This window comes from Vicugna pacos, chromosome 2, assembly GCF_048564905.1.
Source record: "Vicugna pacos chromosome 2, VicPac4, whole genome shotgun sequence".
Lineage (NCBI taxonomy): Eukaryota > Metazoa > Chordata > Mammalia > Artiodactyla > Camelidae > Vicugna > Vicugna pacos.
This window is the reverse complement of record NC_132988.1, coordinates 95638137-95926494: the sequence shown is the minus strand read 5'-3', so window position 1 is coordinate 95926494 and position 288358 is coordinate 95638137. Positions and strand designations below refer to the sequence as shown.

Sequence of the window (288358 nt, the reverse complement as noted above, 5' to 3'; positions counted from 1 at the left end):
CCCCACTTCCAGTGTTCACCCTGGGCCAGCCCATTCATGCTCCAATTTCAGTTTTTGAGAAGAATTCCCAAGGTCGGTGCATTTTTTTCAGTCAGGAACTTAAAGTCCAGAAAGATTGAATGACATGACCAAGATCTCCCAAGTCTCAGGTTTCACATTTGAACTCACGTCTGTCTAGCTCCCAAGAACAAGTGCCTGACATTTTCTTTGGCGTGGAAGGAATGCCGACAGCTTGGGGTTAAATATAAAGAAATCTTGTAGATGCTGGAATCTCATCATCACTGGAGTAGAGAGCCAAGACGCCCCCGACTGTCAAAGTGAGAAGAACAAAGTTACATTAGAAACAAAGAAGTCTACAGAACTGGTAAGCACCAGAAAAGCTCCCACGAAAACTAACAGGTCTTGTGAAGCCCAAGGGCCTGGGTGCAGGGAATTCGGTCAAGCTTGGTCGTCACTTCCCAGGTCCTACCTCCCTTCTCAAGGCTTTTGTGAACCTCCATGCCTTTTGTTTTGCCTCCGGTGCTCTCGCTGGTCTCCTACATAAGGTGCAGGTAGATGGGGTCCAAATACAGTTTGCAGGAGGGCTTGAAGGAACAGCGGGAGGCCACTTACTAAGAGCAGAGACTTTGCAGACATGCCAGGTCTGGAGCTCTGTTCTGCCACAGAATATCCTCAGGAGGTAACTCGGCTTGCTCACTTCTAAGAAAGATGCTATCATACTTGCCTTACCGAACCCTGGGAAAATCAGGGGCGGTAGCATGTGTGAGATGGCCAGGCAAAAGGCTCATGTAGAACAGATGCTCCGTACATGTTAGCTCAGGGTATCTCAGGTTGTTCGCTATCAGGTCACCGGAATGGAATGAAATAGATCAGAGTACATGTACTTAATAAGGACAAATTTTGTTCATGAAACTGCTTTCGGATATACATACATATATATAGGCATGTGTGTTCTTGGATCACAGTATAAAATGCCTTTGTTACCATGAGTCACACTTTAAACTTTCGAGAGCCCCTGCGTTAGCTGCCTTCTTAATGCATTTCTAGCTAATAGAACCCATGGTAGGAGATTGAATCTGAGCTTAGTCATTCTATTTGAGAATTTTACAGGATGGTTCTTATTGTTTTCCACTCTTGTTTCATATGTTACTTTTGTTTCTCCCAAAATACTTTGCAATTGCCTTTATTATATAGCATTTATCTCCCATAATTATCATTATTTGTTTACATACCTATTGTCCCTCTAATTTTTTAAAGGCAAGGACAGCATCTTATGGTTTCTTTCACCTCTTTCAAGGTTAACAAAGGGACCAATGAATCTTTGTGTGTTACAAAGAAAAACATGAGTTGAAGGTCCATAGTGATGTTATACTGTTTAGATGATGTTAGTAGAGCTTTCAAATGTTCCTCCATATTTAAAAATTACAAAAAATTGGGAGGGAAAATTGAGCCTGAACTTAAGAAATACGGATTCCTGACATGACTTTGCCATTCTAAGAAGATAACCTTGTGAAACTCATTTAACCTTTCTTGGCCTAAGTTGCCACCTCTTTAATGAGGCAGGTAGACTGCATGATTTTTTAAGTCTCTCTCAGATTTAATGTTTTTTTATTTTGTTGATGATCGCATATAGCAGAAGATAAGATTAAATATAAGTGACAGTAAGAAAGAGATTTAGGATTGAGACCCCCTGATTATATAGTCAATGCTTTAACTCCCCCAAGATATATTATGGTATAATGTTGATTATAAATTTTGGGAAAGAACTAAAAGCATTTCCAACAGCTCTGCTTTGGTAAATCAGGGAGCAATTCCAAATGCCAGTTTTAATAAACTAGAAAACCAGGGAGAAGAAATGAAAACTGAATCTTGCTTACTTTCTAGCTTTTGGTTGCATTCAATGGCTGTGGTGAATCCTCTGTGCAATTATAAGTGGTTTCAATTTATAGAGTAATGCACCAGAATCACTGTTTTAACAGTTTTTTTTTCCAAGTTGGTAGGCTGCACATAAAGAAATCATTTTTCAGAAAAATAAAGTAATATATTTTTATTTTCAGAATGTCCAGAAGATGGTAGGTGCTTAGTATGTGTTTGGTGAATCTAACTATCAGCTTATAGCCATTGGGCATTTTTTGTATGTTTTTCTGTTTTATCCTCAAACAACTCCATAGGCTATGAGGCACTGTGATTCCTACTGTAAAGATGAGGAATTGAGGTTCATAGACAAATAACTGGAGACTACTTCTACAGAATTGAAAATGTTATGACCTATATATGGGACAAATGAAAACATTCTGACGATGAATAAATGTCAGACAAATTGAGTATGAGCTCCAAAGTCAGAAATGAATTAGGTTTTAAGACAAATCCTAAGATTACAAACGTCTGTTGAAATTTTACAAATAGCTCAGTTCAGTGTTTTGTTTTTCTTGTTTTGTTTCAGATTCATTTGTTTACATAGGTACAGGGTCTCTAATAATAATGAGGAAAGTGTTATCTATCTTTTAAACATAGAAGATCCTTCTTAAGTGGTTAGCTTATAAATGAGATATAAAATAGCCATCAGGGATTAGGGAAAACCCCGGGTTTCATGTATCTGCTGTCTAAGAGTGTGAATAGCAACATTCACTTTTTTAGAACATTCGTTAAAATTCTTATCCTTTCCAGTTTTCCTAAATAAAAGCTGCTTCAGAAAGAAAAATAATACCAGCTACTATCGGTCTCATGAGTGATCCCACAGACCAAGCGTGCACCTGGCCTGTGTGTCTAGGGCCGAGGTACTTATGGGTTTGCTGCCAAGAGAAAGTAACTCTAAAGCCTGGCCGCAGGTGGTACTGTCATTTGGAAGACAACGCATCTCATTTCATTCCAAAGTATTTCTGACACTGCCTTGGCCATTTGAAATGACATAATTGAAAAACATACTATTGACCACGATATCGAGGTTTTTTATTTTTTTAAGAGTGGATTGTCTTCATATTGCTGTGACCACCTCAATAAATAAAGAGTGACTTCAGCCCATCAATTGATGACTGCCACCATCAATGGATTTTACATTTCATCTTCCAGTTTAGCACCTCCACAAACCATTACATTGCAGAACATCAATAGTATATTGATTTCAAATTGAGATGTCGTATGAAATACTGGCCCTCACAACCTGATGAGGGTTGCAATTATTTCTATGCTATTTCACACCAAATGAGCAATTGACAGCAAGAATCCATGAAGAACTAATAGTCTACAAAATGTCTTGCTCTAAATCACAAGGTTAAAAGAAAAATCTATTTCAGACTTGAAATACTTTAATATAAAGTAAGTCTATTTGCTATGATCAATGTGGTCATGGAATTATTCATGTCAAAAGGAATATTTAGTCTTGATTTATAAATGTTTAGGGAAATGGGGATTATATCATAAATTGGGAATCATTTCCCATGCTTTAAAAAAAATTACCCAGACTTTTGAATATTTAGATGCTGGGTCTGGCAATAATATAGGCTTTTCCTTTACCAAAATGAAAGGCATCTGGAAGGGAGGCAAAGGATTAATAGATCAGGGACCAGGCAGGATGGTCTTAGAAATAGAGGGGAAAATAGAGGAAATAGAAAGATATATTTCAATAGTATGAACTAGTTCAGTTCAATTTCACAGGCATACTGTGTATCAGCAACTGTGCTAGATACTGGAGATTCATAACCACAATAAAAGAGGCAAAACAGAAAAACTAGGACAGCAAAGGTGAAAAGCACAATCAGTGATGTGTGGTGTCACTGCATCTTGGAGACAAGACACAGCAGAGTTGGCCAAGTTTGTATTTTCTAAAATATAATTGTTGGGGTTGAATTGTGTTCCCCACAAAATTCACATGTTCAAGTCCTGTACCCCGTTATCTCAGAATGAGACCTTATTTGGAGATAGGGTCATTGCACAGATGTCATTAGTTCAATTAGGATGAGGTCCTACTGGAGCAGGGTGGGCCACTAATCTTAGATGACTGGAGAACTTACAAGAAGGGCAAATTTGGACATAAACAGATGTACAGGGAGAAAGCCGTGTGAGGATGAAGACAGAGATCAGGGGATTCAGCAGAAGCCAAGGGAAGCCCAGGAGCATCAGCAAACAGCCGTGTGCCAGACAAGAGGAATGTGGCAGACTCCCCTCCACAGCCCTTGGGAGGAACCAACTCTGTGGACACCTTGATCTTGAACTTCTAGCCTCCAGAACTGCAAGAAAAGTAAATTTCTGGTTTTGGAATCATGCCACTTGTGGCATTTTGTTATAGCCACCCTAAGAAAATCATGCAGTCGTCAAAATATGTACTAAATTATTTTAAGTATTAGACGTATTTTCCATGAATCTTTATGTCAGGCTGCTTTTGCTAATTTCAGAGAATTCAAGTAGGAGGAAAGTGGGGGAGCTGTGGTAAGGACAGACGGCAATACTAAGAAATGGAAACACAGAGCAAAGTCCTATGTCAGTGATTCTGGTTCAAAGTCACTCAGGCTCATTTTTTAATCATTCACGCTGTTTCCACTTTCTCTTTTCGTGTGTCCTCCCTGCCCTTCCCAGCTGGGTCACACTTCTTACCTCAGTAGCACTTGAGTTTTCTGACATAGGATCAACCTACAGAAGATAAAGCAAGTCTACACTATGTATACTTTTTTCCGATTAAACAGTCCAAGATGAAAACTATGGCTTCATAAGAAACAGAAATGAGAATTTGATGCAACATTTTGAAATGTGCCCAAGTTTTGTTAGTATCACGTCTGAACTGGTGGGCTTACCTCCCCCAAATTGCAAGAAGGTGCTCAGAGCCGATATAAATATCACTTAATATTCTCAGGCAGTGAACCTTTTAAAACAGATTAGCCTTGCAGAATAGAATAGACAGAAAGAAGAAAATTGCTTCAGAATTGTAGGATTAAATGGAAAATGTCTTTTAGGAGCAATTTGCTCTATTTTCAGTTTGTAAGTTGCTAGATTTGCATTTTCTTCCTACAGTGCATGTGTATGGCAGAATTTCTAACAAATAACGGAATTCAAGAAATCGGGTGACCACCATGATGATTGTTCAATAGGAAAATCATTCCTCCACTGTTACTCCGCTCTGATCAGCTTCAACAAGGGACTAAGAAGCAGCACACATGCAATTGCTTTTCCAGAGCATTTCCCTGAATCATATTACAGCAGAGCTTGTGTTCCTGGTCCCACTTCTTTATGCTGCAGATGAGGAAATTCAAGGACAGATTTTTGGTGTTTTTAAATGCCTTCATCAAGGCCACCCAGATTGTTGCAACAAAGTAAGAGCATCAATTCCATATTTCAAGTCCTGTTCCCGATGATCAGAGCAGCGTATGCTGTCAGTAACAGGTAAACCATCATCCTACCCTGTTCCCTCTAAAGTCATTGACATAAGATGTTGAAGCCATTAAAAGCAAGGATGAGTGCAGTAAGGCTTTTTCACATTGCATATTAAAAGGATACACTTTGCTTCCCAAGATCCGACATTATATAGAAGATCGTATTTTCCGTGCAGAACGGCTACAGATCCACTCTTACCCAAGTTACCTGAACCCACCTGTGCCCTAAAATCTATCCTGCAATACCCAGTTCAAAAATATATAATCCAGCTGTCATAAATATTGCCAACTTTCCTTAGAGACAGATTTCAAGTTATCACCATCTTCCATTTCCTGTAAAGTCTCTTACATTTTTAATTACTCTGTGTCTTATTCTAAAGGCTCTTTGATAGTGTGAGATTGAGGAAGAAAAATATTAATATTAACAGTAAAATGTGATGCATCAATCTCAATAAGGCTTGACAGTCTTGTGGTATTGAAATCTAGTGTCATTAACTGTTTCGGTCTTGTATATGTTTAACAATTCTTATTTCTGTCCAGTTTATTTTAAACCACTAATAGTTTTATTTAAACTTGAACCATAGAGATGACTTGTTTTCATTTCACCCATATTTTGTCACAACTCAAAAAAAATGAGGATATTGTCGAAAGAGTTCTGTTTATCCTGTTGTGCATATGGTAAGCATTAGAGAATCCATCTCGTTCCAGATGCATGTTTAATTCTAGTGTATTCTCTATCTAGACATGTTTCCAAAAAAAAAACATAAAGGATTGCCACACTGCAGAACTATTTACCGCAAACTACAGATCATGAGCACTATATTTTCTGGTACTGTGGTTTCAATTAACGTCTCATTAAGAAATTAGTGAAGGCCGTTTCCATGCATGGCAGAAAGAAAAATAGTCTATGATGTGCTCAGTAGGAATTAATGACAGTGCTGAAATCTAGCAAAGGAGGCAGGAAGGCATGAAGGAGTTAAGCTAAGAAAAGTTAGGAAAACAATTTTCAGGTCATCTAGAACTTGTGGAGAAATAGAGAATGTGCTATGGATTGACTTGCCATATTTTTTTTTTCCTTTTCAGTATGGATCATATTTATTTAGAAACCAAAAGGCTATATAAAACTTGCTATCATACTCTACATACATAATAAACCCAGTCTTTGAGAAAGAAAAGTCAAAAACAAGAGGAAATTTGAGTTAGATTGAATCAGCGTTTGAATTGAAACAGAGCTAAAGCTAGAGGTGGCATTAGAGACAGTCAGCATCGAGCTAATTAGAGTCCCAGGTCAGCTCCGTCCTGCTTCAGTTCTCTTGCAGATGCCGGAGACTGGGAAAAACCACAAGGCAGAAGCACCCAGTCTCAAGACAGTGTAGGTCAAATCAAAACTGTCTCTACCTCTCTCTTTTCAGGGTACTGCTGTTCACCATTCAGATTTTAAACAGCAGTCTGTTGATTTCTGACACCCATGTCTGCTGCTGACTGCTTGTCACTGTAGGAAAGGTGTGTCTCCTGATGACCCAGGCCTGGACACTGTGTGGACTTCCCTCCTGGTCTCTCTCTCTGTCTCTCTGAGCACGCTAGTCAGCTGTCTCAGTGTTAAGGCTTTTTGCATCATTTGATCAATGTTTTATCACTGCTGGGAAAAAGGTACACAACTGGGTGAGAGGTGCTTTCAATATTCTCTGCTGGAAAAGGGATTCACCAATCAGATGCTGAAATATCCTTTCCATTGAGAATACCTCCTACGAGGCACCATTAACAATCCGGTTCCAGCTGCCTCCCCTTCTTGTGTTTACCTTTTTAAATTCCTTTGGGTTCGGGGGAGAAATTTATGTACCACAATAGAAAACAATAAAAATAAAACCAAGTGTTAGATTGTGTTCCCAGCAGATCCAATATCCAGAGAAGGACTTAACACTTTTGTTGCTTCTCAGTCAGGAATGCATAACCTGAATCTAATCATGAGGAAACATCAGACAAACCCAAACTGAGAATCATTCTATAAAATAACTGGCCTAGATTCCTCAAAAATGTCAGTGTCCTCTAAGGTACTGAAAAACTAAGGGACTTTTCCAGACTGAAGGAGAAAAAGGAGCCTCGGCAAGTAAATGCTTTATGTGATCCCACACCGCACCCTTTATGGGGAAAAAAAAATGCCATGAAGGACATTATTGGGACAAAAATCAGGGTATGATTCATAGAATAAAGTATCCATGTTAAATTATTTACATTTGATAACTTTATAGGTCACATAATTTCTTATGTGAATATTCTTATTCCTAGGAAATACACATTAAAATGTTAAGAGACAAAAAGATCATTGTACATGCAAACTATTTTCAAATGTGCCTCTTTTTTGTCACACATCTGAAATACATTGTTTTATTTTTAACTTTTTATTTTAAAGAATTTCAAATTCCCCAAAAAGTTACAAGAATAATACAGAGGACTTCTGTACCTCCTTTGCACGGATACATTCACTGTGAACATTTTGCCACATCTTTTGCCATCCTGCCTCTCAGTGATACCTAATATAATATATATGTTTATGTGTATGCATTTGTGGGCATATATATTATGCATATACAGATGTACATATATATACATACCTGGGAGAACATCTTGAAAGACAATGCTTAACTCCCTTCTTTTGAGCTTGTGGAAAATATTTAACAAAAACATAAAATAAATTGCATATGGTTATTCACCCACTGAGAAAATGAAAGACATATGAGCCCAGTAAATATCTATCTGTTTGCAATATAATCTGCCTCCACATAAAATTAGAAGACAAAATTGAGTGTATTGGTAACTGCATTTGCATGGTCAATTATACTTGCTTTACTAAAGTGAATATTGCTGAACTTGTTAAGAGAAAAAAAAAAAACAACCTAAGCTATAATGATAAAGCTGTTCATAACTCCTTCCAGCTGGGTAAAATATTCACTGTTAGACAGGGTCCTCAGGTGCCCTTTCTTTGGGAAATAAAGAACAAAACTGATAAAAAGATTGTCCATCCTCAGCAGTGCCCAAATGTTGATGATCATGTTGTTTCTAACTAAATTTTTTTTTCCTGTTTTTCATATCCTGCTTTGAATCATTCCATTGGAATCCAGCTGAGCTCAGTCAGGCTTGCAAGGTTGAATGTGTCTGCCAGGCAGGCTTAACTATTTCTTAGATGCTTAGAGGATACTGGAAAGGTTACTGTATTAAAGTTGTTGATGTATATGAATTAAGACTGTCCTTTCTCAGGTGTAAGCCAGCATGTGGTGTTTCTGAAGATGAGACGATCTGGCAGTAATTACAAATGCTGAAGCTGTCATTCTTCTAAGCTAGCTGTCAAGCACACTGCCAGAATGAGTCACCTAGTGAATTTTACTGAGTACCTTAAATAGTGATGTATTTTCAAGTTAAGGAAAACATACAAGACAAAAACAGACCCATGTTTTAACTGCTAAAATCTAAGATTTTTTTTACTAACAATTAAATCACTGAAATAGGAGTTAAATCAAATCTACTATCTTTGACTACCTGCTAAAATCTAATTCTGCCTCTTACCAAAGAGGCCATGACTGTGTTTATCAAATGGTGGTATCCTTACTCCTAAGAGTAAAAATGCTGGGCCATGGGGCAGTCAAACATTTAGAGGAATGTGTCATTTTTCTCAATTTGCAATGTAAAGAAATCCAAAACAATATTTAAAAGATAAAATCAATAAATTACAGTGAAATGCAAAATGTGTATACATTTTTATACTTTTTTTTTTATACATGATAACTCTCCTACTGTAGAGTTTGTTGATCCCAAACAACAAAATCCAATTGCAGATAATTTCAGGAGAAAAAAAAAGAAACTTACAGAATAAGACAAGTAACTCACAGAACTGAGGGAGGAGAGGAAATAAGGGGGAAAGGGGACCTAAGAAGACAACTGGGAACCAGAACTCGAAATAGTAGAAACTAATGGTCTCTCTAGTATCCTTTTATCTGAATGACAAAGCTGAGTTTATTTAGTGTAGAAAAGAAGAGATAACATGGACAGGTTGGCTGTCTTCAATAAAGACATTAGGTCAGTGAGCAATAAGACTCTTTCTAGATTCAAAAGGAAGAACAGAACTTAGAGTGGAATTTTTATCTAATGAAATGACCAAAAGACAGATTTCAGCTAAGTAACAATTAGAACCACTCTGAAGAGAGGTCAAGACACCGTTCATAGAGGTGACTCCAAAGAGCAACTGGTTGACCACCATGTGGCCAGGATTTGACAAAGGCAATTTCCAACTTGTTTGAATGTTTATCAGGTGATTTCCAAGATCCTTCCCAGTTTAAGATTATACGATTTCCTCTTGATGCTGATATAATCTTCTGTATCAAAAATATTTTGCCCAGGAAATTATGTCCAAAGCCCAGTGTAGCCTCTTCAGAAACAGTTGTAGAGAGTGTCTCTTATTTCAAAAGATACTATGCTAGCATTCAAAAAATTACTAGTAACTTTCAAAATGCCCAAGTTAATCTATAATTTGTCCATTTAAAACCAGAAGTAGGGTATATTTTATTAGCTTGTCTTTTTCATCTAACTCTTTTGCTTGTTAATATTAATCTCCAACTTGCAGAAGATCTGGGTACAGAGGCTTGAAACTATGGACTCAGATTGTTACAACTATATATTGACTATACATCGTCACAATAAATCTCTGATAATGTGAATATTTCCTAATCAAATGATTTTTGCCTATAACCTGATGGATTCTCAGAAGTAGTTTTAATATAGGTCCACCCGCTTTCTGAAAAAGCATTTATAATTTCACCTTTTTGCAGGTGGTATGCAAAATACACTTCCAGTGAGAAAATACAAAATCATCAAAAAGCTCCTGAACTTATCTCTGGCAAAATAAATATCAGCATTTCTTGTTTGTAGCTCAGTGGTTTACATTATTTACAAACAAAATCTCAACGGTTTGTGCCTTACACACACACACACACATACACACCACACCACAATCTAATATACTGAGTGATTAAATTTGAGTTTTTACTGAAGATCAAATAGAAATCAAGATTTAAATCATAGCATAAAATTAATGAGATCCTGAAGTTTCCAGTTTCTTGGTAGAAAGAAAACAAACAATTAAAAAGTAAAGGCAATGTTGACCTTAATGTTTTTTATTTTAAAAGAAAAATGTAGCCAGGTTGGTAGAAATAATAAAGGGGGGAAAGGGTGTAAAATCCGTTAGACATTTTCTCACAAGAGGTGGCAAGATTTCTTTGAAAAAATTAAACTCCAGCAGAGTATAGGATATTTTCTTTATTTTTAGTTCAAAATCTGTTACGAAGAAAAAGTTCCAGGGAAGAGAAGTATAAATGGCAGCACCAGGCCTCCAAAACTCCCCAGACGCCTCACACCTCCCGGGGATGCAGTTGTCTCTCCCGCCCACAGAGCTCAATCACTCCTGCAGCCCCCGTTTTCAGCCATCTGAGGACAACTCATCAATATCACTGATAGCAAACCCAATCTGTGTTCTGGTGGGAAAGTTAACAGCGAACGTATCCAAAATACCATCTATCCCAGAAGACACACTGATGTTCCAGAACTAAGAAATATGGTTTCTTCTCATATTACAACCATTGTGAATAATTGTTGACTCCTCTGCAATTTGAATGATGAATTAACAGAAACTATGAGAAGGCATCTAGAGGTTGTGCAAGAGCATGAAGCACCATAACGTGTTCCTCAAATCAACCCCACGTGTTATTAAGCAAATCTTTTTATCTCTGTATGCTCTCTCTCTATAGATAATAATAGTATATAATATTCATTATGTAATAGCATATAATATATAACACAATATATAATAGTAATATAAGGTATATTAATCAAATTGAATATTAGGATTATATTGATCCCTTAATCTGATATTGTTATTATCTCAGAGCTTTGAGAAAATGAAATTAAAAGAGTACAGAAAAGTATTTTGGAAGAGAAGCAAAACAATCTTGTGTCATTTTATCTTAAATCACTGTTTCACTATGAAAAATAGTGATGAATTGGAACATAAAATACTATGTTCATTTTGTGCTATTACTCATATAGATATTAATAAAGTAATGCAGTGAGTCCAGCACGGTGAACGACATAGAGAAGAGGTTAAGAACATGGAGCCAGGTTAACTAGATTTTAAATCCTGGATTTAATAAGCATTGAGTTGTTTATTTCTAAGTAAGCTTTGGCAAATTACTTACTTCCAGTGTCCAATTTGTGAAAATGGAATGATAATAGTAGTGATATTGCTAGGGTTATTATAAAATTGCAATAAGTAAATATCATGCACAACAAGTATGTTATAATGGAGAAAAAAAAGTTTGCTTTTAATTTGTATGTCCGCACATATCCTCAGACACAAACATGCTCTTTCCCAAACATATATGCACACATATCAAATAAAAGTGCTCTGGGGGTTATTTGGAAACGAAGAGTTATCGTGAAGAGCATTGCTTCTGGAAGCAGAGGCTTGGGGTTCATTTACCAGAACCAGCAGCAACCACTGTAGTGCAGTTTGTGGCTTTTCGACACGCTCCTTTCCCAATATTTTTGCAGCCAGTTTCTCTATGTTCCAGAACTAAAGCATTGACAAGCTTCGAAGATTACAAATAAATCTCTTCAATTTACTCTGGATCCTGTATTGTACTCTTAATCAGAGCCCCCCTTTTTAATGTGTCTGTGTCTATCTTAAATACTAGAGACGTAAAGTAATGCTTTAGGAATTTATTTAACACAGTTGTAGAAGTTTCATTTTAAAAATCCATATAGGAAATAATGAGGGGAGACCACTGAAATTAAGCCATTTTAATCTGTAGATCACATTAAATTGGGTTTGAATTCCCAGAATGTATCAGGGCTGCAGTCGTTAGAAGTCTCTGTGCTGAAATACAAAAATAGAACATGTGGAGGTTTTTTCCCCCCTCCCACTTTTTAAGTCTAGATTAAAGTTGTTAATGTAAGGGAAAAAAACACCAGTGATTACTGTTAAATGTCAATATTTCCCAGTATTCTTCCCATTTTCATTCTTCTTCTATTACGTGCTTTTTCAAGTGTGTGTTCACACACGAGCACACAAAGCTATTGGTGTCAGGGCACATATTATATTGAGAAAATACCAGATCTGTTGAATTTAAAGATATAGCCCAGGGGAAATTTAGATTTTTCTTCAGGAAGACACTTCTCTTTCTGGCTTTCATTTTCTCAAAGATATTTAATATATTGAAGAGATATTTAAACATTTAATATATTGAGACCATAATGAAGAGTGTTTCCCATGAGAAAAGGGAGAAGAAAGTCAAGAAAAAAGAATGGCTAGAAAAGCAATGTGGCTGAGATGCAAAGAGATGAGGAAGAGATGGAAGTTGGTGTGTTTTATGATCAACGATGGTCTGTGCCCTATGCCCTGTATCCTGCCTCCAACAAGTCATAGGAGGGACAGCAATGTATCTGAAAGAAATGGCTGGATCGAGGGTACGCAGACTACCAGCCTTCCCAAGACTTCTGTGCCCCAAGGTGAACAGAAGCAGCAGAATGGCATCCTTCCAATGCTCCCTGCAGGACAGGAGAGTGGGCTCCTCACAGGGAGCCCTGTAGGCGTAAGCCATGCATGAGAGATCTTCTCCATGCTTTGGCTCTCAGTCATGGGATGATTTTATCTCACACTAAGGGACAGAAGCCATAATAAAGATTTCCTTCCTGTGTCTCTCAAAGGGTCTAAAAGCAAACACACCCCAGTAGCCGTGAGCACACCTGGTGCCCAGACCTTGATTTTAATAGCATCCTCCAATAAAAGGAATCAGGGCTCCTTGGAGAAATGGCTGATTCCAGCACTGGGGTAGAAAATGTAGAAGATGAAACTGGAGAATCTGTAGTGCCAGAAAGAAAGCCGTCAGAAATAAATAAACAAAAACCACAATGCTGGGGGGGTTTCAAAAGGACGCAGGAGATAATGGAAGGAGTTCCGAACAGCCAGAGCTGGAATAACACCAACGACAAAATAAATAAGGTCGAACTGGATTATAACCCAAAGGATAAAGCAAATATCCCACTTGTCACAGTTATTAGAATAAATACTTGTATAAATATATAGGAGTGAAATCGACAAATATTACATACAGAAAAATTCCAAATAATTTGTGTAGATACTTCTCCCTCCAGGAGACAGAGCACACTTCAGCTTCTTTCCTGCAAGTTGTGTACAGTGACTTCCTTCCAAAGAGTAAAGTACGAAAAGGGACAACAAGAAAGGGCAAATTTACAGTGGAGAAAGCGGACGCTACTTCAAGCCAGGTGATCAAGGTTAACATCAGCAGTGATAAATTATATTGGTAGCATGTGCTTCTGATACCAAGCGATAAGAAAGCCAGTTTGGTATTCCCCCCCAAAACACAGCGCCCCAGTCTACTCATGAAAAACATGACACCAATTCCAGCTGAGGGGCATTCTACAAAATGCCTCACCAGTACTACTCAAAACCGTCAAAGTCATCAAAAACAAGGCAAGTCTGAGAACCTGTCACAGTAAGGGGGAGCTTAAGGGGCCCTGAGGAACAAGTGTAATGTATCCTGAATGGGTTCCTGGAACAGAAAGGTAGAAACCAAGGAAATCTGAATAGAGTATGGACTTGAGTTCATAATGATGTATTAGATTGGTTCATTGTAACAAATATTCCATGGTGATACAAGATGCTAATAATATTAAATGTGGGTGTGAAGTCCTCACTCTACTCTCTTCACGATAGTTCTACAAATGTAAAAATGTTCTGAAAATAAAGTTAATTTAAAATTTGTATATAGACATATAAGCACAATGTGTACATATATGTATGTATATGAAGTATGTATATGTATGTGTGTATGTATATGAAGACCCCATGTATCTTTCCAGGCTCATATCTTGCCAATTTCTCTCTGCACACAACAACTTTCAAAAACACCAAACAAACTTCTAACAGTTCCTCCAACACCAAGCACTTCCTTTTTCTTCTGTGCTGACTCTGTGATACCTTTCCTCTACATTCTTCCCTTATGACTAGTTCACGCTTATCCTTGGAAATATTACACATTTCCAAGAAGTCTGCTCTAAATCTAAACCAAATTAGAAGCCCCTCCTAAATATTCTGGCACCCTACACTTCTGTCAAACAATTAATCTCTTTAACTTTTATGTCCCCAGTAGAGTAAGAGTTCTACATAAGGGGGTGGGACCCCAGCTTTTTGCTAGAAACACACCACATCCATCTCGCCAACCATGTCTCTTGCCACATCCCATGTCATCATTTAACCTTTTAGTTAGTAATTAGGAAGAACTAAAAGATGGGCACACATACACGGGCCTTTCCACCTTAACTTATTTATTCTTCAATTCTCAGGCTAGGGATCCATATACTCCAAGATTTCCTTGAATTTATGGGAATTTTAAGCGATTCCTCAGCAATTCTCTTGAACAAGAAATAATATTTTTGTTTCTCTCTCCCACCAGTCTGGAAGTGCCATTCATTTTTGTACCCTTCTAATTAAAAATAAGTTCTGATAGATAATAGACTGTCAAGAGATGACAAACTGGCCTGAATGGAACTGACCAGCAGTTTTGTTTCTGGCAGAAGCACACTTAGATTAGAGGATCTTTTTTTCCCAAAGGGAAGGAATCCATTTGGAGACAGGGAGTCAAATTAATTCAAAGAAGTGGCAGCAAATGCCCCTGACAATCTGACTTTATTATTAAAAGGGCTTACCATCTATAACTAAGTGCTCTTACTCTTGGTTTTTAAAAGTCAAGTATTAATATTCTAAAACTAAAATGAGAAAGAGAGTTTCAATAAAGAATCATTTCAAGGTAACTCACAGAAACAATTCTTCTATTCTCCTCTCTCTTTCAAAATCTTAACATTTCTAAAGCATAAATTATAATTATGTATGAAAATAATATAAATGCCAATTCCTAACATAGTCTATTTTGACTTAGAAATGTATGTATATTATACTTTTAAAAATTACTATTTTACCTTTGACTCCAAATATTGTAGAATGTCCTGATCTATTTGTCCTTAGCATATTTCTTTCCCATACTTCTTATTTGTTCCCAGAGAAGATATAAAAAAAAAAGGTGCCCTGTTTCAACATGCTAAATAAAACTTTAAGACCCTACAAACTTCAGGCTTATGTAATGTTAATGCACTTCTATTTTATTTTCCAATATACTTTGGATTAAATATTAATTTTGAGGAAAAGTTACCAATGTAACATAAAATATAGCTTTTTAAAAATAAAAGCATCAACAATGACTAAAGAAAGCTGGAGATTGTGCCAAAAAGAGATTTTAATAACAGTGTCATGGTCACAGAAGCCTACTGTTTAAAAATTAATTTTTAGTTTGAAAGCATTACTGGCAGCACCAAGAGTGCACAAAACATATTCTCTCATTACCAGATCTGCTCCTTGGAGCAGAAATGCCAAACGCTCCAAGGTAAGGACAAAGAATACTTTGAACCCTACAAGAAATGTGACAATAACAAAGTGTACACAATTGTTTCCAAATCCTATTTTCTTAAGCAAAAATGTTTATGAAAATTTTAAAAAATGAACTGAACACTTGCTCATCCTATAAATAAGCAAAAGATGTCTTGAGGTCCATTTTTTGGTAACTTCATTTGAATAATTATATTTTTCTAGGGAGGGAGAAAGAAACAACCTTCAGAAAATTGTCTCTCAAACCATTCGTGCCTTCATTCAACATTAACTAAGAACACGATGTGAACCAGGGATCAGGTGAGGTGGTGCGTCCAGCGCAGTCATTAGCCTCTAAAAACCTCAGTGTAATGGGGGACCAGTCAAGAAGACAACCAGAACTCAGCTATACATTAACTTCCTCCCCTTATCCACGGTTTTGTCTTCCAAGCTTTCAGTTACCCAAGGTCAACTGTGGTCCAAAAATATTAGATGGAAAATTCCAGAAATAAGCAATTTACAAGTTTTAAACTTAAGGCTATTCTGAGTAGCATAATGAAATCTCACACCCTCTTAATCCTTCCTGCCTGGGACACGAGTCATTCTTTTGTCCAGCATATTTCACCCTTAGTCATTTAGTAGCCACCTCGTTATCAGTTCAGCTGTCACCCTCAACAGTGCTTGTATTCAAATCACCCTTCTTCTACTTAGTAAAGGCCCCAGAGAGCAGTGATACTTGCAATTCGGATATGCCAAAGACAAGCCAGAAAGTGCTTCCTTTAAGCAAAAAGGTAAAAGTTTTCAACCTAATAAGGAAAGAAAAAAAATTGTGTACTGGGGTTGCTAAGATCTACAGTAAGAACAAATCTTTCATCCATGAAATTGTGATGAAGGAAAAAGAAATCTGTGTTAGTCTTGCTGTTGCGCCTTAAACAGCAAAAGTTACAGCCACAATGCATGATAAGTGCTTGGTCAAGATGGAAAAGGCATTAAATTTATACAATAAGACATGTTGGGAGAGAGAGAGAGAGACCACATTCATATAACTTTTGTTATAGGATATTGTTATAATTGTTATATATAATATATAAATGTATAAATTTATATATATATATGTATATGTGTGTGTGTGTGTGTGTGTATATATATATATAGGATTTGATACTATCTGTGATTTCAGGCATCCACTGCGGGTCTTGCAAGTATCCTGTGCAAATAAGGAGGAACTACTGTCCAGACAAGGCAAGCTGCAAAGCCAGTTCAGATGGTCCTCTACAGAGGTAGTGGTTTACCCCAGAGCTGTGACGAATAGTATCTATGTAGGAATACAAAGCATTTAGCATTTCCATTAAATGTGTATAGTTGTTCTTAAAAAGTATCTGAGATATACTTTCCTAAAAATTGCGAAAAGCTTTGAAATGTAGTGGTTGTCCTAAACAGCTTATTCATCCAGGTTATCATCTCCATTTGTCTCTGACTAGGCTCTTTTACTACTCTGCACAGATAGAAGTTAACTTATTGTGAACTGATCCTGATGCCAATAATTCTTATCCAGATAAAGGCAAATTATTTCTACTGAAATGCAATTGATTATGGGCATATAGATTGTCAAGAGTTTTGCCAGCTCTGCAATACCCTTAAGGAAGATGTATCAGTTGTACTATCTTCCTAACTCCAAGGAAGGAATGAGTGGCATTAAGAATACCACCTAGATGCTTAATATGCATGCCTATTGGTAAACATAATTTATTTGTAAATGTATTTTCAGCATCCCTTATCTGACTATAAATGTGGGGCTCTTTGAGTTACCTTTTGAACCACTGGTTTCCCCACTAAATAATAAGTCAAATAAATTCTTTGACATGTGTTCACTTTATATCTGTAGGAGAGTCATGATTTTATCCCTTAAAAAATTATCCTTTGATAAGTGAATAAAAGAATCTTAAATCAGTTAGAGTCTTTCTGTCTACTGGTGTTATTTATACTTTTAAGAGTGATTTAGAATCTGCACAAGTTTCATAGGCTGTTATCAATGGTACTTCTCAGCATTTTCTCCTTCAGAAACCAAGAATGATGAGCTGAAGCCATGGATTCCAGGAGAAGTATGCCCCAACAAGACGAGAAATGTGAAAAACATCACATGGTAAATATTTAAGGAGACAGTCCATGATTACTGGCAGCATTTATCCTGACCAATGTGATCAAGAAATGTGTACACTCTGAAGGATGTGAAGCATCCTTTTGTAACCACTCTGCAGTGCTGTGTCACGTGGCCATAAGTCATGGTGCCAAGTAAAGTATCTCCGTTTGTTTTCAGAGCAATGATACTTCTTCAAATAAATTAAAAGTCCAGCAGATTAAACTAAATCATTCTGTATCTTAAAAATCAAAGCAGTCCTAAAATGGAAAGAAATATAGGCTTTACATGTTTCTTGAGTTAAATGAAATGTACTAATTTGCCAGCTTGTTCTGCAATATGGTTCAAAATAGATATAGATATGTGCCGATATAGAGATATATGCAACAGTAACTTAAAAATGGAAATTTCAGAAAACACATTAGCAAGTTATTCCCAAAGTCGTCTAGAGGTACCAAAGTATATGGACAGGAACGGTAGAGGACTTTTAAACCCCGTGCCACATCAAGAGTACAATAATTAGTCAGGAGATCAGACAGCAAAAGAAAGCAATGCTGGGGAAGCTTCTTTGGAGAGAGACATGCTGGGAGATGCATATCCCCAAGAAGGACGCAACAGCTGTACTCTCTTCCTAACTCCAAGGAAGGAATGAGTGTTAAGGATACCACCTAGAATGCTTACTATGCATGCCTATCGGTAAACCTAATGCACTTTTGTCTGCCACCTACCTGGGAAAGTAGGCAAGACATGGGATTACTGGCTACTTTGATGGCAAAGCAAAAGACAAATTTCTCAATTTGTGACCATTCACACTCTCAAAATTTCTCCCAAAGTTTTGTGAAGAAAAGAATGCCATCACTCTTCCTGTAGATAAGATGTGGAAGATAAGAGAATCCACATGAACTCATCTTGGGTCCTGTCCAAAAGGGTTACCAGGAAGGTGGAACAGGTCTCGTAAGAATGAAACTAGAATACAGGTATTTTCAAATAAGGATACATGTGATCCTGATAAACCTGCAAAAATAACCTGAGTTTATGGAATAACATTAGGGACAGACCAGTCAAAACCTATGCAACTTATTAATCTTACTTTTAAAAATTCATACACACACACACACACACAGCTCCAAGAGCTGGGTAATTCTAACATGTCAAAAGACATATTAGATCGTGGACAAATAAATACTATAGTAAGTGACGGATTTTATCTTAAAAATAAAGGTATCTCAATGGAAGGGCACATAGGGAAGTTTTGTTCCTGTTAAGTTATGGAGAAAAGGGTAAAGTAAACACAGAACAGAGAGAATAATGCAATAAGCACTTTGTAGGCAGAACATATGGTCAACCTCGGCCAAGAGGGAAAAAGCAAGGTGACTGGGCACCAGGTCCAGGAGTGCACAGTTCCGTAGCTTGCTGTGATTGAGTTTATTAGTATTCTTTGCATTCAACTGCAGGTACTGGTGGTCCAAAATATTAACATGCTACTAAACAAAACTGCATGTGACCCCCCTGAGACTTCCGTGTTATATTGATATCGTTCTGCTGTTTACCAGTCATGTATAACCTAATACATGTTACAGAATCGTTCTTGTTAGCAGAACAGACCACATCCACAGAGAACTGTGGGAGGCATGAGCAGCCAGCAGGAACAGAAAGTATTGGCCATTATCCCTGCAACTACAGAGGAGAGATGTTCGGCCACAGTGGTGGGGAGGGGGTTGGTGTTGAGAGGGGGTAGTTCAAAGAGCTCACAACAGCTCTCAAGAGAGAGTGTTGAACCTCCCAGGTCTAGAGAGCTCAGTATCAGCTCAAAAAAGGAGCAGTAATGTCCTCTGGCTCTCCCCATCTCATAAATTAAAGGAAGTCAAGGCTAAAAGGGGCCTCCGAGGGGAACTAGCCCCAGACCTTTATTTTATAGAAGAGGAAAGTCTAACCCAGAGATACGCCAGGACTCGCCATGTCAACAGGAACAGAGTGGCAGAGCAAGGATTAGGGCTCACTCTCCCTACTCTGAAACAGGTAACCCAGTCATCAACACTTCTGCTGATCCATTATCTCAATACACGTTGAGTGTCTAATGTTTAGAAGAAACTGTGCTAATACATTGTGGAATATATGAGGACAAATCATGTCTAGTAGAGAAATTGATACAACTTCACTGAATCTAATACCAGGTAAAAAATGCTAAGGATCTTAAGAGGAGTGACTATAGGGGTCTTAAGAAGAGGGAAAAATAGAGAATGATAAAGGCACAGAGGAAGAAACCCGTTGGAAAACTGAAAAACTATACAAACTGAAAATATAGTAGGCTCCATAAAGCATACATCTAAATGAAAAAGAATAGACTAGATTCCTCCAGACATGCAGCATACTCTCTGTCCCTTAAAGTGCATGTATACTATGTATAGTAAACGTATATTATCCTTTTTTTGGCCAAACCTCAACTAGAGATCTGAGTCAATCTCCCAACCAGGGTTTCTAGGACACCAACCACACTTGACTCTGTGGTAGGAGGTAACGTCCCTCTTTTGCAGTTAAAGTCTAACCTTTAAGCCTCTCTACTTCATCTCCATAGAAATTAAACCAATTAGGCTGAAACACCACAAGGATGAATCTGGACCCCCTACAAACCACAAAATGTGACACATCAGTGTCTATATTGTGAAACTTGGAAGTATGAATTTGGTGACAAGATTATCTATCAGAACTACAAAAAGCAATATAGAAAGATAAATAGAAACACTCTTCCAGAATATATATGCAGCTGGAAATTAACCTTGAGTTGGCAAAAACTCAATTTCTCTACTAGACATGATTTATCTTCATATATTCATATATTCCACAAAAAACTACATACTTTTGCTTCTTCATGCTAAAGAATTCTTTGTAAAATGCTACTTCATAAAAACATATTTCATGGTTTTATTAACATAAGAATGGGTATTGAAAGGAGAAGCAGTGAAGAAATCTTTTAATAATCCTCATATACTTAGGGTAAGTTCAAATAGTCCAGATTTAGACCAAGACTCTATGTTCCTGAAATTCTGTGATGGTTTTCTGAAATTCTATGATGAGTTCTCTTAAATACTTTAATTCTGAAGTAGACTTATTTTAAGTCTAGAAATAAATTCATAACCTCTTTGTCTAATTAAAATTATTTATAGCATTTAAATAGCTACTATTTCCAAGTAATAATTTTTTATTTGATAGTGCACTCACTCAAATTTAAAGTATTTGTTTCTAGGAATAGATATTCACTGTTGTAAAAGTTCTCCCACACTCCTCCTCCTCCCTTCAGCCTACATTTTTCACACTTATTTGGCTTATGTTCACATTTGACTCTCTGGCATTTACAAAAACATCTCTCCCACTGGCTCTGAAAATGTAATATTTTAAATGTGCGATGTTTGTCCACAGTTGGCTAGTTTATCATTTCGTGCTTATATGATTTTCTTTTAGCTAATGATGCCCTGTCTTTCTACTTCCTTTGGCAAAATAAAAGAAAAACCAATTCAGGCACATCACTCAATAAAACTCAGTGTGTACAGCAGCCTTTTTTGCAATTTGAATCAGTGATGATTAATAGCTGTCTAATTCTTTCCTTGGTTTTATGATTAATTGTTGAATCTTAACCATTTAAATTTTTTAAAAAAGAAGCTATGTTCTTTGGGGCTATTACAAAACCATAGCGAAAAGGAGAGAAAGGAGAGGAGTAAAAAGAGGAGAGAAAGAAGAAAATGAGGGAAGAATGAGAAGCAGGAGAAAAAAAGCAGAGGAAGAGTGAGAAAAAAGAGAAGAAAACTAGTGATCACAGATTATAGGGACTCGATTCTAATAGTTCATGTCCATTGTGCTTTTTAGGGAAGCTGCAGCTTCAAAAGCTAGTTCTCCCCAGTCCAGGTTTCCCAGCTATTAGGCAGCACTCCTGCATGCAAGTTGCTTTTATAATATATGTTACAATCACACATACTGAAAAATAAATACACATATTTGCATCACTTAAACAAAAGAGTATAATCAAGTCTCTCAAGTATTGTCTTCAGCAAGTATTCTGATAGGAAACCAATTATGCTTGGTCATAATTAAGCCAAGACTTTCTAAATTGAAACACTGATTGGGTTATTGGGTTGCAATCTTAACACTGATGATGAATGGCCATGATTTTGAGCCTGTTCCTTGATCTCTTTGTGCCTCAGTATACTCATCTGTAAAATGGCAATTATTTAGTAGTATATGTATGATAGGATTGTAAGACATAAAAGATTTAGATGTTACACATAGGAAATGCTCATTAATAAGTGCTACTATTATCTATTGCATACAGCCTTTTGTATGGTTCATTTTAGAACTTTGAGAAACATATCTTAGTTCAAATTCCCCGAGAAGCAAACTCTGAAACTAGGATATAGAACAAGGAGTTTCTTTGGCAGGTAATTCTGAGAAGCACAGATAGAATGTGGAGAATTGAGTCAGGGAGTAAATGGAAGCCAGACTGAATCTGTTAATGAGAGCAATATGGGCATCTGGGATGCAGTTCAACTGGGGACCTCTCAGTAACACTAGAGTTCCTCAGTCATCCGACCCACGGCATGAGACGGTGGGGTATTCTTCCAACATATCCCATCTGTCATTGCTTTGAAGACCTTAACTCTCTAGTATTCTCAACCTGCCTTGCACAGGGCCAGGCCCATGGCAGGAGAAAGCCCCAAGGCGGAGAGGTACGGGAACTTGTAACAGGAAGACAAAGGTGTGCACAAGATGGATGAGATCCAAGGGGACACGGGCAGATCCCTGAACATGTCAATTACACATATGCAATTTGTTTAGAATTCTTCTTCAGAAAGTATTCTTTCCAAAAATATTTAATAAGCATTTACTCTTCTCAAATCATTAAACTAAGAGGAATTAAAAGATAAATCAGGCAAGGCTCTTTCATTCAATGAGCTAACAGCCCAGTTAAAGAGGTGATGGGTAGACAGCACTGCCGTTAAGTCTCAGACTTCTTTCTTTTCTTCTTCCTCTCCATAGGAGACCCCATTCTCCAAACATCAGAAATAATAAAATTTTTTTTAAATTGGCCTCACTTATAAAGAGTAGAATGAGGTCTTAGTCTTACTTTCCAAAGAGGCTGGAAATTTTCTAGTATTCCTTTGAGGGTAACCATGTAGCCTCAGTCACTTCACTTCTACAAGCCTCAATTTTCTTTATCTGTAAAATGGGGATAAGAACACCTAAGTTACAGGGTGTTTATGAGCATTAATTGTGCCTCTAATGTGCTTGGCATTCTGCCTAGCATATAAAAAGGGCTCAACAAATGGCCATTTCTTAGCAAGCTGAGTTTTCCAACACTCATCCCACATTGCCAGGCAGCATTAAGAGTTAGAAGAGGAAGACAAGAGTTTGTGGAGCCAGACACCTGATTTTATTAGAGTAGAGGAGAGATCATTTATTGAAGAGACAAACTCAGTGTTTGCCTCTTATCTTCTCCACTCTTAGAGTTGTACCCCTTATTTGAAGTGCTTCAACTTCTCTGATACCCACTCATCTCATTTGTAAAAACAGGTTGACAATACCTGCTTAACTAACCACAGGAGGATGGTGTGAGATTAGCTTAAGACAGAAATTGATGAGAACCATTTGAAAGGATATAATCTATACAAATGGGAAGGAAAAAATGTTATTCTTAAATGATTTACAGGAAAAAAAAGTCTTCTTACATTAACTGCCACATTTCAGTGGAGACAAACCTAGACAAAGGCAACCTCATTTTACCAATGTCATGTGATTTATCATCAGACCAAAGACACACGCTGAGCTAGATAAGCCACTAAATGTATCAAAGAGTTTACAACAGCATAAAAAATATAATTTCAGTGTTGAATCTTCCTTCAGTTTCTCCAAAGTTCTCTTACCTTAGAAGTGACCTTCGATTCTGAACTGAATCCTCAAATAATTTGATAGGATGTAAGAAAGTTTTCAGGGCTGAAACCAGTGGATCTATTCCCTGGGGGCCATCACCTAACACTCGCAATAATTATGGTCCTTGTGTTTGATCCTTAATGACAGTAAACACCCGAGCGTGGAATTCCCAGCGGCCATTACTTGCAATTTCATTCTTAATATTTCATCAAGACCACAACAGTTGCTCCAACAGGAGGGTTAGTCAAGGGGTCATATTTGGTGGGCAGTTATGGAGTATAGGAAGTCTTTTTCTGCAGAGAAACTCAAGCTCCCCACTTGTTTCTTCTTAGATCTCTCCTCAACTCAACATATACTACCAAAATAAACTACTGATAGTCACTCGGTTGCATCAGTCTGGAGGCTAAGCACGTGGTTGACTGTGTACATACAAGTGATGTTACTCACCTATAGCCCCTGCAAGGCAGTGTAATGTAAAGTAGACCTTGTACTAGGAGTCAGGAGTGTTGGGCTCTCAACTTTCTCACCTGCTATTAATTTGTTAGTGGTTTTTTAACCTGTTAAATAGCAATAAAAATTCCTACTTGGACCACCCTATTGCAAAGACAGCAGAACCAAAGAAAACCTCTGTACCCCAAGGAAACACCTTCTCTTCTCCTTTCTTCACTGTTTCTGTTACAGCTAACATTTGGTTTGATGTAGAGTCGGCACTTCATAAGTGTATGTTGACAACGCTTTTAACACTGCACAACAATATACAAAGATGAGATGTAACTAAATCACCTTATGCCTGATCCTTTAATTGCCCTTGCATCTTCTCTTTCTTTACATTTCTCTATTCTCAATTATCCTCTAAACTCACCTCAATTGCTGTTTCATGAAAAGAACAGATTGACTGCTTCAAAATTACCTGGGAACTTTCAAAGCATATAGGTTACAATAAAAGATTCACCTACAGGGGAATGAATAAACAAATTTTCACATCTCCATTCACTGGACAGTGGAGATTTGTGTGTGTGTGTGTGTGCAAGTGTGTGTGTGTTACAACAGCTTAGCCAATACTTTAAACAACACAAACACAAAAACCATATTTTCATATATGTATGTGTGTGTATATATATATATATTTTTTTCTCTCAGTGTCCCTTCTTTCACCCCTTTAATAACAGCAGCCCTAGAGATGGCACATTTCCCAGCCGCCTGTGCCATGGATGTTGTCACATGACTAAGCTGGGGCTAAAAGGATGCAAAGAGAAGTGATACATAAAACTTCCAGTTCATCTCCTTAAAAAGGAAGCAATCTGCCCTGGAATCTCCTTTTCTCTTTCTCTTTAGCTGAGAAGTCACAATGATGTGCACACCCACCTTATACCCAGATGGAGAGGCAATGCAATGAGAACTGCAGAACCACCCAGGCAGAGAGCATCTCTGGATGTCGCCCCCTGTACTGAGCCATCTGCTTTCCTGGAAATAAGCATAGATACTGCTTAAGCCACTAAATTTTTATGTTTCTAAAGAAAATTTTAGCCTATTCCCTAACAACATGGTATCTATAATTTTTTATAAAATAAAAGGGAAAATCATTAAATTAGTAACAACAAGATATGCCACACTTTCAATAATACAAACAGTAAGCAATATTTAATGCACCTACCCTATGTCTGGCCCCCAGGAAGATAGTGGAGCTGCTGTAGTGATGAAAAGATGAGCATGATTCTTGCTCTCCTGAAGATTTAACTCTGCACTAAAACTGACATTTTTTTGTTTAAATTCAAAAGAATTAAATAACTCTAAGTTCCATTGCTAGAAACAGGACAGCACAAATTATCATGGGAGTGAACAATTAGGGAATACATTTTAATCCTCTTTCACTTTCTTTAAGTTTCTGCCAAATTGTCACTTTATCACAGGTTTGTAAGTATCAGCTCCCAGTGCCATTCCTTCATTGGGCTTCACTATACTATAAGTCAACAGTTTTATAAAATATCCTTATTTTCTTCCAGTAAAGCTATCTCTTTTACATAAACTAATTAGAGTGAGTTTGTTTTGGGTACCAAATGCTCCCTGAGTAAATGAGGAAGATAAACTTTGCAAATGCATATAAACATTGCATTTGATTCAAATAATAACCTTCATTTTTATATAGCATGTATTTCTTTATTCAACATATGAATTTATTTTTATTTTAAAATGAGATTCTGGAGTGCCATTTCAGGCTTGAGCAACTCCAACAAAAAGAATCCAAAATGGCATTCCAGCACATTTCCTTACAAAAATACAGTTGTTTAGCACATTGTGATTTCTGAAGCTCTTTCGCATACTCTAAAACAAAACGGAAAATGATACACTGTAGAAAATAGAACTTCCCTAAGTATTTGTACTCAAGAGCATAAACACAGTCACAACTCATACTTTTTCCAATTAATTGCTCAGGTGCTCACTTGGTGAATCACAGAAGTCCAAAACTTTCCAGCTGTATTACAAAAGCCTAAAATTTCATGCAAAATGAGAATGATAGTAATAGTTCCTACCTCCAGTGGTTGTTACTGGGGTTAAATGAGTTAATATTTAAGAATAAAGAACAGTGCCAGGCATACTAAAATTTAGAAAAATTAGTAAATACTATTAATGAGGATAAAACTAAAGTCAGAACATCAGTAGTTTGTTTTTCTTTCTAACCCAGTTTTCTTTCCATTAGTGTGTGCCTGCCGGAACAGCTTGATTTGCAGTTAGAAATGGGAAAGTTTTAGACCACAGAGGATTTAACTCTTTTGATGGATTTAACTCTTCCAACTAATTATATTTTAATTAAAACCTGATTAGGTTGCTCTGACTGTTTCCTTCTATTTCCCCATCACCTCTTTGACTTTCTGGTGATGTATCTCTTATCTATCATCTTGTGCCCCCTCCTCACTTGTTCTCTATCACTTAATTTATCTGACCTTCATCAGATTACTTCATGTCTCTGAAACTCAGTTCCCATCTATAAAATGGGGATTAAGAAATCTTCTTCTCGGATTTTCTGTGACATTCAGTGATGCAACACAGGAAAGTAGATATTAATTAGAGAGTTAGCTTCAATAAACATTTATGGGAGGGGTGAAATTTCAGATATTACAGTAGACTAAAAAAGAAGTATAGGAAAAAAATGTGAAAGGCTGAAATTTTTCCAGCTTAAAGAATTGTATTTCTTGTTTATTAAGTATACCTTTAAAACATTTATTGTAGACATTTATATTTTTAATATCTGAAAATGTTAACAAAACAATTAAATACATGGTGATTTTGACAATGTATTCTAAATTAGCCAGTTAGCTATTAACACTTCCCTATACTATAAGTTAGATATTTTATGTATTTCAGTGGAAACTATGAGCAGTTCAGAAGAGATTACCATTAGTAACCAGAGTACAAACTTGTTTCACTATTCCAAATAATTTTCCTTAACTTTTTTTCTATAAATATAATCATATAAATTTAAACACTATTTCTTATCAAATATGAATTATTTCCTGAATGGAAATAAGTATATAATGTCAAGTTTTCAACTGGTCAACATCAATTTATGTAGAAATTCTACAGTGGAAAAGTGTAATAATTAAAATAAAAAATTTACTAGAGGGACTAAACAGTATAGTTGAGCTGTCAGAAGAAAGAATCAGCAGCATTAAAAATAGGATCAGCAAACTTGAAGCTCGAGATGATGCAATTTGAAGAACAGTGAGTAAACACAACAATGAAAAATGAACAGTGCCTCAAAGAAATGTAGCACACGATAAAGCGCACCATCATAAATATAATGGAATTATCAGAAGGAGAGGAGAGAAAGGAGAAGAAAAAATTTGTAAAGAAATAATGACTGAATACTTTCCCCAGCTGAATACACTAATATCCAAGAAGCCCAATGAACTATAAGTAGGATAAACTCTAACAGACCAACATCCAGACATTTCATAGCCAAAATGTTGAAAGCCAAAGAGAAGGTCTTAGAAGCAGTTAAAAAAAAAAAAAGTTGTTTCATCAATTATAAGAGACTCCCCCCTTAATAAGATAGACAGCTGATTTTTCTTTAGAACCAATGGAGTATAGAAGCCAATGAGAGGACATATTCTAAGTGCTGAAAGTAAAATCTTGTTAACTAAGAAATATACATATAGCCAAACTATCTTGTAAAAATGAAAGTGAAATAAAATAATTCCTAGGCAAGCCAAAGCTGAAAGAATATGTTGCTAGCAGACCTGCCTTCCAAGAAATACTAAAGGGAATTCTCCCAACTGAAAGCAAATAGCACCAGGCAGAAATTAAAATCCACATTTTAAAAAGTGTGCCTATAAACGTAATTATGCAGGTAATTATAAAAGATACTAAAATTACCTGTTTTCCTATCCTTCTCTTAATTGTTTTTAAAACTAATTGCGTAAAACTATATAAATGTAATTGTGTAGACTTAAAATACAAAAATGAAATGTATTTGACTAAATGCAGAGAGAGGTGGGCAGAAACAAGCCTGTAAAGAGTAAGAAAATGAAATGAGACGGTAATAATAATCCACAGGAGGGAATGAAGATAATAACCAGAAATGGTAAATAAAAATGTCAATTTAATAAATTCTGTAAGTACATGCTTGTTCTCCTTTCTTCTCTTAGTTTCTTTATAAGACACAGGAATATATTAAGCAATAATAACAATTTTTTGTTGGGCTTTAAAGGTTACACACTCTGCATAACAACAATGGCACCAAAAAAGAGGGAAAGGAAATAGAGGTAGATGAGAGAGAGTTTCTGTCAATAAAATAATTTTAAATCTGAAATAGATTTCGATAAATTGATATGTATATTTTAAGCCCTAGAACAGCCACAAAAATGGTTCAAAAATATAATAAAATTTATTAGAAAAATTAAAATACTATTTTAGAAAACATCCACCAAAGAATAAAGAACACAGCTACAGGAGTGCCAAAACAAAAATGATAGGAGATACACAGAATATAAAAAAATGGCAAATGTAAATCCAACCATATCAATAATAACATTAAAAATGAATGAGTTAAACAATCCAATCAAAAGCCATAGATGATCAGGTCTGATAAATAAACAATCTCCACCCATATGCTGTTAACAGGAGACTCACTTTAGAGTCAAAGAAATAAAAAGTCTGAAAGTAGAAGGATAGGAGAACATACAACAGGCAAATAGCAACCATGCCAGAATGGATGGCTATACAGAAAACTAGGCTTTAAGACAAAAATGCTGTGAAGAGAAAAAGAGTGGCATTCCATAATGAACAGAGGGTCCATTCGTCAGGAATATACAATAATCATAAACATGTATGCACTTAAATGGGCACCAGAGCACCGAAATACATGAAGCAAAAACTGACAGAATTGAAGGAAGAATAATTCAAAATAGTTAAAGATTTCAACACTCCACTTGCAATAGATAAAGAAGTTATGCAGAAGATTAACAAGAAAATAGAAGACCTGTATAATATTGCAAACTACCTATACATAGCCAATATCTATACAATACTTCACCCAAAAACAGCAAAATGAAGTTTCTTTTCCACTGTCCATGGAACAGTCTCAGGATAGACAATACTTTAGGACATAAAATAAGCCTCAATAATGAAGCTTATTGTATTGAAATCATGCAATGTATGTTCTCCAACCACAACTGCATTAAATTATAAATCAATACCAAAAGGAAGTTTTGAAATGCACAAATATTTGGAAATTAAGCAACACACTACCCCTAAATAATAGATCAAAGAAGAAATCACAAGTGAAATTAGGAAATATCTTGAGATGAATGAAAATGAAAACACAACATATAAAGTTTTATGGACTGCAACTACACAGGGAGATATTTGTAGCTGCAAATGCCTACATTAAAAAAGAAGAATGAACTCAATTCACTAACCTGACTTTCTACCTTAAGAAACTAGGAAAAGAAGAGTAAGTTAAATCCAAAGAAAGTAGAAGAAAGGAAATAAAGATTAGAGGGGAAATACATAAAATAAAGGAGTGAAAATAAATAGAAAAAAGTCAAAGACAAAGTTTGTTCTTCGAAAAATCAACAGAATGACAAACATTTAACTGCACTGGCCGTAAAAAAAGAGAGAGATGACTCAAATTATTAAAATCAAGAATAATATAGGTAACATAACTACTGAACTTAAAGGAATAAAAAGGGAATACTATAAAAAAAAGTATGCCAATAAATTAGATAACCTAGATAAAATGAAAAAACTCTTGTAAATACTCAAACTACCAAAACTGAGTGAAGAAGAAACAGAAAAAGAATAGACTATAACAAGGAAAGATTGATTAGTAATTAAAAACTTGCCACACATTGTTAAGATGACAATACTCTACAAATTAATTTACAGACTCAACACAATCCCTATCAAATTAGCAATTACCTTTTTCCCAGAAACTGACAAGGTGATACTAAAATTCATATAGAGATGTAGAAAACCTATAATAGCAAAAAAACAAAGAAAACCTTGAAAAAGAAAAATCAAGTTGAAGAACTAACACTTCATAATTTAAAAACTGGCCTCACAACTACAGTGATTAATACAGCACGGTACTTATATAAGAATTAAAACATAGATCAATAGAATAGAGCTGAGAGTCTAGAAATAAACCCATACATTAATGGCGCCAAGACAATTCAATGGGAAAAGATGTGTTTTCAACAAATGTTGCCGAGAGAAGTGTATATCCACATGAAATAAAGTTGACTTCTATCTGACACAATAAAAAACACTAAACTATTAACTCCAAATGAATCATAAAACTAATGGTAAGAGCTAAAACTAGTGAACTCTTAGATAAAAACACACTAATGATTTTTCATGATGCTGGATTAGGCCATGGTGTCTTATATATGACATCAAATCACAAGAAATAAAAAATAAGTAAATCTGACTGCATCAAAACTAAAAAATATTGTGCTGCAAATGATACCATCAGTAAAGTGAAAAGACAACCTACAGAACGAGAGAAAACATTTATAAATCATGTATGTATTAAAGGACTTGTATGCAAACTGTACAAAGAACTATAATGAATTAAAAATAAAAAGACAACCCAAATAGAAAATGAGCAAAATGTCTGAATAAAGATTTCTCCAAAGAAGATATGCAAGTGACCAATAAACAAATTAAGGAAATGCAGATCAAAACTGCAGTGACAGCTGGCAGCTGGCAGTACACAGTGCAGCCTCAGAGACCACGTGGTCCACTTCCCTTGATTGTCAATGAGGAAACAGACTAACTTGGCCAGAGTGACTGGGTGTGCTTCAGATGCTCATATTTTCTGCCGCAGCCTCCCTCCTATGCAATCCCAACTGGAAGTTTAGGAATGAGGAGATTCAGATAAACATAAAAAAAAAAAAAACCACAATGAGATACCATTTCACACCCACTAGAGTGGCCATAAGCAAAAAGACACACAATAACAAGTGTTGGTGAGTATGTGAATAACTGGAACCTTTATACATTTCTTATGGGAATGCAAAATTGTGCAGACACTTTGGAAAACAGTTTGGCAGTTCCTATAAAGCCCAAACATAGAGTTATTATATGATCCAACAATTCTAATTTTAGGTACATACACAAGAGAAATAAAAACACTTTCATGCAAAAACCTGTACACAAATGTTCAGAACAGCATTATTTTCAACACCAAAAAGTCAAATGTCCATGAACTGATGAATGGGTAAAAAAATATCACCTGCAATAAAAGGAATGATGTATTTATATATGCTACAATGTTGATGAAACTTGGAAACACTCTGCTAAATGAAGCAAGCCAGTCACATACTGTATGTTTGCAATTATATTAAACGTCCATAACAGGAATATCTGTAGGGACAGGTGGTGGATTAGTGCTTGCTTATGACCGGGGAGGAAGGGAGAGAAGGAGAGTCACAATAGAGAGTGATAGCTGACGAGTATGAGATCTCTTCTTCGAGTGATGAAAATGTTTTAAACTTAGATTGTGTTGATGATCGCACAATTCTGAATATACTAAAATCCAGTAAATTGTACACTTTGGTGATTTTTATAGCATGTACATTTTATCTCAATAAAGATGTTCTAAACGTGTAATAAAATGTAATATGAGGAGAAATAAAGCCTTAGGGTAAACAAGCCTTTTTATTTTCATAAGTGAACTCTTCTTACACAAATGATAAAAAAATCAGAAACAAAAACATACGCATTTTTGGCAAAGACAATAATTTATAGGTCTGACTCCCTGAAAGGAATGTTGGTGTGCTAGCCAAAGTGAAGTCCATTTTTGTAAAAATCTCTATAGATTCTTTCAGGCTAACAGCAACTTTGAGAGGTCAATCTCATGAAAGGGGAAATATTCTGAAGAGATTGGATTTTAGAGCATAAAACTGAATCCAGAGAGTCCTAAACCTTTTTGAAGCATTTGAATCTGTGGAGACTTACCCCAAAGCATGGCAGCCTTCTCATTACATTATGTGCAGGTATTAGAAACGGTATATTTTTATAACCAAAAAAAAAAAAGCCTTGCAAAATTCAAGGTGATTTTTTTTCTTTCACCATGTGATGAAACACTTTAGCTGCAGGTTATAATTATTTCTATGATGTTTCAATGCCTAATTATCTGTATAGTATACTATTAGTACACATAGTTAGAAATAGCCTTGTTAAAGCAGTATTTTTTAGGGAGCTTTCAAATCTGTATATCTATCTACATACATGCATTACTTTGAGGAGAGACCATAGTTCAGCAGAAGAGGACACTCCAACAGTTAAGAACTGCTGCTTTATAATATCAGTGTAATCCTACATTTTTCCTGCAATTTTCAACTTGAACCCATCACAAGTCACTTGAAAATTCTGACTCCTATTTTCCTCAGTCAAAACAAAACAAAATACCCAGAGATTTGAATTATATAAAATTAAGAACGAACCTCCAACAGTTTGTGTTCTTAATTTTTCTCTTATCTAGACAGCAAACCACTCCTTTTCACTGAAGGGAAGGAGAAGGAAGGTATAAAGGTGGCTGTGCGTTAAGCAATGAAGGGCAAAGAGGACAGCAGCCGAGGGACTGGGAACTAAGAGTGAGGAGAATGATGGAATCCATACGAGGAATTTGGAGTTGAGATAAAAGTAAAGCATTCCCTATATACTAGAGTGTCCTAGGAAGTATTTGCCCTATTCTGCATGAATATATAATGAATTGCTCCAGACGGCTGGATAACTTGGAAACATTTTGGCAGATTTCACATCAGCTATTAACATCACTATGTCTATGAAGTGGGAATTAGGTGGAACAGGGTGAGAATGGGGTAATATTTTTCCAAATGTGTATATTTTTGTTTGTTTTAATTTTTTACAACAAGCTTTATTGACTTTTAATTCATCTCCTCTCTCAAGTGTTCCCAGATTCTTCTACCACAGGCAGAATCACCCACTTTCTTCTCTGTGATTTTCTCAATGGCAGGGACCATGACCAGGAAGCACTGAACACATGTCAGTCTTAATACACGTTTGTTGAATGGCCATTTAGATTGAATACCATTATTTCACAGATGGAATAGATGAAGAACAAGAAATTAAATGGTTGATACCAGATGAGTTGCTCAAACTGTGGTCCCTGGACCAGCATCATCAGCATATCCTGAGAACTTATTTGATAGGCAATTCTTGAGCCTTATCCCCAGTCCTAGAGATTCAGAAACTCTGGAGGTGGGCCCCAGAGATCCATGTAGTAACAAGCCCTTCTGGTGATTCTGATGCACACTCAATGTGAGAGCCACTGCTCAAAGGTAACATGGCTAGTATGAAACAGGAAAAATAGAGCCTTAAATGATCTAAATAAGCTTATATTGAATTATCATATATATAAAAAATACATTCAGTGCTAGATTGAATCTTTCTAACTTATTTTTCACTGCGGAACAAAAGATATCCTCTTTCATATTTGTCTTGTTTAATGTTACCTCTCTAGATACATAAACTCTTTCTTTGTTATAATGCTAAAATATAAAATGAAATGGCCAACTTGGAAATCCTGAGTTTGCTTGTTGACAAATAAGACATCTCATTTCCATAAGCAAATCGCTTTAAACTATACATTTATAATCTGACTGAATCCAATTACATTTAATTATATTCATTCCATGGAAACTATTATTTTATTTTCTGTGCTTTAAGTATTGGGGGCTACAACTGAAACTTCTGAATAATGGGGAGAGAGACCTTTTCTATAATGATGATGCCAACTGTAGAGAGACTGTTGAGTCATAGTTTTTGTGGAGTCCTATCAAACACAGTTGCGTCAATATTTGCACCATGAAATGCTCACTTATATGGTTTTAAAAGTTTTCCTCAAGGGAGAAGTCACTCTATTAAGGAAAACAATGTAAAGAAGTATGAGTAGGAAAGAAGTCATGGGTGACAGTGAGATATGGGGAAAGTATATGAGAAATCATATCACCGTGGTTGCTCTGACCATAATCAGTTTTAAGAGAAGCATCTGAGTCCCCATCAGCTATCTCCCTGAAACAAAGGAAACTTCATGCTCAGACATTCAGCTTTAGAATATAATAGTATATGACTGGGTCTCAGCCATGTTACCCCACTTTTTATTCCTTGACTCACATTGTTTAAGGATTTACTAACTTCTTGTATTATTTAATATAACAGACTTGTGGTTACCAGGGGGGTAGAGGGTGGGAAGGGATAGACTGGGATTTCAAAATTGTAGAATAGATAAACAAGATTACACTGTACAGCACAGGGAAATATACACAAAATGTTATGGTAAATCACAGGGAAAAAAATGTGACAATGAGTGTGTATATGTCCATGAATGACTGAAAAATTGTGCTGAACACTGGAATTTGACACAACATTGTAAAATGATTATAAATCAATAAAAAATGTTAAAAAAAAGAATTGGATTCAACATAAGCACATAAGAAACACCAGCAGAAAGGAAAGGAGCTTGGCATTAAAATATTCCCAGTTCTAAGGTTTTCCACATCTAAAACAAAATGAGATTTGACTAAACATTCACTTGCAGTGGACACTGCACAGTTTCCAACGTGTGAACTCTTGACGTTCACTAAGGGAGGCTGCAGGCTTTAAGGGTAGTGCATCCCTTTGCTTCTCTGTACTTGTCATTCTACCTGAATCATACTTCCATCTTTATTAAAGTAAATTTCATGTTCCTTCAAACTTTCCCTTTAGCAAGACTAAATGATTACTGAAAAATGGATAATTCTTTACCTCACAAATGAAGAAAATAAGCTACATAAATATAATCATGCAATTAGCATCGAAACATTGATTTCAGATCCAAAAATAAAAATTAGTTTTTCTCTTTTTTGTTGTTGGTTAGATTTTTGTTGTTGTTTTGTTTTTACTTTTCTCCTCATTCTAACTCTATTTCCAGTGAATAAGTTTGCTTCTTGCCTCCTGATTGAAAACTAAAATTTCCTATTTGGCTAAACTATAATAATATTTAACTTAATATTGTCCTTTTACCTTGATTTTTAACTTTAGGAAGTATGTGCCTGAGTATACATTTTAGTTTATACCAATGATTTTAAATTTTCCAGAACATTATTGTCACATTCATTGTCATAAGAGTATACAGAAAACATGTTTGATGTCTATTGTGCCTTAATTTTAAGAAGTAATGAGTGATCTTGTGGAAAGAGACTGACTCTGAAATCAGAAGACCTGCATTTGATTTTTGTGGACTGAGATTTCATTTCTTCATTTGTGAAACGGAAATGATATTAACTACTGGGCAGAACTGAAATGTATGGACTTACTTCAGCCAATAGCTACCATGTAGGAGAAACTCAAGAAAGAAAAGCAGAACCTGAAACATACAGAACATACTGAATGGACTCAAAGTTTCAATCAGGAGACAGTAAACTGTGATTCTATTCCACTACCACTTAAAGTAGTCAAACAATGTTTATGCCAGCAATATGCAAAGACTTGAATATAGTTCCATACTGAGTCATACTGAGAGATTTCAATAATTTCATCCATAGACTAAACTTATTAAAAAGAGATGCAGTGAGGTTCTAACTGCAAACCTTATACTGTTAAGACAGCTATCTCTTTGATAATTTGGAGATTATATTTATTCATTAAACAGATATTTTGTGAGCACAAACAATATACTGAGCCATGGGTGATGTAGACAAGGGCCCTGCTATTAGAAGACCTGTGTTACAACAGCAGGAGACGAGCACAAACGAGTATGGATGCATCAGGTAGTTCACACGTGCATTTCGAAAAACACCAGCTAAGGAAGGAATTGCTGGAGAGGTAACACTTTACAGCCAGGTAAAGAATCTCAAGGCAGATATTCCAACAGGGCGAACAGCTAGTGCAAAGCAAAAGACAGGAATTCAGCACACCAGAGGAATGGAAGGAGGCCCAGTGTGACCCCAAGAGGACGAAGTAGGGGTCAGGGAGAGGCTTCACAATGACGACCCAGTGGAAGGCCAATGGAAGGACGTGGCAGGGTAGAAAACCTTGTAAGGAACTCGGGCTCTATCCAAGGTACAGTAGGGTACCACTTCAGGCTACTCATCAAAAATGAGGTGACCTAACTGCAATCAATTGTATCGATTTTGACAGTAAAAGGTGCTTGAATCATGCATTTTCTCCTTTCTTCCCTCTTGAAATACCACTATTGGATCAGCTATTACAAGTATCCAAAGGTCTTCCAAATTATCTCCAAGAGTTTTATTTCAGGACACCGAAGGACTAAGTTAAATAGCTCTTATGAGGACTGAGAAATATCCTAGGCATCTGAAACGGGGGCTTGCTTTCTCATGCTCGTTCATTCCAGAATACTTAATTCTAGGCAACTCAAATGTTTTTCTTGGAATGAGCTTTCACACTAAGCTGATTTTTATTGCAACTGTTGTGCTTGGCAAAACATTAGTGAAATCCCCATATAGTATTAGAATTATACAGAATTACAGTTTTGTGATTTTGTGTTATATATGCTGAATATAATGTTATTGAGGAAAAAGAAATTTAAGATACTTGTTGGCAGATGAGCATGTACTTAAAAGGTTGTAAGCAGGTAAAATAAAAAAACACATATTTTGTTTTGTTTTGCTCACCGATATATATTTTAATCAGAAAAAAATAGAGCAAGGTAAATAACTTCAGTAAACTGAATTTTATTGTTGTTATAGAAGATTTAATAACCAATTTTAAAAGGTGAAAACCTTCCAGAAGAATCTTATTGGACAGGCAAGATCAGACAATATTTGTTTTAGACTCATGGCTAAGCTAGTAAATAAATAAAGTGAAGGTATGGAAATCTCTTTACATTGCTGTAGTGCACAACCACCTGGCTTCTGAGAGAGAGAGAGAAAGCAGTACCATACATCTCACATAATATTCCCTCCCGGGTAAGATTAGTTGATAACACAAGAGAATTTTCCTTGGCTTTCCCTGACAGAAATTTGATTCATCTTCCAGCAAGAACAATTTTTTCTACCATATTCAGCAATAGTCGCTTCTGAAGGGCTTTCTTATCTCATTTCTTATTCATCAATCTCCAAAAGACATGTTAGAAACGGCGAAATGTAAATCTCTTTATAACTAAGTTAATCCAATTTTTTTCATTTATCTTTCGTGAGACACAGCCTCATTGTCAGCTGAGCATATGTAACAAATGCTTGTCACTTCTGAGCGCTCAAAGAGCAAGATCTGAAAGAGATCATTTCTTTTGACAAATGTACGTTAACACAAGAAACCTCCTTTTTCTCCAATGATTTACTTGTCATGTATTTTTTAATTGATATCTACGCATAATTTATGGAGGAAGACTATCATAGCTACTTTATATAATTATAGTTCCGATAAGACATATCTTCTTCAGTTTTTTAATTTAGCATTTTGTCAAAATGGATAAGAAGAAAAGATAACTCTTTCCTCACTGGTTTCTTCATAAAATATTCTTATTAACATGCAGAGTTTAACTTATCTTCTGTATTAACCTAAATCCTGCACCACAAAATCTAATTGAATAGATATGCCTTATAAAAGAAAAGTAATTTCTGTAACAGATTGTTTTATCCTATATATTTTTACCACTTGGCATGTAGAGATTTTTTTCCTAAGTCAATATCTGTAGAAAAATTTGCAAATGTCCAGCAACATTTTATAAGTTCTGAAGATATAAAGTTTTATGGAAAAAACCCAAATGTCACCAATATATAGATTTTATTCTTTCATTTTGTTTCAAAACAGTTTTAAGATGTTTTGTATGGATAATTTTTAACATCTAATGAATATTAAACCTAACATTTGATAAACAAAATGGTTGGCATCTTTCACTGTTTCTATAATAGAACCTATAAATTAGAGTTGCATCTTTCTCTAGAATATCTTAAACTTTCTCAGCTTGTCATTTAAGTAGTTCTGTTTTAATTATGTTTTCATGATTTGCATACCATGGTTTGAAGGATCTATAAAAATATAAAGAGGATTTATAATTTCCCCTATAAATGATACAGTTTGTCACTCCTCTGAGAGGGAAATCAGGTTAATACTTCCTACATGGCTACTGGTTTCTTACAAAATAATTTTGAAACCACCCTAACAGAAAACTGGACTATTTAGAAGGAAGTTTGCAATCTCTTGACTTTAAAAACTAGTGTCTTTAATAATTATAATACTAATATATTAAATGTAATCATTTTCATTATAATGAGTGTTTAGTGAGTGCTAATTGAGTGTTACTGCTGTCTTAAACACTTAAAGGACACTGACTCATGGGTTGATGGAATTATTATGCAATTTTACAGGTAAGAAATAAAGTTAAGAAATTAGCCTAAGGTCATGTGGTTAACATAGACACACTATCTATCTGCATAGCTGTTTCAATATGTTGATAAAAGGACAATTTCAATGGGCAGTTGAATCTCAATGAAATTAAGTGTCATCAATCATAAATATATTATGTTTTCTAAATGAGCAAAATAGCAGTACTGGAATATTAAAAATAATAATTTATGTGTTCACATAAACACAGACTGATAGAAAATATTCATCACTTGATTTAATAGAAACTTTAACATTGAAAGTAATAAATAAAGATACCATAGACTCCAATTGTAAGTTCACTTACAAGGAATCAAAACCTTGAAAAAGAATGTCTTAAATTTTGGGGTGGGGGAGTAAGAGGTACAAACTATTGGTGGAAGGCTGCAGGGATGTATTGCACAACATGGGGAACAATATTTTGTAATAACTGTAAATGGAGAGTAACATTTCAAAATTGTGTAAAAGTTGTATTAAAGAGTTTTTTAAAAGGATATCTAAAAATTGGTAGATTCTTATCTGTCTGAGAACTCCAAATGCTATTCTGATGGATGCAAGGGAATAAATAAAGGAAATCCTTGGGGGCGATTCTGTACAGGAAATTTCCTCACCCTTGTTGAAATAGAATAAGGAACTCCGTTTGTTTTGCTTTTTTTTTTTTTGGACCATGGATGGACAGTTTCTAAATAGCACAGACTCTCTCACGATACTTGTCTATCTTCCCTTTGAAATTTTTTTTCTTCTGTTAATTTTGCTGCCACCATCATCACACTGATCCTCAAGAGTGTACTGTCTTCAAGATTTCTCTTGTCACCCTTTGGTTCAATATATATATATATATATATATATATATATATATATATATATATATATAAAACATGTTAAATATTATCTATTATATATTATGTTAAATATCGGTATATATTGTATATTGTATATTATATATAACACCTGAAATAGGTGAGCACTTTCAGAAAAATTATACTTAATATATAATATACACATATATTACATACATGTGTAATCATAAAAAGGAAATAAAGAAAAGGGTAGACACAGAAGAAACAGCCTGCTCATTCTGGACAGTGTCCTTATCCTACCATTAGTTAGCATGCTCTCCTGAGTGACCTTGACCAATTCCACATGATAATTGAGTCATCAATTGATTGGTTATACAGCATTTCTGGATTTGTTCAAGTGCTTTATTGCCCTGTCCCAGTCTTACCTCCATATGTGAAATGACACTGTGATTCATACTCAAACACCAGTCTCTAAGGCAGGGTATCAAAGACAAGAGTTTTGAGCCTGAATGCCATTCTAATGGTCCCTCATCATATTCATGTGAGACCTAAGGCTTCATTTAAAGTGAATGACATAATACATGTTCTTAACTATCAAACAAACTCAACCTTTTGTATAGACCAGTGGCCTTGCCCCTCAGTCTCTGAGCATAATTTAATTCTGTTCCCCAAATATTTCCCACATAGCATTTCCTGGACCTCTTGTGTTTGGGTGGAGACATTTGACAAGCTCTACTCAGTACACTGTGAGTAGAAGTGTCTTGATCAGAACTGTCCAAGGGAGAGTGGCCCCAAGTGGAGAATGCTCAGAACAGAGCCTTTAGCCAATCTATGACAGACACATGCTGTGAATGAGAAATAAACCTTTGCTCTTTAATGCCCCTGAGATTTTGAGTTTAGTTCCTGCCTTGGTGGATGCCTTGTTCATCCACCTTACAGACTCAGTTTCCATCAAAGGTCCTTCAAGTCTAATAGAGAAATGTCTGTACCATCTGTTCATTAAGAATTACACAAAAGTTTGGTAAAATACCTAGATCAGTAATTTGTAAAATATGTCCCAATGTAAGTTTGCAAAAATAAAATTATATGTAGATTCACGTGCTCCTTAAGACATTAGGGCTCTGTGAATTCTCAAACTCTGCCATGAAATCTGGCCTATGCATTGAGTTCCCAATACTGTTTAACCATGGAACCACATTAGTGGAATTAGGGAAATCTCAAACACAAGGAAGAAATTTTTGAGAGCTACATTTTACTCTTCACAGAAATAAAAGCCATGATGGCAGGTTTATGTATTTCCTAAATTAACTAATAGGAATGAAAGTAATTTTTAAAATTATAAGTGATAGTAATAAATTATTATCTCACCACTTAAAGAAAAAATGTGTTAAATGTGTCAATAATTGCAAAATATCTAAAGTATGATGGAATGATAACAAAGTAGCCTCTGAATAGAATTTTCAAGTTATTTATCATTATTAAATTAATAACAAAGGAATTTTTATAATGTGTGAATTGAAATTTCTATGTTTCTTCAGAAAATGTCAATTATGACATGTAGCCTCTTTAGAAAAGGCTGTGGTTTTGACTTGAAAGCTATTTTTGTAGATGTAAAATTTTGCAGAGGCAAAATGTGTTAGTCTCTTGATCTCAGAACATTTCACTTCTGTCAGGTACAACTTAGGCCTCAGGCCCCTAAAATACATTTACTTTAATAGAAAACATGCCATTTCTTCATTGCTAAACATATTATCTTAAATATTCCATCCAACCAGTTTTCTTCATTGATATCTTCATACTAATGATTTTTTCATCTTTATTTGGTGTTGAGTGTGCCCTTATTTCATCAATATCCATATAAATGGGTCTGTTTTATTAATATGTTATGACATATTTTCTGATTTGTCCTGCATATTGTCATTCTAGCCTGTACAATTTTATAAAATCGATTTATAAAGCACATTGAATCTGCATTATTTGAGATATACAATATAAGTCTCATCCATTCATATGTTTCAACATGCACAGATCTTAAGGGATCAGAAGAATCAACTCAAAGGGTTGTGTAGTCCTTAACTGGATACACTTTCTTTGAAAGATTTTCCTATTGAAATTAGGAAGGCCATGGTACATAAGGAAAAATGTTCTATCCCATGCCACCCCGACTTCTTGCCTTCCAATGCATGCAGATGTGCTATGTGAAACTCTTACATTAAACATTCAACCACGAGGGGAAAGTTAAGAGAATCACAGAGATGCTAAACATGACATTGACTTACAAAATGTGTCAGCAATGGCCTGGATCCAGATTTCTTGTTATGTAAGAAAAATTATTCCCTCTGTGTAAGCCACAATTAGGTGGATCCTCTATTGATCACATTCTATTGATTGATATCTGAAATCATTCTTCTGATTTGAAGGAGATTAAATGATGCTTGATAAATGAGAAATACCATATTAATAGAAAGATCCCAATTGGGTTAGCAAAATTAAATTCTGGTAACATCAAGGATATTGAGTAATCTGTTGCTGTATAACAAACCATCTCCAAACTCTGTGGCTTAAAACAACAACCATTAGTTGTTTTACCCATAATACTGGATGAGCAGTTTGGGCTAGGCTCAGCTGGGCAGTTCTTCTTTTAGTCTTCCTTGGGACCACTCATGCAGTTACAGTCTTCTGATGGTTTCAAGGGGCTGGATGATCCAAGGTGGCCTCACTCAGATGTCTGGCTGTTGGCTGTGGTATCTCTTTTCTTCTTCACATGCTGTGTCTTTCTCTAGTAACACAGACTAGCTTTCATCACATAATATTATATATGCTCCAAATAGGGGAAGGCACAATCTGCAAGATCTCTTGAGATTTAAGCTTTGGAGCTCACATAATGTAATTTCCACCATATTGTGCTGGTCAAATCCTATCACAGGGCAAGCCCAAATTTAGTGGGTGGGAAATAGACTCTACTTCTTGAAGGGAGTAGCTACAAATTGCTGTGGTCATGTTTTCAATCTCTATCCAAATCATGGCAAGAATATGTGTAAATATGTAGAGAGTGCTACTGGTGGTGTAGAAAGTTTGACAGACTTCAAGAAAAGTTTGTCAGTATCAATCAGAATCAAATACACATGTATCTTCCCAACTAGCCATTTCACCCATAGATCTAGTCTAAAGAAAACGTTGCATATGTGTACAGGAAAGCAAGTATAAGGATGTAGATGACAGAATTGTCTATAAATGGAAAAATCAGAAACCAATTTAATGTCCATCAACTGAATACATAAATTAGAATACACTTACATATGGGGAACTGTAGTCAGTTAAAATGAATGAACTAGAGCTATATGCATTAATACATATTAATTTTGAAGTTATAATGTCAAATGAAAAATCAAGTTACAAAATGATACATAGTGTATTTTAGGACTTAGTAAATTTAAGAAGTAATATGATACTATATACTATTATGAATGGATATGTAAGTAAGAATATGGGAACTATTGTTAGGAAAGATGTGGATCAACCTCAGGATAGTGTTATCTCTGGAACTGCAAAGGGTAAGAATGGTTTTAATTGAATCTGTAATATCTTGGGGTTTTTTACATATACCAAACAATTTGGACAAATATGAATATTCATAAAATCTGTTTCGTGTGTACATTGGTGTCTGTTCTATTATCTTTTACAATTCTTGCCTATTTGATGTCTTTCATAGTTAAGAAAATTTTAAATAAAATATAATCCATATTGTGTCCACACAGATCTCTAGAAATTGATAAAATTAATTAGCGCCAGTGGGTGTCTTTGAGGAAGGGAATCAGAGAGCTAAGGGGTACGTAGGGTAAAGAAGACCTGGCGTTTATTTCTCTGATACTCTTTGAATTTTTTATAACATGATCATGAGTCACCTTTAAAAATATATTATTTCTCCATAATGATCATGTCATCCTTGAAAATGTAAAATAAATCACACAAAATCTTGGCCAGTCTTCAGTTTGAATGATTTGGATGATCCTCATTACATATTCTTCTAGAGACCTCTGTCTATCACCCTCATTCAATGAAAAACTTTCAGTTGGTTCCCCATTATATTTATTGAACACTTTTTTTGACCTGTTCTGAGGCTGCTGGAAATTTTCTATTCTCATAAGTGTCTGACAAGGTCACATGCATTCTGCCCTTTCACTCTCATTGTCATTTAAAGGTCAGCTTGTGTCAAACCCATGCCCATTTGTTCTACCATATGTTATTTGAATCCACAAGCCTGAAAAGCCTGAAGCCCAAGACATAAAGTGACAGTTAAAAACTTAAAGAAGAAAAAAAAATTATAAATTTTTATGAAACTAACTTTTGAATATATATTCAATTCAGTGTCAAAAGAAAAATGAAAAATTGATATGCTTCTTTTCAAATCATTAATTTTGGTGCATTTTAAATAAGGTAGGCTCATTCATTCATGCATTTAGCAAATACTGTAGAGTCTCCTATATGCTAAGTATTGTTGTAGGTGCTGGCATACAGCAGTAAACAAAATTAAGTCTTTTCCCTCATGCATCTTACACTACTGGGGATAGACAGACAACAGCCACACCATTATATGTCAGACTGTGACAGCAATATGGAGTAAAACAAACCAGGATAAGGAAGATAAAAGGAGTGAGAAGATGGGAGGTGCTGCTACTTAATAGAAAGTTGATGTCATGAAATATCTAATTTATATGCTAATATTAAACAGAGACTTAAGAAACTGATAACAGCTTTCTGTGAACTGTTCTGTTCCAGGTAGAGGGAACTGCACGTGCAAAAGTCTTGGGCAGAAATATGCTTGATGTTCCCAAGAAATCACTGCATGCTATGTAGACAGTAAAGGAAAAATGTAGAGAAAAGATCAAAGAGTAAAGAGTTCACACTGGGACCTTGTAAGACATTTTTAAAAGGCCACTGTAAGTACTTTAGCTATTGTTGAAGAAGGATTTCTGAGCAGAAGAATAGAACGTAGAGAAGAAAGGGTGGAAGCAGGAAGACCAGTGAGGAGGCAACTGATGACTGATCGATGATGTGAAGGAAAGAGAGAATTTAGATGTTTAAGAAACTTGCTGGATATTAGTGCCGCTCAATTACTAGGAAAACAAGGAATAGTTTGGGAGCAAAGATGATGTGTTCCCTTGGCCATGTTGACTTAGAGGTGCCTGTGAAACATGCTGTGGGGCTATCCAGAAAGGAGTTCAATGTTTATGAGTTTATGATCGCACAAAAGTTTTTTCTCACTTTTTTCAGCATCATTCAGCATCCAGATGCACATGAGGAGCAGGCCATCGGACAAACTTAACCATGTTTTGTGTTTTCCAGTCAAGTGAAAGAGAAGTTTAATAGGGCAAGAATGTTGAGGGCATTGAAAGACAAAGAGTACAAACTTTTAAAACAACATAGACTATATGCTATATAGAAAAGGAAACCAAGACTGGTGATTGCAAGTAGACAGAGGAAAACAAGAGACCCAAGTGTAAACATATCAGTGAGGCTGAGGAGTTGATGTTGGAAATAGTTGAGAGGGGCAGGAGGAAGGGGACTAAAGTATTACCTAAAACTAGGCTTATAATTCTAGCTAAATGCACACTTAAGGATTATAGACATGCATGTTTAAGGATTATACTCATACATGTAGGTGGCTATTGTAAAGTGGAAGATCTGATCATTTGACATTAGAAGATAAAAGAACAAGAGACTAGGATGTTGGATAAATCTTATCAAGGATGATGGTAGAACTTGGCAGGAAACGGAAGACTGTTGGCCTATGCTAATTACCACGGCTATGCAACTAAATGATTCAGCTGAAACCTGAAAGGGTTTCACCTGAAAAGGAAGACTGACAGCTATCCCATGCTTTCAGTGAGTGGGGAGTTAGCAACAAAACAAGGATGGCAGCTGGGACAGAGGTTAAGGCTGATGCAAAAAAAAAAAAAAAAAAGCAAAAGCAAATGTGTTTACTTGAAAGCGAGGAAGTAATGGTTTAGATTAACAGTGGAGAGTTACAAGGACATAAACTACATCTCAAGACAGTTTTCAGAAAAATAATCTTTTCTCAAGAAAGTTGCAGGAAGCATTAACTTCTGAGGACAGTCAAGTTCCAGAGGGCACAATGGAAAGGTGGTTCTAAAAAGGAACAATGAAAGTTTAAGAAAAAACATTATTTTCAGATAAAAGGGGGCAGGGGAGAAAGCATAGACAACTTAAGATAGTCTATTTTGATTGTTGAGCAAGGATAACAGAGATTTGGCATGTTGTGTTAAGCTTACTTCAAGGTTGTAAGAGAAAAACTCAGAACTTGGGAGCTTCTGGTAGGAATGGTGTCTTTAGGCAAAAATCAGAAAACACTTTTAGGAGAAAAACCAAGAAACTCTACAGAATTCCCTGAGGCAAGCTCCCCTCTAGATTTGTGTTTATCCTAGAGTCCAATGCAGGCTGCCACTGCTCTCTTTCCCTCTCCAGTCCCTCCAGGACACAGCTGCCAGGGAATCCTCCACTATTGTTTATATCTTGTTCTTAACTAGCTCAAGAAACAGTCACCATGAGCCCACAGACCAGAATAGTGAAACTTTAAATGTCCTGCTTAGGCTGTTCATGATTACGCCAAAGAGTTTTCCAGCTGTCACGAATGCGGGAAAACCAGGGGCAGGGAAAAGTAAAATGTCACTCGGGGATCCTCCTAGAGTGACGGAATGAGTGAGCTGAATCTTTTAGTTGTATAGCAGTGGTAATTACAGACACTTGTAACAGTGTATGGCAATGCGGTTTTCCATCATGTCATATCAAGTTAGGTCTTGAAAAGAGAGCAAATTATTGCATGATCACTGGCATCTTGTTGATAAGCAGCAGGGGGTTAATGCTCAGCCTCCATCTCATGTGTTGAGAGCATCTGTAGAAAAGGCAGCTGGCAGTACAGCAGACCATGGAGGAGAGCAATAAAGTTTTAGTTTCAACCCAAGTGAAATTAGACATGTCAACCAAATGTTTGCTATTAATCTATATTGCCTGATTTGCATCTTACTATACCACATGTCAGGGTTTCTCCCAATTGGCATTGCCTGATCGTGATAATTTGATATTTGCAGAGCATCAGCAGTGAAGTCAGCAACAGGCAGAACGTAGTGATGGAGAAATTTCATGGGCAGAGACTACAGAGAGTGCTGAAAAGTAAACAGTAAAGGGGTGACAAATGTTGATTCATAACATTTTGTTGGAAAGGATTCGTTGAATTATCCTGCAATGAATTTGAAGAACAATATTAAAACAAGGAGGAAAGTGATTTAAAGAAGAATTAAAGAATGAGGTTCTCATTCTGTCAAGAGAGAAGACATGTTGTCCCAGAGTAGCCACAAAGGACCACCGTGTTGGACATGACTGTGATTCTGTTCATTAAGCACCTGCAAATTAAAACATAGATACATGTAAAGAATTGATTTGAATACCTTTATGAGAATGCTTCCCCTTCATGCAAGTTAGAAGTTTCAGAAGGATGAAGAATAAATATTATACCGAAATTTCCATTCAAATCAATCTCATTACTTCTAATAACCATGGGGTGAAATGGCATAAAAATCAAATTTCATGTTACAAAAAGTACCCAAGTCTCCGAGATTGGTAAATAAATGATATATTTGTTTTGAGTGACATTGGATCTTATATAATTCATTCTTCATTGATATTATGTCATAAGACCATGAGGTGAACCCCCAAATTGATTTTCACAGATTACTGAAATGCACTACATAAATTTAGAAATAAGTATAAGAAAAGTATTTATGAAGTGGGTAATACATTTGAGAAACTGTGCTGTGTACTTTGTAGAGGTCACTACAATCTAACAGTTTGGATTTCATGATTCTTCTATCACGGAAGAAAAAATAGAGACAAAGATGACTTAAGGTACATTAGGTTAGTAAAAGGGCGAGAAAACACTTGAATCCAGTTCTGTTGGCACTAAAACACATACACTTTCTACTATACCACCAGTCTCAACCAAAAGATATTAAAAATAGAGAGCAAAATGTTTTTTGAAATATTTGGTCTAAGTAGCACAGCTTTGTCAATACAGGAGTTAAGAGCATTCTCATATGAGTGTCATTCACTGTAGATTTGCATGGCATGCACAGTGTGTATGTAGACTGGTTTATTACTACATAGCATATTATATTTTAAAAAATGTATCTCTAAGTAAAGTAGAAATATAAAACCATGGCAAATTGGGGTTTCCTCTAATGCTGGCAATATTAAATTTCTGCTAATCATTAAATGGAATCTGTGTACACAGGCACTCTTCCTGTCATCTGTGAGGCACTCACACTTTCATCAGTGTCGTGTTTAAAGCAAATAGAGTCAGGGGATTTCCTAACCTTTTCAATAATAAGGACTGCTATAAGATTTACTTATCAATTACATATTCCATCCATGAGGTGTGGGATATTGGAGATAATTTCATAGTCAAAAATAATTTTTAAATGGCAAGCAGCTTTTTTTTTTTTGCTATTCCATTCTGGGTGTATTGGGGATTTTACATTTATGTGAGGTACACTTTTAAAAATAAGTAACATGGGAATATTTTAAACATATTAGTGATAAAGAAGGAAAACAGCTATTGACAAGTGCGGCTAAGCACCCACCATATGGATTCTAACATTTTAATTATTTTGTTCTTTTTCTTTTTAAAGCAACTCTTAGTGGTAATAATTTTTCAACTAATTAAAGACCAGATGCTACTTAACAAGCTAGACACCCAATTAGGAGTCTGAAACCTGCTAAACAACCTTTATTGCCAGCCAGCTAGCTGAATCACCTCCTGTCACTGGCATGAAATTGATTATTTTTTGTTTTGTTAAATGCATGTTGTTGTCCCACAAACTGGATCTCCAGAATGTTTTTCTTTCAGAAGAGATGAATAATCTGACACTCTGTTCAATCTCATTTTTTTCTGGACAAGGTTGAGGCCTGTAACAAGTTTCTATCTTTGTAAATATAATTATGGAATAGTTGTGGGGAATTATCTTTTGCAGAAAAAAACTTGAAATGCCAAATGTAACCGCATACAACAGCTCAGTATTACTCAGTGATTGACAATGAGATAATGATATTATGTAAAATGGTTTTTATATACTCAGGAAAAATATTACCCCCAAAAAAGATAATTTATCTCTACATGTAACAAAGAAGCTTGGTTTTAAATGTTAATGACTTTTTAAAATTTCTTTCAAACTATCTTAAGAATATCTTAAATAATGAAATGGGTGGTGCCAGGATACATTATAAAAAAATAAATCTTCAAAATGCAATTTTATTGTATTCACCATGTTTTTCGCTCTTTGAGAGTTCAAAGAGTTTCAGAGAGTTTATCTTACAAAACAAAACCTCCCAAGCTGCTGGAGGAAATAACATATTTAGTATTGATGCTATTGAAAGTTTTTAAATGAAAAATAATACTCCAAATGCGTTTTTCACTATTTTAAACCATTGTTGCTGGTCAAGACTGAGTAAATAAATCAAATTGGAAACCAGAGATGATTAATCATGCGTGAAACATTGACATTTTCTTTGACTCATAAAGAGAATTTCTAATATTCTCTCTGAATTGTCCAATGCCTGGTGACTCCCTGCCTGTCAAACACCTTAGAAACAGGTAGAGGGGGTCGTCTACATGTCACATTTTTAGCTGAATTGAATAATTCTTACTAGCCTGGAAGAGCTTATGCAATGATGGGGTGCCAGGCTGCTACGCAAGAGGTACAAGCGTCTCCCATTGCTTTCTTTGCTGTGGCAGTTTTCTGTAGCCACATTCCCGCACTCTAAGCACAGTGGATGCTCTGTAAACATGGTTTATCGGCTGCTGTTACATCTGCAGTGAGCGACAGTGAGCACAGCCAAGGACCTGCTGGCAGCTCTAGCAAGTGGTGAGGACATCTACTGGGTAACAGAGGACTGGAAGTGTTAAAGCCCTCGGCAGGGGACTGGCTCAGACTCCACAAGCCTGGAGTTGGTTTGGAAAAGATATTAATGAAGGGTGATAATCTAGAGCACATTCTGACTATTTCTTGGGTGCAGGATGTAAGCAGTGTTTAGGACGTGAATTATGGCTGGGCCTCCACCAGGGTGCCTCCCAGGACCGAGGCTGTGGCTGGAAGGCACCTTCTTGAGCTGAAAATGTATCTGCCCAATGCTGACTATCACTTACACTAGAGATGGAAATTGTCTTTGTCAGGTGTGCCAGCAGGGAGAGCAACAGTAACTGGAAGTCAGCTTTCATTCCACAGTTCTTCATGTCTCAATAATGCTGTCATAGCAAATTTTCTAGAAGGCAGGTCAGATCCTGTCACAATTATGCTTAAACACTTTAATGACTTTCCACTGCCTATGAGATTGCATTCAGGGTCTTTAGCATGGCAGGCTAACCCTCTGTGGCCCTGGCCTTCTTCTTTTAAACTTCTTGTCTGACTCAGATTTCCTTAGTTAAAAATATCTCTGTATTACCTGTTTAGCATTTACAATTTGCTAAGTGCTTATTTATGTACTTTACATATATAAACTCTCTTAATTCTCAAAATAACCCAATTTCAACTTCTTAAAGATGGAGAAACAAAGGCACAGAGAGGTGAGGTGATTTGCCCAAGGTTATACATCTAGCGGATGGGAGATTCAAACCCAAATCCACCCAAATCCATGCCCATGCGACTCCTGTAGATGCCCATCTGATTACAAGTCTCCTGATTTTGCATCTGCTATTCCCTCCATCATGAATGACTTTCTTCTTCATGGCTGACTGGGCTCAGTCTTCAAGACTCAGCTACAGAATTTCTTTCCCTATAAAGTTGTCTCTGATATTTCAAATGGAGTTGCCTACTCTTTTTTTTTTTGTAACCAAGACTAGACCTTGGCAAAAAAAATTAGCCACAACCACAGCTACCACCACCACCACCACCAACACAACAACAGCAATAATAATTACCATGTAACTATCACTTACTGTGGTATTTACCATGCACCTGGCATTGTCATATACCAACTTCAGTCTCCACCAGAGCACTGCACAGTAGCGTGCCACAGAGAAGTTAAGTGGCTTGCCCAAGGACAGGTAGATAATGAGTGACAGAGCTAAGGTTCAAATCCAGATCTGCCTATGCTGAATGTGGGACCACTTGTGAAAAAAAGTAAGAATTTCAAGATGGCTACAGCAGAGTGTTAAACCAAGTGCGGGCTCTTTTAAGCACGAGTACCTCGTCACTGCACTGAATGCACACACATTAAGACATCCCTGGAAGGAACCAGTGGGAATGCCACTAAATATTTACTTAGTAAATCACTGGGTATGTTACTGGCTTTAGGACTGAGGTACTAAATGGATATGCTAATATTGACCTATTCTTGCATTTCCAGATTAAATCTCACTGGTCTACAATGTATATATTTTTAAGGTGGTACTGGATTTTACTTGCTAATGTTTTATTTATAATTTGACATCTATATTTCTAAATGCTATTATTATCATTGTAAATATTAAAGTTACATCTGCTTCATTGAAAGCATTCAAAAATTTCTTTTTCCCTCTCTGGAAAAATTTATTTAGCATTATTACTATGATTATCTAGTCTCTGCAATGTGGTAAGAATTCCTCCATGAAAGCAGCTACATATGGTGCTGTTTTGAGTAGTATTAGTTGAAAAAAGTTCTTTCATGAAAACAGTTTAGTTTAACCATTCAATCTCTACTCTAGTAAAATTTGGTAAATTTTATTTTCATTGTATGTTTTTCCTTTAAATTTTCCAGTATAATTTGTATGTACTTATATACAGTAATCTCTCATGATTTTTCTAAAATTTTTTTTCATTGGTTATTTTCATTTTGTCATTTTTCAACTTATAAATTTGTACTTTCTCCTTTTATGTTTTTATTAGGTTGCCTAATATTTTGTCTATTTTTTTAAAGAATCAGTTTTTTTAATTCTAATTTTGTCCTCTTTTCTCTCACTAATCGTGTACCTATTTTTTTCTTAAATCTTTGCATTTACTTTTATTTCATTTTTCTCTTACTAGCTTTTAAGTATGAATTTATTTGGTGCCTTATCTCCTTAATTCTTTTTATTTTATTTTTTAGAAATTTTATCATTTTCATTTCTATTTTATCTTTTCCCCTAGAGCTGTAAGACAGATTTCCCACCAGATGGAAGTGTTGCTTTTTTCTTACTAATAATTCTAGTTTATTGTACTATGATTGAGGAATATGTTTGGATTATTTCTACTTTATGGATTTTAATGAGGCATTATTTGATACTTAATACGTAATCAATTTGTGAAAACTGAGTACTTGAGAATAAGGTATATTCTGTGTTATTAGCATGTAAAGTTTCATATATAAATACATATTACACATATCAATAAAACTTACTTTATTCTTTGCATTATTTAGATTTCCTATATCCTTATTTCTTGTCGACAGCTTTTCTTGGACTAACCATAGTGTGTTAAAGATGCTAAAGGTTAAAATCTCTTATTATTTATGTGTTTCTGTTTATTTCTCCTTGCACCACCTGCAGCTTTCATTTTATGTAATTGTGTTATTTGATGCATATACATAATTATTCACATCAACATTATACATTTCATTCTGCAATATTTTGAGGTATTCACCATTGTCACTTTTAATGCTTTTTGGTCTGAATGCCACCTCATCTGTATTCAGATTAGAACCCTTGGTTTCTAGTTAGCTTCACTTTACGGTGTACGTTTGTCCCATACGTTTTTTGCCCACCCTTCTATTTTTAGTCTTAATGAGTAATTTTATTTTACTATGTCTTTTATCTAAAACAGAGTTGATCTTTGGTCAATAAGGCAATTTAAAATGCCCTTTCTCTCAAGAGGTGAGTTAAGCGCATTTGTGCTTTGATGATTGATATGTTACTTCTTAATTGGGTCTAACATTTTACATCTACTTTTCCCATCTAAATGCGTTCTGTTTTATTCTCTCCTTTTCTGTTTCTTTTGTCACGTGTGAAGGTTTGGGGTTTCCTTCCAGAGATTACCTTTTTAATAACATTGCTAACGTTCCTGGTCCTCCTTCGCTTACTTAGTTTCCCCTACAAGTATTCCCTACTTTTCAGAAGTTCTGCTGCCTCTCATCTATGAAAGACCTACGTCAGTACTTGTTTTCATTACCTGAAAGAAATGTGAAGAGAATTTTCACTTTTATGAAAAAAGGTGAAAAGCGAAAACAGTGCTTAGTCTTTGCTTTGCAGCTGCAGTTGTAGAGAGGCAGCGCACACCCCAAGCAGTGAGAGTGGCGCCACCCAGCTCCTTCCCCAGGAATTGCACTCAGCATCAAGCCGCCATAGCTTTGAACTGTGACTGTGAGCATCTGTGCATCCCTTAGCAACATGTGTTCTAAGATAGTGTCTTCTTGCTCTACACCACTTCTGCTTACGAAAGGTTTCATAGGCATGCCTTCCTTTCAGATAGTGGGGAAATCTGTACTTGGTTTATCAGTTTACAATGGTACCCACTGTCTCCACCTATTTTTTACATGACCATTGCCGAGCTTATTTCAGTTCCTTCTTTACCTTCTCTTTCTCCTTTCTGTAGCATTATTAGTTTTTAATATCAGGGCAGATAACAAATATATTCTATTCTTCTACCCTTGACTCTTTTCTATATACAGTTAAAATATTCAATAGTCACTCTAAGTTCTTTTGCCAAACATTCCAGAGTCAGCTCTTGGTTGTATGACACTCAATGTTTTTGTATATTACACAGAAAGGGCTTTTGGATACAGTATTTCTTGAGTTTGGACATGTTTATATCTGTTCCTATAACCATGATAATTGAAGGAGAGTTTGGTTGGAAATAAAATCCTTGGCTCACATACTGCTTTTCTTGAGTGTTTGTTTTTTTTTTTTAATGCTATTGTAAGATCATCTTCAATTGTATGTTATTGTCAAAAAAATCTGCAGTTAAATGATTTTTTTCTATGTAAGTGACTTGGTTTTCTGTTTTTTTTTTTCTGTATTTTATTGATGTTCTAGGGGAATATGTTATCTTTAAAACCAAATACTTTTGCTATGTCCTTTGAGATGACAAATCTGAATCAATCTTTCCAGGTACCCCAGGTATTTTAATATATAATTGCAAGTCTTTTAGTTTCATGGAGTTTTCTTGGAAAATAGTTTTAAGTATTAATTCCATTGCATTGTTTGGTTTTTCTGCACTGAATTCAGGTTTGTTTGACTTTTTTCTTTATTAAAAATTACTACTCTCTGTGATCTTTTTAGCTATTTTTAAGGTTTTGTTTTCATAAATATTCTCATATCTTGCCGAAAATCCATTTATTATATTCTCAGTTGATCTACTTCTAATTTAATCTTAATTGCTAACATTATTTTGCCTTTTCCTTCAACACTGTCTTATGTCCAGTACACTCTTGTTTGACAAGAGTGTATTTTTTTTACTCCTATTTTTTTAACTCTTTTTTTTTTCCTTCTCATCCTGTCCCCTAATAAGAGCTCTGTACCCAGAGCCCTCCATGGGCCCTCCGTGCCCCATTCCTGCCTTTCTCCTAGCAAACCCCACTCCCGGAAGCAGTCATCAAATTCCTCTGTCTCTGATCCAAATCCTAAACTTAAAATGTGAACCTTGATCCAAATTCCTTCGAGAAATAAGAGAATGGATGAGCCCTTCTCTCTCTTAATCCCAGTGCAATGAAAATTAAGCATAAGATTGAGCTGGAGGAGCCTCTGTCTCTGCCGTGTGTCCAGGGCTTGGATGGGACCCAACAATACGGAGAGAGGGCAAAGGGCAGGGAGGGAGCTCAGCATCCTGGTGACTTGGGGTCTGTCATCCCTCCCACTCTCCTCTCCCCAACATTCTTGCTGCATGCGGGGCCATTATGCCATTATGCTATTAACCAAAATGACAACATATAGATAAGGGAACGTATGGATTGGTATGCAGCCATCAGCATTCTCTGGCTGTATGAGGGAGCAGAGTCCTAATATTTAGTGTTCTTGGGCCTCAATTCACTCCTCGTGAGGTTGCAGCTGAGGCTTCTTACTTCAGCACTCACTTCTGGATAATGTGAATACATGGCATAAAATGTAAACTGTTCTAAATGTACGATCAAATTCTGTCTCAAACTTGTTTCTCCACACTTCCTGGATCAAACTGATAAACATTATTTCACTTCTCTTTTGTGTAGATCACAGTTTCACAAATCTTTTCTCCTGAACAGCTTTTATTGTCATTTACATAAACACACAAAATTATTTTTTTACTTTTCTAACAATGACTAAAATAGGGCAAAATAACTAACTTTGAGGGCCCTTGCACAATATTGTGCAAGGAGAATACAAGCTTGGTGAGAACTCACTGGGCTGATGAGTCACTACTAGGCCCCCGTGATCTCAACCATGGGATGGAAATGAACAGTTGCAGTTGGGGGCAGGGTTGGTTCAGAACCGCTGCTTGTGTTTTAAATCTCAGGCAGAGGGTCACAGCTAGGACAGTAACAGGGAAGAACGAATCTGATTCCATATTGGATCTGTTTTTTTTACTTTAACCTTCGTATTCTATTGCTTTTGCTGTAAGTTGAGAATGTTTCCTGTAGCCTGAAATATACAGGCTAGCCCACTCTCAAGGCTCTGACCTTGAAAGGTATAACACTTTTCATTCACATAGAGATCATAAGTTGCAGAACAGAGAATATTTGTCTTGGAGTTTTACAGGAATATCGTGACCAGACCTACATGGACAGCGGCAAGAACAAAGGATTATCACATGCCCTCGGGGGTCTGCCAGGCACCAGCAAGTTTGCAACAACCAGCCATGCCCCCTCCCCTTTTAGTATAAAAGAAGCCTGAATTCTAACTCAGGTAAAATGGTTCTTTGGGACACTAGTCCACTATCTTTTCAGTCTGCTGACTTTCCAAATAAAGTCACTATGTCTCGCCCCAACAACACACCTCAATTTATGGACCTGTCGTGTGGTGAGCAGTACAAGCTTGGGCTCAGTAACAGGACCCACATATGTTGGAAATCCAACCCAAGCTTCACCAACTGGCATCAGTCAGGTACATCTAGATGGGACTGGAACACCACCACCGTAGGCTCAGATGCCCTTCCCCACATCCCCTAAGGCAATGTCCTCTTCCAGTAACCCCTGTAGGGAGAACTGGTCTGAAAACCAAGGACAATGAAAGCGGAGACCTCTCCATAAACAAGGAGCAAAGCTTCCCACCCTGTCTCATGATTTTCCTCCTTCAGTGTCAATATGAGTCCAAGGGAAGTACATTTCACCATGATTTAGGGCTGCTTATATTTTTAAGGGGATGAGAGGAAACTTATAAGCTAATAGAAAATTACCAGTTAAAAATTTTCCAATACTGTAATACTCAGCCATAAAAAAATACAAAATAATGCCATTTGCAGCAACATGGATGGACCTGGAGATTGTCATTCTAAGTGAAGTAAGCCAGAAAGAGAAAGAAAGTACCATGTGATGTCACTCATATGTGGAATCTAAAAAAAAGAAAAAAGAAGACACTAATGAATTCATTTACAAAAAAGAAACAGACTCAGACATAGTAAACAAACTTATGGTTGCTTGGTGGGGAAGGGGCTGGGAAGAGACAAACTGGGATTGTAGGATTTGCAAATATTAGCTACTATATATAAAATAGATAAACACGTTTCTTCTGTATAGCACAGGGCACTATATTCAATATCTTGTAGTAACCTATAATAAAAAATAATTTGAAAATGAATATATGTACATATATGAGATGACTGAAACATGCTTTATGCCAGAAATTGACACATTGTAAACTGACTATACTTCAATAAAGTTTTCCAATTAAAAAATAAAATAGTTTAAAACATTAGATTAAAAATAAAAAATAAATTAAAGTTTTCCACTACCATTATAGGAAAAGTTCCAGTACAACTTAGGAAAGTTCACACAGTGAAAATTTTGGAATTAAAGTGAATATGGAGGAACAGAGAGGGACATGGTTGACGTTTCAGTGGGAGTGTAGTGATGCATCTCTGGGTGGAAAGACCTATCACCAGAAAAAAGGTATGAGGAAAAGTCGGAAATCATGGGTGTGTGGGATCCACAGGGGAATTCAAGGAGAGTTTCTGCTGAGCCATGGCCTTAGAAGACCTGTATTTGTAGATAACAGGGAGGCATGGAAAGCTCTTTAGTCTTTGCAAGAGAAACATCATCTCCTAGGGGGCAAAACAAAGGCCTGCACTCATCTCACCCTTTGAAGAGGAGCTTTTCCACGTTGATTGTGCTTTAGAACCACCTGAGGCCTTCAGAACTCCCATGCCGCAGCTCCAACTTTTATCATCACGTGAGAATCTCGGGAAAGCGACCCCATCAGGAGTGTTAAACCCTCTCCAGGTAGTTACTGCAGCCTGGGTGCGACTCAGTTACTAAAGTCCCGGCCTCTCTGGAGCAAGACGAGGTAGGAATGGCCCAAGGAGGCCCCAGGCACTCGAGTGCAGCTCCTGGCAAAGTGCAGGATGTTCCTCTCGAACAGCAGATTTCATCCCAGGGTGGCTGTTAGAATCGCCGAGGGAGATTTCCACAAACACAAATGCCTGGGACCCAGACCAAAATAATTAAGTCTGAATCACAGAGGCTGGCCTTCAAAATGCCTTCCAGCTGATTCTATTGTAGAATCAGGGCTGGGACGCTGTTTTGCAGCTGAATTCACTTGGAGGATCTGCAGTTTCACCGAGCTTATAGACCAGCGGAAGAGCTTCGCTCGACCTGGAAGTTATGTTAAACCTTTGAAAGTGTCCATCAACGTTGACGGCAGAACAACGGGAAATACCTCTGAGGGGTATCCTTGTCTAGAAAGTCACTCTATGCGCTGACTGACTGCCTGAGACCCACGTCAGGAGGATGAGCAGCCTGATTATGAGCACTGCTGAGTGATAGGAGAGGAGCGATCACCTCCAAGACCTTTAATAGTGAGCGGCCCTCCTGTGGGCTTCAGAGACCACACGAAGCAGCGAGGAGCTCAGGCTTCTACTACTCTCCGGGAGCTCCTGACTCTCTCGAACTCCAGCAGGGAAGAGGAAATGCCCGCTCTCTGCAGGCCCTGTGGCTGCAGGGAAAAAAAACTGAAGAATAGAATAGAAGGTAAGTTAAGAGGGAAACTGCTTTCTGTGTGTTTGTGGGACAATAGCTGGGTTGGCTTTCATTTTATTTCACAGGTATTTTTAGAGCCATTAAAACTTGTGCCGGGCAAACGTCTCTGTTCTTTACAAATAGTAAATATTTTAATACTTAGACAAGCCTGCTGGAAGGTGTTGTTACCATACTCATTTTACAGAGAGGGAGACTGAGACACAGTATGATAACCGCCTTACACAGGGATCCACAGTTGTAACTTCAGAGCTGGGAGTGAGAACCTGAAACTGCAGCTCCTTTAAGGTCCATGACCTTAAAGCTGTTCTAGGCTGCCTCTCAACTGCTCCACGGAACCCCTCTTCACGGATTCCTGACTTTAATGGGACTGTGTCTGCGTCGGCCTTTTATGTCAGTTACTGCACTTTCCATCTCTGGAGGTTCAGTGGAGGTTGTTGCTGTCTTTCTAGTACTTCTTCCCCTTCCCCTCCAGGCTTGACCATAGAGAGTCCACTTCCCATGCCTGTTTCGAAGTCATTCTGTACCAGTTCAACCATCGGTGTTGCTTCGGGTCTGTTGATGGATTTGTTTGCTACTGATGAATTCTATTTCTCTGTATCATTATACATCTGGTAACTCTAGGTAGGAGACCAGCATTTTTCATTTTACATTGTTGCCTGCTGGATATTTTTGTTCCTGTGAATAATATCAGGCTTTGCTTTGGGTTGCCATTAAGCCATTTGGAATCATATTGATGTTTTGAAGGATTGTTTAAAGTCTTTGGTAGTTGGGAGCTGAATAGGCTTCAGCTGATGGATAATTTGGTCCCAATACTGGGCCAGTACCCTTCTGAGCACTGGATTTTAATCCCCTTGGATAGGGTTTTTTACACTCTGGCTTCTAAGGACACAGATTCTTCCTGGCCCTGAGTGACTCCAGAGAACTATTTCTATTCTGAGTATTTGAATGTCTGATTCAAAACGTTTTCATCTGCAGGATGGTTGATTTTGTAGATGAATTTTCACCTAAAATTATCTCAATTTATAAATTCTCCTTACGTTTCCCTTGTATGGATGTTGTCTGCCACTTTCTGTTTATTTGAAAATATTCTGTTTTTCTTACATCCAACCCCTCCCCTAGTAAATAGGTACCACAGATGAATAAAATTGCACTTTTATTTATACTGATAGAAGGACTTCTTATACTAAAAATCCTAGTAATCAATCCAAACTTCTCACTTCTCTTATAACTGAACTGGGAAAATAGTATATTTTCTTGTTTTTCTTTCATCTGAAATACTGATTAAAGGTTGAAAATCTTGCCCAAGATCAGAGTTAACATAACTGTATCTGTATCAGGTTTCTTGTGTTAAGTAATATACTAAATCAGCTCTCACATTTGGTAAGTAAAATGGAATCTGACATACATTAAAGAAAATTGTTTCATAGGTAGAGATGTAAAATCAAAATTTTATACTGCTAATTAGTATTTTTTCCTAAAAACGTTGAAGAAACATTTTTTGGACATTTGTTAAACCAGTAGAGAAGACTTTGCAATGGAGTACAGAGATTGAACTTAAGTCCAAACACAACAAGGGAAAGTAAAGGATGAGGGTATGAAGTGTGGGGGATGAGGAACTTGATTTTATACTGAGGGTTGGTGATTCTCGCTAAACTAGTCTCAAAGGATTCTTGCTAAAGGCAGGCTAATGTAAATGTTTAGTCAAGAAGAGAGCTCAGAGGAACCTAACTAAAGTTTCATCATGGAGACAAATATGTGCAAAGATATCCCATGTTCAGGGATTGAAAGAATTAATATTGTTAAAATGGCCATACTAATCAAAACCATCTATAGACTCTATGCAATCCCTATCAAAATCCCAAAGGCAATTTTCACAGTAAGAGAAAAAAACAATCCTAAAACTTGAGTGAAACTACATAAGACCTCAAATAGCCAAAACAATCTTGAGAAAGCAACACAAAGCTGGAAGCATCACCCTTTCAGACCTCAGACTGTGCTACAAAGCTATGGTAATCCAAGCGTATGGCACTGGTATAAAAATGGACATATGAACCAGTGGAGTAGAATCAAGAGCCCAGAGATGAACCCTCACATATACAATCAACATTGTTAATGTTACAATTTCATGATAATTTTAAGAGAAATTCTTTTAATACTAAATTGATTCTTGTACGTAATTTCCCTTTTACTTTGATACACTCAAATCTAGATTTTAAATAGGATTTTTTTTAACAAAGCTGTAGAAATTCACTTACTGGGTTCTACAAAAATACATTGTCTATGTACATGGTTAAGGGTATAAGAAAGACTATTTCAACTAGTAAAAAAACATAGTTATGTAATTACTTGTCGGAAGGAGAATCCAGATATAAAATATGCTATAAAACTTAAAAAGTTTTAATATGCTGCCTTTTTCATGAGTTTGTGTATTTTACTGAAGTTACAAAAATGTTGGCAAATAGCTGTCAGTGGTATCATTATGTTTTAAATTCCTTTTTATCCCTTCTATCCACTTTTAAAATTACAGTATTTTGTATCTTTTCTTTTTCTAGATATGTCACCAAAGGTGTGCCTTTTTGATATATTTTTATAGAAATAAATTTTCATGTTTTTATTCTTCCACATGGTATTTTTATTTTCTGTCATTGGTTCACACTCCTGTTTTTATTACGTATTTCTTTTAATCTCTTTGGATTTATTTTATTTTTCATGCTTCAGACAGGCACAACACACTAATTTTCATGCTTTTTTCTAAATAAGTTTTTTTTGAATAATTTTCTCTAAACAACTTTTTCTAAAAGTATCTAAAGGTATAGATTTTCACCACTTTGGTTCAATTCCAAATGTCCTGAGATAGAAGTTTTTCATTATCCATTAGTTCTACATGTTTTAAAATTCATATTGTAATTTTTATTTAATATAGTAATTATTTAGCAATGTATTCTTGAGTTTATATTTATAAGTTTTTAAAGCTATTTTTAAAAATGGACTTCTTAATTGCCCTGTGAGAAAGCATATGTGACATCTTCACTTTCTAATATGTTGAGGCTTTCAGCCTAATATATGATCGATTTTTAAATGATCCATGTGTGCATGAAAAAATATGTATTTGCTAACTGTGATGTACAGAATTCAATATGCTTGCACTCAGCAAAACTTTCTAATTGTTTAGATTTTACAGATTCTTACTGGCTTTTTATTCGACTTGTACTATCATTAATTTAAAGAGGTTTATTGAATTCTCCCTTTATAATGGAAGATGTATCAATTTCTCCCTATAGTTCTATTATTTTGGCTTCTTAATGCTTGAGGTCAGTTTGCTAGAAGCATGCACATTTAGAATTGCTGTATCTTTTGATGAATGGAATGTATTGTTACTATATATTTATGCTCCCCCAGTAATGCTTCTTTTCTAAAAGTCTATTTTGCTTGATACTAACATAGATATGCAGTCTTTATTTTGATAATTATTTGCTTGATGCACCTTTTCCATTAGTTAACTTTCAATCTCTGCATATGTATTTGCTTTATCTAATTATATTATAAACAGCATATATCTGAATTTTAAATATTTTTAGTGTGACAGTTTCTTTATACGACAATTTTAGTCCACTTAACATTTTTTAAATCACAACAAAAGATTGTAAAAAATCTAAATAAATCTGTAACTACTAAATGAAATGAAGGGATAGCTTAAAGTCACACCTCCCAAAGCACAGCTTACTCAAATGATTTTACAAGTAAGTTCTATCAAATTTTCAAAACAGCAACTGCCATCCCAATCTTTTCAAAACTCTCATAGAAAAGGAAAACAAACTCCACAACTAATTCTAACAGACCAGCATAACATGATTTTGAAAGTCAACAACTATGGAAATAAAAGAATCTTATGGGTCCAGTTTACTCATGAATATTAATGAAAAAGTCCTTAACTAATTAAAATAAAATCCAACAGTCTATATAAAATACTCCATGAATGAGTCTTTTTCTTCTGTGTATGCAAGAATGACTTAATATTAGAAAATGCAGAAACATAAATCATGACTTCTACCAATTAAAGGGAAAAAATCATTTTAGATTAAGACAAAGCAATGATAAAACTCCAAATAAATTCATTTTTAAAGACCTGTTATTAAATTAGTAGTAGGATGAAAATTTTAGCCTAAGTAAGGATATTCATACAAGCCCTATAGTAAACATCATGCATTCTCCTTAAAATCAGGTTGAACACTAAAATAACCACCATTCTTGCTGCTCTTTCATAATGTATCTCTTATCAATATAATAAAACAAGATAAGGAAATTAGAGTCATGCAGACTGGAGAGGAGTAAGTAAAAAATGTCACTTTTGAAGAGGATACATTTATTTTGAGTTAATGAAAACAAAGTTTTGTAGTTAAATTACAAGAAGAAAAGGGGAGAGCAAGGTGGCTAGAATGAAGATTTAGAGGCAGAAGTGCATGCCTAGACCCCAACGAACATGTTATAGACTTGTAATTTTTAAAATATTTGAAATAGTATTAGAAAACAGCAAATACCTAAGAATATTTTTGCAAACACATTTTTCTTTTTTATGATTTCAAACTATTTTCAGAGCATAATAAACATCCAGAAATGTGCACCTATCATGAGTAAACAATTCAGATGTTCAAATGTTGACCATACCTTGGAGAGTGCCCAGATTAAGAAACAGAATTTATCATCCCAGAGTTTCTCTTGTGCTCCTTCCCAGTCCTGAGCTACCACCAAAGACAATCATTCTCCTGAACTTTAACAGAATATATATGTTTGATTTATTTTTTACCCTTTGTGTGAACTATACATACAGCATGTATTCTGTTGATCTTGTGTTACTCAGCATTATCTTAGATTCACTCATATCGTTCCTTCTAATTGGTGTATGTTATACCGTTTTGTGAATATATTTATCAATTCTATATACTTCTGTATATTTCCAGTTTTTAGCTATTACCAAATATGATGCTATGAAGGTTCTAGTACATATCTTTGCATTTGTGTAGGATGTACACTTAGGAATGAAACTTTTGGGTCAATTTCCCTGAGTGTTTGTGGCTATTTACACTCTCAGTAGAGTCTGTGAGAGTTCTTCTTGCTCCATATCCTTACCAATACTTGGTATTTTCAGTGATTTTCATTGTAAATAATATGAAGTCCAATTTATCCATTTGTTCATTAGTAGTAATTTTTAATTTTTGCTTAAGAAATCATCATTTATTCCAGTATGCTAAAGAGGTTCTGTCTTCTCCTATTGTTTTGCCTTTAGCTTTAGATTGGAGTCTATTAAACTTTTAGGGTGGGTAAGGGTGTTTGGGTGTGGTGCAAAGCAGGCATTAAATTTTTTTTCTGTGTGGCTGTCCAACTGACAGAGTAACATTTGTTGAAAAGACAGTCCTCTCCCAGCTACCACACAATATTTGAATATTGTGACACAATATTTGTCACAAATGAGGTTAAGTCTGTGTGAACCTATTTCTGGAATCTCTATTCTTTTTCTTCGTTACTTTTGATAACACTACACTGTCTTAATTTTTTCGGCTTTATAATAGGTCTTGCTATCTTGTAAATTATTCATCTTTTTAATTCTCTCTAAAATTACACTGGCTATTTTTCTTTATCTTTTGTGTTTCCATAAAAATTGTGGAATCAACTTGTCAACACACACATACACACATATACACACACGTGCTCACACAAAAACATGCCCACAGATACTGAGATTTGGGTTGGGATTGGAAAGATTCTATAGATTATCTTGAGAAGAATAAACATGTTTACTAATCTGAATATTTCAATCCATGAACAAGGCATATACCTCCATTTATTTGGATTTTCATTGTCTCCACATCATATATCGTTCTAAGAGTAGAGGTTTTGCACCATATGATATAAGTCAAAATGTCATGAGTGAAAAATGATTAATTCTGTGAAAATATGGTTTAAAATACCACCTTATGAATAAAATCAATTATCCCATATACCACACTATATAAATATTTCAGTGGTTCAGAATTTAGTCCTATAACTATATCTTTAAATGCAGAACATTTTTTAAGTGAGACATTAATGTGACTAGAAAACTTATCCACTCCAGGCATCTATTCTTCAACATCCCTACCAAGCTGCTGTTGTACAGGTTTTGTTAGAATAGTTGCAAAAGCAGAAAAGTTATTTTTCCTTTTGGGACAACTCCTTCAGTTATCGGGAAGTTCAACCTATCAAAGACTTATTCCTTATAATGATCCAAAAATCCTTCTCTATAAAATTTTCCCCTGTTGGTCCTTACTTCAACTCAGTGTGAATACAGAAGTGATCTGTCTCATCTTCAACAGGAGAGTACTTCAGATTATAAGAGCCGTTTCTGTGTCCTCATTCTCTTTCTCTTCCTTCTCCTGGCTAGGTGTCTTCCCCCATTCATAAAACATGATTTCTAGTCTTTTCAATATCTGAGTCTCTCTTCTCTGAATGCACTCCAAGACTTTTCGTGCACGCCCCACACTCTTCAGTGTGGTGCCCATTATTCCAGGTGTAGGCTGAAAGGGAGAGTAGATTCAGAACATCTTCTCACTTGGAACTAAATTCTCTATTTCAGTCAATGTTCTGAAATGGTGCTGTCATCAGAAAGCTGACTGGCAGGCAGGCAGAGGCCCTCCAAATTGGCATTTACCTTATTGATCTCATCATTGTCATTCCCGAGTTTTGCCTGCCTGGTGACTTCGGTGGCAGTAAGGACCTATGCTTCAGAGATACAGTCACACTAAGCTTAAAAGAAAAGATTAGCCATGCATGTACTCTAGCTGGCCTTCTCTCCCTGAAGGAAAACCACCTCCTGCAAAATAAAATTATAATCTAAAATTGATTGGTGAGCACAGAATCAGGGCGAAGAGAATTAGTTCAGCATTTCAATATTTAATTGCTTCAGGGTTCTGACAGTTACATCCATCATCAGAGTCGAGAGATACCTGCTACCAAAACCAGGCATGGTGAATCTTTTATCAGTGTACTCTCTACCCAGGACAGAACTAGGACGAGAAGCTGCTGTCATTGATTGCCTAATGGTCTTGCTTTTCTATATTTTATGCTAATTAATCCCTGTTTCTAATAAATAATTCTTTTTTAGATTCATTAATATCTTCTTTCATCTTCTTCTGCCCAGGAGGCCAACTTCTTTCTTCAAGGTGACTTTGAATCTCATCATTTAAGGTGGATTTTATAATTCTTATCGAACAGTCTTATTTCTCTGTTTTCCAAATTCTAAGAGAGCTCCTATCACCCAGGTCAATTTATGTGACCAAGTAACTAGTCTTATAAAAATTTAGCCACGTGCATACGTAAGATCCTTTCTGTTCTTTTTCTTCCTTCTCTCTCTGTGCCATTTAGTGGGAGCTCTAGCAGATTCTGGACAGTTTGACTATGAGAATTCAGTGATTAACATTAGCCCTTTGGATATCAATCTTCTGGCATATCTTTGAGGACCACTAATATCTCTGATTGGACCCTCTCTGCCTGCACGGCTTTATAGAGAAGGCAAAAGGTCTCCTCTATCCAACTTTCCATTGTCTTCCTATTTTTTCGAAAGCATTTCCAATTATAGTTGAAAGCACTTGGCTCCCTCAAAAGACTCTGAAATGTGAATATTTTCAAACTTCAAACAAACAAAGATTATAAAGGATCCAGGAATAAAGAAGATCAGAGTAGCAATGTAAAAGCCTTGTGTTTTTCTTAAATATCCAAATGGAAATACTTTTTCATGTTTTTCCTTAGTGAGGTAACATGTGTATTTTTGAAGTTCCTTCAGAATCTCAAAAGACCCTGACAATTTGCCTTGACCTTATATATTGACTATAACATACCTTTGGTGACGTGGGCAACAGTTAGCTCTATTTTAATGTCTCAACAGAACTAGATAAGAAGATGCAGAAGAGGTAGTCTTTTTTATACAGCCGCTTTGGAGATATGAATACAAATGGGGGAGGAAGGTGAAGATGAGAAGCGATGCCGCAAAGAAAATGTGCATCTTTGTAAAAGCTAATTGTGATGATAATTACCTTCTGCTTTGGAAGCACATGGGTGATGTTGGCTCTTACAGTGGAGTTTGTTCAAAGAAGTAAAATAGATTGCGCTATTCAACAGTGACTGAATTGTTCATTATGTTAAGAATGGAAAGCAATCTTGTAAAATGTCATCTTTTTACATTTTGAAAAATTTTCCAAGAACATTTATGCCAACTAAATGTAAAATTTCCCCAGTATCACTCCTACCTCATTAAAGGGGAAAAATAATATGGCTAAATGCCTATGACAAATAGTCATACTATTTAAATAATTATCACTGTCTTTTTCAGCAGAGATACAGACAAGGAACAATCAGGTGAAGGAGTAAAAGGGGTATTCAAGGCATTTGTCAAGGATAGGAAGATACAGAGGGAAAAATGGCTCAGTGTGAGGGATCCAGGCTTTGCTGGGAACAGCAGCAGCAACTGCTGGGCTCTGCCTCTCTCCCTCGGAAGCATCTTGCACCTTCCATCGCTTAGCCAGCCACTCACCCACGCCCTCTAACAGACACTCAGAAAAGTGACTAGAATAATGGCAAAGAATAAACTATTTCCTGCTCTGGAGTTACTAGCCCTGCACTCTTTGTATAAATCTGCACATCTCTTCCAGATTTCAAACAGCTGTTTCTAGTCATTTTGTTAAAAACAAAACTACCACCGAAAAACCGCAACCGCTTTCTACAATTTCCTCCGAGCTAGCTTGAATGTGGGGTCAGTGCCTGTGTGTTCGGGCTATTTCTGCCTCAGCCTTATTTCTCATCTGGGGCTTCTGGAGGTTAACCTCTTCAGATCTGTATAGCACTGGCCTGTGCAGCTTTCATCTACTTCTGTTTCTGTGCCCTGGCTGGCCCGCACAGTTGGAAGTAATCCCTGGCCTGAATGCTAAGCCTGAAAATTCTGCAGTGTTTCCAGACTGGCTTCATATCTGTAATTTTTTAAAATTAAGGTATAATTGACATAACATTGTATTATTCTCAGGTGAACAATGTAATGATTTGATATTTGTATATGTTGCAAAATGATAACCACAGTAAGTCCGGTTAACATCCTTCATCATACAAAGTTACAAATTTTTGTGTGTGTGATGAGAACTCTCAAGCTCCAGTATCCTAGCTACTTTCAAATATGTGATCAGTCTTATTAAATATACTCGCCATGCTGTACATTTCATCCCCATGACTTATTCATTTTATAACTGGAAATGTGTACCTTTTGACCCCTATATCCAATTCATCCATCCCTCACCCTCACCTCAGACAACAACCAATGTGTTCAATTTTCCATCAGCTCAGTGGGTTTTTTTTTTGGTTTGGTTTGGTTTTTACAGTCTACATATAAGTGAGATCATATGGTATTTATCTTATTCTTTCCAACTTTTCACTTAGCATAATGTCCTCAAGGCCTATCCTTGTTGTAAATGGAAAAATTTTATTCATTTCTTTTATGGCTGAAGAGTATTCTGTTGTGTATTTATACACCAATTTTCTTTATCCATTTATCCATCAAGGAACATTTAGGTTGTTTTTAGTGTCTTGGCTGTTGTAATAATGCTTTAGTGAACATGAGGATTTGCTGTCAAACCTATCTGTTTGACTTTGTCTTTGTTTTCATTGGATTAATACCTAGAGGTGTGGAATTGCTGAATCACGTGGTAATTTTATTTTTTTGAGGAAACTTTGTGATATTTTCTATAGTGAATGAACCAGTTTAAATTAACACCAAGAGGGCACAGTGTTCTGTTTTTTCCACATCCTAAGCAACACTTCTTGCCTTTTTTTTTAAGTAGCTGTTCTGACAGGTGTGAGGTGATATCTCTATTGTGGTTTTTAACCTCTAGTTCCATGATAATTAGTGATGTTGAGCATCTTTTCACCTACCTGTATGCCATCAGTATGTATTCTTTGGAAAAATGTCTATTCAGACCCTCTGCTCAATTTTTGATCAGATTTTTTCATATTGAGTTGTTTGAGTTCTTTATATAGTTTTGATATTAAGCCTTTATCAGATATATGATTTGTAAGCATTTTCTTCCATTCTGTAGGTTGCCTTTTGGTTTTCTTGATTGTTTAGTAGCATGTTATTTAATCTCCACATATTTGTTAATTTTCTTTTAGTAATTGATTTCTAGTTTCATACAATGTGATCAGAGAAGATGCTTGAAATGAGCAATCTTCTTAAATTTACTAAGACTTGTTTTATAACCTAACATATGATCTGTCATGGAAAATGTTTTGTGTGCACTTGAGAATATGTATTTTGTTGCTTTTAGATGGAATTCTCTGTATATATCTGTTAATTCTTTCTGGTATAATGTGCAGTTTAAAGAAGATATTTTCCTTATTGATTTTCTATCTGGATGATCTATTGGTGTAAGTGGGGTATTAAAATCCGCTACTATTATTATATTGCTATTTCTCCCTTTAGGTCTGCTAATACTTGCTTTATAAATTTAGGTGCTCTCATGCTGGGTGCATAAATATGTGCAAATACTATATTCTCTTTTTGGATTGATCCCTTTATCATTATGTAATACCCATATTTGTCTCTTATTACAATCTTTGTTTTAAAGTCTTTTTTGTCTGATATAAGTGTACCTACCACAGTTTTCTTTTGGTTTCTATTCGCATGAAAAATCTTTTTTTCCCCTTCTTTTTACTTCAAGTGTGTCCTCACATCTGAAGTGAGTCTCTTGTAGGCAGCATATAAATGGGTTCCGTTTTGTTTGTTTGTTTGTTTTGTTTTTTTTAATCCATTCAGCCACTCTATGTCTCTTGATTGGAGCATTTAGTCCATTTACATTTAAAGTAATTATTAATAGGTATGTACTTATTGCCATTTTGTTAATCGTTTTCTGGCTATTTTGTAGTTCTTCTCTTACCTCTCTTTGTGGTTTGATGACTGTCTTCAGTGGCATACTTAGGTCCTTTCATTTTATCTTGTGTGTATTTACTATGGGTTTTTGCTCTGTGGTTACCATTAGACTTACATACAACTACTTATTTGTAACAGTCTATTTTAGGTTGATAACAATGTAAGTTTGATTGAACACATTCTAAAGCTCTACATTTTCAGTCTCTGCCCCTTATGATTTATGTTTTGATACTACATTTTACATCTTTATGTTGTGTCTCTCTTAACTAATTATTGTAGTTATAATAATGTTTACTAGTTTTGTCTTTTAACCTTCATACTAGCTTTATAAGTGAGTAATGCACTATCTTTACTATATATTTACTTTTACCAGTATTTACCAAATACTTTCATTTGTTTCCTTGTTACTATTTAGAGCACTTTCTTTTTAGCTAAAGAAATCCTTTTAACATTTCTGCGAGGCAAGTTTAATGGTAAAGAACTCTTTTAGTTTTAGCTTGTCTGGAAAACTCTGTATGTCTCTTTCAATTCTGAAAGATAATTTTGCCAGGAGAGTATTCTCGGTTGGGAGGGTTTTGTTTGTTTGTTTGTTTGTTTGTTTGTCTTCCCCCCCCCCCACTTCAGCACTTTGAATATACTGTTTTCCTGTCTTCTGGTTTGCAAAACTTCTGCTGAAAAATCTGATTGCCTTATGAGGGGGGGTTCCCTTGTATGTAACTTTTTTTTTCTTGCTGCTTTTGAGACTCTCTCCTTTAATTTTTGAAATTTTAATTATAATGTGTCTTAGTGTGAGTTTCTTTGGATTTATCATTTTTGGAACTCTCTGGACTTCTCTTGTATCTGGATATTTGTTTCCTTCCCCAAGTTAGAGACGTTTTGAGCCATTATTTCTTCAAATAAATTTTCTGTCCCTTTCTCTTATCTCTTTCTGGAGCCCCTATGATGTGAATGTTAGTTCACTTGATGTTGTCCCATAAGTCCCTTAAGCTGTCTTTACTTTAAAAAAAAAAAATTCTCTTTGCTGCTCTGATTGAGTGAGTTCCACCACCCTGTCCTTGAGTTCATTGATCTTTTCTCCTGGTTCATCTAGTCTGCTGTTAAACCCCTGTGCTCTATTTCTCAATTCAGTTACTGTGTTCTTCAGCTCTCTGACTTCTGTTTGGTGCTTTATTATTTTTTTCTCTTTGTTGAAGTTCTCAGTGTTTTCATACTTCTGAGTTCTGTGAACATCTTTCTAACCACTACTCTGAACTCTTTATCAGGTAAATTTCTTATCTCCATTTCATTACAGTTTTGTTCTGGGGTTTCATCTAGTTCTTTCATTTGGAACATATTTCTCAGTTTCTTCATTTTGCTTGACTCTCTGTGTTGGTTTCTATGCATTAGATGAACAACTGCCTCCTTGTGTAGGAGATGAAACTTATCTTTCAGTCCTGCCCTAACTCTTGATTATCTCTCAACCTTTTTTGATTGTGCAAGCAGCCTGTTTTATTTTTAATGGCTCTCAGTGGATACGAGTGGGCCAAGACCTGTCAGTGTCCTAAAAGGGAGGCTCTCAGTCAGAGTCTAGATTCAGGCTGATTGGAAACCAGACCCTCAGGCAGGAACTTTTTAAGTATGCAAATATACAGCATCCTGTGGGATTGCAAGGATAAGCTCTGCTGGCCACCAGAGCCAAGTGATCTGTAGGTGTCCCCTGGGTAGCAGTTGTAAAAATCAGGGCTCCAGCTAAGGGTATATGCTACTGTCTTGTGAGATACTGGTGAAGTACAACGAGGCAGAGGGAGAGCACAAAAAGTATGTCCCCCAACCTATGTACCCTAAGAGGACCTCCGCAGGCCTTGAGTTGTGTGCCAAACCAGAAGCTTGCCCCTCAAGCCAAAGCACCAGGACAAGCAACTGGCCTCTTTCACAGAAAGACTGGAGATGCTTTCCAGTCTGCTGTCTGTACCATGCCCTGAGGGCGGTAACCTGACAATGACTATCTCTGCAATTGCTGTAATCCCATGGGGTCCAAGAACACAAGCCCCTCTCGTCTCCAGAGTCAGGCAATCAAGGGGTCCCCTGGGCAACAACCACAAAGACCAAGGCACAAGGCATAAAAACTGTAGCGCTAGATGCATGTGAAAGGTCCCCCCTCCAGGAGATACTAGCGCTCTGGAGGGAAAAGCCGGGGGAAAGCACTGAGATAGTGTCCACCCTCCTTTTCCTCTTACAAGGATTAGGGTCAGCCCTTAGATGTGTGTTTAATTAGGAGCCTGCCCCTCAGACCGCAGCTATGACAGTCAGCTAACCGACCACTTTCACAGAAAGAGGCGCTCCTGACTCTGTCATCTCCTGCTGTGCTGGGGCGTGAGGCTGGTTGGGAGGGGGATGGTTAACTCTTTGTTGGCTACAGTCCCATGGGACTCAAGAGCATAGGTCCCACTGGCCACCAGAGTTAGGTGGTGGTAGGTTTTTGCAGCTTCAGAAGTCAGAGTGACAGACAAGAGTTCAAGTTCCTTTCTGAGAGATAATGGTGAACTGCAGAGAGGCAGAGGGAGCGGGCAAAGACTGCATTCACCAGGCTCCGTGCCCTGGGAGCACTTCCAGAGGTCCCTAGCTGTGTGCCAGACTGGAAGCCTGTCCCTCAGACTGAAGCTCCGGGACAAGCAAGTAGGCTTCTTTCACAGAAGGACTGACTGTGTTTCACTCTGCTGTCTGTGCAGTGCCGTGGAGGTGGTCGTCTGCCAGGAAGCGTCCCTCTGACTGTTAGAGCCTCACAGGACTCAGGATTATAAGCCCTCTTTGCCTCCGCAGCCAGGTAGTTAGAGGGCATCCCACGGACAGCCTCAAAAACTGGGCACCAGACCATGTCAGAGCCCCCCCGCCCCCCGGAGACCCTGGTGCGCTGGAGCTCAGCAAAGGGAGGTCAGGATGATAGTGCACACGGCAGCGGGAGCACATATAGATGGTGCCTACTGGAGAAAAGGAAAAAGACGGCACCTGCCAGCCTGAACAAGGCAGGCGGAGGGTACATAGACAGCACCTGCAAGAAAAAAAATTGGCACCCATTGGCTATCATGAGGCAGGTGAGAGTGTGAAGATGGTGCCTGCCCCTCAGATCGACACTGTCAGATGAGCAAATGAGCGTCATTCACATATAGTCCGGGTACCTCTTGGTCAGCTCCTTCGGCACCGGGCCCTGGGGCAAGCGAGTCCGAGGAGCACAAGATCCCTTTAAGGACCGTTTCTCAGATTGCCATAACGTGAGTGTCTTGTGGACTGGAGTCTTAATGGTTTTCAAAGCTAGATGTTTTGGTGGCTCATCTCCCAAGTGCAGGTCTTAAAAGTTGGGGTGCCTGATATGGCGTTCAAACCCTTGCTCTTTGGAGAGAAGATCTGGGTTTTGAGTTCCCTCCCAATTGTGAGTTGCCACACTGGGGGTGCAGTTTATTGGTGAGGTTGGGTCCCAACCTCTCCTATCCACTTTGATGTGGGCCCTCTCTCATTCACCAGGTACGTAGGAATTGCTCGGTTTTTAGGCGGTTTTTTAGAGGAAGTTGTGCCATATGTAGTTGCAGATTTAGTGCGTCCACGGGAGGAGGGGAGCCCAGAATCTTCCTATATCACCATAACCCTCTCCCCATACTCTTAACCTTGATTCATGTCCATGTCATGTGATGACCTTTTGTCTCCCTTCCCTTAAAACAAGTTCCTTTTATAACAGGAGTCCTGTGTCTGAGGCCTATGGAATGAAATTATTCTGAGTCTTCCCAAATAATTCTTGACTCAGCAAGTCACTGTGCTAAAGAGAATCAGCAGGCATTGAGAGAAGTGCCTGAAAGAGGGCACGGATGCCAGGTAGCAGATAAGGATGGAGCAGCTCTAATGACAAACTTAAAACCCTAAAACATATTAATTCAGGAGAAGTTTGTGTAGGGGACAAACTAGGCTACCAAGAGATGAGCAACAAGGAAGAAAAACAGTGAGTTATGAAGGAGATAATAGACTCTCCATTTAGGAAAACTTGTTTAAGAAGATGGCTATTTTAGCAGAAGTTGTAGACTCATAGCTAGAAAGATATGTTATGAGAAAGCAGATGAGGCAAAATGTACAAAGGTACTCCTGTGATTACGCTTGGACCAAAAAAAAAGAATTTCATTTAGTTGAAATCAGTGAGTAATTTGAGCATCTGCGAGTTGAATCCTATCATCCTCTTAAAATAAACTTTCATTCTGTTTTTTCACTTTTTCTTCTCTCCAGTGACAGCCAAAGAGGTGACCAAGAGAGTGGAGGTGGGGGAAGATTAGAGGGTAAGCAGAAGAAAATAGTTGTGTTGTACAAATTTGTCCACGTAGACACAAAACACATATACTGCTCATATTTCTGCAAAATACAGACCAAGATCTTGGGAGATTCCAAAGAAAGGATCTAGCAGTAGATTGCTTATATTTTTCCAACATGTGGCGTATGAAAATAAAACATTTATGAGGCTTTATTACATGCACATTAATTATCTAAAATTAGAGGCACTAAGAGTGAGCCATTAAGTGCTGATTAGACAATGATACGAGTTCTGGCAGCATCGGTAATAGGGAACTAAGTTTACTTCCAAAGGGAGGAGAGATCATTAAATTTTTAATTTGTTTCTCAACTGTTCAATTACAGCATGCCTAATGTGCTGGACATGAACCTTAAGGGACTTAACACAATTACGGGACTTTTTCAGTGTACCTTGCTCTTTTGCATTTATTTTCTCAAAAGATTAGGTATTTGTAACTCTTTTAGATCATTCGTTGCCCTCAAATACTTCATAATGTCTCTCTTCCACTTCATATATGTTTTCTATTCCTTAGATGCTTGGCAAGATTATATCAAATGTGATGAGAACTATTTATTTTGCTGGGAAAAAGACAACCCTTCAAATATGCCTTTTAAATATGGTTCAGTAGGTGCCTATTCAAAGTCTCCTTTGAGGATTTCTTGCTAATGGCCTCCTCTAGTCAAGAGTTTATTGGCCACTTACTTAATCAATAAATGCATGGTCCTCAGTTCATCCTTCTCTCTTAAACGTTTTTATGGACTGCCATGTGCTCACACCTTCCCTCCATGATTTTGCAGTCAGGTCACACTCATGATTAAGTAGCCTCATGATGCTGAAAAAGATCCCCTGAGACTTCTTCAAGGTTTGGGTGTCTGTAATCAATAAAATAATCTGTAATTTTATCAACTAATCCTTGGTAATACTGAGAAAAAACTTAAGGAAACCTTGGAAAATTACATTTTTCTCTCCACATTTCACTTATATTCTTTAATTAGACATTTCAGTATTCAGCTAAAGAAAAGTTTTTGCAGGCTTTTATGTTAAGACTTGTTGAGAGACCTGAGTGAGGGCTTCTATGTGGGCTATAATGTCCTTAAAGCCAGTGGAGGAAACAAAAATGGCATCCAAATGACCATACCAATCAGAACATCATACCAGTCAGACCATGCCAAACCAGCACGAGCCCACCTGGCCTTTAGGAGAGGGAGGTTAGCAGCTTTAGGAACTTGACCTCGCTGTGTATACCATACATGTCCGCTATGGGAGGCAGCACTGTCAGGGGTGAAGAGATGGACTCGGGGTGGGATCTGCCAGACCAGGATCCCCACCTCTTCCCTCTTTCAGTGGTGTGTGTTCCATTTCAGGTATAGTGTGTTTCAACAGGTCCGCTTGCAGCAGGACAATGGGATCTAGTGGAGACTGGGTAGTTCCTCCTTATCCAGGGGTGTGAAATAGTTCACCTATCCTGGAGGACGTTCCATTGTAAATTTCACTAGCTAACACCCTTCCCAGGCACGATGAGGCTTGATGTTCTCAGCAGCATAGCAGTAGTGGCCACCTGGTTTGCACACAGACAGGGTGTAGCTTGGGTTAGGCCAGACACAGACAGTGTCCACACACACCAAGGCATATTCAGGGTCCTCACTTGGAAGGGGTTGATAAAATAGGCTTGTCAATTCCACACCAACTGGGAACTCTAGTGAATGGCCCCAGACTCCTTTGGTAGTTACTCTGGGCATTGTTTAGAGCATGCAGGACATTTTGTACTGCATTGGCCAAGTCACTGTATTTCAAGGGCAATCTGGCATTCTTACCAATACCCCATCCCACCTGGGAAATACGGTAGCTGCTCTTCTATGCACCCAGTCTGCTGTATTTGCGGAAGGGCTGGCTGCTAGGGCTCATTGCTGGGCTAAGGCACGGGCCTCCCGATTACCAAGGGGTGTCAGTGCCATATGAGCCAGGATGTGAGAGACAGAACTGCCTCAGTTTCTGGCGGGTGAACCCAAATGTCTTTCCACATGTCCTGAACTCATAAGGGCTTATTCATAATCATCCACCCTTCTGCTACACATTGTTCAAACCACGGCATCAACCTCATTAGAAAAGCCCACATGGCAGTGCAAAGGGTTAATGGCCAGGGCTCATGAGTGATCAATCATTACCCAAACCACACTGAGTTCAGCCAGCTAACTGCTGTGGTTCCTTCCTGTTACAAGGAGAACAGTTTTTATGTGTGTGGGGTTTTTTTTGTTGTTGTTTGTTTTTACTGAACATATAAAATAATTATGAGGCATGTACATGACTTCTTAATCCAATCATCTGTTGATGGGCACTTGGATTGCTTCCATGTCTTGGCTATTGTAAATAATGCTGCTGTGAACATTGGGGTGCATATATCTTTTTGAATTAGTGTTTTTGTTTTTTCTGGATATGTATGCAGGAGTGGAATTGCTGGATTACATGGCAGTTCTATTTTTATTTTTTAAGAAACTTCCATACAGTTTTTCATAGTGGTTGCACCAATTTACATTCCCATCAATAATGGTTCCCATTAATAAGGGTTTCCTTTTCTCTGCATCCTCTCCAGTATTTGTTATTTGTGTTCTTTTAAATGACAGCCATTCTGACAGGTATGAGGTGATATCTCATTGTGGTTTTGATTTGTGTTTCTCTAATTATTAGAGATGTTGAGCAACTTTTCATGGGCCTGTGGCTATCAGTATATCTTTCTGTGGAAAAATGTCTAAGCAAGTCTTCTGCCCATCTTCTGATTGGATTGCTTGGTTTTTTTTTTTTTTTGATGTTGAGTTGTATGAGCTGTTTGTGTATTTTGGATATTAACCCCTTGTCTAATGCATCATTTGCAAATATTTTCTCCTATTCTGTAGGCTGCCTTTTTGTTTTATTGATGCTTTTAGGTTTAATTAGGTCTCATTTGTTTATTTTTGTTTTTATTTCTTTTGCTTTAGGAGACTGATCAATGAAAATATTGCTATGTTTTATGTCAAAATGTTTCACCTATGTTCTCTTCTAGGAATTTTATTGTTACAAGTATTACATTTAGACCTTTAAACCACTGAGTTTATTTTTTGTATATAGCGTGAGGAGATGCTCTAATTTCATTGTCTTACATGCGCTATCCAGTTTTCTCAGCAATACCTGTTGAAGAGATTGTCTTTTCTCCATCGTATATCCTTGCCTCCTTTACCATAGATTAATTGGCCATAGGTGTGTGGGTTTATTTTTGGGCTCTGTATTCCATTCCATTGATCTATGTGTCTGTTTTTGTGCCAATGCCATGCTGTTTTGATTATTGTAGATTTGTAGCATAGTCTGAAGCCTGGGAGGGTTATACCTCTAGCTTTGTTCTTATTTCTCAGGATTGCTTTGGCAATTGGAGGTCTTTTGTGATTGCATATAAATTTTAGGCTTAGCCTAGTTCTATGAAAAGTATCATGGGTATTTTGATGGATATTGTATTAAATCTGTAGATTTCTTTAGATAGTATGACCATTTTAATGATATCAGTTCTTCTAATCCAAGAGCATGGGATATCTTTCCATTTCTTTGAATCATCTTCAATTTTGTTCATTAGTATTTTATAGTTTTCACAGTATAGGTCTCTTACCTCCTTGGTTAAGTTTATTCCTGAGTATACTTTTTATGTGATTCTGAAAGTTTTTTTTTTACCTTTATATTTCTGATATTTCATTATTAGTGTATAGATATGCAACAGATTTATGTATATTAATATTGTATACTGCAAACTTGCTGAATTAATTTTTGAAAGTTCTAACTATTTTTGGGTAGAGATTTTAGGATGTCATCTGCAAATAGTGACAGTTTTACCTCTTCCTAATAATTTGGATAGCTTTTTATTTCTTTTCTTTTTTTTTTTTTTGTCTGATTGCTATGTCTAAAGCTTCCAATTCTATGTTAAATACAAGCAGTGAGAGTTGGCATTCTTGTCTTTTTCTTGAATTTAGTGGAAAGGTTTCAGCTTTTCACCGTTGAGTATTATGATGGTTGTGGGCTTGTGGCCTTTATTATGTTAATATGTTTCCTCTATATCCACTCTGATAAGAGTTTTTAACATGAATGAATGTTGAATTTTGTCAAATGTTTTTCTGTGTCTATTGAGGTGATCATGTGGTTTTTGTCTTTCCTTGTTAATGTGGTGTAACATATTGATTGATTTTGCATATGTTGAACCATTCTGTGAATCTGGAACAAATCCAACTTGATCATGCTGTATGATCCTTTATGCATTGTAGGATTCAGTTTGCTAATATATAGTTAAGGATTTTTGCATCTACATTCATTGAAAATATTAGCTTGTAATTTTCCTTTTTTGAAGTGTCTTTCTTTGGTTTTGGTATCAGGGTTATGATGGCCTCATAGAAAGAATTTGGGAGTATTCCCTTCTCTACAGCTTTTTTGGGGAACAATTTGTGAGAGTAATTTGGAATAATTTTGGAATAATTTGAGAAGCATAAGTATTAGTTTGGTGGAATTCCTCTGTGAAGCTGTCCAGTCTTGGACTACTGTTTGCTGAAAGTTTGTTTTTTTGTTTTAATTCCAGATACAGTTTCACTTGTAGTGTTCAGTCTGTTCAAACTGTCTGTTTCTTCTTGACTCATCTTGGAAGCTATATGTTTCTAAAAATTTGTTTCTTCTAAGTTGTCCAACTTTTTGGCATATAACTGTTCATGTTTTCTAAAAAATTTTTTTTTGTATTTCTGTGGTATTGTTTGCTGTTTCTTCTCATTCATTTCTTTTTCTTTTTCTTTTCTTTCTTTTTGTTTGTTTGTTTGTTTGTTTATATGGGCCCGCTCTCTTTTTTTCTTGCTAACCCTGGCTAAAGGTTTATCAACTTTGTACTTGTTTGAGAAGTTCTTTATTTCTCCTTCTATTCTAGGTAATAATCTTGCTGGCTAGAGTATCCTATGTTGCAGAAGTTTGAACTTTCTTTCAGAAAGAACTTTTTGAAAGTTCTTTCTGGCTGGCAAAGTTTCTGTAGAGACATTAGCTAATAGCCTTATTGGGATTCTGTTGTATATGACTATTTTTCTCTTGCTGCCTTTAGAATTCTCTCTTTAAGTTTATATTTGCCATTTTAATTATGACATATCTTGGTGTAGGTCTGTTTGGGTTCATCTTGTTTGAGACCTACCGTGTTTCCTGTACCTGGGTATCTGTTTTCTTCTTTAGGTTTAGGAAGTTTGGGCAATAATTTCTTCAAATACTTTTCCAATACCCTTCTCTCTCTCTTCTCCTTCTGGAATCCCTATAATGTGAATGTTGGCACATTTTGTTTTCCCATAGATCTTGTATGTTGCTGTTATATATTTTTTCAATTGTCTTTCTATCTGCTGTTGTGACTGGGTGGTTTCTAGTATTCTATCTTCCAAGCCACTTATGTGTTATTCTGTGCCATTTAGTCAGCTATTCATTGCTTCTAGTGTGCTTTTTATCTCAGAAATTGAAGAATCTGTTTTTGATTGGGTCTTCTTTATAGTTTCTAAAGTTCCTTTTTAAAATGATCTGTGCTTAGATCAATTCTCTTTCCTAATTCAGTTCATTGTCTGGTAGACCAATTGTCTCTGTTACATTATTTACTTTTTCAAGGATTTTTTTCTCTTGCTCTTTCAATTGAGAGTAGTTCCTCTGCTTTTTCATTTTGCATAACTTTCTCTGGCTCTATGAATTTAGGTGAAACAGTTATCTTTTGTGGTCTTAAAGGGGTGTTTTTATATGGGAGCTTCTTTATGTAGACTGCATGTACCCAATATCTTTGGTGTGAGGGCTGGATTTGGTATGGACACTAATCACATCTTTCCTCATGGTGTGCTAGCCACTTTCACTCTGGTAAGTGGTGTGGCTGATGCTGGAGTAGCAAGAGTCTCTGCATGATGTGAGATGGGACTTCCTTTCTGCTCAATGGCATGTACCTACCTGTCAGGGACAGATCTACAGATCTACTCCTATGTTGCTGGAGCCAAAACCCTGAGAGTCGGGCTCAAGCTGGCACTGTTTTCATTAAGTATGTGTTTTTCCTTCTCCCCACACTGGGGCCTTTGCCCCCAAACAGTGGAGTACTGAACTCAGTGGGGCTCATGTGCTTACAGCGGTCCAGCTCACTGTCTATGTAGGTATCTTCAGATGCAGCCCAAGATTGTGTCTTTTCCCCTGTGTGCTCATCCAGACCTAGTGCCGTATTGTCACGTGGTGTGAGCAGACCCAGAGCATTCACTCAATTGGGAGTGGAGATCACAGTGTGGTGGTTGCTGGAACTGAAGCAGCTGAGCTGCCATCAGAAGTCTAGGCTGCTTCTGGGGAGCTGTTTGAGTAAGTTCCAGCAATGGCTGCCACTGCCCCACCCGGCCCACTCCTCAGACCCCGGGTTTCCTTCACATCCCTAAATCATGTATTTTCCTGAGTTCTGGCTGACTTAGATCCAGTGCCACAGTGTGGTGTGGAGTGAGCGTGGATGGGGTGTTTTCTTAGCTCAGCTGGGGGGCACAGTGCTGCAGCAGCTGCTAGGGGAGACCTCTTTTGGTCCTGACTGGTAGTTCATCAGCACTCGTGCACTCCTCACCAGTGGAGTCTAGGCTACTCCAGCCTTTCTGTCTGTCCTGTTGGTTCTCTGAGCAGCCAAGGGGACTTGTCTCCTCTGTGTAGGTCCCTAGGAGTGGGACACCCAGTCTGTGGCTCAACCTGCTCACTCTCCAGGGTGTGTGCCCACCAGTGCAATATCCTTTTTCCTCTTAGTCTGTTCCCAGGGGCTCAGGTTCTGACCCAATGCTTTTCTTCCCATCTGGCTTGATTCATGGGCATCTGTTACAGCCTCAGTAGTATAGTTCTTTTATCAGTTTCCAGTTAGTTTTCTATGAGAATTGTTTCACATTTAGATGTATTTTTATTGTATTTCTGACAGGAGGTGAGTTCCACATCCTCTTACTCTGCTATCTTTTCACCCTAGTACAAGTACACTATTGATATTAAAGTTTATTTTTCCTTAAGCCAATTAAATAGAGCTCTTTTACAAATTAATTTTGAAAATACCATCTGAAAGTATACCAATGTCACATATATGTAACATTTATAGACACACACAAACATACAGACACAGAGAACCTATAGATTTCATTTTAAAATTTTAGCCATGAATTGGGCACAGCAATATAAAACTAACTCGTTTATAAACAACAGTTGAATCCAGACTGTGTATGGCATATATAACGAGTTAAGGTTCCCTGCTCACATAGCTAAAGCTTTTTACTAATATCTGTGGAAAAGATAATTTTAAGATTTGTATTTGCCTTTGATGTGTAATCTTATGGAAGCTGTGGATGATACTTTGGACAAGGAAACTTCTATAGCAGTTTATATTTTAGAAAGACTCTTCCTCTTTCACTCTCTTTTTTTTTTATATATAGTCTCAAGCAAAGATGGGCAGTGTTTTAGATATCTCCTGGGGTATTTGTATTTCAAAGACATAGTAAGATTTATATCTTCAAGGGACAGAGAAAGAGTGTAAGTTTTTTCCTAGGAGTTTAGTGTATATTTGTTTATTATCAGAGGTGTAGGGTAATTACTATTTAAATTGTTCTTTTGTATTAGTGATTAGACAGAATGGGGTACTTCACCTGTTTCACTGTCTGTCACTCCAACATCCTCCCCTTACTCTCCTCACTTTCCCAGGGAATTCATCTCTTAGTACGTCAATAAGTCTTTGTCAAAAGTGATTGGACCTTAAATTTGGCAGTTTGTGTCCTTCTGCATTTGCAAAGTGGCATGCCAGGATCTCCAACCTGTTATCCTACTCTCCTGCCTTGTCTGCCAGCCCCAAAGCTAGCAGAGTAGTGGACGCCTGCATATGCTTCTTTAATCTCAGCCCTTATTTCAACTTTCTAACTCAAGCTTCAGCCTCTAATTGGGCATCAGTGTCCAGCAGACCTGCCCACAGTAGAGACCCACCCACTGCACAGCCATTTGTCTCCTTTCTTTGCCACAGTGCACTCTGCACACTTTCTCAAGCAGTGCATCAGACCAGCCTGCATTTGAGAGCATCCTCATACTCAGTGGTCCATAAGCATCTAACATATGCCTACCCCTCCCCACATAAAGGTCAATGGCCAGTTAGGATTTCCCAATGGATACCTCTTTTCCAAGACCCTTTATTTTTTTTTTTCTTTCTGCTGAATGGCTCACCAATTTCTGGTTCACAACCCCCATAGTTCCCTGGGTGAAATCTGAAAGTGCCCTGCCACCCCCACACACGGAAGGCAAGGAGAGACCAAAGAAAGAGGCAGGCCACTCCAGATTGGTAGTGGACAAGCTTAATAAGCTAGGAAACTTCCATGCAAGGCTTATCTTGTGCCGCCAAAAGAAGAGTAGGTTACTGTACTCACCCACCAGGATCTTAGTTTATAGAGAAGCCTTAACTGTATTCAGTCATGTATGCTGTGCAGATAGTCTCAACAACACATGCTCTCTCAAGTCAGCATCCTTGAACATGGTGCTCACAGTAGGAATGGTGGGCAGAACATATACTCCAAAGATAGTGGAGGGGATGAGGAGCCTCTGATGGTCCGGGTCCAGCTTATGGGTCAACAGGCAGTCATTTCCTCTCGATGTCCTCCTCCAGTGTTATTGGGTGACAATAATAATGCAGAGACAGTCTTCATCACCTGGCTTCCTGATCTAAGGTCCAGGCCACATTAAAAACGACTGCCACAGGTATCAAATAAGAGGCTGCCTTTACTTGTGATTAGGCCATTTTCTTGAAGAGTAGCTGATTGCTACAGAGTTCTTGCAATTGTTTTAAGTAAGTCTCCATTTCAGAATTCATGCATTCAGCTAATGCAAAATACATTGCTTGAAGATTAAATCTTAAAATTTCAAAGCTTTGTCTTTGCCTTATAGATTGTTATTCAGCTCTAAATAAAATGAGATAGAATGTGTGAAACTATGTAATGCCTAACCTATTATACATTGGGAGCTCCAGAAATGTCCATTAATGAGAATTGAAAGGAAAAGGAAAGCTCTTTTCAATGTTAAAAAAAAAAAAGCTACAAGAGTCAATGAACATGACATATAATGCTTGATATTTCATTTGAGTGCAGACAGATATCTGAATAAAATATCTTGCCTGATTATAGAGTTTATCTTAAAAACTTTTTCATAGTAACATTGCTCTTCTTAGAATTAATTATGCACAATTAAAACAAAGTTAATGGAGAGGAGAATTTTTAGATTATATTTGAAACTTTAAGTTAGTTAGTTATTCATTTATTTATTTAGCACAGACTAATTCAGTGTGTACTTTACGAAAGCTTTAGAGGAAATGACCTGAGACTTATTGTCCATGCCTGGAAAGGAATCTCTTACACTCTGTTCTGTAGGTGGACAGAAGTGCTAGGTCTTAGATGTCTCTTTCCTGTAGCTTTTACTGCAGCAATGTAATCATTCAATGGCTTTGTGTCATGAACACACATGACTGTATTCACACAGATTCTGACACAGAGTATCTGCCACTAGACTCCAGAGTTGTGCTCCAGTCAGAAAGACTCGGGTCTGCTAATCTCTGTCAGATGTTTTTACTTTTAGAGTTAGCCAATTAGTGTGAAATTTGTGTGAAGGTAACTTTGCGGTAGTTCTTTGGAATACCCTCACAAAACGAGAGCATTTCTGCTGGAGCAGGCAGATGGCTAGGTATGAGCAGAGAAAGGGGCATGGGTCAAATGGCAGGAATTGGGCAAAACAAGGAGGGGCACAGGCCAAATGCAGGAAGCCATACATTCTGTAAATAATGAGGGTCCTTGAGCAGACAAGAGAAAAGCAGGAACCTCAGGACTGATAAGAGACCACACATTTTGGGGTGACAAGTGGCCTGGAGGCAAATAAAGGTGAAAAAAGCCAGGAATTTGCAGTGTCCACGTGTAACCTTCTCATTATGCCCTCATGACAATAAAATTAGCCTTGCAGATTAGAAGTACCCATCATGCACCAACCCTATGACACTTCTGACCCCGACTAAATAAGGACGAAAATCCTTCCTCTGCTCAGGAAGGTGGAGCTGGGATGAAAATCAGGGAATATAACCCAAACTCTTTCCTCCCCAATGAATATTCCGCCCATTCATTTTTACACTTTAGTAACCAACTTGCCAAAGAAACTACAGAGCTGCTCACCTGAGCCTCCCGGCTCTCCCCTTGAGAGTGTACTATCCATCCCTTGATAAATCCTCACTTTACTTCCTTAACCTCCGTGCCTCATCTCGTCTTTCTGTGATGAGATAAGAACCTACTCACTGGCAACATTTCCAGCTGAAGCACATAAACCTAAAACAACACATTCCAGTGCAAAATCTTATCTCTAAGGATGGACTGAATTTGTTTGTGATACTCTCTCATCTTAGAATTCTCTCTTCATTCTAATCAAAGACACTGCTCCATGAGCACTTACAGGTGTTTCAGGAAACTTAAATTTTATTGGAGGCATTATTTAAACTCTGTTTCTCCCCTATATTTTTCTTTAGAAGATCACAAAAAGGTGGTTCTTTATGTACTTCCTTACTGAAGTGAAATTTAGAAAATACCATACATTAGGGCATAACTGAAATATGGTTATTTTCACTCAACTGCATACTAGACCTCCTACACTTGATTGTCCGATTCTTCTAGCAACTTATTTTTGTCTTCCAATTAAATGCGTTTATGTTTTTTGTCCCATAATACTCCATCCCTCTGCTATGGGAAGAACAAGTCTTTGTCCAATTCTTCCTGATTTTCTTATTTTCCACTCAAAAGAGACTTCCAAAAGTTTATAATTTATGTTAGTAAAATTTTATGAAGTATAATATTAAGTATCAAATGACTTTAAAAATTCTGTTTTAAAATGGCAGAGATTTGTCTTCATTATCTCCAGATTTAAAAAGTCTTGCTCCCAAGAAGATTTCATACTATCATTAGTTAACATCTCAAGACATGAAGATTCCTTTAGGGCTAAGCCAATCATTAATGGTAGTAGATATAATTTCTAATAGTCTTCTTCCTGATAACTACAGCGTTAGGTGACTTTTGGTCAGATCACGTTAGAGCATTATCCTTATTGCATAATGAGGCTTTGAAGTGCTCCAGTTTTGTGGTCAGGAAGGTAAGTTGGTTTTGTCATTTTCTCTGATGTTCACATTATTAGTGTTACTTTCATTTCACAGATCATTTTTCCTTTTACTTTTGTTTCTTTGTTTCTTGCCTGCTTTTTTAGAAATCTTTTAAACCAAGTGTACTTTTCCAGGAGTTAGTTGAAATTAATAAATATTTATAAATCCACCTCCACGGTCGAGTATGATTTACAATGTAAGACAATGAGCATAGCTGCTAACTCTTTCACATCACAAATCACTCTTTCTTAAGGAAATTAAGTCACATGTGATATGTGATGAAGACCAAGTGAGCATATCCTGGTCAATCTATATGTTAAATATAAATAGTTTTTTTTTAATAAAATTAAATTTAGATAGTAGTTTTCATGTGCTCTTTTGACACCTTCAATGAACCTAACCATTTTCTGGACTATTACCTAGTACTTCCTATTAGAACAGTTCATATCTAAAAAATAGGGCATGTTAAATTTATGAACTATGATTTTTTTAAAAAAAGTTAAATGTTGAGCATCCAAGTAGAGTCATTAAACTCTTAAATAGAAATAACAAACAATAAAATTTGACATTTATTAGGAAATATATACATTTCAGTAATGTGGTAATTTGAATATGAATGTAAAAATAAAATTGCCAGGAAATACAAACATTAATAGCTTTTAATTGGAACACAGTGGAAAGGAAGTAGGAATGAAAGAAGCAGATTATTGAACTTACTCATAAAGAGCAAACACTAATTTATTCTAAGTTGTTAGTGTTAATATAGTCTGCAGCAATGGACAAATCAATGTTTATTGAGTTCTAAAAGAAACACATGCAGGAAACAGCTTTGGCTGTTATGAACAGTGGGTACATATGAAAAGGCAGAATTGAAATTAAATACAATTTAATTCAGTCCCAGATACTTTTATTAACATCAAAAATCCTAGATAAAGTGAATAAATTATATATGCCCTTTATGATGCATTCTGCCAATACTTTATTAGGGAAACATTTGAACATGCAGCAAAGTTGAAAATACTTTTTAGTGAACCCCCTAAAATCTACCACTTAGATTCTACCTTTTCCATTTACTACACTTGCTCAACCGTAATATGTATTCTCTATTCATCCATGAATTCATCTTATTTCCTACTCATTTAAAGAATGTTGTGGGGGATGATATAGCTCAGTGGTAGAGTGTGTACTTAGCATGCACAAGGTCCTGGGTTCAACCCCAGTACCCCATTAAAAAATAAATAAGCAAATAAAGAATGTTTCAAACATCTCAACAACTTCCTCAAATGCTTTAGCATGCATTTTTATATAACATTTACATAAAGTGAAACACACATATTTTAAGCATACCTTCCCTGAGTTTTGATAGATGCATAAATCTGTGTAGCCCAAACCTCTGTCAAGAAGAGAGAACATTACAATCCATCCACTCTAGAAAGTTACCTCATTATCATCCCAGTCAATCTCTGTCCCCACCCAACACAACTACTGTAATATGATGATTTATAGTAACTTTAGATTTGAACATTTTCCCCATTTCTGGCACAGAATTTCTAAAACCCTTGGAAATTTCTGTGATGAAGAAATAAACGTATTTTTTTGTTATGTGAATGAGGTGGCTTTCAGACTGCATGGAAGGATTGGAGACAGCCCTGTGCTTAAAGGGTTGGAACTTTCAGTCCCACACCCTGACCTCTGGGGAGGGGAGAGAGACTGGAGATTGAGTTCAGCTCCCAATAGCCAATGATGTAATCAGTTGTACTTATGTAATGAAGCCTCCATAAAAACCACAAAGGAGAGCTTCCAGGTTGGTGAACATGTGCAGATCTGGGGTGAGTAATGCTCCCAGAGAGAGGGAAACTCTGCTCCCTTTCCACATTTATCTCTTTCGTCTGTTTGAGTTATAACAAACCTCTTACAATAACCTAATCTACTAAGTAAGTAATCCAAATTACTAGTGATTTAGTGAGTAAAATATTTCTGAGCTCTGTGAGGGGCTCTAGAAAATTAATAGAACCCAGGGAAGGAGGTCATTCAAACTTCTAATCTTTAGCCGGTGGGTCAGAAGCACTGATGATAACCTGGTCTTGCGACTGGCATAGGGAGTGGGGAGCAGTCTTCTGGGACTGAGCCCTCAACCTGTGGGATCTGAAGTGATCTTTGGCTAAACATAGTGTCAGAATTGAATGGAATTGCAGGACAACCAGGTGGTGTTAGAGAATCTTCTATTGGTGTGGAGGAAAGCCTTCCACACACACGCTGAAAATTAGTCCTCTGTGCCCATTTAACTTAATGACGTTTTCCCACTACAGTGCTGTATGTTTCTAAAAGCGATCCACCAATTTAAAAGAAATTACCATACGTTCAACTAACTGCGCTTCCATTTTCTAAAGACATTAACAATAATGTCTCTCTCATTAAAAGACAAATATTTCAAATTCTACTTGTAGAATACTTAATGCACCTTTCAAATGGTTCAGTAAAACTTGAAGAGTATTTAAACATAATTTATGTAAAGGGGGAGGCTGGGTTTACTTGGAGATTAAGCGGAGCATTAGGCAACTTCCATCAAATCTCAGAGAGCTGGCAAGTAAGCACTGTCGATGAACCTTGGTTCCATTTCTTATTCTTCACCTAGTTGATTGTCTTACAAATTTAGATCCAATTACAGAATTGCTAACTAGCTCAATACCAACCATAAAGTGGGTACGAAATAAATTGTTGTTAAGTGGAATAAAAGAGTGAATGAAAACAGAATGAAGAAGGAGGAAACTAATGTTTGCTAAGTATTTGGGAATGTGACTAGCAAAACGCTGTATGTTTTAAATAGATTATCTTGTGTTAAAACAATTCTGCAAGTTAGGTATACTTTGCTAATGCCTTGTACATCATAAATGCTCACTACATCACTGTAATTGCTAACATGCATCACTCCTGTTAAAATGCGCCAGCTCTAATGGACTTAGGGGTTTCAATCCCCAGAAACATCACAGCAGCAGTTGGATTACTCACCTGCAATAGGCTTAAAACTGACCTTTTTTATATCCCCCAATTCTCTTTGGACCAGAAGGAGTAGCTCAGGAAATTTTTTATGAATATAAACCATTGACATTTGATAATCAGTTATTTCTCTATTATTCTGAAAACTGGAAAAATTAGCAACTTTATTTCAGGGTCAGATTTTTTCTATTATAGTTGGCAAGTGAAAAAAGCTACAGGATTTCTGATAAGTGGGACATTTAAATTTTAAGTACTCCATATGACAAGCAATTACATTTTAATCTATTTCAGAAGTGCAATATGAATTTATAAGGGTATATATCTTCAAAAACCAAGCTGGGAAATGAATTTTAATCGAAATTGAGGGAGACCAGATCTAGACTTCCAGTATAAAATGTTTATATAGAACAAATGGAAGAGCCTTTACCAATTTTCCATTTAAATACCATTAACAAAGGAAGGAAAAAAGCAAACAGAAAGGAAAAATAAACAAATGAATAGGCAAGAATATAACTAAACCAAAAACCAAAACTAAACCATTACCACAAACTGCCAGATAAACATTTATCAAAATCTGGAAATAATTTTCACTAAGTAGAAGGCTGATGACCGCTCTTACCCCTGTAGTCATCCAAGAAATATTTATTAAGCACTTTGTCCTGCAGCATAATAGGAAATCCTCTAAGGGGCCACAGGCTGTTTATAGGACATTCTATAATGATGGTTGATTACAGATGAGGACAGGAGTTAGTTTTGCATTAGTAATTTAAAATGTATATTGCCAGAAATTTAGTGTTCAAGTTTAATGACTTTAACTGATTGGCAGTTTATATCTTTTAAAATATGCAATAACTACTGATGTTGATTTTGTCACTTAAACAGTCAACTGATAGAAATGATTGAAATGTTTCAAGTATTTGAATTGCATTAGTTATATAAGAGCATGTTCAAAATATTTAAAAAGTGAATGAGTCCCTCTGTAGACATGAGCACATCTGCCACTAAATTAGGTTTATTATTCCACTAAAATCCTCTAAAGAAGCCTCAATTCTGGTAATTTTGTAAGATGATTATAAAATCTTAGATAAGATCTGATTTATCTGAAATGAATGTATAGCATCCTTTGTCTATGTGCAACACTATTCTTCATGACAGGGAGTAAAAGAGAAGGTCATTATGTTTTGCAAAATCATATTCATAATAACCGTCATATCTCTAGAAATTTGATCTAGCATGTCAAAGTGTAATTTCTAATTTGTTCTAAAATATTAGTTAGCTGTCTAATTTCCTTACTCAACTGGGTAACTTCATACAGTTGAAGACTACTGATTAAACCATTCTATTTCATTTACTTGTATAAAGTAATTTCACAATTTTATTTTATGGAGAGACAAGAATTGGTGTGTAGTTAGAATAATGCATAAGAATACACAAGCCAGACAAATTCCTTGGAAGCAAAGGCTAGTTCATCTGCCAAAGAAGAAATATATCTCACTAAAGGATTTCTAGTCTTCTTAAGTAATTGAGCAGTTGGGCAGAAAGTGGTTAAGAAATATTAGGACTTTTATGTCTGTGAGACTGTTTGTGTTTTGTAAATAAGTTTTTTTTGTTATTTTTTTTTTAGATTCCACATATAAGGGATATCATATGGTATTTTTCTTTCTCTTTCTGACTGATTTCACTTAGACGACATTCTCCAGGTCCATCTACATTGAGGCAAATGGCATTATTTTATTCTTTTTATGGCTGAGTGATATTCCATTGTATAAATATACCACAAATTCTTTATCCAGTCATCTGGTGATGGACATTTAGGTTATTTCCATGTCTTGGCTGTTGTAAATAGTGCTGCTATGAACATTGGGGTTCATGTATCTTTTTGAATTAAGGTTCCCTCTGGATATTTGCCTAGATTCTAGTTACTAGAGGGGAAGCAGGTGGGAAGGGATAAAAAGGGAGTTTGAGATTTTCAGATACTAACTAATATATATAAAATAGATAAACAATAAGTTCATACTGTATAGCACAGGGAACTATATTCAGTATCTTGTACTAATTTACGGTGAAAAGACTATGAAAACAAATATATGTATGTTCATGTATGACTGGAGCGTTATGTTGTACCACCAGAAATTGACACAACATTTAAACTGACTCTATGCTTCAAGAAAAATATGTATATATGAAAGAAGAAATATTAGGATTAATACAGGTTTACTCAAGCATATGAGTTACTTCCAATAGTTTCCAAACCATTTGCAATATAAAAATATAAATATAAAAAACCTTTCATTGGGGTAACCATTTGTAGAAAGTGTGTGGAGGGGTAAACAGTTGCACTGGAGCTAGGGCACATTTGCAGGGTTTGACGTGTGTTGTAGTCAGCACTTACAGGAACGAGGGCCATGGATACTCCCCCGTGAGAGCTATGAGGACCCTGAAAATCCAACATTTAGAATGAAGTTTAAGTGGACTGTTGAAGAAAGCATTGTCTTATGTTGCTGGGATTTGATAAATAAAAAGAATTCAGCAGAAATGAGCTGAAGGTCCATGATTTTGGTGATGGTTGATAACTTTGAGTGTTGCAACCAGTCCTCTCTATTTTTGGAATGGAAATTTTCATGTTTTTGGAGTGGGAAATCACTCCTTAGCCTCTAAAGGCAATGATGACATGATAGTGTGTGTTTGTGAAGAGAGTTTCAGCCACTAAGGTGATTGCTCATCACAGTGCATGGAAGATTGCATCAAAAGAGGAATGTTAACTTGTTTAATTATTCTTTCTTTGTTCAGGTGGGTCCCCAGTTAGATCTTGTATGACTATTAGGAAAGGGTGTCTAGGACATTTTCTGTCAGTGGAGAGATTAACAGTAAAAAGTCTTCCTTTATCATTGTAATCTCTAATCCTTGCTTACAAGTTGAAGCAAAGAGACTCTTCTGTGAGAGCAAGCACCAGAGGAGATATTGTGGCTGGTAGAAAACTGATAGACTTCCTGCAGTGTCTGCACTCATGTTACATGCAGTAGGTGTATGGAGCTCTTAGCTGTCCAGATGGCATCTTCTTATAGGGGAATGTGATTCTGGACTGTGAGCCTTGAAGATTACAATTATATGGTAAATATAATGATTTTACTTATTTATATCCTCCTGTATAAGAAATGTCTCTCTTTCTCTGAAGTAATGCTTCCTGCCTTGAAGTCAGCTTTGTTTTATATTAGTATTGGGACATCACCTTATTTGGATTCGTGTCTGCAGAATATATCTTTTCTTCAACATTTACTTTCAATATCTGTCTTTATTTCTAAGGTGTGCCTCTTAGAAGCAGCATATAGGTTTTGTTGTTTTGCTTTTAACTGAAGTTTAGTTATTTTACATTTGAGGTAATTACTGATGTATTTGGCCTTATATATACCACCTTACTAAATGTTTTTGGCTTGACCTGTTACGTTCATTTTTTGTTTGTCTTCTTCTTTTGGATTATTTAAATAGATTTTATTTTTACATTTGTCTTCTCTATAAACATGAGAGTCATACATTCTTTTCTTTTAGCAGGTACTCTAGAAATAACAACACATATCCTTGACTTATTATAATTTATTACATTCACTTCTTTCCTGATAATGCTTGGACCTAAGAAGGCTCTAAGTCCACAAAACCCCTAACACCTCTTTGGAATAGTTATTATTAATCCTACATGTATCGGCCAAGACAGTATATCATTATTATGTATAATAAATAAAGATTTATATTTATCTGCATTTTCCCCTTCTTCTGCTCTTTAGTCTTCCTGAATTTTGGCATTTGATTTGGGACCAATTTCTTTTTGCCTGAACTCTTTTTAGTATTTCTTTCAGTACAGATCTGCTGGGCAAAGCTTATATGTTTATCTGAAATAGTCTTTATTCTGCTTTCTTTCGACTGAGGTATAGGTGATGTACAGTATTATATAAGTTTCAGGTATACAACATAGTAATTCACAATTTTTTAAAGATTATATTCCACTTATAATTATTATAAGATATTGGCTATATTCCCTGTATTGTACAATATATCCTGTTGCTGATTTATTTTATACATAGTAGTTTGTACTTTTTAACCCCCAACCCTATCTTGTCTCTCACCTCCTTCCCTCACCCTACTGGTAACCACTCGTTTGTTCTCTATATCTATGAGTCTGTTTCTTTTTTGTTATATTCTTTAGTTTGTTTTATTTTCTAGATTTCAAGTATAAGTGATATCATATAGTGTTTGTCTTCCTCTGACTCATTTCATTTAGCATGATACTCTCCAAGTTTATCCATGTTGCTGCAAATGGCAAAATTTCATTCCTTTTGATAGCTGGGTAGTATTCCATTGTGTATGAATGTGTGTGTGTGTGTTTATATATGTGTGTGTTCACATATGTCTATGTATATGATATAACATCTTTATTCATCTGTTGCTGGACACTTAGGTTGCAAGTTGCTTGCATTTCTTGGCTATTATAAATAATGTTGCTATGAAAATTGGAGTGTATGTATCTTTCTTAGTAAGTGTTTTCTTTTTTCTCTTTTGAGGGGAGGGGATACATACCCAGAAGTAGAATTGCTGGGTCACATGGTAGTTCTATTTTTAGTTTTTTGGGAAACTTCCATACTGTTTTCCACAGTGGCCGCACCAATTTACATTTTTCACCAACCATATACAAGGGTCCCTTTTCTCACATCTTCACTAACATTGTTATTTGTGTTCTTTTTGATAATAGGTATGAGACGATATCTCATTGTGGTTTTAATTTACATTTCTCTGATGATCAATTATGTTGAGCATTTTATCATCTGCCTGTTGGCCATCTGCATTTCCTCTTGTACATTTCTAGAAATTTGTCTAGATTGTCCATTTTATTGGCATATAGTTGTTCTTATTAGTCTCTTATGACTCTTAGTATTTCTGTGCTGTTGGTGGTAACTTCTCCTTTATCATTTCTGATTTTATTGATTTGGACTCGATTTTTTCTTGAGAAGTCTTAAATGTTTATCAATTTTATCTTTTCAAATAACCAGCTCTTAGTTTTATTGATCTTTACTATTGTGTCTGTGTTTTTTAGTTTTTCATTTATTTCTGCTTTGATCTTTATGATTTCTTTCCTTCTGCTAACTTTGAGTTTTGTTTGTTCTTCTTTTTCTAGGTCCTTTATGTATAGATTTAGGTTGTTTATTTGAGGTTTTTTTGTTTGCTTCCAGATGTAAGCTTGTATTGCTATAAACTTCCCTCTTAGAACTGCTTTCTCAGCATCCCATAGATTTTGGATCATCATGTCTTCATTTCATTTGTCTTCAGGTGTTTTTAAAATTTCCTTTCTGATTTTTTCAGTGACCCATTGGTTGTTTAGTAGCATATTGCTTAGCTTCATTGTGTTTGTGCATTTTTCAGTTTTTTTCTTGTGGTTGATTTCTGTTCTCTTAGCATTGTGATTAGAAAAGATGCTTCTTATAATTTCAATTTTCTTAAATTTACATAAATTTGTTTTGTGGCCTAGAATGTTATCTCTACTGAAAAATGTTTCATGTGCACTTGAAGGTGTATTTTTACTGCTTTAGGATGCAATGTTCTGTATTTCTGTGTATGTATATATAGATATAGATATATAGGGATATAGATATAGATATATAGTGTTATTTATGTCAGTGTTTCCCTATTGATTTTCTATCTGAATGATCTATCCATTGATGTCTATGGGTGTTAAAAACCCCTACTATAATTGTGTTATTGTTGATTTCTCTTTTATGTCTGTTAATATTTGCTTTATGTGTTTAGGTGCTCTGATTTTGGGTACATATATATTTACAATTGTTATATCTTCTTCTTGGACAGATCCCTTGATCATTACATAACATCCTTCTTTGTTTCTTTAACTGTCTTTAAAGTCTGATATAAGTATTGGTACCTCAACTTTCTTTGTTTCCATTTGCATGGAATATTTTTTCCATAGCCTCATTTTCAGTCCATGTGTGTCTTCAGATCTTAAGTGAATCCCTTGTAGGCAGCACATAGTTGGGTATTGTTTTGTATCCATTCAGCCACCCTGTCTTTTGATTGGTGCAATTAGTCCATTTACATTTAAAGTAATTATTGATATATATGTGATTATTACTCTTTTGTTGACTGTTTTTAGGTTGTTTTTGTAGGTGGTTTTTGTTCTTTTCTTCTTTTGTTCTCTTCTCTTGAAATCTGATAATTATCTTTAGTTTTATGTTTTGATTCCTTTTTCTTTTTTGTGTGTATACTGTTACAGATTTTTGGTTTGTGGTTACCATGGGGTTTATATATAGCAATCTATATATACACGATTGTCTTAAGTTGCTGATTTCTTAATTTCAAATGCTTTTTAACAGCCCTGCATGTGTACTTTCTTCCCTTCATAATAACTATTTTTGATATTATATTTTACATCTAAATGTTTTGTATATCTCTTAACTACTTACTGTGGATATAGATGATTTTAATACCATTGTCTTTTAACCTCCCTACTAGCTTTGTAAGTGGATGTTTTCATACCTTTACCATGTGTTTGCTTTTACTGATGAGCTTTTTCCTTTTGTAATTTGCATGTTTCTCATTGTGACCTTTTTCACTTAGAGAAATTCGTTTAACATTTCTTGTAAAGCTTGTTTTGTGGTGCTGAACTCTTATAGCTTTTGCTTGTCTGTGCAGCTTTTGATCTCTCCATCAAATCTGAATGACAGCCTTATTGGATAGGGTATTCTCGGTTGTAGGTTTTCCTCTTTCTTACTTTAAATATATAATGCCACTCCCATTTGGTCTACTGAAGTTTCTGCTGAAAAGTTAGCTGACAGCCTTATGGGAGATCCCTTGTATGTTTTGTGTTGCTTTTCCCTTGCTGCTTTTACTATTCTTCTTTATCCTTAACTTTTGCCAATTTAATTACAATGTGTTTTGGTGTCTTCCTTTTTGGGTTAATCCTGTATGGGACTCTCTGTGCTTCCTGAACTTGGGTATTTGTTTCCTTTCCCAGGTTAGAAAGTTTTCAGCTATTTTGTCTTCAATTATTTTCTCAGTCCCCTTCTCTCTCTCTCTTCTCTTTCTGGGGCTCCTAAAATGTGAGTATTAGTGCACATGATATAATCCCAGAGGTCTACTAAGCTGTCCACATTTCTTTTCATTCTTTCTTCATGTTTCTGTTCAGCATCAGTGATTTCCACTACTTTGTCTTCCAGCTTGTTGATCTGTTCCTCTGTATTATTGACTCTACTGTTGCCTCCTTCTAGTGTATTTTTTCATTTCAGTTATTTTATTTTTCATCACTTTGGGGATTCTTTATATTTTCTAACTCTTTATTAAAAATTTCTAACTTCTTGCTCTATGCATCCTTTCTTCTCCAGAGTTCTTTCATTATCTTTATGATCATTGCCCTGAACTCTTTTTTGGGTACTTTGCCTATCTCCACTTCACTTACTTCTTCTGGGGTTTTAACTTGTTCTTTCTTTTGGAACATGTTCCTCTGTCACCTCATTTTGCCTAACTTGCTGTTCTTGTATTTGTTTTATTTGTGTATTTGGTGGGTTGGTTACATTTCCCTACCTTGGAGAAGTGACGCTCTGCAGAAGAAGTCCTGTGTGTCCCAGCAGCACACTCCTCTCTCATCATCAGCTATGTACTCTAGGGATTCCCACTGTGAAGGCTGCATGTATCTTTCTGTTGTAGTGGGCTGCCTATGCAGGCAATCTAGTAGCCTTGTTTGGCTCCTGGTCTGTTTGGTTGCCAGGTCTTGCCTTGTGCAGAGGCTGCCTACTACTGGTTGATGGAACCAGGTCATGATGTGGCTGATTGTGGAATCTCAGGGGACCCTGGAGCTAGATCTGGGTTCCTGGTGGTGGAGTCAGGGTTTGGGAGACTCTAGGGCTGCTACCTGGCCACTGGTGAGTGAAACCAGGTCCTGAGGCCACTGCCAGCCTACAGGTGGGCAAAGCTGGGTTTTGGGTTCTGGCTACAGGGCTCAGGAATCCCAGACCTGGTGCCGGATCACTGGTGGGTGGGGCTGTTTCCTGACACAGTTGGTTGTGGGGACTGGGTTGTCCTGAAGGTTGTGTTGAATGGCTAGTGGGCATGGCCAGGGCCCAGCCATTTCCAGGGCAGGATCTGACCTGCTAGTGGGTGGGCAACATCTGTAGGCTGTGCAGCTGTGGTTTTCTTGTGGCTGGTATTTACTTGCTGGTGAATAAGCCTAGGCCTGAGGCTGGAGCAGGCTCACTGGTGGCTGGGCTGGGTCTACAGACTGTGGGGCTACGGTTACCACCTTTTTTGAAGGATGTTTTTAAGGGATATGAAATTCTAGGTGGTAGATATTTTATTCCAGTACTTAATAATTGTACTCTATTCCCTTTTAGCTTTTGCCTTTTATGATGATAGGTCACTGTCAGTCTCTTATTGTTAATTTAATTTAGTGTTATTTGATACTCTGATTTAAGAGTTCCTTGTTAAATTTTCCATTGTTTTACTATAATGTACTTACATGAAGTTATCTTTGTATTTGCCTTGCTTAGAGTTTGGATAGCTTATTGAATCTGTTAATTGACATCTCATATCAGTTTTCAAAAATTCTTGGTTATTATCACTTCCAGTATTGCCTCCTCCCTGTTTTCTGTCTCCTCTTCCTCTGGATATCAAATTACATGTATGTTAGACTTTTTCTTAATGTCCCACATGTCTCTCTTTTCTATTTCTTCCAATTGTTTTTCTTTGTGTTCAATTTGGATGTATTTTTTAAAATTTTTCTTGTGGGGAGGGGATAGCTAGCTTAGTGGTAGAGCATGTGCTTAGCATGCATGAGGTCCTGGGTTCAATCTCCAGGACCTCCATACAAATAAATAAATAAATAAAACCTAATTACTTCCCCCCCATTTTTTTTAAAATAATCTGTTTTCCGATTCATTAATATTTTTTGATTCACATTATTTGGTTAAACCCATTTTTTTTGAATTTCAGTTATTGTACTTTTCACCTCCAGAATTTCCATTTGATTATTTAAATTTCAATCTCTGGCAGAATGATACAACTTTTTTCTATATTTTCTTTTTCCTGTATTTTGTGATAATGTTAACCGTAGCTGTCATTGTATCCCTGGTTGGTATCCTGATCATTTGTGAATCTCTGTTTTTCTTAGTATTTTTTCTTTTGGGTTTTGGTGATCGGGTCTTTCTTGTCTCTTGAATTCTTTTTCAATGCCAGACAGTGAGGAAAAAATGTTAAGGCTATAAGCAATTTTATCTCTCTCCAAAAAGGACTCATCTTTTCATGTTTTAGTAGAGAAGAGGTTGATGATTTTGACCCAGTCAGGGACGGAGCTGAAGAGGCTGTGGGCAGTTTTGATGATGATCTGTCAAGATTTCAAGTTATACCTATCCTGACCCATGGCTCTTCAAGGCTTCCACCTGAAAGCCTGTATGTTCACAAGGATCTCTCTCTAAAAAACTCAACTCTGCTAGTAGAAACTTTCTACTGAGCTTATTAGCCTACTGCCCTTTGTGGCATCAGTATTCAGCAAGTGTTTTAAAAGGAAAACTAGCTATAGTCAGCTTTCTATTCTTCCCTTCTCCCTGGGATCTTAGTCCCTTGATGCTCTAATTTGGCTCCTTAGCTATACAAGGGTACAAAAGCTGTGCTGATTTATCTGTCTGCAAAGAGCATCTCTCAACTTGATCAAAGACCAGATTAGTATTTTTAACTTCTTGCATTGTGTTTAGATTCTCTGAATCTTGCCCCAGGAAAAAAGAACAGCTGTATAGCATCCCCTCACATCTCTAATGTTGCTACTTCCTCAAAATCTTGCCACCTTTATTTCTATTCAACAATAACCTTTGTGCAAATTTTTAACCCATTGTTCATAGCTTTTAGGATTTTGGGACCGTTTTTCTTCAAGCTCCTTTATTATGTTGACTTTATTCAATATATATTTCAGTAGTGACTATAGGCTATGGTATAGGCACTGTTCTAGATACTGGAAATCAGTGGTGAACTTAAGATTCTGCAGTGGCTGAGTTATGTTCTAGTGGAAGTAATTAGGCCATTAAAACATATACTATTAAATATGTAAATTACCAGGTGATGAGTCCTGTGATGTAAAAAGAAAGATAAAGGGGATAGAAGGTGATGATGCCATTTTATATGGGATGTTCTGAGGTCTGTCTGGTAGGAGATATGTGATGGTGCCTTAGATGTGGCATATTTGGGATGACAGCTGAACACTCAAGTGGAGATGTAAACTACAGTCTGAAACTCAGTGAGTAGGTCCATACTGAAGTTAAACAGGTGGGATAGCCAGAAGACGTACTATATTTAAAGCTATGAGATTAGATGAATTCCTCTAGGACTAGACTATATAAAGATGAGTAAATCCTGTAGAGGATCTGAGAAGACTGACTAGTGAGGAAGGAGAAAAACAACAAGATAATGATGTCCTAGAGACCAATCCGAGAATGATTTCCACAAAGGAGGGGTGACCAACTATATAAAATGCTACAAATAGTGGGTGATGGGTTGATTATGATGACTGAACACTGACCATTTTATGTTGTTGTTTTGGGGGGAGGTAATTAGGTTTACTTATTTATTTATTCTTAGAGGAGGTACTGGGGATTGAACCCAGGACCTTGTGTATGCTAAGCATGTGCTCTACCACTTGAACTATACCCTCTCCCTGAAAACTGATCATTTAAATTGGCAACAAGTTTGTTCTGACCTTGCAAGGAGCAGATATTATAGAAGAGTGGGAAGCAAAATGTTGAATGAAGAGGGCTCAAAGAGAAAATGGGAAGGAAAAAATAGAAGGCAAGAAGTGAGACAAATTTTACCAAGACTTTTGTTGCAAACAGAAGTCAAATGAGGCCTTAGCTGGAGGGGAAGATGAGGTTCCCTCCTGTGAGATATGTCACTGTTAATGTTTATCTGATCTCGGGATCATGGAGTGACATATCCAGGTTGATTGAAATGAACTTTTGTCTCTCCTTAGTTTAGTGAATGTTCAGTTATTTAACTGAAGACCTCTCTGTATTGTTCTTGAAAGGATTAACAAGAGTCTCTATCAATCAGGTGTTGTGAAGCACCAGTATCTTCACTCTGCTGGAATAGCGGTTCTTCACGTCATAGGACTTCAATCTTTGTCATAGAACTTAAAAATCTTTTCAATCAGCACCAATTATACTTTTGCTGGACCACAATATTGAATTGTTTGTGCTATATTATTTCAGTGTTCAAGTTATTTAGGCAGTGGACTTCTAAGTAGATACACCTCAAAACCCTTTCTTATTCTCCATTTATCATTATGATAGCTATAACTCTGATGTAATATTACAAAGATATTCTGAGATATAGAGTAACAGTAGTACAGACTAATATTAGCAAATTCAAGGGGGGATTCTGCTCATCTGATATCTTTATTGACAGATTAATATAAAAGTGTACTAGGGCTTCTAGTAACAAAATTCCACAGGCTGGGTGGCTTAAACAATAGGAATTTTCTCACGATGCTAGAGGGTGGAAGACCAAGATCAAGATGTTGGTGGTTTGGTCTCATTTGAGACCCCTCTCCTTGGCTTCCACATGGCCACCTTCTCGCTGTGTCCTCACATGGTCTTTCCTCTGTGTGAACACAGCCCTGGGTGTTTTTGTGTATCCGCATTTCCTCTTGTAGGAACCCCATTTAGATTTGATGAGGGCCCACTCCATTAACCTCATTTTGACATCATCACTTCTTTGAAGACTCTATCTCCAAATACTCCAAATTTGGAACACTAGGGGTAGGACTTAAACATATGTATTTAGGGGGAACACAATTCAGACTATGACCTGTGGTAATCTGTTGCATAACAAACATTTTTAAAGGAATGAGAAAAAAACTGTTAGAAGCAATCTGAAAACCAGTAGTAAAAAGTGTCAACTTAGACCAAGTGAGAACTAAAAAAAAACTAATAAATAACATTTACTATGGGTTAGGTATGTGATATACACACACCCACACATAAATATATATACACATACTGTCATCTCTTGGTATCTGTAAGAGATTGCAGGTTCCAGGAACTGCTGCAGATACCAAAATCTGAGGATGCTCAAGTCCCATAGTTGCTCTTCATATTCACGGGTTCCACACCTGCAGATTCAACCAACCACGGGTAGTGTTTTAAGTTTGTAGTCCACAGTTGGCTGAATCTGCAAATGTGAAATGTGTAGACACTGAGGGCCAGCTGAATATTTATTGAAAAAAAAATCCATGGATAAGCAGACTTGTGCAGTTCAAACCCTTGAACAGCATTGGGGTTGGGGCACTGACCTCTGCCCAGTTGAAAATTCACATGTAACTTATAGTCGGCTCCCTCTGTGGACTCAGCCAGTGGTAGATTGTGTAGTATTGGCTGTTGAAAAAAATCTGAGTATTTGTGGAGCTTCAAAGTTCAAACCTGAGTTGTTCAAGGGTCACTTGTATATTAGTCATCACAAAGTCTACAAGGTGTTATTCCCACTTCTTGGATAAGGACACTTAGATTCTGAACTTTAATCCAGTATGTCACAAAAAAGTCTTAAATCTGTACAGGTATCTGAATTATTAAAAACTTTATATTTAACATATAGCAGTCATGGCAGAGAATATAGGGATATACAACATAATTTAGAACATTTTCAACAAAAACTTGTTAAAAATAATAACTATGGGATGTAAAGCAGATGAATTTTAGTTACCAACAGGACTCCTTTCTATGCTCTGTATTTCCAAATGATTAGAGATAAACGTGATGATGTACACATGACAGGATATTGTTCACATGAAGCTAATTCTGTCTTTAGTCGAGTGAATAATATGAAAGTCTTGGTGTAAATTTTGATAAGATGATGAAAGTTTTCATCATCTCCCCAGAGTGATTATCAGAAATTTGAGAAAACACACAAATATATCAATATTACAATCTGTCCAAATAAATTTGATGCATTTTCAAAAATATTTCTTTCCCAATATAGTTTGTGTAGTTTAGGATTAAAAATTGCCCAATGAACAATGCAAATTGGCAGCTAATCTAGTTATGTAGACATATTTTTACTTCAATTACTTTTGCTTAGCTTTGAATTTTCAGCGCCACTTTGATAAATCATTAGTTAATGATTTATTTAGAAATCAAATATTTAAAAGCCATGTCTAGTAAGTAACTTTTGGGCTTTAGAAGTGAATGAGTACCATCAATTTGTTTGTGTCATATTTGCATATATTCATCATTTTAAATGGAATAATATTCATACTGATGTGCTTGAAAAAATGACAGCTAGCTTGAAGTATATATTAAATTCAGATTTTTAAAAAAGGAAAACAGGAAAGGCAATCTATTTGACTTATTTCTCTGTCTTCAAAAGTTGAAGGTGGTTATTTTGAAAAACAGTCACACATTCAAGTGGACTTGTAAAACAATTTTAATTTTTACTCAAAATAGGTGAGATGTCATCATTAGCCCTTATCTTACACTTGAAAAATGGAGACAATTGTACAGGAATGGACGGGAAACCAAAGTTATCCGATTTTAAGCTCAAGTTTCAAAAGTATTCAGATAAGGCAGGTAAAAATATCCAGATACTTTCCTGTTGTCCAACACTATCAGGCATAATTTTCACGTCTCCTTATTTCATAAAACATAAATAATTTTAGATTTTTTTCATTAAATAGCATGATTTCTTGCTTCAAAGGAAGGCTGCCCAATAGTGCCACCTATTTTATAAACTGACCAGCAGTTTCTTTCTTTAAAAAAATTCCAATCTATGTGGATTTAAAGAATAGATATCACAAACCTGTGGTAAACTGTCTTATCACCACCAAATACAAGTGATCAGTATTTTACAATGAAGCAATTCATAGCATTTAACAGCACATTACTGTACTATGATTGGACTGACTGAAGTGTGGGCTTTTGAACATAGACAAATTCAGATAAGACACCTGAATAACAGAGGGGGCAAAAAGAAATGGGAGGAGTAAAGCTTGGCTACATAAAATAATGTTAATCAGAATTCACCAGACCTAATAAAATTCTAAAGAAACTGATGAAAAGTGATGCCCTTAATGTGAACTATAATTAGGTAGTACTGTCTGAGGAAAATAACCAACTCAGTAGCTGCTCTTTATGTGGAAACAAAAATAGAGGGCTTTGTCTTATCATTAAGCACAGGGAGGAGACTGCTGCTTTATTTAAAAAAAAAACAAAAAAACCCCAAAAAACGACGACAACAAAAAAAACCCAGACTAGATTAAAAGTTAACCCCAACTCCAAAATGGCCATATGTTGTACACGTCCAGTAAATTCTGGCATTGCAGAAAAGACATTACAACCTTACTTAAAATAATAAGAAATGAACATACAAAGTAAGACAATAACAACAACAAAAAAACAAAAACAATAAAACCCTGTGATGACGAAAGTTGCACGTACCAAAACCATAGTAAGGAACGCTTTCTCATGAACAAGTTCCAGTCAACACTGAACTAGAATGAATCTCAACAGCCTCCTTGACTTTTAGGACATTTGTTAACTCTCTGCCTCTTTTAAAAAACCCTAGTGTTGTTTGACAGGCAGCCGCTAAAACCAACCCTACCCCCTTTTCAACTTCCTTCTCTTAACTGTTCCCTAAGGCGGACCCTATGTAAACCTAAAGACATACAGCAATTTTATTTACAATGTTTCTCAAAGTGCAAAATGTGTTACATATAGTTTCATAGGCGTCATTTAAAGACCACATTTTATACAATACAGTACAGTTTGCAATTTCTGCTCATAAATTACACCACTTAACAGACAGCTGCAGTTGACCCTTGAACAATACAGGTTTGAACTGCACAGGTCCACTAATACGTGGATACTTTTCAACAGTAAATACTATAGTACTACACCATCCGCAATTAGTCGAATCCACAAATGCAGAGGGATTTTGGATAGGAGGGCCAACTATAAATTATACACAGATTAGCCCGCCAACCCCCATCCCCTGTTGTCCATGGGTCAACTGTACTGCAAAAGGCTGGCCACTCAGAGTAACCCAATGCCTTCTTACACAAGGTTTATTAATACAGTTGAACTGTACAAGCTTTGTTCAGACCAAAAAATGGTTAATCTTACACTTATCACATATATACATATATAGCTTAAAATGCTCTTTAAATGGTTAAGGATAGCTAGACTGATCTCACCAACCAGGAATTATCTTATAGTTTGGTTTCCGGTTTGCACACAAACATTGTACACTATATTTAAAAAAAGATAATTTGCAACATAAGTCATTTTATTTCTTTCTGCACGACCTGCTCCCCCTGTAACTCTTTTGGAAGGGCTCTTGACCGCTGTAGAACCACACTCAGCTCCTCAATGACCTTCGATGGTAACTTATTATTAGTGTCCAAAGTAGCTTTGCCATTCCTGTCCTCGGTCTTCCTCAATGTCTTTAGCCCTCTATGGCCTTTTGGTTGCCCTTGGAGGACCTCAGCCTCTGTGTCCTCCAGACAGTTGAAACTCCGATGCTTTCTGGTTCGACTTCGAAGTTTATCGTCCTTGTGCTCCAGGCACTGGGCCACAAGGGAAGCTCTCCCCTTTAAGGTGCTGTCCCCAGGCTCCTGAACACACTTTGCACCGAGCCGCAGCCTTTCGAGTTCTGCTCTTGCACTCTAAAAATAAAACGAAACATCTCACAGGGAAGCAAGATCTGGCACACTTTGTTTCAAAAATACACTGCACGGAAAAGTTGATGCTTCTTACATGAGAATTTCTTTCCGTGATTTAGGTTCTAACTCTCCTTTGGCACAAGCAGCATGTCTGAATTTATAGACTGATCTCAGAGCTACAAAATCAGCTGAAATGTAGACCATGGAAATTCATTTTAACAGGCATTTAACGTACCACTTCAAAGGTGTCTTTCAAGTTAGGTACTCAAATTGACTCTCGTTTCAAACTTGCCTCTTCCAATTCACTTCTGCTTGGACGTGTCACATGTTCATGCATCTATAATTCCTAGTGTTGTACCCGAAGCACAGAGAAAAAAGGTGGTCTCTGTGGCCAGCGAGTCTCAGAAATGCTCTGCACTACAGGCCCCTCTTTGAGATTCACAATACATGTTAGCATATTAAAGAAGCTGAGAGATGTTACAGCGGAAAATCCTGTTTGACTTCTTTTTCTGTTTATTTTCTTCCCCCAAATATTTGACTAGTGAAATCTTTTCCTCACATAATGCCTATTAGAATCCCACAGACACATTTCAGAAGACACTCACTGGAAGGTACACATAGTTCTGTATTAAAGCCCACTTTGGTATCAGTGGCTTAGAGTACACATTCATTCAGTGAACTCTAAGTGCCCGCAGGTCCCAGGGTCCAGGTCCACTGAGACAAGACCTGTGCTGGTTGCGAGGTGCACTTTCTTCACTAGCGTTCAGGGCGTCTCGTGACTGGGCAAAAGGGACTACAACCTAATCAAATGTGAGATTAAAAAAATGAACAACAGAGAATCCAGCACGTACTGGGTAGGGAGCCCCAGCTAAAGGCTACCCCTCACCGCCTCAAACTGGGTCAGGGTGGAGGTGAGGGCGGGAAGGGGAAGTCATCTTTCTTTTCACAAGCAAGAGTTGAAGAAATGTCTTCATAATTTCCTTAGTAAAAATTGCAAAGCACAGACAGAAGAAATCTCAAGGAGTTTATTTTTTTTAATTACATTACAAATGTTGGAGAGAGAGAGAGTGAAATGAAAATGATGATATTAAGAATGAAATTGAGTAGCATCAACAGTGTAGTAACTAAGGATGTCCAATAACATGCTTCAAAAGGCAACACTTCACCTTTTAATTTTTCTCTATAGCACTCATCACTTTTTTAAAAAATGTTTTCTATTATTTTCTTATTTTATTTTTAGGGGTGTGATTATATTTATTTTTTAATGGAGGTACTAGGGATTGAACTCAAGACCTTGTGCTTACTAATAAGCAGGCACTCTATCACTGAGCTATACTTTCCCCCTGCTAAATTGGCTTTGTTTCTGTTTATAACGGAGGTACTGGGGATTGAACTCAGGACCTCGTGCATGCTAAGCATGCGCTCTCCTATTGAGCTATTACCCTCCCCCTTCACTTTCTAATATACTAGATAAGCCACTCATCTCTTGTGATTGTCTGAATGCCCTGCTATAAAGTCAACTCATTGCAAGAAGAGTTTCTGTTTTTTCACTTTTGATTTGTTCACCCTATTACAGAGCATGCATACAGGAAATGATCAATAAATATCTTCTGAATAGTGACTGAAGAAAGGTTTAAAAAAGTTCAGATGTATAATATTCTGTTCTATTTTCCTAAATCCCAGCAGATGAAAACAGGAAATTATGAGACAAATTCAAGCTGAATAAAAACAATTTCATCAATGTAATTTATAAGTATTTTGTAATTTGGAATTTTCTGATAAGATTAGGATTATGCATTATAGATAAGTATTTCTTCTACACTAAAATCAATAGGAAGAAACATTTAGTTATTTAGTTCCTAGCTTAATTCCAAAGTTTCATTAGAATATGTTAGAGGTAGTGTTGATAACTGCACAACCATGTGAATGTAATTAATGAACTGTGCACTTAAGATGGAAAATTTTGTTATGTGTATTTTATCACAATATATAAAAAATGAGAGATTAGTAAAAATGATGATTTAGCATAGGAATGTGATTGGGAGTTTTATTAAAAATATAATCTTATTAAACAGTTTCACTTGGCATCTATTAGGGAAAATCAAGGCTATAGAGTGGTTTTATATATATTGTAATAATAGTTCTCATTGTCTTTCAACTATCAGCAGAAAGACTTTAAGAGTCTCTTAGATGTTGAATTTAGGGGACAAATATTAATATATGTAATGCTGAAATTTCAAGTAAAACTACAATATTAGCCTAAATGACATAAGCTTATATGAAGGGGGGAGAGGGGGATGAAGTGAACTGTTAAGAAGATGAGAGAGGGAGCGATATGCATGAACAATGCAGCGTGTGGAGGGCCTTAGCCTGCTGTGGGGAAAGAAAGCCAAGGGCACTGATGCTGTGGAAAGAAGGACATCCTTTATGTGCTGCACTGTTCTTAAAAGACAAGGTATGAAATTGGGAGAGCAAGAGGTAGCCTGGTCCAGACGATACTAGATTGTGTCAGGGGGCATTTAGAGAAAACCGTTTGAATGGAAATGAGGATCTGAAAAGGAGTCGGTCTCCCACCAGAAAAAAAAAGTTCCTCTGTCACAGTCAGAGCAAGATGCAGGAATGGGTGAGCAAATCTCTCACAAGGCTCTAGCCTCTGCCCACATATATTTGCCTTTATATCTAGATGGGGGCCAATGGTTATGGAGGTCTCATGATAGCAAAACGTAGTATGACCAGTGTACCGATTACAGCAGAAACTCTCTTAAGTGACTTTCACTACTGAAGTCACTGTATTAGTTGATGTCATCTCTTTGCTATAAAGTATATATCGCTAATTGATTCTCATGATAATGTTTTAAATGCTTTATACTTTATATGATTATTTACACTACAGAATATATCATGCAGAAATAGAAACCCAAGGAAATGACCATATGCTCAAAGTCACACAGGTGGGAGTTCAGAAAGGACCCGAGGCTGGCCTGTGTGAAACCAGTCTTCTTTCCACCACGTCAAGCTGTGCTCCAGGATGGTGACAGGGGAGAGAGGTGTTTAATGGGTAGGATTCTAGGTCACCATTTTCTGCTTCAACTGCATCATTTTCTTTACTCATAATTTTTGTTTTACAGATTCCTTTCAAGGCATTCTTGAAAGGAAAGGCAATTTTGGAAACGAGTGAATTATTCCATATTGTCTTCCAAGGTCTTTATTTTGTCTCAATAAGTGTTAACTCTGTGCCAAGCATTAGTCTAATAAATTCTCAAGTATGATATCATTTAATCCTCACTACCACCCTATGAATTAAGGGCTTCTGTTATCCCTACAGGCTTACAGATAAAAGCTGAGCACAATGATAAAGTGTAGGTACCCAAGCGTAAGCAGGAGGGCTCTCTAGGTAGCATCTAGCTTGTATGTTCTTAAGCACTCTGTTGGCCTCTTTTCATCTATGATTTCCTTTGCCAACATCTTACTTCCCCTGGCTTATTCAGCTAGCTCACTACTAATTTACTCAGTTAATTTTAGAAGTCACTTCCTCCAGGAAGCCTTCCATGCCCAGATGAGGTATCCTCATTCTACCTTCCACTGAGCCTCATGAAAGCAAGAGAGATCACAGAATGGGAAGTCACCAACTTCACCAGTATGGCAACAATCGGAAAAGCAATCTTTCTTGAATATATCCATTGATAAAGACTACATTTTTCTAATGAATATAACCTACTTAGTAATATTTTAAGCTACTTTATTATTTTCTTACACATTTACATAAATCTAATCTAATTCTATAATATTTTAATGGTTCATATGAAAAACTGTAATTTTAATTCCTTTTAAACTTTCAATGTTTTTCAATGAAAAATACTAAATATTAAAAAATGTTCTTTGCCAAATATGTTGAATTACCACATTTACCAAATTTACAAAAAAGTTTGGCTTAGTTTAACTACTCATATGTTTTCAAGCAACTAGTATTTCATGGCATTGTTTTAAAAGCCTTTAACAATTTTGTTAGTTTTAGTTGACCAAATTTCTGATCTTAAGTATGCTAAAAAACAAAACAAAACGAAACAAAAAACTGTCTCTGAAATTCTGAATTTGGGATTAAGTAACAAACTACTGTATATTAAATCATCGTCTCAATTCCATACTGGATACTGGTTAATATATTTGATTCTAATAATTTATCTTTCTCTTTGCTCCATAATCGATCACGAGGCAATGGTAGAAGCTGGGGTTATCTACTCCCCTACTTTTCTTCACTGGTTCAGCTTGGGTTCCTGGGAAGATTCTAGATTAGCTGAGGAGGCCACGGTTCTGCAGAGCAGTTGCCAAGAGAAACCTGTAAGCACAGAATGGCCGGAGGGACAAGCGCCTGGGCTCCTGGGAGCCTTCCTCTTCCCTGTGTTTATATCAGCACAGGCCTGAGCAGGCAGCGAAGGAAATAAGCCATTATTTTCAAGGCTTTTTATCTTTTAGAGGAGAGCCATATTACAGTGGAATAAATGTTCGAAATGGTAAAACATTTAAAAAAAATCTGATCATTAAATTAAAATGGCTTTCATCCTTCAAAAGTTATTCCTGTTTGGAAAGCAAGAAACACACAGCTTAATCCCAAACAGAGGCTCTAAAAAGAAATAATATCTTCTACATGCTTTTCTTTTGGAACTCATCTAAGGCATCGAAACTTGCGCTAGTCCTGAAGGGTCAGTTTTGAGTGTAAACAGCCTGCGTCCTTTCCTGAATCAAGACTGATGCTCTTTATGTTCACCCTGCCCTTAAGGTGAGAAGGAAAACAAATAGCAGTTTTCATGAAAGATGCCAAATTTTCTTTATTGATGCTCAGGGGTCATCCTGTTGTTCCCTTAAATGAACTGAGACACCCCATGGGTTCCCAAACCACTGGAATTTGATTGTCTTACTGGAAAGTCTAGTCACAGTGTCTCCAGACATATTCTGCCACAGGCTCATTCTAAGGAGGTTACATGTGAACTTGGAAGACTAATTTGAGACTGCAATTTTCACCACGAGAACTTCTGTATACATACTTAACATTCTTGGCTACTTTAGGGATAAAAAAAAAAGCAGTACTGTGCATATGTAATCAAGTGGTCAGTGACATTATTAAAACTAATCATTTAAGACAAGTTAATAAAATACAAAACTTCAAAGAGTGGCACAAGGTTATTCATAAAGTTTTCTTGATGGATATGATTTTTACTATGCTTTCCAAAGTAATTATTACTGTGGTTTTGAAACCAATGCAGTAATTAATGCATTGGATCACCTTATGACAAAAGAAAACAAATGCTATAATTAATGGGAAAACAAATAAAATCCTAACCTACCTCAATATTTCTCCGGGCTTGGGTTGCATTCCTCTCATGCTGGATGGGAATTAGAGGCAAACCTCCGATTTTGGGATTTTTGGTGATAGAACGTTTTCGCTCCTTTCCAGCTGGTGGCCATATATCATTTTCATGCTGTGGAAACACAATTTCCTGCTGTTGGTGTGTGATTTATACCACGTGGTACACCAGGTTACATAGTCACTTGGCTCCTTTTCCATACGTCCAAGTCAGATGCTCTGTGTTCCATGAGGCACCCCGTTGTAATTATGATGTTAACTCTGGTGGCGGCACCACTCCAGGATGCAAAACTCGTAAGTGAACTGAGCTTTGAGGTCTCAGTTCAATTTCTAGGTTTCAAATACATGCCTTCTGTACTACTTACAAAACCATGAGGGGGAATATGTTTAAGGAAACCAACAAATGTAATACACCTGTCTACATTTCTAGGCCCCGGAGTCAAAATGACTATACATTCATCTTCTCTTCCCACAAAGACAACTTTCATGTAAAAATAACTTGACGTTACATATACCCCCAAGTCAACCTAAGGCATGACTGTCAGGACAATTATCTTTGTGATCTTTGGGAAGATGTTACTCTTTCATCTAATTGAGTTCCAAAGAACTGCTACCTTATACCAAGACATTCACACTGTACATTGTACAACAGAACATGTGGTACATTTGTTCTCAAATTACTGACTACATATTCTGGCCACTGAGCAATTATAGATATGACTGGAGAAAAGTTAATTTTGCGAAGTGGAGAAATACCCACAGGTAAAAATGAAAGCTCTTAAATGATAAATCCGTAAGATATGCATATGAAAGGAAAACCTTTAAAGAATTTTTCTACCCCTCAGGGTAGATTAACTTTTCAGAAGTTGGGAAAAACAAATTGATTTTCAGATGACAACCTATGAAAGAAATACAGAATACCAACTATACTGAGAAGCTTAGAGATGTTATTGATGAAATGAAAACCATCTAGTAAATTATATAGCTGAATACCTACTCATTATTTTCTTCTGTTAAGATAGAACAAATTTTAACTCTTAGGTTGCAATCTGTATTGTAATATCACATTTTATACAGCCAAAAAATTTAATTGCAACAGATGTTGATTGTGTGCTCATTACGTAATAGCAGCTAACTTATACTGAGGGGCATACTGCTAGACTTTGTGCTGATCCACACCTTGCCTGTGGTGGATAACGCTGTAGTAGACATGGGTCTGCTGCTCACTGTCTGACCTTGACCTCTTACCTTTCCAGCTAGCTTAGTTTAGTTTCATTTGCTCTAAATATTCTTTAGACTTCTTGAGACCTTCAGTCTCTTCTCTACCCCATTCTCCTTTCACATTCTTTCTTCCTTCACAGCCTGCCTCGGATTTCATGGTCAATCAGTATGCTCACTTCCTTGCAATATGTTCAAGCCGTTTGCTGCTTCTCTTTCTATAATATTGGCCTGGCCAAGCCCTAGTTAAACCCCATTTAACTTACTCTGTTGGTGCCTCCAAAATGATGAAGATCAGTCTGGAGATTCATCTCACTTTTAAATTTACCCTCAAATTTCAAGTGAGCACTTAGCATTCCCTTGACATTCTACTACGGTACCACTGGGTTCCCGACCTTCTGAAGGTTACTGCTCATCTCTTACTCTGCCCCAACACTTCTGATATCCCCCCCTGACTCACTGATTTAATTTAAAAAGAACACAAATAACAAATGTTGGCAAAAATGTGGAGACAAAGAGAAGGCTCATACACTTGGTAGGAACGTAAACTGGGGAGCCACCATGGAAAACAAAAATAAGAACAGAACTATCATATGATCCAGCAATTCCTCTCCTGGGTACATATCCGAAAAGAAACCAAAAACACAGACACTGATTTGAAAGGATACATGCATCCCAATGTTAATAGCAGCATTGTTTACAATTGCCAAGAATGGAAGCAACATAAGTGTCCATTACAGATGAATGGATAAAGCAGATGTGGCAAATATATACAATGGAATACTGCTCAGACATAAGAAGGGATAAAATTTTGCCATTTGCAACAAACATGGATAGACTTGGAGGGTATTATTACGTTAAATGAAATAACTAAGACAGAGAAAGACAAATACTGTATGATATCACTTATATGTGGAATCTAAAAAAATAAAACCAACTAGTGAATATAATAAAGAAGTAGACTCACAGATATAGAGAACAAACTAGTGGCTATTGGTGGAGAAAGGGAAGGGGGAGGGGCAGTAGGAGAAGGGGATTAAGAGGTGCAGACTATTAGGTATGAATAAGCTACAAGGATATAGTATACAAAACAGGGAATACAGCCAGTATTTTATAGTAACTATAAATGTAATATAACCTTGGAAATTTTTAATCACTATACTGTGCACCTGTTATTCATATAATCTTGTACACCAACTATACATCAATAAGAAATAAAAAACTAAAGGAAAAACAAGAAAAAATTATTAGTAATCATTCAAGAATTTCATTTTCCCACCATGAAATGTACATTTAAGGCCATATAAACATCTCTTCCAATCAGTATTTTCTCATTACAAATAACGCTTCTCCAGTCATATCTGTAATTGCTCAGTGGATCAGAATTGAGCCAATAATCTGAGGACCAAGGGGTCACACCCTCCTTGGGATAATGACTTTTTCAGCAATAATGAACATATGTGTTTGCTCACGTTGCTTTATGTCTGCTCAGAGCCTCTGCTGGTTTAACATTCTCTCCTTCAATTCCTTGATAGAATTCTCAGCAACCAAAACCTGATTTCCTTCTTCCTCCATGCTTCTCATTCTTTTGCTCATTTTTTTCTCTTCTGTTTGACCTTGAAAGTTGGCAGTGTCCTAGGGCTTATCTGTCTTTCCTCATGTTCTCTCCCTACAGCCTCCCCTCTGCGACTGTGCATTCTTATTCTCCCTCGTTCTTATATTCTCTCTCTCTCTCATCTCGCCCAATCCCCTCATGGCATGCCAGTACAACCCAAATGCTGGCTCCCGCCAGACTTACATTTCGGCTCCATACTTTTAACTTTTGAGTTTTTGATTCAGACACCTAACCTGCTAATCAGCCTATCCATTTGTATGTCCAATAAGCATCTCAAATTTCACATGGCCACAACAGAACATTCAATGTTCTTCTGCATCTCTGATGATGTCACCTACATTCACCATCTGACCAAGTTAAACAGCTAGGACTCTTCTTTGATTTCTACTCCTCCCAAACTGCTATCGCCAATCAATCTGTAAGCCGTACTGCCTCTACCTTCAGATACTCTTGAATCTGAATATGTCTCACCAGATCCACTGTTACCACCCTAGTGTGAACTGCCATCTTCCACAGAGCTGTTCTTCCTGCTTCCATCCTTGACCCCCTCCAGTGCAGCCTCAACAAAGGAACCACAATTTTTTTTTAAGTAATGTAAGCTGATTATATCATTCCCTTGTCTCCCACTCAGACTTCCGAACTGGGACTACATCAACTGCCCCCTGCCTTCCTCATCTCTGACATCCTCTCTCAGGCCTTCCTGATGTGCATGGAATGAGTCAAGAGGATGACATGTCAGGACCTCGGGTTTGCTGGCCCCTATCCCTGGAGTGTTCTCTCCTGTCCTGGATACCTGACTCCCTCACTTCAGACAGGTCTCAGCACAGCTGTCAGCTTCTCAGAAAGGATCCCCTGAGAGGCTTTCTCAACGAGCGCCTTCCTTACATCAGTCATGCTGGCTTTCTCTTCCCTAGCTTATTTTATCATTTCATCACACTAATACCTATTAGAAATTGTATCAGATTATTCTCCTTCCTATTTTAGAAACACTAACAGCATGTGCTTTGTCGGAGGCATTGGGCTCTGTGATGCGGATATACATGTAGTTTTAATAAGGCTGACACAGTCCTTCCTCTCATGGAGTTTTTAGTAGGAAAGACAGACTTGAAAAACCTAAATATGCAAATGGTTTTAAACTAGAGCTACAATGTTCAAGTACAGGATGCTAAGGGTTCCTGCAGCCTGAAGGTCTAATTGGTCCGAAGATCAGGGAAGGTTTCTCTGAGAATGTGACATGTAGGCTGAGGACTTTCGAGGCAGGGGGGAGGATGGGGATGGATATTAGAAAAGTATTTCAGGCACCACAAAGAACTCATTGTAAGGGGCACTCACTGTTGATATGTGTGTATTAACATATATATTAACATTTGCTACTTTCCTGTCTGTTTTCCTATGGAGGTGAACCATTAAATCCTCAAATCCAAAAGGACCTTTGTGTTTACCTTAATCTTAAGAAGTGGAATGAACAGAAGAAATGTAATTGCGCTGAGTCTCTGGGGTCAACACAACAAGGGAGGGCAGGTGAGGCAGGGAGAAATAACTTGGTGGTGAGAGTTACCTCTGCTTCTGGCTATTTACACCTTTCTTTTCAACTACAGAGTCTACTGACTTCAATTATAAAAACAAAAACATCAAATTTAGTTATGCCATAAATCAACACTGAAACAGTTTTAGACTCTCTGGTTCCAATTTTACTAATACTTCAAATCTACCTTTTTTTTTTTTAAGTAGGACTTGAATATCTGAATTTTTACAAAATCTCACAAAAAAAGAAGAAAAGCCTCTAAGAAGTTAGCAGCCGGTCTTTTTCTGGCAACATATTCCCAGGCAGTAATAGTAGAGTCAGGCTGTGAAGAGCAGTGTTTATTAACCACTGGAAAGGTTAATAAATTAAATGAACAGAGAAAATGGTTTTCAAAACAAATAAGGACAAGATTCTGGGGTGAATTAACTTCTCACTTGTAAGAGAAACAGGGAAGTACATCCCGAGTAATAAAGAGTGGCAACTTAATTGTCACCAGTGAACTTCAGTGCTCTGGTAGGGGAAGCATTGCTGGGCATTCAGCCAGACAAGGCTGGGGAAGAAACCAGTCCCCTGTTTAAGGGGACTATTTAACTGTCCCTCCAAGGGGGAGTCCTCCTCTAGGGAGGCCAAATGGGAATGGGAACAGGGGTCGGCCCCTGGCGCCCCTGGGTTTAAAGCACTAACTAAATGTACGGTCCTGAGCAAATCACGGAGCCTCCGTTAATCCCTGTTCCCTGATAAGCATAATCTTGCACAATTTGTTGCAAGGAGTACACAAATTAATTCTTTTGAAGTATTTAGCATGCAGTATGTATTCAAGAAATGGACATTCCTATCCTTGTTTCTGGAAAATCAGGAGGCCATGGGGAGAATAAGAAGGAAAAGAACACATTTTCTAAACAAAGGTCAATGGGATGACAGTTTAGACAAGCCCCTCGTTCTTATATGACCATCTTGAAGCACCTCTTGCAAGCTAAGGAGCTGCTGGGCTGGCAAAACAAAGCCTCAACAAAGAGTAAACTCTCTTTCAAGGAGTAAGGGGTAAGTCTGTATTCTCATATATTTTAAAAAATGAATGAAAAAAAAGTATGTGCATAAAACTCATGAAGAATTCTTTGAAAAGCACCACCACATGGACATTTTTCCTTAAACAGTTATTATAATTGATGGTTGGAACAGACATCATACCTGGGCAATAAAGACATTGGTCATCCACTCCATCTGAGTTTGTGAACTATCACAACACAGGTGCCTGCAAAACAAGGTTTATAAAATATATAATTCAAGAAGACAATGGGATTCTCCAGTGTATTTGTTTGGTAAGTGATCATACCTCTTGGAGTTTCTTCTGATCAATGATGTAATGTAATCAAAATGGGAGTATTTCAGTACAAGCTGCTTTAGGCTTCTGTTGAGTGTATATTACCAAAATAATAGTGTAAATATGTTCATTTAAGCAAGACATAGGTAAAGGGAGCTGTTGAAAAATGATCAGCAATATTTTTGGAAAGGCAAAAAGGTCAATGTCATTTGCTTTTTCAGGTACATAATGGTAAAATATTTTCCCCCAGAAACTCTGAGCCTAAGAAGAAAAATATGTGCACATTTTCTTAAAAGCAGATTTTAAAAAAAAGGCTTAGAAGTCTCCATCATTATGATTATAAACATTACTTTCCACCAGACTCACGAAAAATGAACTGAATGAAAAACCACTGCATGTCCAATAACACTGACTGAGTAACCTTTTATTGAAAACCTACCTAAAACAGAGATCTTGCCCTCAAGGTTCACATAGTCTATTAAGGGAGCCAGGAATGTAAACAAATAAATTATAACATGTGAGGAAAAGAGAAAGTGAAGTTAAACACAAACATAGAAACAAACAGCACACTTGGGGATGACTTGAAAGTTGTTTCCTGGCAGAGGAAAATAGTGTAACTGATGTTAGAATGGTATATGGATATTTCAGTGTAATTATATTTTTTTCTATTCCTGTATTATAGATAATTTATTTGGAAAAATGTTAAAATGAAACATCTAAAAATAATTATTGCTTCTTTCATTAGAGTCTCTTAAAAACAGTGTCCCTTCCCATTACCACATTAGGAAAACTGTTCTCTCCACAAATCATTTTAATTATGCACACACGGGTACAAAATATTATAGATGCAAACAAATAATGATTAGAGCTGAGAGTTTTCTGATGAGACTTTTGGAGCATTTTGGCTAAGGTTTGAATACAAAATGACAGTTGTGTCTGCCAGATCAGCAGGAGGAGGATGAAGTGATGAGAAAAGTGAGTAGCAAACACTACGGAAGAAGGTACAGTAAAGGGACCGTGCAGATATGAAGCAGCAAGGCATGCCTGGTGAACTAAAGACAGACGACTGTTTTATCATTAGGGAAAAAAGGGAAAGTCATGGGAGATAAAGCTGATGGACCCCCATGTTAAAGGGTCTCGTGTGCTGTGCTGACAATCCTGTACTTTATCCTGTAGGATTCACAGGAGAGTTTTAAAGCAGAAAAGAAGCATGATACATTTGAGAAAATCTCCTCTGGTGCTGGGTAGAGAACGTACCAGAAACCAAAAGCAAAGTCAGAGTCATGAAGAGCACTTAGGATTCCTGGAATCATCCAGGCAGATGAATGAAGGAGTGGCCCCATGGACAGAATGGGTCTGGGCGGATCAGAGAGAATTAAGAGGCAGATCCCCTGCAGGTCAGAGACTGACTAGACACAGGGAGGTGGGGGAGGAGGAATCATCACCTGGCACAATGTCTACAGAGAGTGGCTAGATCCTGGTGACATCAATGGAAAAAAGTACCTCTATGGAAAGAACAGATTTGAAACCAATATATGTATTTTAATCTGAGTTTTGGCAAGTTGTTATCCTTTATTTAAAACTGAATTTTGCCTGCTTATCCCATAAAACCAGGGATTCCACATTTATATGATAACTAGGAAGAAATCACGTGTAATTTGTCATAAGAGGCATTGACAAACAGGATACATGGGACTGAAATGGACCTACACCCTGAAACAAATCTATTTTCCCCTTCTTAGGTCCAAAGTATCTAGAAAAGACTTTAACTTAGGTGAAACATTTCCTGTCTCTAGATCTATCTGCCAAAGAATAATGTTATTCATTTACTGACATTATCATCAGTATGTCAAATCCAAAACCTGCAAGCTGTTAACTTACCAGTGATGCTTTTCAGAATACGCTGTCAATCCCCAACTGCATCATGTGGGAAAAAAAAACACATGCATACATATTAAAAATGATACATTTCACAAGACTGAAAATAATTAGATGTTAAGAAGGTAATATTTAATGGTGGGAATGCATAATAGAATTGATATTCACAATTGATGATTCATTGGGTGTGATTTATCTAGAGATAAAGATAAATATTAAGGGATTTGACTACAAATTTAAATATGTTGAAGAGAAACAGAGAAGGAGTCTTATGATGTTATGGGGCATGGGGTAAATCTCTCAGAGGATATTCTGGACTGAGTAAGGACGGATGTCCAGGAAAATGGCCAAAAGACGATAATATACATATTGATTTACTGATATTGTGAGAGATGAAAGAATGTGCCCATTGCAACACAGCTATATGTGCTGGGCTTACAAATTAAGCACAGAGGCAAAAGTGAAGACATTTTCAATGATAGAATCTGAAACCATATACAGTCCATTAAAACGATGTTTTATGATGTTAAAAATATTTGTGCCAACATCAACTAGCTAATCAAAGTAATCTGTGATAAGAAAGTGTAGTATAACCTGAATGCTGGGTTGATTCAGGTGTTAAAGTGAAGCCAGGATTAAGAGGGATCTTCTTTCTACCATCTATGTGCTATGGATTTATTACCAAATTCAGCAAAGCCAAAAGGGTGAATTGTAGAGCCAGGACCAAGATGTTCTAAAAGCCAAGGAAGCTGGAGGGCAGCATTTGTCCTTCTGTGGGTAGACTTTTTTGCAACACTCCTTAACACCACGAGGATGTAACTGAGCAAGGAATGGGACATAAAGAAACCCATATGCTTCCCAGCAGACGGGGTCTTCTGGGGGTTTCCTGTTCTACACAGAGGACATGGATTCACCCAAGAGCTTGACTTGAGTGGAGACATCAACCTTCCTTATCCACCCACACAGGCTCCCTGATCTGCCACAGATCCCCGGCCACCTGTCTGTCTAAAACTTAATTCATACGAAGTTAGACTAGTGCCACGGATCCCCACTCCCTTGAATAGACATACTCTCCCGTGACTTTTTCAGCAACCCTTCCCTTCCAAGCTGTACCTTGTTGGAGGCTTCATTTTCTTTTTCACTCCAAGATAAAACTTCATGGAACTGAGAGAAAACATTTTGTCAGGTTTACTACTCTGTAAAGGAAAACAAAATAATTTGTAAGGAAACACATTTTTGAAATATCCTTACATTTTCCTTGAGAGTTAATAATCATGTTTAGAATTGTTTAGTTTCTTGAATGTTTCATGAACATAATACCAAGTTTTTAGTAAACAAAGATTGTTCTGATTACAATATTACAAATTTAAATAATTTTGGATATATATATATTTATAAATAAGTGTATATACAAACATGCATAAACAATAATTCCTTATTCAAAACATCTGGGACCAGAGTTTTATCAGAATTGATAATTTTTCAGTGTTTTCATATTTAAAAAAAAGAACAATATAATGTATATGCAATATATTCGGTAACTCAACCACACCACCAGTGTTGTCTAGGGCAGCACCCTGATTCAAATATATTCATATTTCTCTACAGATGCATGACATTTCATACAGTGTGAATAAATAAAGGCTAAAATATTGTTATGGGCTGAATGTTTATATCCCCTCCAAATTGAAATACAACCCCCAGTGTGATGGGTCGTGGGGGCTTTGGGTGGTAATGAGGTCATGAGATTGGAGCCCTCGTGAACAGGATTAGCGCCCTTTTAAAAGAGGCCAGAGAGCTAGCTCACTCTCTTTCTGTCATGTGAGGATACCAGAAGAGGGTGGTAGTCTACAGTTTAGAAGAAGAGCCTCACTAGAACCTAGCACACTAGCATCCTGCTCTCAGACTCCTAGCCTCCAGAACTGTGAGAGAGAGATTTGTTATTTATAAGCCACTTGGTCTATGGTACTTTTTTACAGGTGCCTGAACAGATTAAGACAAGTATCTTCATGTTGGTTTAGGTTAGGTTTTGCCACCAGATGGGTTATAACTTTCTGTACTTTTTGGATTTTGGAATTATAAAAAACAGACTGTGAAACTATATGGGTATATACTGAACTACATCAAATATCCATATTCATGAAAATTTTCATGAGTAACTCATGAAAGTTGACCATGAAAAAGAATTTACATTTGTTCTAGATCAGTTATATATTCTCCATACACATCCAAACATATTTATCTGATTAATATTAAAAATTGTTTTTAAATCCTTGAACCATCAGGAAAGTTATCTGACAGAGGCAAAACTTAAATCATTATGCAAAAGTTAAAAACTTATTATCAAACCACACACACTTCATTCTTTATTCTTGGAAACCCTGCAAAAGATTTTATAAAGACAATAGCCATGGAAATAATAATTAAAACAAGCTTTCCCCATATCCTAAAAATTTTCAAGGAAATCTTTTTTTTCAGTCTGGTAGACAGACAGCATTTATAACCAAGAGCAAGGAGCCTGGGGTCAGAGACCTGAGTACAAATCTGGCTTGCTACTGGCTAGCTTGTGACCACACATTACTGCTCTTTGCTTAGTTATTATTTGTAAACAAGGATAAACATGTTGACTATCTCATGCGGTTATTGTGAAGATTAAATGAGAAAGTAAAGGGTTATTGTGAAGGGTTATTGTACAGATTAAACAAGAAAAATTGCCTTTAAAGGGTTTAGGCCACTAACTGACCATATACTAAGTGCATAAGAAATTACAGCTATTACTATTATAAATTTAGGACACACTGCTCCACAGAAATAGGAAGACAGACAAGTTGTTAGAACCCTAGGACAATGCACAAAAGCCCATTTAGCAAATACGTAGCTCAAATCAGTCCTAAATTCTATAAAAGTTAAACTATCCCTGTGAAGTCTTTAATGAAAGAAATTGAATTTGAAAAGTAAAGGGGAGAAAACATGTTTATAAAATTAAAAGTTGGTTTCCATGGAGGAAACAGGTAGAAGAATATAGAGGAAATATAGAGAAAAAAGGTAGGCAGGAAGGTCAGGAATTAAGCTTTGGGGACCAATGTTCCCTGCGGCAGTGATGATAAGGCCTGGAATTTACATGGTGGATTTACTTCTAGACACCCTGATAAGGGTGTTTTCTATTATCATCATGATACATAACTTAAAAATAATATTTTGGACACTTTTCCTGTATGACTAGATTTCTTGAAATGGAACCACTGGGTCAAAGGCTAGGAACATGATTAAGAATAAGATTTTGACAAAATTGATCGGTTATGTTTACTTACACTTAAAACATATTCCTGAATCCACTAGCAATTTTCAGTTTTGACTTGGTCAACAGTTTATCCATGCATTTACTTATTGACATTAGTTCTTTATGTATCAAATAGGAAACTGTCTTATCTTTTTAAATGAAATATAGTTTACCCACATTGCTTACTGCTTACTTTCTTTATTTTTATGAAGTCAAAAATATATTGATCTTTTCTTTTGGACTCTCTTAACTACCGCTTCACAAAGGGTTCCCACATAGCTGATAAATACTCAACTGCGTGGCCCTGCAGCTTGATGGGTTAGTGTTTTTAAAGTTTTAATTATTGTATCAATCTGGAGTATATATTTTACATACAATATAGATGAGCATTCAAGTTGAAAAAAAATTGTTAACAATGATCCCAGCCCTGTTTATTAAATCTTTCTTCAGACATGGATTTATGCTAGGATATTTATCAAAAATAAATTGTAATAAACAATTACATATTTACCTCACTTTATGTTACCATTGCTAAACCTGTTTGTTTTTATGCCAGGATATTATCTAAGCTATTTTAATTTTATTGTATGCATAAATAGTTGGATGGGAAATACTTGACAATTATTTTACTTTTTATGCCGCCCAAATGTTTGCAAGAATTCTTATCTGTTTACCCTTTGATGTGAATTATCAGGTCATTTTTTCCAAGTTCTACAAAAGAATTCCCTTTGGGATCTTGAAACGAATTACATTAAACTTACAGATCAATACTAGTAGACTTTAATTTTCTGTGATTTCTATCAGTGAAGTTCTGAGTTTTCTTCAAATCAGCTTCTTTTTCTTGTTTAGGCCATTTTCTGTTAGTTTGGTTTCGAGGTATTGATTTTTTAGCTCGCTACTTTACTGAATGTTAAGGAAAAACACTTGAAGTCTAACATGGAACAGTGAGGTAGCAAGTAGTATTCCATACAGAAGAGTCAAGGAGAGGAGAGCTTAGAAGTGTACATAGTAGCAGAGACCCCCGGGCCACCTCTGCCAGAGGTTAAATCAGATTACAGCTGAGGTTCATGTCCCTCCTCAGAGTTCAGACTGCCATTCCCCTGGACTCAGTCCCAATAGAGGCAGCCGCAGGGTCGGGTGGGAGGCAGCAATTCCAGCAGGATGAGTTAGATGCACATTTGAGAGTGAGATGCACTGCGCCTGAATGAGGCGGTCTTCATTTAAACAGGACGTTGGTAAGTCCAGGACTGCCTACATTCTGCAGCACTGTTGGCAATAATCTGAGAGTCTGAAGTAATACAACTGATTCGCAAGCCACTCCAGACATACAAGCTTGGGACTTTATTCCCTATCCTGTCCTAAGAGAACACAGATGACATAATTTGAGAGGAGACCAGCCACTGGTGAAAAGAAACCTTTTTCAGCTTAAATCTTTAAACTGAATATGCATAAACAGGAACTGTAAGGATCCTCATGGGAAATTCTATAAAAAGAAATCTTGTTTGGCAAGATAATTTTACTGTTGGTTTATGACAACTCTTTTGGTATATGCATTTTCTGGGGAATTTTTTCAAAAAGTTCAAGTGTTATGAAGTATGTAATGTGTGGCTTCAGGCACTATATTTCAAAAGAAAATTTTAACTAAGCCAATTAAATTAGTGTGCTTAAGAAATTATTCTTGTTTATAAGAGGAGTCTGCATGCAACTTTTAACGACCTCCCCTCTTCCCCATTTGCTTTTTTCACACCATTAACAGTGTAATGGTAATATTCTTTGAAACTTCTCACCTTCTATGTAAATCAAGTCTGAAAACATTTTAATTAACATTTTCTGTGCAGGGAAAACTCTCAAAACAAAATATAGCTTCCTTTGTGGATTACCCTAATTTGTTGTTAATGAGCATTCATAAATTATCTCTAATTAACACATAGTCTCTTTAAATATACTTTTCAACTTGTAATTTCTACTCCCTTCTCAGTAAATCATTTTCTAAGTATATACAGGCACACATATATTAAGGGCAACTGTCAAAACCATAGTCAAATCTTTATTCAAATAAATCAGGGGATTTTTTACTACTGATTATTTACTGTAAAGTCATTTGAAAAGTTAATAATTGCCAATGACTGGACCATCAATACTCAAAGGGAAGGACCAACAACATGCAGAAATAATCAGCCAAATAACATCATGTGTTGAAAATAATAGTAGTTGGAGTTTAAAGGAAACCCCGTTAAGTCGCTCATCGGTTTGCCTCAATGTGCAAATTAAAGTATCAGTTACATTAATTGATTCTGATAGATGCATAAATACAACTTTCAAACACTTAATTAGACTATAATTCCATAACCTGAGGTCACTGTGACAAAAACAAAATGTGTTCAGTGTCTTTAAAGAACATATCTGACAAATAGTGTATGATCTCCCTTAGTTGGAGAATCTAAAAAAGTCAAACTCACATAGAAGCATAGAGTAGAATGCTAGTTTCCAGGGGCTGGGAGTGGGAGGAATGGGGAGATGTTGATCAAAGAGTACAAAGTTTCAGTTATGAAGAATAAATAGGTTCTGGAGATCTAATGTACAGCATGGTGACTATACTTAGTAATACCGTACTATATACTTGAATCTTGCTAAGAGTAGATCTTAATGTTCTCACCACAAACACACACAAAAAATATGTGAGGTAATGAATAAGCTGATTAGCCTAGATGGTGATAATCATTTCACAATGTACATGTATATCAGAAGCGTCACACTTTGTAACAAATATTCACAATTCTTATTTGTCAATTATACTTCAATAAATGTGGGGGAAAAATCAATATTACAAATGTTTAAAAAAAGAGAACATTGTCTTTTAGCCAAGCTCTCGGTACTATCACTGCCTACCAGTTTATATGAATTACCTTTGATTAAGCAGGATGATCCTTCCAAAAAGATACAAATTCTTAACAAACTATGGTTACCAAAGGGGAGAGGGGCGAGAGATACATTAGGAGTTTGGAATTAACAGGTACACATTACTATATATAAAACAGATAAACAACAGAGACCTACTGTATAGCACAGGTTGAACTATATTCAGTTTCTCGTAATAATCTATAATGGAAAAGAATCTGAAAATATATGTATATATATTATATATATATGTATAACCAAATTGCTTTGCTGTATATGTGAAACTAACATTGTAAATTAACTACACTTCAATAAAAAAAATTTTAAAAAGATACAAATTCTTAAAACATATTCCATTAAGAGGTAAGAGATTCTTTAGCTCAATTACAAATCATTCCATCTAAAAAAAATAATTTCTCCATGAAGAGGCTTCCTTTGGCAGATTTAAAAATGTACCTTAGCTTGGGGAAAACATTATAGAAAATTGAATTGTATGCAATGTCATAGTTGAAAATATTTGGTACTATTAAAATGAAGAACCATTCTCTTTAAATAAAATTCTGTCAGCAAGAACACCAAGCTAAAATAATAGAAAATTATTGTTTCTTTATTAAGTCCCTGCATAAAGCCTTTGGAATCAGACACCTGGGAAAGAATTCTGACTCTGTCACTTACTGGCTATGTGATCTTGGACAAGTTATGTAGTATCTTGTAGGTTCATTTCTTCGTCTGTCAAGGGGGAATAATTATAATAACAGTTTCACAGGGTTATTGTAAAAATACAGTGAGACCATTGAAGTGACATGTATAGAAGTCTGTTTTTCATGGATTAACCTCTCGAATGTCAGCTGCTCCTTTATGACTGCACTGGGATTACCACTAGTTGTTTCTAGCAAACTTCTGTTGCTACACAATGGAAGCGCTGGTTCCTAAGTAGGATTAGAAAGTCCAGGGTGATTTTTAAATACTCTAAGAAAACATCCAACTACAAAAGTGACCCTTAACCAACATGTTATGTAAATAGGAGGACAAGGATGAAGGAAGGAAGTCTAATGAAGATCAGGATGGGTGACTCACTGAAGAAAACCAAAGAAAATCCAATCCGACTCAGTTCCAGGTGGCTAGGATCATCAGCTGTGAAGTTTAGCATTTCCTTTCACAAACACAAACCTGAAGTTCATGAACCTTAAAATCTGCTGTGTTAAGTTCACATAACCCCAAATTCTTCAGTGCCTTATTTCTGCAAACTCTACTCTTCCTCTACTGGGAAAAGTGAAGAATGATAACACAGGATAATAAACGATACCAATCACTTGATACCCACACAGACTCCCTGCTAGGCCTATCAGATGGAACAACACAGCAGGAGATCCAGTACCTAATATAATGCAGCTCTCTGCATAGAGGGGTAAAGGCTGCAGAATTCAGTGCCATTTTGTCAGCTCCCTTCCTGGACATTCCATTTTGAAGAAAGTGAATGTGGGATGTATATACAAAGCAGGAATGCTACTAAGATTTAGTTGTGTCCACTTGGAGGCTTCCCTGCTGGAGGAACATACAGGGACAGTGGTCAACATGGGTGGAAAGCTCAACAGAAGCCACAATAAAATGGGCGGTAGAACTTCCTTCTTCATAACATATTAACGGATGTCACTATTCTGGTCCTTCTTTGTAGATGTCCACCACACAACATCCTGAAGCACTGCACACTCGGAGTAGGCAAGCAATGATCACTCAAGGGAATTTTGTAATACAAGAGAAAAAAGCATCTTGAGGTCCGACTGTTACTCCACATTTAAAATAATTGCGTGGGTACCTCTTGAATCTCAAGGAAGTGGAGATGCTCTCGTATATACCCATGTAACCACCACCCAAAACTGGAGAGAGAACACTTCTATCATCCTAGGAAGTACCCCCACTGAATCCATCTGCTTGCTTCTGTGGCAACCCTTCTCCACACCCCAGGCAAACACCTTCTGACTTCTATCACTGTAAACAGTTTTGGCTGTTCTTAGGCGTCTCATGGACAGACTCATATGGTACTATGTTGTGTTGAGCTTCTTTTGCTCAACAAGGATTTGAAGATTCACCCACATTGTTGCATTTATTCACTTTTATTGCTAAGTAGTATTCTATTGTCTGACTATATCATTTTCCTATTGATGGACATGAGGAATGTTTCCACGTTTCAGTTTTTATGAATAAAGCTGCTTATGAACACTCTTGAACAAGCGCTTTAATGGACATAATACCTAGAAATAGAGCTGCAGGATCATGGGGTAGATGTATGAGTAACTTTACTTTAAAAACTTCCAAAAAGCTCTCCATAGTGATTGTGTGATTTTACCTTCCACCAACAATTTACGAGGGTTTTAGTTAATCAACACCTTGTCAATGTTAGGTGTTGTCACTCTTTATGATTTTAGTTATACTAATGAGGTATCTTATGGTTTTAATTTGCATTTCTCTGATAACTATGCTGAGCACTTTTGGTTCAATCACTTATTGGCCATTCCTATGTCTCCCCTCCTGTAGCGTCTGTCTAATACTTTACCCAGATTTTTATTGGGTTGTCTTTTTACTGTTGATTTGGAGGAGTTCTTTATAATTCTTCATATGAGGCCTTTTTCAAATATATATACTATGAATATATTTTTCTCAGTCTGGAACATGCCTATTCATATTCTTAGTGGAGTCTTTTGATGAGCATGCTAATATATAAATATGTATTGATATGTATATATATGTGTATATATATGTATATAAATTGAAAAACAACTTTTACATATATTCTTATTTCAACATTATAACAAACTGGCGTGTGGGACTCATACTATCATCATATTACAGACCCAGAAATTGAGGTTGAGAGTTTACGTTTCTTATTCATACAACCAACTTGGCAGATTTGAGATTTTCTGATGCTAAGTTCGATATTCTTATATCTACGCCCTCTTTTTTCATCTCCTTCCTCTCTCCATCCCTCAATTCTTTAATAAAAGCTTCTAGGGAATTCAAACTTATGGGGATATATCAATAAGATTCAATTAATAAATATGATACTACGAGTCAATTCATTAAAAAATATAGGGAATCTATTAATCAGATTTAATTTTTAATCAGACTTAACATTTGGGTTTTGCCTTTTTATTCCATATTTTATTAATTCCATTAGCTCAATTCAAGCTATTTTTGCCTTAAGGCCTGACACAGTCTCTTAATTTTATTGACTGAGATGCTGATTTATATGCTAGTCTATTTAACACATATTAGAGTTTTCTCTAGGACTTAAATCATTCTCTGCACTAAAAAATATGAGGTGCTCAAAAAGGCCATATATGTTCTTTACTGTGTTTCTGGGTGCATTAATGTCATATGCCAGAAGCCGAAAGAAATCATCAGTTTCTTACGCATTTTACTTACTACAGGCCTTGACTTCCAAGAAAGAGGGCTGAGAGGTATGAAATAAGAATGCTAATACCCACACAAAAATATATACATATTCAAATACTACATATACAAATACCTTCGGATCCTTGTAAAGAAAGAGATATCCATCTCGTAAAACAAAATACCGGTCTTGAAATTTATTTCCAGACAGTATTTTAGATGGTTCTTCTTTGATTTTCAAGAATCCCTCTTTGATACTTCCCAGGCCCTTCCTCTCTGTAAAATACAAATTTTACTTTTGTAAGTTAGGTACATTTTCATTTATTTGGAATAGAATATGAAACATTTGTGTATATCTTCAGTTTTGATAATATAAAGTAATAGCTTGTGTCTTACCATTAAGAAGAAGCCTCCAGTGAATTTCTGGGAACACCCTGTGTCAGGGGAATGTCAGGCAACTCACAGATCCAGATCTATTTATAATCTATTTACAATATATAGGCCTGTCTATGCTGTCCAGTTAGCTACTGGCTAATAAGTGCTTGAAACATGGTTAGTCTCAATTGAGACGTTCTATGAGTATAAAATATATACCATACTTTGAAGACTTAGTTATCCTCTCCATAAAAATCACAATTTTATAATATTGATTATGTGTTGAAGGGGTTTTACTAATATATTCTATTTAAACTTATGCCCAAAATATTAATTGCACCTGTGCACGTGTACATGTGTGTGTATAAATGTGGCTACTAGGCAATTAAAAATTATATAATCAGCTTGCATTGTATTTCTTTTGAACAGCACTCATATAAACAATGCAAATGCACAGATAAAAGGGAAACCTCTTTTGGGTTTCTGAGTCAGGAATCCAGAAATTCTTAAGGCATTTGAGAAATTTCTGTACCTGTGAAACCAGCAAGGGTAAATACGACAGAACTGATAATAACACTTGTGCGATACTGCTGGTGTCCCACACTTGGAAAGCATCTCAACAACTCTATTCAAAGCCACTTCTGGGGCAAGAAAACCATGTTGTATTTGTATAAATGTATCACTGTATCTCCAGTACACAACTTTCTTCTTGAAATCCTGACAATATCCAGCTGTCTCCATGAGAACTGAGGAACAGTGGAAAGAAAAGGAACCTGAAGGCCAACAGCCATGACACGGCCACTGTGGGGTCAGCTCCTGCTTCTCCAGTACAACAGGAGTAATGGCACTCATCCTGCAGGCTGTTGTGGTCCTCATGTTAGATGGCATCCCCAAAAAATGTAGGGCAGGACACTCCATCAGGATGAGGACCTTTAGTAATTTCCTGGTATTAAGGTGATAGAGTTTTTAAATATTCATGCATAGTTTCTAAAATTTACCAGATAACTTGAATGATTTTAGAAAGAACTCTTATCTTAAACCTAGTAATTCCTTGGTTTGGGGAAACCTTAACTTACACAGCAAATAATACACAGATGTTCACAATTACAGTTAGCATAAGAAAACAAGAGCTTAAAAAAAATCGTTCTTAATAACTCCACAGAATGATGACCTGGAAGCAAAAATCCCCAGGGTAAACACATCCTGATCCTATCCAGAAACAAAGGTAATTAACAAGACCCAATAGTTTCCATGATGTACATTGCTGGTCACAGACAATGTTCTTTTAATCACACTGTCATATTAAAATAGGTTCTTTTTAGGTAGTTTCTGACTTAAAACTAATTTGTGAAAAATATATTGCTGAATTATGTCTCCTGGAACAATCCCTTAATATTCAACTTCATAGAAAAATATTTTAAATAATCTTTTATAGCTAAATAACTTCTACTTGAATTACAAATAACACCTTTTCAATTAAAAGACTTGAAAGAAAACATTTTACTGCAATGAGAAGATCAAGAAAAAAACAAACATTATATAAAACTAGTATTCAGCAAAATTCACATGACATCATTCATTTCTTCACAGAGTATTAAGGGTCTAGTATGCACTTGGTTCTAATAACATTAACGCAGATAAAGATGGCTTCTGGACTTGTAGTGCAGTGTTGGAGACACAGATAAACATGTGCTAACCAACAATGCTTGTATATCCTGATAGAGTACAGTGAGCAATTTAGAAAACATTGGGTGAGCTTAGTGATTCAGCTGATTTAGAGCCAGAAAGTGGAGAAAAGCATTTATCATATTAGTGATTTAGAAATAGGTAAAGCATTTAAAAGCATTAAATTACAATCAAGTTGTAAGATACAGATACTGTTTAAGCCAAACCAATTCTATTCACACCTTCTGATTGTACCTTTTTCATTTAGATTTTGGTTCAATTTAATAAAGCTTTTTAATTTGACCAGTAAGAAACAATCATGAGTTCAGTGTCTAAGTAAATTACTCATAGGTCAAAGAGAAAACAGGATGCCTGGGGAATAAATATTGTTTCCATCTTTGGTGCATATTTATTAAAATTTACTTTAATAATCATTATATATAATTAAGTATATTAGCTAAATCTTCACGCATACACTGTTAAGGAACTTAGAAGGAGGCTTTGAGAGGAATATATGTTAAGGAGGAGGGAAGAATGAAAACAATTTTGAAATACAAAGTTTGATTACAAATATCAAGGACTTAAAAGAATTTTTAAAAGCTCTCATGATAACATTTCTGTCTGCTCTCAAAATGTTAAAATAAGTAGGAAAAATACCCAGTGCTTAAGGGCCAAAATGAAGTTGCCTACTTTGGGGAACATGCATGACTTAGTGTGTAACAAAACCAAGGTTTATGAATTAAAGGGCTTCTAATAACTCACTTTTCCAAATGCTTCCAGTTCTGCGTGGTCCCTTGACTTCAGGGTACTTCACTCTCATATTTTCATTCCCTCCACCTCATCCTCGGTAAAAAGCTTAAGATCTTTTGTTCCAGAAGAATATAGTTCAGCACAAAGTTCATACCAGCTCTATCCACCACACCTGCTGTCCAGACCCTGTCCAGGTTTGAGTTCAACTTGAGTTTGTCAGAATATGTTTCATGCCTTGCATGTCCCTTTGGACGAAGAGTTCAAATTTCTGCTACTGGGATGTTTGCAGTGGGATTTCTGCTTCATAATTCTTGAAATTCTGGTCCCATACTATGCTTTGGGCCTCCCCCTTTCTTTGAATCTTGCTATCTTCATAATTCTTCCCAGCACACTGGTCTTTCTAGATGTCAAGCTTTTTCAGCTCCTAACTTCAGAGCAGTATTTTTAAATTTCTAATAGCACATATGCAGTCCTTCTGGCCACGCCCCTTGTTACATCATTCTATACAGTCATATAGTCAGTTTACAGTCATGGAGGGTCCCTCTGATCCAATCAAAAAGAATGATTTTACATATCATATGGTCCACGATATAAATCTTAGGCATGGTGTGATATAAGTTACTAAGCATGGAATATGTCTATGTAATAAGAATTTTAAAAAGAAAAAAAGGCACACCACGTATATTTGCTTTTAATTAAAAAAAACCATCTACAGCACATAATAAATAAAGCCATTAAGTAAATGACTTGGGAAAGCCATCTAATTCTTTTGCAGGTGTAACAGATAGGAAGGTTTAATGTACAACCAAAGCATTTAATTCCTTCAGAGCAAGATTCTGGGATATACCCTGTAGGTTCAATTGCATTTACTACCTTTTTTGTCTTTCATTCCAGTCAAATTCCAGTATACTGTTATCTCTAGAGAATCATAAATTCCTCTCCCCTTCCTGGTGGTTGCGAGGGCAAGGAAAGCTCAGTTGGAGTTCAGTGAGGGGTCTTCAGAGTTAATACTGGGTGAAGTGATAGTTTGGTATTCTTAGTTACAGTGTGCGGTAACTGTATTAGTTAGAAAAGCCCTTCAAAATTGCATGTATGAAACAAAACAGAAATGAACAAGTATATTTAAACAGAATAGATGTCATATAACTGGGACTCTGGGACTATGAAACTGATACCCTCCCCCCCAAAAAAGTTTTTCCAAACCATTTGAAAATCTCAACTTTTCATACAAACACAGTAATTTCTAACTAGTGGCCCCAAATCCCAATTAAATAACTGATGACAGAGACAGGAAGAAACAGAGAGAAAAAGGAGGTGAGGGAGAGGGGGAAGGGTAGACTCGGGAGTGATGGCTGTAAGATACACATGCCCCCTTATCCCTCAGCCACTGCAGTCAGCACTGCAGCCACTGTTCTTCCAGAATTTCTCCTTGGGGTTCACCTCCACTTCTTTTTCAATTTCGTCTCTCTCTCTCTAACGCCTGCCTTTTCTACCTAATACCCAGCTTCCAGGACTCTGTGACTCCATGTTCTACTTTTCTAATGGCTCCATAGGATTCCAGGTTCATGTTATGCAAAAATGTTCTAGCACATGAATCTCCTTTCCAAAGTTCTACTTTTCTACTATTTCAAGTCTTACTCACCCAACATTAAAAGCCTCAGCTTCTTTCCCTGAATTTTGAAGGGCTAAAGAAACTAGACTCCTCCTACGCATCTTCATAAACTAAAAAGGTAAGATATGGTATTTATTTATATTCAGTTGATCATAATAGTTTGCTTGGAAAACCAGTCCTTGTCTCTGGCGTGACTCAAGTGGATCAGTGGACTGAATCTGAAGGAACTCCCATTCTCCTTGGTTCTACACCTGCTCTATCTCCACTTCTGCACCCAACTCAGCCATGACAATTTTTTTCTGACTACTTCAGTCCACATTTGTTATTTATGTCTCAAAACTCAAAGGGGAAAATTAGGCAATGACACGTAGAAAGTCACACTGGCCTCATAATTTAGCTCTCAAGTACATAATCATTTCCTGTTTGCCTTTTAAAACCATGCGGACTTTGGATTTTCCTCCCCAACCTATGTGAGAACTGACATAGTCCACTGACTCGGAGCGCACTCTGGAGCTGGACCACCTGGGCTTGAATGACAACCACACCCTCCACTGGCTCCCAGGCAGTCATCTCTAAATCTCAGTCTCCTCACCTGCAAAACAGGGACCATACAGTCATCAACCAGTACATTTGGTACGTAAGTGCTGAGAACAGTGCTTGGTACAGAGCAAGCAGAACATAATTGCTTATTTATCTATGGAGGACAGACATCTTTCTTTCTCTTTATTTCTCTCTCTCTCTCTTTCTTTCTCTTTCTCTCTCTCTCCCTCTCTTTCTTTTTTTTCCTGCACTGCAGTCGGTAGTGAGAGGAATAATTACCCTTCCAAAGGTTTGATGATTTATAGACTGAATTTATAAGTTCTAAAAACTAAAATCTGATTTATCCTTGATTGCAGTACAGTAAGTGGTTGAGGAGGGAATACATGGCCTGGATTTGGAGAGATTCTGACTAATGCCTGCTCCTTCTCTTACCAGCAGATCACCTTGAGGGAGTTATTAATGCCTCCCTGTCCCAGCTTCCCCACTTACAAAAGGTTAGTGAGCACTATAAAATCTCCGAAGACTACGAGGGAATTAAATAAGATGGTGTGCGCAGGGCAGTCAGCCCAGCCTCTGGCACACAGTGAATTCATGGTAACTACGAGCTACTCTCTCTTACATACGATCTGAGCAGTGACAAGCCACTACACGACTATGGGTCCATTTCTCATGGTCTCTGTGTGTCTCCCTTCTTTTGCTGCCAAAACGTATTTCCTCAGGCCTGTACATTGTCTGAAAAACCAAGTTTCACCCCTGCCTGTGTAGTCCAAGTGCTGGAGGAGACAGTTTCCATGAGAGCCATTCTCCTGAAAATATGCCACAACCAAGTGGCATTTGGCAATATTTACAGCCTAACATCTAAAATTTTCTCCCACATTAAAGATTATGCATATTCTTTTGTTTGATATTGACTGTACAGAACACATGTATTCTTTATACCTTGGAGGAGGAAGAATTTCTGATCTATTTCACTCACTGGCTGACATTCACTCAAAACGCATTTACTAAAATTTAGTTCTGCAACTGAGTAGAAATCAAACTGGATACAACAGCTGCCTGACAGTAATCTATTTCTTAGGAAAAGTCAAATGGGCGCCCCTCCCCCCATTCTCAGTCTATTTTCCTTTATGTTGCTGGTATTGAAGAAGCAGCGCTCAACAGAACTAGCAGTCTGATGCGCTCCTCTGTAATTAGATTACCCATAAATAGCACAGTTGTAAATATCGTTACTACTGGAGAACTGACTAGAAAAGTGCCAGATTCCGCGCCATTTTGCTGACAATGCAGCAAACTGCAGGAAGTAGAACACTACTTTTCTATTCTATCAATAGAATTTCCAAGAAAATACTTCCACTTGAAGTGGAAGGACTAGGTCTTGCCTTCAACTTATACCCATCTTTGGAGTTAAAGAGATTTGATGCAGAATGGAATATAAATTCTTTCAGCTAGATTCTGATTTATGAACTCACAGTATTTTTGCTGGAATTTTCTTTTTTCTTAAGTCAGTCAACAGAGGACAGCTCAGCTTTCCAGGTCTGAATTTGCCGGAAGCAGTTGCATTTTGAACTATTCTATTCTAATGCAAATTTAATTCCAAAGCATCTGTCATACGCGGCAATCTAAATTTAGAAACCCCCAGGCATCTGCATTTGAGTTACATCTTCTATCTTAAAAGTAGTTCTTCCCCATTGAGATCATTACAACCTGATTCCGTTGTATCACATTCTATTGGGATAATATTAAAGAACTTTAGTGCTTAAAATAAGAGATCTGTGACATAAAATCACATATTCTGGAACCTTACAGAAGCTATACATGTATGGCTTACTTGTGATTGAGATGTTGAAAGTTAACTCAATACAAGAGATAATGATAATACAAGTTGTTCAAATAAGATTAGCTATGACAAAGTCTAAATGGCAATTTAAATGAAGTTTTACTTCCTCCCTCTCAATGTCTCAGTCATAATCCGTGGGGTGGAAAAGAAATTTGGACTATTATTTTTCTTTTCAAGTTAGTTAACTCCTCATTACAATAATGACAATAGCCCAAAATGTCTCTAAGAAATAAAATGTGACTTTTGAAAAACAGAATTGATTTTTAAGTAGAGACAACAGAAAATTCATTTACTCCCATACACTTCCATGAAAGTAAAGTATGTTATAACACTGCCTTAAATGAATGAACAGAAATTAAGTACTGGATGATTCTCGAATCTATTCCTTCTTGTAATGTCTGTATTTTAAACTGTTGAGAAAAAGTGAGAACACTGAGAGAATTGAAACCCCTGAACAACCCTAAACTTGTAAAGGTATTTGAGAAAATTCTTCAGTTAGCAAGAAGGTGGTGAAAACAATATGAAACAAAAGTATAGGCTTAGAATATGTTACATAAAATCAGAAAGGCTATCATACAATTAACAAAATGCAAGTCATATGTGTGTGTAAGTGGATACAGGGTCGAGACAGGAAGAGACAGGGATTGGTAGACAGTAAAATTAATGACAACTAAGTATCAGGTATGACAAGATAGGGTGCAAAGGATGTGGAAGTGTTACTTCAAGTTTTAACAAAATATTAACACATTCGCTTTCTGTTACTGAGACAAATCTAGCTTTAACAAATCACCTTTGTTTCAAACTCTGCTAATTTCTACTCTGCCTCCAGGGTAGAATAAAAAAAATCTTAAGAAAGGAAAGGAAATCATTAACAGTGTTTCCTTGCTGTAAAGAGCAATGTGTTTCGGAGATGATTCCAGCTTTTCTGCTAACGAATTGACAGAGAAATCACATTTGATTTGCTTTCATTGTTGTCCTTTTAGATCCCAGTTTGAAGGAGTAGTGCATGTCAGGAATGGGGCAATAATTCCGGAGTAGGTGGTCACTGTGATTGATTTAGGAGACATTTGGCAAGACAGAGACAAAGGAGACTGAACACCTAACCAGCTTAAAATCTATCACAGAGTGTACCCTGTTAAGAAGTACTTAAAGAAGCTTTGGCCTGGTGTTTGTTTTTTAAATCAAATTTCTTAAGTCACGATTTTTTCTTACAGTTGTGTCTTACAGCAACCTGGAGCTTTTAAGTGATACTTTAAGTGCGCACAGAAGCAGGACCAAGTATAATGACAAAGATTATTTTACTTTGACAATCTGAATATAAATCAGGCTCTAATTTAAAACGTTTATAAAATTTTCATTGGCTAGGAGAAAAACAAAAGTTAAATATTGATTTCATAGGTACTCCTAGTTTTGACCAAAAATACATAACTAATAATATGAAATGTCCAATTACTGTATTTGCTGATGGAGTCACTCTAAACCTTGATTTTTTTTCCCTTCAGGCAGAGGGACATAATGTCCTGGTAGAAAGGACAATAGACAGCATACTAACAAGTTGCATATCGGTTTGGCCAGTGGAGGTGGGAGAGTGCTGGGGCTGGGGTATGTTTCATAGCTCCCACCTTGTTAGAGGAAGGAAGCAGATAAAAGAGTAACACAGAAGTTTACTGCCATTTTACTCTAGAGGATGTTTCATCCAAATCCCTCAAACCGTCGCAGAAGCCTGCTCTCCACTGCTGGGCTCCCCAGTTTTCATGCAGGATGCTTTGTCTGGACCTTACAGAAGTCGGTTGCTTTCCCCACAGGACACGCTCACAACCCCGTAAAGAGGTCTTGTACGGATGTGTGAGGCATCGTTTTAAGGCCCAGTCTTCCCACCCAGTTTGTGGGTAGAGCCAATGTACAGTTTGTCACCGACTGCTACTTCCTGCTCTTAAACAATGTGAAGAAAGATTTTGCTCAGATGTGATTGCTCTAAATCCGCTCAACATAACATTGCTGATCTTTTTTTTTTTCCAAAGATAAACAGCACTTAATGGTATCCTTGCTTTGGGTTATCACTCAGATCCACCTGCACAAAACCTTCCTTCATATTACAGCCTTTTAAGATCCTATTCTTGTCTGTTTTTATTCAGATAGCCAGTCCACTAGCATTCAAACAAGAGCTAAGTTATTATATCCAGGTGTGGGTTTCAAGTATTTTGCAATGTGGAGAATTAGGGACATTTCAGAATGTTAGGAAAAGGAAAAGGAAAACTGTCACCAGAAAGATAGTTTTTTTTTACCTGAAAAGATGACTTTTACTTTCTAAAAGAAAAGAAGTCATGAGAACCTCCAATATATTTCATTTCAAGAACCTCTAATATATTTCATTTCATACTATTGACAGGACTTAGTTCATAAGCTCAATGTTTTCTTTATCTCAATGTTAAAATGAAAGACAAATAGAATTTCAGACCTACAAGAGATTACACAGATTATCTGTCAGAGATTCTCAACATGACAGCCCTGACATTTGGGGCCAGTTTACTCTTTGTGGTAAAGAGCCTTCCTGTGTATGCTGGGATGTTCAGCAGCATCTCTGATCTCTAAACCACTAAATGCCAGCAGCACTGCCCCACTTAGTGTGACAGTCAGAAATATCTCCAGACACTGCCATGTGTCCCCCAGGGGACAAAATTCCCCTCCTGAGAACCATCGCTCTATGACTGGGATGCACGTAGCCTTCATATGGCTAGAGAGAATTCCTATTTCATTCCTTACATGTGTACAGAGGATGTGGTCAAAATCATACGTAGGAGTAACAAAGAAATTTAAAATAAGAACGTCTTTAAATGGCTAAATTTCCACTGCCAAGAGAATAGCTGTTCTGTTTCTTTAGCTGTCAGTAAGACCAGCATCACCCAAGTTGCTATACGGCTTGCATTTTGTAAAAATACTTTCCTGTAAGTATTGAGATATGAAAGGCAGAGTTATGGACTAAATGTTAATGTTTCTCTCCATTCTCATGTTGAAACCTTCCTACGCTGCACCAGGAGGCGTTAGGTGGAGGCGTCTCTGAGAGGGAATTAGGATTAGATGAGGTCGTGAGGGTGGAGTCCTCATGAAAGGGATTAGTGCCCTTATTAGGGTCACAGGAGAGCTGGCTTCCCCCCTCTGCTCTCCACTCTGGGAGGATACAGTCCCCAGTCTGCAACCTGCACTTGGCCATGCTGGCACCCTGACATCGGACTTCTGGTCTCCAGGCTGTGAGAAATACACTTCTGTTGTTTACAAGACCCCCAGTCTATTGTAATTTGTGAGAGCAGCCAGAAAAGACTAAAACATTATGAAATCAGAAACGTATCAGGTTAGTTCCAGTACAGTTAAGAGCTTGCTGACTTATGGCTACTAATTAGAGGGTCTGCAATCATACCAAGTAGCTTTACAGCATTTAAGAGCTGTACCAACCTGCCCATCTTTTTTTTTTCTTTTTTAATAATTAGAAGTAAAACCAATCTGTACTCAAATCCAATAATTAGTAAATAAATGTGTAATCTGGGGGCAAGTTACTTAATTTCTCTGAGGTTCTCTTTCCTCAGTTGTAAAATTCAAATGACAATATAACTTATGGAAAAGTTAAAAAAAAGGTTTAAATGAGTTTTGGTGTGGAGAGACCTTAGTTAATGATACACAGGTAATAAGCAGTAATGGTTATTAGCAATACAAATGACAAAAGTTGTGGTAAATTTCATCTTATAAAACCCGAGTCCTCCATTTTTGGATTGGTTGATAGCGTGGGCAGGAAACCTTTGTCTAATCTGTCAGTTGATGTCATCATAACAGAAGTACCAAAGTTTCAGAATGAAAGTTTTCTGATGTCTCGTACCAGTTCAGAACCTGTCTCATATGGTTCCCTTGTGCTAGCTAAATTCTGACTTAACCTGGCACGTGTACATGTCTTCCCCCACTTGGATGGCTAATGTCCTTACTGGAAGTGTTTTACTTTGTACGTTTCCCAATATTACTGCAAAATAGACGAGAATTATTATCATGCATTCTCAGAGGCTGTACTTCTTGAATGCCCAGAGAATTTTCAAATGTAAACATAATTCAAAAAGATGATTCACCGTCTATCTAAAAGTTAAAAAAACACCTAAGCATGGAAAAAAAAAAAAGAAAAGAAAACCCCACAACTAAACAAAACAAAAAACCAACTTAATGAGATGAACAGTTCCTTCCAAATCTTTAATTTGATACCATCAGCTTAACCAACTACCACCACGGTGCCACCCACCAGGAAGATCTGGCTGTGGCACTTGGTTTATATAGTCTTCTTTCTATTTTACAACAATATGTCAGTAGAGTCTACATTTACCTATGCATTTTTTTACATTTTCAAATAACACTTGTGCCATAATAATTATCCTTTAAGCGGTTACATTTTCCATTGTAGTTGCAATGTGATTTAATAACACCTACCATTATACTGTTTAATTGTGTCAATGGTGAAGAATCTCTTCACCACAAGATAAGCAGAGCCAGGTTCAGCTAACGAGCTCCACCGAAGAACCTGTTCCAACACATTTTCTGTGTAGTGAAGAGGGCGCTCTGCAAAAAATAAAACCAAATCAATATTTTATTACTTTTTTTTGTAATTATACATTAAAAATCTTTTTAGAAAGATCTGTAATTAACAATAGACATAACTGTAGCTTATAGTACACAAGAATAGTTCTAGGACTACACACAAGAGACCCTAAGACGTGGAATATCATTAAACACATACTAAGATTTACTGTGTAAATGAAATGTGCAGAGACATTTGTTTGTTACTCAACTGTTAAAAAAAAAATTCACAGGTGCTATCCTTTAGATAAAAATCTCAGAGATAAAGCTACCTCTTTGTACAAAGAATTAGTGAATTACTCTACCTTTTAATTTAGACATTCTGGTTTCCTTTATGGAAAGCTGCCTATTTGCATATACAATTTAATAACTGTAAAAGGACTTGTAAGATTAATCTTGTCCGGTACTAATAACATAAATTAATCCTTTGTTTATCCTAACAAAACTAGCATAATTTCTAATCAACACTAGGGAACAACCTATATATACAGTTGATAAAGTCAACTTACATGAAATTGTAAAATATAACACTCAATGAGAACATATGATACTCATTATCAAACATTACTGAGTAATCTCTGTTTAACTATTAGTGGAAATATCAATCAGAAACATATGTAATAATATCATACATTAAATGTTGATATAAAATAGTTCAAAAAGCAAGAAGCTAATCTTAAAGACATCTTAAAGATTTCTTCTTGATAAATACTAATCCATATATACATTGTTTTCTGCAGTCATATATTTAAATGCATCAAAAGTTCTTAGCATAGAGTTAACAACAAAAAAAAACCTCATAGGTTTTTTAAAATTACAATCAGTTTCACAGGAAAGATTCTGCTGATCAAAATATGCCAATCAGTTAATACAATGTTACAATGGAAGCATATGCTAGGAAAAAAAAAAATTCAAACCTTCTCAAAGTACACTGAAAATAGCATAATTGAAATAGCAAGAACATAAGCTCTAACATGAAGATGCTTATGTAACTTTCCTGGTACCACAGCCACATATAAGTCAATTCAACACTTCCATCCCTTCCTACATGTAAAACACATAGTACTGGTGCTTTTTATTTTTGGTTAAAGTATGAATGCTAATGACAAACAAGAAAAAGTATGTTAATATCACCACACTTGTATATGACCCATGCCACTTTCGTAATAAAATCACAAGTAAATTACTGTTCTCCTCTATTCTGAGCACAGTATTCCAGAATTTATCAATAATCCCAGCTCCACAGAAGACAACAAGTTTTCTGCTTCCAGTGTAAATAACCAGATTTTTGCTCCCTATTCAGTGCAGTGGAACGCAGTCGGGCATTCTGTGCACACTGGTGCAAACCTACTCATTACGATGGCAATTACAAACAACAACAACAGAGCAACCAGGCCAGACATCCTGGAGATAAACCTACTTCTTGTTTGTAAGTATACCTCCTGCACAAAGCAGAGTGCTGAGTATGTAATAGATGTTCAATAAATACCCGAGAAATAAAATATCTTACGAATGTCTATGATGACATATAAATTAACAGAAAATAGTTGTAAATGAGTAAGGAGACAAAATATAGTTCTTTATAAAATCAGACAAAATCTTTTGTGCTACATCAATTCTATTTTTTAAAAATAATTTTCTAAAAGGTTTAGCAAAAACCATATTGTCTGTAATTTGCCAATGTCATAACTAAATTGTTGATTAACCCATAAATTGGTTATCTTCTATTAAGAGGTGATAATTAGAATTCATTATTTTAATATAAAACTATAGAACAGGCACTATCTTTACATTTGTTATTATATATAATTTTTGGTTCTACTACTTGCAAGCTCTAGGATACCACTGATCCCATTAACAGTTGCCATTGCTGGAATAACAATTATGTCTCAGACGTCATATACACTTGGACATCTTACATCAGTTACTGCTTTTAATTTTTACAACACTCCTGATTACTGATCGTCATTATTTATATTTCACATGTAAAAGAACCCACGGATCAGAGAGGTTCAGACACTTGCCTAAAGTCAAACAGCTGGTTCAAATGAGGAACAGAGATTTGAATTTCATATCTGACTTTGTGCCCAATATCTTAACTACTACAGTTAGTTTTATTCTGTACAAATGTGTAAATCTCTCCATGATGATTTTTACACATGTAATTTGAGGGGAAGAGTATCAACTCACCAAGGTATTTCTGAGGACTAAACAAGGTAATACAAGCCAAGTGAAAAATAACATGAGTTCACACTTTCCCCCTCATTTTCCTATCCGTTGTGAAAGGATGGTCAGCGAATACGACAATTTCAACGTCCTGCATGTAAAGAAACTGATGATACCGCAGTGGACTTGGAGGTGGGAATGATACTCTCAACCGGAAAGTAGCATCTACATTGAAATAAAAGCTCACGCTCCCTTATTACAAGCTTAAATTGGTCATGAGTCTTTCAAACATCAGAAAGAGCTCCACTATTACAAACAGATACAATAGTGAAAGCTCTAAAGTGTTCTTAGTTATACTGAAACACATCACAGAGGCAAACAGAGATTTGCAAAAAATCAGTCAGGTATGTTTTTCACACCAGTATGAAAGTTCGAAATACTTTAGGAGAATGAAAATCCTGAAGATCCAAGTTGCTGCATAAAAATAGAGCTGAAAAATGGGATGAAAACATAAATTTGTTAGACTGTCAAATCATACAATTATAAAAGAGGTTAGGGATGGGAAAAACTGAGTCATCAAACACTGTTGGAATAAAAACTCTTATTTGTTTATTTACAAATTTTTATTAATAATTACACTTACAACCATCTGTCGTGATGGATTATATGGATGTAAGTCAGCTGACACTAGGACATTACTAGAAATAAACAACTAGTTTGCATACTCTAGCATAACAACTGCTGAAAATGCAGTGTAGTTATTTAAGAAGAGGGTATGGAGGTGCTCTTTTAGCTAGACAAGTCATGTTATCAGTAGTTTAAAATCTTGTTCACAGAATTAAACCTGGCCTCCTTTGTTAAACAGAGACCTATTCATTTCCACCTGAAATAACAGGTGCTTTCCTTCAACTTCTGGCAGTAATGACACAGGATTTCCAGAGCCAAGTATGACTTCCTTAATAATTACATTTTTAGTGCCGAGCCTAGAGATGTATGTCTTTCTCTGTCCTTTTCACATACTCAAAGGGTGGCAGCATTTGCGTCAATCAAGAGAAGGGCTAGAAAGACCTTGATTAAAAAAGAACTGATCTTCCATGTCATAGCAGCTATGAGGAGAAACAAGGAAACCTTTCATTATGACATTGCTTGGTAAAAAGTAACTGCTTCACAAACCGGAACCTCTCTGTGAATAAGCTGACTTAAATGAGGCCCCTCTGGCAGTGAAGTTTTTCAGCATGTGAAGTACCTAAAGGGTACACTGGCAGAGGACAGGTTCATTTTTAAGGTGAAGCATTAAAACAACAGAGTACTTTAGATGTATGATGACGGTGGTATCTCCTCTTAGGATAAGGTGGGTTTCAGCTTGTCCCGATGACTGGTGGCAGTGGGTCAAGGATGCCCGGCATTTTTCAAAGAATGAGACAAAAAAAAAAAAAAAGACTTGTTCTCTACCTAGTATAAATTTCCCATGTCCCTCAGACATTCATTTAGAAGGAAAACTTCAAAACTAACTGATCTATTGAGCTTAGACTTATAAACTGTGGAATTCTGTTATAGCAGGCTGTGGTTCACCATTTCACCCATGATGGCAATTCTGCTGATGATAAATGAGTCCCAAGTTGACATGCTTTTATCAGTCTGAATTTATAGCTGTCACCTCCATGATAATTCTACTTATAGGTTTCAGGATCTATTTTCATTATTTTCAACCATACAGGAGTGTCTGAGCATTTATATATTATAATATATATTTTCCTTTTAGTTATTTTTATAAGTAGGTTATAACATTATTTAATGGGTAGAATAGCATATCTCAGGTGAGTAAAGGGAACAAACAAAATACTTACTATACAAAGGGGGCACTGGAAATGACAGGGTAGAGAATGACTGCTTTAAAATTTACAAGCACTTAAAATAAAACCCAGCACTTGTGGTTCAGTTACTTATTTATCCGTTAATTTATTTATTTATGTTGGGGTTACTTGGAGGATTTCTATTTACATTAGAAAAAGCCCCAATTCCCTGCTGATGTCCTTCCTACTAACTATAATCCTGTGACTACCAACGCCTTCACTTTTATCTTCTTTTCACATTTCACTTTATCTTCCCTGCATGTTACTAGAAATAAAGCTTTTAACATTTCAGAAGGTCAGGTGGAACACAGAGGTTCCATCTGCTTCAGTAAGCCAACATAATCAGACCCCCTTGTTCCTTTCTTAGCTTTGTTCCTCTCAAAGCGGTAAAGATAATCTTAGTTTTCTCTTCTGGTGATTTCAACTTGAACAGTTGATCAAACATTAAAACCATGCCAAAAGTGAGTTCTTAACTCCCTCAAATGTATTCTTTCTTGATGTACATGGGGTGTTCCTTTACATATTTAGACATTCACAAGTCAAAACAACTTGAGGCCTCCTAGTCTTTTTATATCTTCATCAAGATAGCTTTTTTAAATTAGCAAGAAAGAATCGAAAAAAAAAAAAAACCACCCAACTTTAAGCTTACCATTTGTGATGTACTGATTGGCACATGCAAGTTGATAATTAGTCATTTTCAGGGTGGGCATCCTTTCATTTTTCCAGATGAAATCTAAAAACAGTGTTTCCAGATATATTGCAGTCTCTCCTCTAGCTACACATAATTCCTTCCCAACCTCATCCATTCTGCTTGCCCCTCTCAGTTCAGGCCAGAGGACCAATGCCGAGAGGCACAGAGCTCCAATCCTGTGACACAAGGATACGTTCTGACTCAACCCTTGAGAAAACAAGGGTGGCAGGGAGAGGATGTCTGCCCCCAAATGAATCCACTATTCATTTTTCTGCTCTGGATCTCCTACAGACACAACAGAAACAGAAGCAGGAGACAACCAGCTGTCCAAGAGCTAACTCGGGCCTTGAGATCTCCTAGTGGTTCTTCATCTACATGCAGGAATCACTTTTCATGTGGTATACACACTTGGATACATCTACCCAAGGAGTAGCAATCCCAGTCGCTCAGGTTCAAATGCACTCATATCTTGTTCCACCTCAGTTAGCAAGATACTTGAAAGGTATGTTCCACATCAACACACTATGCTAGGGGTAGTGAGAGACGTGAAGGTCTAAAACATGTAGAAAATGTATGTCCTAAAAACACAGAATCTAGGAGCCAGATCACTATTCTACAAGTCAGATTAGTATGCAGTATTATAGATCCTTATGCAAATAATCCGAAAAAGATGAATGAGAACTATGTTCATCTAATTATCATCATGGAGGAAGGGGCTTTGAGCTGGATTTCGAAGGATGGATAATGAGGAAATAATGAAAGGTTATGTATGTATGCAAGTATGTGATGAAATATAGTTGCTTTACAATATTATATTAGTTATATTAGTCTCAGGTGTATAACATAGTGATTTAATATTTTTACAGATTATACTTTAAAGTTATTACAAAATAATGGCTACATTTTCCTATGCTATACAATATATCCTTGTTGCTTATTTATTTTATACACAGTAGTTTGTATCTCTTAATCCCCTACCCCTGTCTTGTCCCTCTTCTTTCTCCCCACTGGTGTCCACTAGTTTGTTCTCTATACCCGTGTGTCTGTTTCTGTTTTGTTATATATATTCTTTTGCTTTATTTTTCAGATTCCACATATAAGTGATAAGAGCATTTGTCTTTCTCTGACTTATTCACTAAGGATAATACCCTCTAGGTCCATCTACATTGTTGCAAATAGCAGAATTTCATTATTTATTATTACTGAGTAATATTCCATTGTGTATACACATCTTCTTTGTCTATTCATCTGCTGATGGACACTTAGGTTGCTTCCATCTACTATGAACACTGGGGTGCATGTGTCCTTTCCAATTAGTGTTTTGGAGGTTTTTATGGATATATACCCAGAATTGGGACTGCTGGGTCATATGGTAGTTCTGTTTTTAGTTTTTGGAGGAACCTCCATACTGTTTTCCAGAGTGGCTGCACCAATTTACATTCCCACCAACTGTGTACTTACGGTGCCCTTTTCTCCACATTCTCATCAACATTTGTTATTTGTAGACTTTTTGATGGTAGCCATTCTGACAGGTGTCAGATAATATCCCATTGTGGTTTTGATTTGTATTTTTTTGATGATTACCAATATTGAGCATCTTTCCATGTGCCAGTTGGTCATCTGTATATAACCTCTTCGGAAAAGTGTCTGTTTGGGTCTTCTGCCTGTTTTTCAACCGGGTTATTTTTTCAATATTTGGCTGTATGAGCTGTTTATACATTTTAGATATTAACCCCTTATTGGTCATATCATTTACAAATATTTTCTCCCATTCAGTAGGTTATTTTTGTTTGTTTGTTTTCTCAATGGTTTCCTTTGCTGTGCACAGTTTTTAAGTTTAAGTAAATCTCATTTATTTATTTTTGGTTTGTTTCTTTTGCCTTGGGAGGCAGATCCAAAAACTACTGCCACAATTTATATAGAAGAGTGTTCTGCCCATGCTCTCTTCTAGGAGTTTCATGGTTTCAGGTCTTACACTTAGGTCTTTAATCCATTTTAAGTTTATTTTTGCATATGATGTGAGAAAATGTTTTAATTTTATTCTTTTAAATGTGGCTGTCCAGTTTTCCCAGCACAGCTTATTGAATAGACTGTCTTTTCTCCAAAAATGGATGGATTTTAAACGGTGGAACCATTTGATCCTTCCTATCTGTGATTTAGAAAGGTAACCCTGGCAGTAATGCTGATGGTTATCTTTTACTCACAAATATGGTAAAACTGGTAACCTAGCTGCTTTCCTTAACATTAAACAACAGAAATCAAGACTCTACCACCATTGAACCATATAGTAATACAAAATTGCGCTTCACTTATGCAAAAGATTTTAATTGCATGGCAACTATGTACCAGGCCCTGTGCCAGACACTAAAGACAGGAAAAAAGTGAGTTCCCCCTTCCTTCTAAAGAGCTCTCATCAAGAAATACAAAAATAAATCTAAGTGATAGGCACTATAGAAAAATATAAGACAGAATGCAATGGAACCTTTAGTCTGGGTTTTAACGGAGGTAAACAGGTGGGTCAGATGGGGGAAGAATAAAGGTGCATTTGGGAAAAACCCCACTCACACATCAGTCAAGCACAAGAGTAGAAGTGATTGTCTATAAAGAACGTGTAAAATGAGAGAAGATGGTAAGAGATCAGAGCAGCAGCAATCCACTGGAGAGGGGACAGACAGAGGAAGAAGAATTGACAAATGAGATAAAATAATTCGAGCACCAGGAGGAGAATCCAGGCAGCAATGAAAACAGAGTGAACACCTTCAAAGACAAAGGACAGCATCATTAACAATAGATGGCACGGTAAGGGCAAGGCAAGTAGAGCTGGAAGCAAATCCACTGGACGTGGCGGTGGGGGGTTGCAGGAGTGATTTGCCAGAGCATCTTTTGTGAGTGGGGCAGACGGAGCCTAACTGTGGGGTGACAGTGTGAACTGACATCAAAGGACCAGGGTCACTGAATCTTGGCAATGAAAACTGAAAAGCAATGTTTTTATACAAATTAGATTTTTAAAGAATTTTGCATGATAAAAAAAAGAAGAAGAAGAAAAAAAAAACAGAAAACCAAGATGGAATAACGAAGGACAAAGTATTTGATAAGCCCATTCCGTTCTAACACTGATTACAACACTCCTCATAATACATGATGAGGCAGTTTAACATCCAGTTTTAATTTTTACCTTGAGCTTGCAGGTGGCAAGATTTTACATTTGGCAGTTTGACAGCTATACTTGAAAGGGTCCCAAAACCTTAGTAGGTATCAGCAAGACAGATGGTCAAGGTACAAAGACATCCTGCATCTAATTTTTTTTTCTTTCTTAGAGGTCTTTAAAACCAAATGGTGTCATTAGAATGTTAGGCTTCTTACTACTGGGGTAGTCAAGGTGTTTTAAAAGCTCTCTTTATCCTTCTACATCTGAGAGAAAAGATGACAAAATATTTGATCCACTCCACTAAACATAGGTGAAAAAGAAAAATAAAAAAAAACAAAAAATAAGCTCCTGCTAGGCTTAAAACAAAATTTTGTTTTTAAAATAATAATCCTTTAAATCAGCATTCTCATTCTTGTTAAACAATCAGCACACAGGAATTAGGTGAAATAGTGGATGATGGTGGTGACATTTAGGGTGTTGTTACAAATCAAATTGTGTGTTCTTGTAAATAAGGCCTTATTTCCTGAGGCAGCAACATACATGCCCAACACTTTGCACTATACGTTTATAGTCAATAAAACAGTCTAATTACTTTGATGAGTAAAACCACAGGAGGGCAACTTCCAGTGGCACTAACATAGATCAACACGTGCTGAGGCAGAAGGGGATTCATAATGAGAGGTTAAGCTTTAGAAAAACATACAGTGTAATGACTTGTCGCAAAAACAGTATTTCTTCATACTATCAGGAACTGAAGAACGTTGGGCGTGAAAATCACTTACCTAGCTCTTCATTTTCTATCACTTCAAATGTGGCCCAGAGATCATCTTTCGTTGGAATTATATTTTTTATTGCTAATATGTCACTAGTTAATTCTTCTGCTTCCATCACGGGAGATATCTGCAAGGGAAGCAACACTGCTTCAGGACACGTGTCAGACACAGAGCGGCCTTGGGCTGGGCCGTAACACTCCCCCACCGCCATCTCAACATACTCCAAGTGTCTTCTTAGTACATGTAACTAGCTTCTCTAAGCACATGGAAGGAACAGCCTATTCAGATGTTCTCCATACATTTTCATGTGAGTGTAAAAGAAAAATCATCAGCTAAGGAACTTTTTTTCCCCACCTAGTGAAAAGTGAGATCACGCAAAAGAGAAGAAGGTACCTGTTCAGAGAGACCTTCAATAGACAGCAGATGGATCCAATGATCTTGTAGGAGTAAAACTTTTCACTCGCCAGTTCTATAATTAGGAGTTTAAAGTGGCTTGGTTTATTCAGCCCAGACCCTCAGTCATACACAATTGACTGCTGTCTGCTGTGACAAAACACCCCAGGGTTTTAGCGGTCTGTGACGTGCCCTGCCATGCCAAGTGACAGATGGTGGGGTACCAAAGTATGCTCGAGCCAGGACTTCAGGGCACAGGGCAGAGTCTGCCGTGTCAGCCCAAGGGCCAGCTCTGCGAGGGTCCCAAAGCCTTGGGCCACAGCACAGGCCCGTCCACCTTCTTCAGGGACTTTTGGGATTTTGATTTGTTTCTTCCTACTTTTGTTTTTACCAGTCTTAAGGGCATGCTGGCCAAAAGCAAGTTGGCTTTCTTCAATTAAAATTTAGTTATAATGTTTAACAGTCAGAAGTGATTTAAGTATTAGAATATTGCAACTGCAACCCAGTTTATGTCTTTTCAGTAAAAGTATACACCTAGTAAAAAATTTCTTAGAAAAGGAATATGCTCATTTCCATTTCTCCTGTCCATTACTGATCATAAGCATCCTGCAAATATATAAATACTATAAACATTTTCCACTACAGGTAACTCACACAGTCTATCTCTTGAATTTTATGGAATTTATTGCTCTCTTTGGAATATATTAATGACACAGTGAAGTCCATGGTTTTCTACTTAGAAAAGCCCAGTGTAGTACAACCATAAAAGAAAAAACAAAATAGCATCTGGGAACTGTAGAGGACTTTAAGCAGTAGAGACATCAGTAGATGAATCATTTCAGTGATACTTCTCATCTGAATGGCTTTACAATTTTTTTAAGAAGTGTAGTCCTTTCTTAAAATAATAAATTACTAAGAAGCTAAACTAGTGAAAAGTCTAGGTTACAAGGGTGGGGGATTAGTAATAATAGCACTACTAGTTATTTATCAAACACTTATGTACTGAGCAGTTTGCTAAGTGCTTTACATGCAGTATCTTTTTGGGTCCTCACATCGATGCTATGATGTAAATACTGAAATTTCCTCACATTTTATAGGTACGAAGGCTGAGGCTCTGGTGGAGTAAGTTGCCTAATGTTAAGAAAGAGGAACGGGAGGAGGAAGTATTAGAACTCAGGTTGTTTTCCAGAACCTACAGAACATCCTAATCATAACCTAACAAATATAGGATAGTCTCTCTCCAAATGACCAAAACATGGGATTCCTGGAGGATATTGGTATAAAGAGCCAAACTTGTCATGATTTGAATCGGACACGTAGAATAAAATGTAAGCAGCAATGGGAAATTCAAGATATGCAAACTAATGTTAACACTTATGATTTCTAATAGTACTCTTTACATTCATCCTTAGGACTCACTCGAATTATAATACTGCAGTCAGGCTCCTTCCTTTCTACGTACACTTCAATTAACAAATCTCCAGCCTGGGAAACCTAGGAAAGGGCAGATGTGAAGACAGCAAATGTAAGTATGTTGCAAGAGCACACAAATGATATACTCAAGACAGTTAGAAAGTCCTAGTCATATTTCTAAAGATTTTTATAATAATGAAATGAGATCAGTCCCCCTGTTAACAGCATAATGATACCTATTTTTCAGATGTGGTTGATTAAGGACAAGGAAGCTACCCAAATGATGTAATCTGCAACCACAATCACAATGCAACTTTTTATCTCTTCCTCAAAAGTTTAGCGTCCTCACATACCTGTAACATTCTTACTGAAATAACAAATCTGGCTGCAGTGGAAACAAAGAGATAAGTCCAAAAATTGAAATTTGAAGATAAATTAGGTCAGAATGGCATTAAATTACAAATAGAAAAAGCATATTTAGCAAAGAAAATTAAAAGTGAAGTGACAGAATAAGGAGATACTAAAGATAAGTTTCAATTTTAATTATCTTTAGCCAAGCAGCAAGTGCTGGATTACCCGGGACACTATTCTACCCAAGACGACAGACTCAGTGACGAATACACAAGCCAGAAAATAAAAGGCATAAGATATCACTGTGTAGATTGACAGTATCATGTGGAACAGATCAACAAAGGAACAAATGAATCTATGAAAAATATTCCGAGTAGCTTTTTCCAGAAATTTCCTTAAGTTATGTAACCACTCAGAAATAATATCTATCGTTTATTTTTTAAAAAAAGATCATAAGTGAGGAACAACCATTCTGAAGTTAAGTTTACCTCAGAATAAAACCTGATGAGTAAATTTCTGGGGAAAACATTAAAAATGTACTTTGAAGAAGTGTTCTTAGTTATTCTGACACTACAGGCTTAGAAAAACTTACTTCTAGTTTTTCTTCCTCAGTTTTGAAGCTACACAAAAATTCTAGGGAAGAAAAGATACACTTGACAGTTTTACTTCTCCTTGTGTTTGCATAAACAACTCTCCAGGAAAGACACATTTTAAAAATTAAAAAAGCAAACACAAAGAACTCACAGAGTGCAGCCAAAAACGAGAATAGCTCAGAAATTCAAACAGGAATAAGACACAGAGACTGTCAGAAAAATACTTCAGAGGAGAGTTTTGAATGGATTAGAGAAAAACTCCAGCCAAAGAATAGATTTCTTCCAAACTCTTCTATTTTTCTCTCCCAATTACTCTATTTTATAGACAATTCTTATTTTTACTTCTACTTAATCAGAAAGCATTCAAGACTCATTTATTGTAGTATGAATACAAATGATCAAACTGCAGAATGGTATTCATAATTTATCCAATAACAATATAGATAGTGTTGCCAAAGATTATCTCCTGGGCTCACACACTCCTTTATTTCATGACTGAAACTCTTTCCCCAAAAAGAACACAAGAAGTAACTGATAATGAGCCGCAGTTTTTAGTGTTACAGCTAACTCCTCTTGATGCTGCGTTAATTCCTTTGGGTCAAAACAGAGGAAATACTTTCTTAGGGAATTACTGTCACAGTGTTAGTACCTGGGGATCTAGGCACCAGGATGAAAGACTTTCCTCATCTCCCTCACATGGAGCGACAGCTCCCACGGCTTCTCTGATTAGTGGTGTATATTTCAGGAATGAGGCGCACTTAGGGTTTGACTAATAAGAAAGCATTTGTCTCATCCCGAGTGCATCTATAAATAGAATATTTGACCCATTTTTATTCTTGACATTGGTACCCTGAATCGACCACAATTCCTAGTTATTAAAAGAGGATTAAAGACCAACTTTAAGAAGGTCCAGTGACTATTCATCAAAGGAGGAAAAGTACCCTAGAAAAGCACAGCGCCACCTGAACACGTAAATTCAACATGATGCGACTGAGGAAAGCAAGAGAAGATCTAGAAAAGTCAACTCAAGACATGAATTAACATATGTTACAAAGAGCACTTCAGAAACATTCCCACTAGTGCAATCACCCAAGAGCATGCAAAGCAAAAGCAGAGAGGAAATAACTTATAATTTCGAACTCATAATGGAAAGAGTCATGAGGGAGGCTGAACTTTCAGTTTATTCTAGTATTTCTTTTGACTTTAAATGCTTCCTCTGAAACCCACTATTTTTCTCAGTAGCACTTTTATAAACAAAAGCTGATTTTATAAAGGACGTTCTGATATGATTAAAACTGTTTTTTCCATCTATGTTTTGGCAAATTTATATTACCATGCTTCGGCATTTTGCATGTATGCATCAGCTGCAGAATTTCACAACTGTTTTACCTCGGCTCTTTTCCCCCATTTCTTTTATTGTGCTTCAAATACGAATTTGAAAATAAACACAACAAATATCTTTACTTACAATGAAAGTTTTTCGTTTTTTTTTTTTATGTTTTTATTTATTGGAGATCTAACTATTACTACTCACTTGAGTGTCTTTCCACTTGGTAATAAAGCTATTTTCTATGTCCATTTGTTTGACTTGGTCTTCTTTAACCTGTTTAAAATATAATTTGGGACATTCTAATAAAATACAAGGAGTGATGATACTCATCCTCACATAACCTTCTTCAGGAATTTAAAGACCAACATGTTGAAAATAAATGAGAATGGCCATGTTAATCAGCATGGGCCCACACGGCATGGGCAGAAATGAAGCCAACACGATTCAGCCTCAACTTCAGAACCTCTGATGATGATTCCACATCAGGCTGCAGGTTCCATCAGTGGAAATCCCTTGGCTGAGGCAATTTAATAAGCAAAGGGCTGATGACTAGTTTGTTAGAGTTTACGGAGGTTGAGAGACAAGACTTACTGCTCAAACAGAAATGTTCAGTAAGTGTTTATGAAATTCCCACTGTTTGCTTAAAGTTCGATTTAACAAAACTACGTAGATAAACATTATTAACAGTACAAAAAATAGAAAATAAAGAGAGCATGCAAAGCCGCACATTTTTCCCCTAAGTCTTTCATCTCTCAGCATCAGAACTGTTGCAAAGAAGTTGCTATTGATCAAAAACAGGGGACACATACAGAAAGAAATAAAAAGGAGATACAAGAGCAAAGGGAATCCAACAATTGTCATGTCCGTTCCTATAAAAATTAAGACACAAACTGTGTTATTTTATTAAAATACAGTTTCTTTCCCTTGGCTATGGAATCTCATGATCAGTTATTAGAAGAATGTAAGAATTCTACAAAAGGCAACCTGTTACATTCACCTATTTGATTTCAGCTGGTTGTATATATACATAGCCCTGGAAAGCGAGAGTTCTCATTCAAGAGCACTTAACAGAATGCCTCAAAAGGTTTTAAATGACAAGACTGAGATGGCAGAAGCAGTTAAGCACCTGAAGCTGACCTTTGACCCAGGCCCCCTTTAATCCCCCTGTTCAAATCCTGGGCTTATTGTCTCTATTCTCACTTCTTTGAACTAAGAAATCCTCCCTTTCCTAACAGTTTTCTGATGAAACATGAAAATACTAACTTCATAAAATAGCAAATTGAAGAGTCAAATAATTAGAACAGAGATGACAATAAAAACCACAGAATATTACTTCAGAATTTCTTTTTTCCCCCAATTCATGCATGATTAAAAGAAAACATCAAATGCTTTCAATTGCAAAACTGATCAGCCTGGCTTTTATTACCGAATTTGTGACATTCATAATTTCACACTTCTAAGTACATGTACTTAATGCATACATATATGGAAGAGGAAAAAAAAAACCCATAAAAACACTATAAATAGAATCACTGTCCAACAAACACCAGATGGTAAAAAAGCTTTAAAAGCAGCCAAATTGAAATAAATGGCTATAGCTTAAAAAGCTAGTTATATCTAAAAATCTAAGGATCATATAACTATCTTTTATTTTCTTCAACCTAAAATACATACTTTTGTTTGCAAACAGTAACATCAAAACTATCTTAACAAGGGCAGGACATAAAATATTTACCTCAAATATTTCAACATAATTATTAATTAAGTCCTCGATTACATTCACTTCTTCACTAGTTTGTCCCTTAGTTTGAAACAAGCAGGAGGAAAAGACCAAGGCCAAATTATGGGCATCCATGTGATTGATTTCTGAGCATTTCTGAACCCTGTTCGAGAAAAGCAGAGCTTATTACAACACATTTTTATTTGAAAATTTCATAGAAATTGTAAGTCTTAATACTCATTTATCGTCTTTTTTTTTTTTTTTTTACACACACACACATTGAAGGTCTCTGATATGTAAGGCGCAGTGGTGATCTAAAGAAAAACACACAGTTCTTTCTTTCAAGTAGCTTACAGTTTGTTAAGAGTATAAGTCAGAGGAGCTATTACTACAAGTCACAGAGCAGTACTTGATTGTCACTTTAGAGGAAGGAGCCCCCCCATATTCAGACAATTCCAGGTAATGGACAACCTGCAGCTAAAGCAGAAAGGTGTGTTTGTAGAACAGCGTCAAATGACTTGTGGGACTGAAGCATAAATAAAAGAGGGAGAAGGGCAGTATGTAAGCAGAAAACAAGGCCAGAACGGTGACCTGGGAGGCAGATAGCTGGGAGTTTCAAATTCGAAGTTCAGGACTAGGTTCAACTTCCCAGAAAGTGCATATCAGGCAAGAAAACACCTGGCAGCATGTGTTTAGATGGTTATTCAAAATAGGATAATATACAAATCAAAAAAGCAAAAAGCAATCACTTAATTTAAAAATACAATTACATTTTTCTTGGATTTCACTAAGAATGGCTTTTTACAGTGAACAGACCTGAGTAGTAAAGTACATCAGTAAACTACAACACTTGAGTTTTACAAAGAACATATAATGTACTCACAAATTAAGTTCAAGGTGATTGGAAACAAAAACTACAGCCATCACCCCAATAAAAGGAAATTTTCACTGATAAAAATGCACGCGGACTCTGAGTAACTCACATGAAAGTATCTGTTAGTGCTATTTGTCCCTGACTGTGCATATAGCAGCATATAGTGCATATTGCCTAATTACATTTGCAAATTTCTTAAATGGATACTGAAAAAGGAAGATCAATTCTATCAAAGGAATAAAGCAAGACTAAGGTAGGTGCAGCTGGCTATAAAGAGTAAAGAATCAAGTAGGTACAAGAAGAATAAGCAAATATGACAGCAATATATATGATAATGTAAGAAACGCACAGTGAAATGCCAAATTGCATTGCGGAGACGGAGCAAGTGCAATCATCATATATGATTTACAAGATGCAAAAGGAATTGCAAGTTAATAGAGGAGGATGTCATAATTGTGGGCATCCCTCTTAAAACCACTTCTGTACTTTCATCATACTAGACTGTAAACATCTGGAAAATATATCTGCACATCTGCCTCTAGAATCTAAGCATTTCACAGTGAGAGACGTGTTAATCACACTGTAGTCTGTAATAAATATCTGATGAATGGAATTAAGTAAATGTTAGTCACGGAGGAAGTGATCTGTTATCTAGGGCAGGGATGAAAGTAAACGCTAAATCAACCTGACCTTATCCAAATTGACCTCTCCAACTTTTGACGACACTATCAAACATTCCCACCTCTCTGAGACTTCCTTCTGCAATGGCATTCTCCTCTAATACTCCTCACCTTTCTTCAGTTTCTGCCATCAAGTACATATACTATGTATTTTCCGTTTCTTTCTTCATTTCTCTGCCCCTGCGTTAGCATCCCTAAGTGTCCCATGTTCCACCAGCTTACTCTCTTCTCACTCAGGACTTCTCATCAGAAACCCAAGGAAACTGTTTCTTAAACAGTTTCTCTGCCTCTGTTCTAACCTCTTCCTGATGACAGGCATGATTATCCTACAAGAGATTGGATCAGTCACTCCTTATCACTGAAAGGAATACAATCCAAATGTTTCTGCATGACCAAAAGCGCCTTCACAGCCTCCTGCCAGCCACCTACAAACCACCCCATCTCCAAGCACACCTGCTTCCTAGAAAATGTCCTTCACTCACGTCTTCTACTTATTTTTCTCTCATGCCCAGTTCATCTAACCCTTTAAATCTGAAGCATCACCTGGACCTCAACACACAATGGAGCTCTCGATCCCTCCTCTATAATTCCATGTCTTATGCTAAAATTCTCCATGTTAAAGTCTGTTCTGATGGTGCTGTGTTTTCCTAAAAATATATATAAAAGGACCTGCAGCATCCCTGTGAGTTCACACTGTGATGTCCCAGGGTCCTTGGTGCTCTCTGGGAACTGTGGATGTAAGACTGTTTTTGTCACACATGTATTATCAACTACTTCTGTTCACAGGAAATCTTAATGGACATTATATTGTACAGAGTAGGAGCTAAAAATATATGTTAGTTGAAGAAAAGGATGGGAAGGAACTCATGTGAAATTCAAACATGAATTAGAAGTTTAAGAATTATGTGTAATTCACTGTTTAAAATATTAACATTCTAAATTGTATCAGCCTGGTGACCTATTAAAATCTTTAAAGAAAAAAAAATGTGACCCAGTGTCTCATAGGCATAGAGACAGGACTACACAAATTATAGGCTATACTTGCGTGATGCAATAAGAAAATCAGATTTACAGTAACGGAGCTTGCGTGTGTAAGTGGTGGCTGGAAAGGAAAGATTAAGAGAAAAGGCAAATTGTGGAGGATTTATATACATCTAAACTCCAAATAAGGTAAGCTGAGTAGAATTCAGCATCATAGAAATTTATTCAAAGGAATATTGCATCCATGCAGGAAGCCACAGTATATTCCTTAAGAATATTTACATTGATTTAAGTTTTTGTAATTAATTCTTGCTGATAGCAAAAGAAACAACAAACCTTTCATTTCCACTTAAAAGGTTATTTTCAAACCTCATCCTTCAGATGTCCTGCCCTCCTATCCCTCCCCTCTTATCCCTCCCAAATGCAGAGGACTACATGCCCTGATACAGAAAACGTTTTTGTCTTTTAAAATTTCCTCATCTAATCAACAATCTGACACCAAGACATTAGAGTCAGGTTAGATACAAACTGATAATGAAGAAATAAGCATGTACTGTGCTCACAGGCAGACTCCTGCCGTCAAATTCTGGTCCTTGTACTCCTTTCTCCAACTTCCCTCTTAAGTGTCTGAGAAGCTCTTGCTTGTGTACCGGACGTGTTTGAGGACGCTGCACATGATTATTTGTAATTCATTTAAGACAATCTCCAGTGCCATTTATCTGAAATGTATCTTAATTCCAGAAGGAGACACTAAAGTGATAGTTGATGGGAATTCCATTTTGAAACCATTCTTAAGACACGGCGAGAGATTCACAGTCACAAGTAGAAGGTTAACTATGGTCATTTAAATTTAAGAAATAATGATTACTCAGTGTCATGTTTGAAATGTCAAGAAATTTCATGAATCCACCCACCTGTACAGGTGCTCAATTACAGCCGCCAGCGTTGCTTGGTTGACCCCCGGGAGAGTGCGTATAAATGCTCCGTACTTTTTAATTCTTTCCTTGTCATCTTGGATGTCTGGAGGTTAAATACACACACACACACACAAAATTTTAGGTTTAGACAAATGATCTCTATTACAAATGTGCATTATATCAGTATTTTAAAACAACATTCACAATGGTATTTCATTGATGCAATCAAGCTCGAGTAAAAACCTTCAAACTTCTGTCATTCTGGAAAAGCATTTACGTGAACATTCCACGCCTATACGTTCCAGTTCTCACACTCTGTAATTAAAAATGAAGCACTGTCAAAACCCAGGGTTGTATTTTACCTTCAACTTTAGGGACTGCTGAACTTCAGCTAAAAGGAATATATTCAATTAATAATACAGTAAAGTACAGATTGGAGAGATACACCAAGAGATTTTTACTGTAGCTATGGAAAGACTTCACTGTTTGGTTATTTGAAAATGACATTTCTGATCTTTTTTCCTTGTGGAATCATAAAAATCTTCCCCAAACTATGAACCACCCCAGAGCTATGAATTGTATGTACCCCCAGATCTACAGAAGGGGCCCTTCCCCAGCCCAAGAACCTTCAACTCTTCGGAGAAGGTAAGGGCACAGGGGAAGAAGGCATGTGCAGGCCCTGGTCACTATGACGCAGACTAAGAGGAGGAAGGACCCTCTGCCTTTGGTGTGGACAGGATTTAGTTAATCACAGAGAGGAGGATGAGAAGGAAAGACGTTCCTCCTCTCTCCTAACCCCAAGAAGTCAAATACTTAGGGAAACTACACAAGACGCCCAGAGTCCTAGACTCTAGAAGATGTGCAGTGGTGGTTGGGTCTAACCTACTCCCTCACAGGGGAGATAAAGGACCTCTCTTCCATCAATAACTTGCGCTGACTTTGTAAATCAAGTGTATTGCACTTGTATGGCTCCTTGCGATTCCCAACTACCTCTGGAATAAGGCTTTTTCATTCTCTGCTTTGCCCTACGTATACTATTCACAGAAGGCCAGCAGCACACTAAAGATTCTTTGAAAGTACATGGTCTCTTGTAAAGGGTGTCTGGATCCCTGGGGAGGAAATAAGCTCTGTGACACATTTTTAATGTACACTCCTATTCAAAACTGCAACTGATGGCTCCTTTGTACTGATTTAGCCCACACGTGAGATCTGTAAAAGTCAACATGGTCATACTGACTTAACTGTGCTTTGCAGATGACTCTCTAAAAGCCAGAAGGGCAAAACACCCAAATGACATTCAAAGACTATACTGTGGGCAGGGGAGAGGGGATAGCTCAGGCATAGAGTATGTGCTTAGCATGCATGAGGTCCTGGGTTCAATCCCCAGTACCTTCACTAAAATAAATAAATAAATAAATAAAATACATAAATAAATAAATCTAATTACCTCCCGCCCCCCAAAAAAACTTTTTAAAAATAATTTAAAAAAACCAAAGACTATACTAGAAGTAAATTAAGAATTACCTATCATCCCTGGTATAATCCAAATATTTTCCCTCGTGTCATCCAGTTTCTAACTATGGAAGTAACTGCATTATTTAGCAACATGTCATTAATGCTACTACACTCATAACAAGTCATGCCAGTATAGAGTATTTTCACAAATCTCACAAGAATAAAATACATGACATTTTCAAAATAAAGTTTAAGTAACTGGAAAGTAAAACTGAAGATAGATTTCAGGTCATAGAGGAAATACAATGAGCTATTCAACTAGCCACAGACTTCAGACAATTTAAGAACAGATCATATATCATACAAATAGGTGAGATGCTACTGAAAGGCATTCTTTGCCTTGGGCACACAGGACCCAAGAGAGCTCTCCTGTGAGGTCACCCAGAGTTCTGGTTTATTCTTGTCAGATCCCACAAAAGGCCCTTTTCTGACAGGTCAGGGTGAGCTACGTCGGATCTAAAAGCATAGAACTTTTAACACTTTGACCCAATATTCAAATCCTTCTCCAAGTAAATTCTCAAGGATTCACATCCCAACGAAAGGTGAAACACATTCCTCTCTGACATATGCTAACATTTCCCAACTGCCTCCCCCGGTAGACTGACAACAGTAAAGACATCTTTGTCATTAAATTTGACAACTTCAGTACAAGCATGTATTTGTCACAGATTTTTTGGTAACTGATTTTATAATAAAGACAAATTTTTAATTCTTTGTAAAATAGAGATACTATAAATAACTTCGTGATTATAAATTACAATAAAAAGTTCTTCAAACAAAAATGAGGGTGGCAAGGTAACTGGGCTTACAAAGATGTATTTTATCTATTTCCACATTTTATATTCCAGAAAATTATACAATCAACTTTTCTTGTGATGACAGTTAAACCTATTGATTTGAGAAGTATCGAGAAGCAAATAAAAAACCTCTGAACTAGGCAGTGAAATTGTGAAAAGCTTTATTTTAATAACAATACTCCCCTCTTTTGCTGACACAGAAAAGGGTCATTCTTGGGATTATTTTTCAAACTGGATGTTTTGTGACATCATCTCAAAATCAAGCCCTTAAAATATATTATGTTTTAGATTAAACAAATACTTTCAATTAAAAAATCAATTTTTCAACAGAGGAACATCGTATAGTCAAATTCAAAAGTCATTTTCCAAAAAAAAAAACTCAAAACAGATTAAATGTACAAGAGAAAAATATATTACTAAATTATGGTATAATTCAATGATATATTTTAAAAATTGAAAAAAATGAAGATTCAATATCATCATGTTGAAAGCATTGCTAATATTTGGGAAATGTGTTCGGTTTATTAACAAAACAAAGATTACACATAAATCATAGGTGTGGGGACAAAGACTATAAAATAATTTGAAAAGTAAAAGTACCTCTATTAGAAATCTGGGATTTAAGGCAACATTTCCATTTAAAAGTCTTTACTGTTGTAATGTTTCTATAAAAGGAGCTATTCTGAATTAACTGATGTAAATATAGGTTTTACTGAAATCAATTTGTCTGATTAACTGATTTAATAAACTACTTTCCTAGGATCATTTCTTAAATAAGTTCTCTTACAGTGTAGAAGAGTTTCTTTTTCTTTTATTTTATTAGACAGAATCAAGAGATAATGAAGAAACAGTAAAGAAAAAGAAAAAGTTGAGTAACTCTAAAGAGGTAGAATAAATGAAAAAGGAAAGTCAAAGAGCCATATGGGAAAATCATGGAAAACAAATCTTGTATTAAACATTTCATTTTAATGTTAATGAGAAATGAAAAGCCCATGTGGACTTGACTATATTACTTCCAAAGTTAAGGCAAAGTAAGCACTACGAAATCTACAGAAAACGTATTACCATAAAACACTGTTTAGCAATTATCACCATAAATTTCTTTTGAGGCAGATAGAAACAACTATTGATGTTTGCACAATTTCTGTTCTGAACCACTATGTCCGTTGTTCCTTTCAATTAAATGTTCAGATTATCAAAGGAGATTTTAAAAATCTATTATCAAATGAGAAGACAAGCCTTTATGCTGTTCTGTAGGATAAACACAATAAACATATAAACATATGTAAACAGATGTATTACCCAAGGCAGAGATCCAGTAGGGATAGAGCTCCTTGGTGAGAAGTGCATCGTCAATGTCGGAGAGAAAACTTTTCAACACGCCCGTCACATCCTCCAGCTGATGTTTTCCAGCCCTCAATTTAAAGCTTCTTGCATCCTTTTTGAAACTCTCGAGGAGTTCACTTACGTGCAAAGGGTCTCCATTCTTCTGATAGATATATTTGCACCCTAAACCTTTGTTTAAAAAAAAAAAAGTTACATGAAAAAAAGGCTCAAGTCAAAATCCACTTTGATATCTTAAAAATAGAACCAATTTTTGCACTGGGATGACGCACAAGACAGAATCATTATCCAAGACCTGATATAAACATGTATGAGAGAAAAAAGCTCCCCTCCAACTTTAGCATTTCTAATGTAAACCTAATGGACACACTATCCTATCCCCAGCTTTTAGCAAGCCCTTGCCAGCCCTTCCCCCCAGTTCTTGATAGCACAATTTTCAAACGTTCCTTTACCTCAAGTGCTCTGCCTTCACTTAGACTCCCAGAACACAAACTTGCCTCCAGTTTCACTGACAAAAGTGAGGCTCTCTGGTATAAATTTCCTCAACTCTCTGCACTCAGATTTGTATATTAATTCTGTCTGTTCCCACCTTCACCTCCTCCTAGATGAAAAGCTGGGTCATGTCCTTTTCAAAGTTATGGATTCATCAAGCTCCCCATACAAAATAAGAGGAGTAGCAGTGGTTAGTTGGAGGAATGATGATACAAACCACCCCCCCAAAATTTTAAGTCCTCTTGGCCCCTCCCAGCTCTCTTATCTCTCTTCGTTCCAAAACTAATCTGAGTTTCCTATGTTTATTCCTTCCCCCACTTCAAATCCCTGTTAATAATATACTTTAACCACATTATCTCGCAACAGTGCTCAGTTCCCACTCTACTGGGACCATCTTCATCAAGAATATCAACAACACAGCCTACTTTCTAGATGCTTTTCAGTTTTTATGTAATAAGAACCCCTTGCAGGATCTGACACTCTAAATGAATCCCTGTTAAAATTCTGTTAATCTTAAGGCTTTCATGATATTATGATCTCATCTTTTATCCTCCTCCTCTATGACTACTCTTCCAGTCCTCTGTTTACTCTATTATCTAGTATTTATTGATGATTCCAGGAATCCATCCTCAGTTCTCTTCTCTTTCCCACTCCTCTACAAAATTCCCTGGATGAACCCATCCATCTTGGTCACTTCAACTATTGCATGTACATTTCCACTCAGGTTTTAATTTCTAAAATTTCAAACACATACATGTACTATAATACACATACGCTACATACAATACATGCAACACACAAGCAATACTTATACATATGGACAAATTAACTCCTGCCCTATTTACTACTTCACCTCCCAATCCCAACTGGTCTTTATACAGTATTTATATGGTAATTTATATGGTATATGTTGTTTCTATGCTATTGCCTTTTCCCCAGTCCTTTATAAGTCAGAACCTTTCTTTCTCACTTACTGTATTAAAAAAATACTACACCACATATGTTGTTCATCACGCCTTCTTTATCAAAACTGTCCCCTTTTCCCATCTCATATGCTATGACTATTTTGTGCACCCAAATTCTCACGTAAAATATGGATACAGACCTCTCACTGCCTCGAGGGCAAGTTTTGAGGATCTCAATGTGATACATAAGAGCCTACATAAATTACCCTAACACTCCTGCCTCTTGTATCCATCCACTCTTCTTACACTAAGTTCTGGCCACATTTAACTACCCAAAGTTCCCTGAACAGGCAACTTCCTTTATGACTCCACAGCTGGGCACACAGTTTCTTCTTCCCAGAATCCCTAGTCTCTCCTTCTCCTAAGTAGCCCTCGTTTCTTTTGAGACTCATGGTAGGTTCCATGCCTCACCCATGAAGCCCTCCATGACCACCCTGACACTGGGGGGAATTCATCCCTAAACCATGGACACCTGTATCAACCCCTGAACCTCTCTGCCATAGAATTATGTACACTTAAGATGTAACTCTTGGCCCATTTGTTTGTCTTTGATCCACAATCTGTAAACTCCTAGAAGGCAAAGACCATGTCCTATTTTCTGTATACAGCAGCTACACAGTGCCTAGAAGAACTCAGTTAAGTACTCAATTCATGGCCACGATATAAGCATAAGTAAATTCTACCAAAAAATATGTGACTAAGTTTCTGAGATATTATATTCCTAGTTGAGTGAATTTCTAATAGCTGGTGCATAAGTTAAATGATCGTGAATTTGAATTAAATTTTATTTACATAAATTAAGTTCCCTCAAGAACCAAATTCTATAACTCATTAAAAAAATGAAACTCTTAAGAATTACATGGTAAACTTGACACTATATGCACAAAAAAAATGGCCTTTAGATTTTAACCCAAAGATCAGGAAGTTCAAATTGTGACCATAAAGGCTCTGAGCCAACCACCTGCATCCTATAATCACTGGGTGTTTTCTAAGTTCATATGAAGTCTTCCCTTCTACACATGCTGGTGAATTGGGGTTTTCCTCCAGGTTTTGCTCATTAAAAAGTAAATAAATAAATAAGTAGTCTTTTTTATTGGTTTTATTACTTTAATATGCAAGTTAATGTACCTTAAGCTAGAGCTACAAAGTAGTTATAATGTATGAAATTTAGCTGAAAACAATCTAATGCTTAATGATTTTAAATTCAAATAAACACAAAGAAACTTCTGATTTCCCTAGAGAAACATTAAGTTGGATACACTGGAGCTAATCAAGTTATTTTAATCATTTGTCAGCTTAAGAAAGACCTTATGCCATTATGAAACTAACATGATGTGAAAATTCTCAGTGAGGTTATGCTCTTGCTAAAACATAGTATGTGTGCAATTCATTTATAGCTGCAAAATGCAAGTGCACTAATATGGAACTACTAGTAAATGGAGATGATAACCCTCTTCTTCCCCCATTTTCAAATAGATGATTACAGTTGATAAGAAAAATATAAACATACTATCAAAGGAAGGAACTTCAAAGAGCAATCCCACATAATGTGATTACATACATATTTACAATAGATACAGAAGTCAAACTTGATAGATCTGAATATTAATGATAATTGTGAAATACTTAAAAGGGCACTCTCCCTAGGAAAAAAATAAGATTAACATACACGTATTCTAAATGTAATTTCCCAGAATTAGTTTCTTTATAGCCTTTGTTTTTTCTGTCATTGTGTTTCACATCAGTTCATTGTTAGTTCTCATACTGGAAGGCATGATTTATAGCTTTATCCTTCACCCTTTACTCTCACTGCTGAATTTCCAGGACCAAGTTCAGCAGCTGACACACAACAGACGCTCAATAACTAAGTAACAAACTCATAACACAATGTCTTACTACAGCTCTCTCACTGATTACACCTTCTTCTCAAATTAAAACCAACCAAAGATATTTTTAATATTAGGAGAACAACGAAAGTTAATATAGCTTCCAAAATATCAGATAAATCACTTTATTCTTTTCTGCATGTACAATCTACATTAATGGCATTTATCTACAATTTAAAAGGGACAAAACTTTTTTTTTATCAAAATATAGCTAGGAAATGCCTACCTTTTAGAGTATTAAGGAAATACAGAACAGCCAGAAGGAATCTGAAGTGTGCATAGTAATTTGAAAATAGAAATGAACCATAAAGGCATACTTTACTTTTCAGGCATATCTAAAATACTATCACGGCATATTAAATTAAAATGAAGCTGTACCATGTAGATATGAATCAAGTTGGTTTTAACCTGCAAACTATTCATAAAAATATCTGTTACAAGTCAAACTATTACAACTAATAACCAAGATTCTTAACATAAAACATGTGACCAACAGTATATTGAATGGAATAAATACACACACACTTTGTATGCCAGCCAACAAAACTAAGTTCTCTTACACATTGTCCCAAGGTTTACCACTTCTAGGAACACACCCGGGCAGCACTGAGCATCCCTAGACTTTACCGTAGAATTGTAACCTCTGAAAAGTACAACCCCCGATCAGTTTTTAATATACATTTTACAATACAGATTTTTCTAATATGTCACTTAAATAAAAGAAGGAAAAGGTAAAAGTAATATAATTTAAATGAGCATTATTGGGAGAAGGAATGGCATTTAGCTGAACAGTGACTATATGTTTACTTTTCACTGATGGGTTTACAGATACAAAGGGCTCTCATTCAGCCCGATGGAGGTACGACTTAAAAACTGTACGAATGGTACTACGAGTTCTGGGGGTTGAATAGGAACTCTTTGCTACTTACCATACTGTGTAACAAACGCTATACAGCTGTTCACGATAATGGGGACGTCATTTTTGCTGAGCTGCTGATCTTGTAACGCACGACCATCTGTACCTGCTGCTTTTTCAATTGCAGTATGCCAGACTGTGAAATCCAACTTTGTATGCCCATGGATGTATAATGTTCTGTAAGGTTTAAAAAGCATTCCACATTGAAAGTTTGCTTCTAAAAAAATTCTTACTTCTACACAAATTATCCATAAATCCTTCTAAGTGTGATCTTGTCTCATCCCTCAGAAGAAAAATCCTCTGTCTACCACCAGCTTCCACTCACTCAATCCCTCTTTCCTTTATACCATCACATCTCTCCATAGAGTCCAGAAAGTCCCCTCAACTCGTGGTCTCACTTGTCTTCCCCTTTTTATCCTGTTTCTGAATAACTGAACTGAAACTGTTCTGGCAAGCATCGCCGTGACTTCTAATGGATATTTGGGGTTATGTTTTTCAAGATTTTAGAACTGTTCATGATTTCAATTCTTACAAAAAAAAAAAAAGGAAAAAGATTATCACCCAATTTGGCTTTTGTAGCACAATTCTTTCCGACTTTTCCTATCTTTCTGGTCTCTCAATTTCTTTCCCAAGCTCACTTCCTCTTTCTGAAAAGAAAATGAAGTTGTAACCTCAGTGCACTCACAGGAACTTCCAAAGACTCTCCAGGTCCAGGTCAGTGGTTTCGTCCCCTGTATCTAAGCTGGTAACTCCCAAATCCCTGTCTCCAGGAGATAACTGTCTCACAGATCAGATCTCCAAGGGATTGAAGAGCAAGAGCACAAAGCAGCTAAGAGAGTGGAAATCCAGTCAATTCCAGAACTCAAGTTTTAGCTCTGCACTCACTTCCTTTATGACCTTGGACAAGTTATCACCCTTCTTTGGTTCTCAGTTTCATCACTGGCAAAATGAAGATAATAACAGTACATACCTCAGCACTCAATAAATATAATATCGGTAACTAATAAACCATAATACTAGTTAATGTGACTTTTCAGACAGCTTCACCTTAATGTGTCACAAGCATGTCAAATCTTTGTTCCTCCTCCTACCAAACTGGTCCTACTTCCTGTACTTATCACACCAGAAATCTAGGATTAGCATGTGGATTGCCCCCCACCCCATCATTGCCCCATGAACTCAATCACGACATTCCATTGATTCCCATTCCCTGACATACTTGCTCTGCCCGCCCTTTGTTCCAAAACTGCCTTATTTCAGGTCTTTCTATTGCTCCTTGAGGTCACTAAAGCCACTCCAAACAAAATGTCTTTCCCAATTCTCCACCTCTCTAGTCCCTACTGCTCAAGACTGCTGGAATGGTCTTTCTAAAATGCAAAGCTAATGGTATCACTTCCTGATCACTGTCCTTCTGCAGCAACTCTGGAGTTTTCAAGATTAAAAGACCTTTATGATCTGGCCCACACCTTCCCCTCCAACTCTGCCATTCCGAAAGAAAAGAAAGAAAGGAAAGAAAGAAAGAAAGGGAAGGAAGGAAGGAAGGAAGGAAGGAAGGAAGGAAAAGAAATTCACACATTCTTGTCCTTACAACAAGTATCTCCTGCCCTTTGGCTGGTTACTTCAACTCCTCCCCATTGGTGTATTCCAGGTAACCCTCCCTGACACTCCATTCCCATCTCCCTCCCTTCCTCCCAAGCTTACTGTGTAATAAGTGTCCCTTCTTATAAGTAAAACAAAACGACAACCCACGGAATGGAAGAAAATTTTTGCAAATGATGAAACCGACAAAGGCTTGATCTCCAGAATATATAAGCAGCTCATACGACTTAACAAGAAAGAAACAAACAACCTAATCCAAAAATGGGCAGAAGACCTAAACAAGCAATTCTCCAAGGAAGACATACAAATGATCAATAGACACATGATAAAATGCTCAATATCACTAATTATCAGAGAAATGCAAATCAAAACTACAATGAGGTATCACTTCACACTAGTCAGAATGGCCATCATTCAAAAATCCACAAATGACAAATACTGGAGAGGCTGTGGAGAAAGGGGAACCCTCCTACACTGCTGGTGGGAATGCAGTTTGGAGCAGCCACTGTGGAAAACAGTTTGGAGATTCCTCAAAAGACTAGGAATAGACTTACCATATGACCTAGTAATCCTGCTCCTGGGCATATATCTAGAAGGAACCCTACTTCAAAAAGACACCTGCACTCCAATGTTCATAGCAGCACTATTTACAATAGCCAAGACATGGAGACAGCCTAAATGTCCATCAACAGGTGACTGGATAAAGAAGAGGTGGTATACTTATACAGTGGAATACTATTCAGCCATAAAACCCGACAACAGAACGCCATTTGCAGCAACATGGATGCTCCTGGAGAATGTCATTCTAAGTGAAGTAAGACAGAAAGAGAAAGAAAAATACCATATGAGATTGCTCATATGTGGAATCTAAAAAAAAAAAAAGTATAAATACAAAACAGAAATAGACTCACAGACATAGAATATAAACTTGTGGTTACCAAGGGGGTGGGGGGTGGGAAGAGATAGACTGGGATTTCAAAATTGTAGAATAGATAAACAAGATTAGACTGTATAGCACAGGGAAATATAAAGATCTTATGGTAGCTCACAGAGAAAAAAATGTGACAATGAATATATACATGTTCATGTATAACTGAAAAATTGTGCTCTACACTGGAATTTGACACAACATTGTAAAATGACTATAACTCAATAAAAAATGTTAAAAAAAAGTGATGAAAGCAAAAAAAAAAAGTGTCCCTTCTTAATGCAGAATATCCACTCTACTGTCCATCATAGCATCTACTGTATCTGTGTGGATGTTTTAGCTGCTACACCCCAAACTTTGTGCAAACAAAGAAAGCACCTCAGTATCAACAGACTTCAGCAGAGTGCCAGGTATTTAGTGGGTATATAATAGTTTCAAAGTTCTATCACATCAACAGGAGTCGATTTGAAACACAAAGTAAAATCTGATGTATTTAAGTATATTTACAGCGAAGTAAAACTATTTAATTTTAATTTCAGACTGTGGAACAGCTACTTTGGATTCAACCCAAAGAGAAAGGAATGAGTTCTATGAACTCTGGATTGTTTTTGCAGGGGGAGGGGAGGAGAGGGGAGGGGGTCATCTTTCACATTCCTAATAATTCACTGGCCCTGATTTAAAAGAAAATAAAAGTGCTCCTCTCTTTCCTTTGGTTTCTTTTCTTGAAGAAGAGATGCTCCTCTAAGAAGATAAAGCTGCTGGCACCACACTCCACTCACTTCTAACACCTTCTGAACCTGCTGTGATGACTCCTCCTTCACTGACACCGGTGCCCCTAATCCTCATCTCTGGCTTCCGTACATCTTTATCTGTGGATTTTATTTTCCACACCACCATTGCAGCCCTGACCTCCAGTTTTGTAATTTTCTTTTTGAAGATTTCTGGCACTTGCTCTAATAGTCCTGTCATGCCTTTTAAGCATTTTCCCTTATCTTACATCATCTTTAACTCAAAAACATTTTACTGCTGGGTTTATTTGTCTAAATGAAACTATATAACTCGGGTAATTTCCCTGAGAAATATCAAGCCCCTACTTCACGTAGACCTAAACAAAATTACCGCTTGCTAAATTCAGGAGTTTAGGTAAAGAGAAAATTGTATCATTTTTTTGAGCCTTAGTTTTTTTATCTGATAATTAAGCTCTAAATACAACATAAAATCATTGAAAAGGTTTGCTTATAAACAGACAACTACAATGAGGATTTGAGAAAGTAGTAAAGGAAACCCAAAAGACAGCGAGCGGCCCTCCTACATTACCTATATAATTCTGCCATTAACTGTAAATGTTTTAAACTTCAAATTTTCTTTCTAGTCAGAAGAAATCCTGTGATGACAAGTTTAGCTGCCTCCTTGTGAACCAGTGAAGGGCAGAATGAGTAATGACAAGTTAACTCCTGAGTCAACTTGTCAAAGACTGAATCCTAAAATACATCACCGAGTGCAGCAGACGTCTGACATTCAGTAGCTTCAGCTCAACAGCTTTCCTCTCTGGAGACATCTAAACTCTGCGCACACTGCAGAAAGCTTTAAAGGAGATTTTCAACATGAATGCTGGCCAACTTGGTGATTTCAAGTGTTAGCAAACAATGATTTTACATTTCAGGATAAGGATTCCAAAGAAATATGAACTTACATCTTGAAAATCTCGAAAGTTATTTTGAAGAACTCTAATTATAGATAAATATATTTTCCTAACTGTCCAATCCCCCAGCATAAATTTTAAAGGGGACTCCAAGGCCCTATAAAGAAATATCCCTACATCCTATAATGAATCAAGACGGCTCAATAAGACCTAGAAACCAAGTCCCAAAACTAACAAAAACAATTTTCTCAAAATTGCAATATAATAACCACAAAGTAGACACTATCGTATTTGAGCCTAGTCTATTGATAAGAATCAGAACAAATGATAGTATCTATAAATCTGGCTGTATAAAAATAAATTCACCTATATGAAGAACATTTTAAACACGACTAGAAAACAAACACCACACTCCCAAAATATGACTAAAATACATAATATCCTAGGCATTCATACAAAAATAAAAACACTGAGTCTTGTATTATAAGTCAGCATTTGTCTGGACAAAAAAAATACTTTATTTTACTTTCACTTCTAGAAGATATTTTTGCTAAATAAGGTATTTTAGGCTAATAGCTGTTGTTTTGTCTATTTATTTTTTTTGTCCCTCCCTCCCCCTTGGCACATTAAAAGATTTCATTAAACTATCTTCTGTCTTGCACTACTTCTGACAAGACATTCTCATCTTTGTCCCCTATTTTAACGTCTTTTTTTTCCCCTCCTCACACTGGTTTTCAGGAATTTGATTATGATGTGCCTTGATGTAGACTGTCTTTATCATGCTTGAGGTATGTTGATCTTAGTATATGTGCGTGAATTTATAGTTTTTTATCAAATTAAGAAAATGGCCACATTTCTTTACATTTTTTTTTTTCGTTTTTACTCCATCTTTCTCTTCTCTCACTTTGGGATTCTCATTATACTTACATAAGAATACTTGATATTGCCCCACAGGCCACTGAGGCTCTATTCATTTTATTCAGTCTTTTCTCTCTGTGCTTAAGTTTTGATAATTCCTTTTGTCATGGCTTCAAATTCATTAAGATTTTTTTAGGTAGAGTCTACTCTTGTGTTGAGCTGATACAATAAAATCTTCTTTTCAGATAATGTATTCTTCAGCTTTAAACGTTCCATTTGGTTCTTTCTTTAGATTTTTTTCTCACTATGTTTATGTTTTCCTTTACATCTTTTAACATGTTTATAATATTTACAAATTACTGTCTATATTCTTTGCTAATTTCATTACCTTTCTCATTTCTGGGTCTGTTCTTACCAACTGATTTGCAGATTCTTCCCATCACTAGTCATTTTATCTGTATGCTAGACATCATGAGTGTTAAGCTCAGTGTCAGGATTGTGTTGTCTTCCTTTAAAAGGTGTTGATGTCTGTTTAGGCATCTTTTGCCTGTTTGACCCCAGGTAACTAAATTACTTGTGGAGAGGTCTTTTAAGCTTAGTAAGGTAAAAATGGAGCAGCCTTTACCCTAGAGCCAGTGTAGGCTTAGTTACTTTCTGGGTCTTTACAATGCTCTGTGTGTTTAATGAGGGCTGTCTAACCTGGCTGGATAAAATCTGAACCCACTCCAACACTGTCTAAGCTCTGGAACTGTTCAACTCATAGCACATCATGGGAGTGTGCGGGAGATTCAGCCTGCAAATATGCAGGTTAGTACTGCACTGAAGACAAAAGGGGATGCCTATGAAGATTTCTGGAACTCCATCTCTACACATCTCCCCCTCTGCTCTGACACTCTACCCTGCAACGTTTAACTACCACCGCTTCCCCAAATCCTATCTCTACCTCTTCAGTGAAGCAGAACCACCACACTGCACGTGGGCGTCCCCATTCCCTGTGCCAGGGTCTGAAATGTGCCTACAGATAGGAAGCCAAGGTGATCTCAAGCCTCATGTCACTTGTTACCTTTCTCTCCATGATCCCCAACCTGGATGCCTACTGTCTCCAAGTTTGAAAATGGTTCATCCCATATGTTTTTCTCGGGTCTCTAGCTATTTGAAGAGGGAGGGTGTGTTCCATGACAATTATTTTTCATGGACAGAAATGAGAGTATGGCACGCTTCATTTTGTCATTGCATCCATCAATCACCCTCATTTTAATTTATAAAGAAACAGTATTTTCCCCCACAACTTCAGATAATATACTGCTGCTTAGAAGTGGAATTTCTGGCAGAAACAGGCAAACAATTATCAAGAAAATCTGCAGAGGCAGAGACAGTATCACAAGAATAATGCAGAAAGAAGTATTAGCTTAAATGGCTTGTTTCCTCTGAAGCCAACAGTTCAGTAAAGTGTCAAGGCACACTATTCCCTGAGGAAGGCAAAGCCTCCAGTTTTTCAATTTCATCTCTACACATGATTAGGCAATCACCTACAGTAATGGGAGACAGTCTTGTTTCAAGTTTGCTAACAAACAAATGAAAAAATAAAGGCTTCTGTATCCTAGTACAGAAGAGCCCGCAGTCCTTTCCAGAACAAAGCAAGTTATAAATGACCTTGAATTGATAATACTAATAAGGGATCAACTTATCTTTCCAGGCCCTTTGGTTCAGGCTTCCTCCTCAAAAACTGACGGTTAAGGCCAGCCTGAACTGAACTTGTTCCCGAGCCCGTCCGATTTCTGGGAAACTACTGTTCCCACTTCTTGGAATAACTTAGTCTCTTAACCTCTTATCTCTTCCTACTCTAATCCTATCTAGGATTCCAAAGCCACTTAAATATACTTTTATTCTTAAAAATAAAAATTATTACCTCAATGCCGTTTATCTAGAAGGGTCCTCTCACCCTTTTATGGGTTTTTTTTCGCACCACATTGCATTTATTTGTTCATAAGCCTACACTCTGGTGTTCAGAAGTTGCTTTGAATTGAATGAAATAAATTTTGGAAGCAAGTAATATACACTTTAAAATCCACCTTTTGTTAAGTAGTCACCTATTCCCTTTACCATAATTCTCTTTAACAAAACAAAACAAAAAATGTATCACCTGATAACGTAAGTTTGAAAAGTCCCTTTCTTTCTGCAAACCTGTGGGGGTGGTGAGAGAAGTGTGTTTCGTGTGTCTTGGCAACACGCAGATTGAACTATCTCTACGAATTAAATCATCAGAAAGTTACAAAAGCAGTCGAGCTAATATTGTGGGCAATCGGCTACTGTTTAATTTGCAATTACATGCACAATTGAGAAACCACTTTAAGATAATTCACCCTGGAGAGTATTGCTAACGTATCAGCCGCTATAAAACACAATTCAGGGAGGGGGAAAAACATCACAAGTAGTAAGTTTATATGAAATAAGAACCTTAAACTCAGGGTGTTAATCTCCCAAATTGAGAAAAGTAGTCTGTTCCGTAATTGTGAAACATACTGAAAAAGTCTTTATTCCCCAGTGTTAGTTTCTTTATGTCTGGAATTTGCAGTTAAAACCAAATGGAGTCAGGCTTCAGAGCCATCAAGTGCATGACGCTTTACTGTAGGTCAACTAAGCAATCTTAAAAAAATTAAAACAGAAAACCAAACAAACAAAAAGGTTCGTTTGTTCTGTTTCTGATGACACAGCAGAGTTATTCATATTGTGTATAGTATAACCAACAGCCTTTCCATAAAAGCTTAATAATTAAGTGTCTTTGACAAATGAGCATGAAGCTATAGAATGTGAATGGTGAACACAGTAACTTATTTATCAGAGAATGAGGGCCAAGTGCAGAAAGAGTTTTCCAATTTTATGAAAAGGATGTTGTGATTTATTGAAAGTTTCAGTCACAATGGATATATAACCTTCTGTCCAGGACAGTGCCTTCTGACCTCATCGTGGTCAGGAACATTCACTGACTATCAACAGAAAAAAAAATGCTTTTTTTTTTCCACACACAGAAATCCTGACTAATTCTTAAAAGCAGAGAATCTAAGTCCCAATAACAGCAACAAATATTACTCCAGAAAGCCTTAAGTGTGATCAAGAAAGCTTTATTTTTCAAAATAATAATTTTTAAAGTATACAAAGAATACACATTAAAGCTACACCATCTGGAACACCTTCTGCTTAGAACTTTTTGGAGCAAAAATTTTCTGTGTATGGAAAATAATACTGCGATATTTTTCTGTCTAAAGACAGTCACGCTATGTATATAGAGAAAGCTGCCATCAAGATTAAAATATGTATCTAAATAGTGACTATAGTCAGTGGATGGTTATCAATTTATGAACTTCTCTAGTTCATGGGGTTCATTCTCCTGCCCTTAAGAAACAATATATTTTAACAGTTTAATCAAAGGTAGGCAAGGACAGAGAAAAGATGTGAAGTTAATTTGAGTCTACTTATGATTTGCAGTTCTGGTTCAAGCTGTTACTAGCAAAAAAAAAGTAAAGGTTAAAATTTACAGCTGGCTGATTTCTCTCTCTCTCAACTATTCTATCTTTATATGCCATCAACATGGATAATTGGAAGTTGCTTTATTTCTTAAAGCCACAATTTTATCTGTCATTGACAAGTCTAACACAATCTACTGTAGCTTACAGTCATTATTTCCCAAGGGGCTAACAGATCAAAAGAGAGATGGAAAAGAGGACGGGGCAATGAAATTCTCTTATTTTGACATGGCATTAAACAGCTCTTAAAAAATCACATTTATAATTAACTGGCCTTGTTTGAATACTGGGAGAGAAGGACGTATTCCCTGTCTTGGTAAATGATACAAGTCACCCAGGCCAAAAGCTCAGGAGTCATTCTTACCTCCTGCTTCACAAAGCAATTAAAAGCCAGCCGACTGAAAACCAGAAGACTAATCTTTCTCTCAACATCTTACCATCAGATCTAGAAAACTATCAACACCCAAAACCATCCATCCATTCCTCTTTCTTCCTATTACAATTGAGGGACCTCACTCTCCTGCTGGCCTCTCTCTTACACCTTCACTCTCTCTCTCTTGTTTTGGTTTCTTTCCCATCAAAATGTTTCAGAGGGCACAAGTTCAAGACATCTAAAGCACATACTCCCTTCCTGGGTCAAATGCCTTTGACCTCACTAATCCTATTAACCCGCAGACATCCCTGACAAACTGTCCTCACCAGCTGTTTATGTAATCTAATCCAGTTCCCTAGCTTACCCTAATCCAGTTTCTGCTTCCTCACTTTTGTTCTCCTCAAAGTCACAAGATAGACTCCCCATCACTTACCCAGCGAGGTGTCTGTCCTCATCAGGCAGCACCTCACACTTTCGATTATTCCTTCTTTCTTGAAACACTCTCTTCCTGGGCTTAGTGACACACTCTCTCTAGGTTTCCTGCCTCACTCTCTGGATAGACCAGCTTAATAGGCCAGGAGAGTTCTTCCTCCTTGACAACTGCCCCCCCCCCCCACCAATGACACATATTCATTAAGGCTCCAAAATGTTATTTCTTTCCTTCTCATTCTACAGACTCTCCCTAAGTGACTTCATCTTCTTCCTTCTCTATATGGGTAACTTCAACATCTCTGTCTCTACCCCATTAACCTTGACATGACCATCAGGTCCATAACTACAGCTTCCTCCTAGCAATTTCTCCTTAGATGTTTATAAGCACCTGATTTTCAGCATGTCTAATTATCTCCCAAGCTCACTCCAAAACCTGCTCTTTTTCCATTATTCCCTATCTCAAGTGTGTTTATTTACATAACATACATGTATGTACACATGTATGCCTGCATATACACAGACAATGTGTACACATGAGACCCTGTTCTGCACCACCCAAGTGTCACATGCTGGTACGCCTGCATGCGCTGTGTTCTATCACGGTTTATAACCTAACGCACTCCCCATCTCCCTGGCTGATTCTTCAGTCACACTTCTGACCTCTCTTCTTTCTGCTTCACCTTTAATTAAGCATTGTATGGTTACACATATTTTTTTCTAGTAAAATAACTTTTTTCAGCTTTCTGATAAAAGTTTTTTTCCTAATAAAATGCTAAAATTTTAAATGTTGGTAATTTAAAATTTTTGAGAGTGACTGTACAAAAGTATTGGGAAATTAACACACTTGTTTCAAAAACAGTCTCTAGGTTTTGAAGTTACAAAATGACTCTACCTTGACTTCAAAATGGATAATTCTCCTCAATATCACATAGGCACTGGAAGGCTGATTAAGTGTGTAAAATAATGCCTGGTACATGTGAGTTGTACACATCGCCATCTCTGTGTTACCATCGGAATATTAGTGATTTGGAGAAAACAGGAAAAGCAAGTAAAAACCAAGATATAAGTATGTGATAACATGGTTGTTTTCAAACAGTGCTTTTTTTTTTTAATGGCAGCTTATTCAAAGAGATTTAAGGAAAATAACTTGGTTTTATACTTGTCCCTGTATTTCTCCTGTTCTCATCCTGACATATTCCTCATTCTCCCCATTCATAAAAATGCTTTCAACACAACTAGTTGATAAAACATGTAGATAAAAACTTTAAATTATGATCAAAAACAAATTAAGCAGCTTTGACCATTATTTTGTAATTCTATTAGTTTTTAACTATTCCACGAACTTCGAGTGTATCTGAGTTCACCTTCTGATTCCTGGAGCCCAAGGGCAAGGTCAAGGTCAAGGTGTTATAAAATAATAAAATACTTAGTTTTCCGGCTTCTTTATCTTGCATTCATGAGGGAGTGCATTGCATGCAATAAGCACTAAATAAAAATTCAAACTGAATAACAGTAATCCATGTTTGGTATATTTTGATTAAAACTTATATACCACTGGTCAAATCCTTTATAGACTAAAAGTGGTAGAAAAATACCTTGGCTATAGTAACCTGATTAAAAAATAAAATGTGTGTGTGTGTCTGTGTGTATACACACACAAATATATATATACATATATATAATAAATCCAATAAGTTCCACTAGCAAGTTTCTGCTTGCTTTTATTGTTTAAGAACATAAGCTCTGTGAACTCAGACACCAAATTTGTATTGTTAACCATTTTTTCCTGCCATATAGGTCACAGGCAGCAGGCATTTCATAAATATTACCAGATGACGGCAGAAGTACACTCGTGCTAGTGCTTTAATGCAGAATACTATCCATACATAACACTGCCTCAGTATTGTTCCTCAACATGTACGTGACAGCGTTCTCAGAGAAGAGTAAAACTATCATCTGGTACCAGAAATCAGAGTCTAAGGCATCATTAACCATCATAAACCCAGCAATAAATAAGTAAAACAAAATCCTAATTATGTCTGTAAGTTAAAACACACATTCTTACAGAAACGGCTGATCAGCAGTATGCTTGCTGTCTAAAGCTGTTGATGTCTTCCCAGGAAGTTCAAGAAAAGACAGGTTCAGATAACTGCTGAAAGCCATTATCCTGGTCACCAGCATGAAAATTAACCTGAGGGAAGGCTGACTTAGCTATATTTTAGTATTAGCATTATGTATGGTTTTGCAAATGGTGTTGTACTCTTGTAGAGTTAAACATTCTGAATTTGTGCAATTAAGGGATTTCAAAGCAAGTGAAGAGAAAGAAAAAAAAATTGGCTCAGAAGACTATACTTCCTATTTGTTGGGAAAGGACTCAAGTTGCTCCTCCCAGGCTCTTCTGCTAGGTCATCCCCCCTCTGAAATGCAGAGGTCCTGGGGCTACGTCCTCACATCTCTTTTCTATCTCCATTCCCTCTCTGGGTGAGTCTGTCCAGTTCCTGGGCTAAATAAATCAAATGCTGACAACTCTCACATCTTCATCTCCAGCTGCAACTCCACTTAATTTCAGGCTTGCATATCCAAATGCCCACTCACCAGCTCCCCTGTCAAACAGACGTCTCAAAACCATCATTTGCAAAACCACATTCTTGATCTACTATCCTAAACTTACAAATATCCTACTTCTCCACTCCATGTATTTGTTATCTCAAAAAAACAGCACCACCATGCATGTAAATACTCAGGCCAAAAACTCTGCGGTCATCCTTGACTCCTGCACTCATGGAATCCTCTCACCTCTCCCTTCACAATATATCCCACCACTCCCTACCACCACCTTATTCAGTGAGTCATCTTCCGTCTGGCCTCTGCAGCAGCATGCCACCTGCAAACTCCCTTCACTCTTGTCCTCCAAAAACTGTTCATCTGGAGTCAGAGGACTCATTTAAAAACGTAAGTCAGATGATTCTACTTCCTGGCTCTCAAACTGAGTGGCTTCCCATCATGCTTAGAATAAAACTCACATCTTTATATAGCATGGCCTATAAGACCCTAGACAGTCTGACCCAGGGATATCTCTGTCATCATTTCTCCCCACTGTCCCTTATTCAAATTTCTGCAGCCACAGCAGCTTCCTTGCAGACCTTGAACATGCCAAGTATGACATACTCTTAGGGTCTTCAAAACATCCTTGACCTTGAACCCGAACACTGTATTCACACCACTGCACGGTTTGTTTCTTCACTTGATACCTTTTCTTACCACCCTGTCTAAAACAGAATACTGCTCCATCAGGTGTGCTCTGATTACTTTATTTTTCTTCAAGCATTTAAAATTGAGGGACACAATACTATGCAATTATTTCTTTTTGTTGTTTATATTGCTTTCCCCACTAGTGTACTTGCTTCACAAGGGCAGAAACCATATCTTTTTTATTCATCACTGTATCCTCAATACCTATAACAATACCCGATGCATGTTAGACGCTTAGTATTTACTGAAAAACCAAATAAATTCAAGAAATCCAAATTTCAGGTATGTGTGACTCACTTCCATAGATAAGTCACAGTATTATTTATAGTCATCATATACCTACACTGAAAATATTTTTACAACTACCAAAGTGCTTTCAAATACTTAAATGTGAATTTCCCAAAGGGACTGAGGTCTGTAGAAAACTATAATTGATCACACTGAGTTTGTCATAACAAATGGAAAAATATGCAAGCTTCACTGGTGTACTCTTTCTACTAAAAGGAATACACACACACACACATATTATTGGAAAATTTCCAAAAGACAATAAACTAACGGATTCTCCGCCCAAAAGGATAACTGGAATATGCAACTCCTTAGAGTTGCCATAATAAAGAATATAAAGCAAAAATGTACTCACCTCCCTTTTTCTACCAAGAGCAAGACATCCATTTTTTCCCCATTTTGAACCACTGTGCTGATTGCTGGAGGGAAAGAAGAAAAGCATGAACATATTTTTTTTAAAACATGACACTAACTACAATAAAGTCTACTTCAAGAGTGAGACACCGTAATTGTATGTAAAGGCTACTATTACCACATGCAATAAAGAACTGTATCCAAAACATAAGGTGAAAGGAAACAACAAAACTCACTGAGCTCTTGCAGTCTTCTCAAGTGCATTCTGTCTTCCTGACCTTCTTGAAGGCAAAAACGCAAACTAGACTTGTCCAGAGCAAACCAGCCTTTTCTCCACTGATCCAGCGCATGGCAGTCTTTGTAGTAGAGTTGACCAATCAAACCATAGTCAGTTTCTGTTAAGTTTTCGGCAACAAAGGGAATAAAATGCTGTTAAAACAAATACAAAAAGTAATAAAGACAGTGCAAATAGAAAATCCCTTACATAGCTACAGATACGAGAGCATGTGCAAAAATTCTTCTATTCTAAAGATTAATAAATAACGCAGATTTCAAAAAACTTACTGAAACTAGCAACCCGTCTAAAAACTGAACACCTGTAACATGATTTCAAATGGCAGCATCTTAAGCCATTTTTCTTGATATGCATAGAATTGAAATTCTTGACACATATAGAATTGAAATAGGAAGACACTGTTGATTTGTGACATTTTTCAAAATGTCAACCTTCAAATGTTTGTCTTCATTTGTATCTTTTATTGAATCTGTTCTTTTCCCCTTTGTGTATATCATAAATAAGATATCTACCTATAAAAAGGCAGACACAGAAATGACTTTACAGTACTGAAAAGATCTTAATCATCAAAGCATGGTCTTAGATTGAAGAATGGTTTCTCCGAGTTTCTACATTAATTTCTTCTCTGCTTAAGGCTCTAGGAAGGTAGCTGTTAACCTCTTTTGACTACAACTTACAAAAACCTAATGAAGTATGAACATTCTTCCCAGAATCATGTATAAAATTTTTATGGAGCTCTGAATGTTAAGAATATTCTCTGGATTTGGGTAATAATATAATATGTAAATACCTTGGCTATTGCCTCTGTCCATTTTCTTTGAGCTTGAGATGTTTCAGCTCCAAATAAAAATGCACGTTCTGAGGGTAAATAGATCTCAAAGGTAAAGATGGGCCTAGAGCACAGATGAATAAAAAAATACCACTGGTTATGTTTGGCTTTTATGAAAAAAAAGTAACATGAAGGTCAAGTTCTTAATTAAATTCCTTTTGAAAACTGAATAACGCTGTGAAATCTATTTACCCACCTGCTACCTATCACAGTTTTCTGTAGATGGCTTGTATTTTATCCAAATGAGTTAAATGGAATACACTGGATCAGACAGAAGAAATATTCCTCTGATTAACCACTCTGCGGCATGACTTTGTTGACGCCCTGATGTGGCAAAGGTCTGTCTTCCACCTCCTCTTCCCTCTCAGACCACTCCTTGATTTACTCTGACCCACTGTTCAAAGCAAACATTGTCCAGAAGTTCTCTAACTGGCCCTCTTCTTGTCTTACTCCACAAATTTTCCTTCTATCATCTCATCTCATCCCCACATTTCATCTCCTCACTATAAATAAAATTAGGGTAATGTGCCACGTCCTGAAATTCTCCTTCAGTTCCCCATCCACAGCTCCAACTATTTCTTGGAACATGCATGCTGCTGGGACCTAAGTAATTCAGAATGCCCTATACTGAAGTCATCTTCTTTATTCTTCTTTTTTACCCTCAACCTGCTGTAGCTCCTTCATGTTCCAATTTAAAAGCTTCTCCTTCTACCTCATCAACAAGCTCGAAATCCTGGAGTCTGATTTATTCTTCCCCTTTAATGTCAGCACTGCATCCATCCAGATATTTAATCTTATCAATTCAATCTGAAGATCCTCTCAACCCACTGTTTTTAATTATTTCTTCTTCTAGCTAGACTCTCATTAATTAAAGCCTGTCTTCCTCCAATCACTTCTTTACCACGTCAGTCAGTTCTCTTCCTAAAACACAAATCTGTATGACTCCTCAGTGGCTACGTTACTGATTTCCAGTTCTATAACACACTATTTAAAGTGAGTAAGAATCCAGCTGCAGCCATTTTTTTTTAACCACATCTCCTTGTGGACATTTCTCCTACACACCTACTTGTATCAGTTAACAGTCCATCAAGAATGTTTAATTTTTGGATATGATTATATGGGCATACACTAATATTATGTAAGTTATTTAAGCAACTTAATATATAGAATGTACTTATTTTAACATTCCACAGGAAGCCACCTTAAACTGATTATTCATTTAGAATAAAAGCACTATTAAGATTAAAACAAAAACAAATCAATAACCAGTTATGCTCACACAAAAAAATCAAATTAGATTTACTAGAAAACAATAGTTATTTCAATTAGTATTATGTAATAATGGTAATGTGTTTCATGTAATTTTATGTAAGTAATGTAGCTTCACAAATATCTTCCCTTCCTCATATAAAATTTTTTATTAAACTTCTATAAAGCTGATTTTTGCACATTTTAGTGTTTATACTTTTTCATTATTACATAACAAAATGTGATAAGAAACTGTCACATCAAAGATCTTAGATGGTCAATCTCTGAAAGTCCTCACAGAAATTTTATTAACTACTTTGTGAGCCAAATATATTAAATAATTCTTACTCTTTTATTAAAACTCTTTTGAGACCATAAAAATGCCAAAGTAGATCTTTTAGGAATTTGGTTTTTCAACATGCTATTAAATATGCTTAAGAGTGAACAAACGACTGAATGTTTTCCTTTGTCATTACTTTAACTGTGATACATTTAGAGAAAGCATTAATTTTTTCATTAATCCATTTTTTAAAATAATTTTAAAATAATGAGTAAATCTTAAGAATCATGGGACTACATGCTCAGGAATAGAATGATATAAATATACTTAAAATTAGATGCCAACATGGCTGCCTTTCATATTACTTAGTATAATATTTCAATTTTCCTACTTTTCAGTGATTTCCCTAAGGAACTTTCAGAAGCTGCAAAATGAGTAGGCTTCCAGAAACCATTCAGCTCTTCTACAAGAAGCAACTGAAGAACTGAAATGGTAATAAAATCCTTATTACCTTGTATGATAAATATCAGAAAATACTTTCAACTCCTACACATTTAATGACAGACCTACCCAGTATTCAAACAGAAGTCTTCTTTGTGTACAGCCAGGCAGATAACTTCATTGATATTAATGGTGCCATTGGGTGTGGTAGATTTATCATTTTCATAGTAACTCAAGAAGCCTCCTTCTAAAACACACCACTTTTTATTTGTCTCTAGGAATTTAAAACAAAAAAATAATAAATTGAGCTATGCCATAAATTTAATTTTTTTAAAAATGTGCTTTTAAATAATGACTAGATTCAAATAAGTAAATGTATTTATTTCCTATTTTGTGTAAAGAGCATGCTACTGCTGCATGGGATAAAAAGTTTTCATGCTCTCTGTTCTCAAAAAATTTACAATCTAGTAGCCTGGGCGTATAAGACAAAAATAACTGTGACATTGATGACCAGAGAAAAGGCAGATCCATAAAGAGACGACTGCAAAACAACTGAAACAGCAAAGACTGATGTCTGTGCAGAGTACCAGGAGGAAGAAATGTAGGGTAAAAAGTAAGATTTTTGGCTAATGTTAGGTAAGTGCCCAAAGGAAGACGGGGTTCAACCCCACAGTGCCCTTAATGCCCTTGTTGAGGGGATTTAAAATTCATCTTGTGGGAATGCAGGCTAAATCCCGATCAACACCTGTTTCTGTAAATAAAGTTTTATTGAAACACAGCCTTATTTGCCTATTTACGGACTGTCTGGGGCTGCTTTCCTACTACAAGGGAAGAGATGACTTGTGGCAGAGACCATCTGGCCCATAAAGCTTGAAATATTTACTATCTGGCCCTTTTCGGAAAAGTTTGCTGAGTTTTGATTTTGTAGCAGACGGTGAGGCACTGAAATGGTTTCAGCAGACAAATATAACTGATTTAAATTTTACACACTCCAATTACTGTGAAAAATTGTATTTGAGAAGGTTAGGCCAGAGGCAGGAAACCTGTTCGGACACTATCAAAAGACCTGTAAAGGAAAGATAAAACCACCAAAAGCAGGAGAGTTCTAAGGATAACGGGTGGGGGAGGAGGGGGCCTAACGACAGGAAGGGATGGGAGACAACAGAGACAGAGACAGGAGCGGGGCGGGGAAGGAGAGAGGGAAATACACACAGGCATGCGTGTGTTTTAAAGGAATAAGATATGTACTGATGGGATGCAGGGAGAAAGGGAGAACTTATTAATGGTTGTATATCGTTCTGAGCTTTGATTACGAAGTGGGCAGTAATGCCTACTTTTATCTAAAAGAAAATAAAGTAGAAGCAGTTTTAGTGCACGTATTCTGCGTTTTCTTTGAGATACACCAAATGAGAGCTATCTCCTAGAAATCCAAGTAGGAACATCTATTAGGTAGATCACCCTATGGGTTTGCATCTTAGGGGCAAGGAAAGGTCTCAATAACCAGACAGCCTTTAGGGTACAGGGAGTAGCTGAAAACACACAGTAACCAAGGCTAACATCTTAGGGAACTTAAAACTGTAAGGAACAAAGGATCTAGAAGGGTCCACAAAAGAACTGAAGCAAGTAAGAGAGTGTACAGAACAGAAAAGGAGTCGGGCATCTCAGAAAAGAATCATTACCAATATTAAATGCAGAAAAAGATCTAATAAAATAAGGGTGGAAAATACGAGTTGGTCTTCATAACAAGGAGGTAGCTGCCTGCTTTACTGAGAGTCCTGTCCCTCTCAGAATCATCGTCGTCAGCTGGTCCCTTTCAGGGGTTAGACCCCCTTCTTGGAGAGAAGCTGCCCTCAAACTGGAGTGGTAAAAAAAAACCTTCACAGAAAAACAGAGCTTTTGAAATAGTCATTTATGACTGAAAAGGCACGTTTCTAAAGTAGCCAAAAAATGCCTTCTGAGCTACAATCATTCCACAATTCTGAGAAAGAACTGTGTGAGGAAAGTCATAGAAAGAGGAAATGCCAAACACCCATCTGGCCAAAGAAAGAGACGACACATGAAGTCAGGACACGGGAAAGGAGACTGCAGGCTCACGGCGGAGGCCAGGCCCCAGGAGTCCCACATGACAGGTTTTCAGGAATTTGTGCCTTTCTCAGCAGACAGGTGGGAGCCACTGGAAGGTCGGAAACAACAAGTGTCAAATGCATGATGTATAAAAAAATATAACTGCAGAATCTAATTATGTAAATTCTAATGGGAAACAAATGACAGTTCTCTTTAAAAAGGTGAGTATGAACTCATTGTAAGTTAGAAAGATGGGCTTGAGATTTAATCCGGTAGCATCCTCACTCTAACCCTTCACCAGCTTCATCTTTGTAAGTGAAAACAGGCCAGAGGGCAGACAAGGCAGGCTCAGACATTACCTCTGAGGATGCATAATCACAAAGCTGCGATGGGAAAGCTTGACATTTCTATTCATTTGGGAAGCAATTTAAGAAAACCATGTGGGATGGCATGGTCTGCTGAGGCAAAATCAGACAGGACATCCTTTCAACTACAGAAATCTGACTGTTAATCAGTTACCAGAAGATGTCCACAAGAACAAAACTGGGGCCACAGAATAGACAACTCTCAGGACACAAGCTGTTTAACAGATAAGAGGTTGTGTGTATGGTGGTTGTCTGGAGGAGCTGTTCATTCTTTCTGTTTAATCTTGACATTTAGGTCAGGGAAGAAAAATATTCCTGGAATCTACTCAAGCCCAGGTACAGAACTCCAGGCGTGACCCACTGAAAGACTGTTATGAAGTGATACGGGTACCATATGTAGTTGGGTACCAGGGTTGTCAGCTACCACCTGTAGGATGTACCTGCAGTCAAAGGCTAACCGGAAACTGGAAGCAGCTGTATAGATAGATGGAGAGCCCCTCTGCTGTTCTTCCTCCTCTCCTCCACCTCCTCTTCTTCCTCCACTTACCACCCTCCATGTGCGCCATGTAGTCTTCCACACATTTCATGCACATTAACTCACTGAATCCTCAGAACAACCCTATTAGGTCAGTTCAATTACTAAATACCCCTTTCCTTATACTCTGCCCACAGGCACAAACTGGTTGATTGACTCTCCCAAGATTGCACACATACTTAGCACCAGAGCAAGGGGTAAAACCCCAGGCACTCAGTGAGGGAAGCTACCCTCTCATCTACTCCACAAACTGCCTCTCTGCACCTGGTATAGGCTTGAAGCATCTATGTTCATTTTTCAAATGTATCAGGGGACAGCAGAGGGCCTACCTTCTGATACATTTGTGCACAATAAATGTGAGGGAATGGAGGTGAAACTGTTATTTTTTGGAAACCATGAAGCTGATTCCTGATGAATTTCCTGAGCTGAGGGTGTTGAGCATCCACAAAAAACAGGCACACATGCTGGGAATCCTTTTCACTTAAAATAAATGTGTTTTAGCCCGGGAGAAATATTTTTAAACTATACAAGCCAGGCATTGATAGAACAAAAAGATCTTCAAAATTCCTCAGCGCTCATCTATAAAATTAAATAAACAGCTAATACAGAGTTTCTAGTAAACCATATCAACCACTTTCTTTTGAAAAATCAAACACTGTGTCAAGAAATCAAGGTAAGATACCAAGAGGAAAAAAATTCCATTTGAGGGGAAAAACAGAAACCAAAATTGGGATGCTAGTATTCAGCTCTCCACGGAGGTTTAACAAGAGCTATCAATCTCTCCTTTCATGAACACTAAATTGAGAAGAAAAGGAAAAATACAGATCAGTCTTCATAACCGGAGGCTAGAAGAACTTCAAATCCTGAAAACCTGAACTGACAATTTGAAGCCTCTGTAACTCTCTGAAGGACTTGCATGCAGTTTATTCGCTGACTTTTTCCTTTGTTTTTAATCATTCTGCTCTGTGGCTGTCCTGACAAGCGCTAATGGAGTGATGCAATCCAGATGCTTGCTGTTCAGAGGCAAAGGTGACGACCACACTTTCATCTCTAAATCTTTCCAAATAATTCAATTTTTCCTGTGCTCAACAGGAGTGCCACCACTGTAGAATCTTGACAGAGAAAAGGAAAAAAAAAAAAAAACAGAAAACCCCCCCAGAACTTTGTTTCTTAGTAGTTCAACTTTCTCTTCTTCATTTTAAAGGAAGCTCTTTCTGAACAAAATGTGTTTGGTGTCACCAATTATATATTTTTATACGCAGGTCCAAAACAAAATATTAACAAGCCGGCTGTGCTTTTACACTGGTGGTAATGTGATTAGAGAAATGTCCATTTATTCAACAAATATTTATCACATGACTACCATGTGTGGCCGCTGTTTGAGGCACAAAAGATTTGATAATCCTAAATAAACCAGAAAATGCTGATGCCTCATTGAGCTTTCCCACCAGAGGGAGAGAGAAATCAATCAATGAAGGAGGAATCATCTTTATGGGGTAAGTGCTATGATGGAAATAAACAGGATACTATGAAAGAGGAGCTCTGGCAGTGGGTGCGTGCTTCAGTGGGTCTCTGAAGAGGCCTCTCGGTCTAGCTGGCAATGAACTGATCCCTGGGAGATGAGGTGCAGTCTGACTCGGGGAAGGGCCCTCCTGGCAGAGGAAATGGCAGTTGCAAAGGTCCCGAAGAGGCAGAAAAGAACGTGGCCTATTGCAGGGCCAGACAGGAAGCAGCACAGCCAGGCATGTGGCACAGGAAGGAAGGACATGAGATCGAAGGGGGAAGGTACAGGAAGGCCTGTTAGGTCATAATAAGAAACGGGTTCAATTCTGTAATGGGAAGCTACTGTACTTGCGGGATGGAAATAAATGATCTGATTTACATTTTCAACAATCATTAAGTCTGCAGTTGGGAGAACGGTATGAAGAGAAGCTATGGAAAACAAAGGCCAATAAGAGAGGTATTATGGCCCAGGCAGGACAGGACGGCGGCGGGGCTGGGAAGACATTAGTGAAGATGGAGAGTAACGAACGGATTCGTGGTCTATTTTGAGTTTGAAATGATAGCCCTTGCTGACACCTTTGATGGTCTTCATTTCTGCCATCCAATAATACCTTGCCAGGAGATAATTTTCCAATTAAATCATTTCTGTGCACTGCACAGCCAAAGTACAAAAGTTCAATTTCATCTTACTTAAAACACAACGTTCCAAAATGAGAAAACATCCCTGGTTAAATTAGATATACAGAGAATGCACTAGTTTCTGTTTTTTGAAATAAATTTTAACAACAATGAAAACAATCCATTGTCAATTTATAGAAGATAAAAAGCAAAGAATGATTTTAGTTACAAGTTTAAAACATTAATTCAGTCCTCAGGTGATTAAGAAAAACAGTCTATTTAAGGAAATATTAAAGCAAACTGGTTAAGTCTATAAATATAAACAGAATTGCCAAAAAAGTAAATAAAAGCTTATTTTAGCCTGCAGAGTACTTATGATACATTGAGAAGCTTGTAGAAGAAAAGCTTGTATTTCAAATTTCTTATTTCATCTTTGTATAAGTGGTTTGAAGGGTGGGTCTAAGCTACTCCACAATTGTTTGTCTAGAAAACTTGTACATTCCAGAAAACTTACTAACAAGTACATTACTTTCCTTATTATCCAATTATTTTAATAAATGCTACAGTCAATTCACAGATTATTCTATTATTCCCCCCCACTTTTTTTAAGTGGAGGTACTGGAGACTGAACCCAGGACCTCGTACACACTCTACCACTGAGCTGTATCTCTCCCCCCGTATTTTTTTCCTCTTGAACCCTCAAATTTTGACTGCTTAAGGGTTAAATACTGTTAAGGCACAATGGAAGATAAGAAAATCTCTGTAAAATTCATCACTTAATATTGGTTAGACTGAGTAAAGGAAGACATTAAAAACTATTTGCTGAAAGAACCAAAAACATCTAACCTCAAAGAATAAAAGTGCTCTGCCATCTAGTGTCACTAGACCAGGACATCACACTATGACTAAAGCCAAAGTTTTGCAATAATCATTATCACACAAATCAGATGTAAAACTCTGCTTCATGCCACCTTCCTCCTAGATGTTCACATGAAGTAAGCAGAATACTAACTACCTCACAGAGCTTTTATGAGGATTACAATTAATAAATATAAAATACCTAAAGCAATGCCTTACACATAGTACATGCTCATTACAGGACAGCTACAGGTTATATGAAAATCTAATAAAGTATAGTTAATCCCAGTATAATTCTGCTTAGGGATGTAATTTTGGGGGAAATAAAGTCTTCAACTGAAATAATCACTTCAAATGCACAAGGACCAGGATTAAGACTCTAAAGTGAGATTTTCATCCTTTAATCGAGTAAGGTAGCTGGACTATACCACCTAGGGAATTAACACCAGGCCCCTGAGCCTCTGAACACCCACCACCAAATGGTCATCAACAGCTCAATCTCTCTTAAACTCTTTGTTCTGGGAAGACAGATCTCATTATTCTCTGCCTGTATTTCTACAATTAGTTCAAATGTATGTGGCACAAGCATGAGGCCTGTGTCTTACTCATTTTTGCATTCCTAATGCCTGGCACATGTCTGACACAAGGAGCTAGACAGACAGAGGGATAAATGCCTACGAGGACTGTGCTCAGATTACTGCCGTAAACCTAGAACAGGTCATTAAATCAAATTAATCCCCGTCATTTTTTGACACCATATGTCAGGTTTATTTTCCTTACACAGAAACACACCCCTATCATCAAAACAAACTGAACTACTCAATACCACTTAGTACTCTGACAGAATAGGTACTGAAAACTTGCCAGTTCTTCCTACATGTTGACCTTTTTCTGTACTGTCTCCCCAGTTAAAGTGTCTGTCCCCAAAGGAAAGCAGCTGGGTTTCACATTTCTTTGGAATAACCCTTAAATCCTGAAAGAGAATTGGTTGGCCCTAAGGTAGACGTCAGTGAATTCTGCTGAGAACTCACTGAGCATTCCAGCCAGGTGGTAAATCTTTGCTGCAGTCCACGAAATCCTATCTATGCCTGGGAGTATTTATAATCCTCAAAAAAACTTTCTCTACTGCAAGATCAAATCTAACAGCTTAAGGGAAAAAAAAATCAACATTTAACCCTAATTGTTTCGATAATGAAATAAAGTTTCATCAGATAACAAAATCTCAAAGGAGCAGAAAGGATACCTTCAAGCAGTTTTTTCTCTGAAGAGAGTTTAGAAGCAGCAGCAGGGGCCTGATATAAAAAGTCACAGAGGAACGTGGACTGGGAGGATTCCTGATTTAATCCTCCTTCGGAATGAATGTCATGTTGAGGGAAATCTAGAAAAAGGACAAAAATAATACATCTGAAATCTAAAATGTGAACAATTTCCCCTTTGCTTATGAATATGCAGGTGAGTTTTGAGGTTGAAGAAAAACTACTTCAAGTATACCACGCACTAAATATACAGAAGTATTTATTTTACTTTGCATAAAACTTGCAAATAGGCACTTCAGTTGTGTTCACTGCTCCTATGTGAAAACTGTATTTAATTTCAGTGAAAGTGATTACATGGGATTAACTATTTTCATCTTCCATTTATAAGATCAAAGACACATAAAAGATTTATTTCCTAAACTCTTCCTTGAAAGGAGATAAAACATAGGTCTTAAGCATCTTCCATCTTTTTGGAAATCATACTATTTTTTCACTCTGATGATTTTTGTGATTTATGCTTCAGTCCTTTTAGGGATGTATCAGGAAAGACCAGGAAGGCAAAGGAATAGGGACTCACCTGAGAATTTGTTATGATAGAGAAATTCCATCTGCAGACTCTGCCCTGCCTTCTTGGCCAGCAGATAGGGAGTGCTGTACTCAGGGTCACCTGTTGCACACATGACATCTGCTCCACTGAACAGCAAAGCCATTGTTTCCAGAACATCTGGTTTGACCACAGCAGCACACAGAGCCTGGCCATCAACAGAAAATGCAACTTTCAAAGGAAGAAAACACGATCCTAGCTACTAAAATGAGTGAGAGTCTGCCAGTCCATTTATGAGATGTTTGTATTCCTTTTGAACAAAGAAATCTAATACTAATTATGCTCTCAATTAAAGCAACAGACACAGAAGGCCTACTGTGTATGAATTTAAATTACAACCCAGGATCTCCAAGGCTCAATTTATTGTTTTGCTGCTGTGATGTTCCCAATCTTCAAATCCATCCTATTTGCCATGGAAGGGATTCTGGTGCTCGCATACTATGATAATGCCTGATGCTCGGAAAATTCAAAATATTTCCGGTGTAGTAACGAAATACCCACTCTATGTTTTGTTTTGCCATATGAATGGTATATGCATGTATGTCTGTATCTATTTTCCAGCACAATCAGCTTCAGAGGAATCTTTAAATTATTGCTGTGCTTTGGGGCTTGAAAAATGATTACAAATTCAGGATCTTTCCTTTTGGGAGAGGGTATGGGTAGGGGAGAAACAGCAAGCGAGACACAATAAAACATGCTTGACACGTTATACAACAGAACTTTGTACACACAGTAAAACTCCTGGAACCTGATTTGTTTGTTTGTTTGTTTCTTTTGTCTTGAAATAATAAGATACCTTTTCATCTCTTCCCATTCCCTCCTCCTGCTTCCTCGCTTTATTGGCTTCCCACTTGCTTCTAAACTCTGATTTCATACCCTGATTCCATCTGAATTCTTAGCCTTGGGTTCACCTTTTACCTCCTTCCTGACATGGTGCACCTGGACTGATCACTAGCTAATTTGCTCTCTGTAATACAACCTCTGGACAATCACTCACTGATTATCCCAAAGGGCAGCTGAGAGCAGTGTACAACCAAGAGGTCCCAGGGCACAATCACAGCTCTAGCCTGGAGGGGATACTATTTAAAAAAGTACTTATCTTTTCTACCATGGTCAAGATGACCTCTAGCATTTCCTTCACATTAGAATGAATAAGCCTGAATGCTTGTACCTGACTTTGTGCTAATTTGCTAGGTGATCTTGGGCCATCCCTTCTCTCTGGGGTCTTATTTTTTCCACATCTGCAAAATGAGGATGTTGGAAAATGTAACACCTAGCATCCATCCATTGTGATAGCCTTTGACTGCCCTCACAATCTAATCATATGTGTTTCCGGGTATTTCCTCTCTCATTACCCTATTCTTTTTCTTCACAGCATGCCGCACTTGCTATATTTATCGTCACTCAGCTGTTTATGGTCAGTCTCCCCTACACAAGATCATTCTAATGAATAAAAGAAGGACATCTACTTTTTACTACAAGTCTATCCTTAGCACCTAAAAATGAATTCAGCAGTTAGTAAGTATGCAATAAATGTCTATTCACCAAGAACACTCAATGGGGAAAGGATAGGCTCTTCAACAAATGATGCTGGGAAACTGAGTAAGTACACGCAGAAAATGAAACTGGTGCCCTCTTACACCAAACACAGAAATTAACTGGAAATGTATTAAAGACTTAAACATAAGACCGGATTCCGTAAAACTTTAGAAGAAAACATAAGTGGTAAGCTCTCTGACATCAGTCTTGGCAGTGATTTTTTGGATATGACACGAGAAGTACAAGCAACAAAAGCAAAAATCAGTAAGTGGAACTTCATCAAACTAAAAAGCTTCTGCAGAGCGAAACAATCAACAAAATGAAAAGGCAACCTACAGTATAAGGGAAAAATCCCTGCACACGGTACATTGGATAAGGGACTAACAACCAAAATATATACAGAACACATATAACTCAATTAAAAACCAATAAACAATCCAATTAAAGAACAGGCAGAGAAACTAAATACAAATTTGTTTTCCAAAGAAGACATCCAAGTGGCCAACGGGTACATGGAAAGATGTTCAACATCACTAATCATCAGGAAAATGCAAATCAAAACCACAGTGAGATACTGCTTCTGCCTGTTAGAATGGCCGTCACAAGAAGACAAGATTTAACAAGTGCTGATGAGGACATGGAGAATAAGGGAACCCTTGTGCACTGTTAGTGGGAATATAAATTGATTCAGCCACTATCAAAAAACAGTGTAAAGAGTCCACAAAAACATAAAAATAGAACTATCATATGATCCAGCAATCACACTTCTGGTATATGTACAAAGGAAATGAAAACAGGATATCGAAAAGGTATCTGTATTCTCATGTTTATTACAGCATTATTCACCATAGCCAAGACATGGAAACAACCTAAGAGTCCATCAGTGAGAGAACAGATAAAGATGTGGTGTATATGTATCTGTGTGTGTGTATCTATAGATATATAGGTCTATATATACACACACATACAATGGAGTATCACTCAGCCTTGAGAAAGAAAGGAATCCTACCATTTGCAACAACATATGTATAATTTACATATAACACTGTGTAAGTTTAAGGTGTTCATCCTGCTGATTTGATATATTTACATATTACAACATGAATACCACTGTAGCTTTAGCTAACACCTCTATCACATTACATAAGTATCATTTCTTTTTTGTGGCAAGAACATTTCAGATCTAGCCTCTTAGCAATTTGAAGCATATAATACAGTATTGTTGACTATAATCACTCTATTGTGCATTAGATCCCCAGAACTTATTTATCTACTAGTTGTAAGTTTGTGTCCTTAAACAATATCTCCCCAATTCTCCCACCTCCCAGCCCCTGGTACCCATCATTCTACTCTCTGTTTCTACAAGTTTGGCTTTTTAGATTCCACATATATTATGTTATGTTTCACTGGTTACCTTATTTAATTCTTCTTTGGTGAGAGATGCCAAAAATGTTTTTCTGAATCTTCCTTCTTTGTACTTTTGAGTGATAAAGGTTTTTCTCTTTTCTACTGGTGAGTCCATGTGTAATTCTTCATCTTTTTGAAGATTACCAGCCCAAAAGTCATTTGCTCTTTTGTTTCCAATGACAATAAAAAGCTGAATTATCAAAAAATTATAAAACACATCAGCTCATAAAATGCGTTTGAATCCGCAGAAAACTTACTCACAATACAAACTGAAATGTAGCTAGTAGAAAATATGCAAAAAGACAAGAAAGACCCAACTCTTTTAGGAAGATGGAGTGTGAAAGCAGATACTATTTGTATTTTAAATATAGTCTAGATGTTTTTAATAATGGTAGAAGATTAGCTAGGAAAGAAATTGCAAGCAACGCAAATTGCAGCAAAAGCATCATTACTTTTCGAAGCTAGCTCACATTGAGACAGAGTCATTTAAAATGACTGAGTAGGTGGGCTAATGTGGTTGATTGATAGTGGCATCGAAATCTTAGCAGAGAATGGATGCAGGAGACAGCAAGTTAGACACGATCACAGTTAATGACAGAGTGTGGCCATGATAGAGAAAGTCGATTTTGCCAAAAGTTTTCATTCACTTTTCTGATATTTTATCCATGCTGGCTTAAAAAAGAAAGAAAGTAAATTCTGGCTTTAAAAAGAGCTGCCAAGCCTTTAAAAGTAGTTATTACTATGAAAGCTTCTTTTATTTTATTTTTTTATTTTTAAAATAACTACCTCATTTAGGAAGCGTTGTTAAAGTTAAAGCAGGAAGTTACTACTACTAAACAGGCTATAAGCCATTTTTATAATATGGTGAGAACTTGATCAGAGAGCTCCTATAGTAACCACACCGCCCCACTGCACACCCTCTCCCGGGCCTCTGCTGACCATCAGTCAGGTTGGACTTACCTCAATGAGTTCGTTGCTCCAAATGCTGGCATCCATTTTCAGACTCCTAACCTTGGAATCTTTTGGTCCTAAAGATCTATGTTGCCCTGAAGTAAAAAAACAGTTGTATTTCTATTTTATTTTGTATATAGATGTATTTTACCTTAAAAAAAGGTGTATATGTATGTGTACATGTATGTGTGGATTAATGTATCTTTTCCGCTTAAACCAATACCTACTTTCCACCTTACAGCAGTGGTGGTAATCATACAAACATTGTAACCAACCATCATGAAGACAACAGTAACTGCCTTCATCACCACGTATTGGTATGAAACTACACTTTTAAAAGTGTGTGTGTATGCATGTGTGTGGGTATGCTCTTATATATACACATACATATAGAGAGAGAGAATTTTTTCATTGTTTGATAATTAACTAGAAATTGTAGTTAACTGAAAACATTTTATAATGGGACTATGTAAGTTACATATATATGAATAAAGATATTATCCCTTTACTCTTAAACAAAAACTAGCTTCAACTCTAATCAATGTGTACTTAAACATCTGAAGTATATTCTTTATTGTACTGTTATGCCTGGAAGAGAGTAACAGCCCAGCAACCTATGATCATCAATTTAATTCTGCTGTATAGATCATCCCTCAGCCATTACTGGGCACCCAGGCATATGTCAGACTCTTTTTCTCTAAGCTGAGAAGGAAACAAGATATAAAAGACATCACCATCAATCTTAAGGACCTTTTGCCTGATAAACATGAGAAAGCTCATTCCTTTCTCTACATTAGGTAGGTTCCTTACCTCCCTTCTTTGAGACAGAAACTACTCACAGCACAAAGCCCTGGAATTTGAATAGGTTTGCATTTATGGATGCTCAAGTTTCTTGTATAAAATAGCCATAGTAATTGCATATAATTTACACACATCCTCCAGATATTTTTAATTATTCCTAAATTATTTAAAACACCTAATTAGACAATGTAAATGTTGTGTAAATAGTTGCCATTGTGAGGCAAATTCAAGTTTTGCTCCTTGGAACTTTCAGAAATGTCCAAATATTTTTGATCCACAGTTGGTTGAATCCAAGGATGGGGAACCCGTGGATATGAAGGACCAACTGTACTCACATAAAGAGTGAGTAAGTGATGGGGGTGAGGATCATAAGTGAGGAAAGAAAGGGAGCTTAAGTAGAAAGAACAGCCTTGGGCAACACAAAGGCTCTGTCTTCCAATGAGAGCGAAGAGGAGAAAAGGTTAGGGAAAAATACAAAGTTGGGGAGGACTAACTGATGCTTCGTGTTGTTACTGATGCTGCTGATGTTGTTAATTAGCTCATGAGGACATCTTTCTTACGATGAGAAATGGGGTAGCACAGAGCTCTAGAAGAGTCTTAAGGGTTTGAAGCAACTGTCTTGTCTTTGCTCTGAGGCAGGAGCTCGTCCTCTGTATTCTCTCAATGAAGCCTGTGCTCAACTCTGTTCTTGCCTTTACCGTATCCTGTCTAATAGATTTTTTCGTCCTGTCTTATAGATCTTTTCTAATTCCCAGGGCCACCACAGTACCAGATAGTGCTGCAAAGCTGAAGTAAAGTTTAGATTGTAGCTAACTTCCTACAAGATGCCCAAAATCACATACCTAAGCTGGGGTCCACTCCCCCAACTCACGTGGACAACTGTCTATAAGGTGTAAGGTCATAGTAAGAAAACCAGTCATAGTACTGGTTACTTTCATCAACTTCAATATACCTAGAAAATGCTTCTGTATAAAAATTCTCATCATAAGAGATACCAGACTTTGTGTAACCAGATTAGAACACAGAGCAGCCTTGACGTAAAAAATAGGTCTTACAAAACACGATTGGGGAAAAAGGGCTAAATCATACAAACAGCCAGCGTTTTCAGGGTGCTTCCTGAAACACACTCACCTCAATTCTAAAAACTTCAGCATGTCTTTTTAAAATACATACACAGACCAGTAGGCACACACACAAAAATGATTACATGCTTAAAAATCAATTTTTATATCTAAGTCATGCATAAGAGAAGTTTAGAATGATATTTCTAACTTTGATTTAAATGTAATAAGCTTTCTCTGTTTCTCTATTTCCCAGCCATTAGCTGGGACACATTATACGTGACAATAAAGAGCATTCAGTGCCAATCGGCCACCCAACAGTGATGAGCATAAAACTTATCACTAATTACCTGCACACTTCTTACAGATGACAACACAGAGATTGATGGACGCCCAGTCGGGATCCGGGGCTTTACAATCTGCACAGCTCCTGTTGGACTCATTGAACCAAATCTTCTCGGCTACTTCATAATCAGAGAGAGTTTCTGCTATCGATTGCTGCACAGCTTCAATCCACTCTTGTTTCTCTTTTTCAGACTCGGCTGTAAAGCTGAAACAATTAACATTTCTGCATTATCGATCTCCCTCGTAAAGGCCAATTAAGCAGCCTGTTCAGTTTGCATATTCATTTCACTCACAAATTAAATAGCAGCTGAAAAATATGCCTTCCAGGCAGTTGGATAGTCTTTCCTGCTAAAAATCATCTCATTGAAAAAGCTGGGGTTTTTTCCTTTAACTTTCTACACTGCTTATGACTTTGTTTACATTATCTTGAACCAAAATTAACATAAACATTTTTCTGACCAGGATATAAAAACTGCCTTGTTAGGTCAAAAACTTAACAGAGGCTGTGTTTCCTAAGCCATAGTTATATGATAATCATTAAGACACTGGCAGAGCTTCAGGACTTGTAGATTATTCTGCCAAGAAAGTATGCCATAGTCTGAAGCTACATTATTAAAAACACCCACCAGAAATTGTGGGGTTTTTTCAGTCTTAAAAATAGATTCTTTTTTTTTTAATTAGCAGAATGTCCAGATGGCTTTAAGAAACTGAGAAATCAAGAAAGTTTTAAGTGATTACTATGCTAACAGAATTCTAACTCATTTTTAGCCATGTTCTGATTTATTCTAATTCTTAGTGTTTACTGGGTGCCTGAGAAAAGGAATAAAACATTAAAACATCAGTTCACTCCTTCAAGAAATATTTACTGAGTACCTACAAATGTAGCAGAAAGTACACTACAGTTAGGGCTTCCAAACTCAGTGAACCACAAAATGATGCTTCACATTGAAATTTTCTGTTCTGAAGATGACAATGCGTGGAGAAATAATGAAAACAGAAGACTAACAATTCTACACAATCTATAAAGAAACTGAGTGGCCTACATGGGTTATATTTCTTGAAGCACTCTATGTTCCATCACTGTAATATTTACAAATTCCTTAGTGGTTTCCTGCCTCTTCATAGAGACTGGTCAGAGCCCATATGGTACAATGCAAGATAGATATTTGATTTTAGTCCCTGCTCCCTGGTATACAGTTCCCTAAAGCTCTTGCAATCCCCTGAGTGATAAAAGCCTTTTGTATGCTGATGAGATAGCTTGTGGCTGAAGGCTACGCAGCTTCAGGATGGGAGCTGGTCACCCTGAGACCAAGATGTGATTAGAGTTGGAACTTTCAACCAGCCCTACCCTGGGAAAGGGAGAAAGGCTGGTGACTAAGTTAATTACCAATTGCCAAGAATGTCATCAGTCTTGCCTATGAAATGAAACTTCCATAAAACCCCCTATACAACAGGGTTCAAAAAGCTTTCAAGTTGATGAACACACTGAGGGGCTGGCAGGATGGTGCACCCAGGGAGAACTTGGAAGCCCTGTACCACAAGTCCCTCTTATAACAAGCTGGTAGTAATAATTGAACTGCTTTCCTGAGTTCTGTGAGCCATCCTAGTAAATCATCAAACCTGGGGGAGAGAGGGTAATGGGCACCCCAATTTGTATCTATGCTGGACAGAAGGATGGGTAACCTGAGGACCCAACAGGGGTGACTGGTGCAGGAAATGAGTACAATCTTGTGGGACTGAGCCTTTAAACCTGTGAGGTCTGCTACTCCCTCTAGGTGGTGGAGTAGCAGTGAATTTAAGACACCCAGTTGGTGCCTGGACAGTTGGAGAATTGCTGGTATGAAGAAAAACGGCACATATCTGGAGTAATATGAAGCATTATAAGTAAAAACAGCTTAGGCAATGTCTACATTTTCTACAGAGGCTTGAATCTCCATCTGTGTAAATAAAGCTTGTTTTCTTTCTTAAAATTTGAGCCAGTAAGCCTGTTTTAACAGATAAAATGAGTACCAGATTTGGTAGTATTTCTGAAATTGCTAAGTACTTCTTGGTCCTTCCAAAGCCCTCTGACAACTGCCTCTGATCAGCTGGTGGCATGCTGATTATTTGTGGCAAATGAATTAACGTGGTTGAACTTAACAGACACTGATTATGGCTCTTGTGTACACTAAAGCTATGGAGTCACTGTAGATTATTAACATGTATGAAGAACATACCATAAGTTTTGTGTTTCAGCATCACAATAAAGCAATGAGTAGGATGCTCATAATACAAAATATGTATCAATAAGTGCTGTGAGATCTACTAAACTCAGCATCATTTTAAGCTGCAGTTCCTTTTAGGAAACCATGGAGCAATTGTAATTAGTTCATTGTGATCTTAAAGGAGACACTGTATTTGATTAGGCTAAAAGTGGGTAAAATAACAACACAGCTTAAAGACAATGTAATATCCCTTTTCATTTTATTCCTTCAAAATGAAGTATTTTTTCATATATTTGTAGATCAACAAATTAACATACTCACCAAGCCCACTAAGAAAAAGAAATACTACAAAAAGAAACCTCAGATCTCATGAAATTAGTATCTTTACAGACTGCATGATTATTCAAGTCACTTTTACAAGGAGCTTTTACGTACTGGCTAATAAATTACAGGACATAAAAAAGAACATAATTTTATTAAGTGTCCTGTAAGAAATAACGTCACCACTGGCAACGTAGGAGTGGATCACCCGAGCTTTCCTGCAGTAGTATAAACACAGAACGTTTAAATATAACTTACCTAAAACTCCTGTAGGGAGTGATTATTTCAAAAGACTGTTTCACGGTTCGGTCCACTTGCTTTACATTTGCTACATTCATAGGAATTATGGTAATACCAAGTCCACTCTTAAAATCCTAGTTTGGAGAAAAAAGAATTATAAAGAAACAAAAATATGGATTTTGAAAGTACAATTACATTCTCTAAAATCTAATAAATCCTATTAAATTTTCTACTGTATTTATGGAATTCATTCATTAAAAAATGAATTGAGAGTGACTTTCTTATTTTAGGTAGTCATTTTCAACATATGATAACACAGTAGCATTTGAAGCCTGACAGTCAGGCTATTAATAAGGGATGAGTTTTTTTTCACATGAAACACAGGCTGACTAGGACGAGATCGTGAACTCCACATGCCTTGTGTTTAAAAGTTAGGCACGTTTTCACCTTTAGCCACTCAGTAAAGGGAACTAATAGTGAACTAACCCTTACCATGTGCCCAGCAGGTTTCTAGGTGGTGGAGCCAAATGACACTGCGAGGTTGGCATAGTTGCTATTTATATGAAAAGAAGGGAAAACCAAGGCTCAAAGGAGTACAGTACAGTGGAAAGAACAGCTGGCCATACAGGGGAGGAAGGGGCTGAGACGCAAGCCAGCGAACCGCTCGCTCTTTGTCTTAGTACGTGGTGTCACCTCTGCTGTCATGTGATTTTTCTCGTTTGCTCTCAAACAAAAGCCTTACTTGTTTTACAATTTTATCTCATTGCCACCATTTTGTTACTTTCCTCTTCCTTCAATTAGATTCATAGGAAGCTCCTCTAATGCTATTTTCGTATGAAAATTGTTCAACAGCCACTGTGTTCAGCTTGTGTCACCAAAATTAGAGACTGTTCCGAAGGCTACAGAGCCTGCCTTCAGAAAGCACTAAAGTTTGCAATGTATTATCTAGTCATAATGGTTTTGGAATTTGATTTATCAATCTTACACCTTAAAGTATACCTAATTTGTAGCTCAAAAAATGAATTATGTAGGTGAACAGGTTCAGTGTGCTCTGAATTCCTAAATTATGATTGGGAAAAAGTAGCCAGACTACAGATGATTGCACAAAATATCGGTCCACTTTTGGTAAGGACCCTTCAGGCAAAAACAATTCACAGGCCTTCTTCTCTTTGTCTCCCCTGCTGTAGAGGCTAAAAGTACAAGTTCTATTTTCCCATCTCCCTTGTAGCTAGGAGGGGCCATCTGTCATAGTTTTGGTCAATAAAATATACACAGTTTCCAGCCTAGGGGGCAGGAGGTTGATGGGAGGCTATGGAGGGACAAATCTTGGGAGAAAGACTTCCACCCTTGGCCTTTCCATCTTCCTGGGAAATCACATCTAGAAACACAGAAGCCATTTTAGAACATAAGGATCCTTGAGAAGAAAAGCCTGAGGACAAATTCTTGCACTCTAAGGATGCCAGAGTGAGAAAAAAAAAAAAAAGAAGACTCTTGTTCCCTGGTGGTATCAACTCCCCATGAGTGATACCAAGAGATCTTGTTAAAACAAATAACTCCCTATCTATGTAAGTTAGCCTTCAGGTTTTTGTCATTTGATACAAGTGTATTCCTGACTGATAAAATAAGTGGAATAAAACAATGTTATAACAAATTTCCCCCACTTGTAAAGAGTTTCCAGGCACAAATTGCAGAAAAAGTTCACTTAATTTTTTTTTAAAATGTGCAAGGTTTTTGTTGGGATTAGGAAATGATCCATATATAAAATAAATCATCAATTGAAAACGATTTTTTTTATGATGAAAGAACAAATGGCTCATTTTGTTAGAAGAAACAAGCCAGAAACTGAGTCAGCGATAGAAAAGATACAGAGACATGCTAAGTGGTGTGAAATACTTAGAAGAATGTGATACATTTTCACTTTGAATCATAAGCCCCACTTAACAAAAAATAGTACCTAGGGTGCTCTATATTCCAATCCACCCCATTTTATTAAGTTTTAGCAGTGGTATAGTGTTAGACTTATAATTATTAAATTAAATTTAAAAAATTCTCCATTATCTATACCAATGGTCCTGCTGGATAACGCAACTGTTGGAGAAACTCCGAAAGCATGTCATTGGAAACTCAAATTCTCCCTTAAAAATGAAAATAAAGTAGGGGTAGCAAAGTAAGATATTTTAAAAACAGCTTTCTGATGGCCCAGCTTGATACAAGGGTACCTGGAGAATAAAACAGTTACCCTGCATCTCCTTCAAACAACCCTCGGGGCGAAGCTTCTGACAAGAGCTGGGTATCGGATTACGCCCGGTTGTTGCTCTCTCATGGGGCCTGGCCTGCAGGTGCTGTGTGTTACTCAGGGCGGAGACAAATGCTCAGACCATCAGACTAGCAGGGGGGTGGACTGACAACCTTTATGGAAACTGATGAGCCTCATCATGGCTCCGGTCCTAATAGATGGCGCCTCACTTCTACAAGAAGGTGTGCAAAATCTACTTATAAAGCTGCAACTTTCGTTAAAAATAAAATAAGTCAGGGTCGGCTCAAGGCCCCAGATTTCTCCCAAGCAAGGCAAGGATGATTTTTCAGCCTGGAAAGAGAAAACTGTAACCCATTCATCAGCTGCTTGCCATGGCCATATGGTTTTGGGTAATTAGAGTAGCCACTGAACTCACCGGCACAAATGGACTGTAAAATGTACAGCAGAGTAGCAAAATAAATGTCAGTGCTCTCGAGAGCTATCAAATATGAAACAACTGCATTTCTGATTGAAAATATTTGTGGTGACAGTAAGCCATCTTTCCAGACAGCATTTAGAACAGATGTAGAATACAGCTCAGTCCTAGATGCCCATCAAAGTCACCTGTGTTAATCTCACCCTGCCACCCCGAGACTCCGATTCCATGAATCAGAGGGCAGAACCTAGGAATCTTCAGTTAAAAACAACTACAACCCTATGATTCTCATATGTAGCAAATACTGAGAAACACTGACTTAGATAGCAGAACCAGCTGCAGACTCTAAACAGTATGAGTCTGCAGCATTTAAATATCAGGATATAAACATTTCTCTCTGCCTTCTGCAGAGCAAACCAAGCAGGTAATCAGATTACACAAGACCCACTTGAAATTATTAGGACTACTGGTTAAAACTGGCTGGTCAGAACACAGTGTCACACTGGACTGTCAAGAAACTATCTGTTCTAGGTGCCAACCCTTGTGCCAACATCCAGAGGCTTTAAAACCACCGTTCTTCCTCAAGCATATATACTGCATAACTGATTTAATATCTGTGTAGTGCTCTGAAGCTTACAAACAGCTATGATCTCTCATTTGATTCTCAGAACAATTCTTTGAAGAAGGCAGAGCAGATACAGCCATTTTCAAAATGAGAAAATCTGTCCTGGAGAAAACCATGTTTAGTAAGTACGAAGCAAGTGCCCCAAATTATGCTAGGTCCTGGGTCTGCACAGAAGCAGGGCACTCACCTTGGGGAAGCGTACAGTCTAAGTAGGGAATGAGACAGAACTGTAATAAATGCAACAGAAGGAAAATGCACGGTGTAGGGTAAGCACCGAAACAACCCGGAGACTTGTGTTCATGCGCCGCTTTGCGAAGAATGCAAGGGACACTTGACCGGACAGACAACAAAACCCAGACCAGCCTGATCAGGACTACCTCTCTGGCTTCAGTTCACCTGTCTGCAGAATGAGGGTAACAGTAGTACCGACTGCATCAGTGTGTGTGAGTTAAGTTAATACCTAAAATACACTTAGAGGAATGCCTGGCGCAGTAAGCACTGCATCGGCCCCGTAGCTATTGTTATTACTATTATTTTGTACCTCTTGAACTTGAAGCCAACCGAACGTTATTGCCCATTAAAAGGTTAATTACAAGAAAATGCGTGCTTAAAAAATAACCTGCAGGCACATATACATTTTTAACAATGGGATGGAGTGTGAATGTTAGACTTTCAAGAAAATTTAAAATAACCACCTATTAACCACAGTCTGATTGTGAGCATTATTCTCATTTTGAAAAATAGGCTCAAGTCAGGGACATGCCCAACTTCAACCTTTAAAATGCTATAAACTGGACTGAAAAAACAATGAGCATAGAAATTCAGTGGGTAGAAATATGTTATTATAGAAAGCATAAAGCAGATTCTGGAGTAAGCTATATTGTCCAGTTGGTCTGCGGTCACACAGGGTGGGCTCTCAAAGAGCACCAATGGCCACGCGTGGCAGAACAGACCTGATCCTGCAAAGGTGGCAATGAGGACGTGGGCACTGGGAGTCAGAACTAGGCGGGAATCTTGACTGACCCATTTACTGGCTGTATGACTACTGACAAGTACATTAATTCATCTGCACCTCACTGATGAAACGGCAGAAATATAACACTGCTATAAAAACTAAACAAACAAATACAAGTTGAGGGAGGGTCTAATACATTCAGACAATCCTCTCATTTGAGGGGTCCAAATACAGAATTTGTCTTCAATGAGGATATTTTCGTTTTATTTACAGGGACTGAAAGTAGTCACACCAATGATTCCATACTCAACATTCAGATTGGAATTAATGGCAAATATTTACCAAGACACTGAAATGGGTCATTTGTACAAATTTGGAGCAACAGAGCCTGGCTAAAGCCACAGTTCAGAACTAGAAAGTGAAGGAACAAAATCAAAGTTTGATTCCTAAGAAGAAAAATTAAAGAAGGGTTTGTTAACCACAAATTTGCTGCAATCTCAAACCTATTTTTGGAAATACCGGATGCCAGGTTTCCATGCCAGGATTTTAAGAACTTGGTGCTTAGACATTTGTGGAAAACAGATGTGGCATTGTATGACACTGGCATCAGATTTCCGGGGCAACACCAGATGCAGAGTTTGGCCAGATACAGAACCCAGAGAATCTGAGGCCACCACCTACATCCTGCTGCTTCTTTCTGCACCACACAGCCCAGAGCTCTATGAGGTCTATTTACATTCTATTAGAGTCTCATTCCCATGCCAGACACCAGGGAACATTATGCTGGGGGAATGAGTCTCTTGTTATATGCTGATTTGAGAAATGTTTAATCAAGTGAATGCAGTTAAAACCTCAATGCCTCAATTATCATTAAATGGATACACAAACCTACCAAGCAAGACATCTGGTTGTAATGAATTCCCTAATATTAACATGATATTCAAAAACTCATCAGGAAAAGATGCGAGACGGGCTGTCAGGACAATGTAACAAATGGAAACCAAAGTCAATTATCTTAAATTTGCCTCGTGTCTCTTTGCAGAAAGTCCATTCCAGTAGCAATACTGTATATATAAACACTGCATATACTTTGGTGTGTGTTCATATTTTATAACCTCCAATAAAATTTTTAAAATACTAGTTTATACCATAGCCACATCATTTTGAGAAAAATAAATATATAAAATCATTATTTTTCTAGAATACAGAAAGTCTATAAGCTTTGAACTGATTTAAAAAATTATTTCTATAAACAAAATTTCTATGTGACAAAAATTAACAGAAAAATGAAAAATAAGTGACAGCTTAGAAAACCAGCTGTAGAAAATATGACATGAAGATTAACATCTATATTACGCGAAAAGCTTAAAGAAATTGTCAGAAATGACAATAAAATCCCAGTAAATAAATCCGAAAAAAATGAAGGTAGACTCCATAAAGAGGAAAGTAGTATTAAAAGAATTTTTATTCATATATAAACTCTCTAGTCATGAAAACAGCTATAAATGACCATTAATTCAACAATTTCATTCTAGAAATGTTTACTGAGTGTCAGCTACTTTCCTGGAACTCCGAATGGCAGAGCAGTGAATAAAGTAAATCACCACAGCCTTAATTTGGGAATATAAAAATTATAATGCTTTTAAGGTTAAAATGAAACTAATGTTTATTCATGTACCTAACAGAACTTTCAATGCAAACAATTCTTTAGAAATGGGTTACAAGAACTCTTGTCCAAAAAGATCATCAAAATGAAAGAGAAGGCTACAAACAGAAGGCTATCAGAAATCTCTCTCATTTATTTATCCCTGTGTGTTACCCCCAATGGAAGGTAAGATCTTAAAGAACAGTAACCCTTTGCGTTACCACTGTGCCCCAAATGCCTAGAGCAGTGCTCACGAATGAAGAGATGCCCAACAAACACTTGTAACATGGATAAATGAAAGTGAATCTTTGAACTGAGCAACTAACAAAGCTAAAAGTCCACGTTAATTGCATAGAGCGTGGAGCTGGCAGTGAACTCTGGAGGGAATGTGCAGACTGGCATTCTCCTGGAAAACATCATGACACTTCCCTTAAGAAATAAAGAAGTTATTGGCTTTGTTATGACAGTCTATTCTAATATCTATTTTAATTTAAAGAAATGCATAGGCTCTTGACTCAGAAGAGGTAGATCCAGAAAACGTGAAAGAATCACTGAAAATATATCTGTACGCATGTTTGACATGGAATCTTAAGGATACCTATTAGAAGCAGAGGAAAAGCTCTAGGAAAGATTAATAATAATCCACAAAATTAGAGTAAATTTCCAGACATAGGCACAGAGTTAAAGGAACTTATGGGAAATAACAATGGTTTCAAATTGTTTTTCAAACACTTTCTTTTATGCTGACTTTGCAGACAGAGTTTTAATTTCTCCAACAGATCATACTCTGGTAATAAAAAGTCTGTATTAAGAAAAAAGAATTAAACAGTTTTCATATAATTTATAAGCTGAAAAATTAAAGTTTTATACAAAAATTGAGCTTATAGCCAAAAAATAAAAATAAAAACAAATCAGTAGCTATAGTTTAGAACCAACACTATCCACTGTCAACTCTCTCTGGAGTGACTTCCAAAATAAATTAGTATTTAACTATATATAAATAGAAGCAAAAAAACAAAAAGAAAATAGTTTATATGTCGAGGGGGATGTAGGTCAATTTTATTTTTTATTCTATGTATACTGTAAGTTATATAGGCAGTAACATTGCTGTTTTAAATATTTTTTAATTAAACTTTGATGCATGGACTTAAATTAGGTCCAATACAAATTAAGATATAGAGATTCAAATCTAACACCTCTGTCAGTTAAAAAAAACATAAGATTACTCCATGTATTGTGTATATAAAATTTTTAGAAGTTACATCTAACTATTTTACTATCTTTGAGTGCTTTTCCTAAAACACTAGCTTAAAGCCCTCTGCATTCAGGAGAAGGGACTCACTGTGCTTGTTACCCAAGTTCTCCACACAATCTGGTCAGGCACGTGAGAATGAGCAACCTTGCTCTGGAAAGAAAGACGTACACCAGGATGTAAAAACAGATGAAACTGGAATGGTGTGTCAGGGCCTACGTACAAAGGATCTTCCTTAATTTACCCACCCAGTCTTGAGCCAACTAGTTCCTTAAGGTTTGACTCAAGACCAAGTCCCTTAAGACCTGGCTCCATATACTATGATTCAATTTTGTTTTTTGAAGACCGCGTATACAAACAATAGAACACACTTTTTAAGGGAATATATACAGGAGTGCTAATGCATTAAAAAAAGACTTGAAATATATATTTATCAAAAATAGGCTGACCTCTCAAAAGGGGTCCAGCATGAATGCTTTAATTTTTAAGGAGGTGATATTCATTCCTTGTATATGGAAGTGTTTCTAATTCCTAGACTTCATTAGATGCCCTGTTTTGCCCTTCTCAGTAACTTCTGCACAAGTCTAATAAAGCACTGAGCTCACCAGGCAGCACAAATGCTGGTGTTGCCTGACTTTTCCTCCTAGAAGGTAAAACTCGCATCCTCCTCTGCAAGCACATCATTTTTAGAAGGTCTGACATGGGATACAGTGTTTACTGAAGGCACACTCCAGCCTGCTAGGCAACTAAGTTATTCAAGGGGAGATTCCTTAGGCCATTTCTAAAAGGTCACAAGTCAGAAATTTTCTTTTCAACATAGACTTTAAAAAGACACTTTGCTGTAGCAGCTAAGAAGTTAGGCTTAAGCTTATAAAGTTCTGGTTTTAAAATAAACTCTCATGATGAACTATAATCCTTAAACAAGTTACTTAATCCTCATTCTCCCCATCTATGAAACATGGATGAGAATATCTTCCTCTTACATTTGTGGGAAAGATTAAAAGGGAATGTTTAGAAATTCATCAACACAGTACCTGGTACTCAACAAACGGTAGTCATTACTATGCTTTTTATGCTCAATTATTAATATTACAGCAAGAATTTCATGTAACTTTTTGCTAACCAGAACGTATGAATAAAACTTTAAAAATATCTGCTTTACTTTAAGGGAATAACATAAACTCAGACAATCCAGCTAATGTAAGCAATGAACCTAATAATTTGAAGTTCATCAGGTCTGCGTAAGTAAAAAATGAATACCTCAATTAATCTGGCAGAGTAACTTCCATTTTGATACACGTAAATTATGCATTTTTAACCTTATTCCAATTAAAAGAAAGTTTTAATCACCTTGCTTCAGAGACTGAAAATGTTCATATTCAGCTCAGACACATGATTAAGCTGTAAATCACTACTCTTCTTGAGGAAGAAGCTAACTATCCAAGTTATTAATATGCCAACAGTGCTCAGTGATGCCTCCCATAGTTAATTGGCCAAGAAATCTTATCCCCAAAATGTAATGAGTAAGTTCACACTGAAGTTCACTGGATGCCTTGGATAAAGATCTACGGTTAATTTTTTGGAAACTCCTGTTTGTTTTGAGGTACTATCTCTATTTTTTTGTTATGAAAACAGCCGGCATTTCCATTTCACCTTATCGTAATCCATTATAATTTAAAAACAAATGAGTTCATCTTAGATCAGATGTCCAAAACACACTGCTTAATTCCACAAATAATGACTAAGCATCTAATGTATTCTAGGCTGACAGATTAAGCAAGAATTCATTCCTAAAAGGGGATAAGAAAATAATTTTCTTATACATATTAAAAGCCAGATATGGTAGAGAAAAAGAAGCCTACAGAATCAAATGAAGTTAACAGGATTTGTTAAAACTTTAACGTCAGTCTCCTCAAACCATTTAAATTCTCTGCTGAATCCTTTGATATCAACAGAATTCAACGTCCTAACAAGTTCTTATTTATACGTGATACGTGCATATGTGCGTATGTGAGTACACCAATCACCTGCCTCTAGTAATTGATCTCCTTTGCAGTCAACATACCTGCTCAAAAAATACAAAAACAAAAACAAAAACACCAAAAAACCCAAAATCAAATAAAAAAACAGGACCCCCGCCCCAAACCCAGTAAACTCAAGAAATGGTACTTTTGCCTACTCTACAGTTGCATCACAGAAACAAAAGAAATGCAACAGGTGCAGAACTAGACCTGTTTCATCAACAGCTGTAACAGTTAATTGGTTCTTAATTATGCTCTTGTGTAGTTTTGCAATGTTCCTTCATCTAAAGGACACTTTTCAAAAATGAATTTTCATTGATTCTATTTCCTTAGTTCCTTAAAGAAGGTGATGTCCAGTCTCCAATTTGATGTAGATTACCTGCTGCGGGTGGAACTGAGCAAATGCAGCAAAGCAACTCTGTCGCATTTGGAGTATACAAGGCAAAAGCCAGACTCCATGAGTGAAAACATTAATAAGCCTAACAAACAAAGCACAGCTGCTCATGTAGTTTGTAAGGTTTGTAATACAAGGAACCACAATCTGCAATTAGTCCAGCATAGCTCACCTGTTCGTTTTTGCAAAGCCACACGCTGTTTCCACTTAATACAGTAAAAATTTTAGCTTTATAGCCTCTCAGTTCAAGATATCCACATTTCTCAGGTGCAGCAACTGCTGGAGACTGGGAGGAAAGGGACTGTAATTTCAGGGCATTTAGCAGTAGGCTGATCCAGTCATTTCTCTCCTCTGAAAATAAAGACAAGAGAAGGCACAGAGATCCATAGTTAATAAGTTATAAAGACACAGCCATGTGGAAAGAGATCAACTTTCTTTGCAACAGATAATTTATAGATTCTTTCCCAGAACCACAACCTAAATGCTCCTGTCAGCAGGGCTAATGGCCTAGTTCTGTTAGGGAAAAGAACTCACTCTTACTAGTCCTCCCTCGGTATCCGCAGCAGACTGGTTCCAGGGCTGTCGTGGATGCCAGAATCTCCAGATGCTCAAGTCCCTTACAGTCAGCCCTCTGCATCCCCAGATTCACCAACCATGGGTTCTACCCACCATGGGTCAAAAATACCCTTGTGTGCAGAACCAGAGGGTATGTACTGGTTACAGGACTCAGTTGTCCTGCAACCAATACCACTGGCTTCACCTGAGAGCTGGGCAGAAATACACAATCCCAGGCCCGGCTCCAGACCTAACGAATCAGAATCTTCTCCAGATGATGCGCATCCATGTTAACATCTAAGCAGCATTCTTTTACGTTATTCGTGACACTGGATTGTCTCTCTTAATATATGAGAGTAATATGGCTATGGAACAGCTAACAGATCGTACCCAGCAATGCAGTTACTAAAATACCCAGGAAAGCTTACTTTCTAACAGGTACTTGGAACCTACTCAAGGAGGTGATTGCCGTGTGAGTCACTCACCTGTCACTGACAACAGCATCTCATCTGTTAAATTAAAACTCAGTTCTCTCACTCCTTCCACAAAAACTAAGTGACCTTCAACTATATACAACACACCGTGTTACGGGCCTTGGAATTCGATCTAGTCCCCAGAGAGCAATCAAATCTGTAAGTCAAGTTAGATGTGAACACATAAGGGAACACAGAATACTATAAATGTCATATAAATGGTGTCCAATAATATATGAGTCAATTCAGTGGAGGTAAGTGGTTTGCTGAAGGTCATATAGCAAGTTAGTATTAAAATTAGGGGAAACAAATGTTTTAACTCTCGGCACTTTGAGGGAAAAAAAAGGACGTCTGTGCTAGGTCTTGACAATGAGGAGCAATTTCAAAGGCAAAACTGGAGTCTGGGGGAAGGAAGTATAAAACAGTGTCTAAGCAGGGGAAACACAAGGACAAAAGCAGAGACAGCCAACGTCTGCTCAGGGACGAATTTATAGATGAATATATTTATCATTTTGAACTCATAGAGAAATAGTGGGAAAATACAGCTACAGAACCTGCAGGCCCTCGTAAGGAGTCTGGTCTTTATTACGGAAGCCAAGGAGAAGCATCTGAGAATTCTGAGCAAGAAAAGGACATGATTAGGATGATGACAGACCAAACCGGAAGCTTGGGGGTCAGCACAAAGGCAACAGAGACTTCAAATACAACAAAAATGGAACGAAAAGAACCTCTGAGGGGTTAAGACATTCAGCAGAGTAAAATAGCTGAGGTTTTGAATATGTTTGACGGCTGTTCTCAAAAAAAAAAAAAAATTACTCAGAAGAAAAGGTAGCTCGGAATCATGAACTGACCAAAGAAGGTAGGAGGGCCTCTATTTTAGTTACAGAACCACCTTGGGTTTTCGGTGCCCTGGTGCGAGCATCTAGGCAGACTGGTAGCAGTATGTGAATGAAGGTCGTCTATACAAGACTCTTGACAGTGGATAAATGTTTAATGTGAAAGGAGAAGACGCGGTGCCTGCTGGAGGTATAACTGATTCTAGGAGGCTTGAAGGTGGGCCAGAAAAAAGAAAAATGGAGACACAGTTATCAAGGTAAAAACAAATAAAACAGACTGAATTCCAGGGAGGAGAATTTTTTGAGAAGGAGAGAGTAAGCAGGCCTCAAGCTTGGGAAACTGGCCAGTATCTCAGATCCTTCTAAGACAGGTCTGCTCAGAGGTCATGTCATTGTGGACGGAAATAAGTCTCCAGACTAGACTTGCTTACATTCAAAGATGGATCCAGAGTTATGTTATAGTACAAGTCTTAATTTTTAAATTATCTTCACTCTTGTTCACCTTCAGAACTACTGAAACCAGTTAGTTGTGTCTTTAACAACCACAAGTATTCACTAAAAACTCATTCAACAACATGTGATGGCAGGTATTACATGATCCCCAAATAACAGTGCTTGTTCCTCTATATCATAACGAAATATTTCTCCAACTTCCCCAGCATCGTTATGAGCTAAAAAGTGAAATATTCAGGTAAATAAGCCAAAGTCGATGCACAGCAGCTACCCTACATTTTACATCTGCATAGACAGACTGCACTGTGGTAACTCATTACTTTCAGCAACAGCAACAGACCTTCCACTTCACTTGGTGATTGCTTGTGATCATTAAATACACACAAGATATTCCTGCCAAGGAAATGGTACACGATGTTTTTTGTTTGTTTGCTTATGTTAATCCACATAAATCACTGACTTTGAAAAGTAGGTCATAATTTAATGAACTGGGCCAAAGTGATTGTGGTTTCCAGACTACTATTAGCGTAGATATCAGTTTCCCAGGAAATAATTTGAAACTGGCAACTGCATTAACTGTTGGACTTAGGTGTATAATGGCTGCATCTCAACAAATGGTTCCCTTATCGCCTAAAAGAATTGTCTAGCTCCTGAGGGCCTCATTTACTAATAGGAAGTAAACAGTCATGAAGAAGAACAGGACTGAACAGTAACACTCAGTTTATATTTAATTACCCAAGCCAGTGGAGATAAACAGTGATACAGACAATTCAAACACAATAAAAGAGATTACAAGTGTCATTGGTATTTGGCTGTGCCAAGTGCGCACATTGGCCACGGGGAACATACTTTGGTAAGTCACAATATTCCAAAGCAAATAATGACTTTCCCCTGGGCAAAGGCAAAGCCAGATACTAGGCTGGCTTCTGCCTGCTCTTCATGCCAAGGTACTTTTATTCTTCCAATAACAAATATTTATTGAGCACCTATCTTGATCTAAGCACTGTTCCTTCTGAGAATGTGCTCTGACCTAGACACGACTTTGCTCAGAGTAGAACTTTCCAGGTTGGAAAAAGAAAAAAGGGAAGAGGGGAAACAAAATCACCACTTTCTTGTGATTATGCCAGAATGTAAATAAAAGACAGCAGCCTTACCCTCACCCTCAGCTTAGCTCTTGAGGTTTTCAGGAATGCCAACTTACAGTGCGCAAATCAAAACAAGCTGCTAAAAAGCATTGACAGGGAAGACTCACTATGCTCTGGACCACAGGATTTAACAGGCGGCATTTTCATTAGCAACCGAGGATTGACTGCATGAGGGATTACTACACGAGGGCCTTGTAAAACATTAGTAAACGATTCTAACAAAGTTTGGATAGACTCTTACTTTTGATGTAATATAATCGAACTAAAGATCTCTCAGTGTAGTGTAACCCACGATCAATATTAGAGAAGGCATTACTACACACCAGGGTTGTTCTTGAAATTGATAATGACTCATTGATACCAATATCTACTGAGGGCCCGCTAGGTTCTAAGCCCTGTCCTGAATACCAGGAATGAAGCAGTGAACAAGACAGATCATGGCCTTCCTCTCTGGGAGTTCACACTCTTGTGAAAGGAGGAAGGCAATAAAATGTAGTTCTATGTTACACGGTGACAAATGCAAGGGAATAAATTAAAGCACAAGATGAGGGGCACAGGAAGCACTATTCTATGTAGGGTAAAACAAATAGCCTCAGAAAGAAGGCAATGGTTAAGCAAAAGCTTAGAAGAAGAGGAAGTGATGGAGCAAGTCAGAAGGATGGCTGAAGGAAGAGCGTTCCAGGATACAGAAAGCAGCAGGTGTTGAGGCCAAGGCAGCAGCAGGTTTGGCACGTTCACGGGACAAGAGGCTGCAGTGTAGCGATGAGGGAGAGCACAGAAGGAAACAAGGACACAGAGACCAGGGCCAGATGATGCAGGGGCTTCTGGACATCACAAGTACTTTACTCAGTGAGATGGAAAGACTACAGGACCTCGGAAACGGACAGACGGGATCTGACTTCCTTGCTGAACGACTGCTCTGATAACTCTACTCAAAATATGACCATAGTTGATCCAGGGAGGTTATGGCAATCATCCACGTAGACGAAGCAGTGGCCTGTGCCAGAGGGAAAGTGGTGGAGACACTGAGAATTGGTCAGAATCCAGACAAATTTCCAAAGTCACACTGGTAAGATCTGTTGTTGAGCTAGATGCGAGCGAGAGAAGATTTAACGATGGCTGCACAGTTTGTGGCCTATTTTATCAAAGGAGTCACTCAAAGTACACAGCAGAGAACTTTTAACTCTCCTTGCTCTCCCTCCAGACATCAGATGTCCCATGCTCTGCTTCTAGAAACAAGGAAGATTTCTAAACAGGTAAGTCTATTCACCCAAAACAACTAAGGGAAATTTATATGTTTCTTATCCCAAATCCCTAAGTGTTTTTCACACACACACACACACACACACACACACACAAAAGCTTTGCAGTTTCTGAGCTGCCACTGGAGGGCTGTACAATGTTGCGCAGAAACAGATTTGAAAGGGTGACACACCTGCCTGTCTCCCAGGGGCTGCAGCCAGCTGATGAACATGAACACGGGGACTACAGCCGAGGGCTGGGACTGAAAATGGCCCTGGAAAGGGAATGACCACTTAGACTTCTCAAGCCTTCTTCTAACTATGAGAATTGCCCACTCAAAATATCACCTGTTTTTTGTACATATCTGCCTGTGTGACCACAGGTGCTAAGGGAACATGGGTCATTAGCTCTTATGACCCTCTGAGCAATTCCAGAGTGTCTGCTTGAGGACAAAAGGAATCAGGCTAAATTTTCTTTTGGAAGAGGAGAATCTGAAAGATGTTATCATTTCCATATAATTAACTTTCAACTAAGAAAATAACAGTATTTCACTAGGAAACCCAGAGGAATTGAAGCCTTAGAGAATTTGTGGGGAAAAGATGCCAGATTGCCATCCTCTCTAAGCAATGCCAGCGGGCAAAGCGGCAGTTTATAAAGAGCAATGCTGGTTTCTGGGAGACCAAGGAGAGCTGCGTATATAGGTCATTCAAAACCTTTCACCAAAAGTGAAGAATTCATCTCTGTTGAGCTGTCAGTCTATTGTCCTTTCTGTTCTAAACTTTGATTTTGCTTCTTAATTAAACTGAAGCAAAGTTTAATTTGGCTTAAGTTCATTAAATCAAAATTTTTATAAGCAAATGTGGTTGATTTCTCAGTTCCCACCAAATAAAAAATAATCAACCATTTGTATATATGGAAGGAGGAAAAAAATACACTGAAAACATATTTAGTATCCTGTTAAAGACTCCATACTAAATATATAGACACATATGCTACTTACTTTCATATACATATACACACGCACACACACACATACCTCTACACTCATCTTTAAAAATGTGAGTTGTTACTATGTAAAAATGACTTTCAATGAAAATAGCATATTCAGTAATTCCTTGTGGCTAAACTTCAGTTTTCACTGAAGCAGTATTTCTAAGGTTTCAAAAATTAAAGACGTAAGACTGTATTTAACAAACAATAATTCAAACCAAGGTTCATGAAATTCTTATACTCAGTTTACATCATAAAGATGAACTACACACCACAAAAGGACTTACTGGTCAATTGTAAACATGGTAACTTTTAAACATGTGTGGGTTGATACATTTTATTTAAACAAAAAGTGTCTGTTTAATTTTTCACTGTTACAAGTAATGGCTAAACAGATTTTCACACAAGTTGGAAGCTTTATTTAGTACGTCTATATTAAAATGAAGACTATGTGGCATATGTGAAATTCACTAGGAGGAGCCAAGAGGAAAAGCTAACACCTCAAGAAACAGGCAATCACCTCAATCACCTCGGGGCAGTGGAGGCCAAAGCATTAGGAAGACCACCCCGATAGTCAGGATTTTAGGCAATGCCATGTATTTTAAGAAATACAGGAAGAGAGAATTTGTGATTTCAGATATACTATGGGTAACTTTCTGAATTTCAGGCAATCATTCACAATACATATTTCTATATAAAATACTCTAAGACAGAGGTTGGCAAACTTTTTCTGCAAAGGGCTACACAGTAAATATCCCAGGCTTCCCGGCCATACAGTCTGCGCTGCCAGGACTCAAGGCTGCCCTGATGCACGCAAGCAGCCCTGAGGCAAAATGTAAATGAATGAGAGAGGCTGGGGTGAACAAGACCGCATTTACAAAAACAAGCAGTGAGCCAGGTTTAGGTTACAGGCCACACTTTGCCAACCCCAATTCTAGGCTACAGCTCTCGGCATTTTTTTTTAACAGCAAGTGAAGTAAGAAACACGTTTTACGTTACACCAGGGTGGTATATACACAGGTATGTTTCACACTATGTTACTTACACTTACTGTAAGCAAGGCACTTTGATATTTCTTACTATACTTCATGTTTGTTTTTTGCTTTGGGGGATTTTGTGGGGGACCATCAGAAACCACTAAATTGATCTCACTAATGGCTAGTGAGTGACTCCTAGTCTGGAAAAAAGCTGCTCCGGTGGGTACAGCAGCTGGAACGTATCCATTTACTGATTATTCCAAGCAATAATGGAAGCTTGTCAGTGATACGTAAGATTTATTAGATGCTTTCTATGTGGCATGATGCATTGGTATATGTTCTAGGAACAGAGCAGTTTAAAAAAGTTAAATATTGCCCCATAACAGCTAATACGATCATCATTTATAAAAGGTAAATACTTACAAGTGTAAAACAGAATAACCGTAATACCTACATGCCTCGTAAAACTATTATGAAAATGAACCATTTAGCTGATATCAAGTATTCAGTAGTTTTTTTCATATCACCATTATTTGAATAATTAACAACCAAGAAGTACTTTTAAAAATCAAGTTTAGTTATAATCGATACTAAAATAAAAGTAGGCTTTAAAATAGGGTAAAACTCTAGTTCTTTACTAAATGAAGATAGCCTTATCTACATTACTTAGAAGTAGTGAGGTTTATCGTTCTGATATGTTGATAGTCAATCACAGTTACAACAGACAATTTTTAACTCCCCTGCCTTCTTTCCCTGCCCACCCCCAAAATGTCAGAGAAAATGTAAAGGTTTAGACTCCATCCATAAACCACATGCCATCTTTAGATCAATATTCACCATCAAGTGACCCACAGCAGATGACACAGGCGAAAAATTTCAAGAAATATAAATGATGCTCCAAAGTCAATACTAGAATGATTACTATGCCTGTGTTTTCAGTTAAAACCTGTCATACATAAGCTTTGATAAAACCAATCTCTTCATTGTTAGAAAAATCATTTCTCCACATTAAACTTCTTGCACCATCAAAATAACAGCTAAAGGTGAGCTCCATAAGAGCAGAGATGTTTGTCTACTTTTTTTCACTGCTACATGCTCCCAATTTAGAGGCATCCTTGCCATGTAGTAGATTCTCACTAAATACTTATTGCATGAGAGAACACTGAACAAACAATGACTTGTCAAGTGGATTGTTTTAATGTTATGACATTCAAAAAATTATTATAAAATGTTTAAAAAATAACATATTTAAAGACTGCCTGACATTTCTAGCTTAACTGGTTTATTAAATTTTCTGATGTGTCAAAAATTAATGTCTGTATTTTCATAGGGATAAAGAAATAATCTTACCTTCTTTTTCTACTCTAAAAACAAAAGTTCTTTGTGTTGTAACAACTTCAAATTTGTTGTCGCCTTGAACTCGTACTGTAGATATAGCAGAAAGGGGAATTATTCCTTTTGAATACTTCTCCTGCATTGGTTAGAGAAAAAGATAACAGAAGACATTAAAATAAAATCCCCTTTATCAAAAATAGAATGGCACAGTATTTACAAGTGCTTTCTCTTTCCTCATTTCAGTCTAAAGTTTATAAATCACATGCCAATAGCATATATCCTCAAATACACTTAATATGCCAGAAAGGAAAATATTAAGTGCCCCTTTTAAGTGGGATATCATTTCAATTTTCTCTTCATCTGGCATTAAGAGGTAATGAATCACATAAGAAAAATTATACTAGACTAGCAATCCATGGTTCCAAAAAACAGCAGTGTGTTCTTTTAAACAATCTGGTCCAAGTGATTTTATGGTGTTTGCAGGCATCTGCTGGCCATAATAGGTACTGTAACTAAACCATTTCAAAAGCACAGCTATACACTGTGAACAAGAATATTACCTCAGAAACCAGACTGTTGGATTATATCAATTAACCACATTACCCAACGCTCTGATGATAAAGATCTTAATCTCACTGCATTACTTAATGTTTTATACTCCAATGGTGAAAGAGTGAAAAAATGTGGATTCAGCTGTTTGCAATTGGCATATACATGTTAACAATTTTGCTCAAGAAAGTCATTCTGAAGATTCTTGATAACTTTCTCAGTCTTCATTTTCCTGGACCCTCCTAAACCATTTGGCACAACAATCACCCAATAATTTCAACTATTTACCAAGAGTGTAATATTTACTGGGCCCTGTGCTGAAAGGAATATTCAGAGTATTTACACATTCAAGTTGCCTCAAAATGAAAAACCAATGAATCTAGGGAGAGAAAAGTTTAAAACTGAGGACAAACCATGGGAAATAAGAGTACAAAGATGAGGATTCTCAATTCTGCTTACAAGAGGTCAGAGCTTATTTTCACAGAAATCATGACATTTGAGCCTGACTTGAAGAAACCTTAAGTTTAACCAAATAGATAAGTGAAGGAGTGGAGGGGCTCCTGGCTGGCAAGATTGAATAATGAAAGTATAAAGTAAAGAAAGAAGAGGATTTATAGTGTAGAGTCAAAAGAGCTAAGTCTGAAAACACACATCAAAGCCACATTATGGAAGTCCTTAAGTGTCAAAAAAGTTTGGATACAACTTCATGGGGTTTCTTCCAAGACTCCCTTCCATAGCATCATCCACGGAGCCATCACTTTTAAGCAGGTCCCAAGAATCTGAAACAACTGGTTAGGAGAAGAATGTACTAAATCATCCCATGCAGAGCACAAGTGCCAAGTTCATATTCCTCCCAGCAGCAAACTCCAGCCCTACATAGCAAACAGGTACAAGTCAGTCACTCTGAGCAACATGGCGGTCTCCTGGGAGCTTTCTCCTCTGCTAGTTGAAGAGATACACTGTACCATTATGGTACTCCCTCTTAGTTATTTGACAGTTTCTTCTCCTCCACTGCTTCTGCTCCAATCTCTCATCCCTGACTTTATGTGTCCATCAAAATCCTACCCACTCTTGAATGCCACCTTAAATAACAACCCAGTGAAGGCTTTCTTTTGTCCACTCCAGCAGCCAAAATCATGTGAGATTCTTGGATTGTCATTCGGGGAGAAGAGGGAGCAACTTCATAGACAAAGAAGATGGATGTCAAAGAATAAGTACTTACAAAATAACTTTTTCTTCTCCTTATTTTCCATTTTTTTGGTTTTATCTTCTCTCCCTAAGAAAATCTCTTCTTACTATTACAACTACCAACTTTGTGTGCAGAATCCTAAAATCTGTCCCTTCCGTCCTTCTCTGTCCATTTCTGTAAACTCCACTTCTATATTTTGAATCATCAAGAGTGCATATAACTGTCCCATAAGCACCTCAAACTTTAAAACTGAATTATCTCCTGAAAACACACCTTCCCTCTCTATCCGCCCTTTAAACTCACTCTTCTAGTCAATCAGCCTCAAGCAGGAGAGACTTCTACTGGTGCTGATCTTTCTCACTCACACAACATGGGACTCTCCTCCCGTCAACAATGTCAACTTGCTCCCCGCTACTTCCTGGTTCTTTCTAATCACATCTTCTTGAGGTTCCCTGAACATATCGTGGTTCTTCTCAACCCAGTGACTCTGCGTTCTCTGTCTGTTCTGCAAGGACCAGTTTTTTGTACCCATCTTCACATACTTACTGGCTCTTCATCTTTCATATGTCAGCATATATTGCTCCTGAAAAAAGCCCTTCTGACTAGTCTCTTCTCTCGGGCTCCTCATCCTCACCTGGGCAGATAACCCTCATCTGAGCTAACAGCAACCTGTACTTTTCCTCTATCGAAATTACTAACTCTAATTGAAATGGTGATTTTTTATATTTACCGTGTAATCATTGGATTACAATCTTTCCCAACTGACTGTGTGACCTACATGTATTTTCTTCATCAGCTTTCACAGAATCAGTATTGTATGCATATTTTCTGAATGAATGAATCCTACGTTCAATCAATCACAATTACACAAACTCTGACAGCTCATTTTTAGTATTTTTCTAAATTTACTTTTTAACACTTCCGCTGACCTGTGCAGCCCACACCCTAACAAATGAATGTCTGACTTATCGCACACGCTCCTGATTTACCTCTCTGCTTTCAGCTTGTTTTCCTTCTAACCTTTCCTGCACATTATCATTCAAATGTCACAGCTGGAGTTAATAAAGGCAAGATTCGTGGAGGAGGAGAACAAGATGGGTTTTGAAGTTTGCACAGGATTTTCATGGATGGCAATGGCTAATGAGATTCAGATGGAAGAGCAAAACCAAAGAAGTGAAAACACGAGAAAAGACACACTCAAGGTTTCCACGGTGTGTACCCAGACACAGTTGGAAAAGGTCACTGCAAAGAAATACACGACATGATTGGCTTAAAAAGAAAACCCAATAAATGCAGGTGAGTTACAAGGTGATGCTGAGCAATGCTCGACACAAAGGGTGCTAGGAATTTTCAGGAGGGAGAGGTCTTCTCCCCACAGTCGGGTACCCAAGGGACGGGAGGGGCACAGCGCCCTTGGGGACCACAAAAGGGCCTCTCTGGCTGTAAATGTGCAGTGGTTGACACCAGAAAGTGAAAGGTCCAGAACAGCCAAAAACATTTCTTTACACTTTATCCCCAAGGTGATCCATTCTCAACTGTAGTTTGCCTACGAATTAGAGGAGCTTATAAAAATACATCTCTAGTGAGATAATCAACTATTTGTGGAATGAAGTGTTACCACTAACCCATTTTTCAGCGGAGAAAAATCAAACAGTGCTGTAGGGAAAGAGGGGAATTTTTTAAAATGAGATTTTCCTTCCTTTAGCTCTCTTCAAAGAGATTAAAAAAAAATTCCTTAAAAAATTACAACTCACCTGAATGCCTACCATAATGATGTTCGAAAAGTAAGTACTTATGGAAGAGTAACAGAAAAATAAATAAATACCCCAGAAGTGATCAAAATGTACTTAAAGGGGCGAGATATGTCACCTTAACCTCAGGAAGTTGCAGTTTCTCTAACGGCTCATTTATAATCTATTATGAGATTCCAAGTCAAATATCGACATTTTTAACATCGTAGAGTTGATTTTATATTTCTCTTCTAACACACAGTAAAGACAATACAGGGAAAAGAAGTAAAAAACCTAAATGACACCAGGCTCAAAATGACTGCGTCCTTCAGAGTGTAAAATTTTCCTTACAGGAAGAAATTTTGAGCCCCGAACACACAGATATCTAGGTCACGTTTGTCACTTATCTACCACTGGCAGACAATGAAGCGACCACGGGGCAATGTTGCCCACAGCTGAGTGAGAATGGGGGCGAGTTAGATTTCTTGGCGGGTGACAAGATTTCAAGGCTGGTGGGAGGATGCCGTTTGCAGCAATACAATGACAAGGCCGTGCTGAGACATCAATGAGTAACGCCGAAGAAAGCAGAAGAAAACAAGGGAAACAGGCAGTCCTGCGAACTACCTCCTGAGAGCCCGACCACATGTTCCTCAAGTGCTCGTTTACACACGGAAAGACCTGATACTTCCTGCACGTGACCAGGAAAACTGCACACCCAGCTGAGACGCAGCTGCGGCCACACCCATGCCTTCTGTTCCCTGGTCTTGAAATGCCACCTTCCCAGTCCACTAATCCATCCCTTTGGCCAGAAGAGTCACAACAGAAGCCATGTTTCCTTTCAGGAAATACCCATCCCAGTGTTTTTGTTCTTTTGCCAACACAAAACCAATCACGGAACAGTAAAGGAATAAAATGCCATAGGAAATCTGATTTTTTAAAAAAAAATTTCATGTCAAGCTAAAGGATTTGTAATAATTCATTTTAAGATAAACTTTTATCTCAGTTTCCAACCAAGGCTGCATCATTTTTACTGCATTACTGTGGATAGGCCTTCATCCACTCACTACAGTTGAGATGAGCTTTTTAAAGGACAGAGTGAGTCCAGTTGGGCAGAGATACTAGAAATGTGGATAATGACACCAATAGCAATAGAGCCTGATGGCATGGAAGCCTGTCTCCCTTCTGAATAGTTCTCCTCCTCATTTCAATCAAACCAGAGATGGGCACAGGTGCTGAAGAAAACCAGAGGTCAGATTGCATCTGATAGAGACTACCTTGTACCCACCCTAGGCGTAGAAACTGCCTCAACATTCAAATGAGCAAGCAAACTAAAAACAGTAGCTGAAGCAGAAAACTAGCTTTTAAAAATGTTCATCCTATCATCTTGCAAATGTCAAAGGTGAGTTTTTAAACCTATTTGATGCTTTGCCGGGACCACTGCGAAGTGAAATCAAACAATTAACACTTTCGTAAGCTTCCTATTATTCTTAGTGCTGTGGCATGTAGTGTGTAGCACTGTCTGTCTAAAAGAATATACTCTTCTTCCTTGTAGCACTAAAGATCAATATATGAAAGGGAGTCTAAATCTCTATTCAAGCCACAATTATCACCAATATTAGGTAATGGAAACCTCTACATAATGAGAAGATAATGTTAGATTATAAACCAAATGAAAGAGAACATGATTAAATGAGTATATTGAAAGAATGTATATGGTTAAGACTATAAAGTTATCTGATTTTAACTAACAAAAACTAGGCTAAATTTACCAGCTCCAACTTTTTAATTAAGGAAATTTTCAAGCACATGGAAGTTGAAAGATGAGTACAATGAACACTCACATCCTCTACCTCAATTTGACTCACATCCTCTAACTCAACTGCTCGCATAGTCAGTTTTTGTTTTATCTAACTATGCATGTGTGCAAATATATGTATGTAAACACAATATATATATAGATAGAGAACATCTGAAAGACATTTGCAGATATAATGGCATTTCACTCCTAAATATTTCGGTATACATCTCCTAAGAATAAAGACATTTTCATACCTAATGAGAAGGATGTGATCAAAACAGTATCACATCATCAAGAACTCAGCTGCCTAAAGAATATATTATAACCCCTTGCAATCCAGATATTCCATGAGCTCTAACTCCAGACACAAGCTTCTCAGCCTCCTCTCCCACTTGTCTCCTCCATATGCTCTGCCGTCCAATCAGACAATCGGGGCCTCTCACTGTTTTCTCTCTACCAAGGGCTGTTCTTTCTAAGTTTCTCTATGTACAAACATTCCTCTTTCTTCAAAATCCATGGCCACTGAAATCTGTGCAAGAAGTGCTCCTGGGTTTTTCCACAGCCCGTCCAGAGTACAAAATAACTTCCCCTCACTTCACCATTTCTCATTTATGGTGTCATCCTGTGAGCATGTTTTAGTGCCGTCTAGGATAAAGGCAGTTTCTCGTGTAGGTGTCTGTCCCTCATGGCAATTTCCTGTAGTTGCTCAGAGATATTCCACAAATAATTTTTAGATATACAAATTTTTAAAAAATCCCAATTTTAATCTGTCAGGGAGAAGTTAAACTATGGAAAGAGTTAGGTGTTTTATCCTATGCAAATTCTTTTCACACTGATAGTCCAACTCCTGTTCTTAAAGACCAAGCCACGCGCTTAGTTTACTGATGTTCACTTAGCAAGCCCAGGGCAATCTTTGGAAAGTGTGAAATGTACTTACCTTATCATTATTGTAATAAGAAATGCTAAGGCCGTCAAATTTCACCCATCTTTTCTGAAACATGCGTTTTCTGTAAAATATATGAAATCGTCATTTTATATTTAATAACCATAAACTTGGATTTTAGATACATTTGTAATATAACTGTTGAGTATGTTCCCATTTGCTGTTAAAAAGCAAAGAAAACAACAGGCGTGAAAATGTACACTTTTGACAACAGTACATAGGAAAGAAAAAAATACACACAATGACAATTTTTAATCAAGTGACCTAGGTATTTTTTTTTAATGTAGCTGCTAATGGTGTCATCATCCACATTTATAAGGCTGAGTGGAAAACAAAGTGTGGTCAGAAACACAATCATTCACCCATATCCCTTAAAGGGGCTAATCCCTTAATGAAGATAACATGAAGTTTTACCCTACATTAAGCTTATAACATTTTATCCTATTTTTTTCTTAATTTTTGCTTTGGAGCATGAATAATATTTTGCTAACATAACAAACAAACAGCTTTGTGAATCGGATTTACATAGTTATATATTTTAATTCTGATCAAATAAGCTGAAAAAGCTGTCTAAATCTAGAGAATCATTTGCAATCATCCAAAATTCACTGAAACATTAACAATTTGGAACAAAGAGCCACATGAAAGGCCAATGCAGTTTAAAATGGTTACTGACATGAAAAACAAAACACAACAGTATCCCATGTTCCTTATTTAGGCATAAAGGAGAAAAAAACACATTCTGACTCCGTAAGGGAAAGGTGAAAAACCACTTCCCCTTGGGCTTGTTTTTATTTAGTTTCAGTCCCCTTCCCTGAAGTCAGACAATCCTAAAGGTTTGGAATATCTTATTTTCTACATGACTCTCAGTGTGAACGGACACCATCTAGACACGTTCAGCCTTGAACACAGATAATACGCGAAAACTAACTTCTGGTCTGAAAAAACAGTCATTTCTAAACCAACAGGTAAATGACCATGTCTGCCTTTTCCTTTTGCACAGTTTCCTAACATGGTTAAGATAAGAAAATGGTAGAACTTTCTGTGGTTTTCAGATTTAAAGATAGAAAAAGCACTTCAGGAAGTGTGGAGAACCGGTCTTCTGGGCTGTTTCCTGAGCGCGACACACCTATGGCTCCAGTGAAACACCATGAGCCTCCCACACTGATCATCAGCCAAGTGATTCTGCTTAAGATAAACTTAGAACAAATCTGATCAAATGGAGAAAAGGTTTGAAATTCATTAGTGTGGACCACATTTTCACATATAAGCATTTAATAAATCATTAAGTAATACGAACATGTCAAGACTTTCTAATTATATAACCACAACGAACTTCCCAGCCCTCTTCACACCTTATCCCTCATCCTTCTGCTTCTGTTTAACTTCTCTTGGTCTGCAATGTGTTTTCTTAACCTTGCAACATCTGACAGTGTCGGTTCTTACTTCCTTCACTGACCTAAGCGTTCTTCAAGTTGCCAGCGTTAAAAGTTAAAAGGTAAAGAAGTACCAAGCAAACACACAATAACTATACATTGAACAAAAGCATGTAGCACTCATTTTATGTAATACTTAAAGGCAGGTAAACAGACATCTTCCCACACAATCCCAACTGTAATTCTATAAATCAAGATTTTGTTCTGGGCCCCCACCTACCTTACATGGTTAAGAGTGGTAAGCTTGAGCTCAGTACCTATAATCTTCCATTTCAGAATAAAAATCAGCAACATCTGTAGGAGATAAAGCTCTTAGGACCTTCCATTATCCCTCTGTTTCCTTTGCTAACTTCTCCTTGTCTTTCAGAGTTCCACCTCAGCCACCTACACAGACATTCCTTTTCTGCAATTCCTCTCCTGGAGAATAACAAAGTTACTCTTTCTCAAAGCACCCTCTCCTTTTCCTCATAGCGCTTAACACAATCTCTAATTACATATGTTTGCTTAGTTGCTTAATGTCTGTCTCCCACACCAACCCTCATGCTTTACAAGGACAAAGTCCAAGGAGGTTTCATTCTCCCCTATATGATAAGCAACTAACACAGAGACAAATATGGCACTAAAAAAGAATCTGTTAAATGAATGAGTGACAAGATTATGCACATGTCCCTTAGCAACATGGACAAGATGACAGAGAAAACCTCAAACGACCGGCACTCAAATAATGAGCATCTTTTAAAAGAAAGGTTGGCAGAAGGCAGGAAAAACTTCTAAAAAGTCAGAATTAAATTCAAAGTTTGAAAACTTGTCAAACCCACTTTAACATGTCTTAGATTGTTTGGTTGTAGCAATTTGGACTCATAAAGCTTTCTTAGAATTCCATCACCATCTGGATAGACAGTTTGAGGTCTGAGACATCATCCAAGAGTTTTAACATTTGTGTCCACAGAAAAGTGAGAAGGGGAGGAGGGTGAGAAGACAGCTCAGAGATCAGTCAAAGATGCTCCCATGTGACTAGTTACATTTCTTTTCTCAGGCACTGACTACAAAGGACACACTCAGGAAAGCCACCAAAACCTCAGCCTCTGAGCGACTCAACTCCTAAGATACTCCCCCCAATCATTTTCATTTTCTCATCCACGAGGTGATTATCTGATGTGTTCAGCCATTTCATCCCAATGTTTTTAAAGATTAAGTCTGTCTAATGATCTACTGAAGGACAAGTAAATGAGACAAATCACAGTCCATGATAAAATGGAGTGAGTGTAGCAGCTGACAAATCAATTGTTTCGTTGTTGGAGAGAGCCACTGTGCCATCATTAACACGTTACTTCTGTTGCTATTCACTCAGCCACCATCAAATCTGTGGGTACCTGCTCTGTGGACACTACTCTCCAGCCATCCTGCCTCCTTTCTCTAAACTCCTTCTTGCCTCCTGGCCTTCCCACATGCCATTTTCTCCACTTGGAATGCTCCCTGCCTGCTCTTGATGAGGCTGGCTCTTTATCCTTGAGATATCAGTTCAAAAGTCATTCCCCCAAGTGGCCACCATTGAATAACACATTGGTCCTCCAGGTTCCCTGGGCCTTTTGCTCCATCTCTTTGCTTCATGGCACTCAGCAGAACTTGCAATCATGTATTTGTATTGTGTCCTCCATCTCCCACACTAGGTATTGAGATCCTTGAGTGCAGAAACCATTTATGTTTTTTATCAAGGTAAAACCAGTGACTGCCACAATTCCTAACTTATAAAACTGAATACTCAGTGAGTGATGAGTGAATATATTTCTTATTGAAAAACGCTTCCTCAAATTTTCATTTTATGTATGGAGAATACAAACACTACTAACTTAACTACTTCACTCTTAATTTCATTTTTTGCTTTTATCAAATACTAAAGATCAGAATTTTTATATGACAAAATAAAAGCCTTGTAAAATATCTTGTTATTAAAGCAAAAGTAGAGTCTACAGAAAACTTGAAAAATTCATCATTAGTTTCCATGTAATTTTAAAATACATTTTAGAGTTAACCAGTTTTAAAATACATTTTTAAGATGTGTATATTTTGTACTTTCCTATTTAAAAATGCAAATTAATAAATTAAATGTTTCTAAAACTAAATTTACATAAACATTTTTGAATCTATTTAACTCATTAAATGTGTCAGTATTCAATTAGCTATTTTCTGCATGTAAACTTCAATACTGAATTCTACTAACTGGTTATTTAAAGATAACTTAGATACTTCCTCACAATATAGTCCTCCTTTCTAGCAAATGGAAACCTGTATTCAATATTGGTAAACTCTATAAATTAATCAAAAATTCAACTGCATAAAAGGGAGAGCTTGAGAAGTACTTGGTTTCTAAACATCAATACAATTTTAAATTAAAAAATGTTGGTGAATAATAAATTTTTAAGAGTTATCTTTTCTGTGCAAGAGTTAAATATTTTTCTCATGTATTTATGAAAGTCTACTCAATATCAGGCAACTAATTTCAGTGTAATTATGTAAAATTAATCTTTAACATTCAATAAGAGATTGCTAAAGTACTTTAAGTTCTCTCTGATGAGGGGGATAAATTAGGAATTTGGCATTAATGGATATATAAAATAAACAGCAAGGGCCTACCATATAGCACAGAAACTATATTCAATATTTGTAATAACCTATAAGGAAAAAGAACCTGAAAAAGAATATATATATATGTGTGTGTATATAACTGAATCACCTTGCTTTACACCTGAAACATTGTAAATCAACTATACTTCAGTAAAAATGGTTTTTAAGTTTTCTCTGACATAAATGATGCCTTTTCCTTAAATTTCAATTAACTTCCCCTAATTCAATTAAAATTGATGTATTTAGTAATTGTTACAAAAAAAGGACCAAGTATAAAATACAATGTCACTCTAGCCTCTATTCTTACTATCACGTGACACAAATTAGACCTGAAATAATGAAGAATTATCAGCCAGAGAAGAGATTTTAAAGCCTCAGTCAATAAAGAACTTCTTTGGCACAATAATCTTCATAATAAAAACAGCCACCACTTATAGAGTGCTTTGTTCTACGCATTGTTGCAAGCATATACAAATATTAATTCATTTAATCCTCCAAACAACCATATGAGGCAAGTAATATTATTACTCCCATTTTACAGATGAAGGCACAATGGAATCATTAGGTTAAATAATTTGCCCAAGCCACACAACTAATAAAGAGCATTCCAGTGAGTCAAATCTAGGCACTGTAGTCCAAAGTGCGTGCTCTTAACCACTGTACAAAACAGACTCTGGTATATTTTATAGCAAAGCATCTTGGATATCCTGTTAGGTAGCAATAACATTTGACCTCTATGCATTTAATATGTGAGTTCAACTTTGCAAAGTGCTTCAGAATTCTTTCAAGAAAAGGTGAAGTAGACAGGAAAAAAATTAGCCTTGGTTTGATCCTATTTTGTTTTTAGAGTGTTAAAGGGAAACATTTCTTTAAGAAGCTTTCTTAGAACATTTTATAAGGCATGTGCAGTGTTATTGAACGCATTTCTATCAGCTCTTCCCCTGAGCTCTGGCCGGGCAGGTGATGTAACATTTCGACCACTATTATAAATACAGCCTCACCACCTGGTGTCAGTTTTTGTTGTCTCAAAATTGTGTATCTTAAAATTTCTTTTTTAAGTAGTGTATTACAAACAATTAGTTATCTATTTATGAAGTATTTACATGAAGGCACCTCTGTTTAATTTCATTCCTAAGTGCCAGTAGGTTTTTTTTTTTAAAGACTATATCTTTTAGCTTTAAAAAACTGCAAAATTGGACAAGCATGCTAACCAACAATATTAATTTAGGGAGGCAGAGGGTACCAAATTGTCAACTTCAAATATCACATAACCAGAATGAACCTCAAAGTGATGAAGTCAAATTTATGACTTTTATTAATCATGGTATTTTAATCATGACAAACATACTTACCATTCTAAACAGAAGTATCTAAAAAAAGGTGTCATAAACATGCTGTTTCAGACTCACATGCCTTGTTTACATAATCCTGAAGAATTATATGCATATTTTCTCTTATTTTCTGCTCCAACCTTAACTAGCCTCAATATTTTTTATAACTACTACAATTTCCAAAAGTATAGATTTTTGTTTATATATCTAATAATGAATTTTTTATTTCTCTATTTATTTAATTACTCTTAAGTATGAGGCTTTTAAATACTGCAGCATTAGTTACGAAGCATTTTACAGATACACATCCAAGGAATTATTATAATGTTTCTATAAAATGTCAGCATGTTTCTATTCTAAAGTGTATTTCCTTACTTTTAAGCAAACCAAAATGATAGTTTCCAAGATTCCATGAAGCAAAATGAGTTGGAGCCAGAAAAAAATAAAACAAAATTTCTCTGAAATCCCAGCTTCCATCTCTGTTTTAAATGAGAAAAACACAAATGTTATTTACCACAAAATCCCACGTGCTAAAAGGAGTTTTAGAAGTCAATGATAAAGCATTTATTAGAAGTCAATGATAAAGCATTTAACGTGTGACTACTAATCATTGCACTATTTACAAGGAGCTTAGTGCTTACATGACATAATATATGAAAAGCCACGTTAAAAGATGACACCTCTTTATTTTACAGAGTCACACTCTATAAAAAAATAAAAACTTAACATGAAACCAGCTTATAGTTAAGATGATCAATTAAAAGCTTGTATTTATCTTTACTCCTCACAAAACCTCAAGAGATTAAAAAATAAATGAAAACGAATAAATACCTACAAACCAACACTGACGGGAGAAGGAAATGACAGTATTAGGAAACCAGGAAAGCACAAGGAGGGAGAGGGGCTGTCTCAGGAGGTTTCAGAGAGCTGATTGCTAAGCCTACAAGAGATCAAATTGAGAGGAAAACCAATTTACTCACAAAATCTCAGAAAGTCTCAGGAGATACAAGTACCAAGTAACTCTGGAAGTGAATATGAAGGAGACAGGGTGCTGAGAACAGGAAGACTGACTGAAAGGCTACTGAAGAGAGAAACTTGCACCCCTCAGCACTCCACCCCAGAACGCTTCCCTTACTCCACAGCTGGAAAACAGCACCTCCTCCTCCTCCTCCTCCGCAGGACAGCAGAGTTTTATTCACTGGAGAAGGTCAAATCCAGGTCTCTAGACTGGGAGACTCAGACATGGCTTAAGGTGTGGGACAGTATTACAGTAGAATCAAGCCCACATCATAAATACTTATTCTCAAAGTCCACTTTCCCTACTAAGCTCCCCAAATCACCCTTACCACCCTCAATAAAGAGGCTCATTTAAAAGATACTGGCATGAGGAGTCTCCAAGGAAACACATTAGGAAAGGCCTAGCGAGATCATCTTGCAAGAAATAGACAGCAAGGTCCATCAGAGCACGATCCCACCAGCTTTGCGGTGTCTCCTTTAAGATGAACAGCCCAAACAGAGAATCAGTTATGACAGGAAGACTCAACTGATGCGGCAAACTTCATTGCTGTCTTATGTTAAGTAACTGCCACAGGATCTCAACCTTCGGAAGCCACCACCCTGATCAGTCAGGAGCCATCAGCATGAAGGCAAGACCCTCCACCAGTAAAAAAGATTATGACCTGCTGAAGGCTCAGACAATGGTTTCTATTTTTTAGCAAATAAAGTGGTTTGTTTTAATTTAAAAAATGCCCAAAATTAATAAGTATCTGAGGAAAGCATCTCAAAGATAAAAGATGGGGAAGAAACCCCCTCCAAAAAATTGAAAGAAGCAAAGTCTACAGGAAAAAAAAAGCTTCAAAACACTTATTAATAGCCACAGAGAGATAAAAGAACATAGTGTGTCTGTGAAACAATAGTACATTATAAGAAAGTCAAAAGTAAGAAAGTGCTTTCTACATTAAATGTAAGATAACAAAAAGCAAAAGTGGGTTACAATACATAAACTAAATAAGCTTTCTTAGGCGGCTGTAGGATGATAAAATTAACATGTGTGTGTATTTTGGTTACTTCACAGATTTATAGTCCTGAGGAAGAATTTGTGGATAAATGAGCGATAAGTACATAGAAAAACTAAGCAAATAAAAGAAATCAATAATTATTAATTCCAAGGAAATAAAAGGTGGCAAATGAAAGAAAAAGCCATCATTTTATGTTGCAAAGCTCAAATATGAGTAGCCTTTACACAGTCCTAAGAATATTAAAGTAAATATAGATAAAACTCATTTTATACACCTACTTTAAAATATGATTAGCTGGGAACTGTGTCTAGGCGGGTGAACAGCAGTGAAAATGAATAAACATTATATTCTATGCTAATCTTTCAACAGTTAATACCCATCACTGAAAAGTCAGGAAGCATCAGTATGGAACTATTAAGATAAAGTAAATACCAAAAGAAACTACTAAAAAATTAGCAAGTGGCTGCCTCTTATGATGAAGTGAGATGAGAGGAAACATTGCCCTTTTTTTTTCTTCCAGTTTTATTGAGACATAACCAACAAACAGCACTGTATCAGTTTAAGGTACACAGCATAATGATTTGACTTACATTCCTCACGAAATGATTACTACAGTAAGTTTAGTGAACATCCATCTTCTCTCATAGACACAAAATTAAAGAAGTAGAAAAAGAATTTTTCCCTTGTGATAAGAACTCTTAATATTTCCTCTTAGTAACTTTCATGTATTATAGCCGTGTTAATTTTATTTATCATGTTGTTTACATGCACTTATTTATCCTATGAACTGGAAGTCTATACCTTTTGACTGCCTTCATCCAATTTCCCCTCCCCCCAGCTATTTTTTTAAAAATAAGTTAGGCAGAACTTTCAGACACTTAAAACCATGTGCTTTTATAACCACCAAAAAACTAAACTTTAAATATTCAATGTAAACACATGATTTCTTTACTTTATGGTTGCCAAGGTAAGAATTGACTAGAACTCACTTTCAGTAATATTATCAAAGATCACCTGAAATGAAATGATGCTCTTCTGAAAAGAAAGAAAATTTAGGTTTACTGAGCTCCAATTAAGGGGATCTGTGGCCAGGCCCAATGTTACCTACTTTTCCAACTGATCCCATGGAGAAAGTCTTGCCCTTACACTTTTACGTGTGGGAAACAGAGGTTCTGAGACATTAAGTCACAGAGAGAATGAGTAATAGATGAACAATTCTAATTTCTGTCTGATTCCGAAATCCTCATTCACTTCTCTATAGCTAGACTGACTGAAGGAAATTAGCCATATTATTTTAATAAATACTAAAACTAAGAATTTTTTTCCTCAAATTGCAAATAAAATATCAAAACTTTTATTCACTTGACACAGGCTTTACAAGTTATGTGTGATTTGAGAAATGGGCAAAAAGACACACTTTATCAGAGATTTAAGAGTCAATGTTTAAATTCCACAAGGTGATTGATACACAATACCTTGGTCAGATAAAGACTTGTTAAGTTTCCACTACATTTGCTTTTCACTGAAAGGCTGGCCATAGGACAGCATTCCCAGGAGATCTGAGGCACTCGCACGCTTCTGTGCAGATGGGGAGTCGCTCCACTGTGGTAGCCTTGGAGACTCTGGGCACTAGCTGGAAAGTCAGCCTCTGACAAAGGTACCAACAGCAGAAGCTCTGATGTCCCACCAAGTCACAGGACTGGCTTCTGAGTGCTCTCTCAACCACTGTTTGGGATTTAGCCTTTCTTTGGAGATTTGATCACTGGCTTTCAACCTGGACATGCAATTCACTGGCAGTTTCTCCCTCCAGGTCCTACAGCCCAACCTGCATCTTCCATAAAACAACCTCAACTTACCCTTCTATGTATCTCACAGACTTTAGGACATTCAGATATCACGACACCTATACCCTTTAACTCCTTCTCGCCTGAAAAGTATTTCATCTAAAACCACCAGTTAAAATGGTACCCATTTTCCAACTGCTCTTTCTCCTCCCTAGAAGATCTTAGAAGAAATGTTTTCTCAACCTCTCTGTAACCTCATGATTCTGTACTTTGTGGACTCTTCTGTATCAATTACCATACTTTGTCTTTTGAGTGTATTTTTATTTGTATTTTTTTCTGCCCTAAGTGGAAGATACAAAAAAGACATGGAACACATCCTGCTCATCTTTATATTCTTTCATAAATTCTTAAATGTATCATATATACAAACAGCTTCTGCTGTCCCAGGCTCACATGGCCACACAACGCTTCTCTATGGTTAAAAAAAATTGGTAATACTTTTTTTAAAAAAGAATTTAACTGAGTAAGAAAGAAGTTCTAAATCATCTTGTCAAGTAAAATAGGAACTCCTCAAGATACAGTGCAGTTTTTGTAACATCTTTAGAAAACAGGCTAAAAAGTCGAAAGGGTTTCCGAGTTGCAGATACTCTTGGATATTCAATATGTGCTTTCCTAGAAGGGATGTGCCACAATCAACCATGTTCTCTTTCCTTTACAGCGACTCACAGGATTTGTCCTGAGTTACATAGTCAAGAAATGCTGGCATAAATTCTATCCAGTCTTTCATATTTGCATCTACTCAGACTTGCTGAAGAGCTTGAGCTTTTTAGTTACATGTAGGAAAGGGGAGAATCTTGTTTTATTAATCTGCAAAACCCAGAGAATTCTCTAAAACAAGTATCATTTATTAAGTTTTATATCTGCCTGGCCTGTTTGAAACACTAACAACAGACCTGAGTTCAAAATTTTATCAAGTTTTTTCCATACAATTTTTTAAACCAATAGTATCAGGCTATATTATAATTAGATCATTCTAACAGTTACATAAATTTTCATACTTTAAGCTCAATTGGAAATGTTTCCACATTTCTCTAGTTGCATGGTGTTAAAAATTATTTTCTTACTAAATAGTGGGCAGTTTTTACATACTGTGCACTGATTCAGAACTGGCATTTCCATTTCAAAAGCAAACAGACACTCAGTCATGTGAAATAAATCCAGATTATGAATCTGATTACTTTGTTTAATGTCACCCATGACTGAGGACAGTTTCAAACACTATTTGGAGAAAGATAAGAAGAATAACTGAGTATGGCTATTATTTGTTTTTAAACTCTGTTTTGACAATACTTGGACATGTCTTTAGGAGGGAAACAGAATTTCAATAAGGACCCTGAGAGTCCACTGCTCTGTTAATATTTACCAGTGCTACCAACGGTACCTGCAGATTTCTAACCAGTACAGTGTTTAGAATTAGTTTTTATTACAAAATCCCTATAATTTTTTAAAAAACAACCTGTTTTACAAAAATTTAAAGACAGTACTATGTCTAATGGCTAGGGTTATTTTGAACAAATTCATTCAAGAACAAACACTAAGAGCATCTACCACATGCCAGGCGACCTTTCAGCTGTTTAGGATGCTGTAGTAAACAAGAGCCAATAGACATGACTGTTCCATGGAGCAGATATAAAGTCAGTCAATCACCCAATGTGTGAGCTATGAGAAAAACAATTAAGGGAGTGTTGCAGTGATGGGGGAGAGGGGCAGTGATAATACTGAATTTGGAGTTCAGAGCCTCAATGCAAGAGGCTTTAGAGTAAGAACCTGAGGACGGTAAGGTACAAGTCATGTTGCTCTCCGGGTAAGAGGATTCAAGGCAGAAAGAACAAGTGCAGAGGTCCCCAAAGAGGGACCCTGCTTCTTATGTCTAGATTTGATAGAACAATAAAGTAGCTTTACTGTTTTGTAATCAATCAGTTGTAATTTTCAATCTGGGGCCCAAGGGAGATGGAGGAAGCTGGTGTAAGATTTTAGCCAACCCTCTAATCTGTTTTATGCTACTACAGCCCATCAGCCAAACCTGGCCCCTTAAATGTATTGATAAATAAAGTTTTATTAAAACACAGCCTTATTCATCAGTGCACATATTCTCTGTGGCTGTTTTCATGCTACAACTGCTGAGTTGCTGATCTCCTACAGACACCATAAGGCTGTACAGATCAAAGGATTTCATGTCTGACCCTTTGCAGAAAAAGTTTGCTAATACATTCTCTGTGGAATTTAGAACGCGATCAAAAGCAGTGCTACCTGCACCAAAGAGATGTACGACCGTGAATTAAACAAAGCTCAGCAATCTCTGCGTAAGGAATGGGTAGGCATCATGTTGTCTAATTACTAAGCATCTTAAACACTCTCACCATGGCCTACAGAGTCTCATTAGGGAAAGGAAAGATGCAGATGCTACTTGTGCTCTAATAAATATGTGCTTCTGAGGCAGGTGCACATACTTCCTTCAAGTTGTAGTTAATAGAATCATAGAGAAGAGTTTTTAAATTTTTTGGTGATATAACAAGCTCCTTTGTTTACCTTCCCATCTGCATCCTGGTATCTTGGAAAGAGACTGTGAAGCCAGAAAATTCAATTATTTTCCCTCAAATGGAAAACTATAAATCTAGAAAACTTACAGCCTCTAACCTGAGGCAGGCTTAAAATAGAAAGGATGGAAAGTCAGAGTTGTGATAAAGAGAGAGGGAAAATGTTCTAACTGTCCCAGGGGAGGCCAGTAATGGAGAAGGTTTCTCAGTAAGCCTGAAGCATAAACATACTAACCCTGTCGAGAGCGAGGTACCAAGAGAAATCACATAGGAAACCGCAGCTGCTGGGGGCTCTGTACCCAGAGTCTGTTCCGCCTTCCAGTGGTACTTTGCGAGAGCACTGGGACCTCCCTAAACATTTAAATCCTACAAAAACAAAACGTTTGAGACTATTCCAGCTCACTGTTTCATTCCACCAGTGTGTATATTCAGGGGTGACACATCCCTTTGCAATTTGACTATGCATTTACCAATAACACTGATGACTGATGAAAAGTAGACACAGCTGACTACTTTGTAGTCCTAATGAAACCAGAAAGCAGAAAGCAGAGAGACAAAATACGTGATACTAAGGAGAACTCTGGTTCAGTTTGCCAAAGGGACGCAATTCTATAAAGTACTAACCATATAATTACTAACCACAAAAGTGTTGGGCTTTTTTTTTTTCTTGATTTCTTACAAATATAATTCCTGCTCCCACTAGTCAACTGGTGCTTCTTCTGGTAATTTTTTTGCTAATAAAAAGTATTTTAGGTGAAAACAAGACTTCTAAAAATGATGCACCTTTTCTGGGGAAGAGTAGAGAAAACCAGCACCTTACAGGGACTCATCACACCAACTACTTGAACATGAAAGATTTAATCCCCAAATAATTTAATAATTCATGGGAAACATTTCCAGTAAATATTTCAAAGGGACATTCAAAATTCAGGATGCCAGAAAACAATTCTAATTAAATATAATGCCTCCCCAAAGACTTCTCAGTACTATAAAATGCTTAAGGACAGAAGTTTCTTTGTACACATCTGAAGTGATAAATCTGTTTTAAAAGTATAATTTTCAAGGGACTCTGACCTTTTGTGCAACATTCAGAAATCAAAACAATATATCAATAACAGTGAAGGCTAAAATCTAACAATGACGTACTTTCCCCCAACTACAATAAGCCTTGTATTCCCAAACAGAGCACTGTTATAAGAGGAGCAAAAGCCAAACAGTGTGGGCTGAGTAATACTAACTCCATCTGTGTTGTTTTTCTTTGCTACAAATTGAGACACAGGATAGCGTATTTTGGTGTAAAGTTAGAAACTAATATTAAGGATCTAGATGTGAAATTGTAACTCTTGGTTTTAATTTGCTCTTTAGAACCTTAACCCAGCATTCCATGCAGCCACTGTGCATGTCCCTCACTGTCCTAACAATGGCATTTGCAAAAGTGCATTGAAAATCCCTAAAAACTCTATCTGTATGTGTAGGAGGTGGGGAGGAGCAGCAGCAACCTAGCAGGCTTAGAAATGGATACATTTGAATTTTTAAAAATATGCCACTTAATAGAGTACATGCTTAGCATGCATAAGGTCCTGTGCTTAATCCCCAGTACCTCCTCTAAAAATAAAAAAATAAAATAAAAACTTAATTACCTCCCCCTGAAAAAAATTGCCACAAAAAAAAAAAAGAATAAATACATACCCTTGGGGACAGAGTTTGTCGAGCCATCCTGATTTAACCTTCCTTGCAGATGAGCCGTAAAAACAGGCATAGGGAGATATCACATTTGAGGAAATGATTGATGAGTCAGTGTTTCCACTTGTTGAGCTTAGAGGATAACTGTGCCTATTAACAGGGTCCAAATTCGATGCTTTTTGAGTCCTAGATTTAGATGGCTTTGAGTTTTTTCTTCTTAAACTCTGAAAGCATTCTTCTACTGTTGAATAATCTGATTCTGAAGCAGAGTCTACAGGAAGTTTGCTTTTGTCCTCTCGAGGTATCCAAATATCTTCCACCTTGTCTTCACTTATATTCTCCGTCCTGTTATCATATATGCTAAACAGAAAAGAATGGTGTTGGTATTTCCCAGCGCTGTATGTGACTTGAGCTGTCGGTTACTTTTGTTGTTTATTAAACAATCGATCACAGAAATTTAAGGTCAGGAAAAATCTTAACGAGCTCAATTAACCCATCTGATAATTTTCAAAACTCTTCTTGACCAGAAAAATAGAAGTCTCTCATTATCCTAAGACATATTTGACTACTACTAGAACCAGTGTTTTTTTTCTTATGTATCATTTAATCTGATCTGTTTATTCTAGGGGTTGGTACAGTGGTAGGATGGAGATGGCCATATTCTTTGCACGACAATTCAAACATCTTCACCTGCACCACTAAGCGGCCAGCCACTTAATAGGCAACATCATGAACACTACCTGGTCTATTTGGAGACCTTATTTCCACGTGTTGCCCCTTCTCTGGCTCCCCAATGACTCCAAGGACCCTATGCTCCAGCATAACATGACGAAAAAAAGAGTACATCTGACACATGAGAGCTTTAGTATTATTTTGCAACACTGATGAGGAAGAACTGCCCCACATTGCTAATCAGAAAACAAGAAAGGGCCAGGGTACATTCAGAAGGTAAAAGCTGTGTAATATGTAACATTTACTGGAACACGGCGTCACTGGGTCTACGTATATAGATTTAAGGGATGACAAAATAGATTCGTTCAGCCGTGTATTAATGTATAATGAAAATCATTACAAAGAAGTTTTTGCTAATTCATGAAACAGATATGCCTATGCCTAGGTATCAGATTACATCCTTCTGGACACAGTGTTCTAAAAACCATGCTTCCTTAAAGAAGGATTTACCCTTGTCTCCTCCACATTTTGCATTGTAATAGCTTCATATCAAATGCTTACTGAAGATATTCTATTATTTAGTTTCAACTTAAAGAAATCCTCAACAGCATGAGCCATGGAAAAATAAGGGATAAAATAGAAGATAAATGTCAAGTAATGATGCAGTATGCCAAGTCTTAATACAGCTGAGGAAAAATAAAATTTAAGTTGCTGCCTTACGAATTCTGTTTAATTTCAGGTGTGATACAAATAACTAATTTTCAAGCTGCTCGTCAATGCTGAAGTTCTAATAAGAAGAATGTGTTACATTTGTAAAAAATCTGACATTTTGTGCACTGCCCCTTTCTTTTTCATATTAACATAACCTCCCATTTTTAAGGTGCAATCGTGGTCATCACATGTTTGCCACTTTGGGGAGGAGAGTGTGGTTTCAACTAGGAAAAGACAAAAATAATCTGCTATAGGACATATGATCAGTTTACAGACTCTAAATTCAATTATTAAAATGAGTGCTGTGATAGAAAGAAGGGATTGGAACTTACTAATGTAAACTATTTTCTTAGAAATATAATGTGACCAAGAATTCAACATTGCATAATGTTTTATTCAAAAGAATCAATTACCATCAATCATGTCCTCGTACCTTGATTTGACAAAAAATGAGTTTCTTTCAGTAGTTGTTTCCCTTTTGAGTGTTTCTTCATGAGTCCAAAATTCATTCCTTATAGATTTCTTCTATAAAAAAAATATACTTTTTTTAGGGTAGTAATATTCTACAAAGATCTACAATATCTGAGCTTAGTTTTATTAAATACATGTCTAATTGTTTAGGTCAATTTTCAATAAAAACAATTGGGGATACTGTATTAAATATAGCCTTTTGGTGTCCTTTTTCAATATTTTATTGAAATCATTAATAATATCATTTCAGCTAAGAAGCACAGAGATGATACTAAGAATAAAATTTACTTTTACTTTCCCACTTACTTTTTGTCTTTCAACTTCTCTCTCATCATGATCAAGAAAAAAAAATATATCAAAATAGCACAAGTATTGGAGAGGAAAAACTTAGTAATAAGTTGAATAATTTACAGTTTCCAAAGATTGCAAAGAGTTACAAGTCTGTCTATATTTGGGTATAAGGCAAAGTAAAATCTAGGGGTTTTTGTTGATTTGCTTTTGCGTTTTATGGGGGTTTGTCTTTAAAAAAAAAAAGTAACTTATCTTGTGGAAAATTTTGCAAACCCACCAACTTATACATCTGAAATCCAAACTGAAATGTGTTTTCATGATATATTTTTAAAGATATAAATTTACTATGATTTTATTGAACAGAATTTCACTGACTGGAAATTTCTTTCCTCAATATAACACATTCTTCAAACAGCTTAAAGGAAAATGAAGAGGCATATATAGGCATAAAAGCAAAGAACTGAATATGGAAAAAAAATTAAAATGTATGGGACTAACCTTGGAATTTTCTAGTCTCTGGAAGAGAAAGGTCTCTCCATAAGGTAAAATGAAAGATGAATTCTCCTCATTTGAATCTTTTTGGGGGAATTATAGGATGAGAATGGAAAGATGTGAATAATGTGAAATTTTGTTCAAAGAAAAAAAGCATGTGTTTAATTATTTTATAGCAATATGACAATTTAAAGCTTTATTCTCTGAGTGTCCAAATATGCTAATTCTTAGCCCCAAACTAACTCTTACCATGGTTTTCTCACTCTCTACACCTCTCACCTCCCAGCTAAGACATATTACTCACTGTTTCTCAAAGTCACATTTTTGATGTGTCAAAAATGTCCTAACCTCTAAGAGCCATGTTAACATAACTAAGCACATTGTGCACATACAGTGGAAACTGTCATATCACATTTATAATGTTCGTCCCTAAATAAGAAGATAGTATTAACGGCAGAAAATTAATCTTAATTCTACTATAATTCCCAACAAATGACCATTTAAAGCTCACTAGAATAATAGTCAGATGTTAATAGCACTCAAAATGCCAGAATCCACTTAATATAATCCCTCTGTTTCCATAACTACTAAAGCACCTGTAAATAAATCACTTCAAGAGAATTAGCACCATCCCTGAGCTACACCAATCTACAAGAAAGAACTCTCAACACTTGAATTTTCTGCCACGGCAAATTTTTTAAAGGTTCAGTAGCCAAATGTTTGTCATCTTATCATTGGGAAGAACATTCCTGGACTTGTACAAGCAGAATTTGCAGAAAGAACAGCCTCTGTCAATAATCAACGGATCAGAGCCATGTAAGCCCTTTGCTGTTACCATGGCAAGATTACTTTCCATAAATCTACGCCCTGTAGCTCAGACTGTCAGAAACCACGTAATTTAGTTAAATGCCTTCAACTGTAGCTAATGATAAATGAAGGCTGTAGAAAAAACTCTTTTTCCATAGGCATGCACAGATTTTCAGGAGTCTCTGCATACATTTCTGTCTTTCATTTACTCACCTTTGAAAGTCTGTAGTACTGTAAACCCTAGCAGACCGTTATTTCCAGTCCTCCCCGCTCCTCCTTGGGGGGCTGCCCTCTTGATTGTGATTTTAACACATGTAAGACTATCAAAAAAGCACTAACTAATTTACAGACTTTAAATGCTGAGACTCACTTTGCTGTGTCACAGATTTTCCAGTTGAGGTAGCAACATTTCTTCTCTCACGGAAATAGCTTAAAGTAAAGGGAAAAAGAGGTAAGTTAAAATACATACATAAAAGCAGATGTTACCAGCTTGAATAAAGAATTAGAGACACATAGATTCTTTTGGGTAAAAAACACCCCAATATTCAAAAATAAGTTTAATTTTAATTAAATATAATGGCCAAATTCCATAAATGTGTTTTTCTAAATAGTCTTAAAGGAAGTGGTTTTACTGGATCCTACTAGTGTTTGTTCCTCACTTGTAATTTATAATTTATAATTCACAAAAGTAAACGATCATATTTGCCCAAGAATTTGTATAGTTTTTTTTTTTTTGGTCATTAGGTTTGTAATATTGAGTCAAAAATTTGTCTGGCTCCATGAGCATAATTTGAAAATAAAACAAGACTTTTTCTCAAAGATCCTACAGCCTTGGGAGGGAGACACAACAGGTAATTAAGTAGAATACAACATAACAGCAGTGACAGAGAAAAACACTATGGAAACAGAGGGTAATGAATCTACTACTATATGAAAGAGTTCTATTTTTCTATCTAAATGTAAGGATCAACAGTGTCCTTAACCTTTCTTTAAAATATATATATATATATATATATATATATGTATATGTATATATACACACATATATACATACACCCAAGTAACTATAAGAAAGAGTATTTTAAAAAGAATAGAAACCAACAAACTAGAATATGGACAAAATTTAAAAATCACTGTAACTAAAAGATGGTTCTTTGAAAAGAATGATAAAACTGATAAACCTCACGGAAGGGAAATAAGAGTGAGAGACAGAAGAGACAAATTGCCAATATCAGGACAAAGAGACAATGTCAAAACAATTTCTATGAACATTAAAGGGGCTGAATTACAGATGATTAAGAAAAACCCTGGGGGGACAGAAATATCTCAGTGGTAGAGTGTACGCTTAGTGTGCAAGAGGTCCTGGGTTCAATCCCCAGTATCTCCACTAAAAATTAAAACAAAATTTATTTTTAAAAATAAAGAAAAGAAAAACTTATGTCACATGTTATTTCAATAACTTAGATGAAGTGGAAAAATTCCTTTAGGTACAAATTATCAAATATGATACAAGAATAAACAGAAAATCTTAAAATCCTATATCTATTAAAAAAATTCAATTTAGCAATTAATCACCTACCCATCCACAGAAGGCTCCAGGCCCAAATATTTCACTGATGAATCCTACCAAACATTTAAGAAAGAAATCATACCAATTCTACATAAATTTTTCAGATAATAGGGAAGGAGGGACCACTTCCTAATTCATTCTGTAAGGCCAGTATTGATACACAACCAGTCAAAAATAAAACAATAGATAAATGTTAGACAAATATTCCTAATGAACTTGAGGTGCAAAAATCATTAACAAAATATTAGCAAGTCAAATCCAACAATATCTAAAAAGAATAATATATTATGACTAGGTGAGATTTACCCCAGGAAAGCAAAGTTGATTTAATACAGAAAAAAATCAATGTAATTCACCAAATTAAGAAAATAAAGGAGAAAAATCACATTCTTATGAAAATAGATTCAGAAAAACCAATTGACAAAATTCAACATCCATTCATAACAAAACCTCTCAGCAAACTAGGAACAGAAAAATACCTCCTCAACCTAATAAAGGGCATTTATGAGAAACTAACATCATAATTAACAATTAAAGACAATCATGTTGCCTAAGGCTGGAAGTAAGGCAAGTAAGTGGGATTCACAAATTTTATTCACCTTATTTCAGAGGTTGCAGTCAGTGCATTAAGACAAGTGAAAGAAATAAAAAGCATGCAGATTGGAAAGGAAGGTGTCTTATAAGAAGTCTGTATCTAATCAATACAAAATCCTAAAAAAAAAGTCTGCCAAAAAGCTTCTCAAACTATTAAGTCAACCTAGCAAGGTCCCAGGATAGGGAGAAATATATTTAAAAATTAAGTGTTTCTAAATACTAGCAATGAACAACTGGAAAAATAGTTTGAAAGTACAACTTTTACAATAGCATACAGAAACATGAAATATAAATTTATAAAAATATGGACAAGATCTGCACACTGAAAACTATAGAACATTGTCGAGAAAAAAAATTTTAAAGATCTAAATAAATAGATACTCCTTGTTCATGGATTAGAAGACTCAATACTGTTGAAATGTCAATTATCCACATATTGATATATAGTCAACATAATCCTAAACAAAATTTCAGTGGGCTTCTTTGGAGAAATTGATAAGGTGACTCTAAAATTTACATGCAAATACAAACAACCTGGAATGGTCAGAATATTAAAAGAAGGACAAAATCGGAAGTTTTATACTTTATGAATAAGTACAATTAAATTAGCGTGGTATTGGTGAAAGTATAGACACGTAAATCAATGGAATCAAACAAAAAGTCTACATAAATGCCCACACATCTATGTTCCACTGATTTCTGAAAAAAGATGTCAAGGCAAGTCAGTGGGGGAAGGATAGCCTCTTCAGCAAGTGCTGCTGGAACAACTGGACAGCTCAATGCAAAAGAGACATGAGGATCAACCTACCTCATACCACACACAAAAATTAACTTAAAATGCAGTTTAGGCCTAAATGTTCATACTAAAACTCTAAAAATTCTGGAAAACAATAGAAGAAAATCTTTGCAACCTTTCAGTATGCAAAGATTTCTTAAATAAGGTACAAAAACCAAAACCAAAACCAGAAAAAGAAAAAAGAAAAAGTTGGACCTTTATGGTGTTACATTTCTGACAAATGACCTGTTTCCAGAATTAAAAACAACAACAAAAAAACAAACAAAAACCCTTACAATCTAGTAACAGGAATAACTCAGTTTAAAAATGGACAAAAGTTTAAACAGACACCATACAAGAGGATACACAAATGTGATACTAACCACATAGTCATTAGAATGGCTAAATTTAAGGTTATAAATACCAAGTGTTAGAGAGTATGCCGAGTAACTAGAATGTTTAAATATTGCCAGCAGGAAGGTAAAAGGATACATCCACTTTGGAATACTGCTTGACATTTTCTGGTAAAGTGAATTTAAGCTCCCAGATATCCAACTCGAGAAACTCAAAAGAATTGAAAACGTATGTATGCCCATAGACAAATTTTTTGTAGTCTTTCTTTATAGCATTTTACCCTCAATAATCAATAACTTCAAACAAACAAAATGTACATCAACAGGTGAATGACAAACAGAAGGTGGTATAGGGACTCAAGGGATTACTATCAAGCTTGGAGGAGGGGAAATAATAAACTACTAAAAAGAAACAAACTAATACGAAACATAGTAATATGAATAAATCTCAAAATCATCACGCTGAGCAAAAAAAGCCAGGCACACAGAAGTACATCCTACATGATTCTATAAGGGGTCTGAAAGAGGGATGGACTCTAAAAAGACACTGAGAAATTCTTAAGGGTGACAGAGCTGCTGTTTCTTGACTGTGGTGATGATTTTATAGGTTTACATATCTTTTAAAACTCATCAAATTATATGTTTTGAATTGGTACCGTTTATTATGCAAATATTATACTTCAAAATACTTAAAAATGAATTTAGCACAGTTACTGTTTATAAGGTCAATACATAAAATATAAACTATATCCCCAAATATCAGTTAACAAAATGAAATATTAAAAGTGATATCACATACAAGAGTAGCAAAAAAAATCAAAACCCAGGATTAAATCTAACAAAAATTTGTAAGAACTAGAAATTATTACCAAGAAAATTAAAGAAAATCTAATTAAATGGAGGAACATATGAAAGACTAAATACTGCAAAGATGTCAATACCACTTGTATTAACCTGTAGAATCAATGCAATCCCAATCAACAGAGTTACAGGGGTGGGTGTGTATGTGGAATTTAACAAGCTGATGTTAAAATTCGTATACAAGAGCGAAAGACGAAGAATAACTAAGACACTTTTGAAGAACAAAGTGAGAAGACTTGCTCCACCAGGTATGAGGATTTATTTTTAAAGCTATGGTAATGAAGACACTACATTACTGATAAAAGGACAAATAAGAGATCAGTGAAGTAGAATGAAGCGTACATAAAGGAACTCAATTTCTATTTAACTTAAGACAAAGATGCAAGTCTTGAGCAATGAGCAAAGCATGTTCTTAATAAGATCACTTAGATATCCAACTGGTATTAAAGAACTTTCCTCCTATCTCAAACTATACATAGAAATCAATTCAAGGTGGATTATAAATCCCACCCTGATAGGCCAGATAATAAAGGCAGAAGGTAAAACAGACTATCTTTATATGTCTTAAGACACAAAAAGTTCTAACTCTAAAGGAAAATAATGGTAAATTTGACTAAATTAAAGTTAAGAACTTTTATTCATTAAAAGTCACCATCAAGGAATAAAAAAGCACTAATGCAGAAAGAGAAAAGATCTATTTATTCCACAATGTGCTTATACCCATGGGGCATCAGTAACTCTTAAAAATCACTATAAAAAACAGAAAATGCAATTCGAAACAACAACCTACCTATTTCCTCCTAAAAAAAATGGGTAAATGACTTTAAAAGGCACCACATAAAAGAAAACAAGATAGAAACACAGTCAATGACCAATAAATGCATCAAAATGTGCTCAATTTTGTTAGTTATCAGAAAATACAAATTAAAATCACAATGAACTATCCACCCACTGGTATGGCTAAAATTTTTTAAATAACCAAATGCTGCTGAGTGTGTGAAACAGAAGGAATGCACATGCGCTGCTGGTGTTGGCACAACTGAGCAGGATCATTTGATGATAAGAACCATTCTGTACTACCTATGAATGTGGAAGACAAGAATCTCCTATGACAGCAATTGTACTCCTAGGAGTATATTCAACAGACATGGACAAAGCTATGCTGCAAGCAAAACCACGCAAATGTACGTCCACATGCAAGACATTAAAGACGTTGTGGGAGAAGCACACTAAAGAACACTCTTCAACAACCAAAACCACAAACGGACATGCAGCCACATGAATGCAACTCAGAAACATCATGCTGAGTAAAAGATGTCAAACATGGAACATCACTTGCTCTATGATTCCATTTATATGAAATTCTAGAACAGGCAAAACTAATTTACAGTAGGATCACTGGTTGCCCAATACAGGTGACAGGACAATTTACTGCAAATGTGCAAAGGTGATTTTGGAGGGGGAATAGAAATGTTCTGTAACTTGATTGTGGTAGTGGTCACATGGGTGCATATATTTGTCAAAACTCAAATCTTATACTTAACTTTAGTCTATTTTATTATATGTAAACTAGTCATAAATAAAGCTGATTTACATATGTGTTTACACATGTATCATTTATATGTAAAAATACCAGATGATGTTGAGAATATGAAATATAACAATAGGAGAATGGATATGGTGGTATATCCATACAATGAAATATTATACAGCAGTGAAAATAAACAGACGATAACCAGAGGCACCAACATAGATGAGTCTCAAAGTTTAGCAAAATGAGCTTAAGTAAAAGAATATTTACTATATGATTGCACTTTTAAGTCCACAAGAGAATACACTGTTTGGGACATACTTAAGAGGTAAAACATTTTTTAAAGGCAAGAATGTAATAATCATTATTTAAAGTCAGGATAGAAGTCATCTTTGGCAGGGGAGGGAGTACAAGTTTACCAAGGGGTTGCAAAATAACTCACCCTTTATTTGTTCATTATTTCCAGATTCTGGGCATTGTTATATAGCTATAATTGTTTCCTCAAGTCTGCATGCCACTGACACAAGTACATAGTAATAATTTCAACCCCGAGTAGAGTAGCACTCAAATTTTCTACCTTTTCAGTAACTTGTGCTAATAATAAATATTGCTAATTCTTATTCAGCATTTACTATATGTCAGACAAAATTTTATAAATCTACACACACAGTCATAATATAAATGCGTGTGCGTGTGTATAGTCACAAACACCCTAAGAAGTGAAAACTATTATTATCTGCATTTTTTAAGAAGAAAATTGGCACACAAAGCAGTTAGTTCATTTTCCCACAGGCACACAGCTTGTCAGTAACTAACCTGAGACTCAAACCCAGGCAGTCTAGCTCCATAGCCCCTGTTCTAAACCACAACACTTAATACAATACTCAACCTTACTGAAGGAAAAAATTAAAACAGGCAAACTTTAAAAATAAAGATTTTGAACTCTTAAGTATACCCATTAGCAGTATTTTAAAGCATATTTTGTTGGTTTTTACTCTTAGTCTTACAAATGTAAAGAAAAAGTTTGCAATGATTTTTACTGATTGTGGCATTCAATATTCACCTGCAAGCAATTACCAAATGTATCAGCCAAGTTCATTTGATCTACTGTCGATGAAAGATTAGCTCCATACAAGAAACAAGTTGTTTGGAAAACTGGTGATTAGCAATTTATATTCTCATTTATCTATGAATAAATTATCACCAGCTATTTTCTATTCTAATAACTATTATGCCCAAAGCATAAGTTTATATATCTACATCTCATATTTCATCCTCCTAAGAGCCCTTGGAGGTAGCACCCGGTGTCCTAATCCTATCAATAAGGAAAGGAGGCTGTGGCAGCCCATGTCCCACAGCTAATAGGAGGCAAAGCCAGCATTCAAGGTCAATTCTGTCCTGAGTGCAAAAGCCCAAGTTCTTTCCTCTCTGCCTTTTTCTGCTCTTTTATTTTCCCACCAATTACCCTAAAGGTTGCAGATTGCTTTTAATTTTCAACTATAAAGCATGGTTGACGTGCAAAAATTAAAATCCCTTAAAGAAAAGCAGTAGTTATCATCTTCTTTTGTTATTATGTTTTGGTGATCTTGGTCAAGTTACTCAACTGTCCTGAGTCTAGTTTCCTTATTTATTGAAGGGGAATAAAAACAGGGCCTGCAGCCTAGGAACACTATGAGGATTAACAAGATGATGCTTTTAGAGAGAATAAGGTGTGCCCTGCACCATGTCAAGAGCCAGCTACAACCAGCCAACTGTTTTTCTTTTTTATTAGAGAAAAGAATGATTGGTTCTCCTCGAAAAGTGAGTAGACACAACGGTCTCCAAGTCCTTAAAAGTATCAACACTCTTCATTCATAACGAAAAAGAAAATACATGCATGGATGTGAACAAATCTCAAAAATATTAAATGAAACACCAAGTTGCAAAAAATAACTCTGATTACAGCGAGTCTTCAACATACCTACAAGATGTTATTTTTTCACATTTTTTTTAACTATTAAAATTGCTAAGAAAAGCAGTGGCATAAAGGTTAATTAACGTTAAAGATTTCTCTTTAGGATCTATGCACACACATTACCCAGGCAAGGCAGCCATGCCCAAAAAATCATTAATAACACTCCATAAATGGACCACATCATTACGCAGAATGCTTGTTTAAAAAAATGCAGTTCTTAAAATTCATAACAGACTAACTACAGGTCATTACAGAATTGGATTCAAAAGAAAAACACCACAGTCATTAGGCAGCAGTAGAAAACTGCCTTGAGGTTACATAACGTCTAACTAGAACACACAAATACAAAGTCAGAAAACATGAGAGGGCATTAACTACAGCACAGACCAAGAATGTGAGATTTACAATGCACAGATAATTAAACCTCAATCTTCAATGTTTCAAAAAATGTCCTTGGGATAAGAATAAATAATTACAGATGGATTACAACACAAAACTCTACCTCATTATCATGAAACAATTTTTCATCAACTAGCAGGAGTTGCTGTTAAAAATAAATTTTTTTCAAAGTGGAGCTTCTTTAATTATGAAAAATGAGTACAAATGTAATTCCTTTTTACTTGTGAAAAGTATCAAGCAGATAGATACTTTTATCCTCTAACTATACATCAAACGATTATTTTGATTCAGCATTTTGATGTTCAAGTCAAAATTTTGCAAATATTGAAATGATGAACCCATTTTTTTATAGAACTTATAGAAAGCCATTTTAAAGGGAAAAAATCTGAACTTTAGAATGTTAAGCATTTTTCCGCTGTAGCATGAAATGCAGTTTTTCTTAAACATGAAAACGATGCGATGAATTTCTGTATTTTTCTTATTCAACGTAGCAAACAACCAGTTATGATTTTCTGTAATTTTTTGCTTACATATATTTCAACATTAAAGTCTAAAATAGCATTAGTCCTTTTTTAATGTCTATATCATGTCTATGTACATCTAGAGAAAAATATCTAAGATTCTTACTTTTAATAAAAAGTTCACAAAAGGCTTGAGACATCAGGTTTCAATTTCAAACTGGGGAACAGCCCTCAGTCAATACAGCACGTGGGTTTTATAATAAGTTATAAGAGATGGACTCCAATCAAGTGCTGCCTTGCCGACCACCCTCTTCTCCTTTACCTCTGCTTCCTTATTTTTCCTTCTCCTGAAACAGGCAAAGGCATGACACCTAAAAGACACGGCTTTGTGACTTGTGCCAAGGATAAAACAGTTACATGAAAGATGCATGAAAATCGTGAAACTGGGGAGGAGAGTAAGTACCTCTTCAGTAGCTGAGTGAGACCTGTTCCATCCTGCCTCGAGCACTAAGGATCACAAGACCCATCTATGACTCCCAGGGAAGGGCAGCTGCGGGGGAGCTGGCTTTCTGCTTGGAGACCTCTACGGGAGACCTCCAAGCTGAGGAGGTAAGGAAGGAGCAGGCTGTCAAGCCTAGTTCGGACCCGGCCCTCAAGAGACAGGAGTTAAAAAGAGATCCTGAAGTCCAAGGTCCAGTGTAGCCCCACCCAGCCCAGCCTCCCCAAGAAAAGGAGTAGGCAGGAATTCAGGGACGAAGCCCAAGGCAAGGACAAAGATAACCCACTAAACTGGAGAGTCAGCTGCATCAGATAAACTTCCAGGGGGTGGGGTACAGGTCCAGGGAGACGGAAACAAAGCTCCTCACATCAGAAATATGTATCTAGCATCTTGTTCCTTTCAACAGCTATATGGAGTGTTTAACAAGAAATTATGTTAATATGCATGTTCATGTATAATTAAAAAAATGTGCTCTACACTGGAATTTGACACAACATTGTAAATTGACTATAACTTAATAAAAAATGTTAAAAAAAAGAAATTATATTAAAAGCACCGGCCTCAAAGAAACAGTTTTATTCAATACAAGGAGAAATGCACTAAAATATCATTTAGATGTTATTTGACTAGAGGGACTCTCAGATTATATAATCCCCAGTTTTATTCTTAAAGTTATATTATAACTGTAAAATCTGGCAATTACTATTTGTAATTCAGGCAAGGATCATAAAGAAAAATAGACAGTGAAGTTTGAAAATAATTATTTATGCTCTCATTTTATAATTTGAGCACCATAAATACATAGTTACTATTTACTGCCATAATCAAAGAAGAAAAGAGAGGAGACACTGGGTTCCCTGGCAGTGCTATGATACTGGTGAGTGCTACGTAATTTACTATTAATTTTCACATTATTTCAATTCTAATTTTCAAGGACTCAAGAGTCTCAACGTGAATAACAAACCTTCCACATGACACAAAGCTTACACTTACAACTAAATGAACACCAAATGATGCTCAAAAATTTACCCAAAAAAAAGCACATCTTGTTAAAAACATGAGCCAAGGATTTCTGATCTGAAGTTATCTTTATGGCTCCCAAAAGGACCCTGCTCTGGCAAAGACACAGTTTTAATGTGTGTACTCATGGCAGATCCTTCTCGTGTACTCTAATTGTTTAAAATTAGCAAAATATGCTAAAGCTACAGTGTCATACAAAAACTGGTCATCTTCTACGTTCCTAAGAAATATTCCAGATCTTATATATGCAATCTACATTTTAAAGAATATTTACTAAATGAGTGGTTAAGAACGTGGCTTCTGGAGTCAGATGTACTGAAATGAAACCCAAGTTTACAACACACGTGACCCTAGAAAAATTAATCTAAAGCTCAGTTATCTCATAAGAAAATGGATGAAAAATACCTACTTCGGAGGACCAGTGTGAGAATTAGACAACCCATGAAAAATTATAAGTCAAGCCAGCTTCTGGGTGTTTTAATAAATACCACCACCACTACTGAGTTCCCAATAAATACTCAATATTTATGATGCCAAGATAAAGACAAATCAATTAGGGTTTCTGTCCTCAAAGAGTTTATGCTCTAATGGGAGATACTTAACATGGTCTTGTAAATTGCCACATTTCGCCTTGCAAATACTAAACTTCCACATTATCTCTTGTAAATACAACCAAGATCTTGTACTGCCATTACCAACAGGGCTTATGGGCAAGAGAGCCAGCAGCAGGATACAAGGGTGAGGGGGAAACTTGCAGAAATGCCAGTCTAGAGCCCCGGCAGGAATCTGTTCTTGAATTTAGTGCCATAGCAGTAACGGTCAAACTTAAACCACTGCATGACTTCCAGCAGACAGACAAGTGTCAGCTTTCAGTGGGGGAAGGAAAAAACCCCCACAACCCTGGAGAAAACCACGTTAGGTATAACTTTGAGAAATGGCTGAAAGCTCTCTCTGCTGTAAGGCAGCTCCACTCAGACTCCACAGTCACCTTTGGGTACCAGTGACCCTACCCGCTGGTAGGGCCCCTCTTTAGAGTCCCAGTCTCCCGTGGATCTGGTTTCACACTGTTCAGCTGTAACTTTTTACACGTCCTCTACACTACACTCCAAGTCCCCTGACACCTGTCTACCGCCTTGGGCCGAGCACAGTGACCATTACCGAGCAGGTGCTCACTAGCTGCGCGCTGAATCACTAATTCATGCCAGGCATCGTGTCGGGCAGTAGATGTAATCACTAGGAATGCGGCTCCTGCCAAAAGACAAATAACCTAGTGGGGATTCAGAGTCCACAATTCAAATATAAGAAGTGCACTCATGGAAGAACAGAATACCAGGCATGGAGGAAGGTCTGGGGAAGGAATATCCAGGTAGAATGAAGGAAAAGGAACTCCCTCAGTTAAACAGGAGAGTCCCAGGCAGTTATAAGTTGGAAACAGACGCTGGGAAGTGGTGTACAGAGAGACGGCATGACAAAAAAGCTTTAGAAGAAAGACAAGGTTGGTTGAATAGGCACATGAATATGTCAAATTTAGAAGAGAACAGTGAAAATAAAATTTTTAAAAATAACTAAATTCCCCCAATTAAATATATATGGCCCACTGTAAAAATCCTTACCTCCCTGAAATTCCTTTTGTTGATCCTGGAATCTCTGGTACAGGCCGATGTCTTAGCATAAACGATCGAGATGGTCTTGAAACCAACTTGCTACGACTTCTCATAAGTGTCAGGGCTGGTGAGGATGGAACATACAACTCATTGACAACCATTTCTCCTTGAAACTGAAAGAATGGGGATGCTGGTGGTCTGTCTAATACAACATTCGTCCCATTTCCAGCATTTGCTTCTGATACTGAGCAGCCAGGGGCAGAAAGGAGTTCAGCGTCCGCATTAGGAAGCCTGCTCACATTTTCTGAGCTCAAATCAACTTTTTCTGTTTGTTCTTCTTCAGTTGTACAGTCTAGAGTCCCTTTTGCAATCAAAGATTCTATTTTAGTAATTTTGCTACCAAATAAAGAATCTGAATTCAGGTGTGGTTCTTCTTCTGGAATGGGGAAGTTGTGTTTAGGAAGAGTCAGCTTATCCTCTGATTTAAGAGGCTGGCTATTTCCCACAGTAGCCTCATCTGGATCAAGATTGTTTGTAACAGTCTCCAACTGCACTGGGCTAGGTGTCTGAACACTAGGGGAATCTGAAAGCTCTATGCAGGTGTTCTGATCAGAAGATGGAGCAGGGTGGTCCTTTGGAGTCTCATCATTCTTCTTTGTTTTATGGACATTTGCATATACTGGGATATCTTGCATTTTTGACAAGACTATCTGTAACTGTTTAAGTATCCGCCTCCGGTGTCCCGTGGGTGATATGCCAACTTTGAGCAGCACGCTGTCATTTATCGCCGCACAGTCCTTCACGTTGTTGAAGCCAAATTCACGGAAGTGCAAGAGGTATTGCTCCAAATTGATGCTCATGAGGAAATCTTTGATATCGACATTTACTTCACTGACTGAGGACATAATGGTGGCTTCATTACTAAGCGGAGTTAAAAGAGGCAGTGCAATGAAACACACACAGGAGGATGCACGTCTGTACTGCCTTTCCCTCTATCGCTTACTCAAAATGTTCTTTTCTCCTCAGTGAATGCTTTATGTGCTTGAGCCTGGAAAAAAAAGAAAAGCAATGTATTAGGACTTTTGGTTATTAAAACTGGTTTTATATGATAAATGTTCTCTGAAGAAACACAATAGAAATGAGGATGATTCCTTGTGCTCACTGAGCATTTGGAATCTTTGTGCGTTACTCTGCATGGTCAGTGCCTGGCTAGCGGGGGAAGGAGCGGGACAGAAATGCTGTGATTTTCAAAAAGGTGAAAAATGATTCTCAAATGTAAAATGAGCACGTGTCAAAAAAATGTATTCATGATTAATGAAGGAACCAGTAATGTGGTAAGGCTACTTTCAAGGGCATCTGTGCAACAGGCTTATACAGTCTATTATAAAAGGTTTTTTTTTTTTTTTAGTGTCAGAATAAGGCAGATAGGTTAGATTTAAAACAACAACAACAACAAAAACTGGTTAGGGTCCTACAGGGCAATAAAACCATAACCTTTGGGGATATCTTTCTACTAGACAAAAATTTATAAGCTAGCAGGGCACTTCCCCGTTCTGGGCTCTAACCAAATGGTAAACAGAAAGCAGAGCGCAAGACTTAGAGTTAAATACCCCAGGGGTGAGCCTTAAACAGCAGCCCCGACAAGGCACTGAAAGAACACACTGCACATTCTTTCTGACTTGCAAATTTTAGACAATTCTTCTTAACAGTACCTAGCTAGATATGAATAACTCACCTCTTTACGCCACTTTCTTCAAAGACTCTCTCAAAAAGCACTTAGAACATATTTCTTAGGTCAATAACTTTCATTCCAAAAAATGCAGCAGCATTACATGTGCAATATCATTACATAAGAAAAGACTAACTAACTATACATTACATAACAGGAAGTAAGTGAATATGAAAGTAAAAGGAAAAAGTTTAAAGGTCACATTGTCTTTACACACAGCAGATTCACATAGGTTCATTTTTCTCACAAACAACATTCAAGTATTTTAAAAGTTGATGTATCACGGTGCTGTTTACATGGCTGTGTTCAGTTTGTGGAAATGAACAACGTGTGCAAATCTCTGTATGTTATGCGTCAAGAAAAAGAAAAAAGTAGAGAACGTGCATAAGGACCATGCACTGAAGTAATAAAATGAGACATACCCAAACAAGGTATATTTATCTGAACAAGCACTGATGCAACATTTCTGGAAATCACATCTCAGAGTAGATCTTGGAAAGATACAACTCAGGGTCTCCCTGTGCTACACGCCACCCACCCTGAAGCTCTTGCCTGCACTATTCAAAAACATCTGCCAACACTGACAAGCAAGTGTGTGAACAAGGGGAAAAGATAGTATTCAACGCAGCACTGCAGAAGCAAAGTATGAGCAAGAGATGAAAGGCAGGAAATGCTTTTGTCAGTAAGGTATCCCTCCGTCATTCAAAATGACAAAATGTCAGGGGAAAAAAAAGGAGAAAGTTAAACCTCAACACACACATACAACTAAATCTCAGATATACTATTCTTGTTCTACATAATTATTTTGTAAAAAGAAAGAAAGAAAGAAAGAACGTAAGAAAGAAAGAACGAAAGAATGAAAGAACAAAAGAAAGAAAGAAAAAAACCCTCATTATCTAATTTTTTTGCACATCACAAAATGAAAATGATTACCACCAGATTAGCTGGAACTCTGATTTTGGACTTCTCAGCCTCCAGAACCATGAGAAAATCTTGAACTAATGCTTTTCTCCTTCCTTCCTGCCTTTGCCACAGCTCAGGCCCTCATTATATCTCCTGCCTGAATTACTGCAGCCACCTCTGAACAAATCCGTTAGCCCAGTCTCCAAGTACTACCGGACAACTGAAAATCCAAATTTGGCCTGTCACTCCATATCCTGAACAAGACAGTCCAAAAGCTCCTCATGGTGAACCCCCGCAGTCTGGTCCCAGTCCACCAATAAAAACTAGAACAGCTACTATTAATGTAAATGGCAATAATGCACCAGATTCCACACCTCATACATATTTCCTGCAGCACAGTGTTCCCATGTACTGACTTCAGGCTCAGGTTTAACCTGTGGCACATCATTGACTTTAGCTCCTTTTGTTAATTAGCATTTATTTCCCCCAGACAACAAACTGTTAAATATTTTGCATATGCTGTATCTGCTGGCAAATCTACACATTTTGCAAAATCCTATGCACTATTTAAAATTATGAATAGGTAGGTATGACTTCTCTGAAGGCTTCCTATCAAACCCTTAAAACAGAATGGATCACTCCTTTCTCCAAATACATCTAAAGCTAGGATTCTAGAAATCTGCAAAGGGCTTGGGACATGTTTATGAGATAGGAGATCGGCCAGTAGGGACGGTAGAAGCAGTTGGGAGGCCCATTCTGTTCATTTTTTTCTGGTGTGTGTGTGCATATGTGAGCCTTTGTGTTTTAACACAGAAGCCCTTTCCTTCCATTACACATAAACCTCCAGAGCGGCTGACTCAAGGATGGATATACCAAATGTTCTGACCAAGCCACCTCTTTTCACTATCAGTAAACATGCTAATGAACCAGATTCCTTTTCATGACCCAGAAAGGCTCCATCCCACGGGCCCTACAAGCCCTACAACCCTCTCTGCGCTTTCATGTTGGCTCCATCTCCAGACTTTTTAACCATCTGACCGTCCATGAGTGTTCACAGATCCACTTCCTTAGAGGCTTCTGGCCCCAAGTCCATCATCAGACGCAAAGAGATGGGGATGCCCAACTCTATACAAGTCTCCAGGTGCAAACTCAACATGAAATCGAAGCCCTCCACGTTCTGACCTCCACTTGGGCACCTGGTGCACACGCCGTGCTCTAGGTTAGTGGCTCTCTGGGCACCGGTCAGTGGTCGGACTGTTCAGCAGCAGCTGCTGAGAGCAGATGCAGGAATCTGCTTTTGTAACGTACTCCAAAGAAGACTGGGATATGCAACAAAATTCAGTAATTACAGTTGTAAATTCCTCACACTTCCCACAGACGCTTTATGCCATCCCACCTCAGCCTAAGGCCACCACTCTCCGCCCTCAGGAGGGATGCACTTCCCAACACAGCGCCCACAAGCCTGGAGTCAGACTCAGACCCTACGTCCTCCACTTTCCAGCAGGGTGAACCCAGGCACACGTCCATGTGTCTGTTTCCCTACCCACAAAACAGAAACGCTCACAGGTCCTCAGTGCTGGTGAAGATTCACAGAGATAATCCATCCTAAGTGTTAAAATGGTGCTTAGTCCATGGTGAAGGCTTAGGATATGTTCATTTCCATCATTATAATTATTTATTTTCATCACTAAGTCATTATCTTCCCACAACTGCAATCTTTCCTAGTCTTGACGCCTAACTCAAATGCTGTTTCCCTTACAAGCTCCCTACAGGACAAGAAATAAACTCTCTTCTCTGCATTCCTACAGCATTTAATCACAGTCTACTCATTCCAGAGTCACCTACAGAAGTGGGACAGTGCAACGTAAAAGCTGAGATTTTGAAGCCAACACCATGGGTCAAATCCCAGGATGTAACCTTTCTGTGCCTCAGTTTCCTCATCAGGAAAGCAGGAGTGATAACAGTACCTACGTCACAGGACTGTTGTAACACATTTAGAGCACCAACTGCACACAACAAATGTTAAATAAATATCTGCCATTATAATTATTTTGATTATCCCACAATAAAATAATAAATCTGCCAAGATGATGACCAGCCCACATAAGCTGCCCAATTACTGCCAGTCAAATTACTCGTTTGGAAACATCATATGTGACGTATATGCAGTGCATGTTTAGAGAAGGTACAAACAGCTGGCCTGGCAGACGTGAATGTGCATCTGCCTGTGCTATCCTGACCCATTTCTAAGAGAAAGTAAAAGTAGAAGGGAAGAAGCATTTAGGAGCACCTGCTACCTGCCTGGTTTTCGATATCACTTAATAACCATAGTCTTATTATCTTATGGAGCTCTACCTTGAAAGCACCACCAGCTGCTTCTCACCACCTCTCCTGCTCACATCCAAGTCCAGGCCACCATCTCATCTATTTTAGATCTCTGTAACAGCCTCCTGACTGATATCCTTGCTTCTGTCCTGGCCCGCTGCCCCCACAAGCAGTATATTTCCGATAGAGCAGCAAGAATGATTCATTTCATAATAGAAGTCACACCACATCACTCCTTGCAACTTCTCAACTGCATTTTCCCTGGCTTTCCCCACCCCCATCACTCAGTCAGCACCAAGCTGGCCTATCTACCTCAGGACCTGACCTCCCACACTTCCATCTCCTTCGTCAACATATACCCATAGCTAACAGCTCACTCCATCACTTAGTAGGTCTCTGCTCCAATGTGTCCTCTTCAGAGGGGCCTTCCCTCATGGTGCTATGCAGATAAGCATGCCTTGTGCCTCATTCCTCCCCACCCTCACTTCTTCTGTCTTCATGGCATGTTACTACCTGGTATCTGTGAACTTTTACAAGAGGGCAGGGATCCTGTCTCCTGTTCACTGCTCTAGGCCTTGAGTTAGGACACTCTCGGGCATATAAAAGATGCTCAGTAAATGCTTGCTGAATGACTGGCACAAAAACAGACACATAGGTCAAAGGAAAGGAACAGAGCGCCCAGAAGTAAACCCATGCACTGTGGTCAATCTATGACAAAGGAGATAAGAATTTACAGTGGAGAAATGATACTTTCTTCTTTAATAAGTGGTGCTGGGAAAACTGGACAGCCACAGTAAATCAATGAAATGAGAACATTTTCCCACACCATTTACAAAAATAAGCTCAAAATAGATGTAAGACCTAAACATAAAACCAGAAACCATAAGATTCTTGAAAATAACATAAGCAGAACACTCTTTGACATAAACTGTAGCAATATTTTTTTTGGATCTGTCTCCTAAGGCAAATGAAACAAAAGCAAAATTAAACAAACAGGACTACATCAAACTTAATTAACCTTTTGCACAGCAAAGAAAACCATCCACAAAAAAAAAAAAACCTATTGAATGGGAGAAAATATTTGCAAATGATATGATCGATAAGGGATTAATAGTCAAAATATATAAATAGGTCATACACTCAATATCAAAAAGCCAATGACTCAGTCAAAAAATGAGTAGAAGACCTGAATAGGCATTTTACCAAAGAAGGCATACAGATGGCCAACAGGCACGTGAAAAGATGCTCAACATCACTAATCATCAGAGAAATGCAAATTGAAACCACAATGAGACATCACCTCACACCTGTCAGAATGGCTATCATCAAAAAGAACCCAGATAACAAATGTTGGTGAAGATGTAGAGAAAAGGGAACCTGTGTGCACTGTTGGCAGGAATGTAAATTGGTGCAGTCACTGTGGAGAACAGTATGGTGGTTTCTCAAAAAAACTAAAAACAAAACTACCATATGATCCAGCAATTTCACTCCTGGGCATATATCCAGTAAAAATAAAAACACTAATTCAAAAAGATACAAGCACCCAAATGTTCATAGCAGCATTATTCACAATAGCCAAGATATGGAAGCAACCTAAGTGTCCACTAACAAATGAACAGACAAAAAAGATGTGATATACATACACATGGAATATTGCTCAGCCATAAAAAAGAATGAAATTCTGCCATTTGCAGCAACATGGATGAAGCCAGAGGGTATCATGCTTAGAGAAATAAGTCAGGCAGAGAAAGAAAAATACTCTGTTATCACTTATATTAGGAATCTAAAAAATGAATATAACAAAACAGAAACAGACCCATGGATATAGAGAACAAACTAGTAGTTACCAATGGAGAGAGGGAAGGAAAGAGGGGCAAGACAGGGAAGGAGATTAAGAACTACAAACTCTTATGTATAAAATAAGCAGGAAGGATACAGTGTACCACACAGGCAAGTATAGCCATTATTCTGTAATAACTTTAAATGGAATATAACCTATAAAATACTGAATCACTATATTGTACACCTGAAACTAATATAATATTGTAAATCAACTTTAATTAAAAAAAAATACGAGTTGGGACAGCCTTCCTCCTCCTAATGCCTCAAGTTAAAAAAACAAAAAAAAGCAAAAAAACACCCATCCTCCACCCATTACTAGCAGAACTCTGTCTTACTCGCTAGTTGAACTAGGAAAGAAAACAACCGAAAACCTGGAGTAACTTCATTAAACCATAAGGTTATTAATTATTCAGTGCAGGCAACTTCTGGAATCACCTTTGCTTGATTTTAATATCTTATGGGAGGGAAAAGTAGCATAGTACAATTGAACTCACTCGCAAGTCTAACCCATTTTTTTTTAAAGCACACCACTTTAAAATCAGAAACATAATAACCTTAGAGTTTTTAGAAACCTGCGAATGTGTCGAAATAATAGGCTTAACAATCACAGGATCACAGGACTGAAAGGAACCTTAGACAAGTATGTACCAAATAGAAAGAAGTTAGGCTGCACATGAGGAGTGAAACTTTTCAATGTTATCAGTACAAGTCTTACAGACTCTAACAAGGAAAATTTATTGTGTTCCAGAACAGGAGCCCCCCAACTGAGTGGATCTCCTAGGGGGAAACCCAGAAATGTGTGAGAAACTGCTTTTGCTGGTCATAATGACTGAGTGGCACCATTATAACATCCTACAGTGTCACCCAAAGTAGAAACCTCAGGTACAATTTTTATCCCTCCAAATCTCTACAACTAATCCGCTATCCCCATAGGACACCTGGCACTATAGGTGACTAAAAGAAGTGTCCTCGACTTCACGTTACTAATGTGGAGAAATAGCTCATCTCTTAAAAACTCGGAGAGCTCCATATAAATGACATGCCAAACTAGTTAGTTTAGGCTGCAGGTCTTAGAGAATTCCACCTTTGCTTCAGTACAGAATAGTCACGAGAAATCGGTATCACTGTATTTGCATATCAAACAAACTTGCTGTTAAACACCAAGATATTAACTCCACACATTCATGAAGACAAACAGTTTCACTTTGCACCCCACAACCATGCAGAAGAGGAAGTGGTTTTGAGAAAACATGCTCGTTGTCACAATAGCCCATCCCATAGGGTAGAGCAGACTACTGAAGGTCAGAGGTCAAGAACCCTACTGCCCCAGAACGGGGTGATCAATTGGTAATTTAGCACCTCTCTCCTCTACCATCAGTCACCTACCTTAGCTTGTGGCAACACTCCCCCAATCAAACCCCACACAGGAAGCCCAGTTCCCTCAACCTGGCCATCTCCCAGAGCCACGGTCACCCACAGGCTCTGCCCTCCTCTCCCCCACGCCCTCCACCTTGGCCACTCTCTCTCCCACCCATCAAAACACATCCGTCCTTTCTCATGCACCCTCAGACTTATATTGCTAATAGTAATAGCCTATATTTGCAAAGTGTTCACAAACCATCTGTGTAGGATCTCATTTAATCCTCACAGCTGTCTTGGGAGGGAAGCAAGCCCCATGCCCAAAGTCACACAGCAGATAAACAGTGGATAAATTCCATAATTCTAAGAGTAGGACTCCGCAGTTGGTGCTGTTAACTGTGACGCCTCCTACTAGCTATACCCAACTGCTTTAACAGTAGAAGGACATCAAGGGTCTCACACTCTCCCTCTCATTTGACTGCCGAGCTGGGCACAAGCACTTCGAGTCACTAGGGAAATGCTGCTTAAGTATCCTGTGCCTTGCCAACTAGAGTCTACAAACCTTTTCAGTCTGTGAGTCTATGTGTCCACGCATGTGGGTAAATTCGGAAGCCTACAGTCATTTACATTTATTTGCTTGAGATTTAAGAGCCAATGATAAATTAAAGGAGAACATTAGTGAAATTCCTGTATAAAGAATGGTAATACAGAATTTAGTTTCTTAAAACAACTGATATACTACAACAGTATGAAACCAGAGTCATATACGATGAAAGTATTTATTGCCCACCAGAGCAGTCAACGGTGATGGTTTAAAGCAAATAAACAAACAAAAACACAGCTTGATTAGAATAGACGATATTGATGTATTGCTTCAAAAGGTACTTGATCATGGTCTTAAAGGTTTAAGTTTAAATGTGACACAAAAGGAAACAGAGTAACAGCAACCCAAACTTTCACTGATGAATGAAGGGATTAAAAAAGGTAATATATTCACAAAACTGACTACCATGCAGCCTTCAAAAGGAAGGACTTACTGTAATATGCTGCAACAGGGATGAACCTTGAGGACATTATGCTAAATGAAATGAGCCACTCACAAAAGAGCAAATACTGTCTGACTCTGCTTACATGAGCTATCTAAAGTCATCAAATTCACAGAAATAGAACATAGGATGATGGTTGTGAGGGGCAGGGGACAGGGAATAGAGGGACAGGGGACAGTTATTTAACCGGTATAGAATTTCAGTTCTGCAAGACGAAAAAGTTCTGGAGATCTGTTTCACAACAATGTAAATACACTCAACACCACCGAACTGTACACTTAAAAATAGTAAAGGCATCAAGTTTATGCTATGTGCATTTTTCCTGCACTAAGGAGGAGACAGGATAGACTAGAAGATTTGGGCTGGCTTTTAGGCTTTTATTAGAACTGAATTCCGTAATATACCTGAACTTTTTCTCTCCTTGAGGGGCCAATTCTAGTCCTACAGATGTCTACCACCACATCCCTGAGTCTTCCCCTCTTCCACACCTCATTACTTCCTACCCAGGCAGCAGTACACAAAGCACAGTGCTCTAGAGCCAGGCTGCCTGAATTCCAACCCATCCTTTCCCACCTGTTCACTGTGTACCTGACGTTAACTTCCCTGAAGCTCAGTTTCCAACTCTGTAAAATGAGGATAACATATCTGATAAGATTTCTGTTCGAATTAAACAAGTAAAATATATAAGGTATTTAGAATGCCTACCTCACAGGACTGTTTGGAGGATGAAATGAATAAATATGCATGTACCCGACATGAACTGAAGTGTAAAAAAACACTTGCTGATTATTAATTCGTCTGTTGCATACAATGTTGTACTTGGTCCCATTCATACTGTATTACTGCACTTGGTGTGACTGGCATTCTCCTGACTGCCTAATAAAATTACATTCCTTTAAACAGGCGATGTAAATTATTCTTCTCATAAACCTACAAAGCAAACGCAGCAGTAAACATAGTTTTAGCAGCTTAGTAAAATGTAGATGTGGTTAGAGTAGCAAGAATGATTTTTTACCTGAAGACTTTAGACCTGGGACACAGCACAGTGAGTACCAGTCATCCCAGCTCTGCTGCGTTGTACCTGCATAAACCTGGGAGAGTTCTTTCATTTTTCTGAGCTGCACCACTGCCATCCGTAAGCAGTGATGGCAAGAATGCCTACCTCACAGGACTGTTTAGAAGAAGAAATGAGTAAATATGCATAAAGATCTTAGTTCTTGGCAAGCAATAAGCATTTAATTAATGTCTGCTGGATGAAGAATAACGGAAGTTTGAGCTGAAAATAGACAGGCTCTGGGCAAAAGCATTCCACCCCTCGGATCAAGGAGAGAAGATCATTCTAAGTTATGTTTTGATTATTTTACTTGCTGTGCAATCTGAAAAACACAATTCTTTCAAAATCTAGAACTTGCTATCCATCTCCAGGTCCAGTGAAGGCCAGTAGTGATCATTCCTTTACTATTATGAGAAGTTATTACTAGTGTTACAGCTGGGTTAGGTGTCTTGGATGGCACCCCAACAGTTATGTGGCTTGAAAATCACCTTAGCTTCCGTTAGTCTTTTCTCTTTCAAACTGTCCATCCAGATTTTAAGTTAACTGGCTAATGTTTGGGACTCATTTTCAGTTCTAATTCAGAGACCTTTCAAGTGGAGCCATAATTCTTGGGCAACCAGAGAAAGATTTCATCTTCCCGGATTCCTACAAGAGCAGGAGTGGGGATAATGAAATGGCATCATAAGCCACAGCCTGCATCACCTGGGGGACTCCTGCTGGGGAGCCCCTAAAACCTGGGCGGCTGCTTCTGCTCCCTCCCTCTGGGCCAGCCCCCTCCTAGTCCTCCCCACCATTTAGCCACATCTGTATTCTGACAGCTGAAAAGAAAACCAGGCCCTTTAGAATTCTTGATACAATAGAATTCTGTTCCATTTCATGCTACACTGAACAGTTTTAATGTTTAATTGACTGAGGTCAAAATTAGCACGATACTACACTTCAACAATAAGATTTTAAAATGTACACTTATGATATGTGCATTTATATATATCTATCAATTTTAAATTTTTAATACAAATGTATACTCCACTATTTCTTTGACTTTGAGTCACATTTTTAGACTGACAACCAGATATTTCAAAATAGCCCACTGTGAATGGTTTCCTCTCTCTGCATTTATAAATAGCACCCTGACCTCTTTTCCAACTGAATTTGAGGGCTTATTCCTATTGGTTCTGTAATCATTAAAGTCTCCTTTCCTTAGATGGAGGGTATCTCAGCAAATGTCTCCCAACTTATTGACTCATTTATTTACATTTATTCATTTAATAAATATTTAAGGACCACTAACTACTCTCCCCACGATAACACTGAGAAATATTTGCAAGTCAAGATAACACCTATTATCTTATTTGAGAACAGTGCTAACTGCTATAAAGAAAGTGAACATGCAATGTCCTCTCTCTGAGTTTAAAATCTAAAGGGGCAGGTTAGACATGACTTTAAGCAAGGGACAATGACATGCATATGGTCAGTTCTTCACTAGTCAGTAAGTGCCAGTAAAGAGGAATACCAAAGCTGGAAGACTCAAATGTACCCAATAAAAGCACTTAAAGAGTAATGATGAGACAAACCAAGTTTTGTGACCTTGACTTTCACATAATTCACACTTGAAGTACTGTTTTACACTTACTCACATAGAGAAGTAGCACCATCATCTTTCATGAGTGCCAAGGAACTCTTAAGTATCTCAAATCAACTCCATGAATATAAGTGAAACATGCAGAAATTGAGACCTCTGAGGATGGAGAGAGCGGTGAAGGAGTGTGGAGGGGAGTTTCACGATGTATAGGAAGGAATGCAGCAAGCACTGACAGCTGCACCTAAAGTCGAAGGAATGCCACTCAGGGGGCAATGAGGAAGAAGACGTCTCCAGGCAATCAAGGAGATGAGAAGAGCTGGGATGGACCTAGGGCTCAATGGGTAACGAAAGGTGATGACAGAAAAGGAAGCTGGAATTGGCTATGGAGGGGCCAGGCTAAGGATTCTGAACTTAAGATACTCTCATCAGACGCTATGCAAGTGTCTTAGCAACTACTCACACCATGACCACCCCCAGGAGCCCATCACCCGATAAACAGCATGGAGACAGGGAGATCACATTTCTCTTGTACTTTCCCCTGATCACCTCTCCAACTCCAAACTGATTGAACCATTCTCTCCTCTTCCTAAAGCTACGTGATGGAACCAGAAGTCTTTTTTTGTTTTTGCATTCTACTTTGTGAGAACCATGTGGGAAGATACACAGTCTTCTGAGTCCTTCCCTGAGCTGCCCAGCCCCCTTGTGCACAAATGATATAAGGCAGAAAAATAATTCTCCCCACTCTTCACTAGTAGTTGTTACCCTGAAGTTGCTCAAAATGACTACTCCACCCCAGTCAGGGCTCCTCTGTTCCCTCCATAGGCTAGGTAAGGAAGTAAATTATGCTGAATCAAAACTTCAACAAAATTTCACAGGTCAAATTTCTAACTAGCAAGGATCATATAAAGAAAGTACCATCAACTATTATCTCAATTAAGGAAATAAGTAGGCAAAATGGTGCCACTACAATATGAATTTAGTCTGACTTATAATACTTAAACTTAAAATGATAAACTACAGTGGTCCAGGCCTTCACAGAAAAGATTAAGAAGACATCTTATAGCCTCTAATCTCTCATCAGTCACATTTGGTCTAAGCTAAGAATTATTTCCAACATTAAGAAGAAATTCTTAACTTAATTTTACAGAAAACTCCAGAAATCCCTCATTTTAGAAAGTACAAAGATTGGACTCAATGAGTCAACAAGTGAAGGTGGGAAAAAACTTGTTAAAAGAAAACTTGTTAAAAGAACCACTTGTTAAAAGCAATGGCTGTCATTTAGAGGTAGCATTTTTATATTATCTTTCACCAGCCTTTCCCAAAGTTGCAAGGAGGTGGGGTAGAAAGTAACAAAACAAAAATAAATAATTTCTTGAATACCATGAAGTTTATAACCCAGAGTCCTAAGAGAATTTTAAAATTTTTACAGTCTTATGGCACTAATGTTAAGAGTTTCCAAAAATATTGCAATTCTTTATAATCTGAGCCCTATACTTAACCACAGTAACTAAGTAGTTGAATTGTAAAGTACTCATTGAGTATCTATGAGCCTCACACTGCTAGAAACTTGTAGTGAAATTAGATGATTAAGAATTTGTATAAAAAAAAAGAATTTGTTTTTAGAAGCAGACTCACAGATACAGAGAACTAGTGGTTACGAGTGGGATGGGGAAGGGGCAATATATCGGTAAGGGGTGTGAAAAGACTCGTGGGATTATATGAAATCATATGTGTGAAAATTTGAAAATTGTAAACCACTAGAATTTAATAAATCTTTCATTCAATTTTTTTCATATTCAAAAGACACAGGAAAAATGAAAAAATATATATATGCTTGTTTTTAAATGTACCCTCACCTTCTCCTTCCATGGACAATCCATATAAAATCTGACAGGCTTCCAGAGGAAGGAAAAACTACAAACACATGCACGCCCACATAAATAAGTTTTAACGAGTCATTTGACTTTCCCTCTAGGTACATTTCCATTTAAATAAATCTGACGGTACTGACAAGTCAAGTCTATATAAAACACCCTTGGGTTAAGACCCACCTTAAGTGTTTATGTATTAAATATATGTTTGAAAAGGAGCCAGGGAGATATTTCCACTTGAGGCTCTAGCCTAGTTCCATGACCCATTTTACTTTTTCCTTTTTTTTAAACATTGCTAAATAGTGGAATGTCATGAGAATTTCCCCCTCAGTATTTCTCTATAAGTGCATTAAAGTTACAACTAAGAGTTTAAAAGTATTTGTCTTTTTTTCCCCCTTAAAAAGTTAGCTTCCTTTTTAAAACAGCCATAATTTCATCTTCCAATTACTTTCGGGCAATGTTCCATAAACTAGCGCTTAAGTGCGGGAGAAATCAATACTGAGCTTGTAAGTACAACACTATTATTGGTAATCACAATGACATCCGATTAAATGTACTCTTAAAAATAGCTTATTTTTCAATACATTTTTCTTAACTAAAAGGATATAAGCCTACTTCAAGGACAACCTTGCACAAAGAAAAATATGTTATTATCACCATACAAACGTTCAAAAGTCGAAAATGTCATTATTCCACACAAACTAGTTTCTAATTTCCCTCTAATTATCAAAGGTTATATAGTTCACAATATAATTTCACGATGCCTTCCCCCAAATCAAAATTACCCCAGATCGCCGCAAGGAGGTGAGGGAAACGTTTAAGAAAACAAGCCAGGATGAACTTACTTTACTTAATGAGATGGGTATCCTTTCTCCCTGGAGACCTGTCTCCAAAAGATCAATCTGGTAAACTCACTGTCGACAGGTCCAGGAGTATGAAGTTGGGTTCCAGCAGGCGGAGGCCAAATGATTGTAATTAAAGTTAATTAACAGGCCTGCCGTCTCAAAGTGCATAACGAGCAGGGTGCGGGGGAGAACAGAAACCCCAGCAAACTCATTATCACTACAGAATAAATAACTTGGTGCCTGAAACTCCCCAAAGGGCAGCTCCTTTTCCAGGAGGAGAGTCTAGTTGTCTACCCGGATTGTCACCCGCTGAGCCAAATCCCATTAGTAATTGGAGTTTTTGTATTACTTACCCGCTTCTGGTTTCCTTTTAGACGCCCACAAGCGAGAGCGAAATCCAAGGGGCAGAAACCGGAGCCGAACACTTTGCGCGCTGGAAACGTACCCGGAAAGGTGCCGGAAAGCCCCGGCCCGGCCTCAGACGGTCCTCCCGCCCGGCCCCGCCGCCCAGCCCACCGCGGCCTCCGGGACTCGCCCCACGCGCGGGCAGCGGAGCTGGAGAGGCGCGGCAAGGCGTGCAGGGGATCCCGGGCGCCGGCGTCTCCCCCGGCCCGGCTCGCTCGGTCCTCACGCGTGCGTTCCAGGCGCGGGGCCTCTGCTGCCCGGTCCCCGCCGGCTGCCCGCACCGCGTCTGCTGCCAGGCGCCGGCCGCGCGGGCGGCGCTGTCACTCGGGCGGCGCGCCGCGGCCGCCGCACCTGGAGGCGGGGAGCGCGGGCCGGCGCGCAGCTCCGGAAGCGCCGCGCCCGCGGCCCGCGCCCACCCCAGGTGCTCCCGCGCGGCGCCTCGGCCGCTTCCTCCCGGCGTGCGGGGGCGGGGAGAGGCGCCCGGCTCGGGGGCAGCGCCGCTCAGCTGCGGGGGCAGCCGGGCCGGCCGCCCTGGTTCCGCAGCATAGTTGGGCGTCTGACTCAGTCTGCCGCGACTCGGCCGCGCCTGGCACCCTCGGCACCTGGCGCACCTCGGCCCCGGGGCTCCCTGGCCGGCGGGGTTGGAGGAGCTGCGAGGGCGCGTCCCGAAGGCCTGAGCGGCGAGGGCATGGCCCTCCCGGGACCGAGATGCCCGTGACCCTTCCCCGACTCCCGCTGGCCAGTTGGTTGGTCGGTGCGCTCCGATGGGGGGGTGTCAAATGGGCGGAACCTCGCCACCACTGATGATTAGTATTACTTTACTAAGTACTTTCCCTGTTACCTCAGCGGTTCCCAAACTTAAGACTCATCTAGGACGCTGGTTTTCCCAGGCTGCTTCTGCGTAAAGTTGCATTCAATGAACTCGGGAATCTATTTATCAAGCCCCGTGCTGATTAGGCTGAACCCATTATATCGAATGCTCCTTTACGTAGTCTCTTTGAAGAAGGGATTAATATTCGCACTTTCCAGTTGAGGAGTCCGCGGGGTACAGAAACTTGCCCAAGGGGACACAGCTTTAAGGGATGGAGGTGGTTTTCAATTTAGATCTTAACTCTCTCCCCTGAGGAATACAACCGCCTCACAGATTTTTTTAAATTCCCTTTTCTTGTCTCCGCCCCCACTCCGCCCCCACCCCTCGGAGGGGAGGGCTAACCCTGCTCTAGTCTTCTGGGCACCGGAGATCGTTAGATCTGGGGAAGACATCTCCTCTTGGACTTGCACCTTGACAGGTAACAGTAAGGCAGCAAGAAAATACGGGGATCCAAAAAGAAAAGCCCTAGTGCGCCCCCATATACCTAAGTGTCCAGAAAACCGACTTGTTTGCAAGAGAATTCAAGGGCAAACTCCTTATTTTTATTTTTTTAATTAACATCTTTTTACCGACTGTACTTGAAATTCTCTTCCTTGAAAGATGAAATGTCCTTATCTTTCCCCAGTACCTGTTGATAGAAGTAAAGCAATTAGGGAAACTGCTGAGCTTATTATGAAAATGAGATAATTGGTGAAGTCCAAAGTGTGGGAGGCTTCCCAGGATCCCAGGCCCTTGGGAGGTGTCATCTTCACCAAAAAACCTGCCCGTCAAAAAGCATCCTCCAGCCCCGGGCAGACTCTGTGACAGCTGTGGCTGGCACTCTCCAGAGACACCAAATTTCCAGTTTCTTTTGAGCTAAATACTTTATAGCAAGCCCTGTTTCCACCAGGAAAGTTTTCTTGACACTTCCCGAACCTCAAGAATGATCTTATCTTTGGATTCCTGTAGAATTGTATTTATGTGGCTCTTTCTTGGTTTCATATTAAGCCCATACTCTTTGTGGGTTTTTTTTTTCCCCTCTCCCTCAGAGTTCTCACATACTTGTCATTTATTTTTATCTTTGTAAGCCATCTTAAATCCTTTTCTGAACAAGGTGGGTTATAAATAAACAAAAAATTCTTACATCAGTTATGGTCTGTCTCAGAACGCCAAGCATTGTTACTTGAACACTAAGTCCTCAAGTTACTTCTCTTGGTAGATGTTATAAAATAATTGGGCTTTGTGCCTCTTTGCAACAATATCTTAGTTCATTGATTATTATTCATTTATTGTTTTAAAGTGTATTGAAAATTTATTTTTTGATAGTTTGAAAATACAGTGGTTAACAAATTACAATACAACCCCAGAATTTTCAGTCTTCTCTGAGGGGAAATAATGTTAAGAGCTGTAAGACATACCGATGATTTAATAAAATAGCTCTGAGAAACAAAAGAAAAACAATGCTCCCTCATTGAAACTATACATTGGTTATAAAATGTATTCTGGTTTTAAGTACCTTAACATATGAAGGAAAATAAAAGATTCTGAGGAAATATGGCAAAGACTACCTTTTATTAATTGTTCATTAATCATACCAAGTTCTAGCCAAACACCTAACATGTATTATATGTTGTATATATACAACAACTCTGAGTTGGAATTTTTTTCCCCAATTTTATAAACATAGGCTTAACTGAGACTAAAAGAGATTAAGTTGCAAATAGTGGATAAATTGAACACATCTTGGTTGTATTCACAGGCTACACATTATTTAGCATCACTCAGAGTGAGGCATTCAGGGAGAAAAGTAGACAGGAAAAATAGCTTTTTAAGAATTGACGTATGAAAATCTGTTTACTGCCAAGTCTATTAAAGTATGTATTCCCAGTTATTTTCCTTATATGTATTTACTCCAAATATATATTTAGATTTATTCCAAAATGACCCACTCCCATCCCATTTCCTCCATTTTTTGTAGGAGAGCAGAGATAGCTCTGTCCCTGCCAGACTTAACGTCTGCTCCTCCCATCTCTCCTACCCAGAATGCACTCTGCTTATGGACCATGCAGTTTGAGAGTGAAAGCCATCCTTCCCTCCTCCTCCCCTCCCTCCTTTGCCTCCTTCCCCTTTCCCTTACATCATCCAGGCTAACACCCATAGAGAATTTGTGTGCCAGTTGCTATTCCCAGCACTTTACTTGCGAAAGCTCATTTAATTATCTCAACAGCTCCTTGAACAGAAAGTGTTATCCCCACTAGAAGAAACTTAAAGAGATTAATTAATTTATACCAGATATTCCATAAGGCAGAGAGAATTCCAACCCAGTCTTCTCCAGGACCCATCCTCTGCAGTTTGACTATTAGGGAAAGCTCACAGTGCTGGAATTGCAAAGGCCTGTGCTCAAAATGAATGATCAGTGTAAGCTGTGGCATTTTGAACAAAGTCATTAACTTATTGGAGCCTCAATTTCCCCCATCTGTAAACAGGGAGTAGTAATACCTATGAGCATTTAATGTAATTACATGTCTAAGACACTCAGAAAATAGTAGTCTCTTATTACATTTAATTCTATTCTCTTTTCTCTAATTATTGTTCAAAACTAGGTTCAAATCACACCTCCCTCTCAAGCCTTTCCAAATCTTTCGTAACCTGGGTTATCTATACAACAGAATTTAAGGTACTCTCTCCATTTTTCTATAAAGGAAAATCCAGTATTACCTTGACCAAACATAAAATTTTAGGGATGCAGATAAAATAGGCATATGTCTACTAATAATATTTAATTCATCATTTTAGATAAACAGATACTCAGAAAAGTAAACTCATTTATTAATATATAAATACTTCCTTTTCCACTCATATTTTAAAAATAATTTTATTCAAATTTTAACATGCAAGTTTGACATCAATGAGTTCATCACTAGAGCCGCATTTTGAATCATCAATGTTTGGTTTGGTTTGGTTTTCAGAGCATATTATTTTCACTTCTGTCTAAGTTTTTGAAGGTACTTAATTTTCTGAAACCATTTATAATTCTGTCACTGGGAATTTTATTATAAATCACAAGTTCCCACTTCCTTTATATTAAGAAGTTGATTTTCCTCATTCACTTCAAACATGTGCATTAATAGTCTCCACCAGTTTTTGGTTTTTAGAATGGTTTTTAAAAGGATGCTTGTCCTAACATGGGATACTTAAAATTGTGAGGTGACATCCCCATAAATAATTGCTTAATCTGTTTTAAATATCTTCACCTTCTTTTAAACCAATCTCATCAGATGGTCTGTGTCTGTATCCTAAGCTAAGACTGACTGGGGATGTTTTAGGCTACACCGCCACCCTGATGTCCCATCCCCGCAGCTCAGCTGGCAGCAGCTCAGATTAACGTACATACTGAAGGAAGGCAGGGGTTCTGTGATACATAGATTCTATGTACCAGGCATTGTTACACATTACGAACTCAATTCTCTCAACAGGGCTGGGGGGTAGTTACAATCGTTATCTCTTTTTTAAGCCAGTGAAGAAACAGAGACATTAAAAAAAATTATCCCATCTAAAATTCACAAGTAGTAAATAAGGAAGAAAGGATCTGAACCCAACTAATGTGGATTCAAAGCCTATGCCTAAAGCATTCTGCTGTGATACCTCCGAGAAGACTTTTAAAGTTTTGACCACAAGGAACTTTTTTTCTGATGCTTAATTTTGGGAGGAAAAGGATACACCTTATATTCAGGCATATACAATACTCTCTCTTGGATTTTCCCATTGCCCCCCTTTTATTTTGTTTTCTCACTGCTATTGGAGTAAATCTGTCAGCAGGCTTTGAATTATGGATATTGAGAAATTTTTCTTATTTCTATTTGTATTCCTGAAGTACCCTTCCCTCTACTGGAGTTCTCTTTAGTCAGTCTGCTTTGCATAATGGATACTTGGAATCTTCCTATTTGAATTCTCTGAACTACTTATCATAAGTCCTTAAATAAATGCTTGTTTTATTAAACTGAAATGCTTATATTCAGTAAGTTGACTCTTTTTGGTACAGTGTTGCAAGTTTTAAGAGTTGCTTTGAAAGTTTTTTAAAAAATTCTTTCTCACCCCAAGGGAGTATCTTAGTGGCTATCTATTGTAAGGTGGACAAAAGAGCTGTGTAAAATACTTACCCAATTCAGTTACTAACCAAAAGTTGATGGTATTATGGAAATATTTTAAAATGTAAGTTTTTTTCAGAAACCATTAAATAATATCAAGGAAAAAGTGAAGATAAATTCTTCTATAGAACTAATATCTCAGAAACTCATTTAGGCTCTAGGGATTAGAGTGTTTCATTGATACTGATACACATATTTTAACACTTTACTACTTCTTCAGTGGGGATTCATCCTAAAATGAACTGCTGTGGGCCAGGCAGCAGTCGTAGCATAGTTGTCATTGCCTACATGGTCATGAACTTGGTATAACTGTTCATGCTGTTATCACTTCATTGAAGTAACTTGCATTGGCAGTGCTACACATATTGACTTTAATTGTCACTTGAAATGTCTGCAAAAAGAGTACACTAGGTTTTTTTGCAGAAGGCAAAGCAAGAGAGCCATGTGATATTAGATAAAAAATTAAAATAGTAAATAATTCTCAAAGAGCATTTTCCTATACATACACAATAAAAATTCTAAATGAATATGTTATGTCATAGTTTAACAGTGATTTTTTTCTCATGGCATAGAAAATATTAATGTACCCCCAAATAGATTGTGTTTTAGAGTTGTGGACATCTAGTAGTTTCTACTACTGCTAACATAAAAATCCAATTTTATTTTTATGTTGAAAAAAGTTCCTTAAGAAAGAATCAATGTTAAGAGAAATCCAGTGGATTAGCAGACAAAATACATCAACTGAGTGTAAAATCATTGCTTTCACTTTGTTGCATCAATTTTTCTCTTGTATTTCTGAAATTGATTTTACTACACACATCACAAAATTCCATTTCTTTGTGCTGTAGCTTGAACATACTGTTTAGCTCCATTTTTTTCCTTTGTCCTAAAAATGCTGCCCATATAATAGATAGTTAACCTTGAAATTTCTTCTGACATCAAGAAAAAAAAAAGTGGGGAGGGATTCAGAGAAGCAAAGTGGAGAGGTAGAAATACACAAGCAATAGCTTGAAGTAGATCCATTATAAAACAATGAAATTAAACTTTACAGAACCAATTTAAAAAGCACAGACTAATATCCATGTAAAAAGGTAAAGGGAAAACAACAACAACAAAAGGATTAATAAAATCTCATAACTGCCACGAAAGCAGAGGTCACAAACTAGGTGTCTATGGGCAGCATGAAGTCCAAGAATCTTTCAGACCACAATGAGTTTACCAATTTTTAAGTAGTTTCTCAAATTGAGAAGATTTTACATTAAAATATGGACTTTCAGCATCTCTTGAAAAATCAAAATGTCTAATAACATTGAATTCACATTCCTACAAAGCAAATCTGAAAGGCTGGAAAACTGGCTACCCTTTTTGGACAGGACATACACCTTCTAGTTTGCCATAGTCTCTCCTCACCCTACTTCTCCTTGGTTATAACTTAGGAATTGTGGACGTTGCAACCATGAGATGTTGCCTGAAATCACGATCAGTCAAAGACAAGCTATATGAGTGACCCTTGTGGCAACCTTGTGGATTTCTGAAGTGAAGTCTTAGAAATATATAGCCCAGATCAAAAGTTAATACCCAGCACGTTAAGAATGTTTCATCAGCAAAAGCAGCAGCCAGTGTCATCATCTGCTGAGTTCTTAAAATAAGTCAAATAACATATTAAACACTTCGCAGCTATTATTCACTCAACTAATTTTTGTATTTACTATAAGATGTGATGAGTCACAGACATGCAGAGGTAAACAAAGCAGACCTATGTCACTATCTTTTTGGAGGTTACAGTATGCTAACAGAGATAGCCATTACCCAATGAATCACACAGATGTATACGTGATATGTGTATGGTATTACAAATACATACTCATCTATACATTAAACATACAGTACAGTATACTATAGGTATAATATACATATGCTTAGGTACATATAATATATACTATATAGTATATTTATGGATGTGTACACTGTATTTATATAGTACATGTGTATACAATACATATGAGAATGACTTTATTTAAACTATATGAATTTGCTGACATTTGTCTATATTTAACCTTAAAAATGGTCACTGAATATGGTTCAAATACATTTTAATTGAGAATGTAGGAAATGCTTTTCCCCTAGTCCCAATTTTTCCTTCTTGTGTCGTGAGTCTAACCCTCCTGGCCTCTCTTTGCCCCCTCCCCTCTCCCTCAGAGAGGGGGCACTCTGCCCTGTGATTGGGTGGTAACTTACTTACTTGGTGTTTTTGTAAGGGGGAACTGGTCACAAGAGCCCTGCCCTTTCAATCCCTCTCTCTCAGGGAGCCAGAACTTTGTGTTGCTCTTCCGAGTTGTAAAACCTGTGGGAGGTATGAACGTATCCATAGCTTCCAGATCCTGGCCTGTTGTCAAAAGGTAATGTAAGTAATATTTGATTCCTGTCTGCCTGATTTCTGTCTTTTCATTCATTTCAAACAAAGTACCCCAACATATGAGGTAGGATGAATGAACAAAATTCTATGCAAGAGAATAATAAAAGGAAGGAATGGTTTTTGATGGGTAAAACTGAAGATTCCTCTTTACAAGGATGTATAAACTGAGAAGCAGGGGCTGAGTGGGAGTGAGCTTGTGTGTTGTGCGTGTGTGTGGGAGGACTGAGGTATGTTCCAGGCAAAGAAGAACATTTCTAAAACCTCAGAGGCAGCAAAATCAGGAACTTTGGAGGAACTGAAAGAAGGTCTCTTGGCTAGACAGTGCGTAAAGCAGGACAAGACCAAGTTGGAGGGACCAGCAGGTACGTTATGTACCACCGTCCAGGCCATGGCTAGGTTTGGGGATTTTACTGGAAGGATGATAAGAAGACATCAAAAAGATTGACGCAGGGGAAACATAATTATTTCCTTATCTTACATAATTTTCAAAATAACCCTTCATGGGAGGTATTGGAAGGTATTATTATGCCCACATGTCAGCTGGATAAACTGAGATACAGAGAGGTTAAATTGCAAATGTATTATTTGATGGCACATTTAGAGGCTCCCAAGACCAACCTTTTAATCACTCTTCTAGTCCATCTTCTATTCCCTTCTGAAAGAAGTACACAGTCTAATCTGTAGAGATTTCAGGGTATATGTCCATATGTAGGCTATAACTTATAAATAATAGATATGACTAATTCACAGCTTTTTGAGGGATTTATAAAAATTATTTGACACTTATAATTTGGTATCTCTGCACTTAAGGAAATAAAATGGACAATCGGATCAATTCATCCTTCCAGTTTCTACTGGATTCTAATGTTAGGGAAAATTTAATTTTTTAACTACAAAGTGCCTCTTTCGTATTATATAAACAGATTTAATAACCCCCCCAAACCAGGTAATTAAAAACAGATTGGCAGAAGGGGAACAGAGGTTAAGAATGTCCCAGCACTTCATGAAAAAGTGTTGGTAGATCTGACAGTGAAGATGCTAACCAAGTTACCCTCTCTGTCTCTAAGGGTGGCCGACAAGGACACATGGTTAAAAGCTCATTCACCACTGACCTCATGTGCAGTATGTACAGTGGCTACTGGTGACTTCTGTGCCATCAGTGTCTGTTGTTCTTACTTTAGGAAACAAACATCCATATATCCTGTTTGTCTGCAAAGGTAGTGTTCTCAGTTTCTTTAAAGCACATTTTAAGAATAGATATCTATCTGCCATTTGATCATTTTCTATGTGCGAAAGATGACATAGCCTCTCAGTTATGCTGAACAGCAGGTGCACAGACCTTCAAAGACCCAACTCTCAAGTTTGCATTTCCTTCACTCCACATGGCTTCTGTAGCATCCTGTGTAATGGTTTTATATTTTTTCCTGTGGAAACACTCATACCCACACTACTGCAACTCTGGTCTGGTTTAGCAGTCGGAATACATGGTGTCTGCCCAGTCCGTTTTGCAAGCATATTAAGGAGACCATGGCAGTCATGCTTGACTGAACTTTTCTTTCTTCCACTTGTAAAGGAATGACTGCTTATGCATTCATTCAGCCATGAATGCTTGGCTTTTTCATTCCAGTTACCAGGACACTAAAAAAGGAAGGTTTTTTTTTTTCCATTCATCTTCAGAAAAATAAGAAAATAAAACAGCACTGGAAGCAGTTACTTGCCTTTATGCCCCGGGTAGGAACAATTTTTACAGAAGTAATATTAAAAAAATACACCGATTTAACTCATTAGATTATCTTCATAAATGCAGAGTGTACTTTTAAATAAAAAGCAAAACAGTTATACAATCATCAGATAGTTAAATGTTTTGTTGAACAAGCTGAATTCAATAGGGAACAATTAAATGTAAAGAACTTCAGTCTTTTCTCTATTGCCCCGTCCAGACTGTGCTTTTGGACTTACTCTAACTCCTGCCCCTGAATGAATGAATTGTCAGTGATGAGAACAGTTTAGTATATGTAATAAAAATGTCCAGGCTGATCTAGGGTAACAGACTAATGCCAGTGTTGTTCGTTCAGCATAAAACATACTGTCCTTAGTCACCAATCCCTTTCCCACAAGCCTGCTTCAGGTCTGGAAGCTGTCCTTGGGGTGCTGGGGAGGAGTGGAGGGGTAGACTTTTCCCTCCTCATTTCACTAGCTGCTGCATCAGACCCCTCAAGGGTCACATCAATGGGAAGAGGAGATTGAGAGGAAGGGCAGTCTCTTGAATGGGAGGTGCAGCTGTAATTTTCTAGCTCTTTCTCTCCTAGTTCTTCCCAAGGCCACTCCCCCCCTCACTGCTTAACCACTGCTGGAGTCTGGTCTCTATCTGCTGCTCCTGAAATGTTAGAAATTCTCCCTCTCAGCCAGCAGCTTTGGACATCCATCCTCAGCCCCTTTTGGGTACATTAAGTTTCTTTCTTTGAATAGACTGAGAACCTACTTCGGACTTCTCTCAGACGCTCCACAGCCTTCAGCTAGGTCCAGATCCACCACCAGCATTTACTTCTCCAAAGCTGAAACTCAAACTAATTTATATCCTACAGCTAACATAACTAAGAATAATAGACAAGAGCCTGTGGCCAAGTACACCATCCGGTAGACACAAAAGCCCACACCACTACATCAACAAGGCTGAGGGCTTTCATTTCTGCAGGAGTGCGTGCATGTGTGGTCATGTGAAATACTAAATCTATGTATTAACATTGGGGTCATATTTATTAATGACCCACAGGTAAGCTCAGTACGTAAACTATCCTTCTTACTCCTCATACCAACTCTATGAATTAAATTCCATTATTAGCCTCATTTTATAGATGAGGGTACTTAAAAGTTTAAGAGTTGAAACAACTTTCTCAGGTTACACACCCTGTAAATGGCAGAGCTGGAAATCAAGCTTAGCACCACTGTCAGATGCATGGGCCTCGCTCACTAATTACTACATCAGGCCACCTCCCCTTGGGTCCAGAGTGTTATTAGCTTAAGTAGTGACTGATGTACAGCTATTAAAATGGATTCTTGCATCCTTAGCCAAAGGTTTGCCCAGATAACAGACTTCAATGGCAGCTTTCATTTGTGTTATTGATGGAAATCTTTCATTGAGCGAGGTGTGTCTTAGAGACAGGCCTAAACATGACTGCAATCATCAGATTAAACAATACAAAACAATAACAACCCAAGTCTTCAAAGGAGTCCACCCACTCCCTCACACACCTTCTTGCATACTGTGCCGCTAATACAGTCAACAGTGTCCTGATTCAAATTTCCTCTGATGGTTAATGAAATTTATAGTCTATTTAGTTATGATTTCGGGATGTTATGAATTTTGAATTCCAGTTTTGAGGTTCCCTGTGACATCTCTGAATGTTGCAGATAGTCTTACTACTCATGATAACTTGTGGAAAAAAAATGGGTTCAGTCAATAAAAGTACCAGGCAAGTCATCCACAAGCCACTTTAGTAACATGATGAGTTCAGAGCAAGTGGGTTTTCTTTATACGCAGACAGAATACTTAAGTCCTGGAAAAGAAAAAGGTCCTTGGCTATTAGGCCTACAGGGATCTCAGTGGCATGAATCAATGTTGAAAGAGAAAGTTGAAATCAGGCCTGAGGACAGGCCCTGGAAATAGTCATCATTTTAATGCACAGTATCTAAAGGGGTTAAAGAAGCAAAGTATAGGTACAAGAAAACGTTTGAGCAACAGTTTAATCTGATGGGATGGTTATGCCAATAGACAACCCATTCAGTTTTCCCAAGGCCTGTATGAGCCAATGGTAGCATTAGCACTTCCAAACTAGGGCTTCATAAAAGGTCTGTATAATGCCTTGTGAAAACAAGAGCTACTTGATCAAGTAGGTCTGGGCTTCAGTCATACTCTCGCGTAGACACTGATGACATACATTATCATATTAAAGTCTTCATGGGAGTCCTGCAGGAAAGAAACCTTTTTAACCTTGCTTAATTTAACATTTCCTAAATTAATTTGATCAGGAAACTCTTTTTGTGCAACACCTTAGTTGTTTATGGAACCACTTTCAGAACTAAGCTGATCCAGTGGAATTAGGGAACCCCATGTCCTATGGGTACTGCTCAAAGATTACTGATTATTACTTCTTGCAGTAAAGCTATTGAGAATTTTGATGGCTATGCTTGAAAGACAAAATCTTTAAAATTTTACCAGCATGCATTTATTCTAGACATCTGATCCAGGTCCATAGACTTCAAGCTGGAAAGAAGGTTGACAAACTTGAATGAAAATTATAGAGCCTCCAGGATATGGGCCTCAATAGGAGGTTCATCTACTTTTTCATGGAAATGAAAGTGTCCCTATGGATAAAGTTTAGGTTTTTTACTTAAAAATCAATTCTAGAATCCGATTCAACTAACAACCAAAAAGTAATAAAGATCACTAAGTTCTAGATGATAGAAAAAAATCTAACTGAAAATTTGTGAGTGGATGGTAACAAATGCCGATATAAACTCTGAAAGATCTCACTGAAGTGTACTTATAACATATCACTAATTTAATTAGTTTAACTTGTGACATAACTTCCAGAGAAACTCTTGAAATAGTCATATGCTAAAAATATATACATATAACAGAATGGATAGACATAGTGCTTTAATAATAAGACTAGATAACATTTTTGAAGCCTTACTTTGTGTCAAAGTACAGAATTGAGCACTTATGTGGATGTTAATCCTCATAGTGACCCACATTTTATAGAAGGGAAGGGAACCTAAGGATAAGAGACTTTAAGTAATTTGCTCAAATTTATATTGGTAATAAATAGTTCAGCCAGAATTACCCCCTATATTCAATAGCCCAGTACAGGATTTTTATGTAATTGGGGCTTTATGAGTTAGAATACTTGTTTGGATGTGGTAACAAAGACCAAAATAACAGTCGCCTAAGTAAGATAGAAGCTTATTCCTCTCAGTTCACATAAAAGTAGCTCAGAACTGGATAAAGCACTTCCCATCTTTATCAACATGTAGAATACATATATCGTGGCTGAAGATAGCTGCTATAGCACTCACCATCACATCCACATCCCAGCTGGTGGGCAGGGAAGAAGAAAGTTCACAATGTACCCATTTATAGGCCAGACCTAGAAGTTGCCCATTACTTTACTCATATCCTATGGACTAGAAGTTAACTAAATGGCTATACTTAGCTCCAAGGGAGGCTGAGAAATGAAATGTTTATTCTGGGAATCCATGTGATCACTTAAAATTCTAGTTACTACTATTAAAACAATAAGGGGAGAATGCCTACTTGGGGAACACCAGCAGTTTCTGTCACAGAGGCATTAGCTACAAGCCAGTTAATTACAGAGCCCTTCAAAAATTGTGTTTTAACCTTAGAATTATTTATATTAGGCAGTCGTTTCTGCTAGAAAATGAATAGCAGGGCCAGTTGAAAGGAATGATGTGAAGTCTGAGTCAAAAAGTTCTTCACAAGGATGGGAAAGAGTTGATCTTTCTGTTACCATGACAGAAAATACATCCAACATCTCCAAAAATATTGTAAATTCATTGGAAATAATTGTCTTATTAATCTAGAGATCAAAAATATTCACCATGTCTCTACAATGCTATTAAGATGTAGACTGTGTTAAAGCATAAAAGATCAACATTAAATTCATGCAGAAAAGTCCATAAATAATTCATGTCTACAAGAGTCAAGGAGTAGCCACTAAAGCTATTCACAGTCTCATTTATTCCTACTGGATTAAATGGATTATAAATAAGAAAACTAAATATGAGTAAAGTGTTATTCACCAATTAAAAATCACATCATAAGCAATAAAGTATATTCATTCTAAATAAACACATATGTGAAAGCCATCAAGCTACCTCTGAGATTAACTTGGACACCAAATAGAGAAAAATCTACATTAGAGCAATCCATTCCAAAATACATGCAGGTAGAACACAACCAAAAATTCTATAGAAATGTCTGTTAAGAATCATTTTCCTTTGGAAAAAAATACATGAAAAATCGATGGAACCACACTGAAATTATTGCAAATATCATGAGTAGTTGGCTTAGCGTTTGAAGACTAATATTTTCCTGCATTTTGTTTGTTTTAACTAATAAACACTAACATTTAGTGAATTTATCACTTTGACAGAAATAAGCCAGTTTTTCAAAATCCAGTTTTCATATGACTTCCACCTACATAGAGTTCTGATTTCTTTTAAATTTTTGTATTTTCATTTCCCTTTCTTTTCTTTTTTACCTTTTCAGATGTTTTCCCAAGAATTCACTTTTATTGAGAAGAGCATTGCAAATGTCTGCACCTAACTTGTGTTAGTACTTTGCAGCTTTCAAATCCATTTTATATGCAATTTTCGTTTACTCCTTGGAACTAATGCATATGAATGTAAAGTACACTGTTTTCTTAGAGATTTCTGAAGCTCAACACCTTTCTTAATTTTCTTTTGTTTGACTTGTGAAATCCAGGGCTTCTGATTTATATGATCTTTTTAATCGATGGCAGTTCTCATACTCTGGAGCCTCTAAAGCACGAAGTGTAACTACATTTTTTCTAGTAAGTTCATGTGTCCCAAAAACACAGTTTCAAGGAATGCAGGCCTTGAGTTTTCTTGCAGATCATGTACATATAGCAGTATTTTTCAACAAATTTTCAACAAATAAGGGAGACATTTATGCTTTTTGAATGTTCTAAAACCTGGGAGAAAATTTTATATTGAATCCTAAGAATCATAGGCCACACACATATTTTTTTCATTTATAGTAATGGTCTTAGATGGAAACAGGCATTTTCATCACTGGATTTAGTTAAGTCTGGGTGCATCTGGAGGTTCTACGCTGGCAGTTCTGAAAATCTTTTGCAGCAGAAGGCTCCTCTGTTCAAATGAAATCTTCAGAGGAAATGAAAATAAAACAGATAAAACCGATGATACTCTGGTTGAAGTCAGGCGGGGGTGGGGGTGGGACCTCTTCCCCTCTGTGGGAACATGGCTAATTCTAAGCAGTTCCTTCTATCAGTGACACAGACTGCCCTGCAACTGAGCCTCGTGACTCGGGCCTCTGCTGTTGGGAAGGACTTGCAACAAAATAGTCTGTAAAAGTGAGAGCTGTTCCCTACGTGATAAAAGACACTGAGCCCAACACAGAAGTAACTTTAATGTATGTTAAAGAAAGCAGTCCTGGAGAGTGGTGGCTATATTATGAGGGATAATTTTGGAGCAAGAGGTGGGCACAGCTGATTGAGCAGCAGAATGAGTAGCTTCCCATATCTGGATCTTCAGGGAAGACCTCACCTTTGATGCCTATCAGCAGGACCTAAGTTTCACAGCTTTCAAGGCCTTAGCAGCAGACATCATTAGGAACCAGGAAAAAGAGAAAAATTGCAGATGCCCATGGTAGCTGATAGGACATTTCTTGAGGAAATTTACAACATACCTTAGAAACACTCATAAATAATTGAGGGGACGAAAAAGGCAAGGAAGGAAATCTAAGCCCCCCTTTACTTGCTAGAAGCCATATAACAGTGACTGTATCAGACAGAGTGCAATGAGAAAAAGAGAATTCACATCAATAGTTTCAACAAGGAAGATTTAATATAAGGAAAGGTGGTGTAAGCTTTGGAGACCTTGAGAGCTAAAACGGAACACTGGGCAAACCCAGAGCTAATGAGGACAAGCAACTCAAGTGCCCCAAGGGCTCTGGGACCCAAAGGGAAAAGATGGAAGTTGCCAGAGTAGCTGCTTAGAGGTGGGGCCTCATAGAGTGGAGGCTCAGACCTCTGACAGGGAGTCCCCCTTGGCTGGTGCTGGTTTCTCTAAGGCATGTGATGAGATATTCTGGAAGTACCAAAAGGAGTGGGAAGAAATAGTCACTTTGGCTCTGGATTACTACTTCCAGGAAATGCTAAGAAAAAAACAAGAAAGAGAGGGAGGTCCTCTATGCCCTTCCCACCCTATCCTCCATCCCCTCTAGTGACCCCTATTGGCAGAACCAAATAGGACATCAGCCGGTAAAGCTGTACCATACAGAAGCATAAGGAAGAATACATTTGGGGCAAAACCACAATAGACAAACAGAGAAGGACAGAAAAGAACTGTGTACGACTAATTATGGCCCTATATTTTTTTTTCCCAGATTGGTGTGACAGCACCATTTGGTGACACTTTTTCCTTATTTGATTCTCTATTGTTCAAAATTAAAGTGGAAAAGCATAAAAGATAGAAAATGTCGTGTAAAATTACTCTCAGAAAAAAAGTTTTATATAAATTATGGCAAGGCCATAATTTTTGAAGACATTTTTGACATTGAATTTTATATATTGAGGTAGTAATATTAAATTTGCACCATTCAGTATCATGAAAATATATATTATAGGCAATTTTACACACATTAGAAATCATTTAATATTAGGGGCTTGACTGATAATGCCTGGTCTTAAAATTTTCTTGACTAAAGTGTTATCCTCTGCTTTTTAGAACTCAAAATTCTGGGGTCCCAACCAGATACATCTGTAGGTGTTCATACTTATTTAATTTTTTGAATAAAATTTTTGCTCCATATATCACACATTGTGTAACTGTAGGATGTTTATCTATTTAATATATAGTAATAATCACTTTTTGAATATTCACCATGTGGCAGAAACTGTTAAACCACTTGGAAAACTACAAGTGAGGAACTTTAAACTACAACGGAGTTACTTTAATCTCAGTAACTTCTGGTCACACTTTCTTCTGTATATTTGGTACTTGAAACAAATGGATTATGCTTGCTCTAATCCAAACACAGGCTCAATATTGGACTCTGAAGCCTGGCTGTGTAGATCTCAATCCCTGTTCTAGGCTAACTTGCCCATTCATTCAACAGATGTTTATTGCACTTACTCTATCAGTCAGGGTTCAGGCAGGGGAGGAGAGTCACTATGTGTTCTGAGAAAAGGAATTTATTATAAGAAACAGACTTTACAAATGTGGGAGGAGCTGAGGAAGTGAAAATCTGGAAGGCAGCATTTAGAACATCAGAGAAGTTAGCAAGCAGCCAATCTGAGAAGCCAAGTACATCCTGTTGCTAAATTAGAACCATAAAAGGGTGTTCCATGGGGAGCTTTCTCTCCATGGAGAGTTGTTCTTTCTATGGAGACCAACCAGCTCTGGGTCCACAGCCAAGTGTTTAGGAGTATACATGAGGCCACTGTTGATCTTCAGGGCCAGTAAGCTACAAGACCAACTGGCAGAGAAGGGGAGAACTAAGACACACTGGAACCCACTGATCGCAGCTTCATCTGCCCATCATCTCATCTGGCTGCAGAACAACTTTCAAAGAGTAATGTCTGCTGCATCACTTCCAATTTTCAAACCTCTTGCAAGTGCTTCTTTTGGCTACCTCTATAGGTAGGGGGACCATCTAGGTGAGGGGATTCTGGGAAACAGTTCTCAATTTAATGAGAATGATGTAATAGTACATCACAGCCTGTCCATGCAAGAAACTCAGTAAGTAATCCTCTGTAAAATGGGAATAATAACAGGGTGTTTGTGACAATGAAATGACATAATGCACATAAAGATTTTAGCAGTGTCTGCCACATGGTGAATATTCAAAAATTATTATTATTATTATTATTATTATTATTATTATTATTATTATTATTATATATTGAAGAGATAAATAAAAATGGAAAGTAGTGTGATTAACTCTGCTCAAGGTAAATTAAGGACATTATATGTACACATTATATGCCCAGTATATTGTTTTGGTGGCCATGAGAAGGTGTCTCTTGGATCTCTGACTGCTTAGTATGTAACTAATGGACCCAGCTTTTAAGCTTTGAAACCCATCACCTCAATGCTGTTAGGGCCATGCCTTCCCGTTGGCCTCCAGCCAATGACTGGGTGTGGCAGCAATACTAAGGCAAGTGTGCTCCCGGAGACCAGAAATTCCTCTGGCAGTAGAGATTTTGGCTCAAGACCTACTAGATGACCATGATGAACTTTCTTTAGAGCTGCAAGGTGCATCTAGAATCAATACTTTCTCTCCTTCCTTCCTTCCTTCCCTGTCTCTTTTCTTCACCCAAGGTCAGACCAAGCTTCTCCCAGCTCCCTTCCCTTTTCTCTCACTGGCAGTTCCCCTGAATAAATTTCTAGCATGTTTAATCTGGTACTGGTGTTTGCTTTTTGGAGGACATGGGCTAACTTGAGTGCAAAGGAAAAATGTCAGTACCCTAAAAAAATAAAGTGTAGTACCAAAAAGTGAAAAAAGGAGAAATTAATAAACAGGTGATTAATTCAGAAGAGTTGATCTTTATAATTTTATTAGACCACCAAGAAAAGCTGCCTGGGTATTAATTCTCAACTTCTTTCTTTACAGAGAGTTTCAAGATAAAAGTTTTATTTGTTTATTTATTTATTTTTACATAGCGTTTACATATTTTATACACCCTACCTTCTCTCTCAGAAGCCAGGCTGTGACTGGGGAGTCCCTCAGTGAGAAGGGGAAAATCCTGTTCTCCTGAGGCCACACTGGTGCAGACTCATGGAAGCCACTCCCATTTCCTAGCTCCCTTCCTTCTTGTCCACAGCCACTGGGCTTTTTGGCTGCAATGAAGTCGTGGCTGGGAGAGTATCCTGGGAAGAGTATCAACCTTTCCACGTTCCAGGAGTCCAAGTAGGTAGAGAGACACTTGATCCTGCTGTTTACAATGCAGTATTGAGTGGACACGCATCTATTCCAGCCTAAAGCGTAGTTAATGTAATATTTGAATGAGACTGTTAGGGATGTTAAAAGATAAACTGAGGCATATTAAGCATTTTAAGAGTTTATGTGTTGTACTGAACACTGGAATTTGACACAACACTGTAAAATGATTATGAATCAAAAAAAAATGCTGAAGAAAAAAAAAAGAGTTTATGTGGGCAAAAATCGACTCAACTCAGGCAGTGTCAAGTTAGAGGTGGTTAGGAGCACTCTACAAAGAGCTAGGGGAAAGACTTATATAGAGAAAGTGCAGAAGCAAAGAAAGGAAATGATCTGATTGGCTGTAGTTTAAAGCCTAGCTGGCTATTTGTGATTGGTTGTCCTTAGCATTTTAATTTCATAATCTTGAGGCCTTTAGAGACTTAAATTTGGATCTGCTTGTGTGGCTGCCGTGGCATTGGCGCCTTCTCAGCCTGTTGGCCTCCTTGTTTAATTTAACAGAGATAAACTAATCCTCATTTCTTTGCCTGCTTTAACCTCTATTCCTGCATCAATTGAGGTTATCAGTAATTAGCACATCTAAGTAAATATTCTATTGTCCTAAAGACAATTCTTTTCCCATAATACAATTTAATTTTCAACTACTCTCAATGAAATTTGATACAAGAACCATGAAGAAAGTTTGATGCTTTTTCAAAGCCTCTTTTGGAGACCTTGTTTATTATTTTAGTGCTCTTTACATCAAGATCTCTACATTAAAATCATCAAGGATTCAGTATTAGAAATGTGTTATACCTTCTTTCATCTAAACATGAGACCAGTAGAATTCATCGTGCTGTTGCCTTGATGGCCAGGGAGCTCACTGTTAGGTTCAGTGCTTAAGAGCAATCTTAGCTCTTTTTCAGTAATTTCTTTTCTTTTTTTTTTCCTGAATAATTTCTGATTTTTCTGATTTTATCTGTAATGATCATATATTTATGAGTTTAAGTACCTCAAAATATTTGGATTTGTGGGGGTGGGAAATACACAGGTTATAACTACTATATATGCCTATATATGTGCATATATTCTATATATGTTTATATATATAAAATACATATATATAAATGTTGACTCCACTCAAACCATGATTACAAATTCCTGACCAACTTTTAGAAAGAAATAATACTTAAGGGAGTTGTAAATACTTTAACAGTTCCAATTCAAGTAAGTGTGTGAAGCTTGTATCTCAGCTTTTCTACTTAAAAGAATGATTCACTCTCTTTCGCCTGCAGCAGGTGCCGGAACTGGAACATGGAACTCACCAGCTGCAGAGGCAGCTCTGTAGTAAAACCTCGTCCTCTTCACCTAGTTTTCCCCTCAGTGTCCTCATTTATAAAAGGAGGACCAGTGGGGCCTAAGGGATCACTTCCAGCTCTGGAATTGTATGATTCTTTAGAGTTTAAGGTTATTCGATTTTGACACTTCATGATTTAATTATCCTAAGAGAACTTGTTCAGGAATGACAAGGAGGGGTGGCATTGGCAAAAGGAAGTTTCCATACTCACATCTATTTACAAAGACATGCTCAGGAAATAGACCCTAGTGAAGCATTTCCTCTCAAATTAGATTTGAATGTTATATCACATATGAGCCTTCTGAAGTTTCAAGAACTCAAAATTCCATCCAGTGATCTGACATCATCAAAACAGATCCTTCACATGTCAAAGGAACTAATTAATTATGGGGAAAAATTGATACCAAAAATATGTACATCTTTATTATAGTAGGTTTTTTTTGAAACTATAACCATTTAAAAACACACTTTTTTTGTTACACATTGTGAAAAACAGATGCTATCAACAATGGAGAATACTCTGAGTTACTATTTAGAACTAGAGTCATTTGTTTTGTTTCAAGCATAACTGTTGACAATTGCTTTGTTCTAGCCATCAAGATAAACAAAGCAATCAGATCTGAAAGAATTTGGCATTAACTTTATTGTGAAATATCAGATAGTTTCTCCATGCTGCAACAGGTTGGGAACTGGTCTTTTACCTGTAGCACTAAGAAAAACTCCAAACAAAAATATATAATAAAGGCAAATTTTAAGCATTAGAAATTGTTTATTTGAGTCCATCTTAAAGAGTTGGCTACCTAGCCTCTCCTAGTAATCTAAACTATACGAAAAGGATGTAAGTAGCCCACTTTAATATCAGCCACATGAGGAATGGGACGTGTGTTCCCTAGTGCTAAGAGAAGACATAACACACAATAGATGCTCAGTAAACATTTGTTAAATGAATGAACATGTTTGTAAGTTGTCTTGCTCAATTTAGGGTTTAGAATTGAATTAATTAGCACTCACCAAAATGGATGGATTTTATTTCTGCAAAACTTATGGAATACATTTTAAAATGTGTGTGTAATTACATGTGTATATTTAGAGGCCACTGATATATTTCCAGTCTAGTGTACAGTTGAGTTGGTTGCTGTTGTTTTATTCTAAAATACTGAAAATGAACTCTCAACTTGTGGGAAATCCCTTGGGTCTGAGCTTACAAAGTGCTATAAGCTCTATTTTATCTTGGTATTGAGGCTCTCCAAAGAACACATCTCTCAAAACCACAAAAGGAAACTGTATTTTATGTAGCAGATGCAATCAGTCACAGCACAAAAACAGCAATTTTCTGAAAGTTCATGAGATCCAAAAACTTTGAATCTGCAGATTCAGCTGAAAGGGACTAGAAGCAGTTACCTGATATTGTATACTTCCACTGGTTTACCATCTTTGCATCCCAGAAAATCACTCGAGAGTAAACATGTGGGGAAAAAAGACACATTGGCAATTAACATAGAGTAGTGTGAGAAATCCCAGGATCCCCCAGAGAAGAAGCAAGTGCCCTGCATGTTGTAGGTCAGAATGCTTACATCTTCATCCAAACTCACATCCACAAAGTTTTCTCTGGACCAACCAAATTCAATTATCCACCAGCCTGACAGGTTCAAGGATTGAGCAGAAAATGTCATTGTTAAAAATAAATTGGTATACAACCTAGAGGACTTTTTATTTTTAAGTTCAATATGTTGCCAGCTTCACAATTCTTGTCCCCACGGAAACAGGATGTGCTTGGTTGAACTTGGTGATGAGTGAAACAGCCACCTCCCTCACTGCTGCAGCTGCATCCTTGGGGATGGTTTCACCAGGAAGTTCTCCTGACTGCTGCACTCTTGGCTCCTCTGTGGTTCCACTCTTCTTTCTACAAGTCGGGGACCTTGCAACAGGTTTGACACTGCATCTGAGGATGTCTCAAGCAAATTATTTATATTTCACATCCACCATTCGACTTGCCTGCCTGTGTTATTTGCTGTTCTGTCCCTTTGCTATCCTTGTCTAATCCATAGCACTCAGGCTTTTGAAACCCTGCTTAATACATGGCTACTTTGCTCTTTACATTTTTGGTTTCCTTTGATCCTTATCAAGTGCAATGTTTAGTCACTCCTACTAGATTTTTAAGACCCCCAGGAACAAGAGCTCTGTCTTTTAAGCCACCCGGAGGATTAAGACAATGTTTAGCAAACAATAAGCCCGTAATATTTATTGATAAGTGGGCAAATGTTTCACATCACGGCTCCTTTCTCTGTAATATGTAGATGTATAAATTGTCCTCGCATTTATTCAGCAGAGATTTGGTGATAAATACCTGGCTTCTCTTCAGCAGGTTATCCTTGACCTTATCCTGCTGCTTGTGTGGGTCATGGCTCACAGGTGATGTTGATTAAAGTTGTAAACTGTCCACAATATATATTATTGGCCCAGATTTCCCAGCTAATTGTGAAACTGTAGGGAAGACATTACTGTCACGTTGAACCAGTTAACACTGTATGGAAGCTAAAGCTATAACCACATAGCAAACTTCTTCAAGAATACACTTGCCCTACTATATTCTGCTTCTTTGTTTATTTTGTATCATACAAAAGGGCATTGCCACAGCTGCCGGATTAAGCAATGGCTCAAAATACCAGTCTTCAAGGTCATGCAAACACACTGCTGTTTCTTCCTTTGGATGTGGATAAAGATTTCAACTTCCTATAAAAATCCCCCATAAACTCATAAATGGCCCTCCCCTGGATCACCTCTTCCTCTCAAAAAGCATATTAAAGATAGTTTCTTGTTTTTTAAATTCCTAGCCTGTCCCCAGCTCGCTCTCCTTGCAGCGCTCCACTTTCTGGGTTCTTAGGAATGCTGAGATTGTTTTCCAGGTATTAAGTTCACAGCTTGTTGCTGAAATGAGAGCAACTGAAGTACAAGGAAATATTTGGGAGTCTAGTGCTTTAAAATAAACCCTTGAATTTCTTAATGAGAATATTTTGAATATGTGAAAAATGCATATTTAAAAATCCTCCAGCTTATCCCACAAGCTAAATTCTGAAGACTCCTTGTACTTTCAGTTTCTGCATTAGTAATGATCTATTCTTTAGAAATTGCTCCTTTTGCCTATTCTAAGCTATCATTAACATTTTGAAGACTTCACGGATGAAACTGCAGTTTTTAAAAGTACCCAAAAAGAACCCCGAGTTGGTTCTTCCTTGGATGAATACATCACTTCTCTTGTACACTGAAATAAAAGAAGTCCTCTGGTCTTGAACATTCTGGCATATTTCTCCTAGTACTATCAGCCCCTCTCAGGACATGAATAAGGCATTCCTTCAAAACACAAGGAAGCCGCGTCCCATACAGAGACACTGACTGACTGTACCGTCCTGTATAATCAAATGAATTCATATGGCACCTTTACTGAAATGCAATTAAATATTAATCCCCAAGCACCTAGTTTATTTTCCAGGAGTGAACTTGGGACTTTAGGAAAATACAAACCAATTTAAGACTAAGGAGAGATCACAACCAGGTATTTGCAGCAAAAGAGAATATGAGAGAGGCAGCGGTGAAGACAAATTGGATGATACGATCTAAACCAGAACTTTCTTTTGTCTGCCTCCACCTGGACAAAGTGGCATATAGCATCCATTATTTATTAGGAGTTCTGCTTTTAAAACAAAACAAATATTCTTAGGCAATATACACATATAAAAAAAGTAGAGCTGATTTTCAGACTTGATTTTCAAATAGCATTCTTAGTGTCTTTGAAAGTAGCAGCCAAGAGTTAAAAAACAACCCTCATCTTGTGTTCGATAATACCACAGAGTATTTCTAACTTCAGCGTTAGCTTCTGTCTACTGACTAGATCTATTTAAATTTCCTAACCTGTTTAATGAGCTCCAAAAATAAATGTATATTATAGAGAAAACTGAAGCTCACTCACTCTTTACAGAGAAATGACACAGAGAGGGCATTTATGGAGTGTGTGACCTAAATAACCCAAAGCAGGTTTAATTCAATATGGGAGCCTGGGATTACATTGGAGCTGTTATCTGGGTCTACCAGTAACTGTAACAGCATCTTTTAAAGGTGGCACAATCTTGGATCGTCTGTGTCCTAGCAAAGACTGAGTCTTTTCTCAAATTTTTTAAATCAAATGAAGTGTCCTTAAAATTTTATAGCTAGTCTTTTTTTTTCTTTTTTTTAAACATTTTTTTATTGATTTATAATCATTTTACAATGTGTCAAATTCCAGTGTTCAGCAGTTTTTCAGTCATTCATGGACATATACACACTCGTCACATTTTTTTCTCTGTGATTTATCGTATCATTTTGTGTATATTTCCCTGTGCTATACAGTGTATAGCTAGTTTTGAATTAAGAAATCAACCAGTAAAAAATGATGCATTTCTCATAGTACTTTAAATATCAGAAAAAACCTCCTCCCGATGACAGCACTTCACTGCGCAGACCCAACGTGTGGGCTGAGAAGGACCTGGAAGGGCATCCCAGAGAAGCTTCAATTTTACCATCACAGATTCATTTTTTAAAAATTCAAGTAATGTTGGTGAGGAAACTCACAGACCTGCCAAGACTCTGGTGCAAATGGGTTTACCCAAGTGATTTTTGGCAGATGATGGAAGGCAGCAAAAGAAAAAGAATAGCATGGAAGATATGCTGAAAGGGAGAGGTGGGTGGGAAACAGAGCCAAAAAGGAGATGCCAGTGATTATTTCATAACAAAAACGCTTGCCTAGGGCTGTTCCTCCCACCATTGCCACTCACTGAGATCCTGAGGCGCCCTGAACCTGGTGATAAGAGCAGAGAGGAGGGGCAGTGAACAAATAAGACAGGTTGATAGCAATTTTCTGATTTCAGACCTGGTTAATATCTGTAGTGAATGTAAGTAATTTAACCCAGCAGTTGATGGCATAAGATCAAATGTATCACGATAACAAGGGTGAAAGAGGGGAGAAAGCTGTGGTTCTAAGGAACTTAATACTTTCCATTTATAATGAATTTTATTTCTGAGCAACAAAGACACTTGAGGATTCAATGTGTATGATATTGTTCTCTGAGTGATAACGGACATTGGTGGAGGGGGTCCTGAGGCAGTCTCAGCTCATCCAGATTTAGTTGGAAGAGTTCAATTATTTCTGTAAAGCAGCACATTGGACACCTCTCAGCTTCCTTTCCCCAGTTTATAAAAGAGTGTCCATGACATGGAGGGTGAGGTTCATGCTGACGAATTTGTTTCTTGCAAATTTATTTTTGCAGTGCAAGGAATAAGACTTCTGATGACAAATTCAACTTTCAAAGACATGAGTGCTTCTATGATGTGTCTAGGATTAAATTCTCTAAGAAATGATAGAGTGTGGGTAGGAGGGACATTCTGTGGAGGTGAGGTCTCCCACAGCACAGTCCTGTCCTTTGCTGGATCTCCTTTTGACTGTCCAGAGGAGAGAAGGGAAACTGGAGGTGAATTTAAAGATATGTATCATGTCGAAACATATCACACTTTCTCTTTTCTCTGACTTCTTTCTTCTTTTTAAAAAATTCTTTTTTCAGTTAGTTTTTCTTTCTCTTTGCCAGAACTACACCTCAAATGTTAATCTCGCCCAGGTAGAAGTAAGCCGTGACAAAGGTACAGAAACACATTCTAAATACTGGGATACCATACAGTCTGCTGTAGCCATGCATCTGACACACCCTCACTGGAAAATCTGTCTCTGAAAATTCTGGCAGAAAAGAAGACAGTCTAGTTTTCATTTCACGTGAAAATGTACTGCATCGGTTTCATGTTGTCAGCGCATGACTGTGTACAGAGTCATGGTTTTCACACAATGACTCAACAGAGATGGGTTGTAAACTATAATCCAACACTGAGAGAAATTTCAGAAGCCATTAATGTTGTTAAAAAGAGAGCTTTTGCTAACCAAATAATTGAATAATACGGTTCCTGACACCCTGAACAAACCATTTTTGTTTTACAGTGACTGTAGAATTTGCCAGTAAGAATGTCTAATACTAAACTTCTGGGTATGAC

The 288358-nt window shown here is 37.1% G+C and overlaps 1 protein-coding gene across 3 annotated transcripts; it reads right to left on the bottom strand.

The window, feature by feature from the left end:
- Positions 1-99748: 99748 nt before the first annotated feature.
- On the bottom strand, positions 99749-262485 carry ARAP2 (ArfGAP with RhoGAP domain, ankyrin repeat and PH domain 2). Of its 3 annotated transcripts, none has more exons than XM_031686924.2 (33): positions 262406-262485; positions 247859-248897; positions 236599-236657; positions 235428-235504; positions 234601-234692; positions 232791-233144; positions 219305-219374; positions 213117-213237; positions 205268-205446; positions 195550-195665; positions 192772-192971; positions 190569-190654; positions 189616-189798; positions 186636-186810; positions 186046-186180; positions 178989-179133; positions 176852-176954; positions 176003-176195; positions 175768-175831; positions 162530-162693; positions 158216-158428; positions 154599-154704; positions 151165-151312; positions 149634-149702; positions 147162-147236; positions 145359-145476; positions 136572-136700; positions 125468-125607; positions 116877-116959; positions 115767-115802; positions 113753-113816; positions 108187-108321; positions 99749-102847 (listed from the first exon to the last, which is right to left on the bottom strand). In XM_031686924.2, the coding sequence occupies exons 2-33, from the start codon at positions 248752-248754 to the stop codon at positions 102464-102466; spliced, it is 5112 nt and encodes a 1703-aa protein (XP_031542784.1). In that variant the 5' UTR covers positions 248755-248897; positions 262406-262485; the 3' UTR covers positions 99749-102463. The 3 variants fall into 3 exon arrangements, with proteins under 3 accessions (XP_031542784.1, XP_072801465.1, XP_072801471.1); XM_072945364.1 differs by having other exon boundaries at positions 234601-234689; XM_072945370.1 differs by lacking the exon at positions 149634-149702.
- Positions 262486-288358: the final 25873 nt, after the last annotated feature.

Coding starts and splice junctions, on each gene's coding strand:
- ARAP2 (XM_031686924.2), bottom strand. CDS start 248,754: ATGTCCTCAGTCAGTGAAGTAAATGTCGATATCAAAGATTTCCTCATG. Junction 179,134..186,045: donor AGAGAAAAAACTGCTTGAAG/GTATCCTTTCTG, acceptor TTAAATTCCTAG/AGACAAATAAAAAGTGGTGT. Junction 162,694..175,767: donor CTCTTGGTAGAAAAAGGGAG/GTGAGTACATTT, acceptor TAAACCTTACAG/AACATTATACATCCATGGGC.